This window comes from Stegostoma tigrinum, chromosome 33, assembly GCF_030684315.1.
Source record: "Stegostoma tigrinum isolate sSteTig4 chromosome 33, sSteTig4.hap1, whole genome shotgun sequence".
Taxonomy (NCBI): Eukaryota; Metazoa; Chordata; class Chondrichthyes; order Orectolobiformes; family Stegostomatidae; genus Stegostoma; species Stegostoma tigrinum.
In genome coordinates this window covers 22,749,643-23,038,000 of record NC_081386.1, presented here as the reverse complement: position 1 = coordinate 23,038,000, position 288,358 = coordinate 22,749,643, and the positions used below count along the sequence as shown (strand labels likewise).

General features: G+C 42.9%; 4 protein-coding genes across 9 annotated transcripts; 2 read left to right on the top strand and 2 right to left on the bottom strand.

Moving 5' to 3' along the window:
• The first annotated feature begins 12,940 nt into the window (after window positions 1–12,940).
• On the top strand, window positions 12,941–21,784 carry LOC125467277 (gonadotropin-releasing hormone II receptor-like). 2 transcript variants are annotated; one of them, XM_048562912.2, is made up of 4 exons: window positions 12,941–13,094; window positions 18,528–19,046; window positions 19,206–19,407; window positions 21,036–21,784. In XM_048562912.2, exons 2-4 carry the CDS (start codon window positions 18,534–18,536, stop codon window positions 21,431–21,433), a joined length of 1,113 nt encoding a protein of 370 aa, XP_048418869.1. In that variant the 5' UTR covers window positions 12,941–13,094; window positions 18,528–18,533; the 3' UTR covers window positions 21,434–21,784. The 2 variants fall into 2 exon arrangements, with proteins under 2 accessions (XP_048418869.1, XP_048418868.1); XM_048562911.2 differs by having other exon boundaries at window positions 12,941–13,141.
• A 24,488-nt stretch (window positions 21,785–46,272) lies between these two features.
• Window positions 46,273–61,045, bottom strand: parp16 (poly (ADP-ribose) polymerase family, member 16). Its single transcript, XM_048562988.1, has 6 exons — window positions 60,713–61,045; window positions 56,481–56,618; window positions 53,797–54,003; window positions 52,927–53,098; window positions 50,631–50,775; window positions 46,273–48,150 (listed from the first exon to the last, which is right to left on the bottom strand). Exons 1-6 carry the CDS (start codon window positions 60,905–60,907, stop codon window positions 48,006–48,008), a joined length of 1,002 nt encoding a protein of 333 aa, XP_048418945.1. The 5' UTR covers window positions 60,908–61,045; the 3' UTR covers window positions 46,273–48,005.
• Window positions 61,046–72,044: 10,999 nt separating this feature from the next.
• LOC125467089 (uncharacterized) lies at window positions 72,045–156,973 on the top strand. Of its 4 annotated transcripts, none has more exons than XM_048562507.2 (23): window positions 72,158–72,467; window positions 73,199–74,155; window positions 83,675–83,851; window positions 84,904–85,019; window positions 86,454–86,585; window positions 87,928–88,084; window positions 88,718–88,837; window positions 91,013–91,130; window positions 96,112–96,328; window positions 112,136–112,290; window positions 115,377–115,581; window positions 117,884–118,028; window positions 120,362–120,462; window positions 123,711–123,929; window positions 125,154–125,495; window positions 126,094–126,166; window positions 127,735–128,487; window positions 131,565–131,641; window positions 134,889–135,030; window positions 137,331–137,422; window positions 138,867–138,983; window positions 151,085–151,204; window positions 156,051–156,973. In XM_048562507.2, the coding sequence occupies exons 2-23, from the start codon at window positions 73,474–73,476 to the stop codon at window positions 156,147–156,149; spliced, it is 4,359 nt and encodes a 1,452-aa protein (XP_048418464.2). In that variant the 5' UTR covers window positions 72,158–72,467; window positions 73,199–73,473; the 3' UTR covers window positions 156,150–156,973. The 4 variants fall into 4 exon arrangements, with proteins under 4 accessions (XP_048418465.2, XP_048418464.2, XP_048418462.2 ...); XM_048562505.2 differs by having other exon boundaries at window positions 87,883–88,084; XM_048562506.2 differs by having other exon boundaries at window positions 72,170–72,276; window positions 87,883–88,084.
• A 3,515-nt stretch (window positions 156,974–160,488) lies between these two features.
• On the bottom strand, window positions 160,489–285,385 carry igdcc3 (immunoglobulin superfamily, DCC subclass, member 3). 2 transcript variants are annotated; one of them, XM_048563108.2, is made up of 14 exons: window positions 285,059–285,385; window positions 278,270–278,575; window positions 211,078–211,222; window positions 209,978–210,108; window positions 200,019–200,156; window positions 193,738–193,896; window positions 181,478–181,643; window positions 174,977–175,224; window positions 172,240–172,404; window positions 171,269–171,457; window positions 170,717–170,824; window positions 168,137–168,275; window positions 167,355–167,565; window positions 160,489–166,111 (listed from the first exon to the last, which is right to left on the bottom strand). In XM_048563108.2, exons 1-14 carry the CDS (start codon window positions 285,129–285,131, stop codon window positions 165,902–165,904), a joined length of 2,388 nt encoding a protein of 795 aa, XP_048419065.1. In that variant the 5' UTR covers window positions 285,132–285,385; the 3' UTR covers window positions 160,489–165,901. The 2 variants fall into 2 exon arrangements, with proteins under 2 accessions (XP_048419065.1, XP_048419066.1); XM_048563109.2 differs by lacking the exon at window positions 171,269–171,457.
• Window positions 285,386–288,358: the final 2,973 nt, after the last annotated feature.

Genomic DNA, 288,358 nt, shown 5'->3' with positions numbered 1-288,358 from the left:
TTACATTGAAGGAGAGATTGTTATCTGACCCCTGGGGATTTTCTTCCTTTCTCTTTTCTGTTCTTCCAGCATATTTATCTTTTTCAACTTACAGGCACCATGTTATGTAAATATGTCAAATTTCTAAAGAACATGTAATATCACGGCACATTCCAAATTTAACTAACTCCATGACATCATGCATGAAGCTGCATTCCACCTTGAGTAAATGCCCCAGTCATATATGTTCTTGAACCATCCTGTCTTAAATAAACACTGCCCTCAATAAAGTTCATTGGTATGGCATGCTATTGTATTGTATTATACAAGGCCTCTTCTAATGTAGATAAATATAGAGAGATACCTCCAATAGTTAAAATACTTGACAATATTTGTTGTGTTCAGGTTTGTATACAGACCAAGATTTTCTATTTATTCCCAAGTTAGTTAGAAAGCAGATGGAACTGAATACTACTTAATGATGGTTTTAATGATTTTTTCACAATGCTTTGCTTTCAACATCAACTGTTTCTGTCAATCTTCAAAGCAAAAGAAAAGCATGTTTTATGCACAGGGAAAAGTAAATGCTCTAAATAAAAAAAAATACTGTGCCTCCAGCAAGTCTGAAACAAAACCAGATATGTTCCTGGAACACGAAGCCAAACGGGCTGTAGCTGTAGAGCAAGGTTAACTTTTCAGCTGCATAATCCACAGACAGAATCGGAAGATATTACACAGCGACAGATTATACGAAATTACTGAGCCAGAGAGCTGAGGCCACATGTGAACGAAACTAAAACAAATGAGTCCAGATTTTCCAACAGTCAGATCGTAGTTTTTGCTGTGTAGATTGGCGTTGTGCAGGAAAACCTTCAGGTATTCTTATCGCAGCAAATTCTAAACAAATTGTTTAGAAAATTAAAAGTTCCCTGGGCAATTTCCCTATGCCTGGGCGCCCCCCCACCCCCCGCCCCCGCAAATATATCTGTTAAAATTGGAGAATTTGGACTGTTCGGCTGCAGTTAAGTCAGTCTTTACTAAGAGAAGTTAAACTATTATATATCTCATCCAACTCCTGACTATCCATAAATTAACCACTCTCAACAAACCCCACACACCCCACAATGACATCTGCCCCAGATTACTTACACCTCCCAGACTCAGGCTCAACACACCACCTCCCAATGTGCTGCGACACTCTTCTTGACTGTCAAGCCTGATGCAGGATCAACACTGGAAGCCCTCACAACTAGCAGTACATGTTGTTGGTGCTGGAGGGAACTCCAACCTTCTACTCGCACCACAAATATTCATGAGCTTACCCTTGTAAATCGTCCTTAAAATGTATGAATCAAGGTTCAATGTTTACCTCCCTGAAGGCCAGTCACTTCCAGTGTTCTGTCAAGAGATATGGTCAGCAATGCAAATGTTTTTACTTTTTTTTAATATCTTGTCCTTGTATTGTTTTGACTGCTTTGCTATTATTTGCACTCAGACAGCTTCCTACCAAGATTGGCTCAGGTGAGGTGATGGCCTAGTGGTGTTATCAATGGACTGTGAATGTAGGGGCCTAGATAATGTTTGGGGGATCTAGGTTCAAATCCCCCCACAGCAGATGGTGGGATTTCAATTCGGCAAGTTATCTGGAAATAAGAATCTAATAATGACCATGAATCCATTGTCGGGAAAAACCCATCCGGTTCACCAATTAACTTTAGAGAAGGAAACTGCCATCATTACCAGGTCTGGCCTACATGTGACTCCAGATCCACAGCAAGGTGGTTGACTCTGAACTGCCCTCTGGCCAATTAAGGATGGGCAATAAACACTGCTTAACCAGCAATGCCTTCATCCTGTTAACAAATAAAAAAAAGTCACCCATATTGGACTCATAGCTTGGTAATTTAAGTTTCTGTAGGGTGTTCACGTTGGACAACCCCACTACTTACAATTTTGTCTTGTCAATAAATTCTCATGGTGACATCGGGTGTCTTTTCAGGGACAGCACCAGAGTTTTGATGTGGAACTGACGGTTGAAACAGGCTTCTGCACCAGGCTGCAAGGTGGTAGGGACCAAGGTCAGTACAATTTTTCCCCATTAGGTCAGTGTTGTCAATTTCAGTAGGTGTTGTGCAGGTGGGACTCTGGACCAACCTAGCAATGATGTCTTGATGTTGTGTACATTCATCACTGAGGAAAAATCTCAAGGAGAGTGGAGATGATGGCCGAGTGGTATTATCCCAGAAAGTCTGCAAATATTCTGGAGACTCGGTTCAAATTCCACCATGGCAGATGGTAGACTTTGAATCCAATATTTTAAAAAAATCTGGAATTAAGAATCTGATGATGTCCATGAAACTATTGTCATTGGGGGGAAAAACTCATCTGATTCACTAATGCTCTTTTTGGAAGGAAATCTGCCATCCTTACCTGGTCTGGCCTACATGTGACTCCTGATCTACAGTAAAGTGGTTGATTCTTAATGAACCTCTGGCCAATTAGGAATGGACAATAAATGCTGCCTAGCCATCGTCCTGTCAGTGATTAAAACAAAAATGTTGGTGAAGTTAGAAAACACAAGAGCTTTTGTTTTTCATGAACCAGACTGCAATGTTCTCTCAGGAAGATGCATCACAATCATATGGACATGAACACACAAAGGAGATGGATTAATCATTATGTAATGTAACTATAACCCAGAGCCTTATATTTATGTGATTACCTTGTATGGCAATGTCTAAAATTAATGTATAAAAAATGTTGTTACCATGCAGTGTTATCCTTTGACTTTGCCTTCCTCTTGAGCAGTCTCTAAAGAACCTAAGCTCATTGCAAGGCATCAAACAATGCAATGAAAGTGTAGGAAGGAGATGATACAGATGGAGGAGCCTTTTAAACATACTTCATCAATGTTTAAAGCCTGAAAGTGGTCGCAGCTGCCTGAAATAATTTTCCTACAGAGTTCCAGGTTGTAAAAACAGATGTTCAATCAAGTGTGTTCCTTACAAAGCAAAATTGAAGAAAATGTCCTTTGAACAACATCATCATTCCTCCTTTCAGCTTGGAGGGAGCATTGTCCAATGTGTATTACACTCAATGAAACATTTCTGAATTGTACCCAACAAAAAGACACACAGAATTTTAAAAAGAGCCATAATTTCCAGAACAAAGCCTCCTATCAAAAATACTGAATTCGATATGGGAACTAAGGAATATCATTTTGTTAGCCCAACAGTCACTCAGTAAACAAAACAGAAATTGCTGGAAAAGCTCTGCAGGTCTGGCAGCATCTGCGAAGAAAATTTTAGAGCCAACGTTTCGGGTGCGGTGACTTTCCTCGGAAGGCAGAGTCCTGGAGGAAGGTTTACGAGACCCAAAATATTAACTCTGATTTCTTCCTTCACAGATGCTGCCAGCACTGCTGAGCTTTTCCAGCAATTTCTGTTTTTGTTCGTGATTTACAGCATCTGCAGTTCTTTTAGGTTTTATTAGTCACTCAGTAGAACTCTGCCTTCAAGATATTTACCTGAACAAGCCGTGCTCTGTATGTGTCTGCTTCATGCCTGTGAAACTGAAACCAGTACAGCAGACATAAAAATAATTACCAAAGACGGATATGGATCAGTAATGTGAGGGTCATTTGTAGTCTAGAGTTCTTAACACATTATTCTATTACACTGATACATCGACTATTCTGAGGTCATTCCTTTCATCAGGCCATGCCAACATTATCAAAAAAGCAAGCATCACTTTTTTTTCATTGGAATATGTATTATGAGTTCAGAAAAAGCCTTAAATGTAGGCCCAAACAATATATATTAGATTGTTCCCAAAAAACCATGCACATCATCCAAAAGGTTTAGCCTTTGATCAGCCATTGTTTCGTGCTGTTGACTTAAAATTTTACCTAACACCTCCAATTTAAAATTTTCATCCCCAAGTGTAAATCCTTTGTGGTTCCACCATTTCAGTCTCCATCTGTTCCACCTCCACAGCCCCTGCCCTACAATTCACTATTCCTCTATTTGCAGCCTCTAGCAGATTTCTCCATCATTTCATCCCAGCCCTGCCTCTTTCCGTTTTCTCTGTGGTTACTAACAGAGAGGTTCTCTGTTTGTTTCTCCATGTCCCATGGTCTTGCACTTTCTCTTCACTTGTTGAAAGAAATCTCACATTTTTCCATTTCAGTGAACAATGACTAGTCAAAAAGAATGTATTAACATAGGGAAGTAGAGTTAATGGGCAACACCAGTTAACTTATGACAGGAGGTAAAGCTTTGATGAGTTAGCATAGAAATATGCAGAGTGGGAGGTCAGATTACAATTAATAAGTTATGCGAGCACCACGGGCAGTAAACATCCCACACAAGAGCTGTTGGTATTTCAGCTGCTGAATTAGATATTTTAGTTGACTGCTTATATAACTTCTCTACTCTAATTGATTGCTTTTCCAATTTCCTCCCTCTCCCTTTCACTCCATCTGTTCCTCCCAATACAATGATTCTGTGAATCACAAAGTCATTGGAAATCTGGACTTTTCCTTCTACCTCGAAACTTTGTTTCATTCAAGGTTATTCAAGCTTACCAAATGATCTACGAATGCAGCTCTTGATTATGACCATTTAATAAGACACTGTTGGGCCATAACATAGCTTAACCTTCAGAACTTGCAACTTCTGATGAGCTCAGTAATCCAAACTTCCTCTTAATTTCTCAGATAACAAAGTGTGGGGCTGAATGAACACAGCAGGCCAAGCAGCATCTTAGGAGCACAAAAGCTGACGTTTCGGGCCTAGACTCTTCATCAGAAGGGTTTAGGCCAGAAACGTCAGCTTTTGTGCTCCTAAGATGCTGCTTGGCCACCTGTGTTCATCCAGCCCCACACTTTGTTATCTTGGATTCTCCAGCATCTGCAGTTCCCATTATCTCTCTTCCTCTTAATTTCTCTCCAAGTATCAAAGCTGATGTCAGAAAGAGTGAACTTCAATCAAGCCAGGCCCGCATTTACCAATATAATTTTCCTGGTACCAAGATTGCAGGATCCGTGTAAAATTTTCTAAGTACCCAGGAAACATTTTTTCTGCAGAATTTCGGGTTGTGCAAATTCAGCATTGAATCAAATGTGGTTTTTGTAATGCAATTTTGAACAAAATGTCCTTTGAGCAATATTGCCTTTCTTCAAATGTGTGTAGAATCTTGAAGCAGCTGTGCAGCCTTTCAGCTTGGAGAGAACACTGTCCAATCTAAATTACAGTCAATGATGCACTTCTGAATGCAGTCACAATGTAGGAAATAAGGCACCCAATTTGACACAGTAAACCTGGCAAACTGGAGCAGGATCCGAGAACTTGGCGGACAGGTGAAGAAAGGGGTAGGGGCCACCCACCAATGGCCATTTGGCTCTTTGAGCCTCCTTCACCTTCAATATGATCATGGCTGAACCTCTATCCCAACTCCATACTCCCAACCTTCCTGCCACAAACATTGATGTCTGCAATAGCTAAAAATGTTTCAATCTGTTTCAACTACTTGGCATCCAAGCCTGATGATGGGGTAGTGATGGGAACCCTCATTCCAGAAATTACAACGTGAACTAAAAACTAAAATGAAGTAATATTTTTTAAAAACTAAGATAAGATTGAGAATTTCTTAAATATTGTAAAACTTGTAAACTCTCTCTGCTGCTGAAAATGTCACTGTTAAGTCTTAATATTGACTATAATAATATTTCCCCTGAACAATATTTCCTCTTTTCTCTCCGATTGTCAGTGTTGGTAATGTAGAATGAGTTTACCAACACATGCAGGGATGGGTGGTGATGATATCTTCAGATTCTGAGGGCTGAGCCTGGAACGTTAATGTTTCTCTTCCCTTCCAGTTGCTACCTAACTTGCTGAATGCTTGCAACATTTTCTAAGATTCTCAGGCACTTCACCACTTTGCCTTCTCTGAGGTAGAGCAAGTTCAGAAGTCTCACCTCTTGGGTGCTGTTTCTGTTGGGTCTACGTTTGTGGGGGATATTTCCCAACATCCAGTCTAACCTTGGCCGTGAGCAAATTTTCTGGTTACATGGTGAATAAATGACCCGTTATCTTTCGGAATAAATACAAAAGAACTGCAAATTGCAGGCAAGTATCACAATTGTTGTGCAATTAAACATCATGTGATTAGATGTCATGTTGTTAAACCTCCAGGCATACATGAATTCAATGAGGTCATTTACAGCATGGGCAGACATGAACAACGGCCTGCCAACTTGATCCCACAGCGCCAAAGGCATTTAGATCTCGAGATGAAATGATGCCATTTTCTATCCTGTCCTTTCAGCTGTATTAAGTCCCAGGTTTTCACTACATGCACCAGAGCCCAATATATGCTGCCATAACAGAATTATTTCTCAATTTCAAAAATTTTTAATGTTATTTTAGTTCAATATTTTGGATTGGATGAGACAGCTTCTGGCTGACCCAACTAAATTTGAGTCTCAGATCTATCTTTTTCTCAAATCTACCCTTTCTCAAGAATATACTGGATGGTCCCAAACAACAGTGTATCTGATCACATCGCTTGCGTTGACCTTACAGCCTGCTTCAGCACTGTCCCCAGATCAGAAGCTGTAAAAATCTAAAGCTTGTTCCATCCTTTGGAACAATATGAGATATATCAATAAATTGGTCATCTATTTGAGCAACAAGTTATGGTACAACAAACAGATCCAATGTGTTCTCTGAGTGCTTGTGGCGCAGAACTTTCGGCTTCACACAGGGCAGGTCTAGTCAACACTTTAATGAGGACTTCAGAGCAATTGCACAATATCTCAAACCTGGAAAAGATGTTCCTAAATCAGTGTAAGTTTCATCTTAATGGCTTCCATGGGAATATGTCAAATAAAACGCAATGTAAAAGTGTGGGGACATGTGTCTTATTTTGAAGAATCTTCACAAGAGCCTTAGGGCTGGGCAATAAATATTGATCTTGCGAACAAAGCTCACATCTAATGAAAGAATATAAGAGCTTTAGTCGACGGCATTTCATTCCAAAATGATTGTGACTTCCGTTTTAAGCATATCAATATCACAGACTATTATCTACACTCTGCCAATATTATTATTTTGACGTAAATGTAGATAACAATGTGATAATGACCAGATAATGTGTGCTTGTGATGATAATTGGAGTATAGATATTGGCCAGGTTTTAATGCCTCTCTTCTTTAAGGTAGTTCTATTGAATCTTTCATATCCATCAGAACAGGCAGCTGGGGCAGGTTACTTCAGTTGGCTGGACAATTGGTTTGTAATACAGAGTGGCACCAACAGTATGGGTTCAATCCCCACACTAGCTGAGGCTACCATAGAAGACCCTCAGGTTTGACCATCACCAGTTGTGTGTGTGTCTCTCTCTCTCTCTCTCTCTCTCTCTCTCTCTCTCATAAGAGAGTGCTATTTATGGCATCTTTACTGTTGGAGTCATACCTAGCACATCGGAAGATGGTTGTGGTTGTTGGAGGCCAGTCATCTCAGCTCCAGGACATCTCTACAGGAGTTCTTTAGGGGAGTGTCTGAAGCTCAACTATCTTCAGCTACTTCATCAATGACCTTCCCTCCATCATAAGGTCAGAAGTGGGGATATTCGCTATTGATTGCACAAAGTTCAGGTCCATTCACAACTCCTCTGATACTGAGGCAGTCTATATTCAAATTCAAATGATCTGGACAATATTCAGGATTGGGATGACAAGTGGCAAGTAACATTCACACGACACAAATGGCAGGCAATGACCATGTCCAATAAAAGACAACCTAACTATCGCCCCATGACATTTAATGGTGTTACTGAATCTCCCCACTATCAACAGCTTGGGGCTTCCACTGACAGAAACTCAACTGGACTTGCCATATATATACAGTGGCTACAAGAGCATGTCAGAGGCTAGGAATATTGCAACAAGTAACTCACCTCCTGACTTTCCAAAGTCTGCCCACCGTTTACAAGGCATAAGTCAAGAGTGTGATGGAACACTCCCCAGTTGCTTGGATGACTGCAGCCCCACCTGCACTCAAGAAGCTTGACACCATCCATGGCCAAGCAGCCCGCTTGACTGGTACCACATCCACAAGCATCCACTCCCTCAACCACTGACACTCAATCGCAGCAGTGTATCCTGTCCACAAGATGCAGAAATTTGCCAAACATCAACAGACAGCACCTTCCAAACCCATGACCAGTTCCATCTAAAAGGGCACAGGTGGCAGATACATGGGAGCACCACCACCTGCAAGCCCCCCACCAAGTCACTTGCCATCTTGACTTGGAAATATATCACCGTTCCTTCATTGTAGCTCTGTCAAAATCCTGGAATTCTCTCTCTAATGGCATTGTGGGTCAACCACAGCATGTGGACTGCAGCAGTTCAAGAAAGCAGCTCACAACCACCTTCAGATGGACAACTAGGGGAAGGCAATGGCCTACTGGTGTAATTGCAGGACTGTTAACCCTAAGACCTGCATAATATTCTGGGCACCTGGGTTCGAATCCCGCCATGACAGATGGTGGAATTTGAATTCAATGAAAAAAAAGTCTGGAATTAAGAATCTAATGATGACCATGAGTCCACTGTTGATTGTCAGGGGAAAAACCCATCTGGTTCACTAATGCCCTTTAGGGGAAGGAAACTGCCATCCTTACCTGGTCTGGCATAAATGAGACTCCAGACTCACAGCAATGTGGTTGACTCTGAACTGCCCTCTGGTCAATTAGGGATGGACAATAAATGCTGCCTGGCCAGTGACATGCTCCTCCTGTTAACAAATAAAAAAAAAACTGGTGACAGGCAATAAATGCTGGCTAGCCAGGGTCAGCCATGTCCCATGAGAGAATTTTAAAAATGAGAAGCCCTCTGTTTAATATCACTTTTAAGAGGTGGGCGCATGTCACCAGGCAACACTCCCCCAGCTGGAGAGTCAGGCTTGGTTTTATGCACCCAGACCACAGACCTGGGACCATGTGGTTCAGAGATAAGAATGATACTAATTGAGCCATAGCTGGATTCTTGAGTTGCAATGCCAGTGATCTTAATGTGTTGTTGGAAACATAGCAATAAAGCTTTTCGAAAATCATAAGTAGAATTTCATGGCAGTAGAAAGCAACAGAGACGTCTACCAGATTACTGTTGATGCTACTGCCAACTAGTGGAACAAGTTGGTGATGCAGCCAAGCATCAGCTATAAAAATGTGAAAAACTAAGAGGAGATTTTAGTCTTTAGTATTTTCACCAGAAATCCTCTTTCAGAAAAACTTAAAGGGACTAATGACCCACTTAAAATATAACTTCCCTTGCCCCAAAACAGCATCATACTCACGTAAAAGGGAAACGCAACAGTGGAATCCCTCCCAATTTGCATTCTGTCCAGTGATGCTTAAGAAACAAACCATCAAGATTGAAATCTGCCTCAGAGGCTTTTAAAAGGAACACCTCTGTGCCTTTGCACAGCTTCAGTTCTCAGAATAGCCCAGATGGAAAATAAATGTTAACTTTGTCTAGAACTTAAGAATATGATTAAAAACCAAAACAAAAACTTGTGTTGCATTGTTATGGAGTGGGTTAATGGTGTGAACAAATAAACTGAGCATGGAAGATCAGGGGTTGCTGTGATGAACAACCTAGAGAACTAACTTCATGGTAAGTCTGTGCCATAGCACAAGTTATTCTGGATAGCAGGGTTTGCCCACTCCAGCTCTGAAGAAGAGTCACTGGATTCAAAACATTAATTCTGCTTTCTCTCCACAGATGTTGCCAGAGCTGCTGGGTTTCTCCAGCAATTTCTGTTTTCTGCAATTTCAGATCTGCAGCATTCGCACTTCTTTGTTTTATTTATCCAGTTGGTTGTCCCCCTTCAACTCTTCTTCCCACATTTCCTAAGAACAGTGACTCACACCAACTCATACTAATCTGAAGAAGAATCATTTTAGACTCAAAATTTAAACCCCATTTCTCAGTGACAAATGCTGCCAGACCTGTTCTATTTCTCCAGCCCTTTCTGTTTTATTTGATTCATAGTTACAGACTGCCTTAAAATCTGGCAGCTATTCTTTTTATCACCTGTTCAAATACACTATACTAGTGAGCCATGGCAGTGAGTGTTAACTGGTTGATATCACAGTAAAGTCTTAGCTTGTCCTCACTCAATATGTACACATGGACACTTTTGAGTTCAATTCACTGACTAGTACACTTTCCCTACCTTGAGAACATTAACAAAAATCACAGAGCCTGTTGTGTCTGGTTCAGCTGTCGTCTGCTCATTCACCAAACAGTAACTCTCTCTCACAATCTAACAACCGTTATACTTCCTCCAGGTCTACGTGACCTGTATGTTGGTCCTGACCCCAAGTTACAAATTTAGACCACGTCAAAAGAATTTTTGAATGGCCGGAGAGAAACAGAGTTAATGTTTCAAATCCAAAATTACTTCTTCGGGAGGGCTGAAGTCATATTAGACTCAAAACGTTAACTCTGTCCTCTCTCCACAGATTCGGCCAGACCTATTCAGTTTCGCCAGCACTTCCTGATTTTATTTCAGATCTCCAGCATCCTGCACTACTTTGTTTTAGCTTTCAATAGGACCTTGGAATAATTGAGAGGTGGCCTATGACTGTCAGAATTTTGTCTTAAAATACTTGCTAAAGCAACTTGCTAAGTTGCTAAATATTTCTTTATATCAAGAATGTATGAATGTGTAAACAGATACATTTCAGTACATGGTCCATATGTGCACCACCAGAACACCATAATTTAAAAAGCAAAGTTATGGCTGCTTAGCCAACTGGCCAAAGAGTGGGATTGTTTTATACAAACCTTATCAAAAATTATTCCCCTCCATCCCAATCTCCATCCTCCTGCACTTCCTTGATTTATAGTGTTCCATTCTGTTCAAGCCTTCCCCTCCGTCACTCCTACCTTTTCCATTGTAATCCTGTTTCCTGTGGTACATGAAAATGGAGTGCAGCTGCTGCACTAGCTGAGTTTCCAATCCAGCCTTTGGATTATGTTGGTAATCTGGAAAGGATGGCTAACAGATCAGTGTCAACTGCATATGTATTCCTGGAGTTCCTTCTCTCAATGCACTCGCCACTTCCAACCACTCCCCAGTTTGCCTTGTTTCCCTTGCTTAGCAATATTTTTGGAATTAGTAAGTGTTCAAAGCAAATGCTAAAAACAAGCTCCAGTTTCATCAGGCTTTGTCTGCAGCAGTGTTTGTAAGATAAATACTAAATTGAGGGAGACTCTGCGCTGTTCCTGTAGGGTCAGTTTAATATGGTGTGATAATAAAAGTCTTTGCCCCACTCACTGATTTCCTCGTCTGGCTTTCTAATATACTGCTGTGGTTACCAAATGTGCAGCCGTGAATCCTACTGTGTTCTCCCAGATCTCCTCCTCATGCGTCATTTCCAAACTGACTTTGAGTCATTATTTGACAACTACATCTTATATTTTATTGTTTATGTCTTCTGTTGGGTGATATGATGGCTCAGTGGTTAGCACTTCTGCCTCATGGCAACCCCTGATCTTCCATGCTCAGTTTATTTGTTCACACTATTAACCCGCTCCATAACAATACAACACAAGTTTTTGTTAAAGTTTTTAATCACATTTTTGAGTTCCAGACAATGTTAACATATATTAAATTCCCAATTGCATTGAAAACTGAGTTTCATCATAATAGACGATTTTGCAGAGTAGGTGAAGGTCAGGTCATGAGGTTGTTGTGTCTCTGAAGTCACACATAGGCTTCCCAAACCAATGCTTCCCAAAGCTTATTACACAGTGTTTGCATTTTTAGGTTTGACAATTGTCACAACTCTCTGTTAGGAGTTGTGAGAGCAGGTGGATGGTGGTGAGCATTGACTTAGAATGGGTGTATGGGGCACGGGGGAATGGTAGAGTGGGGGAACTGGGGAAGAGGAAGGTAATGGGGTGATTGGAGTTCCACAACAGCCAATGCCACCTTAGACCTCATATCCAAAAAAATCTCAGGTCATGATACCATGAGGGATGTTGAACCCCACTTTGGGCAGCCCTGATCTCCACTAAGTGAGGGCACAAAGTTTTCTTTCCTAAAGGTCCTTTACCTGATGGACTGAGCTTTATTGAATGACTTTTGACAATCCAACAGGGTCATGGTTATTGATCATGGTCACTGCAAAGTACACCAAAATGTGTTACAGACTTATTGCACTGTCAAATTCTCATGTTGCCCCCGCAGGATTTGAACTCATGTTCTCACGAGTTTGGGATTTGAACTCATGACGAGTCCGTGTCTCTGGATTATAACTGCAAAAAGGTTACACAACGTTGCTGTTTTTGAGTTAAGCTGTTTCTGAGCCCCATATGACTGCATAATATTGAGCATTTTGTTGAGATTGTATTTTGAATTTCATAAATAACATGAGATGAAGTTTGAAGAAAATTCAGAACAAAATCCATAATGTGTTCATTAATTAAAAGGCATTCAGAATTTGTCCCATGATACTTACAATGGAAGATGACAGTGCTTGTAATTATACAATTGATTTACCAATATTTATCTATCCACATCTAGCTCCGGCCTCTTGTAGCTTCGAGCACTTTACATCAATCTTGCTTGCGAACTTGCCCAGTTTACCTTCTCGTTTCATCTATGTTTCACTCTTTGCACTGTTGATAAGTACTGCAGGGTAGAAGAGGCAAAAATAGAAAAGGTACAAAAGGTGCTTTTGGATTAACACATCTACAGACATAACTTTCATAATAATAACAATCCAAAGAACACATTTTTTTTAATACAGAACTTTTCTGTCAAACATCAGAAATGTTCTCCCAGCTTTTCACATGCTAATTTATCCATAGCAACAGCTTGCCCATGGAACAGGGAGGAGCTAGGTTCAACTGTAAGCGCAATGTGGCACAGAAAGACTTTTTAAGTGCTTGCTTTAACTGATCAAAACAACTTCCATTAGAATCTCTAGCCTAGAGTCTGTGCGGTTGGCATACATACCGGAGACTCTGAATCTTGCATTCTTAGCCGTATATGTTGAAATGGCAATTAAGTCATGACTGAGATGGGAAACTAGCGGTAAGTTTAGGCACCTGAAACCTGACAAAGGGTTCGCTGTGCTTATTGTAAGTATCTGTATTTTTATTCCAATTTGCAATATTACGAATACTGCAATTATGCATGTTGATGATCTAATGATGTACGTATCCATTCTAATGATCATCTAATCATACATTTAACAACTGTGATAATCTTACAATTCTAACAGTGAATAGGTTACTTTATCAGAAATATAACTGACAATGTGAGAATTGACACTGTGCAATTCAATATAATGCAAAGGTATCTCATCTCAATAACTGTAACACTAACTTAGTATCTAATTTTAGAACAACTCATTGTGGTAATCATTTAGTGATTTAGTTATAGCTGTGAGAATTTAACAAGGTAGCTTAAATGTGTGATTCATGTATAACAATGTTTGATCATAACTAATAACTAATCTATTTAATAATCTAATAAAATGACTTCTGTTACAAGGCTGTCTAATCCTCTCCAAAAAATGTAGCAGCAAAATGAAATGAATATGACACATTGAGGATAACTGGAATCTCTGCCTTACCAAACAGCTGGTTGTTTATCATCCTCATTTATAGTGAATGTAACTAACAGTGTCCAGTAATTAACAAGCAAAGTTAGTCAGTATGTAAGGAATCATTGCTGTGAAAACGATTCAAGTATGATTATCATAGCACAGTCAAATGAAATCAATTATTTCCCAGTTTGACACTGGATGATAAATATTGAATTAGGAGGAAAGTTTTCTGTCAGCCATTTCTTTCTTCACTAAAATGATGTCCATTAAAAAAATTGCTTGTTATAGTGGCTTACCCCAATTTTGGATTTAGATTAGCGAGTGAAAAGGAGTTGAAAATATATGGTTCAAGTTTCAATAGATTGAAGACAATTATTAATTAATTAGTTATTAAAACACTAAATTATTTCTAACTACAAGGATGGCGTGGCGGCTCAGTGGTTAGCACTGCTGCCTCAGAGCAAAAGAGACCTGAATTCGATTCCAGCCTCAGGCGATTGAGCTGTGTGGTGTTTACACATTCTCCCCATGTCTGTGCGGGTTTCCTCTAGATACTTTGGTTTCCTCCCACAGTGCAAAGCTGTGCAGGTTAGGTGGATTAGCCATACTTAATTGCCCATAATGTCTAGGGATGTACAGGCTTAGTAGATTAGCCATGGGAAATGCAGTGTTAACAGGGACAAGGTGAGTCTGGGCGCGATGTTCTTTGGAGGGTTGATATGGACTTGATGGGCCAAATGGCCTGCTTCCATACTCTAAGTTTCAATGTAACAGATCAACTATATTTTTCAGCCATTTATTCTAGATGGCATAAAAACTCATTCGAGGTGTTGAACTGATACAGTTCACAAAACAGACAAAATTTTAAGCCAAGGCGGTGGTTAAGATCAAGAGGTACTGACACAAGTGAAGCATTTTGTAACATGTTGAATAAAATATCTTAATTTCACAAATGCAACTCCTGATGTTAATATGTAATCCTGAAGCCCTCGGTAGCATTAATAACTGCAACATTGTTACTTTTTTTCAATCAGCATCAAATCAACAACCAGCCAGCAGGCTGTCAGTGAGATTTTCAATGTGCCATTAAGGTATTGATTGGTTAAAACTGGCATTAAGATTACCTGTCACATTGTAACACAGCTCCCAGTTCAATGTCAAACAGTGTACTTTTAACCATTTTAGTGCTGAAAATATCGGATTAGTAACTAAAGCAACACGTTGTTTAAAAAAGAAACCCACAGGACTAATGGAAATGACAATATTTGATGGGCTTAGAAATACAAGCAGTTGTTCATTTTTAGTTTAATTTAACCTTTGTGCATGCATTATTGCTGCTAATTTAAACCCCACTGACGCAATTTGAAATAAGTAAAATTTATCACATAAACATAACATCTGATGCATAATTTGTAAAGTCACAAGTCTGGGATAAGCAGAAGGAAAAATAAAAAGGAGACATCCTCAGCAATTGACGAGAAAGGACAATTTTGGTGTGGCTGTAATGCCAGCAGGAATGACCCGGCTGTGCAACCAGAATTATGAGTGAGTTTTCTCAACGCTTGTGGGAAGTATGTTTTATATGCAAGAGTATGTTTTATACGCAAGATAACAAAGCGTGGAGCTGGATGAACACAGCAGGCCAAGCAGCATCTCAGGAGCACAAAAGCTGACATTTCGGGCCTAGACCCTTCATCATAGAGGGGGATGGGATGAGGGTTCTGGAATAAATAGGGAGAGAGGGGGAGGCGGACCGAAGATGGAGAGAAAAGAAGATAGGTGGAGAGGAGAGTATAGGTGGGGAGGTAGGGAGGGGATAGGTCAGTCCAGGGAAAACAGACAGGTCAAGGAGGTGAGATGAGGTTAGTAGGATGGAAATGGAGGTGCGGCTTGAGGTGGGAGGAAGGGATGGGTGAAAGGAAGAACGGGTTTGGGAGGCAGAGACAGGCTGAGCTGGTTCTGGGATAGAACATAGAACATAGAACATAGAACAGTACAGCACAGAACAGGCCCTTCAGCCCACGATGTTGTGCCAACCATTGCTCCACATGTATGCACCCTCAAATTTCTGTGACCATATGCATGTCCAGCAGTCTCTTAAATGTCCCCAATGACCTTGCTTCCACAACTGCTGCTGGCAACGCATTCCATGCTCTCACAACTCTCTGTGTAAAGAACCCGCCTCTGACATCCCCTCTATACTTTCATCCAACCAGCTTAAAACTATGACCCCTCGTGTTAGCCTTTTCTGCCCTGAGAAATAGTCTCTGGTTATCAACTCTATCTATGCCTCTCATTATCTTGTATACCTCAATTAGGTCTCCTCTCTTCCTCCTTTTCTCCAATGAAAAAAGTCCGAGCTCAGTCAATCTCTCTTCATAAGATAAGCCCTCCAGTCCAGGCAGCATCCTGGTAAACCTCCTCTGAACCCTCTCCAAAGCATCCACATCTTTCCTATAATAGGGCGACCAGAACTGGACGCAGTATTCCAAGTGCGGTCTAACCAAAGTTTTATAGAGCTGCAACAAGATCTCACAACTCTTAAACTCAATCCCCCTGTTAATGAAAGCCAAAACACCATATGCTTTCTTAACAACCCTGTCCACTTGGGTGGCCATTTTAAGGGATCTATGTATCTGCACACCAAGATCCCTCTGTTCCTCCACACTGCCAAGAATCCTATCCTTAATCCTGTACTCAGCTTTCAAATTCCACCTTCCAAAATGCATCACCTCGCATTTATCCAGGTTGAACTCCATCTGCCATCTCTCAGCCCATATCTGCATCCTGTCAATGTCCCGCTGCAGCCTACAACAGCCCTCTATACTGGCAATGACACCTCCAACCTTTGTGTTGTCTGCAAACTTGCTGACCCATCCTTCTATCCCCTCATCCAAGTCATTAATAAAAATTACAAACAGTAGAGGCCCAAGGACAGAGCCCTGTGGAACACCATTCACCACTGACTTCCAGGCAGAATATTTTCCTTCTACTACCACAGTGGGTGGAGGAGCAGAGCTGGGCTGATTGTGTGATGCAGTGGGGGGAGGGGACGAACTGGTCTAGTTTTGGGATGCGGTGGGGGAAGGGAAGATTTTGAAGCTGGTGAAGTCCACATTGATACCATTGGGCTGCAGGGTTCCCAAGCGGAATATGAGTTGCTGTTCCTGCAACCTTCGGGTGGCATCATTGTGGCACTGCAGAAGGCCCATGATGGACATGTCAGCTAAAGAATGGGGGGGGGGGGAGTTGAAATGGTTCGCGACTGGGAGGTGCAGTTGTTTATTGCGAACCGAGCGGAGGTGTTCTGCAAAGCGGTCCCCAAGCCTCCGCTTGTTTTCCCCAATGTAGAGGAAGCCACACCGGGTACAATGGATACAGTATACCACATTGGCAGATGTGCAGGTGAACCTCTGTTTAATACAGAAAGTCATCTTGGGGCCTGGGATGGGGGTGAGGGAGGAGGTGTGGGGGCAAGTGTAGCACTTCCTGCGGTTGCAGGGGAAGGTGCCGGGGGTGGTGGGGTTGGAGGGCAGTGTGGAGCGGACAAGGGAGTCATGGAGAGAGTGGTCTCTCCGGAAGGCAGACAAGGGTGGGGATGGAAAAATGTCTTAGGTGGTGGGGTCGGATTGTAGATGGCGGAAGTGTCGGAGGATGATGCGTTGTATCCGGAGGTTGGTGGGGTGGTGTGTGAGAATGATGGGGATCCTCTTTGGGCGGTTGTGGTGGGGGCGGGGTGTGAGGGATGTGTTGCGGGAAATGCGGGAGACGCGGTCAAGGGCGTTCTCGAACACTGCGGGGAGAAAGTAGTGGTCCTTGAAGAACTTGGACATCTGGGATGTGCAGGAGTGGAATGCCTCATCCTGGGAGCAGATGTGGCGGAGGCAGAGGAATTGGGAATAGGGGATGGAATTTTTGCAGGAGGGTGGGTGAGAGGAGATGTGTTCTAGGTAGCTGTGGGAGTCGGTGGGCTTGAAATGGACATAGTTACAGGCTGGTTGCCTGAGATGGAGACTGAGAGGTCCAGGAAGGTGAGGGATGTGCTGGAGATGGCCCAGGTGAACTTGAGGTTGGGGTGGAAGGTGTTGGTGAAGTGGATGAACTGTTGAGCTCCTCTGGGGAGCAAGAGGCGGCGCCAATACAGTCATCAATTTAACGGAGGAAGAGGTGGGGTTTGGGACCTGTGTAGGTTTCATATGTAAGTATTTTTCATTGTCCTCAAGATTTGTGTATCAAATAATCCAGCTTTTATGAGTTTTAAAATGAAAAAGTTTTATATTCTTACTCACTTAACAAAATGAATGCAATGTTACCCATTCAATCACATACACACACAAAAATTGGCTATGGGTAAGAATAGTCAGCTGTTACAAGTTATGGTTCAGTCTTTGGTTTACGGACTCTGTCATGCACAAGGCAGGCTTGGCTCCTTGGATGAAGCTGATGCTCGAAAGTTGAAATGTGTGTTTTGTAAAGTGAAGGATTCTTAGCAGCAAAGGAGCAGCAGTCCGAAAGCTTCTGATTTTAAATAAACCTGTTGGACTAAAACCTGGTGCCATGTGACTTGTGATTTAGAGATCAGTTGACCTCTGTGCACAAAGACCTGGCATGTGCCCGATCATATAAAAGCCTGTGCTAAAATGTTCATTAAATCAGCCCCAATTTAATTGAAGCAAGGGGTCATTCACACTCGTTTTAAACAGAAGCAAATGCTGAGTATCCTGGAAATTGGAAATAAAAGTAGAAATTTCAGGCTTTGACTAAACACAGGATAATTTTTCCTATTTAGTCATCCTGCTGCATAGTATCCCCGCTCTGAGCAGGTGTTCATGTACACGCAATTCTGGTGCACGTGGTACGCTAAACATGAAATCATACCAATAACATGTTACTTCTGGTACCTTTTGCTCCCACAGATACTGATGGATTCATTAACTTCTTTGAATCAGTCAGGAAGGATACATCTTTCAGAGTCTGAAGCCCGTATTGGAAGGCCCACTCCTCCAGAGCCTTGGATTGCACCAGGATTCACCGTTGCAGCCAAAGCCCGTGTAATCGTGACTTTCTGTTTCTTCACTGTATCGATGTGCAGCAACACAGCCGTTCTGCTCAGCGTCATCAAAAAAAGGAACTCACACATCCGCAACCTGATCTTGAGCCTCACCATCGCTGACCTAATGGTGACTGTTTTGGTGATGCCACTAGATGCAGTGTGGAATATAACTGTTCAGTGGTATGCGGGTGATATAGCGTGCAAGGCTCTGAACTTCCTGAAGCTATTTGCCATGTACGCTTCTGCGCTTGTCCTGGTGGTCATCAGTGTGGATCGTCTTTCGGCTGTCTTGAACCCATTCAGTTTCATCCTCGCCACTCACAGGAACAAGTTAATGCTTTCCATGGCATGGATCACAAGCATGCTCCTGGCCGCTCCCCAGGTATGTTAGCACTGCAACGTGCGGTGGGATGATGTTAACATCAATACTGCCATACTCGAGCTGCATGCTCACCCTTTGACACACTACAGCTCTGCGCAGACGGCATATTTATATCAAGAGCAGCACCTGCAAACATTAACATCCCCTCCCATTTCTCAGCTCTTCATTTTTCAGGTGCAGAATGTCTACGGCATGAACTTCACCCAGTGTGTGACGTATGGGAGCTTCACTGAACACTGGCACCAAACCTTCTACAACATGTTCACCTTCATCACCCTGTATGTGACGCCTCTCACTGTCATGGTGATCTGTTACAGCAGGATTCTGTGGGAATTAAGTAAACAGATGAAAGGAAATAGAGGTGAGGTTTAATTGTGTGCTCCACTGTTGTGCAGCTTTCCACCTGCTTTATGAAGGTCTTCAATAATCCTGATGTTACCAATCAAAAACTACAAGTTAGCTGGATTAACCCCGGGAACTGCAGGGTTTCAGGGATCGAGTGGACAGTTAAGGGGTGGGGGTGTCTGGGTGGGATGCTCTTCACAGGGTCAGTGTGAACACAATGGGTGGAATGACCTTCCACACTGTAGGGATTCTAGCTTTCTGTGATATGCAATTCTCCAGATGGGGACCCATTTATGAGAAGCATGCAGATAACTTCTCGAAGGATGTCAGAGACAGCAAAGCTCTCATCTGAAGCACATCTTCAGAGAGCCTGGTTCTATATGCTGTTTGGTGTCAGTGCCAATCGTAACACTGTTGCCCTGAGTTCAAGCACTCAAATTGAGTTTGATAGTTCAGAAGGTGCTCCCTTTCTCCTGGTGTATAAGCTAAAGCCTCCCCAGAAGAAGATATAAAGGGATTGATGAATGTTTTCAAAAAAGAGCAGAGGTGTCCCTGCTGGCCTAAGCAGTGCATACTCCTCAACTAACATCATAAAAAAGGTCAGACAAACAAGTGCAGAAATTGCTAGACAGACTGAGCAGGCCTGGCACCATCTGTGGAAAGAGTAAACATTTTAATCTGAATGACCCTTCTTCAGAGCAGAGTCAGACCTGCTGAGTTTCTGCAGCAATCTTGTTGATCTTGTTTGTTTCAGATCTTCAGTTCTTTGTGTTGTCGTAAAAGATAATCATTGTTGTGTTGCTGTTATTGGGAGCTTGCTAGTGAGCCACTAGGGTCTGCTGCACTGAAACAGTCTCTATGCTTAAATAAGAGACAATGGGAACTGCAGATGCTGGAGAATCCAAGATAATAAAATGTGAGGCTGGATGAACACAGCAGGCCAAGCAGCATCTCAGGAGCACAAAAGCTGACGTTTCGGGCCTAGACCCTTCATCAGAGAGGGGGATGGGGAGAGGATTCTGAAATAAATAGGGAGAGAGGGGGAGGCGGACGGAAGATGCAGAGAAGAAGATAAGTGGAGAGGACAAGACTCTTTGCTGCTGTAAAGTACTGTCGGCCGTTGGATGTTGTGGAAGAAGTTAAGTTCTAGTCATCCTTCTGCTTATCTCTTTGCCTGAATCTGTATTTTGTATGACCTGGGGCAGGGAACATGCCCTAGTAATGGGCCATTAAGTTCACTGAACTAAACTCACCGATATAGCAAACATATTTAAATATCTGAATACTTCTGGCACATGGAAATCAGGAGTACAAAAAGGAGTCAGTGGCCAAAATACTGGGTTCAAGAATTCCCTTGAAGTGTCACTATTGTCTTTTATTTTGATGTAATGGAGGTAGGAGAGAGCACCATCCTTTTAGGAATTGTCTGTCAGGGATCAGGCATCAGTTGGAAAGAGTATGCCTTTAACAAGCACATACGAAATTGTGCAAATCTGTTGAAAGGCCAGTACTATAATTACCCCAAAAATTGGTAGCCAACGGGTCTCTGTTATATTTATTGTGTAGATACAGCTGCTATGATCTCATTTCAACTGGTATCAGGTGATAGGCCTCATGCACTCATAGTCAAAATTTATTTTGCAGAAAGAACACAGAATGACTACATATTAAAGGCACGAATGAAAACTCTCAAAATGACCATTGTCATTGTTGTGTCCTTCATCGTCTGCTGGACCCCATATTACCTCCTCGGACTTTGGTATTGGTTCAATCAAAACGTATTGAAGAATGTGCCAGAATATGTCAGTCACATACTGTTCTTATTTGCCTTGCTACATACCTGCTCAGATCCAATTATCTACGGGTTTTACACACCGTCCTTTAGAAAGGATATCTTGACATGTTGGAGAGGGACAAGAGCAGAGATCACAAGGAACGAAACAAAACACACTGGAAAACCAGTCACTGCCAAACCCCTACAAGATGACACAAATGGCAACATCCTTAATCACATCGAGATGGTATCTGTAATCCCCAATTGAACAATTCAGCCTGTCTTTTGATTTAAGCTTTAATTGAGTTACATTGTTTGGTTGTGGGTTCACGTTCCTCTCTAGGATTTGCAGCGGAAATCATTTAGGGCAAATATTTTCACTTCCTCTCTAGGATTTGCAGCGGAAATCATTTAGGGCAAATATTTTCACTTTCATGCTGTATGGTTGGAAACATTGTCTTTCAGATGAAACATTAAACTGTTGCTGTCTGTCACTGTGACTGAGTGGCTTTTGGGGATGCCATGTGTAATTCAAAAGAGCAAAGTACTTTTTTAAGCAGCATTGCACCCTGAGCCAACATCAGCGAAACAGATGAACTAGTGATCGATCTGCTTGTTGCTTGTGGAATGATTGTCAACTTTGTCACCATAAACACAATTGCTGTATATACCTTGTTGGTGAAGCTTTTTAGATTTTTAGAAAGCTGTGATTAATCTCTGTAGAACTGCAAGATTTTCAAGTGTGTTTCTGTGAACAGTTGAAAGTGTTTTTCAATTATAATAAATCAAGATAGTATCAACATTGATGCCATGTTTCAGAAACTTAGCATATACACTCATGTGAAAATTGAATTTTTGACACCAATTTTTTTTCAGCAACAGTGAAGTTTTATACAGTAATAATTTCCAGGGGTTTAAATATGTGTTTGGTTTGGGCCTGACACAGTATTGCATGTCACCGAATGATCAGCTGTCCCTGGTGGGTTGCTATCACACACTTGTGTTTATCATAAGGTCCACTCATTTGAAACCAAGTTGAAAAGGAATTTCTCTCGCAGAGGGTAGAGAGCGTTTGGAATTCTCTACCCTAGAGAATTGTGGTGGCTGGAAAACTGAGAGCATTCAAAGACGACATAGATAGCCAGCAATTCCCTGATAATTTAAAAGACTATGCTGACCTGGCACTAAAGAGTGGCTATGATCTTGTTCAATGGCAGAGCAAGTCTACTCCTGTTCCTATTTCTTATTTATTTTTATTCATTCACAGGATGAGCATTTATTGCCAACCCCTAAATCTTCAGAGGGCAGATGTGAGTCAACCACACTGCTGTGGGACTGGAATCACATGTATTTCAGACAGGGTAAGGATGGCTGCTTGCTTCCCTAAAGGACTTAGTGAACAAGATGGGTTTTTCCAACAATTGACAATGGTTTCATGGTCATCATTAAACTCTAACTTCCAGATTTTTATCAAATTCAAATTGGCAGGATTTGAACCTGGGTCCCCAGAACATTACTAGGGGCTATGGATTAATTGTCCCACAATAATAGTACTGGGTGATCACCTCCCTTTATAATCTTACGATCAGACTACAGTCAGTCAAATTGCACAAGTTAGTTCTGAGCCCCAGTGCAGCAGAGCAAGAACAAGAGGTTGGTCAACTGTATTTGAACCTTATCGGGAACTGCTGTTATAGTGGACTCTTCACAGGCCAGGTCAGCAATGCATCTCTCCAAGCAGCTTGCAGAGGAGATAATGATTTTCACCAGGTCTTTCCTGTTTTTCTTTCTCTCACAAGATGCAGCCAGGTTTGGGCGTGTTACTTCAGCATTTTCTACGTTTATTTAGGATTTCCAGCATCCACAGTACTTTGCATTTACCTGACACACTCTTTTAATGAACCTGGGCTATGGACAGGTGAAGAGAAACAGAGGGAAGAGGAGCAGGGCAGCTGAAAGGGGCTTTGATCCTAGAAAGATTAAGGTTAATTTTAGCATGTGGTATCTGAAAAATTACATTTAAAACTGAATATCATTCATTGACTTAGATGGGATCAACTTTACACAGATATCTATGGTGCATGCTGCTAGTTACTGTGGAATGGAAACTGTCTGCACTATTAAAACGTCTTTTTGATATTAGAGATCAATATTTTTGGGGAAGAGAGAGTTTTCATACATATGCCCATCATTGAAATAACAATCAATGTCAACTTCATTTAGAATTAAAAGGAAATGCAGAGATAATAACTTCAGCATGAATTATTCTTTTTAAAATCAGAATTTTGTTCCTACAGTATCCAGTTATGACAACGAGGACCGTGATAGTCACAAACACAGATCTGAACCACATTTGTGATCATAAAGTAGGTTGCAATCTTGAGTACCTCAGTGCCTGAAACCACTACAGCCTTGATTCAAACATGAATAAGAGTCGAATTCCAGAGGTGAGAATTACTGCCCTTGACATCAAGATTGAATTTCACTAATCTAGCATAAAAGTGCCCTAGCAAAACTAGAATATTTGGGAATCAGGGAAAGCCTCGCCACCGGTTGGAGTCAGGCCTAGAAGAAAGGAAGACAGTTGTAGTTACTGAAGGCCAACCATCTCAGTCCCAGGTCATCTCTGTAAGAGCTCCTCAGACTAGCCATTTTTAGCTGCTTCATCAATGGCCTTCCATTAGGTCAGAAATGGGGATGTTCAAAGTTGTGAAATCCATGTTCAAGATTTGGACAATATCGAGGCATGGCTGACAAGGAGCAAATAATGTTCATGTCACACAAGTGTCTGGCAACGAACATCTCTAACAAAACAGAGTCTGGTTATGACACTTCAACAGTCAGTGGCATAGTCATCATTTAATCCCACACTATCTATATCCTGATTTGATTTTCTGAGAGAATGAGAGATGGAGAGCAAGCAACCCAGTTATGCTGTTAAAAACCCATTATTCTTCTCTTTTCTCTTCCCAAGGGCAGCTGTCAGAAAGATAATTCAGTTGTGCATTCCAATTTATGGCTCCATTCTTTTAACCTAGTTCAATCATCTTCAGAATAGATAGAATATCCCTGATAACAAGGTGTAGAGCTGGATGAACACAACAGGCCAAGCAGCATCAGAAGAGCAGGAAAGACTGACATTTCGGGTCAAGACCCTTCTTCAGAAAAAAAATCAGAATATCCTTTATTGTCACGTGTACTCAAGTACGGAATACAGTAAAATGTTTTACAATGTTGCCCCTTATGGCACAATCTTAGGTACAGGTACCTCTGTACAAATCTTACTTAGAAAACAGGAATAAAAAGAATACTAGTTGCATTACTTTATGCTGTTTAAAGAATAAGTATAATATAAGACTTAGTTAAGGGAGTGACATTCCATTCAGGTAAAATACAATTCAAACAAACATTATATTACAGCGGTTCAGTACTGGGGCTTCCCTACATGGCCTGACCACTCGCGTCAGACCTCAGTCCAACAACCGTCCCTGCCCCAAGCCTCCAGCCCACTCTGAACCAACTCACAGCTGCTCCAAGACCATGAGACTGTACAACAGAGAATAGAAATTAGGATATTCAGCCCAATGTTTCACCATTCAATCATGGTTTTTCAACCCCATTCTCTCGCTTTCTCTCTATAACCTTTGATCCCCTTGACAAATCAAGAACTTATCTAACCCAGTCTTAAATATACTCAATGATCTGCCTTCCACAGCCTTCTGTGGCAGTGAATTCCATAGATTCACCACTCTCTGGCTGAAGAAGTTTCTCCTTATCTCCATTCTAAAAGGTCTTCCCTTTACTTTAAGGCTATTGCCTTTGGGTCCTGGTCAATCCTACCAATAAAAGTATCTTCCTAACATTCACTCTGTTGAGTATTCTCTAAGTTTCAATTAGATCTCATTCTTCTAAATTTCATCAAGTATAGACCCAGAGTCCTCAAATTTTCCTCATATGTTAGGCCTTTCACTGCTGGGATCATTATTGTGAACTTCCTCTGGACCTGCTCCAGCGCCGGCACGTCCTTCCTGAGGTAGGAGGCCCAAACTTGCTCAAATACTCTAAATGGGGTCTGACCAGAGCTTTGTAAAGCTTCAGAAGTACATCCCTGTTTTTATATTCTAGTCCTGTCAAAATAAATGCCAACATTATATTTGCCTTCTTAACTGCTGACTCAACCTGCATTTTTACCTCAAGAGAATCCTGCACTTGGACTCCCAAATCCCACTGCACTTCAGATTTTTGAATTTGCTTCCCATTCAGAAAATATTGCATGCCTTTATTCTTCCTATCAAAGCCCATGACCTCACATTCTCCCACATTGTATTCCAACTGCCCACTAGCATAATCTAAATCCTTCTGCAGCCTCCCTGCCTCCTCAATACTACATGTCCCTCCACCTATCTTTGTCTGATCTGCAAACTTAGGCAGAATGCCCTTGGTTCCCTCGTCTAGATCATTAGTGCATAAAATGAAAAGTTGTGGTCCCAAAACTGACCCTTGGAGAACACCAGTAGTCACTGGCTGCCATCCTGAGAAGGACTGTTTTATCCCCACTCACTGGCTGTCTGGCAGAAAACAATCTTCTATCCATGCTAGTACCTTGCCCTTAACACCATGGGCCCTTATCTTACTCAGCAGCCTCCTGCACAGTGCCTTGTCAAAGGCCTACACAGCAGTCCGGGTAGATAACATTCCTTGGCTCTCCTTGGTCTAACCTGCTCGCTACATCCTCAAAGAATTCAAACAGATTTGCCAGGCATGACCTCTCCTTGATGAAATTACATTGACTTTACCCTTTCTAATCTTGCACTTGAAGTATTCAGAAATCTCATCCCTCAAAATAGACTCCATAATTTTACCAGCAACCAAAGTCAGGCTTTATATTACCTGCAATTTCCCATTTTCCCCCTCACTCCCTTTCAAAATATTAGCGATTTTCCAGTCTTCCAGGACCCTCCCTGGCTCTAGTCTGGAGAGATCACCACTAATGTCTTCACTATCTCTTCAGCTATCTTCTTTGGTACTCTGGGGTGTAGTTCATCTGGAACAGGTGCTTTATCCACCTTCAGGCCATTCAGTTTTCCTGCCACCTTCTTCATGGTGATGGCCACCACACATACCTCTGCCGTGCCTCTCTTGAGTTTTTGGGATGTTATTTGTGTCTTTATCCATGGAGACATACATGGAGTACTTTATCATTTCCTCCACCATTTCTTTGTTCCTCATTTTTCCTTCTCCAGCCTCATTTTCCAGCAGCCCAATGACCACATTAGCCTCTATTTTTCCCTTTACGTATGTTGAGAAACACTTGCAATTTTTTTTATTTTACTGGCAACCCTCATATTTAATCTTCTCCCTCCTTATTTCTTTTCTCGTTGACCTCTGTTGGTCTTTGTAGGATTCCCAAACGCCTTCGCCACATTATGTACTTTTTCTTTTGCTTTAATATTACCCCCGACTTCCCTTGTCAGCCATGGTTGCCTCATCCTCCCATTAATAATCATCTTTTTCCAAGGGATGAATTTTTGCTGGGTCTCCAAAATTAATCCCAGAAACTACTGCCACTGCTGTTCTGCTGTCTTCTCTATCAGGGTCCCCTCCCAGTCAGTTCTGGGCAGCATCTCCTTCATCCCTCTGTAGTTACCTTTATTCGACTGTAAAACTGTTACATCTGATTCCAGCTTCTCCCTCTCAAATTGCAGAGTAAATTCTATCATGTTATGGTCACTGCCTCCTAAGGGTCCATTCACCTTTTGACCCTTTATCAAGTCCACCACATTGCACAACACTAAATCCAGTATTGCCCGTTTCCTTGTGGGCTCCACCACAAGCTTCTCCAAAAAGCCATCTCAGAGACATTCCACAAACTCCTTTCCTTGCAATCCACGACCAACATGATTTTCCCAGTCCACCTGCATATTGAAATCCCCCATGATCACTGTGATCATGTCTTTCTTACATGCTCTTTCTAGCACCTGGTGTATCTTTTGGCCCACATCCTGAGTGCTGTTTGGAAACCTGTACGTAACTCCCATTATGGATTCTTTAAATCTTTGCAGTTCCTCAATTCCACCCACACAGATTCTACATCATCTGACCTGACATTTCTTGTTATTGATTTAAGTTCATTTCTTACTAACAAGACAACCCCACCCTCCCTGTCTTTTCGATAGGATGTATATCCTTGGATATGCAGCTCCTGGTCCTCATCCTCTTGCAGCCTTATCTCCATAAAGTGCACCCCATCATATCTGCCAAATCCACTCTGCACCACAAGCTTATTTACCTTATTTTGTATACTGCGTGCATTCAGATACAACACCATCTGTCCTGTGTTTACTGTCCCTCATCTCATTGTCATCCCTTTATCCAGTGTGCTTAAAGTTTGATTTCTTGCCCTTTCCAAACACACTGTCCTATTGTGTGTCCTGAAAACATTAAATAACCGCTCCAGAGTTCTCTTTTTCATTTTCTTCATCCTTTTCCACGGGAGTTGAATCCACCCTGACAGCTATTAACCTGCTGCTTTATTTCCCAGGGGCCATTATTGGAGTTTTACCATTCCCTCCCTCCACTTTCTAGTTTAAAATCCTATTAACCAGCCTATTTACACTTCTCACTTGAATACTGGTCCCAGCTCAGTTCAAGTGGAGACTATCCCAGCAGTACAGATCCCTTCTTTTCCAAAGCTGATGCCAGTGCCCCTGTAAAGGAATCTCTTTCCCACACCACTCTTTTAGCCACGTGTTTACTTCCCTTATTCTCACGCCCCTTTGCCAATTCACACTTGGCTCAGGCAGTCATCCGGAGGTGCTGCTTCCCTGCCCCAGGACATTCTGTCTGAGCCACTGCTCCAGGATTCACCTGCGGGACTCACCAGCTCCTCCATTCCCCTAATGCAGAAAAGGGGAAGAGGAGAGAAAAGGAGGAAGAAGAACAGGCAAAGCAGAGGAGTTTTATCCTGCCTCCATCTTACCGGAAAAAAGTGCAGCAACTTTAATCTCCAGAACATGAAACTTTCAAAAATGTGTAAATTAAACAGGTGATGCAGATCTGACTGACTGTTTTCAATAATGTTGATGACATTTTAATTTCAGTTCAGACTCAGCGTTTGTTGACATTTTCATGAAGCTTGTGGTCAGGTGACCACTGCAGCCTAATTCAGTGTTTATCCTTTCTCAAAACCATTTTAATCCCAGATATTGAAATCAGATGATGTAAGTCAAAAATTGGTAGCCCATGCTTACAACAATCATGACAAAAGATACATGTGGAGTTATAAAGTTTTCAAGGAGCACTTTGATGGAGGAAAAAGAGGTAGAGAGCAAGACCTTAGAAAGATCGTAGCATGGTACTATGAATCCAGAACTTCCACACCATTGATCTTGGGATGTGTTCAATTCACACACTGACACACAATGAAATTTGAATCAAATAAAAAGTCTGAACTGGAGTGCTACTCTAAAAAGGTGATATATAACAAATGTCTATCGTCAGAAAAGTCCACTTTGTTCCTTAATGCCCTCTAGGGAAGGAAATCTCGCATCTTTACCTGGTCTCACCCCCACATGATTCCATACCCACAGAAGTGTTGTTATCTCTTAACTGTCTTTTGGGCAATAAATGCTGAATGAGCTAGTAATGCCTACACCCCATGAATGAATTAAATAAAAATATTTGGTACAGTTAGTATTCTACACAGATAGTATTTGCTGCAGATTGTATTCTACGCCTAAATGGAAAAATATTCCTTAAAGTTAATGATTCAAGTCTTTTGGATTTTAGATGAAATGTTAAACCAAGATCCTTTTCAGCCCTCTCAGGTGGATGCTAAAAATCCCATAGCACTGTCAATAAAATGAGAAGGAACATCACTCTGGATGTGCAGGTCTGTATTTATCCCTCAACCAACTCGACTAAAACCCATTATCATTATCACGTTGTTGCTCGAGAGAACTTCTTGTGCCCAAATGTACTGCTGCATTTCTTACATTACAAGTAGTAACTACAATTTAAATGCAATTCATTGATTATAAAGAAACTGGACAGGTTCTGAGATTGTGAAAGGTGCTATGTGGGTGTGCATTCTTTCTTAAGAAATTGTATTTTCTAATTTTATTTTTACATTCTGGATGATAATTATGGCATGGAAGCAATGTATCATAAACAATTTTTTAAAATTATAGTTTGAGCTTTGAAGTCCAGACAAAAATCAGAGTCAATTTGACTTATTATTGTCAAATGTACCACAATACAGTGATGTGTTATTTTGTGTACTACCCAGACAATCATACCTTACATAAGTGCATCAGACTAATAGAAGAGGATGCAGAATATAGTGTGTTACAGCGACAGATAAGGTGCAGAGAAAGATGAACTGATGCATAAGGGGTCCATTCAAAAGTCTGACAATAGCAATGAAAAAGCTGATCTTGAACCTGTCAGTACGTGTTTTCAAACTTTTGTATCTCCTGCCCGATGGAAGTGGGTGAAAGAGAGTATAATTGAGGTGAGAGGAGTTATTGATTATGTTAGCTGCTTTCTCGACACAGCAGGAAATGTAGATGGAATGAATGAAAGGAAGGCTGGTTTTCATTACTTGATCTTACAGTAATTGTCAAGGGTGAATGTCTTAATCAGATATTGCTGCAAAAATCAGGAGTTTGCATTCCAATCATTCAGTCTTTGCTTGCGGAATTTATTTTAAGCTTTTCCAATGTTTCTTTCTTTAAGCACGACCTTTCCATAAAGTTCCTTCATGCACCCACTATCCTATCCTTCTTTTCTAATGAATGCCCGTTTTCTTTTTTGACCCTGTATCAGAAAATCGAACTATAATTAAGGGTTTCAAAAGACTGGAGCTGGTTTTGTGCTTTTCTGCCTTAGCTTTGAATTACACTAGCTCAGGTTCGAGTTTGGCCTTTTGTTCTGAGTGCCTGTCCTTCTCTGGAATTGGGTTAATGATAGCTTACTGAAGGTTTTTGACATTTTGGCAGGATGACTGAAAGCATTATAAAGAATTATCTGCTTTATTCCAGTGTTTAATTAGAAAGGTGGCAAAGCTGTGAAATGATTGAGAGAGGATCAGCCCTCTGATTGAGCTAATTACATTACACAGCTGAAAATCATTCTGGAGGAAAAGCTGGCTCACCATTAAACAAACAGTGCAAAATTTCTTTAAGCTTTATGAATTCACAGGAATGATCTTTAAATCGTAATAGGCCAATTATATAAAAGGTGCACTTACAATGATTGCAAACGCAACTCAAAGGTGTAATGATATTGATCGCCATTGTTGAGATGCAAAAGGAGGTAATATCTGGCAGGCTGTGAGAATGACCTCATTAAACAGTGAAGTAGATAGGGCTGTAGTTTCATCAAAGCAGACAGTTAACAAATCATCAGTCAACATCACAAAATGCTAGAGAAACCTAATAAGTCTGACAGCGTCGGTGGAGAGAAAGCAGGGTTAATGTTCCAAGCCCAGTGACGCTGCATCGGAACTGATTGTTGCTGAGTGAAGAGGAGTCACTGGACTCTTTCTTACTCTCCTCAGATGCTGCCAGGCCTGCTGAGTTTCTCTAGCTAATTGTTTTAGTTGCAGATTTCTAGCATCAACATTTCTTTGTTGTATCAAACCCTGAGTACCAACTCAACTTTAAGAACTATCCAGAGACAGGAGGGGCATGCAGCCAACTTACCCTTCAGAGGCAGGTAACCAGTCGCATGGAAACATCTGTCACAATGAAACTAAATTTTATCCTTGAAAGCTAAATCTTGATGGGCTAGTTTTTATTAAAACTGCAGGTATAGGAACATCTATTATTAATATAGCATTATGGAGGTTTTACTCCAGTTTTAGAATCTATAAAATTCAATTCTGGCAAGTTGTAAAACATAGGATACAGCAACAGGATAGCAGCACAGGATCAATAAATGTGGAGCTGAAAAAGCACAGCCAGTCAGACAGCATCCAAGGAGCAGGAAAGTCAACATTTCAGGCCCAGAGTTGACTCTCCTGCTCCTTGGATGCTGTCTGACCGGCTGTGCTTTTTCAGCTCCACATTTGTTGACTGTAGCTTCCAGCATCTGCAGTTCTTACTATCTCCAGGCAGCACAGGATCATTTTCCCTGAAGTAGTTGACCATCAATATTTCACCTTGTAAACTCCAGCCACTATTCTACCCAGCTCCTATTTGGCCCTTGGAGCAATTGGTGTGGAGCCTCATGTATAAAAGGGGTCCATTTTAGTATGTTCCTCCAAAGAATAAGAACCTGCTGTACACATGGACAAAGTAAACACAGATTACAAACAGACAGATTAGGAGCAGGAGCAGATCATTCAACCCCTCGTCTTTTGAGCTCCATTTTCACTTCAACCCCTGATAATCTAGATCCCTTTGTCTAAGGAGACTCTTGTTAACAGGAAGAGATGCAGACTTTATCCAGCTAATTCCTGCCAACTCCCATAGCTACCTTAATTACACCTCCACCCTTTCTCGAAGGACTCCATTCTGCCATTTCCTCCCTGTTCATACATCTCTTCTAATGAGATCACCTTCCCTTTCAGTGTTTCCAATGTCATCTGTTCTCTTCAAGCAAGGATTCCATCTCATCAGGATAGAAAAGTCCCAGAGGAACATCCAAACTTCCTTCTTGAACAGAAATAGTTGGTCTTTCTCGATTCGGAGATAGTAGGAACCGCCGATGCTGGAGAATCTGAGATAACAAGGTGTAGAGCTGGATGAATACAGCAGACCAAGCAGCATCAGAGGAGCAGGAAAGCTGAGATTTCGGGTCTGGACCCTTCTTCAGACCCTTTCTGAAGAAGGGTCCAGACCCGAAATGTCAGCTTTCCTGCTCCTCTGATGCTGCCTAGCCTGCTGTGTTCATCCAGCTCTATACCTTGCTATCGAGGACTCTATCTCACTCCCTCTTGACAACATTCAATGTCTTGGTCCTAAATGGCCTATCCTGTTTGACCCCTGGTTCTGGAAAGTTAAAGTTAAATTCAAGATCATCCATTTTTAGAAGTTTCCCTCCCCAGCCTTGCAGTGCTCCTGGCCCATTTACAAAGGCTGATCTCAGAGTTTCAATAGATAGTTGTTCCTGAGACATCAACATCAGGAACTAGCAGGTTTTACCTACAATACAGCAACGCGCACATAGGTCAGAGGCCCAGGGAGTGGTGTTGGGGATTGAAATTTCTGCTGGACCCCAGGGAAGGACAGCGATATGCACATGAGCCCCACCAGCAACAGGACAGAAGTACCAAAAGGTAGATAATTAGAAACAGATGGAACTTCCTAATTTAAAGAGCTTCATTCATTTAAAAAGTATCAACAAACAGTGAAGGGTAATACCCAACTGCTCCTTTCCTCCAGATGCTGTGTTCTCCCAGCCTCCTGTGTGTCTACGTAAGGGTCAATACAACGGCACTTGCAGAAGGAGAAAGACGACATTTGATTCTTTTCTGAAACCTCTCCAGTGCAAAGTACATAAAAACATTCTATGCTTGGATAGTCTGAACTAGTGATGCAGCTTAGATTGTGATCAAATAGCTCACATTTCATTGCAATATTGTAAGGTTTTGTGGCTTTTAAACAACTGTAAACATTGTTTGATAAGCATTCCTGTTTATCATGTTCCATACCATTGTGTATGCTACACACATGTACATTGTATAAAGTTTGGTTGCTACTCCTTATGCCCATGTAATAAATTCATACAATACCTTTGAATGCACTCTTACTAAAAATTAGTCAAATAGGTGCCATGAATAACTTCTTAGTGTTATTTAAATAAAATATGACCAATCTAAATGACATGGGGCTCTGCAAACTGCCATTTCCTGATCTGAGCTCTGTGGATTTCCATTGCTAATCTAGTTTTTTTTATTCCAAGAACTAAAAGTTATTGAAATAGGATTGAAGCAAGTTCAAACACAAATCAGAATTAGATGCAACATGCAGGACTGATTCACCAAATGAGCCAGTGAAATGAATCGCATTATACTCGAGTGCATTTCTAATTAATGCATGTTTAGCACAGAAGTTCAAAAGTTCACTATCAGTAAGTTTCCACAAACAGCAATGTGATATCGACATGATAATCTGTTTCAATGAAGTATTTTGTGAGATTGAATATATATCAGGAAAATCTCCCCGCCTCAGCTTTGAAATAACATCATTGGATTAGAATAGTTTAGAAAACAGGAGCAGGAGCTGGCCATTTGGCCCGTTGAGCCTGCTGTTCCATTCAAACCCATGACCGAACACTTTGCCACCTTTTCCCTCCCATAACCCTAGAGTCCTTTTTAGGTCAAAATTCCATTTAAGTCAGCCTTGAACATATTCAGTGATCCCAATCTCCACTACTTTTTGGGGAAAGGAACTCCAAAGACCATTGAGGCTCAGAGACAAAATCCTTCTCATCTTGACTTGAATGGGAGACTTCTTATTTATTAAGATGTCTCTCCTAGTTTCAACCCCTCTCAGGGCAATCATCCTCTGAACATCAACTTGTTAAATCCCCTCAAAATCTTAGATTTGAATAAGATCTGTTCTTGCTCTTCTAAACAACAACTGGCCCACTAATTTGGGGGGCGGGGGGGGGGGGTTACTTTGTCCACAAATAGAATCCAACTAGTCATATTTTGATACAAGGTGTGATTTGCATCCATATCTTAGTATTGATTTTATTAGAGATTGGATTTTGAACTAGTGACATGTGGGTTTTAATCTGTAAGTAAAAGGGTGTTTAATGATTAATTTGTCAGTAACTCCAGAGCCCCAAGATTTTTTTTAATTAATTGGTATGAGAAAGAGATTTCCTGCAATGGTAATCAGAATTTGTTTATATTGGAAGAATTTTATATGAGTGGACAATGTAAACAAGCTGCTCACAGTGGGAAGTCATGTAAGCTCATTAATATGGCACTTGACACCAGCTATCCATTCTACCCCTAGAACTTGGTGGCAATTCAGGGTTAAATGGGAATTGCACTGTTGTCATTTACCTCCTGAAACTGTACCTCTCAGAAGTCTCACTCTTCAGACAGGAAACAGGAAGGCTCTGAAACCCACTCTTTCTTCTGACTTGCCTACACCTTACTCCAACCACATTATTCATGTAAACCCCATTTCACACCACACCCTGTTCGGGGATTCTGTGAGGAACCAGAGTAAAACCTACTCAATAACATCAATCTACTATTCTACTTGGGTTTGGCCTAGGACAGTAGTTGAAAGAGATTGTAGGTGATTTATGATGCTTTGCAAATATTAGTATTTTGCCATATTTAAATAAAATTACATATAGAGTTATGATCCAAGCTGATCATAGTACTGGTTAAATCAGATCCCAAAATGAAACCTAGCTTGATCGTATTTTTCTTTTGCTTTGTACCAATATTTATCTGCCTCTAGTTCAAAATCCAAATTGCAGAAATGATATTTTATACAGACACATAAATTATATACCTTTTCAATTCAATAGGTCAAGACTTCACCTCTATCACATTAATACCAATCATCTGTTATTAGTCATATGACCTTGCACCATTTCCTGATTTGCTTATCCTATTACATATTCTCATTAGCCCTTTACACAATGAGCTACAGAAGTCACTGGTCCCAGTGGTGCTGACCTGTGATTGGCCAGTAGTTCTTGGAGGTGGAATGCCCATACCCATGGTCCAAAATCTTGAGGAGGGCAGGCATTGGCTACTTAAGTGCCCAAACATCACAATCTCATCAAGCCTTTTGTATGGATATCATGCCAACGATCCCATTGGACTGCTCACCAGACTCCTGTCACCCACATTAATTCCCAGCCAGCGATTGGGCACATTTTGAGGGCGACAACTGTGGTTGGCTTCACCAATTAGAACTTTAACCTCAGATTTTGACTAATCTTTTTAAAGAATGAGCTGCTATTAAAGAAAGTTATCTCTGAGGAACATAAGACTTGAGAAAATGAGACCAATAGGCTATTTGGGCCTGCTCCACTGTTCGATAAGATCAAGGCTTCAGTTCCAGTCTCCACTTCATAACCACGACTTTCATTTTAATTGTTGCTGTACACTTATTTTGATTTTTATTTTACCTTTTTACCTCCTCTACATTTTAAGCCATTAGTCCAGTCTCTTAACAATCCAGTCTGTGATGAGATGTGACAAAACCATGCAGAATAACCAGTCTTTCAGTTTGTCCTCAGTCCACCCGAATGGAAAGCAAACAATCTGTACTCACCTACATCTCTAACTCCTTGCTCAACTGTAGAAATTAGGAATATGCTACATTTGCAAATAAGAGAGCTGGAAATGCAGGTCAAACCTCTCAGTATTGAAACAAAGATTGATCAGTATTTGAAAACATTGACTATGTCTCTGAATGAAATGTTATTGTCTTTAACGTATGGTGGCAGTGGTAAGGGGCTTTCGCCCACAATGGACCATAGGCATCTTGCTTTCTCTCTATTAAAGAGGCACAACTAATTTTAGATATTTTGAGGCCTACCACTCCACAAAACAGTGGGCATCATGAGGATATTTTTCTGCACTACAATCCATTCATCCAGCTAACTGAGCTAACCAAACCACCTCCCCAAAAGCCTACAATTTATTATCTCATTGATGTATGCAAGTTTACCCTGTGCAAATTGGCTTTTGCATTCATTACAGTACAATAGTGACTACACACCCCAGCACTCCATTCGAGTTACATGTTTCAAAACATCCTGAGGTCAAGAAAGATAAATTATACAAATGCAAGTCTTCCACTTTTTAAAACTGATTCTGAAAGAGCTGCTTTGAATTTCTAGCATTTGCCTTTACTTTTAGTATGTGCAAAATTAAAAAAAAGCACCTTTTCCATCTCATTAAAGATGATGGTGTAATCATTAGCACAAACTATTTCAACCATTTCCCAAGAAATTAGAACCTGTGTCACAAAGAGACATTAATAATGTATACACTTCAAAAAGCTGAATCCAACTCTACTGCACTGAATGTCATTGAGGTTAACCTTAAACATCTCTCACTGTAGCAGACACAGATGGAGACAGTGGAGATGGTATTAAATAGATAGTGTTCACTTGCTTAAAGATTCCAGAACACTTTCAAGGTCAGACCCAGAAGGCACAAGCTCTTTTCTTTATAATGTAACAGCTTAACAGTTTAACTCATAAAAAAAAGGAGAGAGTATTTACTGAAATGTATGGTAGGTCTGCTTTTGTGGCATTCAGATCTGAAAGAGAGAGGTTATCAAATTATTCTCATTTAAGGGATGCAAGGTCAGTACAACTGTAGTTGTTTTGAGGAAATATGTTGACATACGCTTCAACTTCTTACAAAATGTGCTATACAGTACAAGGCAACATTAAAATTTGAATCAGGTTCTCAATTCCCAACATTTCAACAGGGACTTCGTATGAACCATTTCAAAATGTATTGGCCATAAAATGCTTAGAGACATCCAGTAGTCATGAAAAGCAGAACATAGATGCAAGTCTTTTTTTTCCTTTTTTGCAGATAAATCATTGTCCTACATATTGCCTATTATTGGAGTGGTTTCGATAATGCATTAGTAATTCAGAGGTCTGGATTAATGGTCCAGTGACAGGAATTTGATTTCTATCACAACAGTTGAGAAAGTTAAATTCAGATAGTTGAATAGTGTGGAAGAAAAAGCTAGTGACAGTGACCATGAAATTGCTGGGATCAAACTCACTAATGCTCTTTACAATTTCTCAGTTTCCATGCCAATCTAATCCAGTTTGGCCTTTAAGTGGCTTCAAACTCAGAACCGTGCATTCAACTCGCAAATGCCCTCAGAGGCAGTGGAGGTGATAGCAGTGATATTGCTGTATTAATAATCCAAAACTCCAGATGGATGTTCTAGGGAACATCGAATCAAATCTCATTACTGAAGATGGTTGAAATTTGAATGGAGTAAAATCTGGTGGTCATGTAACCATTGTTGATTATTCACCAATGTCCTTTAGGAAAGGATGTCTTTCTTGCTTACCTACCTAGTCTGGCCTACATGTGACTCAAGATCCATAGTAATGTGGTTGTAAAAGCTTGTGACGACTCTCTGGGAAATTAGGGATGGGCAATAAATGCTGGTTTAGTCAGTGATGCCTGCATCCCATTAACAAAATTTTAAAAACTGACCGAGCAAACTATTCATTTATATTGAAGATGATGGTTCAAAATGACCTTCTTAAGGGAATGTAGAGATGGGGAATAAATGTTCATCTCACCAACACCACCCATTTTTCATGAATGAAAAAATTAGAAAATAGAACTTTGCATAGTCACACCTTCCATTTACTAAAGCATTTATCACAAGTCTAAAAACTGCTACCCCTTTTTTTTCCCTTCCCAAAGGTCATTCACCTGAAATAGCAACTCCTTTTTTTCTGTCCACAGATATTGCATGGCCTGATGGGTATTCCCAGCTTTTACCTTTAGATTTCCAGCATCTGCAATATATTTTATCTGTCGAATCACTCTTCCCCTGATTAGCAATAGCAAAACCAAAAGGTTTAAACATTTCATATTTTCACAACATTGGCCATTGTATCCATATTAACAGAGCAGAGAATCCACATGACTTGCAATTCTTTTATAATCAAGCATGTATTTGGGATGAGAAAAGTTCAAACTTTCCCCATTTTAAACCATCATTCCAAGAGTTAAAACCAGAGCCACGAATCAGCAGCCTTGTAACAGCTGACTCAAGGAGTGAGAGAAGCCATCCACCTCTTTCTAATCTCGTCTTCCCCAGCCACAGCAAAGTGCACAGATCCAGCACTGGAACATTCCACGATGTCAGGTTGCAAACTCCAGAATGGAAGAAAATCATCCCTATTCTCAAACAGATGCCCACGAAAAAGAATGAATGAACCTGCAGCCAAGCAGCCAACAACTTCAGGTGCATTTTAAGACACATGATGGTGGGTATTCAATCAAACAATTAAATCCCACACACGTCTGTGTAGCTGCAGACTGTCAGTGCTACCAAAGCTGTCACGTTACAAAAGGAGATCCAATTAAATCTGAATGATTTGCTGGGAATGAAAGACAGATAAATAATTGAAGAGTGTTTTAGATAGCAAACTTGTCTTTTGAACAGCAGAAGGAGCAAAGGTTCCTTTGATATCAAACTCTTTAGAAGACAGTGATGGACGCACACAGAAGATACAATTCACTACAATTTGCCTTGGTCCAATTAAAACGTGTGTACTTTTGTCACATTTTTATACATTCAAGCATCCAATTTTAAAACTCTCTTGATTCAGATATCTGCTCATTTAAAATCACAAGATTGTTATTCATGACTCTCAATAGTTGAAATAGAAGGTGAAGAGGGTTTTATTACAAACTTGTCCAGTGGAGGTCCACCAGATTCTTTGCCATTCCGATATCACCATTTCTATATAGTTCTTTCAATTCAAGATGGGCTGAGATGTTGTTAGGATTTAGGGTTTATTTTACAAATTTCTCAATTTGTTTGGACCATCAGTGGTGCTTTCCTTAAAGGGAAAAATGTTGCCCCCATCATAGTGCATTGGGTAATCTGCAGCTACTTATGTTTCTTAAGGCTGTTTACAACACCACCACAGCTGGTACAGCAATGAAACGTAACATTGTCTGACAATTAATGAGAGATAGTAAGAACCAAAACATCAACCTTCCTGTTCCTCTGATGCTGCCTGGCCTGCTGCGTTCCTCCAGCTCCTGACAATTAATCAGCATTCTTTTTATTGAAACCAAGAGACTCTACTACCAGAATTGAGATTTCATTTTCTGTACTTTTCTTTAAAAGCACTCCAAATGCGAGAACTTTGGCCTTCTGTTGTCTATCTCTATTAATAATCAGGATGCCTTCTGTCTGCGAGCTGGATTTTCACAGGCACAGAACTTGGGTCACAGACACTGTTGCTTCTCAAAGAATCGTTACAGTGTTGAAGCAAACCATTGAGTTTACACTGATCCTCCAAGAACCAGTACACCTAGACACACCACCTCACCCTATCCCTGTAACCCTGCATTTCCCACAACCAATCCACCTAACCTGCACACCCCTGAACCCGATGGGCAATTTAGTGTGACCAATTCACCATAACACACACATCATTGGACTGTGGAAGGAAACCCATGCAAACATGGGGAGAATGTGCAAACTCCATATAGACAGTGGCCCGAGGCTGGGTCCCTGGTGCTGAGGCAGCAGTGCTAACCACTGAGCCACCGTGATGGCCTCTCATCAATGTAAGCATGTAAAACCTCAGTCCCAATAAACCAGAGTACAAAAGTGTAACGCAGACCAAGGCACTTCATTTCAGAGGCAAACCAGGCTGCAGTTGACCAATACTTTCATTTTAAAGTAGCACTTGCATACAAATAAATCACTTGTGGAAGGAGTTTTTCAGACACCAGAACTTGTATTAAAAACCAATGCTACAAAGCAATCTAAACAACACCAAGAGGCTTATTTGCTTGTAACCAATGTGTTATGTTTTCAAAAATGCTATTTTTCTTTCTTTCATACAATATGTCGCTGACAGCTCTTGGCCGTCCTAAATTGTCTGGATGGTGATGGAGGATACCTTTTGGAACTGCTGTAGTCAATGTAGTGTATATGCACCCATTGTTCTGTCGAGGGAGTTTCAGGTTTTTGACCCAATGACAGTGAAGTAAATGCGATATAGTCCCACGCCAGGATAGACAAACAGGAGGCTGGAAGAACACAGCAGGTTAAGCAGCATTTGGAAGGAAGGAGCAGTCAACATTTCCGGTATTGCCCTTCTTTCGGGTCCCAGCCAGAATGACCCTTGGCTTGGAGAGCAGTCACAGATGGTGATATTACCATGCACCTGCTGCCCTTGTTTATCTGGGTAGTGGCAGTCTGCAGGTTTGGAAGGTACTGTCAAAGCCTTGTCACGTTGTGGCTAGATAACACAAATTACTATCCCCAACTCAGTGACAGAAGGAGTAAATGTTTAAGTTATCCTCTAAGAGGATGGATCTATAGGACCTGTATGGTCTGGTTTTGTATAGGAAAACTACTTACTGGTCCATTGTGTCCCAGCCATGTTAGTCTGCACATGCCTTTTACTATAGCCAGTCTTCAGCTGATAACTCAGCTCTAATATATCCAATTTTGTGTCTTTCACAACTATTTTTGCTAAAAATGTCTATTGATATTCTTTGAGTGAAGGAGGTAAAACAAAACATGAATGGGATTGTGGAAATTTGAATATTTAACCTGACCATCATGCATTGCACATTTATAGTTCTGATAATTATTACTTCACATTTTGGCACATTAAAATGTCATTAAATAATGTCAATGTGTCAACTTGGCTCAACTGGAAACAATTCTGGCTTGCTTCCCACACCGGTATCATAACCTAAGTTGTGATAATAGTACTAGGAGAGCACTGCACTTTGACGTGCACAAGAACAATCTTTATAAGTACCTGGTGTTGACCCAAAAACAATAAAAGCTTATGTGATGTGTCTAACAGATTAGATCCATCCCCAAGTACAAAGGAATCCTGAAGTCAGCAATGGAGGGCACACAAAACACTGTTGCATTACTTCTAATCCTCCATTTTTGAATAGTAAATATTGACCATAAACTAGCCTCAAAGTGAGATCAGTTGAACAGTGGATTGTTAATACCCTATGCACCTTCAGCATACCATGAGATGGTTCAGTAGTTCTACTATAGACTAATTTGGCTAACCAGTGCATGTTAACCTGTGTTTTTAAATCTGAGGTCGTCTAAATCTTCTACAGATGTTGTCACCAAATCATTTAAGCAATAAAATGCATCCACAAAGCACAAGTAGTGTAAACATGCCCTGTTCTATTTTTTAAAATCAATATCAACCCCAAAGCATCCAAAATAAGCTTTTGTGAAAAAAAACTTTTGTCCCATTATTCAGACTGATCCATCTATCAGAAGTTTACTGTCGTAAAAAAACTGAACTCAAATTTTAAATGATTTATTTTTTACAAGATGATCTTGATACTGAAGTCCATACTTTGTTCAATAATACTTTGAAAAAATATTTACCTCAGTGAGAACCAGAAGACCATAAACTGTGAAATCAATCATGTGGCAGGCACTGCATTAGCTGCTAAGCACTTTGCAAGACCCTGAGGTTTTGAAGGCTGCCATATAAATGCAAGACTTCTTTTGTTACAATCTAACCACAAATGATAACATGGTGATGAATGATTACGAACTCCATCATTTCTTTAACCGTCACATAGAATTGATTTCCAAAGAGAATAGGTGAGTTAAAACCCAAACAGAATTATTTAAGCAAGAGTTGAGTGTTGTGGAAAGGCAATCGATAGGTGCCTTGAGGTGGATTGTTTATCACATAAACAACAAGCAATTAGTGCTCATCTTTAATCATCTCACCAGTTCAGTGATTTGAATTAGGTAGAATTCATTCACAAAGTCTTAGAATACAAAGTTGTGTAGGTAATGAATAAGAAACGTGTCAGTTTCCATCACCACAGAGATAACAAGGTGTAGAGCAGGATGAACACAGCAGGCCAAGCAGCAGAGGAGCAGGAAAGCTGAATTTCAGGCCTAGACCCTTCTCCATCACAGAGGTGTTTTCCCTTTTGTAAGACATGAAAAACAATATCAGATTTGTAGTTTTGTCACCATTGAAATCGCCAATTTCATACGAATCAGTCAGTCAGTCAGTAGGATGGGGAGGTGAACAGTGATGAACAACGAGAATGCAGGTTAAAAATAGAAAATAAAATCAGAGTGTATTGGTAGTTTGGTAGCCAGTCAGAAGTAGGAGGGCAAGGATCGAGAGGCACTCAGTATCCACCCATAACTTACTGAGGACAGGACAAACTATTGCTCATGATTAAAAACAAATTAAAAACAGGGCCAGTAAAAGAAAGAAAAGATGACAGATAAGTAACAATATTGTCCAAATCACTTTGACATGAGCAAGCAATGATAAGTAACAGTTAGTAACAGTAGCGACAGCTTGAAACCATTATAAATGTAGCAATCATGAACAACACTGACAGCAAAAGCAACCATGATTACTTTGGTTTAAGTAATGTGAAATCATTCCAAATACACTAAGAGTGTGTAAAGCAGACACAGGCAAGTATCACATGCCAAAAAAAGTCAACATTTTAAACATGAACAAAGAAATTTCATATTATAGCCATACAACAAAAAGCATGTTGCAAATGTTTTAGTGTATTTTGCACAAGTGGATGACGTGCATCGGTTAGGAAACATTTTGTAATTAAGTGCTTCTTGTGGTTTAAACTTAAATGATATTATTTAACAAACAGTGCTGGCTGAATCTCTCAACAGTTCAGCCATTTAGTGAATTAATATAATTTCTTCATGTGTAAATGCAAAAGCATTTAAGATGTTGAGAAATCATATCAACGAGCATATATATGTACACATATTAAATAGGAAAGTACACAGTTATATGGTGATAGCAGGCACACTACCTACATTGCAATGAACTTTTTCAGGCTATGAAAGGAGAATAATTATTTTTAAAATACTGTACTAAGGCACACCTTGCTGAATTACACCCACAAGTGTGTATCTGGAAGTTATTATGGGAATGTAAATCTGATGCCATGCTGCTACACTCAGTGTTTGTAAAATTGGTGTCAGGTGCAAATGGCAACACTGATCATTAACATGTGCATTTAATTTAAATACACGTTATTCACACTGACAGTGCTCAGAATTTTGATGTTAAAGAATATTAGGCATTAAGTCCGTACTCTCATTTCACCTGCTAGCAATCCCAACTTCAGTTAAGCTATTTGAGGTAGGCAAGGCATCTCGTTGTAAGAATGGAAGCGGACAAATCATACAAATTGACTCCTCCATCAGGTTAGCATTAAGGAGGGGTTCATGCACTGCCTGGAAGTTGAGCAGTAGTTAGATGTCAAATATTCCATACCTAATACAATTTAAATAATAATGATAAGTTGGCAAGCTATGGAAGCCATGAAAGTTAAGAATAAGTAAGTCTTCACTTCATTCAATTAAGACTCTTATGTTTAGTGTAGCAGCCATGCGTTCAAATTTAAACACAAAAAAAAGTTGGAGAAACTCAGGTCTGGCACTATCTGAAGATATTGGTCTCAAAAATGTTAGCTCAGTTTCTGTCTTCAGACCTGTTAAATTTCTCCAGCATTGTGTGTGTTTTGTTTCAGATTTCCAGCATCAGTAGTATTTTGACTGATTATGTGTTCAATATGCCCAAAAGCAGTAAGCTACTCTTTCTGGAATTCAAAACATTTAGATTTTCTTCCAAAGCGATGTGCAATTGCATGACTACAAATTAAAATAGTAGGAGGTACTTGTAAGTGTAAAGCAATTGAAAATATATCTGGGACAATACTTGATGTGCCCTAAATATAGAAACTGCACTTTTACTACATTTGGAAAAAACATAAATTGAATTCTAAAAAAATACAATAAACAGAAGTCTTTATTGTCATGTCATCTACAACCTCTCATCAATTTAGTAAAGCATAAAACCAGAAGGGCTAAAATGAGACATTCCCACAAAAGATGGAGGAGGCAAAATGCAGCTCTTCAAATCATCTATTGTAATATAAAACAGGTTACTTAATTGAAACAGAAACTGCTGGAAAATGTTCAGCAGGTCTGGCAGCACATGTGGTGAAATCAGAGTTAATGTTTCTGATCCAGTAACCCTTCTCCACAACAGTTCAGAAGGGTCACTGGACCTGAAATATTGACTCAGACTTCTCTTCACAGCTACTGCCAGGCCTGCTGAAGTTTTCCAACAATTGTTTTTTTTTAAATTTAGTTGAAAACTGTGATTACAGAACACAAAGTCCTCTACGATCTAGGAACAAGCCATAGAGAAGAAAGTTTAGGATGAACTCCAATCAGAAGTGACAAGGTGCTGATATTCTGTGCCCTTACCAAGTGTGTTTTGGTTGTGGGGGTTCCCGGCTCATCACCTTTCCACTCACCTCCAGGTTCACCCCCAGAACGGAAGACGAGTGGTGCCAAAATTGTAGCCTGGACACTATATGATAAAGCCAGTGTTTGCTAAAGGCTCACGAGATCCGAATATTTTGCTGCCTGTACCATAATAGAGAGTTTCAAGTGAGCAGCCAGACAGGAATACACATTTTGATTTTTAAACAGGGCTTACAGACTGCAGAAAGGAGGGGGTATTGTCATTGGAGGGGGCCCTATATCCATTAGGGGTGCCCCATGTCCATCCTCTGAGAAGACGGCAAGTCCTCCTCACTTTCTTCCTACGTGTATGTGTTAAAAATTCACTGCCAACAACCTCCCAGAGCTGCTAAGAAACACACTAACATTCCTGCTAAGCTGCAAGACTACTGAGATTCTGCACAAGCTGCTGTCATTTTTTTTGGAGGGGGTGGATTTGGGGGAAACATTACTCAACATCCCTGGATTAAGTTGGATCAAAAATTCATTTTTTCTTCAATGTAAGACTGCCTGCAAACTTGGAAGTGCCTAATACGGAGCACTGGCACTGCCAGGACCTTTGGAGCTGCAGGCTAATCAGATCAGCTGACAACTCCATAAGTAGGGCTTCCTCCCACTGAGGGGTAAAAGTCCCAACAGAAGTTCATTTAGCCCACCTGCCCACAGCAAACTTCAAACTGGCCACAGAACTGGCTGCTAGCTTTTCCCCAGGCAGCAGATGGAGTTAACTCATGCCTCCATTATTTTGTAAAAACCAAATGAATTGCGGATGCTGTAAGTCAGGAACAAAAAAGGAAAAACAAAAGCAAACAAACTGCTGGAAAAGCTCTGGCAGCATCTGTTCTGAGCACGAGCCCAAAACGTTAACCTTGATTTTTACTTCACAGATGCTGCCAGAGCTTTTCCAGCAATTTCTGTTTTTGCTCCTCCATTATTTTGTGCCTCTTAATCTCCCAAAATCCATCTCCTTGCATTTGCCCCACATCCCTCAATATTTTTGGTTAACCATTCTCTTAAATTTAAAATTAAGAAGTGACGCAATGTAATTTGCAGAAAGTATTCCAAGCTTCTAGCATACATGGTGTTAAGCACTTCCTAATTTCATTGTTGTAAGATCTGGCTCCAATTTTTAGACACTGGCCACCAGCCCAAGTTTCTTGGACAGTATAAATAGCATAGACAAAATAAATCATCACTTCACCCTAACATCTTGAAAGCTCAAATAAAATCACCTTTTAACCTTCTATCCGAGGAACATAACCCTAATCTCCCCTCATAATTTAAGTAATGAGTCCATGTGTCCTTTTGGTAAATCTTTTCAGAATAACACATTGCTAAAAGCCTAGTACCGAGAGTTTTGCACATTTCTCCAGGCGTGGACTCTGCTACATTGTGGGAGAAGTTGGTTCTCACCAAGCAGAGTCTTTAGTTTAATGGAATGTTACTGCATTGCCTTTTGTATAACTTGCTACACCAGTTCACGACATTTTAATAACTTACTTATCTGGATCCCTAACTCTCGTTGGAGTTCCATCACTTCTAGTTTTTCTGCATTTAGAAAGTACCATCTTCCATCATTTATAGGTTCAAAGTGAATGATCTCATATTTACTTAACTCTCAACCCACTTTACCATCCACTTAATCTAGCAGTATCTCTTTGTAATGTAATGATTCCACCTACACCTTTTGTAACGTTGCCTGCGTGTCATCAGCAAATATAGATACAAGGCTTTCTATCCCATCATTTAAGTCTTCAAAAAAGTGAACGGTTGAGACTTCAAAATAGATTCTTGCAAGATAACAAAGCGATGCACTGATTTACCCTCAATGGAAAAACAGTGGGAATATCTTGAAGCACAAGATTCAATCAATGTAGGCACTCATAACCAAATACTTGATTGTGCTATTCCTACTGACAAAAGGAAACCATATTCAAATCTGACCCAATGTAATTTTAATTCTGCACTTCGGGTGAAAAATTAATTGGCTTTCATCAAATTATCATATTTCCTATACTATTTCATTTACATTCTTACACCAATATAAAAGACGTACGAAAGCAACACCAGGAAGTTTAAAGGCTACTGGATATGATCCCTTTTTAATTAATGCAGAAGATAGAGTGTAGCTTTCTATTATGACTTTCAATAGAGAGTCAGTCTGGAAATAACTGACTTTTGTGTCGAATATTCAGAATCTGGAAATGATATTATAGAAAGACTTGAAAGCAAAATACCCAGCCCCTCACCAGATGAACAGTTGTGCGTGTGTTTCTTTTTTATAAAGTAGTAAAAATGATGAAAGATATTTAAGTAACAATTTCCCTTTCAATAAACAGAATACAAAATTTGACCTCCCAAAGACATAACATTGAAATTACACCAGATTCAATATCCGATTGGTAACCAAATATTCAGAAACTGTAAAGATATGCTGAGGTAAACTGAAACCAGAACAAAGCAAGCAGATTAAGATTCCAAACAGTTCCTAGATGAATAGCAAATCTTGCTTTGACTGGATTTTCGGTATACTCAATGTTATTAGATTAAGCAATACAGGATCACAATAATAGAGGGTATCAGTTTGCCAAACATCTCCTTTCCTAATTCAAATTTATTGATGCTATATGTTAATGTAGACAAAATCTAAAATTACACATTAAAAAATATACAGGCTGGAAATACTCATTACTCTTGGTATTCCTTATATAGACAGATAAACAATCCCCACGTTAGGTTACAGTAGTGGGTGCTAATGTAAAAGCCATTAAAGCTGCAGGTAACTGAGTCACTGAAGTGATTTCAGTCAAAGAATAAACTTACTTTACAGCTTAAAGGCTGCCCTTCATATCTGATCTATTAAACCTTTCAGTTTATACTTAAAAACAGAAAGTTTTGACTGTAATTCATGCGGGATACATTGTATGCTTCGAAAAATAGTGGGCAAATTACTGTTGCACAGCTTACTAATATCAAACTTTGCATGACATTTCTGTCCAAGGATACAAAATGTATGGTATAGTACAAAAATTATTCACTGTAAATTCTTTATTTGCTCATAGCCCTTGTTTACTCCCCAAAGGTTTCTTTGTGGAACTTTTAAAAAAGAATGCAGGGAGAACAAACAGTGAGCCTGTTACTGGGACATTGCTGCTCTTTTAATGTCAAATACGCTATAAATAAAACTATTACTGTTGAGAACATCTAAAATAGGCTTCTTAAGACACTAGGAAAGCCATGTGCTAATGAGATTTGCATCACAACAGAACAAATAAAGCTTTCCTAATGTCTTTATCTCGTAGTTGGGTCACTTCAGAGCCACAATGATGTCTTCTCACTGATGGGTACCAAGGTCAGAATTTTAAAACTGACAGTATAACTCCAAATGCAGTCGTTCAAATTACCTCTAATGTAGAAGAGGCTCATTGTCAATAAGATGCACTGACTATTTGGTGGGGCCAATGCAAGAGGCATGTGATTGTATGCCTGCACCACATTAAGCACAGGGGTGAAAAATCAGAGTCTGGTTAAAAATTAGAAACAAAGTAGCTCCATTTCCTTGTAGTCAGCCAATACGCATAGGCAACACAAAGTGCAGACTATTCAGAACTAAATACAACCATTAAACAGCACAGGGATTCCAAATCTAAACAACATTCTTGGCACAGCAAGTTATCTATTTTCTTGAAAAAGAAATTCTTCTTGGTCCAAACTTGTGCCTTTCTGCAAATCGGTGTCTAAGGCATCAGGTAAGTAGTGTAGTGCATGTCCGTGTTTTGAGCAGTAAACAACACTGCAGCAACAAACTCATCGCTTTGATTCAAGAAATCGATTCCAGTAATACTGGAAAGTTGGTGAGTTACAGGCACCAATAGCTATCAGCAGCAACAAATACAGCATCATCATCACTACAAAACTATGCTGAGAGATCCAGGATGGCTGCTTTGTGGGTCTGCAATATTAAAACAGAACATAATTATTACTACACTTTGCAATGGAAGTATTTAACTTCTTATCCTTTGTAAAAGAAAGGCTTTAACTTTAAAATACTTCAGAATGTGGCAATAAGTAATTCAAAAATATGAAATCTTCTGTTACGTGAAATATGCTGAAATCAGACACATACAGAATCTTTTGAGCATTTTAAAACAGCGATCACAATCAATACTATACATATGGACTTAGGTCAGGAACTAAAGAACAATGAATTTCAGTGTCTAAAGGAATGAGAAATGTCTTTAAATCTTCAGGCGTCTGAAGACCATTTCTTTCGTTACAACCTGAACCTTGATAGCAATAGTTTGCGTAGGCAGAGGTACAGGATTCGAATGGGAAACCCAGCAGTACATCACCTGTTAGCAGGGGTGGAGTTGACAAGCAGCTTGAGGGGCCAAAAAGCAGCATTTATCTACTCTTGATGTCATCCTTGCCTTTCTTCAGCTGTCAGGTTTCCAGAGGACTAAGTCAGAGGCTGATTAAAACTTTAAGAAAGGCAACCTGCCCCTTAAGAGTAGGCTGACTGACTGCTTCTTGTCGTGAGTCCAGTAACAGAAGTGAACTAATTGGACACAAATTAGGATCGGATTGAGATTCTTAAAGAAAGAACAGCCATTGCTACCCCAAGTCATCTATTCTTGGGTGTTGGGGGAGGTGATAGCCTAGTGGTATTATCACTGTACTGTTAATCCAGAGATCCAGATAATGTTCTGTGGACATGGGTTCGAATCCTGCCATGACAGATGATAGAATTTGAAACCAATAAATATCTGGAATTAAGAGTCTAACGATGACTATGAATCCATTGCCAATTGCTGGAAAAACCCATCTGGTTCACGAATACCTATTAGGGAAGGAAAGTGCTGAGAAAGGGTCGCTGGACCTGAAATGTTAAGTCTGTTTTTCCCTTCACTGATGCTGCCAGACCCACTGAACTTTTCCAGCAACTTTGTTTCTGTGCCATCTTTACCTGGTCTGGCCTACACGTGACTCCAGACCCACAGCAATGTGAGTGACTCTTAACTGCCCTCTGGCCAATAAAATGCTGCCTGGCCAGCAATGCCCTCATCCCATGAATGAACTTAAAAAACCCATTAGTCACTCTTCCAACAATAGACTTGCTAGTGTAGTGCACCAAAGGTTGTGTACAGTATAAATCATACCATCTATTGTTCCCCCTTTTGTTGCCCAGTGTCCAGTACCACACAACCTCCACATTTCCCCTCCCTAAATTATCAAAGCATCAATGAAACTCGCACTTTGACCCCTCTGCAACTTGTCAAAGACTGACTACCCAAAATCCAGTTAGTCATGCACTCACAAAACAGATGCAGTCATTGGGCAATCACCCAATCTTATATAAATATTTTATGAAAACATAAATAAATAAACAACTAAACTTCTCAAAGTCAGAATATACACCTGTTGAGGCAAGTGTTTTGTATCATTGAGAAAGTCAAAAGCAACAAATACTGCAGCAAAATGGGACAATAAGAACTGCTGATGCTGGAGTCTGAGATAACAGTATGGAGCTGGAGGAGCACAGCAGGCCAGGCGGCAGAGGAGCAGGGAAGCTGGCATTTCGGTTCAAGACCATTCTTCAGAAATCTTCATTGTTCCTCCAGCTCCACACTTATCTGCAACAAAATGGAATGCTTCCATCAACTGGGCACTCTACACCATGTAAGGCATTCATTTTCACATCCTTAACATCAGCACCAAATGCAAACATTTGCAAAAATAAAACTTCAGCATACTTGCTCATGAGTGTTACATGACAGAAGTACCAAACATCTGATAACTCAACCACTAAACCAACGTTTGTTCAAGTACCAGAATTTTACACCCAAAAGTGCCAGTTAAGACCAAAGTAAACATTTCCACATAATTTATATGACGTAACTGTGGCCTAAATGAGGCAATCCCAAAATCCAAATTGGTCATTGCCCCCTGCCATTCGAAAAAGAAAGCTTTTTTTTAAATCTCACTGAATTCACAAGTCAGAAAGAGTTCAATGATATAGAATCATAGAACCATCTCCATTGTGGAAGCAGACCACTGATCGCACTGAGACCACACCAACCCTTTGAACAGCATACTGCCCAGACCTAGTCCTCCCCCCCTCCACCCTATCCCTGTAACCCTGCATTTCTCATGGCTAATCCACCCAATTTGCACTTGCTCATAGAATCCAGGGATTTTACCACGGCCAATCTAATAAACCTGCAGATCTTTGGACTGTGGGCAGAAATCTGAGTACCAGAGGAAACCTACGCAGACACAAGGAGAATGTGCCAATTCCACACAGACAGTCACCTGAGGCTGGATTCAAACCTGGGTCCCTGGTGCTGAGGCAACAGTGCTAACCACTAAGCCACCATGCTGTCCAAACGGTTTGAAAGCTTTGTAAAGATTCGGTAAAGAAAGTAAGTTTACCTCCTTCGGTGCAACTTCTCAGAATAAATGAGTAGATATTTTACTCTCAGGAGCTGGTTGTTTGTGACCACAAAGTACTTTTGTGGAACATCCCCACCTTCACTGTTTCGGACTCTTGCTCTTCGGCGATCTATGCCACCGGCATCTGGAATCAAGGAAGCAACAGGCACTCACAAACATTAAGAAAGGTCCAAAAAGTAAGTAAGTTATCTATTGAATAAATCCATGAGATTCAGTAATACGATGTCAAACATCATCGAGCCCAAGAATTTCTCGTTGTTTTGTCACTCGGCTTGTGGCTGATATTATTTCTAATGATGCAGCTGCAATAATGCACCAGATGTTGAAGATTACAATAAAATTAAGATTGTCAGGAAATCCCTACCAAGGGGGAAAAAAAGACTGATTTGTTTCAAAACCTACGTCAAAAGGAATTAATCTGGTATCAGGAGTTAATCGTTCAGTCCCTCAAGTTTTTCCACCACTGAATTAAATCACAGTTGATCTGCACCTCAAGTCCATAAAACTATCTTTATTCCATAAAAACGTTAAGGAGTAGGAATAGGAGAAGAAGTAGAAGTAGACCATTCAGCCCCTCATGCCTGTCTGCTATTCTATAAAATCATGGCTGGAGGGCATCAGGTCTCAACTCCTCTGTTGTGTCAGTTCAGCACAGCCCTCAACTCCCCAGTATTTCAAAAATCTATCTATCTATCTATCTAGCTCCTCTTTAAATACTTCCAGGGATCTCGTGTCCACAGCTCTCCGGAGTTGGAAATTTTAGACATTCACTGCCCTCCAGAAGTTCCTTTGCCTCTCAGTTTTAAATTTGTGTCCACTTACTCTGTAAGAGCAAGAGGGCTTGATCAGGTGGGGTGGGCTGAGAGGGATGTTGCAGTGTTATGGTTTTGCAGCAGGGGGTTGCAGCAAGATGAGGTGCTGAACACACTTAGAAGTCAAGGGAGGCTGACATTGTTGAGGAGTAGAAAGGGAAGGGCTTACGAGGAAAGGCTGAGGGTCTTGAGGCTGTTTTCATGAGAGAGAAGAAAGTTGAGAGGTGACTTAATTGAAACATATAAAATAATCAGAGGGTTAGATAGGGTGGATAGGGAGAGCCTTTTTCCTAGGATGGTGACGGAGAGCATGAGGGGGCATAGCTTTAAATTGAGGGGTGAAAGATATAGGACAGATGTCAGAGGTAGTTTCTTTACTCAGACAGTAGTAAGGGAATGGAATGCTTTGCCTGCAACGGTAGTAGATTCACCAACTTTAGGTACATTTAAGTCGTCATTGGATAAGCATATGGACGTACATGGAATAGGATAGGTTAGATGGGCTTGAGATCGGTACGACAGGTCGGCACAACATCGAGGGCCGAAGGGCCTGTACTGTGCTGTAATGTTCTATGTTCTAATGTCAGAGGCAACGGCTACTGTCCAGATGTTTGGGGGGGGGGGGGTGCAGCAGTAGGAGTAAACATTTTCAGTCTGAAGGGTGGGGAAAACTTATGCTGTGTAGGGACTGACTGGCCCATTTAAAAGCGAAGAAATTTTAAAAAAAACCCGAAGAGACGTATCTTCAGTTCATAAAGAACGGGAAACAGTTTTGTTGCACATACCACTTGGCACATGGCCTTTCAACTCTGTTTATTCTTAAACCAGGATCAGAAGTTGTAAATTTGTATGGAGTAGTTTAAAATCTCTTTCAGCGGTGGGTACTCCTCCATCACTGATTATTTGGGCCTATGGATTGGTTCCAGAATTATGAATGAACCTGATTTGAACAGGTCTTTGAAGGAGCTCCAGATTCATCTCATTTTCGACAATGCAGGAGCTCCCAACATCATCTAGGTGTAATCTGAGCTCAAATTATGTTATGATCCTTCGCTGGGGACTCTTCAAATAGACGAATGGCTTTCAAATATCTGATAAAATCTTTAATTATCTTCAAGAATTTTAATTGTTTTACTGCTTAATCTCGTGTACTCAATTACTAATAGCTAATAACTAATCAAGCATAAATACAAAACAGGTAATTCTGCACAGGTTTAACAGTCATGACTCAAATCATTTACAAAATATTTGTTTCAAAAATAGTAGGAACTGCAGATGCTAGAGAATCTGAGATAACAAGGTGCAGAGCTGGACGAATACAGCAGGCCAAGCAGCAGAGGAGCAGGAAGGCTGACATTTCGGGCCTAGGAGGGGGGTCTAGGCCCCAAATATCAGCTTTCCTGCTGTGTTCATCCAGCTCTACACTACAAAATATTTGTGCCAAGATTCAAAATAAATGATACCTTTTCCTTTAACTTGGCATTTAACATCAGGATGGTCAATGATCTCACAAACTGCAACACAGCTAAGGACAGGTCCCAGAATGCTTTGGTGCCAGCCATTACCATGAGGACTGTACAAAAGAGCCAAGCTCAGATCACTGGTAAGATATGTTCCTTCCCCAAAGAGAGACGTCTATGAAGAAAAGATGAACACAAATAAACTTGCACAGCAAGTGAACAAAGTCAAGCTTCGTGGGCCGAAGGGCCTGTACTGTGCTGTACTTTTCTGTGTTCTAATACTTGTTATGTCCTTTGCAATTCTTTTGAAGGGGTTATCCGTGTCAAAAGTATGTCTGTAGATGGATTCAGTGTATTATTCAAATGAAAGATAAAAAACAATATATAGACAGCTTGGACCAAGGAAGCTGCTTCATTGTTGTAATTTCTGTGCAGTTAAACACTGCTTAGCTGGTGAACTCTATCAATTTCTTGTCTATTTTAAGGTCCAAGGTAAGCACAAAGATCAAAGGTTTGATGTTCAACAAAGGGGGATGTGAGAGTGTTGCCCCAGTGTGAGAACAATTAAAAAAAGAGAAAGCAAGGTGACATCAAGCCAGACAGGATGAGTGAGGGATAATAAGCAAGAGAGAGTGCATGCGGGGACAAAAGGTACAAATGTTGTCAGTTAGAAGTACTCAGTAACGGTGTTGCATGGATCACTCCAAGACAGGGCAAAGGAAAACGAGAGGGTATGACACAATACCAATGTGTAACTAAGCACAAGTGTCAATTGTAATGCTAATGCTACTATTCACACCCTTCTTTTGTGATAAAATGAGATTTAATGTTTTTTCAAGAGGTGGTAGAGCCGATTAATAATGAATTCCTCACCTTGTTTAGGTGACACTGTAAACCACAATGAATAATGGAATAAAAGTTCTCAAGTCGGCTCCCATGAAATGCATAGATGAGATCTCGGTCTCCTTTGGTTTCCTCAAACTTGGCATTCATCTGATCACAGTAAACAATCTCAAACAAGAAGTCGGGAGTAGCAGCAGAGGGTGTCGTGAACCCAGTGAGTTCCTGGATTTCTTCATACTAGAACACAAACAAGATTTCCTGTTACAAAAAGTCACCCCTGCAACAAAAACAAACTAATGCAGTGAAGCTTTTGTATTTGATGGCAATGACATAGGAGAGTGGGGTCAGGCAACATTTTATTCACTCCTTCCTATTCACTCTTCTATCCATGACCATGAGCAGGTTGTTAATACATCTCAATACAACAACTTGTAGTGCAGTGCAGACAGATGAGCCTTCTGAGCAATGAATCCAGATTCCTACTCATATTTTATACCCCTGTCTACTAGTAATATGTTAAACTTGCAAACCCACCATGGGGAAAATCGTCGCTATGTCTATTGCTTTGAAGTAGAGAGATAGTTACACGTAAAACTTCAAATTCAAGCTGCACACCATCTAGACTCAGAAAGATGCATTTCCTCCCATTAAACAAAACACATTATCTGTTTTGGCCATTATAATTTGTGTAGAAAGGTAATGTACAAACTCTACTTTGAACACTGGTAGAAAATCCTTTCCAGGAACCCGACACTGATCCCCATGAACCTGGATATCCGTCAAACCCCATGCCCACAAAAGGTTAAAAAGTAGTACTCAAACAAGACCACTAGCTAATAAGCTTTTTCTTCAATCCATATGGCCAGAATGCACACAGCAAATGGCCCAAAGTTTGCTGCCCTAATATATCTATTAACCTGTAAGTACTAGCAAAGATAATGGGAACTGCAGATGCTGGAGAATCCAAGATAACAAAGTGCGGAGCTGGATGAACACAGCAGGCCAAGCAGCATCTCAGGAGCACAAGCAGTACTAGCAACTACTACAAGTAGTACTAGCAAAGCTGTCCTGAGATTTACAAAATGGCAGTTAGTAATCTTTGACAATAAAATGTGAGGCTGGATGAACACAGCAGGCCCAGCAGCATCTCAGGAGCACAAAAGCTGACGTTTTGGGCCTAGACCCATCAGAGATGGGGATGGGGTGAGGGTTCTGGAATAAATAGGGAAAGGGGGAGGCAGACCGAAGATCCCTTCCCCCACCGCATCCCAAAACCAGCCCAGTTCGTCCCCTCCCCCCACTGCACCACACAACCAGCCCAGCTCATCCCCTCCCCCCAGTGCATCCCAAAACCAGCCCAACCTGTCTCTGCCTCCCTAACCTGTTCTTCCTCTCACCCACCCCTTCCTCCCACCTCAAGCCGCACCTCCATCTCCTACCTACTAACCTCATCCCACCTCCTTGACCTGTCTGTCTTCCCTGGACTGACCTATCCCCTCCCTACCTCCCCACCTATCTTCTTTTCTCTCCATCTTCGGTCCGCCTCCCCCTCTCTCCCTATCTATTCCAGAACCCTCACCCCATCCCCATCTCTGATGAAGGGTCTAGGCCCGAAACGTCAGCTTTTGTGCTCCTGAGATGCTGCTGGGCCTGCTGTGTTCATCCAGCCTCACATTTTACTGTCTTGGATTCTCCAGCATCTGCAGTTCCCATTATCACAGTTAGTAATCTTTGTTGTAAGAGTATGTTTCCCCCAGTTTCAGGGCTAGCTCACTTATTCTGTTTAGTAAATAGAGCACACTCAGAGTAACCCACAGGTGCAGCAATCAACAGTCCAGTTCATTAATGAAAACTTTTTTGACAAGGCCAATTTCCAGCAGTAACATCCAAAGTTCTAGTTAAAAAGTAACAGACAATTAAAACACTTAAAATGGAGGAGTAAAATATCCAATAAGTTTCTAAAATTCACAATCGAATCTAAAAATGTTATTCTGCAACAAGTCCTGGCTGCATTCAAATGCAGGATGGCTACACCCATCTCTGTACGATTGTTAACTCCTACACATACACTCAAACAGCATGTCATGCACGTCACTGTGCACAGTACCTGGTATACCTATAGTTCTGATACGGCAGTTCTGCAAACATACATTTCGCTTTCCAAAGTTTCTCCCACAAACACCATCATGACTTGAGTGTTTTGGAGGAGAGGTGCACTGCCTATTGGAGAGTAAGTGCAGCAATTATAACTCACTCAGTGCCCCGTGGTGACCATGGCTGCCTGAAAACCTCAAGACTCCAAAACTTTGGCTTGTGCTAAAATTGAGAAAAAGACATTGCATCCTGGTACAACTATTCTGTGATTTCTGCTTCAATAAATTTTGTTATCTGAAATATTCTTTAATTAATAGAATATGGCCACTGCTGCCAAGGCCAGCATTAATGCCCATCCCTATCTGCCCTTAAAAGTGTAGATGCCTTGTTAAATTGCTATCACCTGTATGGTGAAGGTACTCTCAGTGCTGCTAGGTAGGCAGTTCCACAATTCTAATACACAAAGGGTTGGCATGTTTCCACCTCTGGATAGTGTGCAACTTGGTGAGAAACAACTGAATTTATACCCGTGGGTATAGGCAGTCACGACTGTAGAAAATTTCAATACCAGGTGAACAACAGTTCAACATTTCTAATAAATCATTCAAACGGGTTCTTACCCCCTTTTTCCCCAAACATTTGATGGTCAGGTTTTTTGACAAACAGGCCCAGCTGAGAAGTTCTAGGGTCCTTTTATGTGGGTTTAATCCAGAGTGTAGCAACTGTTTTAAATTTGGCAGATTTTGAGCATCAGCAAGCTGCAAAGAGACAAAATCTGTCAGTCCAAAAATATGTCAAATGTTCAGCACAGAAATCTAACAGTCAACAGTACCATTAAAAGATCAGAATACAGAGTTTCCATTTTGGATGCAATGAGGGTGTCTGATGCAATATGCACTCAAAATTGCATCACCTCGAGAAGTGGCATTCTTTTCCACACACATCCCCAAACCACTTACAGGCATGCAAAAACAAAATCTGCCACAAAACAGAATACAAGTAGGCAGCATTTTTTTAAAAACCTCTGATATGTTTAAGAGCGGTAACTTGGTTCAGACTGACTAATACAGGCAAATTGATTAAAAGTTTTCTTTTTGTGAAAAACCTGTTAATCCACCAACTGAGTCACTGACCTTAAATTAGTGAAAATTAGTTTTAGGCATAAGAAAAACCATTTACTAAATATATGTGTTCAATAGTCAGATTCCAAATAAGCTTAAAATGTATATCTTAAAGTTTTAAAAGTCTTTTGATTCTGTCTTTATAGTCAAAGCAAAAATCAGTGTCACTTTTAGGATCCATTTGAAAACTTGCAAACCATTGGAACTGGACGACATCCTACCAATGGTTATTATTTAGACTCAGTGCAGGCCAGCTTTAAACACAATGTTTTTTTTCAACTCCTGCAAAAGATTCCAAAAGTCAACTCTGCTAACTAATATGCATTTAACATTCCACAATGCTTTTGCATTGGTTATTTCCAGTGAAATGCACCAAAATTAAAACAAACAGCTCAACTCAGCAAAAATTCCAAACTCAATCACATGTAATAGCAAAGAATTGACTGTCTTTAACTACTGTACTCCTTGCTCCAAGTGGTTGCACATTGTCTGATGTGGGTGAGGACTAGTACATGATCACCTGGCTGAGGGTTGCAAGCTTAAGACTCACTTCAGAGACTTGAACACAAAATCTAGATTGACAAAGCGGTACTGAGGAAGTACTAAATTGCTGGATGCGTAATACCATATGAACAGATTTTTGTTTTCCCTGTTTTAAATATGACAAAGATATCTGACGAATGATTTGTCATCGGCATATCTCAAATTTTATCTGTGTATCATATGAATTTTACACGACCAATTTCCAGTATCTGCTCTTAAATACAGTTCAATGCAATCATTGCAATGTAGAAAAACACCATCTTCTGACTCTGCCACCTACTTTCTAAACAATAATGACCATATATTACCTGGCACTGCAGAACAATAAGATAGACACAAATCTAGTGGCTGCTCATTTGGCCCCATGAGTGAAGTACAGTAGCATATGTTTATATTACAGGGCTAACAATCCAGCAGGCAAATTCAATTCCCATCCCAGTAATTGGGAAAATTAAATTCTGTTCATTAAAATCAATTGGAATAAAAAGCTAGTGTCATGAAACTGCAGATCATCAGCAAAACTGAAATGTGCCCAAATGGCCTTTACAGAAGTAAATGTACCATCTTTATGCAGTCTGGCCAAAAAGCCTCCAGATGCACATGGTCTTTGAAAAGGCCTCAAGGTACCCAGTTGTATCAAAACACCACAAACTGCAGCAGTTCTGACAGATGACTCATGACTACCTTCTCCAAGGTGGGTACGATGATAAGTGATAGTCTTGACAGAGATAGCCATATCCTTATGAATTAGTAAAAAGAAAATTCACAAAAATAGAACTATTATGTCATCTAGCTCGCTCTTGAATGTGTTTAAAGTGTATACCTCTACACTGTAGCCATTCCTAATGATCGTTATTCTTTGTGTAAAGGTCATCCTGACATTTGTTCTAACTTCTCCTTTCAACAGTGTTTGCTTTGACATTTTCTTGTGATATGCAAACAGACTTGGAATTAATGCTTCTGAATAAAGTCCATTTTACACATTTTCATTTTCTCAAGATCCTTTTCCAGGCATAAAGATTAAAGTTTTCAATCTTTTTCCCCTAAACCAATCCCACGTGGATTTTATTTAAAAAACACTGCTGCTACAGCTTGATCATTCCTCTAATGGTGACCAAAGCAGAAACCAGTACTCATATTTACTGTTTTTAAAAAAAGGCTTCAGTGCTCACTCATTCAAAGGGTCTGAAAATATGATTAAGCATTTCACATCACAATAAAACATACCAAGATGCTTCAAAGGAACACATTAGAGACTGCCCAGTTCCCTTTATTTTCCTTGCTTCACCATTTGGCTATGTTACACTCAATTTCTCAATGTCTTCAACATCAGCCACCTTTCATTGGGGATTATTATCAAATACTTTCTGGAAATCTGAATACACCACTTCATATCCATTGTCCTACATAGCTCAACCTAAAATAAAAACTAATTGAATCCTCTTCCATTTCCCCAAATGAAGTGCATCCCTGTAAACCATGTCCTACATTTCTCCTACAAGCACAGCACCTCTTGTATAATTAGTCTCAGTTTGTGAATGCAGGGCATTCCTGTCCACCATGCCTTGTGTTCAACACAGCAGTAACATTTCTTTGATAACATGCCTTAATATTAACCCTCCAAATGTTGCATCCTTCTGTATAAAATGCTTCATATTTATCAGGAATTCAATGCTTTCCAGAGAGAGTGCTGAATATCTGCCCGTCTAAATGCAACATATCCCTGCGGAATCTGCCCCTGGAGATCCTTTTCTCTATGGTAAAACTTCAGACCATTCTTAAGGTACACAGTTATATGAGTTAAAGTGTGGAGTTTGAGAAACAGAGCAGGCCAGGCAGCAGAGAAACTGCTGCCTGGCCTGCTGTTCTGCCAACTCCACACTTTGTTATCTCTGACTCCAGCATCTGCAGTTCTTGCTATCTCAGTTTTCCAAGTTGTCAAGTTATTTTGACCAGCATTATGAAAGCAAATCGGAGGAAGGATGTCGTGAAACTTGAAAGGGTTCAGAAAAGATTTACAGGGATGTTGTCTGGGTTGGAGGGCTTGAGCTATGCAGAATGGCTGGGGCTATTTTCCCCCGCATGTTGGAGGCTGAGGGATGACCATATCGAGGTTTATAAAATCATGAGGGGCATGGATAGAGCGAATAGGCGATGCCTTTTCCCAGGGATGGAGAGTCCAAAACTAGAGGGCATATGTTTAAGGTTAGAGGGGAAGGATTTCAAAGGGACCTAAGGAGCAACTTTTTCATGCAGTAGGCAGTGCTTGTATGCAATGAGCTGCCAGAGGAAGTGAGGGAGGCTAGCACAATTACATTTAAAAGGCATCTGGGTGTATGAATAGGAATAGATTAGAGAGATATGGGCCAAATGCTGGCAAACGGGACTAGATTAATTTCAGATATCTGATCAGCATGGACGAATTGGACTGAAAGGCCTGTTTCTGTGCTGTACATCTATGACTCTACCTGGGCATCTTTTGCAAAATTCGAGAGGCGCAGGCAGGCAGACAGAAAAAGAGCTGGGGCGGCGCGCACACACACACACGCACACAATTCCTCCAACCTCCCTACAATCCCTCACTCACATCACATCACCAACATCTCAACCCTCACCTCGACTTACCCACCACCTCAGTCTCACTTCTTCCCTTTTCAATCTTACCTTTTTAAGAACTTATTCACCTCTCAGCCACCGCTCAATCTCATCCTTACTCCACACCCCACCATAACCACCTTAGCAGGTGCTTCCCCTACATCCATACTGCCCTCATTTAATCTCTCACAACCCCTTCATCCACCCACCCTACGTCCTCAGGTGCACTCCACCTCTCACCCACCCTCCACCCCTGCCTAAATCTCTTTCCCTCACCCATACCTCCCTCTCCTCCACTTTGTAACCCCACCTCCTTTCACTTACATCCACCTTCCTCCCCCTACCCTTTCCCCACCTCCCCTGAACCTCTACACCAATTTTCTTCTCCTCAGACCAACCTTCCTTCATACCTACCATCCCCACCCTGTTCCCATCCCCCCCCTTACTCACCTCACCACTTCTTACTCCTCCCATCTCACACACACACACACACACACACACCGCCTACCCCGCTTCGCCATCCCCCTTTCTCCCCTCCTCTCTCCTGCCCCTCCTCCTGCGCCCCTCACCGCTCCCCGACACCACTCCCTCACCAGCCCATCGAAGTCCTTGCTGTCCCCGCTGTAGTAAGAGGCCGGAAAGGGCCTGAGCACCGAGTCCCGGCGGTAGCTCTGCAGGGCCGACATGAAGAGGCTGCACCTGAGGTCTGCGGCCAGGAGGTCCCTCCGCACAATCTCCTCCATCGTGTCCTCTAGGGGCAGGGGTACGGCCTGGGCCTCAGCCGGCATCCTTACCCCACCCCCCGGGAGGGGGAAGGGGAAACAACCGCCAAATAATAAGTATAAAGTGAAACTGCCAGCAGAACCCTCACCCCCCGGCTAAGAGCCCTCCAGCTGTTAGGAAGTGTCAGGCTGGGTGAGCCCTCCTTCCGGTTCCGGGTCAGCATCCGCTGTCATCACCATGGTTACCACAAATCCATCCTTCATTCCTCAAAAATATAACAACAGCTTTGCTAAAAGGAGGACTGGCTAATGTTCACCTTCGTGCAAACTGTGCACTTAAACTATGCTTAGAACTAAACCCAGCTCACACTGATTGCTTTTAAAACAATTCATCCCAGTGTGAAGCATCTCGAATGAATTAGGAACCTGCACTTGGATTTTTTTTTTCCTCTTTGTGCTGCCTGTCCTTCACCAACAGCCTTTCTGCTTTCCTCAGTGAGGAGTGCTTTCCATTTGTGAGCTTTCATTCATTCTAGGTGTGAGTGGTTAAGTATTTATCAAGTTATCATATTTATCAAGGCTGCATCTTCATAAACAGTTCATAATAATGGACAATTTCTGAGATAACCTGTAATTTACATTGTTTACCATTGCTGTAGTGCTTCAAGGATACGATTTGAGAGCAAAATAATTTTTTTATTTACTTTAAAGAAAATTCTTATACTCCAGCATTGCTTTCAATAACACCCAAAGCTGTAAAAATGAAATAAATACTTTAAAAGATACTTTCCTTTCATCTGAGCCAGAAAGCCTGGGTTCAAACTGCACCTGCACCAGATATGTGTCCTAACTTGTCTGATCAGATTGATTAAAATAAATACTTCAACACAATTTCAAGTCAAAATTGTTTCCCTAATTCCATTTCCCAAATCTATCCTATTTGTACAATCTTATTTTGTATTGATACATCTCGCAAAACCTATGTAAGTCGACCTCCAAGTTGATGCAGCGATGGATTTTTGAGATTTACATTGAAAAGGCTGAAATATCAGGTCAATATCTTTTACAAGTGTGTTCACATGTTACATTATAGTTTGAATTCCACATTATCAAACATGCAATGCAGATTAGTTTTTTTAACAGTACCTCAGTTGAAAGGCTGTATTTACAAAATGGCCAGGTTTTTCAGTTTTTGTGTTTACCATTTTCAGTCATTGATTTATTTATCATTAGTGACGAGGTCATCTTACTAACAGTGAGAATGATCAACGTTCTAGTGGGAAAATAGAGACCAGCATTCCAGGTAAGTAATTAAGAAAATGTGAGATCTGTCTTATTCAGTATATTAATGGGTGCAAACACAGGAAATTTGTACTTTCTATTTGAGTCATGATGAGTATGTGAACTGTTTCCACCTGCACTATAAATAACCTGAACAGGAAAGCCTCTGTTGTTTAATCCCCAGAAGATAGAAAACAAAGTGAAACAAAATGATATTTCATGTCATGGCCATAGATCATAACCTCAAATGAACACCAAAATTTTAATTCTAACGTGTTTTCTTTTAGAAAGAGGACTGGTATAGCCACACAAGGTGATGCAATTGTAAAATTGGTGGCTGTCAGGTGAATGTCACACCTAACGACATGTCAAAATTCAAAGTGATGGATTAAAAGGGAGCAATATACTACAATCTGAAATGTAATCTCCTGGGTGTTATCTCAGGCTGTGCTCTTAATGGATAGAATTCAGCAGTAGGAAAAAAAGACATGGATTGTATTTCTTCCTTTCAAGATTGCACAAATAATCAAGGGGAGGCACTGGCCTAATGGTATTATTGCTGGACTGTTAGTCCAGAAATCCAGGTAATGTTCAGCGGACCTGTGTTCGATTCCCACTATGACAGATGGTGGAATTTGAATTCAATAGATATTAGGAACTAAGAGTCTAATGATGACCATGGATCCATCGACGATTATTGGAAAAATCATCTGGGTTCACTAATGTACTTACCATCCTTACCTGGTCGGGCCCGCATGTGACTCCAGACCCACAGCAATGCGATTGACTTTTTCTGGGCAATTAAGGCAATAAATACTGGCCTAGCCAGTGATGCCTTTATCCCAAGAATGAATAAAAAAAGTGCAAGGGTTAAAAGAGATAGTAGGAACTGTAGACGCTGGAGAATCTGAGGTAACAAGGTGTAGAGCTGAATGAACACAGCAGGCCATGCAGCATCAGAGGAGCAGGAAGGCTGATGTTTCGGGCCTAGACCCTTCTTCAGAAATGGGGGAGGGGAAAGGGATTCTGAAATAAATAGGGAGAGAGGGGGACGAGGATAGAACATGGATAGAGGAGAAGATAGGTGGAGAGCAGACAGACAGTTAAAAGAAGTGGGGATGGAGCCAGTAAAGGTGAGTGTAGGTGGGGAGTTTGGGAGAACATAGTTCAGTCCAGGGAGGACGGACAGGTCAAGGGGGCAGGATGAGGTTATTCGGTAGGAGATGGGGGTGGGGCTTGAGGTGGGAGGAGGGGATAGATGTGAGGAAGAACAGGTTAGAGAGGCGGGGACAAGCTGGGCTGGTTTTGGAATGTGGTAGGGGAGATTTTGAAGCTTGTGAAGTCCACAATGATTCCATTGGGCTGCAGGGTTCCCAAGCAGAATATGAGTTGCTGTTCCTGCAACCTTCAGGTGGCATCATTGTAGCACCGCTGGAGGCCTAGGATGGACATGTCATCTGAGGAATGGGAGGGGGAGTTGAAATGATTCGCTACTGGGAGGTACAGTTGTTTAGTGTGACTGAGCGTATGTGTTCTGCAAAGCAGTCCCAAAGCCTCCACTTCGTTTCCCCGATGTAGAGAAGGCCACAACAGGAACAGCGGATGCAGTATACCACATTAGCAGACGTGCAGGTGAACACCTGCTTGATGTGGAAAGTCTTCTTGGGTCCTGGAATGAGGGTGAAGTGTAGGGGCAGGTGTAGCACTTCCTGCGGTTGCAGGGAAAAGTGCCGGTTGTGGTGGGGCGGGAGGGGATTGTGGAGCGGACAAGGGAGTCACGGAGAGAGTGGTCCCTCCAGAAAGCAGATAAGGGTTGGATGGAAAAAATACCTTTGGTGGTGGGGTCTGATTGCAGATGGCGGAAGTGTCAGAAGGATGATGCATTGGTTTTGGAGGTTGGTGGGGTGGTATGTGAAAATGAGAGGGATTCTGTTTTGGTTGTCATTGCGGGAAGGGGCTGTGAGGGATGAGTAGCAGGAAATGCAGGAGACACAGTCGAGGGCGTTCTCAACCACTGTCGGGGGGAAGTTGCGGTCCTTGAAAAACAAGGACATCTGAGATGTACAGGAGTACAAGAGGCAGGCATAGCTTGGGCTGCTTTACATCCTCCAGCCCAACCAGTCCCTCTCCACTAACACCCTCATCTGCTTCGCTGAACTCATCCTCACCCTCAACAACTTCTCTTTCAATTCCTCCCACTTCCTACAGACAAAGGGGGTGGCCATGAGTACCCGCATGGGTGCAAGCTATGCCTGCCTCTTTGGAGGTTATGTGGAACAATCCCTGTTCCGTAGCTACACTGGCCCTAAACCCCACCTCTTCCTCCATTACATTGAAGATTATATCGGCGCCACCTCGTGCTCCCACAAGGAGCTCAAACAGTTCATCCACTTCACCAACACTTTCCACCCTAACCTTAAATTCACCTGGACTGTCTCTGATACCTCTCCCTCCTTCCTGGACCTCCCTGTTTCCATCTCTGGCAACCACCTGGAAACCAATATCCATTTCAAACCCACCGACTCCCACAGCCACCTAGAATACACCTCCTCCCACCCACCTTCCTGCAAAAATGCCATCCCCTATTCCCAATTCCTTTGCCTCCACCACATCTGCTCCCAGGATGATGCATTCCATTCCCGTACATCTCAGATGTCCTCGTTTTTCAAGGACCGCAACATCCTCCCCTCCGAGGTCGAAAACACACTTAACAGTGTCTCCTGCATTTCCTGCAATTCATCCCTCACACCACCTCCCTGCAATAACAATCAAAACAGAATCCACCTCGTTCTCACGTACCAACCCACCAACCTCCGGATCTAACACATCATTCTCTGGCACTTCCACCATCTGCAATCCGACCCAACCACCAAAGACACTTTTCACTCCCCACCCCTATCTGCTTTCTGGAGGGACCACTCTCTCCAGGACTCCCTTGTCTGCTCCACACTCCCCTCCAGCCCCACCACACCCGGCACTTTTCCCTGCAACCGCAGGAAGTGCTACACCTGCCCCTATTCCTCCCCCCTCACTCCCATTCCAGGCCCCAAGAAGACTTTCCACATCAAGCAGATGTTCATCTGCACATCTGCTAATGTGGTATACTGCATCTGCTGTTCCTGTTGTGGCCTCCCCTACATTGGGGAAACCAAGTGGAAGACTGGGAACCGCTTTGCAGGACACCTACGCTCGGTTCGCACTAAACAACTGCACTTCCCAGCCACGAAACATTTCAAATCCCCCTCCCATTCCTCAGACGACATGTCCAACCTGGGCCTCCTGCTGTGTCACAACGATGTCACCCAAATGTGGCAGGAACAGCACCTCGTATTCTACTTGGGAACACTGCAGCCCAACGATATCAATGTGGATTTCACAAGCTTCAAAATCTCCCCTCCCCCTACCGCATCCCAAAACCAGCCCAGCTTGTCCCTGCCTCCCTAACCTTCTTCTCAACTATCCCCTCCTCCTACCTCAAGCCCCACCCCCATCTCCAACCTAATAACCTCATCCCGTCCCCTTGACCTGTCCGTCCTCCCTGGACTGACCTATCTGCTCCCTAACTCCCCACATACACTCACCTTTACTGGCTCCATCCCCGCTTCTTTGACCTGTCTGTCTCCTCTCCACCTATCTTTTCCTCTATCCATGTTCTATCCTCCTCCCCATCCCGCCCTATTTATTTCAGATTCTCCTTCTCTTCCCCCATTTTTGAAGAAGGGCCTCGACCCGAAACATCAGTCTTCCTGCTCCTCTGATGCTGCTTGGCCTGCAGTGTTCATCCAGCTCTACACCTTGTTATTTTACAACAGGTAAAAGTCAGTTTAACCTGAATCTGTGTGTGCTAGTGGAAGATTGGCCTGTAAAAGAAGGTGTACTGCTGAGCCCAGGAGTTTGTGTGTGCCAGTGGACTGAGGTACCATATGTAGTAGCCTACGTTCTAGCCCTAGTGTGCAGTAAAGGTCACAATTTGAACCATCCACCTGCCAACCTGAATTGTGAGTGAGGACATTTCATCATTCTTAGTGTTAGGAGCCAGCAAGCCACTCAAAAGAAATAGGACAAAACATTTCACCTAACCTGCTCAGCCATGAATCCCAAAATCACTATCTACTCTTCTAGCTAACTGAGAGACTGAACCACATGTCTTTTAACTTTTATCATTATTTTGGATTCGTTTCTCATTTCTAAGCTGTGTGCATTTTTATTTCCCCTCATTTTTAAAACAACGAACTTTTGTTAACTGAAGAACATCTGGTTAAGTTGATTTCTGTGAAAACAGAAATTCCTTTGGTCAGAGATAAAGGTATAAACAAAAGAGGGGTGGAGATATGTTGTAAATTACTGTTTTCGTGAACAACCAAAGGGGCCAGCCGAACAGAGAAGGGAGCCAGATGATCCCTCTTATCTGGCAAATTGACAATTTTGGAGTATCCTAGCTGCAACTAATAATTTGAGAAATCTTCCAAGTTCTGGTCATAATATCTTGCAAATGAACATAAAACTGGAATGGAGCTCTGTTTTGAAGGATACAAAACAAGTCGGACCAGTGAGGTTTTACAAGTTCTACTGATTTTTCCTTCTGGGTCTCACTGTAGCACAAAAGGAAGAATGAGTAGATGGCAGTGCAAAGATGAGCTTGGGTAATCACAATTTGGGTGCGAGTTTCTCATCTTGCATTATGTCTCATCTCTTCTTCCCATGCTGCAATATTGCATTACATATATTTTCAAAAACTGTAGTAAATCAGTACTCCCACACCTTTGGCAAATTATGTCACTTTGTCTGTGGGTATATGCGTGAGAGTATTGTGAGGACAAGAATTATTTTAGGCATTCCTGACCTCAGCTGTACAAGTTGTACATATACTTAGTCTAACATTTGACTGCTTATTTGCATAATCTTAGAATAAGGTTCTATTTGCAAAAATACTTGGGAAAACATGTATTTTAATACCTTGAATACAGCCTAAAAGACCTTATTTTAGAAGACCACATATGGCTTAATCTCATATTTTCTCACACCATTTTTAGTTTGTTTGTGGTGCTGGAGAGGAGTATTATTTTTCATTCTATTTTGTGTAATGCATTAGAAGATGGCAATTGGTTGTTAACCAAAACATGAAACTCAGCTACAGTCTTGTCATACACATTTATATATGGCAAACCCATAACATTACATTCAAAATTGGCAGCCCATTTTTAAAAGATCAAATCATTTCTGTTTATGCACATTACACAAAGGCATAACAATTTACAGTCACCTATTTTTCAATGCTCATAACTCAAGCTATCAAACTATACTACAGATTACAGAAGGTAGTAAATCATGGAGTGCTTCTAATAGCTAAAGTTACAAGAAAAATAAGATTAATTTCAAACATTTTATTCCATTGTATCCTGGTTTTCCAAAAAGAAATTGCTTGATAAAAACGTAGACATGAAATACGATTAAATCTTTTCTGAAAAAATTAGTTCCCCATTGCTCACTCTTTCAAGATGTTTCCATCTGGTTAATATCAGAAATAGAGCCATTTCTAGCCAAGCATTCACTCACTTCTGCTGCCAAATAAAGAAACAGGAAACTCGTCATTGTTTGTGGTAATTAAATTGCCAGTTCTGAATGTGAGCAAGCACAAAAAGAAATGATATGTTACAAAAGTAACCATGAAGCTGTTGGAGTATTGTTAATTACAGCTCCATGCAGTGTCAATATGCCAGCTCCTCTTGGCTTCCTACAGTCTTCGATCTTGTAGATGCCAACAGTGCAGTAGTGGTAGCACTACTGGTATGCACAGATCTCAAACAATGATCAACAAAGAAATGGACTTTGAAGTGGGAATATAAGCCAGGTACCAGTAGCGATGCTGATAACTATGAAGTCAAAGATATTTGGCTAATGCCACTGGGAAGACAGCTTGCAATGGTGGGCAAATACGACGGATGCAAAAGGTCATTATCCTGCACTGATGTTTTTAAAGAAATACCTGAGAAGAATTGTTCATTTTGCCTATAAAGATAAACTTGGTATGCCATGACTGGTCATCTCAAGGGGAAACAAGTCTTACTAGCAAAAGCCAAGATATCGTGTCCGTGTTACACCATATAAATATCACATGAATCTCTGCATTGGGGGACTGGGCAGCGATTAATCGGATATTCAATTATTCATATATGCATGTGATGCATGTCTAACATAACCGCAATAAACGAGAAAGCTTCTAAACCCATACTATGTTCCTTCCACTGCTTGGATGAAAATAACAACAAATCTATTTACAGTGCATTGGGTAGATTACACCTTGCGATTACTTCTGTAGATTTTGTATTGTTCAATGACTCAGGAATGTAACAAGCACATTTATTGTTGACACGACAAGGGCCATTTTCAGTTTATTCAGCATCACAGATCAGACAGTGTTTCACAATAAATGCAGTACACTGGCAAACTATTTTAAGACCTGTATACTAAGTGAAGAGTCACCCCACTCTCCATATTCAAACAGTCCAGCAGAACATACGCTATGTACTATCAAATCAATTATCATGGAATGGCAAGCAACAAATCAACACTTCCACATCATATTGCTGCACTTTCCTTCAATGTCAGTGGAGAAGGGATAGTCATTGCAAGCACAAGTTATGTGCAGAAGGCAAGTGCAAATGACTTTGCCCAGCCATCAATTATTTAGGCATCCCAAGGTACAGGAAATTTTTAAGGTGGAGGCAAATTGAACAGATACACAATGGGCGAGTAGATATAGCAATACCAAAGCTGTACTCTAGGCAGAGCGTGTGACTTAGAAATACAAATATGAATACTTAGTTACAAGCAACAGTTTCTAAAATATATAACAAGCCCAGATCATACAATATTATTGCTCATCGTGGTGCAAACACAGAAATTGCTGATAAAACTCAGCAGGTGTGGCAGCATCTGTGGAGAGAAAACAAAGTTAACATTTCAATTGCAGTGACCCATCTTCAGGCTACCTGCTCATGGTGCTACTTTGCAAAGGAATAGAAATCAGCTCAGACTGATATATTGTAGACTAATCATACATGAAGAGTAAGGAAGAGCATCGAGGGTGATTATTACGTGGTGATGTTGGATGACAACAAGCAGCAGCAATGCAACCAAGTTGTCAACCAAGTGTGACACTGAGCATCATATACCATTCCATATGGACATACAATCCCCAGATCAGTATGAATTGTTAAATCTCCGAAGCATTACATTGAGGGTTGAATTATTAGCTTATCTGTTTGTTTCATAATTGAATTGGCAAAATACGCCTATAAACAGTAATTTACATCTGTTGTGTTACGTCTTATAGTAAGTATGTCAATATACTTTAAAGAGATATGCTCATAATATCATTACTGCATCATAACATGTAAGCTGAGGGTATCAAGAACTCATACTCCATATTGACTCAGACCACTTGAAGCCTCATACTCGTCTGAAAACATGCCCCACTGTTGTAACCTAGTAGCTTACTATTTCCCCCCAGTCAATTAAGTGTCAGAGGAATGTGGCTTTGTAATAAATTTCTGCTGAATTTATTCAATACCATGGTATCCACACCCAGCTTTTATATTACAGGAAAGAGCATGAGAATTGCCTCATCAAGTAAAACACCCTTTGGATGCAAACTCATGCCAAGCCTCTTTTCCTGAGAATATGTGCTCCGGTTCTAAACTTTTCAACGAAGGAAAATAATGAACAGTATCTCAGTATCTCACCATTATGACTGTGCTGTGGCTTAAGGAAGATTGATCATTGGTCAAACATATTTTTCAGGACATTATTATATGAGTAAATAAATAGATAATGGAGAATTGAATAGAGTGAAATGCAAATTGATTTAGCTGAAGTAACAGTGGTTTGAGATTTATGTGGCATAAATACCATATCAGGACAGTGGGGACTATCATTACATTTCTGAACTATAATTTCAGTCTAACACTGTCTTGAGAGAAGAAAGCAATAATGCTCACAATTGTTGTTCACCAAAAGGTACAAAATACATAGGTCACTCATAAACTGTGTATTTTGGATGATTAACTGGATCCAAAAGACAACATTTATCACCATAGGAAAGAACGATGCTGTCAAACTTAGACTCAACCCAATTAGTTCTTTACTGATGGAACATATTTCCAAATGCAACAGAAGAACTTATTTACAGCAACAGTTGGAATTCGACTCCTTTCAGAAATAAGGGTTATGTCACAATTAACCATAACCTTGCACCCGAATATTTGATAGAATTGCCAAGATCTGAGAGGGCAAACTAAAAATATTTCGAAATAATTCCTGTCCCCAAAATAAATGCTCCCTATCACTGGCACAGACATCCAGATGGAGGACTTTCACTTCTGAATCACAAGGTTTCAACTTCAGTTCCCACCCCAGAGTTTCAATAAGCATTCAAAGCATCCTAAGGAATTGCTCTACACCCAGAGTTCCATGTCATCTTTTGAATGAGACTTTAAACAGAGCTTTGTCTTTACCTTCTTGGTTGGATATAAAATATCCAGTGCTCTGTTTTGAAGAAGACTATCATAAAGGAGTTATCCCTGGTGTCCTAGCCCGTATTTATCTGTCAAACAACATCAAAAAAACAGAATATCTGTTCATTATTACACTACCGCTTTTGAGCAGGATTCTCACAATACAGCCATTACAACAGCACCCTTCAAAAGTATTCCATTCGGTGTCAACCACTTTGTGCTGTAAAAGGCCTAGTCTTTCCTTAGATGGGAGATTATTGAGCTTTGGATTTACACAACCAGCCCATTTAATTGATAGGCTTTTCCATTGAACTAACTGAATTACCTCACACACAAACACTGCTTTAACTCCCAGTCATCATTCATACCAATCATTTCCTGATTCGATAATCTATTTGGGGTGGTGAGACTGTGAGGTAAGGAAACAAGTTAGATATTAACCTGCAAAGGCTCAAACCTATTGCCAGTCATCAAAGTATTCCTACTTCATATTATTGCCTCCAGTCAATTTTTTAATAAACCAAAGCCATCTCCCTATTTCTGAAGAAGGGTCCCAACCCGAAACATCAGCTTTCCTGCTCCTCTGATGCTGCCTGGCCTGCTGTGTTCATCCAGCTCTACACCGTGTTATCCCATCTTCCAATTTATGTTTTTGTTGGACTCCTATGCTTTTCACAACAACGTTATAACTAGGTGAAAACAGAAAGAACTGTGGATGTTGCGAATCAGGAACAAAAACAAATTTGGTGGAAAAGCTCAGCAGGTCTGGCAGCATCTGTGAAGGGAAAAAAGAGTTAACGTTTTAGGGATAGCAGGAACTGCAGATTCTGGAAAATCTGAGATAACAAAGTGTAGAGCTGGAGGAACACAGCAGGACAAGCAGCATCAGAGGAGCAGGAAGGCTGACGTTTAAGAGGTAAGGCCCAAAACGTCAGCCTTTCTGTTCCTCTGATACTGCTTGGCCTGCTGTGTTCCTTCAGCTCTGCACCTTGTTAACGTTTTAGGTTCGGTTCTGAGGAAGGGTCATCGGACCCGAAACGTCAACTTTTTTTTTCCTTCACAGATACTGCCAGACCTGCTCAGCTTTTCCAGCAACTTTGTTTTTGTTCATTATAACTAGATGGTTTCCTCTCTTCCCTGTCAAATCTGACTCTTATTGAAAAAGCTCATTCCTCGCTGGGCACTTTTTGTTACTTGCTGAAAGAATTCCTGAAGTTTTCTGTCTGTGCCTCCAAAGTTAGGGGTATCTCGGGGAGGAACGGAGGTAGCATTTGGGCAGGGCTCTAAAATGTAGCTGCTCTTCAGAGCCCAATGTATCAATCCCTGCACAGTCCCCACCCTCCAGACTGTGATTGACAGCAGCGCTCAGCCCTGGGTTGGTTTCCAATAGCAACGGGAGACGCTTTCGGCTGCAGTTCTCCTGACGACAGGGACAGCTCTCTTGTTTCCTTCCCACTCCCAATTCAGGACAGCTCCCCCGGAGTTGTCGAGGAAGAAAACAAAGAAGAAGGGAGAGGAATGCAATGGGTGACATGTACTTGCTAAGTGCATTTCTTGTTTTCCAGGAAGAAGCGGCGGAAAGAGGACTGGCGAGTGCTGACAGCAAGAACACGAAGTTGAAAGTCGGTGCACTGCAAGGTTAGAGTGAAAAAAAAGTCGCAAAATACCTCAGCAAAGCTCTGAGTTATTTAGTACCGGATAGTGCTTCACATTAGAAATTGTGGAACGGACTGTTTCATACTTGGCTGGAGCATTGACTAGCAAGATGTGGACAGCTTCCGGAGAAACCTACTGCTGAAGGAGAGAGCAAGTGTTAAAAGAACACCGGGGTAGATATCAACTTTCAGCATGTCCTCGATTGGGGGCACTTGGTGTAGGTCTGCGAATATTCTGCGCATGAGACTCCTCCCACATTAAATCTGGTCCAATCATTATTTTTTTCCATCCATTTCCTCCCTCGTACCCTTATCTCGATTCTTTTTACCTTTGATATTTACTTTCACTTCCCCAGCTGTACCCCAGGTCTAACTATCCTCTGGGCTAGATTTCTTGTGAATTCCCCGTTCGATTTATTCGCGACTGTCTTATGTTTGTGGCCCTTGGTTTTCAGATCGCTTTGAAGGTTGTTTGAATCTTCCCGATGCCGCCCCTATTGAAATCCTTGATGTTTTTCAAATCTTCTATTCGGTGAGCTTTGTCTTTCAATGAGTAAAAAGCCTCAGCATCTTCAGGTGTTCCTCATCGTTGAATAGTTTTAGTTCTGGTCTTCAACTAACACAAAGATATCATAGAGTTGACAATGTCTCGGTTGTACGTTGCTTTTCTCACATTTTCCACTTTTCCGAGATATTAAAGTGTGTAAAATTATTTCAGTTGAAAATTGAACGCTTTACAAAAAGCTGATTTTATTTTCTGAGGGTATGTTTGAAGATACATTTAACCTATTAAAGCAACCTTCAGCAGGTCTGAAATTCTAAATTTATTAATTTTTTTTCTTAATGGAAAAGGTGTTTCCTTTTGACAGAAGAGAAAAGCTGTTTTTCTTTCATTCTGTCCCCAGCTTAGAGAATATTTTGATGTCCCAGCAGCAAATGAAACAGTAGAAGCTTTGTACAGTTCACAACCCACACTGGAGATGAAAATGCTATTGCTAATGACTTCAGGAAGGATTTAAAAAACAGTTGACATTTCACAGCACAACATCCAGGATTACTGTTTGAATGGTCATCCTAAAACTTGGAAGATGATACATTGTGGTGATGCACCATTCAAATCTACACAGAAATCCCCTTCAGAAATATCAGTAAACCATCAGGCACTGCTTAATAATCCAAAATGAGTGGTACTGTCATCAATCTTGGCCACAACATCAGGAGATCTTCAATGCAGACAGACAGTGGAGTTATTTCAGATTCATCTGATAACAAGATTGAGCTATGTTCAAATAGTTCAAAGGAGCTGAAAAGAAGAAAGAATACAGGTAGGCCTGAAGTAGGGCAGACACCCAACGTCAGATCTAACCAAGGGGGAGATTACTCCGATCCACAGATAACTGAAGGAAATGGCACAGAGAGACAAAGCCCTGCTGCATTGGATTTCACACATGGTTTATCCACCCCAAGGCTTTTAATAATCTGTGATAAAGTTAAACTTTGTTCTGATGTTACAGAGGTGTCGTGGCCACACGTGACTGTAGTGAATTACGTATATGAGTCCTCCACACTGGACTCTATCCTAGCGCAGATTGCTGAGGCTTTAAGTGGAAAGAAAGTCATATCCATCGCCTTCATTCTCCATAATCAACAAGATGCAGTTCACATCTGTGGTGCTGGAGAAACCCAGACACTTACACCAGCTTCAGTGCATGATCATATGGCCCTGCGCAGGTTTTTCAATAACCTGGTGACCTGGCATTTGGATGTAGAGAAATCAAATGCCAGCATGGATTTTCTGGGTTGTACTGCTTTAGCGACTGCTGACCTGGAGGCGATCAAGAGGGAATTGAAAACTGTGACAGGTACATTGTAGCTATAATAATGTTTAATATTTGCAGATTATACTGGTCCTAGAATAGGACGTCTCTGTGGCAGAGTGAAATATGTTCTTGCCTCTGAGTTCAAGTCCTGTAGCAAGACTCAATGACCCCAGAAAGTGTGTTCACAACATGGTCAAGGGGATTGGCTATCAGCCTGTAAATCTTACCAGTACTCCAATGGCAGACTGTAATCCTTGTGGTCAGCCATGTTTAATGGAAGAAGCATGAAAGACATATAGAGTAATAACTGCAACACAGAAGGAGGCTATTTGTCTTGTTTCCATGATGGCCCTCTGTAAGAGCGAGTCTCACTCCACCCTCTGCACTTTTTCTGTAATCCTGCAAATTTTCTCTCTTCACAACCGTATCCAATTAGTTTTTTACAAATAAGGAATTATTTTTAATTTTCCTGTAGTTGATCCACAGTTGTCCAAGGAGAATCTTCCATTTGTTGTAAAGTTGAACCATATCAATATTTTTGATGAAACCCAATATAAGAGCTTTGACATGATATGTTCCATATATAAATCCTATCTGCCTTTAATTTATTTTGCCTTCTCAAAAGATATAAGGGAATGGAAGATACATGCTAGCTGTCCCGTTGGAATATTGGGAGCTGTGAGTTTTAGATGAGTAGAACAATCTTGGAAGTTATCCATTCACTGAATATAAAAAACAGCTTTCATGGCTCTCTGGGCGCCATCTGAATATAAGGTGAATGTGGAAGTTTTACCAGAATATCACTGAGTAGGGCTGAAGGTTTCTTTTAGTTAAAGGTGGCAGGAATCAAGAGATAATATTTTTTATTGGATTGAACAGCTATAATTCATCAGACATGACTGCTTTGCAAGTGAAATGACAAACTCACAATGTCAGCCTTCCCAAATGTAAGACAATACAAGATGCTTAATCAGAGATAATGGGAACTGCAGATGCTGGAGATTCCAAGATAATAAAATGTGAGGCTGGATGAACACAGCAGGCCAAGCAGCATCTCAGGAGCACAAAAGCTGACGTTTCGGGCCTAGACCCTTCAGATGCTTAATCACACCAGTTTTTGTTTTAAGTTAATATTCGTGGTATGCCTTATTCAGTAATGTTCCTTTTCAACATGAACCTTGTGCTTATTACTGAAAACAAAAAAAATACTGGAGATCACAGCGGGACAGGCTGCATCCATGGAGAGAAAACAAGCTAACATTTCGAGTCAAGATGACTCTTCAACAGAGCTCATGCTTCTCATTTTTGTTTCTTAATGACTTAAATTACAGTCCCAAAATGTTCTCACATGTAAAAACTGAGCTTATTTCCCCATCATTTATTTCAGAATGATATTTTTTAAATTTTCAGCACTAGAATTACCATGTGCCTGGATTTGGACAGGCCAGCTTTTGAGTCTTTAGCTTTTTTAAATTCTAAGTTTTTGTAAATGACTAAATGAAAAATCTGCTTTCTGAAAAAAAAGTCACATATGCATTTACTTCTACTTTTTAGGATGTATATGTTTGAGATATTAACGTTTTCAGACAAACTGAGGACCTGAAACTACAATTCCAACCCATAATGTGACTTTATTGACCACTGCTGATGATACTAAAATGTGACCTTCCAACTAAGAATGAATTTTTATTTGACATCAAATTAACTTTTCTTCCCCTTCTACGCCACACCTGACTGTGACTAACAAGTTGGGTATTGAAATAACTGCACAGAGGCTGGTATCCCATCACTAAGTGACCCTTTATTTACATGTGCACAGTACATGAGCGCTGACCAGCCAGCTCAATGCCAATCCCTGGACTGAGGAGTCCTTCTGAATCTCCTGTTTATGTCTGTCAGCCTGGGCTCCCTGATTGTCCCAAGTTAACAACCCCAAACAAGGTTGTCATAGTCAATGGATCCACTTGGTCCTGATTCCAATATTTTTGGATGTGATTTATAGTGATTCAGCTAAACTACCTTAATATTGTCAACTCTTCTAGGGGTTATCAACTAAATAAATTGTAAATCCATCCACAACCAGTCATTAAAATATATGACAGAATTCAAGTTTTAAGTAAAATTATGTAGAATGTACAGCACAAGAATAGGCTGTTCAGCCCAATTATTCTGCTGCAGTTTGTACAGTCTATGAGCCTTCTCCTATTCTATCGATCTCACTTCAGCTTTGCAACTTATTTTTCTATTCCATTTGCTTTCATGTACTTGTTCAGTTTCTTTTTGAAAAATGTAAGCTGCTTGCCTCACCATTACAGTTCCACATACTTTCTACTTGGAGTAAAGAGATTTCTTGTTATTTGACCAATGGATTTATGGGTAAATAGTTTAAGCTCATAACCCATAGTTTTGGACTTTTCTTCACAGCTAACTCTCAAACCTATTCTAGTATTAATCGGTTCTATTAGGTCACATCTAAGTCTTGGCTTTTCAAAATAACAAATCTCTGTCCTCTTCAATCATTCTAGATGACTATAATCTTCCAATGTTTCCTGTTTTTATGTCCTCTTTTATTGCAGAGAGATCAGGACTGTGAGCCTTACATCAGTGTTGCCTAAGCAGGATCCATATGTTGTGGTCTGGAAAGCTAGTTGAAGGATGAAGCTGGACCTAGTCTTTACTCAGTCTTACATTAATTGAATGGTGATATATTACAGATGTAAATTTCCTTACTCAAGTCTCGCAACTCCCACTTTCGTGAAACCAACATGAAAATCATTTACACACTGTAAATTAACTGATAAATGAACTCTTAAAGGGGCATGGTATCTATATAAAAAAATCTATGTCAACTTTTTTGGATGTGTAATGGCATACCTTTGTGGCAGTCACATCCTGAGATGCATGTTGAACCCAGGTCTTCTAGCCCAGAGGTAGGGATACCACCACTGCATCACAACAACCCTTGAGGCAGGTTGGACATGATACCAGACCTTCTGACCCAGAGGTATGGACACTACTACCATGTGTTCAAGTGAAAACTCAAGTTAATGCCCTATGCACATGTATAATCAAATACAATTCACATACAAATAACACTGTGCATGTTTCTTATCAATTCATTACTTTTGATTTCTATTTCCCCTTGTTTTGTTAGTATTTTTAATTGGTACATTGTTAATGATTTGTTCACTTGCATCTCATGACCAGTTTGGCCTTCTGCCTCATTCTTCATTTTATAATGTGTAAAGATTATTTTTTATTCAGTTTTACTAAAAATGTAATTTTTTTTGTCAATCAGCCAGTTAAGAGACTTCTGTAGGTCTGGATATATTTTGTGTTCATCTGAAATTAACTTCAGTGGCTAACTGAAGGATTGGCACACCTATTCAGTTACTTCTTCACTCAGTGTAGGATCTTTCATTCACTCTGTGTAGAATGTGCAGTACGCTTTCAGTCATCACAGACCCTGATGAGTGCCAGGACAATCTGATAAGTTTCTTCTCCAACAAACACCTTGCTGATATTTTAATAAAACATTGGGCTATATTCCATTGTTAACATGAATAATTTTGACTTCTGAGTTATTTGAGGAAATTGTCATCAGTTAGTCATTAGTTATTATATCTGATGCCAATCATTGGAGCCACTTCCCTAATGATTGCTATTGATTCGTGCCCTTTTGTTACAGTGCGGCTTCAAACCTGACATAGTCTTCTTCTCACTGCCACTCATGCTTGCGCATTATTTCTTCATGTACCCGAGTACACTATCAATTCTAAACATTCTATCAAAGTCTGGCTGAATAAATAACAAACATAAGTCATGGCTTTTCTCGTTTTAGCTCTTCTGGCCTTCTCCACAGTTCTTCTGTTTATCTCTGTAGCCCATCACACTTCTTTGTCTGAGATGACAAGATGTAGAGCTGGATGAACACAGCAGGCCAAGCAACATCAGAGGAGCAGGAAGGCTGATGTTTCGGGCCTAGACCCTTCGTAGACCCTTTCTGAAGAAAGGTCTAGGCCCGAAATGTCAGCCTTCCTGCTCCTCTGATACTGCTTGTCCTGCTGTGTTCATCCAGTTCTATACCTTGTTATCTTAGATTCTCCAGCACCTGCAGTTCCTACTATCTCTGAAACACTTCTTCATCTGCTAGCCCCCTGCCACATTATGTGCCCGCAACATTGATTGACATAGCTAGCCAGTTGGAGTATTCACTGCAGCGGATGGAAATTGGGTCCTACCTTTTCTTCCCCTTTAATCCAAAAAATCAAGATTAGGTATGGTGTTGGGTCTACTAGCTACTTCGCGTTCCTCCATTGCATTACCTGCAGTCCCATTGGCTGCACACTGTTTACTTTCAACACTTTGGCTAAAGGAAGCTTAATTACCCAAGTCACTCATTCTATTCTAGATAAACATCCCACTTCTAACACCAAAATTCATGGAATTCCTACAGTGCAGAAACAGGCCGTTCAGCCCAACAAGTCCACACTGCCTCTCCGAACAGCATCCCAGCCAGACCCATTCCCCTACCCCTGCATTTTCCTATGTCTAATCCACCTAACCTAAACATCCATGAGCTCTATGGGCAACTTAACATGGCCAGTCCATCTAACCTGCACATCTTTGGACTGTGGGAGGAAACCCACACAGACATGGGGAGAATATGCAAACTGCACACACACAGTCGCTGAGGGTGGAATTGAACCCAGGTCCCTGTGAGGCAGCAGTGCTAACCACTGAGCCACCGTGCTGCCCCAGTTATACACCCAATTATACTACCGTTATAGGAATTCGTACAAAGAATAACAGTAGTGAACAGAACTTTACAACAGACAAGATTATTGTGGATTCAAGACTCTCACTGCAGCGTCATATCAGCAAAATACTGCAGAAAGCTGGAAATCCAAGCTAAAAGTAGTATCAGAGATAATGGGAACTGCAGATGCTGGAGAATCCAAGACAACAAAATGTGAGGCTGGATGAACACAGCAGGCCAAGCAGCATCTCAGGAGCACAAAAGCTGACGTTTCGGGCCTAGACCCCTGAGGTTGGTCCGGAGGGTAACTTCTTCAGGTTAGGCATCCCTGGAAGAGGCTTCGCAGTGAGGTTAAAATAGTATCAGAGATAATGGGAACTGCAGATGCTGGAGAATCCAAGACAACAAAATGTGAAGCTAGATGAACACAGCAGGCCAAGCAGCATCTCAGGAGCACAAAAGCTGACGTTTCGGGCCTAGACCCCTGAGGTTGGTCCGGAGGGAGGAGGGTAACTTCTTCAGGTTAGGCATCCCTGGAAGAGGCTTCGCAGTGAGGCTAAAATAGTATCAGAGATAATGGGAACTGCAGATGCTGGAGAATCCAAGACAACAAAATGTGAAGCTGGATGAACACAGCAGGCCAAGCAGCATCTCAGGAGCACAAAAGCTGACGTTTCGGGCCTAGACCCGAAACGTCAGCTTTTGTGCTCCTGAGATGCTGCTTGGCCTGCTGTGTTCATCCAGCCTCACATTTTGTTGTCAAGCTAAAAGTAGAGCATGTTGGAAATAACGACAGGCCAGGTAGCATCTGTGAAGAGAAAAGGAGAGTTAATGATCTGTGATTTATCAGGGCTCTGCTAAAAGATTACACTCCTGCAACATTACTTTTTTTTCCACCTACAGAATCTGCCTTTCCTGCTAAGCATTTCCATCAATTTCTACTTTTATTTCATTACAGCAATTCTTTATGGCTGCCTATGTTTCAGTAGTCTGATTTTGCTAGTCTTTATATATTTTGGAGTCAAAGCTTTTTTCCAGAATTTAGCCAGCTATACAAGCAGGAGAAACTCATAAATTATTACACTGAGGAATCCTTTAATTATTTACCTGGAGAATCAGACCTCAGAGCAATAATTAACACCAGCATTCATAAAGGAAATAGCTAACTGGTTTTTACCAAACAAGCTGTTAATGTTTTCCTCAACTGCAATAAACTCCCAAAAATTGGAGCTCATTATGCAGTAATGTTAATTACGTATCATAAGCAGAGACATATTTATCTATGTGAGAAGCTGTCCATTTAAACTCCTCACAAATCTGTGACAATAGAGTATATTTACATTAGATTTGTGATTTTGCCTTGCACTGATAAGTTGTGGTAGGACAAATGTAGCCTGAATTCATTGCTGGGGACCCTTCTGACCTTGTGTGGCGTGAAGCATGATTTGCCAAATGGTGCAAAATAGAAGTTTTGCAGGTCAGTGAGATAATTGATAGCACTTATAGAATTTCCCTATGCTATAGTATTAATGCTGATAGTCTTAATATGTATTTACTGTTCAATTAATTTTTAGCATTGAAGTAAAATTTATAGCTGCAGTTCTCAGTTGATTAATATTGCTTAAATGGCCAAGATGGTAAAGCCTAAGAAATACTTCATGCTATTAGCAGACCTCCCGCACGTTCACTTTCATTATCAGTGGTGGGATAAACCCAAAATCAATTCTGTTTCAACATGCTCTGGCAATAAATTATTGGCTAAAGCTAATGATTATTCCCATTGCACTGTGAGCTGTTGAAAGAGTTGTGATGTTATTCCCAGAGCACCTGCTGCATTCAGCTGAATTATGATTTCAATCTTTGCATCTCGTTAAGTAACTCCTTAGCGTTATTAGGCATCTCCATGTCTCTGATGATTAAAATTAGGCGCAGAGAGAGTTCTCATTGGACCATTACTGGCAGGCTGTGAGGCTACACTGTCTGCAGTGAGGGATGGATGCCAGTTTGAAAAATCCCCTTGTGAGAAAGAAAACCCACAAGGAAGCTCATTAATGGTTATCATAGAATGGAAGCAGGCCATTCGACCCATCGAGTCACATCAACCTTTTGAAGACCATCACATTCAGACCCACCCTCCTTAACCTGTCCCCGAAACCCTGCATTTTTCATCGTTATTCCATGGCACATCCCTGGACATTATGGGCTATAATTGACAGTTCACCTAACCTGCACATCTTTGGACTGTGGTGCTGGGGGAAACTGGAGCACCTTGAGGAAACTCATGCAGACATTGGGAAAGCTTGCAAATCTGAGCAGTTGAAAGCCATCCTTGGTGAGACAGTAGGTCTTAGAGGCAGGAACAGCCCAGGTTTGACATGCAGCATGTATTGAAGGTCACCAGGGCAATAGGGCAATTGAACCAGTTACTGCCACAGGAAATATCAGCCAACCTCCAGGCAATATTAAAAGTTCTGCGTAAAGCTGCAAATTGACAAAAAAAATCTTCAACACTTAACTGAAAGGCAATGAATCTCTTACCTGAATTTAGTTTATTCTGACAATGTGGCAAGCTAATTTTTCTGGACCTTGATATGAACACCCTGTTGTTCATAAGCTCCTCCTCCCCACCCAGCAGAAAATTGCAAGTACATTGTTACTTTCAGCACAGAGACAGACTGCATAACCGTATCATTTACTGATGTTTGGAAATGATATTAGAGTTAGTGGTGATGGGCCATTGAGTGGAATTATTTATGCCATGTCTCTGCATGTTTTGAGATCACTGGGCTTCCAGACTAGACACTTCCTAAGTGGACCCCCACTGTGGCTATCAGAGAAATAGGAGCAGATGGCATCCAGGGTAATGTGTCCTATTAACGTGTACTGACACATTAAGCAGGAGTACCTGTTCTTGCCAGATTTATATGCTGATAGACATGAGACCTTCTGTCTCCTAAAAGGCTGGTTTCCTGAGGCTACTCTTGTGAAGCAATTGTTTCCTTATGGATGCCAACCATTCTGGAAAATCACTGGACATTTTAAAAGCAATTGTCCTTGTAGTCCAGACCTGTTAGTACGCCTCTCTAGCAACATACTTGCTTTCCTGATTTCACATTGCCTACATTGAAGGAATCCCAGCTACTTTGCTGCTGGGAGTGTGCATCCATCTTACAGAATGCTTCCTGAACCCTGGAATTTGCAGAAGGTCAGGAATGCCTGGAGCCAATCAAAGTAGTCGTGATTGGGGTGATACATTACCAAAGGCTCATTTCACAGAACCATCATTGCAGATAATTACTTGACAGCACCTTTGAGAAAGAGGAGAAGGAACCGGGAGGGAGAAACAAAGATCAGATCATTCATTTTAATATAAAAGTGAACAGTTTCAATTCTAAGAAGCCAATGACCTTGCAAATTGGACCATTGGTTCCAGTTCATTTTGTTCTTGCTATGAATTTTAACGAGGTGTTCCAGATTGATATCTGTCTAAACAGTACTGGATATAGAACCATATTGAAGTAAAATTTGCCTTGGTCATTCCACTTATATGTGTACATGTGTTTCGGAGAAAGTTATTCCTTAGCATCTGGACAACTTAATCATGGGAAGAAATGGAAGTCTAAATAATTTCAGATTACATTCTATTTATTTATCAACAATTAAACCTAATTGGATTTTGTTAATGTGTGCACAGTTATATTTTCTGGATAAACGTACAAAGTTTACGTGTAGCATTCAACTCCTCAGACTTGTTCCACTATTCAATAAGATCATTGCTGGTTTGATCATGTTTCACTCACCAGGGAAGTAGTCCTGAGCAAACTGACAGAGCTGCAGGCTGATTGATGCATAGAATGAGTGTGCTGGCTTGTGAGGAATGATTTATTCGACTGGACTTGTTTCCACTGGAGTTTAGCAGAGTGAAGTAAATTGATTGAAATGTATAAGATCCGAGCAGAATAAAAGTAAAATGGCATTCAATCCTAATTTTAGGAAAAAAAAGCTGATGTTCATTAACAAATTAGGCACTGACCTTTATTGAAAATAATTTATTTTCTTATTAAATTATTATTACGATAGATATGCTTCTGACCTGTTCTAGATCTAGACCCGTTCACGGTAATCAAAAGGATGCAATATACTATTGATTTTATTTTCTAAATAATGGTGTGATCCTGTAAATGTAACATTGTAACTTAATTACAAGTCCTTAGTGCTCTTCAGTTTCATAGTTACATTGTTGGCTTCATGCTGCTGCAATTAGTGATTTCAGACCATAGTGTGCTTAGTTCAATGACTGCTGAGTAAAAGTACATGTGAAACATAGTTCTCCCTCTCACCCTATCTGCATATGTCCCATTGTCCAAACAAAGTGGACTGGAACAGACACCAGGTGTTTTCCCTCCAAAATGAATAGTGGAGATGGCAGCAGCACAGGTAACCTCATTGTAAGGTAGACGTAGCATGCTCCTGTTTGAATACCCTTAGTGGCCTTGAAACAGCAAATAATGACAGTAACTGGGAGAAGTCACTGCAGATACAAAAGGGAACAGTATCTTGTAAGCCATCTGGTAGTGTCCTAGAATTTCTTTAAAGTAGGAATTGAATAATTCTGTTATCCTGGATTAGATGTTAGGGCTTACATTATTATATCATCCGTGGAAATGTGCTGATGTTCATCAGTTTGTTTTGTGTATGTAAGGGATGAAGGCGGTGTGCAGGATGTATTTTCACTCCGTGTTACTAACTCTTCATATTTGTAAAAATGAGACATAATCCTGACCCACAGTCTCTTTTTGCAGGTGTTCCTGTTACCATGGCCAGAAACCTGCTGGGCACTCAGCTTCTGGCAGGTCCAAACCAGGTGCTGGATGGGGTAAAGATGCACGTGTTAGATCTTTACTGTGAAAGTGATAAACTGAAGCGGCCACACCCGCAAACATTGGCAGAGTTTGAAAAGATACACATAGTAGGAAAAGGTGAGGTCAGGGAACAAGAAGGCATGACTGAATGGAACACAATACTCCAGGAAATAATGGCCTTAGAAGTGTCTGCCACTAACGATTTGACATGAAACTTACTTTTGATAAAAAGATCCATGACGCCGAAGAATTACTTCTACCAAATTTGAGCTTCATTGCCAACTAAGTGTTTAATTGTAGAGTAATAGAGAGTTTATCTAAGGTACAGAGGGATGTCCGTGTCAGCTCCCTGTTAAGAAATGCAATCAGTTACCCATTTCCCCCTTCCCCTATGATCATCTGTTTTTCCTTGAAAATCATTCATCCTCCTGGTTTCCACCATCTTCACTGGCAGTGAATTACAGTTCATTCCGACTCAGTGCATAAAAGTTCTTCCTTACTTGTCACCCACATCCCTTGCCCATGATTTGAAATACATGCTGTATAGAAACATAGAAATTAGGTGCAGGATTCGGCCATTCGGCCTCTCGAGCCTGCAATACTCATCAGTATGATCGTGGCTGATCATGTAATCCCAGTTCCGCTTTCTGTCCACACCCTTTGATCTCTTTAGCTGCAAGGGCCATGTCCAGCTCACTGTAGAATATATCTAGACAACTGGCCCCAAAGCTTTCACCTTATTCTTAGACTGTGATTCCTAGTTCTGGATTTCCCCAACATTGGGAACATCCTTCCTGCATCTAGCCTGTCCAATTCCAGCAAGATTTTATAGGTTTCTATGAGATCCCCACCGTAGTCCTGGTACCAGCTAATTGGAACAGCTTATCTTTGCCTACGAAACCTGTTGGAATCTTGTAAACCACGATCAAATCTCCCTTCAAACTCCGGTCCTCCCAGGAAAATGACCCCAGCTTCTCCATCCTCACCCTTGTAACTAAAATCCCTCATCCCTGTAATCGCTGGAAAACTCCTCTCTATCCTTTCAGGGACAAAACTACGTTTTTCCTTCAGATGAAATTTTCCAGTGTAATCTCCATGTTTGTCCTTTTCCAGAGTTACTGAAATATTTCATGTGAATAAATGAAATAGATCCTTCCTTTTCTTGGCAGGAGCCTATGGGACTGCAGTCCTATATCGGAAAAAGGATGACGATTCACTGGTCATATTGAAGGAAATCAATATGCATGAACTAAACCACATTGAGAGGCAGAGAGCAATGAATGAGGTCTGTATTTAGCGCCAGTATATTTGACTGACTGTGCCATATACAGTTATAAAGCTACTGAGATAAGGACCATGCTGAAAACAATGTAAAGACTTCCATTAATATAGCACCTTTTACGGCTGCTGAATGTTGCAAAGCACTTTAATGTGATTGAAATGGAATTAAAGTTGTAAATGTTTTTAAGTGTCGTTGCAATGTAGGAAATATGGCTGCAGATTTGCACACACCGAGCAACTAGTTTGCTTTTGTGGTAATTGATTGAAGGATAACGTTGATTAGGACACTGGCAATTCCTCCTCCCATTTTCCCTCAAAGTCATTGCAATATAGGATCTCATTATGTCCCTGTGATAGGGCAGATGGGGTTGCCGTTTAACATTTTTTCTGAAAGTTGCCAACCGCAGTCAATACCCTCAGTACTGCACTGGTTTGTCAGGTTTTGATTTTTTGTTTGCAGGTTCTGGAATTAGACCTGAACCCACAATGGCTCAGAGGAAGAAGAGCTGGGCCAGTAGCTGACAGGGAAGAAAGTATCGAACCAGATTTTCTCACAGTCTTCAGAAGCGCATCATCTGGTCTAAACAGCGATCTGGAACCCACAAATTTCGGAGTGCATCTAATGGTGCACCCTTCCCAGAGGTGGTCTTCCCACCTCAGCATTCGCTGTCCCGGATGAGTTCCCAATGCTGTCAGCCCTATCAGGGAACCAGAAGTTCCATACCTTCAATATCCCACAGGGAGTAGTGGGTGCTGCTGAGCCAGGTTGGAAGCTGAGAAAGCATCTCAACACAGAGGCTCCTTTGGAAGCATGCACGTGCATTAGAAGTTCTGAAGGGGGGAAGTGGGGTGAAGCCATTGCATTCCTCTCAGAGTAAGAAGGGAGACCCCAAAGCAGGTGTGTTGACTGGGCCTTGAGTGCCCCACTTACCCCCTCCCCCTTCCTTTTGTAACATGGAGCCTTTTGTTCCAATGGCCTCCTGACCTTTCATTGTGATAGCAGCTTCTGCACACGAGAGGAAACTACTCCATCAGTGCTCACAGTCCTGGACATGATTGGGCATTTGATTAGCCACCTGACTGTGTAACCCAGACAGTCGATCTGAGTCCTCGCCTACACACAGGAAACACCCTCGATGGTAGGTATGGGTCAGGTGCCATCCCAATGTAACAGCCACAGTTTCCTGCCCCAAATCACATGACATAGCCTGGAAAATTCAACCTGTTGCATTTAACATAATATTGGTCTGACCATATGATTTTCTGTCAGTGAGTCCTTGGCCATGTAGCTTTTATGGACTGAGTGTGTAGAACTCCTGCCCTGAACCTATGGTTCTTTGTGGGTGAACATATGCAGTTCTTAACCCTCAGGCTCCTTATGAGTCAGTGTATAATGTAACTGATGATGCTTTGTTTTCTCGTATCTCCTCTGCTGTAGGTGAAAGTGCTTTCAATGTTGGACCACCCCAACATAATCAATTACTATGACAGCTTTGAAGAGGATGGTGTGCTGATGATTGAAATGGAGTATGCAGACGGGGGCACACTGGCACAATACTTGGCGCAGCAGGTATACAGGGAGATACTTGGGTTTGGTGTTGTGAGGAGAAAACTTCTCAAAATAAATAGTTCAAGGAGGCTTTTGTAAATGAGAAGGAGCATTAGTTTTGGTTTCGTTTTGATCAGTGTCATGATGTCATGTCATCAGTGGCCCCTTGCAGATGAAGATGACTCTTTTCCACTCTCAGGGTGAGTCCTTCGGTTGCTGTACAGACCGTTGCGGCTACCACAGGCTCTGTTTCACTTGGGGCAGCTGGTGGTCATGGGAAGGGGTGTGTGGGATGTTGGTATGGCAGCACACTCCTTTCGCTGTCTTCTCCTGGCTTCCATTTTTACTCGAAGACATGTCTCAAGGTGCTTGATGCCTTCCCGGATGCTCCTTCACTTTGGATGGCCTTGGGCCACTGATTCCCAGTTGTTGGTCAGAATGCTGCACTTCACCAGTGAGGCCTTGAGGGTATCGTGGAAACACTTCCTTTGTCCACCTGGGACCCTCCTGCCATTTCTAATATCGTGATGTAGAATAAGTAAAACGCACTGATCATAAAGTGCAGAAAAATTGCTGCGATCTGTTTGAATTACCTTTGCTAGAGTGATTCTGGAGAACACTTGAGATATTTGCTCGTTTGACAAGCTGTCACAATGAGAGAATTCATCAAAGGTAAAACATCTGGTTAAGTAAAGCTCAGAACTGTCCATTCTGCACTTATTCAACTTTAACGTCACCCTTCTCACTCTTCATTGAAGGTTCTGTATGATACTAATGCCCTCTGCCTTTTGTTAGACAGTGTAAAAAGCACAGGATGTAGATCAAAGCCAGCTAGTTACACTATTGTCCCTCGTTCAAAAGCGCTGTCTGACTTCTACTACCTTCTGTTTCTAATTTAGCTCATTGTATTGCCATGCATATGGAGCCTATTCTCAAGCCTTCTGAAAATATCAGCTCATTATCTCCATGGTCCTTGCTTTAATTTCTCCACAAGTTAATTTTGAAATGCCTTTATTGGTCCTGACCTGAAACATCAACTTTCCTGTTCCTCTGATGCTGCTTGACCTACTGTGTTCCTCCAGCTCCACACTGTGTTGAAATTAAGTTAATCAGAGTGATCCTAGATTTTCACTTCTAAGCTTTGGGGTCAGGGTGTGTCTCCCTACAACACCCTTCAATCTCACTAGACTGTAGCAGAATTCACATCGTGCTGACAGTACCTGATTTGATGAGCCAAACTCTTATGGTGTGGCATTCTTTAGTCTGTAGCAAGGATGCTTTCACAATCCTGAGAAGGTTAAATGCCTTTTTGCTTCAGGGTCAGGAGTTAGAAGAGCAGCAAATTCTGAATCTCTTTCATCAGATGGTGGCCGCGATCTCTTACCTCCACAAACACAACGTGCTGCACCGAGATCTCAAGACAGCAAACCTTTTCCTTACCAAGAAAGGCGAAGTGAAGCTTGGTGATTTTGGGGTGGCCAAGGTGATGACGACAGGAAGTGAAGCACATACAATCTTGGGTGAGCTTTGTTTCAAGCAACTGGTGGACAAGGAAAGTTGTAAATGTGTGCTTGAGTACAACAAGGTATGGGATAGGTATTAGAGTGTGGGTAAGAGTTGGGCATTTGGCCTCGGGTAAGAGTTGAGATAAACAGGTACGATAGGAATACATTGCAGATAGAGACAATATAGAAGGGGTGGGCAATGATGGCTGCAATTAGTTGTGATATGTGCTGAGATATTACAAAGAATGTTTTGCATATATGTGGTATGTTTACATATATGTTGAAGTCTGGCAATAACTCAAATGTTCTGCAGGGATGGGCATCTTGAAGGCATGCAATATCTTGAGCTTTGCAGGGAGATGTAACCCCCAGTAACAGATAAGTGAATAGGTATAAATAAAGAAACATTGGACTTTTAAGTATGATACTTTGGCAGTGTATTAGGTCCAAGGAAATAAAAAGCATGCCACACAGGAGAATGCTCAAACCAAATGTGAGTGACTATTGGTGGCATGTATGTAGAAGGTATTGCATTAATATGATTGTTTGTCACCACACTTCCGGGAGTGAACAACTCTCCCAGTTACTTAAATGTTAAAGACTCTGATGCCAGGTCAGTCTATCTAATTGACACTCTATTCTGTGTAGGTACTCCCTTTTACATCTCCCCAGAGATATGTGAGGGAAAATGTTACAATGACAAATCAGATATCTGGTCACTTGGTTGTATTCTTTACGAGATGGCATGCCGTCAACGCACATTTGAAGGTAAGAGATATGAGAAAATAATGACTCAATGAAATAAAAAACAATAGCTGCCATATGGTAAAATAAACCACGGGTCTTACAGAATACAGCGGTCTTGTGGCACCGTGACTTGTGTCCCTGCTTCTGAGCTAGAGGCTCTGGGTTTGATTCCCATTCAGGACTGGATTACCATGGAAGATCCATTCATAATGTGGTCGAGCAGGTTGATTATCAATCCATAACAATTCCAAACATCTCTGTGATAAATTTCTATGATCATTCCAAACCTTTCCTGGCTTAGATGGGTCAGAGGGAGATGGTTCTGGGTGGGATGCCACGAATGTCGGTATGGATTTGTTGGGCCGAAGGGCCTGTTTCCACACTGTAGGGAGTCTATGATTATATGGAAATATCCTGGCCATCCACAAAACAATGAAAACACTGTTGGACCCTGGAGAACGTTGAGGTGAAAATAGATATGTTAGTACCTGGATGTGCTCCTGATCTTTCCGTACATTGAAACGCATTATAAGAATATCCCAAGAACGTGACAGAGGAACTCCATTAAGATCTGTACCAACAAAGAAACTGAGGGAAAAAATATGATCTAAATTCATTAGAAGGGTACTGTTAATATTGTAGTTCAGATTTTAAGTGTCAGAATCGTTTTTACTGTTAACATGATGATGAAGATGATAAGAAAGCATGAGATAACAAGGTGTAGAGCTGGATGAACACAGCAGGCCAAGCAGCATCAGAGGAGCAGGAAGGCTGATGTTTCGTGCCTAGACCCTTCTTCAGAGAATTCCTTTCTGAATTCAGAGAATTCTTTTCTGAATTCAGAGAATTTTCACCCCACCAACCTCCGGATACTCACACACCACCCCACCAACCTCCAGATACAACGCATCATCCTCTGACACTTCCGCCATCTACAATCCGACCCCACCACCCAAGACATTTTTCCATCCCCACCCTTGTCTGCTTTCCGGAGAGACCACTCTCTCCGTGACTCCCTTGTTCGCTCCACACTGCCCTCCAACCCCACCACACCCGGCACCTTCCCCTGCAACCGCAGGAAATGCTACACTTGTCCCCACACCTCCTCCCTCACCCCTATCCCAGGCCCCAAGATGACTTTCCATATTAAGCAGAGGTTCACCTGCACATCTGCCAATGTGGTATACTCCATCCACTGTACCCGGTGTTGCTTCCTCTACATTGGGGAAACCAAGCAGAGGCTTGGGGACCGCTTTACAGAACACCTCCGCTCGGTTCGCAATAAACAACTGCACCTCCCAGTCACAAACCATTTCCACTCCCCCTCCCATTCTTTAGATGATATGTCCATCATGGGCCTCCTGCAGTGCCACAATGATGCCACCCGAAGGTTGCAGGAACAGCAACTCATATTCCGCTTGGGAACCCTGCAGCCCAATGGTATCAATGTGGACCTCACCAGCTTCAAAATCTCCCCTTTCCCCACCGCATGCCAAAACCAGCCCAGTTCGTCCCCTCCCCCCACTGCACCACACAACCAGCCCAGCTCTCCCCCTCCACCTACTGCATCCCAAAACCGGTCCAACCTGTCTCTGCTTCCCTAACCTGTTCTTCCTCTCACCCATCCCTTCCTCCCACCCCAAGCCGCACCTCCATCTCCTACCTACTAACCTCATCCCACCTCCTTGACCTGTCCGTCTTCCCTGGACTGACCTATCCCCTCCCTACCTCCCCACCTATACTCTCCCCTCCACCTATCTTCTTTTCTCTCCATCTTCGGTCCACCTCCCCCTCTCTCCCTATTTATTCCAGAACCCTCACCCCATCCCCCTCTCTGATGAAGGGTCTAGGCCCGAAACGTCAGCTTTTGTGCTCCTGAGATGCTGCTGGGCCTGCTGTGTTCATCCAGCCTCACATTTTATTATCTACACCTTGTTCTCTCAGATTCTCCAGCATCTGCAGTTCCTACTATCTCTACGATAAAGCATGTTGTTTTTTGTACATCTTCAATCATTCTCAAGTCATTGTGGGACTTTTTTGTCAAAAGGTGTTTTTTGTTTGCAGTCTTGTAAAATATTCAGCATCTTGGTTAATAATCTCACCAAATGCAGGTTCACTGGTCAGTTAACTCAGGATTGAGGATATGAAAAAGGCACATCAAAGCCCATGGTCTTACTGTTTCCTTTTCTTTTATAGGAACTAATTTGCCAGCAGTGGTGAATAAAATCATGAAGGGCCAATTTGCTCCAATCACTGATAAATACAGTGCTGAGTTTAAAGCCCTTGTGATGGACATGTTACAAAAGGAGCCTCAGTAAGTTGCAAATGTATTTGATTTCCTGGTGATTAGCTGGAGAAAATTCCTCTGAAAGTGATAGCTTTCCTCCCCTGTGGCTGCTGATTTCAGCAATCATTTCATCAAGGCTGTTCAGAAGAGGAGGGAGACAGAAAGCGGGAAACTATTAGTTAGCCTATGATCTGCCATTGGGAAAACGCTGCAATCTATTATTAAGGAAATAGTAGAAGGACATTTGGAAAACCATAAAACAGTCAGGCAGTGTCAACATGGTTTTACAAAAAGGCAGTGTTTGATGACACCCACAACCACAAGCAGCTATGTGTGTTCATTCACTCGGGAACCCACATGCACACGATTCATAACACAGTACGTCATCGTGTACAATTTACATCATCTGATGTTGTGATGCAAATGCACTGCTGCGCATGCACCGGGAAGCAGGCGCGATTTTGGAATGGGGCTAAAGGTGGAGAGAGGGTATGCAGGACAGGGAAGGAGTGCCCTGGATTGAGGAGGGAAGAGGGTCCAGAAGCTGGGTGGAGACTGGGGACAGTTGACAAGAAAAGCCCAGGCTCCCAACTCACCATCTTCGACAGTCAGAGACTTTTTCCCAGGGCAGAAATGAGTATTACGAGGGGCCATAATTCTAGGGTGATTGGAGGCCGGTATAGGGGAGATGTCAGAGGTAGGTTCTTCACACAGAGAGTGGTGGGCATGTGGAATGTGCTGCCGGCAGTGGTGGTGGAGTCAGATACTTTAGAGACTTTTAAACAATTCTTGGAGAGGCACATGGAGGATAGTAAAATGTAGGGTATGCAGGGTTGTTTGATCTTAGTAGGATAATAGGTTTGGCACAATATTGTGGGGCGAAGGGCCTGTACTGTGCTGGACTGTTCTATGTTCTATGTTCTCCCACGATCCCACAGCCTTACTTCCACCCACACACCCGTCTGGTTTTCTCCCGGGTCCCAACACAAGTATTGATCTACCACACCCCTCTTCCCCCACCTCAAGTTCCAATCACCCCCTGGCCAGTGGCCCCAATCTCCCGAGGTTCCAAACTTGCCCACCCCCTCTTCCTAGGTCCTGATCTCTCCCTCCCCCTCCAGCCCTAATCTCTCCCACTTCTCTCTTCCCAAGTTCTGATCTCTATCCCTTCCCCTCTTCCCAGTTGCAATCACTCACTGTCCTACAGCTCAATCTCTCCCTGCCCCATGGTCCCAATCTGCCCAGGCCCTAATCTCTCCCAGCTCCCTCTTCCCAGGCCCTGATCTGTCCCAGCCCCCTCTCCCCAGGTCCTGATCTCTCTCTCCCTGGGCCATGTCCACCTGAAACAGTTTGTATGTGCTTGCACAGTTTGAAGTGATGTATAGCGCACATGTGCTGATGTCAGGAGATGCAGCCTTTACAAAATAAATATGTTTGAGAAATGTATAAGCTTGCTTTGAGGATGTAGCAAACAAGATAGATGAAGAGTAACCAGTAACTGTAGCGTATTTGGATTTCCAGAAGGTATTCATTAAAGTAGTGTGTAAAACATCATGGCACAAGTGCCCATGGCGTCACAGATGATGTATTAACATGAACAGAGGATTGGCTCACTAACAGGAAACAGAAGTAAGATCAATGTGTTATTTTCAGACAAACTGTAACTAATGGATTAGTGCTGAGGCCTTAACTATTTACGACGTATCATAATAATTTAGTTGAATGGACCAGGTATGCTGTAGCCACACTTATTGGTGATATGAAGATAGAAGAAAAGCACATCATAAGGATACCATTAAGTATCTGCTAAGTGGTATAGATAGGAGTGGGTTGAGATGATGGTACAGTGATAATGATACTGGGCTGGTAATCCAAAGGACCAATTTAATGCTCTATCGTCATGGATACAAATCCTACCAGGGATACTGGTAGAATTTGAATTCAATTAACACGTCTGCAAAGTAAAGCTGGTTATCGTATAGCTATCATTTGTTGTAAAGACCCCTGGTTTATTAATGTCCTTACTGATCTGGTCTACATCTGATTCCAAAGCCACAGTAATGTAGTTGACACTAAATTTCCCTCAGAAGTCGCACAGCAAGCCATTCAGTTTAAGGGTAGTTAAGGATACATAACACGTGATTCCCACATCTCGTGAAATCATTCTTTTAAAACGTCCATTTAGTGACTGGGGGGAAATTAGTCAATAGGTATAATTTGAAGTTGTTCACTTTAGTGCAAAGATTAGAAAAGCTGGTTATTATTTAACCAGAGAGAGACTGCAGAATGCTGAGGAATGGAGGGATCTCACCCATTCCAATACACAGGTACAGTGAGTACTTAGAAGGCATGTGAGCAGTCAGCCTTTAATGCAGTGGGGGCTGGAGTATAACATTAGGGAAGACTTGCTACAGCTGTATGGTGGATACTGGAATGCTGTATCCGGTTTAGGTCTCTTTTTTTTTAAGGAATATTGCACTGGAGGCAGTGCAAGATGGTTTACTCTTGTGAAGAAAGAGGTTATTTTTTGAGGAATGTTTGAACTGATTGAGGCTATACTCACAGAGACATAGAGATATACAGTTCGGAAACAGACCCTTCAGTCCAACACATCCATGTCAACCAGATATCCTAAATTAATCTAGTCCCATTTACCAGCATTTGGCCAATATACCCTCTAAACCTTTCCTATTCATATCCCCATCCAGATGCCTTTTAAATATTGTAATCAGACCAGCCTCCAGCACTTCGTCTGGCAGTTCATTCCATATATGCATCACTTGCAACGTGAAAAAGTTACCCCTTAGATCCCTTTTATATTCCCCCCCCCCCCCCACTTTAAACCTACGCCCTCTGGTTTTGGAGTCCCCCACTCCAGGGAAATGACCTAGACTATTTACCCTATCCATGCCCCTCATGATTTAACAAATCTCTATAAGGTCATCCCTCAGCTTCCGATGCTCCAGGGAAAATAGCCCCAGCCTATTCAGCCTCTCCCTAAAGCTCAAATCTCCAATCTGGCAACATCCTCGTAAACTTTTTTTGAACCTATTCTAGTTTCACAACATCCTTCCTTTAGGAGGGAGACCAGAATTGCATGCAATACTCCAAAAGTGACTGAACCAAAGTCCTGTAAAGCCACAACATGAACTCCCAACTCCTATACTCAATGCACTGACCAATAAAGCATACCAAATGCCACCTTCACTGTCCTGTTGACCTGGGACTTTGCTTTTGTAGAAGTATGAACCTACACTGCAAGATTTCTTTGTTCAGCAACTATTCTCAGGACTTTACCGTTAAGTATATAAATCCTGCCCTGATTTGCTTTTCCAAAATGCAGCACCTCACATTTATCTAATTTAGAGTCCATCTGCCAACCCTCACCCCATTAGCCCATCTGATAAAGATCCCATTGTACTCCAAGGTCACCTTCTTCGCTGTCCACTACACCTCCAATTTTGGTGTCTTCTGCAAACTTACTAACCATACCTCCTAAGTTCACATCCGGATACCTGCACTCACCTATCACCATCCCACCTACCTCCCCCAGCACCAACCCCTCTCTCTCTATTTATTCCTGAGCTCCTTCCCCCTACCCATTTCTGAAGAAGGGTCCCGACCTGAAACATCAGCTCTCCTGCTTCTCTGGTGCTGCCTGGCCTGCTGTGTTCCTCCAGCTCCACACTATGTTATCTCTACCTCAAGGATTGTTACTTTTTGGAATTCTCTACCCCAAAGAGAGTGGAAGTTGGGTCATTGAATATATTTTGATTAACAAGGGAACTAAAGATAATGGGGGCAACTAGGAAGTAAAATTGAGGCCATAGTCAATTCAGCTGTGATCAGTTGAATGGTAGAGCAGTTGTGAGGAATCCAATGATCTGGTACTGCTTCTATTTCTTTTGTTCTTATGATGATAGATCCTGCAAGCATTGTCAACTGCCAACAAACATCACTTATAATGTTCTCCTGTGACTTTCTATCTCACCAATGTTGTATTGCACCATGGATCTAACAGAGGCTTCAGGAGAGTCAGTGATATCAAGGAATCTTGTACTGATGTTAGATTTCCTGCATACCTTGTGTACAATAACAAATTGCGATGTGGCCACATGGAATCTGCATCACTGATTTACACACACACACACACACACACACACACACACACACACACACACACACACACACCAGCATGCTTTGGGTTTTCACATGGTTGGTAAAGAGCTTCGCTACAAAGTATTTGTGCAGAGATTTGTTAGCTGAAGTGGCAATGGTCTTCATCTCTTCCATGGTGTATACAGAACTGATAATGTCACGGTCCGTTTACTTATTACTTAAAATCATTCTGTAACGGTTGTGAGGAAGGTCAGCTGGTTTGTCTCTCTCTCTGTTGTGTGTGGTACGCATTTTGGGCTTTTTCTGTTCTGAATTCAGCAACCTCATGACCTCAATGGACAATCAGTTTAACAAAGCACAAGATTGAGAATTGGCTTCCTTCCAAGGAATGGTGAATCATAGAATCCCTACAGCACAGAAAGAGGCCATTGAGTCTGCACTGATCCTCCAAATAGCATACCACCCAGATCCACCTCCCTGACCCTATCCTCATAACTCCACATTTACCATGACTAATCCCCCTAACCTGCATATCCGGAAACTCTCTGGGCAATTTAGCATGGCCAATCCACCTAGCCTGCACATTTTTGGACTGTGGGCGGAAACCGGAGCATCCGGAGGAAAGCCATGCAGATAGAGGGAGATTGCACAAACTCCACACAGACAGTCATCCAAGGGTGGAATTGAACCCAGGTCCCTGGCTCTGTGAGACAGCAGTGCTAACCACTGAGCCACCGTGCCACCCAAACTTTTTCTCCAATTATTTATTTTACTGTCATTCTGCTACGTGGTATTCTTCCTCCTTCTCTCCTCCTGTCTAGCTGTCTTCCAGGGTTATTGTGGGCGAGATCTTCACTGAGACTAAGCTTGTGCCTTTCACTTGGGTTAGGTATCGGCCTTCTGCTCATGAGCTGTTACATCTTCGCCTCCCTGAAGTGATGGCAAAGTACAAAGAAACTCCAGAGTATGAGGAAGAGCCAGAGACAGGCTTTCAACACAAGCTGAGTCAAAAGCGAAATAGTCACACAATTCTTTATTATTTATACATGCGTGATCTGGAACTTCGCCCCATTGAAGGACTGCCTACAAAGATTAAAATTAGACAGGTAAGTGTAATTAAAACTTCCCTAATGATTTTATTTTTTATTATTAAAACAAAATTTACTTTAACACCGGGCTTAAGGGTTTCGACTTTCTATCTCTCTCCTGGTGATGCTTCAGTGATAGTAGGAACTGCCGACGCTGGAGAATCTGAGATAACACGGTATGAAGCTGGATGAACACAGCGGGCCAAGCAGCATCAGAGGAGCAGGAAAGCTTGACGTTTCCGGTAGGGGCCCTTTTCTGAAGAATGGTCCCGAACCGAAACGTCAAGCTTTCCTGCTCCTCTGATGATGCTTCAGTGGACCTGATTGAGCAGTGACTTAGCATAGAGACTGACAGTCTGCTTCCCTCAATGAAACTGACACCCCAGAATAGTTCAGGAGGCTAGAAACCCCATCTTATTGAATGGACCTGAACTAAGGGCAATGGAAAGTTTACAGTTTAGCACATGCCTAAATATGTTACATCACTGTAGTAGAAACATTTACAATGGAGACTTGGAGTTACCTTTTTGGGATTAACCCCAAAATCATGCTGAATATGGCAACCTTTTAGCCAGTGTCAAGTTACATCCATGTATCTATATTTCATGAAAATACATCCAAATTTCAATTAGACATCAATGAATATAAGCCGATCATAATCAGGGTAAGCTGTCAGGAAGGTGAATATCACCACTGTACATTGCTTCATAAAGTATGATAACTTGCGTTTTAACTTGCTTTTAAATTAGCAGGCACTACATATTTAGAAACATGCGATCAGGCAGCTTTATCATTTTTAATGTTACCTCTACTTAAAGACACAAGCCACTGTGAGGATAGATTAAATGTACCAATCACAAAAAGAAATTGAAGAGATTACCAGTCGATAGTGAGATGGTCCTCGTTGTCAGTGCCGATTTGGTTGCCTCACACTGAGGCTGATCTAATGAAGGAGCCTCACTAGTTAGTCGACTGGCAGCCACATTAAAGTATCTGATCCACAAAAAGGGAAGGAAAGCTAAGGAAAAAGCTACTTCAGAGAATTCATGCTTCAAACTTGTGTGGCCAGATCCCTGATGACTTCATAATGAATAATAACATTTGAACTTAATTACTGCCTTCTTGCATTGACACATCTCAAAGCAGTTTTTATAATAATTCCTTTGAACTCTAAAGATCGCTGTTACATTGACAAATGTGTACCAATTCCATGCACAGCAATGACCCCCAAACAGATATCAGATGAATGGCTGTCTGATTTTTTTGCTGATGATATTGAATGTCTGACCTGTCAAATAATGCAAGGGAATTTTTAACGAGCAATATAGGAAGCCTGGAGTCTGGTTGGTTCAAATGACAAGATGATTATCACAGGGTTCAGAATAACACCAATATGGTGTGATTCCATCTCTGTTCTAGTTGAGGTCAACTTAATGCCTGCCTGCTCCTCACCCTCCCCGATGGTAAAATCATGGCATGAAGCTGTGCTTCAGTGACCCTCGAACTACTGAGGATGCTAATGAAACAAGAGAAGTTCATATTTTGTTTCACCAAGCAGACATATACCTGCATAATGAGGGACCTCAGATCAATTCCAGCCTTGGGTGACTGTGTGTTTTCACACCCTTCCCATGTCTGCTTGGGTTTCTTCCGGGTGTTCCGGTTTCCTTCCACAGTCCAAAGATGTGCAGGTTAGGTGGATTGGTCATGCTAAATAAGGGATTGTGAGGCTACGGTCAGGGGCTGGGTACGGGTAGGAAGTTCTTTGGAGGATCGATTACATATTTGGTGGGCCGAATAGCCTCAATCAGCGCTGAAAGGATTCTAGGAGACATGGCAGAATGTTGTGATAATGCAGGATGTAGGAATCCTTGTACATGGAATACAGAACGTTAGGGTATGGTTACAGCAAGTAATTATAAATACGAATGGATTGTTAACTTTATTGCAAGAGGGATGGAACACAAAAGAAGTCACATTACAACTACATAGGACATTGGTACCTTGAGTAGTTTGCACTGCTTAGATCTCCATATTTAAGGAGGAATGTAATTCCAAGGGAGGCAGTTCAGAGAGTGTTCATTAGATTGATTATTGGGATGAAGGCGATGCCTTATTAAGAAAGTTCAAGCAGGCTGGACATGGGCTGAAGTTTGAGCTTATCAAAACATGTTGGATTCTGAGGGAGCTTGATAGGCCAGATTTTGAAAGAATGTTTCCCATCGGAGGGAGTCCAGAATTTGAGGATCCAGTTTCGGAATAATGTGTCAGCCATCCAATACAGAGATGAAGAGGATATTTTTCTCAGAGAGTTGTGGATCTGTGAAATTATTTACTGCAGAAAGCTGTCCAGAATGGGTCATTGAGTATATTCAAAGGCCAGATGGGTTTTTAATCAGTAACTGAATCAAGAGTCATTGGGAATAAGGCAGGAAATAATAGTTAAGGATTTATCATGATCAGTCATGATGTCGTTGAATGCTGCAGCAGCGTTGATGGGCTGAATGGCCTACTTCTGCTCCTGTACCTTATTTATTGCCTTAGCAGGCTGGTGTCATTACCTAATCCTCCTTCCTCACCATCTCAACTGGAATTCTGGGCCTTGCTGCTCCACTGCTGATGGAAAACCTCAACACGGCATCATTCTTTCTTCTTATTCGCCTATGGGATGCAAATATCACTGGCTGACCAGCGTTTTATTGCCCAAGCTGTCCTTGAGAAAGTGGTCTGTGATTCGCCTCGCTGCAGGAAAGCCTATCACAATGAAGTGTACACAACAGGTCAATACAGTATGGGGCACTTGTCACTTCAATGGGATGGTGGTGACAAGCACCCCTTGATCAAAGATGCTCAGTGCGGATTTTATGGGAATGGACATTGAGAAGGCGGTACCCTGCCAGGGAGCTACACCCTTGCAATTTCTTCTGCCCTGGTGTTCCCCTTGCCTGGCAACCCACATCTTGCAAAACCACCCCTTCCTCCCAGATTACTATGCTCAGACATTACTTTCCCATGGCCTGGATCCTTCACAATTTCTGGGACGCCAGAGCCTGTCTTTTCGACAGGAATGTGGTCACTTCTCTCAAACAGCTGGGTACAAGGTGGGGTAGGGTAGGTTTGCAGTGAATGGCCAGCAGCTCTTGCTGAGCTGGACATCTACCGTGGGGTTTTCAGTCTTAGGGGGTGTTACCTGACTTGCACACGGTTGCAAAGAAGTAGCCCTGGTCTATCGCTGGCAGGTGAGACCCTTGACACAGTAATACAACTCTGCCCAAATAATAGAGGTGGGGGGGGGAACTGTGACTCAGTGGTTAGCACCGCTGCCTCACAGTGCAAAGGAGCCAGATTCAGTTACAGCCTCCGAAGACTGTCTGTGTGTGCAGTTTGCACAATGCTCCCATGTTCACCAGGTTCTACGGTTTCCTCCCACAATCCAACAATGTGCAGTTTGGACAGATTGGCCGTGCTATGCAGGGATATGCAGGTTAGGTGGATTTGCGATGATTGTGGTGTCGCGGGAACAGGGTGAGGAGATGCATCCGGGTGGGATGCTGTTCAGAGGGTCAGTCCAGACTTAATGCACCGAAAGGCCTCTTTCCACACTGTAGGGATTCTGTGATTCTGTTTCTCCCAAACTGCCTTCCATCACCAACCCAACAGGGGGAGCCCCACCTCAAGAGGAGAACTTCATCCCTGAAGTTTTCCAAGAGTTTCAAGTCACTCCTTTCAACAGCAGAGGGAGTCTGAACCCAGTAATAACACCTTCTTCCACACATCAGTGTATGCACTATCTGTATTTAATATATTTACCTCTGATGCAAACCTATTATTGTCTATGACTTACATAAATTATTTTGTTGGTGTACTTAGCTTGAATTTCATAAATAATATATATGTAAAATGGGACTTTATGCCCTTTTCTTTCCATCTCTCTCTGTCTTTCTTGTTTGTGGAATGATTGAAAGTTGATTACCTCAAGATGTGGTGCATTGCTTTGAACCTAGAGCAGTTAGGGAAAACCTCCAGAGAAGAATTACTCAGAATTGAGCAGTAAATAATACAGGACAGTCCATGGCAGCAAGGAGAGATGCAGGGCTAAAGTTGCCAATTTATGCTGGATCTATTGTCGAAGGCTTCATTTCAGGGCCTGTTGGTTTTAGCTTCTCTCCCAGGCCAAAAAGCTTTCTCCTCCCTAAACCTAACATATTCCAAACTAATAAATGAAAGATTCTGAAGAAAATGAAAGACAACTTAAAGAAATCCGAGCACTTTTTAAAGCCGCAATGAATTTTCTGCCAGGTCGGAATTTTCTCGAAAGTTGCTCATGTCATTTAACATTATTCCTGGAGTTCCCCAGGCAATCCTGGAGGCTTGGCTACCAGATATGAGTGTCATGTCAGTTGTCACAGTGGCATACTGACTCAAAACCAAAATCTGAAAAACATGCCCCTCCCCCACACACACAATTAGTAGAATTTTGAATACAGACTTGCTCCACCAAATCCCTAGCTCTGCCAGATGCACTTGAAAAATTGGTCACCTCAGAAAAGATAACTGACCACGACTAAAATAAGCCAACAACCTTGTGAAATTCAGAAAGGGATTGCACTGGAAGATTCCATTCTCAAAGATAAGTGCCCTGACAGGCCCGAAACGTCAGCTTTTGTGCTCCTGAGATGCTGCTTGGCCTGCTGTGTTCGTCCAGCTTCACACTTTGTTATCTCGGATTCTCCAGCATCGGCAGTTCCCATTATCTCTGTCTTGACCATTGTGTTGGAGCAGAGACAGATTGTGAGCTCGTTCCCAAATTTTTTTCTATTCATTCACGGGATGAGGGTGTCATTTATTGCCCTTCCCAGAGGACAGTTAAGAGTCAACCATTCTTAAACTCTTGGAAAATTCAGGAATGAAGTGCTCCTCCTGAGGCTGGGCTCTCCCTATTGGGTTTAAGATTAGATTCCCTACAGGCCCTTCGGTCCAACAAGTCCACTCCGCCCCTGGAAGCATCCCACCCAGACCCATCCCCCTATAACTCACACACCCCTGAACACTACGGGCAATCTTAGCATGGCCGATCCACCTAGCCTGCACATCTTTGGATTGTGGGAGGAAATCGGAGCACCCAGAGGAAACCCACGCAAACACGGGGAGAATGCGCAAACAGGCAGTCGCCCGAGGCTGGAATCGAACCTGGGTCCCTTGCACTGTGAGGCTGCAGTGCTAACCACTGACCCACCATGCCGCCTGGTGGAATCCAGTTTGGTTGAAGGTGGAAGGCAGTTTGGAAAAACAGAATCACAGAATCCCTACAGTGTGGAAAGAGGCCTTTCGGTGCATTGAGTCTGGACTGACCCTCCAAACAGCATCCCATGCAGATGCATCTCCTCACCTTATTTCCCATGGCTAATCCGCCTCGCCTACACATCCCTATGGGATAATTTAGTATGGCCAATCTGACCAAACTCAGTGTGTGTCTGGAGTCACATATATGTCAGTCTAGGTAGGATTGACAGTTTCCTTCCTTAAAGGACGTTAATGAGCCATATAGATTTTTTTCAATAACCAATAAGGGATCCATAATCACCATTAGAATCTTACTTCCAGATTATTATTGAATTTACATCCCACCATATGCCTTGGCAAGATTCAAACTTGAGTCACGGTAACATCACCTGGGTCTTTAGATTAACAGTCCAGAGATAATACCACTGGGCCATCACGTCCCCCTACAAATCCCTACAGTCATACCACTGTCACTTAAGTAGCAGCCAGTTTCATGTGTCCACTACACCACCCCCAGTCTTCATGTACATATTAGTGCCAACCTCAGGCCTGCCTGAAATGCTTCCTGCTTCTTCACCAGAAGATAAAATGTTCTTGTCACAGCCCATTAACGATAAATTTTAATCTGACCACTAACACCATCACTAGCAGCAACGATCCATTTAAAAAAAGCACTGCAGCAATTCACCAAAGCTCTCTCAGTCTTTCAAATCCACAAGATCTGCCCTCCAGAGGGCTAAGGGCAGCATATACTTGGAAGGGCAATCACCTACAATTTCCCCTCCAAGCCACATACCAATGGTTGACGTGAAACTGTATCACTCTTCCATTGCCATTATTGCATCAACACCCTGGAATTCCCTACAAAGCTGCCTGTGCACTCCACATCTCAACGGCTATAGTCATTCAAGAAGACAGCTCACCACTAACTACTTCAGGGCAGTTAAGGATGGGCATTAAGTGCTGGCCAAGCCACTGGTGCCCACAGACCACCTACAAGTAAAAGAAAACTGTGGTAAACAAATGGTGGTGTAATCAGTGCATTTTTATTGGAACAAAATTGCAAGGTGGAAAAGCTTTGAAACAATGAATTTTGAAAGTGTAAACAACTTCAGGAACTTGGTAGATGTGTATTTGACCAGTCCACTAAAGATAGACACGAATTTTAGGACCTTAAAGAGACGTCAAGAACAACTGGAGTGAGACATCAAACAGAAATGTGTAACTGTTCGGAAGTGAAATTGACCATATCAGCAATTGTTGTTATCCAAAATAAAAGCCATTTTGTACTTGACCTGGGAATTTTTCGCTGTTAACTTGGCAGCAAAAACAGCTAAGTTTCCTTTTCCAGCACTGATAGCTCAAATCTTAATGCAGTGAGCTCCTTTTGAGGGCTGGTCAGAATGAAAGATAAGCCCATCACAAAGTGGGGAGAGGGGTGCCTTTTGACTCAAATTAGAGGGTCATAGGAGTTATTAGTGCCTTGTTGGGTTCTTCTGGCACTTTGCATGTTCAAAGTTTGAATCTGTGGCTGCAGACATTTCTTCATTTCATTTGGTTGTTATTATACGCAACAAAATTGATTTCTGTAGTCCATCTAAGTGTTTCGTCAGGATCTACACATGGTTCTGATGAGAAAAGAATGATTAGGGGTGCAGCTGCTTCAGGAGAAGATTCACCACCACCTACGTTCCCTCTGGCCTTCCCAGTCAATGCGCAGACCCCCAGTGATCCATGTGCCACTGTAACCAGAGAAGCTGGGAGTGAAGGTGTTGACATGGCCCTCGATGCACATGGACCCTCAGAATAGCTGCACAGCCAGAGGGAACATTAGCCATGCCCTCTTCAGCATGCCACTAAGCTTAAGCAGTAGAACTGGCCATGCCAGCATGGGCATTTCCCAAGAGCAAAGAAGGCGACAAACTCTCTGCTGTTGTCATTCAGAACGAAGGGCAGCATGATGGATCAATGGTTAGCACTGCTGCCTCACAGCACCAGGGACCCGGATTCAATTCTGGTCTTGGGCAACTGTCTGTATGGAATTTGTACATTCTCCCCGGATGCTCCAGTTTCCTCCCGCAGTGCAACGATGCACAGGTTAGGTAGATTGGCCATACTAAGTTGCCTGTAACGTTGAGAGATGTGCAGGTTGGGTGGGTTAGGCATAGCAAATGCAGGGTTATGGGGTTGTGGGTAGAATGCTGTTCAGAGGGTTGGTGTGGACTCAGCTGGCCTCTTTCCCCTCTGCACCAGGGATGTACACTCTAGGTGGATTAGCCATGCAAAACCACCCTGTAGAGTCTCAGAGATTTGCATTTAATTGTGGTAAATGCAGGGTTACAGGGATGTTCCTTGCTGCAGGACTAGATGAGCTGAATGCCCCCTTTTGCTTTCATGGCATAAATTAGGAGCTGGGTTTGGCACATCATGCCTCTCCACTATTCATTAAGATCATGGCTGATCTGATGTGCCCTCGACTCCATATTCCTGCCCACAACCCCTTTAACTTTTCTGTTAGTCAACAATCTATCTAGCACTGCCTTAAAATATTCAATGATGCTGCCTCCTCTGCCCTCCACGGAAAGGAGTTCCAAAGTTGCTTGACCCTCTGCACTGAAAATGTTTCTGTTTGTTGCCATCTCAAATGGAAGACCCTTTACTTTCAAACTGTGTCACCTCATGCTCGCCTGCAGTACACAGGGGTATGCTTTCAGCGTCTGTTCCATTCACTTTTATGATCCAGTGGCAGGACCGGGCTGTCAGGTGAAGTAAATCAGTCAATGTCATCCTGACATGTTGCGTCTCCCAGCAGCCATGCACTGAACAATCCTGTCTCACTATGGCAAGTGAAAGCTAGTATGGAGCTGGGCAACATTGCCCACTGCAGGAAGGTGGAGAGGGAATGAGATTGTGAACTCTCAAATCCCCACTCCCAAATCCCTATGAAAGTGAGTCAGTTCAGCTCAGTGCTAACTCACATTGTTTGACTAAATAAAATGATTGAGAGGAAGGGACCCCCCTCTCCCCCGGAGTTCGAATGTGAGTTCCTTTTTGGTTGGAAGCTTTGGGCAGCTGATCAGGCCTTTAGGCTAAAGAAATGCGTCAGAAAATGCATGTCCATTTTTCTGTTTATCTTTCTTTATTATTGTTCACCTTTCACCCTCATCTCACAAAAATGTCAATCACAGAAGATTTTGGTCGGGAAAAGCAAACGGCAGAAGGTCAGAGAGTTAAAGACATCAGTTCCAGTATTGCAAAGATCACATCCTCAAACTGAGTGATGGAATGTAATATTCACACTTCTGCCCCATTACTTTACGCTTGTGGGAATTAAAATTTTTATAACAGAAAACATGTAAAGAAATTCCGAACTTAACCTTTTTTGTTTACATTGGTACCCTTAATATTTCAGCTTAGAAATTGCTTTCTGTTGAAGTTAGTGGTTTGGTTGATTTGTTCGGTGTATGGCTTTCTTCAGTCTGCAATTATATTGCTCACAGAAATGCATTTGTTTTAAATATTCTTGTTTGCAAGTGTGGTTGTGAATGAGGAGAGGTAATGTCATTGAAGCTAGTCTCCTTAACAACAACTGGCAAACTTGGTGTTTGCCCAAGACTTCCCAAACTGTTTGTCCATCTGGTTCTCATCTGTACCCACATTCACAACCACATAACGGAGTGTGTCACTACATCATTGTAAAATGACAAATTACACTGTAACAGCTGGACATGGGGATGGAAAAGCTGCAATACAGAAGGAGGCTATTTGGCTTTCTGTACGAGAAGCTCACTAGTCCCAGTCCCCTGACCTTTATCCACAATCTTAAATTTTTCTTCTCTCTTCAGATAATTATCAGTTCCATGTTGAAAGCCACAACTGATTCCGCCTGCACTACACACTCAGATGGTGCATTCCAAAACCTAACCACTCACTAATGAAAATAGTTCTTCCTCAAGTTGCCCATGGTTCTCCAGCCATTCACCTTAAATCAGTGTCCCCGGTTCTCCAACCTTCCACCAATGGGAGCAGTTTCTCCCTATTGACACTGTGAAATTGACTCCATCAAATCTCCTGTCAACCTCCACTGAGGGGAATGGCCCCCAATACTAGTCTATCCTCATAACTGAAGTTCCTCAACCTGGAACCATGTTTGTAAATACTTCCTGCAATGTGAAAGTGCAGTGGAAATTAATGAACCATAGAATCACAGAGACCTACAGCACAGGAAAAGGCAATTCTGGCCTATTGTGTCTGCATTGATCGAAAACAACCACCACACTGTTCTGATCCCATTTTCCAGCGCTCGATGCCTTGCTGAACTTTGCACATTAGTGAGGTGCTGGAGGTTTTCTGAGCGTTGGTGTCATTGATGAGACCACATCTATTGCCCATGCACCCCCTCAGGTTCAACAAGATAGTAGTGGTCATTCTTAGCAGTTGTCTGAGTCATTTTCACAACAGGGTTGATTACTGTGGTCACTTCAGAGGGAATGGAAAGCCAACAATGTGTAGTGTGCGAGTGGAGGCTCATGTGGCCCAGACTGAGAAAAGTGATAGATCCCATTCGTATAAGTACATTGGTGAACCAGATGGGTTTTAATGACAGCTTTTCACAATCATTCCTTCCAGATGTTAGCGCAGATATCACTTGTTATCTTCAGTTCAGTTCCTCAACTTGAACTCATGACCACAAGTTACCAATCTAGTTCCATTAACCATAACTCTACATTTCAAAGGGTCACTTTTTAAAGCTAAACATCATGACAAGGGATTTATTCATTTTTCATAGAATCTTCCTTACAGTGTGGGAACAGGCCCTTTGGCCCAACAAGTCCATGCCAACCCTTCGAGCATCCCACCCAGACTCATCTTCCTGTAACCCACCTCATCTACACACCCCTGAACACTACAGGCATTTTAGCACGGCCCAATCCACCTAGCCTGCACATCTTTGGACTGTGGGAGGAAACTCATGCTGACTCGGGGAGAAGGTGCAGACTCCACACAGACAGTCACCCGAGGGTGGAATTGAACCCAGGTCCCTGGTGCTGTGAGGCAGCAGTGCTAACCACTGAGCCATTGTGCCACCCTTGAGATCACTTGAGATCTCTTGCAATGCACTTTCTGGGAAGGGATAGGCTGAAAAAAAAGCTTTTGTAAGTTTTATAAGATTTTATAAGTTGTTACTTTGCCTCTGTGAAAGGCATTTGTTCATTTCAGAGTGCGTTGGATCCAACTTCCAAAGCTTTACAGAAAATTGGAGTCTTTTTTAATCTTTATCCTGTCTCCTCAGTAGACTGGGAGCTGAGTTTGTGGCCTTACCTTGGCCCTCTGATGAGGAAGGAGAGGAGGAGCACCCAGCAACACTGGCAGGAATGAGGGTAGGCTTCTTCTCACCCAGATGCCTCTCTACAAATAGGAGGGATGAACATGGAGAAGGCAGATAACCCCATGCAGGGGGTACAGGCAGAGGACCTGCCTTGCTGGATGGAGAGGTTCCGAGATCCTCAACAACTCGTTGCTGACGTTTGCAGCCTCCTAGAAGATGGGGCACATGGGTCACTCATCAAGCTCACAACCATCTAAAATGTCTTCACCTACAGCTCCCTGCAAGGTGATATCTGCAGAGTGTTGGCGTGTTGCCTGCCATTGACTATCCCAAGTGATAAAGAGTGGTCTAGGCCCAGAACATCAGTTTTCCTGCTCCTCAGATGCTGCTTGGCCTGCTGTGTTCATCCAGCTTTACACCTTGTTATCTCTGATGGATATCAAGGTTGGCTGCTAGTGAATCCAGCCAGAGCGAGTCCTTGGATTTATCTCTGTGACTGGTTTCTCACTGCTACAGAGCAATTCATGGCATCGTGGATCTGGCAACCAGTTGTCCTGTAATTTAGGATCATCCTGCCATTTGATACATTGTCCCATATTTTATATTATGTTATTTTCAGAAAATGCCACTTGTCCCAACATTTTACAGGATTTCTTGGGGAGGGATCCAGGAAACTGTCAGGAGTCTACTGGCACTGCTGTCTTTGTTTCATGTGCACTCACATTCTCCTACCTGCACCTGCTTGCATGCCCCAATCCCCAGACTCTCACCTCCCGAACTCCCACATTCTCACCTCCTCCACCCTGCACTCCACCTCTCTCAACCTTCCCCAACATCTCACCAGCACCTCCCCCACCCCCAAACTCCCACCAGCACCTCCCCCACCCCCTCACTCCCACCAGCACCTCCTCCACCCCCACACTCCTACAAGCACCTACCCACCTCCACTCTCCCACCAGTACCTCCCCCACCCCCCCATTCCCACCAGCACCTCTCTACACCCACAAACTGACAAGCGCCTACCCCGCCTACCCCACCTCCACACTCCCACCAGTACCGCCTCCACCCCCCCACTCCCACCAGCACCTCCCCCACACCCACACTCCCACCATCACCTCTCCTACCTTCATACTCCCAGTACACATGAGCACAAGAGTAATTATTAACCAAGGAATGCTGTAGATGTGAGTTCATTTTACTGAACAGATTTACAGGTGCCATTGGGAATACATCAGCAAAGATGTTTAGGATGAAACTGGCATGCTGTGCCTTGAACCACATATAGCAGTAGAGAGGAGGGTCACTCTGCATCTTTGGAAGAGGAGGAGGGAGAAGAGACGAGGCAATAAGGGGAAGTATCGATGTGGTCCGAATGTCTGCAACTGTTCCCTTAGCTGCTAGGGATACCCAGGATGGGATCCAACTTGGGTACACTTCACCTAATCTGTGTCAGGGGAGCCATTTGGCACCTACTGTGTGTACCAACCAAGCCCTACCCAGACTTGAGCACCATGCAGCCATAACACCAATGATGCATCACAAAGCATGGATTAACCTATCTTGGCGAGTCTCCATCACTCCAGTAGAAGTTGCTCTTTTGCCTGTTTTACAATATTTCCATTCTGAAAGGGTTCCTTTAAACACAATACTTCGACAATCAGAAGTTGGTCAGAATCGTGTCTGCCTACTCTAATTGATCAAGCAAATGAAAATTGGAACAATTTTGCCGTGGTGCAAGCGAGACACCTGGAAAATTCTGCTAATCCAATTTCCGGTTCCTAACATGTTTGCTGGCCCCTCTCACTTCGAATGGACCCCAACTTGAACATTATCCCACAGGTGCGCTGCCTTTACTAAAGCTAACAGTGAATGGGCTGCTACTTTCTGCCATGGGCTTCTCATTCCTGGGATTTCTTATCTCTGCTGCTCCTCCTCTTCCACTATTGTGCAGATCCCACTGGGTTGCACAGTCCATCTGAAATAAAAACAGAGGCTGCTGGGGAAATTCATGGTCTGAGGAGAGATAAACAGAGTTAATGTTTCGAGTTCAATATGATTCATCTGCAGAATGTCAGCTCCATCTGAATTGAAAACTGCTCAGGTACATTGAGGCCAATCACACTTCGAGGCAGTCAGTATAGCTTCAGTGACTCCATCTCAAAAATGAATTCCTTTGGTGGTATAACCCTTTGGAGGCCGGAAGGAGCCCTGAGGTTGTGAAAGGTGCTGTATATGTGAAAGACTATTATCTGAAGACCAAGAATCCTCCCTTAGTCAACACTCTACAATAGACGAATTTGGTCATTCATTTGTGGAATCTTGCTATGTGCTTTTTTTCAGATTGTGAAGAAAATTTCTGATAAACTTCAAATCTCAGATGATTTAAGCCCATGCCATGCCTGAATTTTTGATGCAAATTTATACCTGTGCTTTCTTAGCCTAAGTGCAGGGAACTTACATTTTGCATCATTGATTAAGTTAAGTGAGAGTAGAAGAGGCTTCCAGAAGAGGTATCTTGGAAGCAAAAGATATTCACAAGAATCAAAATATCTCAGCATAAACCTGGTGTGTGTCAATAACATGCTAATTTCCTCTGGTAGAAAGCTACAATTCTTGACCTGTGCCATTATAACTGTCCCCTGTTGGACCTGTTTCTTCGTGAAAGTGCAGGCAGATTAAATTATCATGGGAGGGTAGTGGAAGAACGCTAAAGAATGGTGATTGTTTTTTGCATGAAAATCTCTCTAAAGCAAGTAGTTGTTTCAAAATGCAGACATGAGCAATTGGACACAGCTTCCATTAAAAGCTGCTGCCATCCTTCGGAAATTAATCTTATTCAGTAAGCAGAGCAGTAATCGTGTCTTCTTCCAGATAAATAGTCATATTAAAAAAGCAATAAACTATTGAAATTATTCCTTGTTTGAAAGGCTGTATATTTGCTAAGTGAAATATATGGGTAATAATGTCACCAATTATCTTGTCCAATACAAATTCCTTTTGCATATTAACCAGCCAATGGCTGTTTTGTCGTAATGGGCAGTACTTAATAAAATGACATCTGATGTGAGATTTATCAGAATTTGGTATTTTGTCAAATTTATTATAAATAATTATCCCTCTGAGAGTTTTCTTCATTTAATATCATTTAATCTTTTAAAGCCAACTACACCAGTCTCTTAAAACCATAAGTAATCAAACTGACATATTATTATGATAAAATATTGTGTTTATCTTGTTGGTTAAATTTATAGAGAGCAAGCCAGATTTTTCTTTAGTCCCCGTTTCTCATTTCCTGGATTATTATGAAAAACAATTCCTGATCATTTGAGTAGGTGTATTCCAGCCGCATTTCAGTACTCAGGCACCATTGAAGTTCTCTGGGGATGCTGTTGCTGAAAATATTCTTTTTCAGATGAGAAATTAAACTTGTTTTGGTGGATGTTCAAGTGGGCCAGAAGGGAGCAGATGCCAGGGTGGCACAGTGGCCTCAGTGTTCAGCACTGCTGCCTCACAGAGCCAGGGACCTGGGTTTGATTCTAGCCTCAGGTGACTGTCGGTGTGGTGTTTGCACATTCTCCCCCTGTCTGCATGGGTTGCCTGTGGGTGCTCCGATTTCCTCCCACAGTCCAAAAATGTTCAGGGTAGGTGGACTGGCCATGCTAAATTGCCCGTAGTGCCTGGGCATGTTTTGGCTAGGTGGGTCAGACGCAGGAAAATATAGGGGAATGGGGCTGGGTGGGATGCTCTTCAGAGGGGCAGTGTTGACTTGTTTGGCCAAATGATCTATTTCCACACTGCAGGGATTCTATGAAAAGATCCCAAGGTATTCCTTTGAAGAAGTGCAGCTGAGTTCTTCCTAGTGTCTGAGTTAATGTTTATCCCCTCTACTAATAACACATAAGATAAACTAATATAATCTAGTCATTAGTGTATTTCTAATTGGAAGAGCTTGCCAGGCAGAAATCAACAGACGCTTCTCTACGTAACTTCAGTGGCTACCTTCAAAATGAATTCCTTTGGTGGTATAACTCTTTGGTGGGGTAGGAGGTGCCCTGAGGTTGTGAAAGGTGTTGCATAAATGAACGACTATCATCTGGAGAGCAAGGATGCTCCCTAGGGCAACACTCTACAACAGAACAATTTGGTCATTTATTCATTTGTGGAAAGTTGCTATGTGCAAGTTGGTTACTGACTTTGCTTTCAAGCCAGTGTTGATAGTCACAGTGGTGGTTAATTTGGTATAACGTACCCCTCAGTGTGCACCCTTAGTCTTCAGCACCTGTCCATGCTGTCCTGGGGTTTCTTGGTCTTTGGGTAGAACATAGCAGAATGGGCACGGACCTTCTCTTACCAGAGGCTGGGAAGATAGAAGTTGGGGCAATCACAATCAATCATCTCATGCTCTGCTAGCCTAGTGGGCTGGTTACATCAGGTGATTGGCACCAAAAGCTCATTGTCCTGTGGTTTCACCCATCCTTTTTTAACCATATGGCGATCACTCCAGATATGTAAATCGCCCAGCGTTAGAAATTCTGATGGCCCTGGAACTGGACAGGAGCAGTACAGTTAGGGTATGCCAGGAACAGAGATGGGAGTAGGGCAAAGAAAACTACTCAATGCAGTTACAGTTTGATACATACGTATTGCCTAACTATTTTCGCACTCTCTAATAATGTTGCATTCCTGTTGTTTAATTATTTCTGAAACATGCCTCTGATTATACTCTTGTACACAGAAACCCGTGTAGAAAATGGGAAACACAAGCGGGAGAAGACCATTCAGCCCCTTGCTGCTCTGCTATTCAGGACTGACCTTCAACTTCAACATCAATTTCCCATAATATTCCCGAATGTACAAGTCTATCCATTTCTGACTTGATTATATTCAATGACTGATCCTCCATGGCCCTTTAGGACTGAGTATTCCAAAGATTCGCAACCCTCTGCATGAGGAAATTGTTTCTTATCTCAGCCCTGAATGGTAAAGCATTTGTTTTGAGAGTGTGCCCCTCTCGTTCTAAACCCTCTCATAGCGGAAACATCCTTCATGCATCTACACTTTTAATGAGATATAAATATATATAAGTTTTGTCTTTGTTTATATATAAAACTTTAAGTAAAACATTATAAAATGTGTCCTGACACTGACTGATACAATCCTAGTTCCAAATCAACAACACAAAGGTTACTCTGTCACTCTGTCTCGGTTTCCAGGTCGCTGTGACTGATAGTCATATGATAGCTGTTGCAGTGGAGAGAGCAGTGTACACATGGGGAAGCAATACGAAAGGCCAGCTCGGTCACGGGGACTTGCAATCACGTTCAAGACCTCAGCTGGTGGAAGCGCTCAAAGGAAAGTTTATTGTCAGGTAATAAAGTTTATGAGCTCATGGGTCAGAGCCTCTGGGCCAACGCAGCTTATGAAGAGAAAGGACATAAATAGCAGATTTATCTTCCTGATAGTTAGGCATTAGCCAACGATTCAACTCTGTGATTTTTCAGGTGAATATTTATTCATTTGTCAGGATATCTCCAATTATTCTCACAAGGCACAAACAGCTATAGAAGGCTAAACTTTTCCCAGACTTCACCTGATGAAGGAGCAGCACTCCAAAAGGTTGTGATTTGAAATAAACCTGATGGACTATAACCTGGTGTCATGTGACTTCTGATATTGTCCACTCCAGCCCAACACTGGCACCTCCACATCATTTTCCCAGCCTTGTTGAGTTAAGGAATTCAACATAAAAGCAGAAAAACCAAAATGGGAATAACTTGCTCAATAAATACTTGTTTGGAGATTTGTTTGATGCCTGTTTACAGTTGAATCTGAAAATTAATCGTCAAACGGATTTTACAAACCATTTGAAGACTAGCTGGGAGGTTCGTGAGGTGGTAACTAACACAGAGAATGCTGGTGCATTTCAGCAGATTAGGCAGCATCTTAACGTTTTGATCAGGGCCTGACTCTTCACAGAATCCTTACAGTGTGGGAACAGGCCCTTCGGCCCAACAAGTCCACGCTGACCCTCAGAGCATCCTACCCAGACCCATCCCCCTAATCTACACATCAGCAATTTAGCACAGCCAATCCACCTAGACTGCACGTATTTAGACTGTGGGAGGAAACTGGAGCATCTGCAGTCATTTGAGAGTTGTTTATCTTTATTTGAGAGTTGGTAAGCTGGCAGCATAAAGCTTTGCGAGGATTCAGCCTGCTAATGACCAGCAGTGAGTAGCCAACTAAGTTAATCAACTGTGATCAATTATGCTAATTGTTCATGTCCATTTTACAATTCTGTCAATATTTTACCAGATATGAAATATGAGGAGCCCCTATTGAAGGCTCAACTCAGACTCCTGCAGCTTCCCATAGTAGGCCATCCTTTCCCAAGACCTCATGGCCTATAGAGAGTGTCTACTGACAGCAATGGTCACGCTGTAGCTGCTAGAGGGCTCCCCCACTGAAACACCAGGGTTAGCATGCATAACCCAGCACATCACTACTCCATTCCCCAGCCCTCAGTATGAAAGCATCCTGTTTTCTCCTTGTAGGCCGAGCAGTAGCCACCTGTATCAATGACGCTGCTGGGCCTGCAGATTGAACTGTGCTATCAGCCTACTGGCTGGGCTCAGAGCTCATAATTAACTCTGACAAGGAAATTGCTACATCAGGCCTACCATACATACAATGTCAGGTCCCACATTTAGATTAGATTAGATTCCCTACAGTGTGGAAACAGGCCCTTTGGCCCAACAAGTCCACACCGCCCCTTGGAGCATCCCCCTATAACCCACGTACCCCTGAACACTACGGGCAATTTAGCATGGCCAACCCACCTAGCCTGCACATCTTTGGACTGTGGGAGGAAACAGGAGCACCTGCAGAAACCCATGCAGACCCAGGGAGAATGTGCAAACTCCACACAGACAGTTACCTGAGGCTGGAATCGAACTCGGGTCCCTGGCGCTGAGAGGCTGCAGTGCTAACCACTGAGCCACCATGCCGCCCTAAAAGAGGATTCTATACCTTCCGACTGTACATCAATAGCATATGGACGTACATGGAATAGTGTAGGTTAGATGGGTTTTAGATCGGTACGACAGGTCAGCACAACATCAAGGGCCGAAGGGCCTGTACTGTACTGGAATGTTCTATGTTCTAATTCTTGTCATTGATTTAATTTGAACACTTTTCTCCCAAATAATCTTTGAGCCACATGTTTACCTTTTTAATCTTGTTGACTGCATGCCAATTTACTCAGAGCTCAGGTAGTAATCCAGAAATTATTACCTTTCTGGTTCTGCCTTTTAATTTAGCCCTTAGCTGCTCATACTCCCTCAGCAGCACATCTTTCCTCTTTCTGCTTATATCGTTGGTACCTATGTGGACCATGACAACTGAATCTTCCCCTCTCACTCCAAGTTCCTGTTCAGTCTAGATGAGGTATTCTGAACCTTGGCACCAGTAGTCCTTTAAGACTCTTGATCCTGGCAACAGAGGACAGTGTCTATTCCCCTGACGATACTAACCCAGGTTAGTGGGGTAAAACTGGGAAAGCACTTCAATGGGTTCCTGTCGTCAAGGGTTGCTGGAATGGTTCTTATGATCCTTGTGATGATCAAAATACTGCTGCTCAATTGTCCTACTCCAGATGCTTCTATGAGATATTTAGCGGGATTGAGATCACTAGAACTGAATAGCATGCAAAATGTAATGTATTTGTAGAATCATGGAATCCCTGCAGTGCAGATAGAGGCCACTCAGCCCATCAATTTCTCACTAACCCTCTGAAGAGCATCCAACCCAAACCCACCTGTCCCTGTAACCCCACAATCACCATGGCTAATCCACCTAACCTGCACAACTTTGGACTGTGGGTGGAAACCAGAGCAGCCAACAGAAACCCACACAGATGCAGGAGAATGTGTAAGCTCCATACAGACAGTTGCCAATGGCTGGAGTTGAACCAGGGTCCCTGGTGCTCTGAGGTAGCAGGGCTAACCACTGAGCCACCATCCCACCCCATAACTACATGTGGCTAATAATCATACTTTGTGGCTAAATGATTTGTTTTTAAATAAATATTGGCCAAGGCAACAGAGATAATTCCACCTTCTTCAAACTGTGATATGTATCTATGACATTTGCCTGCAATGGGCAGACTGAGCCTCGGTTTAACATCTCATCTGAAAGACACACCTTTTGACAGTGCGGCACAGCCTCACACCTGCACTGAAGGCTCAGCCTAGTTTAATGTGCTCACAAATCACAGTGGGACTTGGTGCCTTGACTTTCAGATTCAGGGGAAAGAGTGCTATCAATTGAGCTGCAGCAGGGAACACAATTGGCCTCTGATGATGTACCACCCACAGAAAGTTTCTACCTCACGCTACCTCGACAATAGTAAAACTTGGGGCTTCTCCCTAACCCACACAATGTGCTTCTTTTCAGGGCCTGTTGTGGCGATGGATTCAGTGTGTTTCTCAGTGATAATGGAATTGTAATGACTTCTGGAGATGGAGCCCAAGGCTGCCTTGGGCATGGGGACCACTTTAGTACCTCCAGGCCTTGTTTGATTGAAGCTCTACTCAGTGTCAATGTTAGGATCATTGCGTGTGGCCTGCAACATGTGTTGTGTGTCACTGGTGAAGGTAAGGTGAGTAATTTGTTTTTAAAGTTTGCAAATGTCTGTACAGTTATGTCTAATCAGAGGTAGCCTTGGTTGCTCATTGCATGAGCCAAATGTCTCTGCTGGTCTTAGCGGAGGAGATACAGCTGCAGTAAAAAGATTTTGTGGTATTGAAGTCAGAAGCCACATGACACCAGGTCCAACAGGTTTATTTAAAATCACAAGCTTTCAGAGCACTTTCCTTCATCAGGTCACCTGCTGACTGAGCAGTGCTCCAAAAGTGTGTGATCATAAATAAACTTGTTGAACTATAAACTGGTGTTGTGTGACTTCTGAACTGGTACACCCCAGTCCAACACCAGCATCCCCACATCTTGGTGTTAAAGAAGTAGAGCTAGTGTCTGGGATGTACAGATTATGGACAGAGTGGGAGCAAGCCATAGAGAGATGTGAAAATGAGACTGAATACTTTGAAGTTACAGCAATTTAGGGTATGGTGTCAATTGGAAACATAAGTTATGTATAGCAAAACACTTGGAACTGCTATTTGTCATATTGTTTGAATTTGTTTGGTGTTCATTCCCTAACACCTGTACAGAGACTCAAAAGTTGAAGTGCATTATGATTACAACCAGGCACTTAAACCACAATGTCAGCTGCCCAGCATATGTTGAAAGCACTGAAGCTAAGTTTGAGGTGTCTGGATTGATTTGGTGCTGCTTTGTTATGTGACCTGTGCTCCCCATGCCACTCCCCCACCCCTCAAATAAAGGTGGACGGAATCTTTTGCAGCTCACTGTAGGTTGCACATTTCGATGAAACAGAAAGAACCAAAACAATCGTTTGATGAGGAACATATGCCTGGATTGGAAGAGATATTTCACGAGTGGTAGAGGTGGAGTCATAAGTCACTATGACTGAAAAGATGGACATACTGATGATTGCAAATCACTTCACATGAACAAGTCAAAGAACTTCTATTTAATTGTCATGTTCTCTGTTATATGAAAGTAGTGAATATCCCATGGCGTTGTTAAAGGTAGGTAATCTGCTTTGTTACCGTGGAACTATTACCTCTAATAATTCACCCTTGTGCTGCTATGAGGCATCTGTGTTTAATGTTGTCTGGCCCCTTTAACACCATAATCCCTATTTGCTTTGACTGGTTTTTACCTGGCTTCTTGACAGGAGTTATAAGTAAGTGGGAATTCAGGCATGGTGCTCGAGATTTTCTGTCCATTAATTTTAACTTCTGAATGTGAATTCCTAATTTATGTTTCCTTGTACATCAGGAGTGCTAGATCGTAAAATTTTCCCCATAATTTTCAGCTCACTATTAGTCATCATTGGGATTACTGATGCCATTATACGCCTGGATGAGTTTCAATTCTCTGCTAGTGCAATTTATTCTGTTCACCACAATTGTTAGTTTCCTCATGTGGGAAATAATGGAGAGATTTATTTCCACCTGTGAACAACCCATCCTGCATCTTCACATTTGTAAAGTTATGTACTTTATATTCATTATTTCTGTGATTCTGCCTCAAGTGCTTTATGAAAAAAATGCTAAAATTATCTTCTAAATTCTAAATGGTCAGAGCTGGTTGTTTTCATATAAGTCCAGCTTGAGCAGCTTTCAGGTTTAAGGTGCTTACAGAGTATCCATTGAACCATCACTGTTTGGTAATTCTCCTCCGACAACTCTTCTGGAAAAGAATTGAAAATGTTTGTGAGGATGAGCAGAGTAAGATTATTTCCACTGGTGACTGAATTGTTACCAAGGGCCATAAATTTAGAGTTAGTGCTAAAACCATAAAGATGGTAAATCAGAAATTTTTGCACATAAAACATTGTTGCAATATGGAATGTATTACTGCAAATGGATATAGTTCCCTGTAGCCATAAGGACATTGAAGACATCATTTTCTGACTATTTTCTGGTGGCAGGAATTTAGCACATCATCAGTACAGCACCCAAAAACCTGAGAAGAAAGGATGAAGGAAAACTTATTATGAATACTGCTCCATTGCCAAGTGTGAACAATGGGCAGAATGCTATTTCTGCTGAATTATCTGTTGTTCCATAAAAAGCAGGCAAATTTATATCTTGCTTAGGTTCAGTAAAACTGAAGTATGAACCAAACTGCTCCTACACTCACACACCCCCAACAAAGCTTTCTGGATTTGGCTAGTCTGAGCATCACAGTTAACTGACTCACTTCAGGTTAACTGAATTGGATTGAGTTCCACAAGTTTTCTGTTCTGGAAGCATTTTTTGTTTTAATCGAAGTGATGGAGAATGAGCTGGGGTTCTTTCATCTCCTTCTAGGTGTTTGCGTGGGGGAATGGAAAATATGGTAAACTGGGACTTGGGAATGATGATGACCACTGCTCACCAATGGAGGTATCGTTTGAGAAGCAGATCTTTGTAAGGGATGTAAAGTGTGGTGTGGACGGTACCATGTTCTTAACAGGTATACATCTGATTTTCTATTTTACTTTAACTCCTTAGAAACAGTCAAACTAATTGAGTTTTGCTATAGCTGATACTGTACAGTAATCCGTTAACTTAGTATCGAAATCAAAACACCATTTAAGAATTCAGCCCTGTTTAAAGTGATTATTATCATCAATTCCCCAGTGAAAAGAATGTTAACATAATGATTATGTAACTGCTTTAGTAATGACCCAGAGACATGACTCAAATTCCATTGTTGCAACTTGGAAATTTAAATTCAAATAATTAAATAAACCTGGTCATAAAAGCAGCATCAGTAATTGAAACAGTAAAATTACTAAGTGTTCATAAAACTCCATCTGATTTCTTTTAGAGAAGGAGTGGGTGATCTGATAGAGGTTTATAAAATCATGAGGGGCAAAGATAAGGTGAATAGCAAATGTCTTTTCCCTAGGGTAGGGAAGTTCAAACTACAGGGCATAATTTTAAGGTGAGAGGAGAAAGATTTAAAAGGGACCTGAGGGACAACTTTTTCACACAGAGGCTGGTTCATATGTAGAATGAACTGCCAGAGAAAGTGATAGATGCTGGTACAGTTCTACCTAAAAGACATGTAGACAGGCACAGGAGTAGGAAAAGTTTGGAGAGATATGGGCCGAACACAGCCAAATGGGATTAATTTAGTTTGGGAACACTGGATGAATTGGACTGAAGGGTCTGTTTCCATGCTGTATGACTGTATGACAATGAAATCTGCTGTTCTTACTGGATCTGGTCTATGTGTTACTGTATACCCAGAGCAATATAGCTGACTGCTAACTGATGATTATGTCAGATCACTTCAATTTTTAGGAGGGCTGGAGGACCTCAGGAGCCACAATGAAATAACCTATCAAACCACTCAGTTGTACTAAACCTACGATAAGAACGTCTAATAATAAAAAGAAAAATCTGGAGCAACTGCCTGGCATCAGCCAGACATGACAAGGGAACACCCAGCCCAGTTACTCCTCCAAACTCCACTTCAGTATCTGCTGGCGACTTGGGACAAAATTGGGAGATTTGTCCCATTGGTGAACCATGCAGCAACCTGCCACAGTCATACCCATACCTTGCACAGAATGTTCCAGATTCCTCCATTCACCATCCCTAAGTAGATCTTGCCCAACCAACAGGATGAACACACACAAGCTGAAGGCTCTTTGTGGCACACAGATAATGTCCCTGCCCCTGGACCAGAGATCTGGGTTCAAGACCTATCTTTTCCAGGAAACATCTCACAATATATCTAACCAGGTTGATTCAAAACACTTAAACACACAAAGTGGCAACAGAGAGTTAAATGGTTGGGAGGAGAACCTGGGAACCTTCAGCATTGTATTTGGGCTTCATGAAGTTTCATAACATGAGATCAAATATGGGCAAGAAGACCATTGGCTGACTACAGCCTACTGTCTCTGTCATATACAAGGAAAATACATGGATGCTGGGCATGTGAAATGCACTATGCAGGAGAAATTCAGGCAGTCTGGCAGCATTTGTGGAGAGAAAGAAACAGAGTAAATGTTTTGAGTCCAGTATGACTTTTCTTCAGGAGTTCAGAGTTTCTCCAGCAAGTTGGGAGTTTCACTAGCATTCTTTACGATTGTTTCATTCGTCCTTCATACTGAATGCAACTTAGGTGTGATATTTTCAGTCTGATGTGTTTTTTTCAAATTGAAAATAGGCTACATTTATGTGTAGCAATTCCTGTAATATTTTGTTGGTATCAAAAATGAAGACTTTCAACTATCTTCATGCCGCATGGTGATGATTTCTTGTGGCCCATGATCTATTTCCTCATTAGTGAGTTTGCAAGTGGGAGGTGGGGGGCTTGTGCCTGTAAATTTCCTCATGAGGCCTTCCTACCGAGGTCAACCTGCCTAACTTGTTTGCAATTTTCTGGAGGAATATCAAGGCCTAAGCCATTGGCCCATCCTTGCTTCAGTTGAGGTCATTTCAGGGCTGCTCCCTGCCCTTATTGATTAGCAGATGGAGGGGAGATGTTTGGAGGCTGCAGCAGGCCCCCAGAGAGTGAGTTTACTCCTGCCTTAGCTGGGAAAGTGATGGGAATGGGCACCCCCTCCTCTTAACACATTAGGTACCCCATCGCCTACCCCACACCACCCCTGCATCCTAAGGTACAAAATCATAAACAATAAAAAAGTAAATGCGCCCATATCTTGATCACTTTTCACTGCATCAGTACTTGTCTGTTAGTCTTTTAGGGGTAGTGTTATACAAACAATGGTATTAGCTTTTACACAGATACATGCTTTTCTTCTGAAATTTTTATTTTGTGATCAATAGATGCCGATAGCGTGCTGGCTTGCGGTAATAATCAGTACAATAAACTGGGTTTGAATGAGAGACGGGGCCTCCTTATGCAAATGACTTTGCTGTTTGCCAGAGTGAGTATCCTTTAATCCTGTGTTTTTCAGTTATTGATGTGATGGACAACTATCGTCTTAATTTTATACCTGGTCACCTATTTTAATACATGTAGGTCTGAATTAAAACTTGTATATTTGATCAGATTTAACAGCTTTTAAAAGCAAAACACTATGATGCTAGAAACCTAAGCTAACAAAAATTTAAAAGAAACACAGAGATTGCTGGGGAGTCTCAGCAGGTCTGATGGCATCCACGGAGAGAGACACAGAATTAACATTTTAAGTCAAGTACGACTGTTCTTCAGGACTGAGGTTCTAAACAATTCTGAAGATCTAAAAAGTTCTGAAGAAGAGTCATTCTGGTCTTGAAACATTAATCCTGTTTCTCTCTCTCCACAGAGGCTGTCAGACCTGCTGGATTTCTTCAGCACGCTTTGTGTTTGTTTTTAATTTCTGTTAGCTCAGCTGTTGTGAATTTCCACATATTATCTGAGAGTTGTATTGTATTCATAGGCTGCCATAGGATAAGGATGGAATTTCTTTTGAACAGTAGCTGACAGCAGGTTTTAAAATATATTTATGTGTTGTCTTGCTGTGGTACAGCAGGGTTGGATTGTCATGCTGGCTTCCTGACTTACTGATAAAACAAACACATGGAGCCAGTTCCTATAATGCAAAATGGTGTGCAATTCTTCTCGCACCCAGCCTTTGGATTAGAATGATTATAGTTGCAAAATAGGAGCCACAATATTAAGTATATCAGAACGTTACTGCGCTGCTTGCTGGTCAGTCATGGGGAGGGGTTTGAAGAGAATTTGCTGGTCCCCAGATGTAAAAGGAATCCAGGGGACGCCGGAACTTGCCTTGTGTGGTCTGAAGGAAAAGCTCTGGTCCAAAAAGGAAAGCAAAAACACAAGGAGCACGGCAGACAGAAGCGTAAGCTGTGTTTCTGCATCCGTGGGGAAAAGTTGTGAATAAATCTTTCTAAAATTTGTGATAAGTGCCTCAGCCCTGCCAGAATCTTCCATGAGATGGAAAGAAGAATGTGTGTTGTACAGGCATCAATCAGTTAAAAAAAAATCGATATTTGATTTTTTCCAAAATCATCTTGAACCAAAGGAGAAATGAGAAACATAACTGGCATAATATAAAAGTGAGTATAAAATTCTATAATAACATTAATTTGTCCTCAGTAAAACTAACAAGCGTCCTTTTACATAATGTCAATCTCAGTGGTAACAATACCAATAATAAAGAGCTCTATATCTTTATATCTACCAATGTCCTGCAGTGCATATTGTCAACAAGGATATCAGGTACTGGAATGTATGGCTATGATTATAATCCAAGATAAACTTTGTTCAGCTGAGTATAAATCATTGGTAAGATCAAATTTGCAGTAATGTGTGAAATCCAGTGTATCCTGCATTAAAAGGTCATTGATACATTGAAAACACAAGTTTTAATGTTAAAACTCAAAGCTTTCAAGCTATGATGATGAACCAGCAAAATGTTTTCCCAGATAAATTTGGAAAAGGACTTATTTTGCTTAATTCTGCAAGAAAGTGTAGAGGCTATTTAGGGGGTGACCAGAGAATGAGGTAGCATGAACAAGGAACGTATGTGAGAAAAGCTTCTAGACTCAGCATATAGTTAAGGTATGGAATGCACAGCCTGGTGGAGGCAGAACCAATTGAGGCATTCAAGAGGCCATTGGATGATGATTGGGATAGAAATAATATTCAAAGTTATGGAGAGAAGGCAGGTGATTGTTCACTGGACGATAATGATCGTTGAAGAGTTGGTGCAGTCACAGTAGGCCAAATGGCCTCCTCCTTCATTCTAACACTTCTATAATTCTGATCAACAATAAAGATCAACATTGTTATGTTTCCGACAGAATAGAAGGTGCACAGAAGAGACTCTCATCAAAAGCATTTACTGTGTGAATATAACCACAGTTGAGATATATTATGGGTCTATTTTTTACTCTGGGGTCAATGAGAGACTGTAGAAATGTTACCTGCCTCACTTTAGTGGGCGAGATCCAACCCAATTAAGTGCCTCTCAGGTACTTAACAGACCGTTCCTTAAAATCAAGGAACCTAGTGTCTAAAACCCTGCCCCACCGAGATGTGGTAGATAAAGAGAGGGCAACTTTATTGGTGTCAGCCCCATCTGGAGGCCATTAATCATCGTGGGATCTTTGGAGGATGATGATTGGGACAGATTTAAAATCAAAAGGGATCGTGGGGTCACAAGTAGGGAGTCAACAGTGTCTTTGAACGAGAGATCGCCTTGAGTCTGGTCAGACTTCAGGAGGCATGGGAAACCTGTTTATGTTTGGGAGAATCCCTGAACCCTTGCAACGTTCTGACAGACTCAGGAATAATGACCTATAAGTGAAGACTCAGAACTCAGTGGTGAACCTAACAGCAGACAGGTTCCCATGACAGTCCATTTTTGTTGCCGATTTTTCATGGGAGGCTCAGCTGTTCTGGTGGTGAGAATGGGATGCTTTGTGATAACGGTAGCTTGTCTGCCACCTGGCCACTCCAGCAAGTTTCCTGAATCCAGGCCTGGTCAGATAACAGCAGACATCCCATAGGGGGCAAGCAAGAGGTGTGAGAGAGGAGTTTTGGGCATCAGGAGACCTCCACCAGATTCTGCAACTCTCAAGTCAATGGCAGAAACCGAGTTTTAGATCCGATGGGGCTGAGAAGCTGAGAGCTGGAGAGGCCTCAATATTCCTTGGGGTATCTGATTAAAATGTAACTCTGGGCTCATATTCATCCTCTTCAGTTCCAACAGAAAGGGTGAAACTGGTAACAGAAAATGCAGTTTGGGCTTGTTTCTGACCAATGCCCCGTGCAGGTCTCAGGCTACTAAATGGGTGTCAAGCCCGAAAATGCCATCAGCTCTTCATCCACAGGTTTAAAGGGGAACCTGTTTGCTCAAAGAACAAAAGTCAGAACCTGCAAGAGGAAGATCATATTGGATAAGTTCCATGGGTGGTTTTAATTGACTACCATTAGTTTGCAATGGAGGTCAGATACTGATAGTGGATGTGTGGGGGTTGTGGTGTTTGGACACTCCACTCAATGGAAATATAGGTGATAAAAGTTAACTCTGACTGATTGGTTATGTGGGCTGCACAGTGGGGAGAAACAAAACATTTCATAGAATTCAAGGCCGTACCATATTAAGGCTGCAAGCTGTGGTATCAAGGCAAAAAATTCTAAAAGCTGCACCTTTTAATGTCACAGACTGATGTTGAAGAAAGGAAGCTTCCCACAGTCGTGAAAGCACTAAGGAACCACCGGGTGAAAGATGCTATCCTGGGCCCCTCTCACAGCATTGTACTTGTGGAGCCTGGAAATATTTATACCTTTGGGAGGAATACAGAAGGACAGCTGGGGACTGGCAACACTAAGCCTTACAAAATGCCAATGCACGTAAAACAACTCCAACATAGAACTATCACTGTAAGTAATATTTCAGATTATCAGTATACACTGCATAATTGCAACCATTGGTAATATAATTGCTTTTATCAATAAAATTATAATAAAGGATAAGATCTTTAGTTGATATTTCAAAACCTTTCTGTTAACCCATAAAATAGTAGTAGAATGAGGCATTAGAATTAAGTATGTTGAACTTGGTAAAATTTTAAAAATTTAATTACAAGTAAATCCACTCTGATTCTAATCAGCTGAAAATTACTATGGGCATTATTTTCCCTTGTTTCTAAAATGTGATTAACATACCATCCTGCCCCACCATCGGAGAGATAACCCAGTGTATCACTTGCTAATCAGCTTGTGAAGAGCTGACAGGTAGACAGAAGCAAGTAACTTAGGAGCAAGTATCTGATCTCCCCATCAAAGGCTTTGATATTGGCACCAGAAGCTGCCTGACAATCAGAAACCAGCAGCGTCTAAAATCTGCCAGTGCACCTCCATTGGTGAGAAACTAAGCCTTTATTATTTTTTCTGAGGAGGTGAGAGTGCACAGGGAGAGGAGGGTTCACAGGGGGAGCAGCAATATGGGCATAGGGTCGTCTTTCAGAGACCAGCCTTTGCCCTCCACTCAGATCTTTGTTTGCCCCAGATTGGGGAAATCAGAGGCCTCATAAACAGCAGGCAGGTTGCCCCCGGCTTCCCGGTTAGCCAGGCAGTCAGATGATTGGGAGGTGGCAAGTTGAGGTCCTTAGGTGGCCATTAATTGACCATTTATGTACGTTAATTGTTGGCAAGTTGAGAAAGTTGCTCATAGACCTTCTTGCCCAGCACTTAATTGCTGAGGCAGTGATAAGAGATGAGATCCCCGGCAGGGTAAACTCAGCCCATTATTTTCCCATCTCACCACCTATCTCACCAGCTCAATAGAGAAGAAAATTCCACCCTATCTCTACACTGATGTTGTGGCTGATCACCTACATGATAAACTCTGTCCCAAAGGCAGACTCAGGACTGTATCCTTGATTGGTCTTCATATTCTTCTCAATCTTACTTCTTTATGATGTTTCTCTCTCCTCCTTTACTCTGTTTCCTATACAATAGCTGAGTGGATTAAGGTACATTCTGTCCACAGTGTAAGGATTGTGTCAGGGTGATCTGTGGCGTATGTGCTATACTCTGCCCTTCTGCTGCAGAGTGATTTACTATCACCTTCAGAGCAATTGTTTCTCAGTTTCTTGCTTTCAGATAATCAGCTGTGGAGAGACATTCAGTATTGTTGGGACTGATGATAATAAAATTCTCTTCTGGGGCACCAAGTACAAATCAATACAATCTTCAAACCCATCAGTTATGACCACGCCATCTCAGACAGCTACAAATGTATCCAAAGATGCCATCTGCCCAACATCACCACACCCTGTTGAAAATGAGGAGCCCATTACTGGGACTGTGAGCCATAACGACAGTAAGAAACATCCTGAAAATGCAAAGCAGCTTGTTGGAATCAGTGCAGTAATGGGAAGAAACCAATTCAGAGAGGATGAAATAGATGCACCAGGATCACCTTTACTAAACTCCAAAGCACAGGTTATGTTGTTTGTACGACTCTCTGAATGTATCTAGCTAATATTATAGCCCAGGCACGTATCACATGTGCATGTGCTTTGACTGCATGTCACAGCTCTTTAAATGGATATTTCACTCAATTTCAGGGAATTCGGGTCATAATGATGTTATTGAGGAGGCAGTTCATAGCCAGCACTAACACTGCAGCAACATGAGTTCAAATTCCACTAAAGCTGCTGGGAGCAATTAAATTCAATAATAAAATGCAGTCTTAATAATAGTCATAACAAAACTACTGGATTTTCATTTTAAAAACATCCGATTTACTGATATCCTTCAATAATTATTTCTGTTGTCCTTGTCTTTTCTAGCTTTCATGTGATTCCAGACACTCAGTGATGTGGTTCACTGTTAACTGCCTCTAAAATGGTCTAACAAGTTACTCAGTTCAAGAATAATTAGAATGGGCAACAGGTGTTGACTTTACTAACAATGTTAATATCCCAGGACGAATATTTTTTAAAAACTCAATGTGTTTACTTAATCTCACTCTAAAGCAATAAAGCCTGGTGTTTAAACATGATCATGCTGATAAAGCGATGTTGGTGTTTGATTGCAGAAAGACGTTAATCGCTCCAAACAAGATTCTTTGGGGGGAGACCAGACATTTAGCGGTATGACATCAGTTAAAGGTAAAAGAAAGTCTTTGGGAAGTAATTTGTTGACTACAATGTGACTAGGAATTGTTGATTTAAGCTGTTGTAGGTTGTGAGCACAAAACTGGGTTTAGTTTTTCCTTATGGTTGGTATCTTATTCAGGTTTTCTTCAGAAAAGTAGCCATGTTAAATAGACAACAAAGTGTGGAGCTGGATGAACACAGCAGGCCAAGCAGCGCCTTAGGAGCACAAAAGCTGACATTTTGGGCCTAGACCCTTCAGAAATGATGAAGGGTCTAGGCCCAAAACGTCAGCCTTTGTGCTCCTAAGATGCTGTTGGGCCTGCTGTGTTCATCCAGTTCCACACTTTGTCATCTCGGATTCTCCAGCATCTGCAGTTCCCATTAGCTATGTTAAATAGACAAGGAGCTTTGGGTTAAAATATATGGAAGTTTCGATGCTGTGAAAAATTACTGAAATGTATCAAGTTGTTACCCTGCTATTGTTGATCTGTATTCAGCGTGATTGTTCCTTGTCATGTAAAATGAATTCATGCTGACATACAGTCAGATTTCCATATGATACATTAAGTGATTTATACTCTCAATTGTATAAAATTAGGCACATTCACTAAAAAATCGTGACAGGAATAGTTGCTGCAAGTTTTGAGGCTGCAAATATTGTCGTTGAACAGGTAATTTTACAATAATCACATGCTTTAAGCCCTGAAATACGAATTTTGTTTTGTGAAAATCTCCTGAATGCAACCTGCAGTGATCCATTATAAAGGATGAGCCAAGAGTCCATTCAATTGCATGACTCGCTGATAAAATAAGGTGAGTAGGGCTGCTGTCTCATCAGACACAAATGACTGTTGCTGAGTTTAACCTGAGATACACACCTTCAAGCAAGGACTTTTATGGTTATCTCAGCTGCTGGGGGTATTGAAACAGCCAACTGGTATCATGCTGCATTGCAAACCAGCCATCCAAGCTAACTGACCCCCAAAGCTAAACGCAACATCCTCAATCCTCAGCTAAGTTTCACTGACTAAGGCTTATAACACGTTATTAATTTATATTTGTCTATACCTTCTTCAATGTTTCCCTTCTTACCTCCCCAACCAAAGCGTATCTAAAATGGTTCAGGATGATACCATGCATCTCCCTACATTATATTCAAACAGTCAGCCTTGTAAAATATGCAATAAGTACAAAATAAAAACTGAAGGAACTGCAAAGGCTGTAAATCCGAAACACAAACAGAAATAGCTGGAAAAGCTTAGCAGTTCTGAGGAAGGGTTACTGGACTTGAAACATTCACTCTGATTTCTCTTCACAGATGCTGCCAGACCTGCTGAGCTTTTCCAGCAACTTTGTTTTTGTTCCTGATGTACAGTATCCGCAGTTCTTTGGGTTTTTATACCCGTTTATTGTCCCCACAACTTTGGGTGATCTACTAAATTGAACATGGAATGAAACTGTAGAATTATAGTCACAGTAACTGGTTCCAAATGACTTTCATCACTACCAAGGTGATGGTTAAGTTCTTACTTAAAGTACTGTGAATTTGGTGTTAATGAGGAATGTAATTACTGCTCTAGATCAAACAGAAGCCAGTAGTGGGAGCTGTATGTCAGAATGCAAGGATACCCAGGAATCCAGCAGCATGACAGCATATTCCTTTGGGAGTGAGAGTAATCTTCAGGACCAAGAAAGCAGCCAACAACTAATCCCGGTTCCTATCATCAGCTTGAAAGAAGTTCTGGAGGACCACCCTGATGTGCATGCTTTTCTTCGGAATATTATCTGTAATAAGGAGAGCATCTATGTCCTGGTGGAGAACACTGATCCACCATGCTACAGGCATACAAAGAGATATCGCAGCCTTCGCAAACGTGGAAACCGTGAGGATCCAGGACTAAAGCAAGGGCGCATTCTTCAATATTCCCATTCCAGCAATGAAGCTGGTGATGAGTACACAAGCTCGGAGATGTCTGAGTTAGAGACCAGTCGGTTTGTCCCAACATGGATAAGAAATGAACTCAATGAGGCAACAACCCTTGAAGCAGCCAGCAGTGAAAAGGGCAGTGCAACAGACACTGTCATGGCCTTGGCCAGCAGAAGTGTAACAGGCGCGCAGTGTTTAGAGAGTCCAGTGACAACGATGAGCAAAACCAGCTCAGAAGAAGCAAACGTACAAGTTACGAAGGAGGTGTTCGGAGGGGCAAAAAAGACAAGTGGGAGCCGCGATGGAGAGAAACATGGCCATACATCCACATCAGGCAGCTCTGATGGGCAGCTGATGCCAAGCAAACAGAAGATCACCAGGAATATTGAAAAACACAGGGAACCTGGTAAGATCTTGAGCAGGATTAAACAAGTGTTTAACAGTGGCTTATATTTTGAGCTAATGCTATATACCCAGTTTGTCACCAGTTTGAATAGTTGTTTTTAACAATTAACAACAACCTTTTCAAACACACCCAAATTTAATCAGCAATTTATAGGCTATACTACTTATCTGATCGGCAGAATCACAAAATTGGTGTAGTTCAGACAAAGTCTATTCAGCCCAATATATTTCCACCAGCTCTCAGAATAAGCATTATGATTTTTCGCCATTCTGCTGCACACTTCCCCAACCCTGTGCAGCATCTCATCTAAAATAATCATCTAATACTCTCTTGTATCTAGAAATATAACCAATATCCAGGCTAGAAAACCCATTAATGAGCAAAACTATCTCGCAGGACTCTGCACTAACTCTCTGGCTCTCTTGTACAGCCTGGCAGTCACCCATCTCCTAATTATTAAAGAAATCAGGGGTTTTGGAGATAAAGTAGAAAAAGAAGAGTTGCAGACTATAAGATCAGCTGTAATCTAGTTAAATAATACAACAGACTTGATGAACTGAATGGCCTACTCTGTTCCCATGCCTTCTGGTTTAATGCCTGCAGGCCCTTATCCACCAGTGTGATGACCTCCCTAAATGTGCTATCCAGATTCATCCCTTTTTTATTTATTTATGGGATGTCAGGGTCTCTGGCTCAGCCAGCATTCGGACTCACTCCTTAATAAGCTAACTGCAGACTGATAATTTATATACCTTTGCTTAAGGCCCTAGGTTCCTGTAAACTGTAACTTACAGTTAAATGTTAAATACAAACATGTTTAAATATTTGGACATTAAAGACTGAGATTCCCACAGCTCCCCAAACTCACAGCACTCTGTCCAAAATGAGCTCTGGATTAAGTTGCACAAGGATGCTAAATTTATAGGTTTTGAATGAAAGAGCAAAAGTGAAGGATTCAAATTAGTCAGTCTCAGAAACCCAAGGGACTTGCCATTAATATACATCAATAATAAATAGATCAGATTCGGATGAAAGCTTGATGGCCGCTATTTGTAACAGCCCCTTTGTTTCTAGGAGTTGGAATTGAGCTAAAGGTGACAACTCACCCAATCCATGATTGTTCAGGCCATGGAGAAGGAAGCCCTTTGTTCCAACATTCTGGTTGGACTGGAGCCTGATCAGAGAGGAATTGTTATCCTTTTTTCAATGGGAGAACTTTTTTTTAATTGTAAAACCTAGATGAAGGACCAAGACCTGTGGTGAGTGACAGAAGCTGAAGTGTCAATGTCAATGAGACTAGTAGCACAATAGACCTTTTCTCTCCCCTAACAGCATTGAGGGCTTCTGAAGTGAAATTAGTTGGGATCTGTTTTTAAATGAACTGCACAAGACTGTTCCTCATCCAGTCCTAACTGACACTAGATCTATTGGTGTGGTTTCCTGCAACTAATGGAAAAATATCTCAGAGTTACTCAAAGGGAGCACATCTGCATTTGCAAAAAGTATTTTGTTTGTGAGCATGCAATGCCATGAATAACGTTCTGGTAAGACAACAATAACAAAAAGAGCAGCAAAGAAAGCGAATATTTTCTGACTGTCAGACAGACAGGAAGAAGTCTGACCCAACTTTGAAAATCTATGGACTGTCGATTCCTCAGAGATGCTTGATATGAGAAGTGGAAATGTCACACTGATTCAGTAAGGAGTGCTTTACAGAAGCTAGATTCATGGATTTTGCTGAAATAGTATTTAAAAAGAGCTTCATTTTGAAACTTGTCCATGGTGTGCTTAACTCTAGCCTCCAAAAATGTCCTGATCTCCAAAATGGCATTTCTCCCTGGGTTAAACAGAATAAAAAGAGTAAAAGTAGCAGCTGTTCCTTGGGAATCTCTGGGGGTCAATGCTTAGTGATGATGTAAAGGTTCTTCCCATGCCTGTAAACTGCCTCCAGGTCTGTGAGAGGGCATGAAACATATTGTGTATTACACATGGACATTGTAAGGAGTTCTGGGATTATTGACATTTCTGATCGGCCTCCAGGGACAAGGACCTTACAGAGCAAATGTCAGATGAGGTCCTTTGTGTTTAATAACCATGTTTTAAAAGCCCTGCTCTTAAATTCTAACCTCACCAGGAGCCACTGTGACCTTGCATGTTTTGAGTCATATGACAGGAAGGAGGCTATTGCAGGATTTATGATGAGCATGAGAGTAGCGATACATCATGAGTTTGTGGGAGGGAGATTCCTATAGCCACTTTTGTAACAGAGATACCACAAACGTAGTGTGAAGATTTCCTAAATCCATTGCTTCTAGCACCATTCTGAATGTGATTGTAATTTCCTTACAAACAGCCAGTAGATGAAACCTTCCCTGTTTAGTCTTTGATGTAGAATGTAGATCACAAGCAAAAGATAAGACCCTGAAATTCCAAAAGGGCTTCAATTGCTGCAAAGCAATTTGGAACATCCTGAGGTCATGAAAGGTGCTGCATAATATTCTTTGCTTCAGTTTGATAATTTTACAATCACTCACCCAAGAAATTAACATACTCCACATAAATAATTACAACGCCTTTATCTGTAATCTCTAATGCCATTTTCTGGCTGCTGTTCATGTTGAAAATAATGTCAAAGACAGTCATTTCAGACATAAGCATGAGCAGTTAGAATATTTCTCACATGGTGTTCACAAACTAATACCCACTGGAATTTGTGTTTTTAACAAGACTGCAAGAACTGAATTCAGTTTACTCTACTCATTTCTTTCATGGTATTCAAAAAATGATTCAACCGAGGTCATTGAAATGTGTTTGTTATGATAGAGATACTGGCTGTGCTTTGAACACATAGTCTGATGTCTACCCAAAAGTTTAAGGTGTTACTGTGTAATGTGTTCCAGCTCTCTGGCTGAGAATTCGTCGCTCTTCTTTTGAACCCATTGTATAAACGCAGCCAGCCCCTGTTTCAAATTATTTACCGTTACTGTATGGAACCTGCAGTTACAATCCACTCAGTCTATTGAAAAACTTATGTAAGAACTTGTTACAACCTGTCTTTATTTCATTGTTGTCCTCAGTGCAAGATTTTGTGGCATCCGCACGTCAGTGCAGGCATTATCGGACAGAATTGGGCACGGGCTTCCTCTCTTCTCCGGTATGTAGCTAGAATCCAAAATGATTCTTGATGTCCCTCTTTTGACACAGGTCACATTTGCAGGCAGTACTGTGGGCATATTTTGAAAACTTTTAATCAATGGTACATCGTGCAGCTGCTTACGTGGTAATAGTATTTCAAATTACATTTCATGTCGAATGTTTCAAAATAATTTTCATGTATAAACTATATAACAACACTTAGGGGAAATTCAATTGTGAACAGTTTTTAGACAAGGCTGATCTGTATGTGCTGTGTCTGAACACACACACACACACACACACACACACACACACACACACACACACACACTGTGGCGTAGCTCACCAGGCCTCCAACCAAATACCAATGGCCTTTAATGGCTGGGTGCTTATTGTTGAATGTTATTTACCAAAGATGTTTCTGCTTGGACAATAAATGCTGTTGGTATTCTGCCACTCCAGAATTGGAGATAGATGGACTGATTTTATGAATGAACTCATAGAAAGGTGAAACCCCATGTTAGAATAACTATTTACAGCACAACCAGTGGTTTGTCAGCCCATCAAGTCTACACTGGCCCTCTGTAAAAGCAATGTCTCACTCCACTGGTTGTCTTTTTTTCTCTTTCTGGTGCTTTGCAATCCTGATCAAAAACCATGATGGAATCTTTGTCCAACCTCCGTTTGAGCAGTGGATTCCAGATCTTAACCACTTATTGAGGAAAGTTGCCATTTTCCATGCAGATTATAAGACTGCTATGTCATTAGAAAGAGACAACAGGTGGTATTTTAACATGACAGCCACCACGCCTTGGATAAGGGGAGAGGATGAGAAGGGAAGTCCTTCATGGTAACCTCAGCCAGTGCAGGGAATTAAGGAGTGACATCACTCTGTGTTGCAGACCAACTCTCCAGCCAACTGAGCTAACTGATATCCCCTCATTGGGTATGAAGTGGATATATTGCAAAATTACATATTCCCGTTTTCCCAATATGTTTTCCCGCTGCATCTGATTCCATGCCACAAGTGACACTTTTGTAAAGCATGCTGTTAGTACTGTTAAGACCCAAAGACAATTATAACCTTTAAAAATAAACACAAACTCTCAGCCATGTCAAGATTTCATGTTTTAAGGCATTTACTGTAATAGCAAACTGAAAGCACTCCTAACAGAACATTATTTATATAGGCATTTTGCACTTAAATTACAGAAAGGAACATTCCACTTTAATATACACACTGCACTCACTACAGAACTACAGCTTTTTAACAGAAAACAACTCACAGCAGCTTCTGATGGGTTTGCACTTTCCCTTTCCAAAGAGTAGTAACTTCATTGACCATCTCCAGGCATTTCCCTTAATTTTGGGAGAGTTTTCCTAAATCCATTACAAGCAGTAAAGCATGTCCCAGTAATTCCTCCCCTCTAGCAAAGCCACAACAAATCTTCCAGAATCCTGAAATAATGGCAGCTGGCTGTTTGCCTCTTTGTCTAGACTCTTGCAGGTGGCTGTGATATTTTACAAAGCAGATCAGCTTCTTCTCTGGCTGTTTGCGATATATTTTGATTTGGAGGGGCAGTCTGTAACGTGATCTCAAAAATGGCTACCTCTGCATTTTCCCTCAAGGCAACATGGAATACATTAGTCTTGCACCCATGTAGAAATGCTGATTAGTTATTCTTGACCATAACTGTCTTCCTTTTTATTTATTTATTCATTCATGGGATGAGGGCATCGCTGGTTAGGCCAGCATTTATTGTCCAGAGGGCTGTTAAAAGTCAACCACATTGTAATGGGTCTAGAGTCACATGTAGGCCAGACCAGGTAAGGATGGCAGTTTCCTCCCCTAAAGGACATTAGTGAACCAGAATTTTTTTTCATAACAGTTGATTTATGGTCATTATTAGACTATTTAATTCCACATGTTTACTGAATTCAAATTCCACTGTATGCCATGGCAGGGTTTGAACTTACGTCTCTGGATTAACAGTTTAATGATAATACCACTAGATCATTGCCTTCGTTCATGTTAGGATTAAATGTGTAGGCAGTTTACAACTCAAAACCTTCAGCAAATTTCTGGGACCTCCGGAGCCTCAGAGTCCATTCATTTTGACTCTGTCGTTATCATCAACCATGAACACTTCATATTGTATCACCCCAGTAACAAATATGGGTCTCCTTTTGACCTTTAACCACCTGACACCTGTAGTCAAGAAAACCACAGAAACGGGCCACATGATACCGTCCACTTTACCTTAAGTTGAAGACACAGATCCAAAGATAACTATTATAAACCTCATAATCACTCCACTCGAACTATTTTCCTTGTGCTGTCATATTGTTTATGTGTGTTTTTCTTAATGAAACAATCCCCAGTAATGTTTTGATTGGATTGTTAGCCAAAGATGGATGAACTTGGTTAATGAGGCCCATTTTCATAGACAGTCTTGCTTGGATGATAATTAGGAAAATATCAATGAGACCTGAAAGAAGTAAGCCATAGTTTGAGGGTGGTCTTGTTCCTGCTGAAACAATCCAAATTTAGACTGCAACAGCCAAAATATCTGTCACATTCACAAGGTGTTACTACACAGAATCCTCAATATTGTGTTTGTTTTGTGCACATTTTTCACCATCAAATAAACAAGATTGACAAGATATCATCAAGTTGCTAATTCTATAACCACACAATTCAAGTTACCTTTCAATGCACTGACCTGGAGACAGTTTATTAGGTTGATGATGTTTGACTAACTTCAAGTAGTTTTAAAGCCCAGTGATAAATGGTGAATCTTCCTGCTCTTTAGAATTTACATCGTTCATAGTACCAGTGCCTGTCAGGCACAAACAACAGTTGCCTCAAAGCCTCCAAGTGAAATCACAAACACTTGGAACATGTCATTGCCTCATTCACATTTCATTCACAAAGCTCTTTCCAAACTCTGTTCTGTTCCCTTAAGCCCTTTTATATCCTACGCTCAGCATGACAAGCTTCACCATCATCTTAGAAAGATTAATCTTGCCTTTAATTGCCCAAGTTTCAACATTAGTAGAAAGTCTTAGAACTTAACAATTACTAAATCAGATGGAATTGTACAGCAAAAAACATCAAATATAACTCCTTAGATTACTTGAGGATGAACAACAAACACAGAATTTTACTGTGTTTGACACAGAAGGGATGGGTCAACATTACTAGTTAACACAGCATTATTCAACTTTACTGGCGATCACAATGTTGTCTTCCTATTTATACACAGAGCTCCACCAATCCAGTCACAGTTTGTGGGAGGACTGATTCTGAATCTCCTTGGAAATCAGGAATGCTGAGAACTCCAGGAACTGGAAATCAGAGATCACCTAATAGACTACGTCTGGGCAGAGGACACACCAAGTGTCGAGGTATGATGATGATGGACATTATTGTTCCACCGAAGAGGCAAAGATTGAAGTAGGGGCTTGAACATTGAGATATGAAAATCTTAGCCATCAGAGATCTGTAACTGCATTTAATCAAACATACCATTATAGACAAGATTTTTAATTTAAGCCATGTTGATTTGTTGCTGTCAATCTCAAAGGGCTTATCTTTGATGGCTTCATAAGGCATAACATGATTGTTATAGACAGTGATGATGCTTTATGAACTGCTTAAGGACAACAGGTTCATATCAGTATCATTTATTGCTCATCAGTGAAGTTTGAGTTTCTTCAGTTGTTTGTGTGTGTTTTTATGACCTTGACCATGAAAAAAGAGTTTAATTTGGTCAGTGTAAGGTGCTTTTGAAAACTGAATTCCTCATTCTCTGTAATGGCACCACTTTTTGGTAAGGAGAAAATGATCAACAGGGATCACATGGTTTTAGCTGGAACAGATATGATTAATGAGCTGTAAATAAATATGCAGAGAGAATAATTAGTGACCTTTAGGCTGAGTTCTGGTTTTTAAGATCATTTCAACTATAACCCAAGAGTACTGAAAGCAGTTGAAGTGCTTTATTTGAGTCAGATTACTTGGCATCAAACAGAACCAGACCTAGAACCTGCGATCTATATAAGTTAGTACTAAAGCAAATAGTATTCCTACTCACTTGCACAATTTCCTTGGGGATTCCTCAGTCAATATATAACAGCAATAAATCCCAAAGTTCAATGAAAAATCCAAATTACTTTTATGTGCTAATTAATTCAGAGATTTCTATTTAACATGCCATTCCTTCGCAATTTCAATTTGTAACTCGGGGCTGTCTTTCCATTAAATACCATACCCTGCGAAAGTTGTCAGCCGACTCCAGGGCCTGCTTGTTGTGAAATCACATTTAGCATTAGGGGTGGCTCACCCTGGTACTGATGCTGCCAGAAGTCTGCTCCACCATTCAATGAGATCATGGCTGATCTGATAGTCCTAATCTCCTTGCAATGAGTATATAGAAAACTGGAATGTGGAAACTGGATTCCAGTTTAGTTTCTAAAGTAGAGGCACCTTTCCCTCGGTTTTCCATTTGTTAGCCAGGTATCAATTCCAAATAACCCTCTTCAGCAACAAAGAAACTGTGAGGAATTGGCTGCAAAGCCATCTCCATTTCCTGCTGTTTTGTTCATCCCTCCACTACCACCACCATCACCATTCCATCATCTTTGGATTTTGGCTGCAGTTATTTACCTGTAGTTATTATTTCATGGCATGTTTGGCAATACTGGCTAGGCCAGTATTTATTATTCTCACATCATCTTTGAGAAGGTGGTATTGAGCCAAGCTCTGCTGTTAGAGAGGGATTCCAGAATTATGATCCAGTGACTATGAAGGAACAGTGATATGGTTCCACATCAGCATAGTGTGTGACTTGATGAGGGACCTACCAAGTGGCAGAGTTGCAATTCATTTGTTGCCCTTGCCCATTTGGGTGGTAGAGGTCTTGAGTTTGAAACATACTGTAGAAGAAGTCTTGTTGAGTTGCTGTAAGTAGTATGCACTTCTGTCACTGTGCATTGATAGTGGAGGAAGTGAATATTGAAGATGGTGGATGTGATGCCAATTAAGTGAACAGCCTTGTCCTGGATAGTGCCAACCTTCTTAAGTGACGTAGAAACTGCACTCAACCCAGCAAGTGGACAGTATTCCACCACACTCCTGACATGTGCCTTGCAGATGGTGAGCCTTCTTAGGGGAATCAGGAAGTAAGTTTTTCATTTCAGAGTTCCCAGTCTCAAACGTGCACTTGTAGCTATTGTATCTATGTGGCTGCTCCAGTTCAATTTCTGGTCAATTATGACCCCAATGATGTGTGAAAGCTGTTGCTGAATCATGTAGAATAGATAGAAGCCATTCAATCCATTGTGCCTGTACTTGCCTTTTGAAAGAGTTATCCAATTAGATTAATTCGCTTCCTGTTTCTCTATAGCCCTGCAAATCTCATTTGTTTCCAATATCTGTCCTATGCTTTTCAATTTGTTATTGTTGAATCTGCTTCAACTACCTTTTCAGGCAGCATACTCCAGATTAAAAACTCAGTGCAAGACAAAATATTTTCTCATCTCTCCTCTGGTTTTAAGGCCAATTATTTTAAGTCGAGCTCACCAAGCAGTGAGAACAGTTTTTCCCTACCTGCAATATCAAAACCCTCATAGTTTTGATCTTTTCAATTAAATTCCCCCTCCCTCCTTAACCTTCTCCTCTCTGACAATATTTTCTTTTTACCTAGCTACCTGGATGAATGCAGAAATATCTGCTGTGACAAGCTCCAAGTACTATCACCATCCTGCTCTGCCCACGTCACCTCTTTCAAAGAACAAGGTTTGGTCATTTCCAGCCTCATCATGTTGATACCAGTTCAATTTAATTAGCTTCAGGTCAAAGAAAATGAGCTCTTCTCGTAATGTCCTCCACCAAATTACACTTTAATTGTAATTTAATTGAATGAAATTTGCATATGTGAAGTCTTAATAGAATATTAATTCAGCAAAGTGTATTTCAATCGCCTTTGTTAAAGGGATGTTATTTTTAAAAGGCCTATGACAGTCATGTGAATAGCACCGTGCTATCTGTTCGAAACATAATTATCCTGACAGCTGCAAACCCAGTGATTGCCCTCATTTGATCCAGCCTGAGATCAGAACCTGCACTGCATGAATGGTTCATTAGTGAGTGCTCGATGCAATGGAATCAATGTTTACCAGGTCCTCATGCCGTGGGATCCAAACAGAGCTCATGGCCCCTTTACAATGCAGCAACATTTCTGACAGCAATAGTGACCATGGCATCACTGATACCTCGCCTTGTTGGCACCTTTACTGAGGGTAGAGGAGAAATACCTCAACTGCTGCTTCCCTACCCAGGCGGCTGAACCACTGTCAGCAAATGCAAATGAATGCTCTTGTTACTTCTCGGAATGTGAGAAAAGCCTCTTTCAACATAATGGCGAGAGAGTGCTGCAGTGTTTGTCGTATCATCTTTAGCTTGAGCAACACACCCAGGCTCTGTTTGCTCTTACAGAAAGATGTGAAAGATCCTATGGCATGATTCAAAGAACAGAAGAATTTTCTTCATGTCCTGAGTAATATTTATCTCTCAAACAACACTATTGACATGGGATAATGCCACTTTGTGGTGGATTGATGTGCATGAAATGGCCAGTATATTTTCCGTATAATGTCTGTGTTATAAACATTTTATAAAAGGTGCTATATAAATGTAGATCTTTCAAACCTTTCTGTTAGTGTTCTGCCCTGGTTCTACTGAGAATGTGGTGATGGGATGTAATTCCTTTTCCTTAGCAATTATGACTGAACACCTCTCGAATATTTCAGAACGTAACCTGATCTGGGTCTGAAGTAAAAAGCAGTCAAATCCAGTTAAAGGTGTCAGCTTTACTGGACACCTTTGGGTGTCATTTTATTCTGGTACCAGCCAACATGTTTTTAATCCACTGGCACTCAGAGGAGCTGGCGCACATTCCCTTACATGTGAGAAATCCTCTGATTGTTGTACTGTACAGATCTTCCAGGCAAAGGTTGGAAAATGAACATTGCTTTATTAAACTCAGGCACGTTCAAAGTCTTGTCTCTCATCATTGCTGCTGACACGACTGTAAATAGTATCGCAATTATCTCTCATACGGAGTGGTGCAGGGATAATATGAATTGAAATTCTGACAGTAAGTCACAAAACGATTTGGGATTTAAATATAACGTTTAGAATAGTCAGTTGAGCAATAATCCCTGTTCTCTCTCCTTAATAGGTTGCTGAGTTGGCCAGAGAGGTGAAGGGAAATAAGCGGATTGAAGGCAGAAGAGAGCCACAAGAGGCAAATCATAATAGTCTGCACCTCCTGGAGGAACAGCAGCGACTTGCACTGGTATGAATGGTATCAATTTTCTGTCACAGGTTCAAAGTTTGATGCCACCAACATTGGGACCGTGTGCAGACTGGGACTGCAGTTCTGGGGATCTGGGTTCAAACTCCACCCTGGCAGATATTGGACTTTGAATTCAATAAATACCAGGAATTAAGAGTCGAATGACGACAGGGAATCCACTGTCAATTGTCAGAAAAACCCATCTGGTTCACTAGTGTCCTTTAGGAATGAATGCTGCCATCTTTCCATTGTCTGACCTATGTGACTCCAGACCCACAGCAACGTGGTTGCTGCCCTCTGGGGATGGGCAGTAAATGCTGGCCTATCCAGCATCACTCTCATTCTGTGAATGAATAAAACAAAAGATTCTAGGGAGAGTTACAATCCATCCCTGGACAAAATTTCTCCACGTTTTACAGTTCCAGGCAAGATGTCCTCAAAATAGTTAGCTTGCAGGTCAGGAGGGATTAACTGGCTCCCTTTCTTAATTCAACCTCTCTCTCAGTTGGTTGCAACATGGTTAATTTAAATGTATCCCCTTCCCTTGTGGATAATTTTTTTTCCAATCAACGGATATTTATGTTTTAAAAGGAAGCAAATTAACTAGGCTTTCTTGAATCAAAGTAAGGGGGGGCGGGGTTCAGCTACTAAATATGAGAAAATGTAATAAAATGTGACACCAACATACACACAGATAGGAAATGTACATGTAGTGAAAGGTTATGACCTGAAAAGATACATGAGTCAGACTTTGGCTTCCGTGAGGAGTGGGTGGTAGAATGTTGTGACAGTTAAGTTGGATGGCGTTGGTATAGTGAAACGGTTGGGTTTTGTGATTCTTGGCTGTGCAAGTTAGTTGTCAAGCTTTTGTCCTCCTTTCATTTCAATGGTGATTTCACCAGCTTCCAACACTCAGAGCGAGAGAGAGGCTTTCTTTAACTGCAGAGCAGGGATGTCCAATAGCTGTCCTCAAACTGGGACTTTCAAGCTCAGCTCAGTAACACACTGATTCCAGGGCTGCAGGGATTATTTTTAACCGCTGTTCTTATGTACTTCAGAAAGGGTGAAAGGCAAATGTGTATTTTGACCTCATTCCAGGCTAGGATAATAATCCACTGGAGATGGCATTCCTGCTGAAAGCGATAATCAGGTTATGCCTTGCATCACTTCCTCTTTAATTCTATGTTTGAAGTTTCCTTGACACTCTACAAGTGTGATGTTCCATGGGTACACGCAGAGATTTTCAGCAATCGGTGAATTTCATTCCGTGAATTTGCAACATCAGCAATTCTCGATGTTTAGGTCCATTTAGTAAAGAAAAAAATGTGTGTTGTCAAAATTTCAAATGCACTTAAATATTTTATGATTAGGATCAGCTGTCATGACATGAGATATGACAGAATTGTACTAGAGATTATTCTTTAGAACGTTGCTGTAGGGAGTCAATTGGGAGCTTTTAATACAAGGAAGCCAACCTGTACCACTGCCCTTCAACTCTCTTCTCCAGTTTACTTTGACCACCACCAGTGAAGAAAAACCAATTTTTGTTCTAGTCATAGGTATTGACTAACACTGAACTGTGGTTCTTCTGTAGCTGACAGGCACCTAGTGACTCATTCTGTTGAGAGTCTGGTCATATCTTAAGAATTCTGTTCTTCTTTGAGGTGCATGCTTTTCACTAGTAGATAAAAGGAGCCCAAGGATGCTGAGAAGAACGTTTGTATACAAACCACTGACAAAGTGAAAACCACCTCATTCAATTCAGACTGGGCCTTGCATTTTGTATGGCTCAATATCACATTTGGACATGAATTTATCAGCGAAAGTGCATTAGAAAAACTGCAGCAACTGCAAACATATTGCATCTCCCACAATATTCCAAGGCACTTGGCATTCAATAGATGATTTTGCTACTATTATGATTGCCTTGAAATCAGCAAGACAAAACAACCAGATTTGCTGAATTCCCCATATGAAATAACCAATGGACAAGATTTGTTTTTATAAGTTTTACATTAACTAAATCAACATAAATATCAATTAACAGGCAAATCATGTTCAATCTAATTGAATGGCATATTAAAAAGCAGACACAAAAAAGATAGATTTATCTGGCAGCCTACTCAGCATAAATGGTACCAATGTCAGTCACTAGGTTCTTAAGAGACTGAAATCCTACTTAAGGAAGATTAGCTTTTTTCCTTAAGCACTAAATCTCATCTGACAGTGGCTCTCCCAATCAATCTGTGCACCACATAGGGTCATTGGCATATACAGAATAGAAACAGACCCTTCGGTCCAATTCTTCCATGCTGACAAAACATCTCAATCTGACCTAGTCCCATTTGCCAGCATTTGGCCCATATCCCTCTAAATCCTTCCTATTCATATACCCATCCATATGCCTTTTAAATATTACAATTGTACTAGGCTCCACCACTTCCTCTGGCACCTCATTCCATACATACACCACCCTCTGTGTGAAAATATTGCCCCTTAGGTCCCTTTTAAATATCTCCCATCTCATCTTAAACCTATGCCCTACAGTTTTGGATTCCCCAACCCTGGGGAAAAGATCTTGACTATTCACCCTATCCATGTGCCTCATGATTCTATAAGCTTCTATATGGTCACCCCTCAGCCTCCAATGCTCCAGGGAAGATATCCCCAACCTATTCAGCCTCTCCCTATAACTCAAACCCTTCAACCCAGGCAACATCCTTGTAAAACTTTTCTGAATCCTTTCAAGTTTCACAACATCCTCCCTAAAGCAGGGGGACCAAAATTGAATGCAAAATTCCAAAAGTGGCCTAACCAACGTCCTGTATAGCTGCAATATGACCTCGCAACTCCAACGGTCAATGCCCTGACCAACAAAGGCAAGCTCCATACCAAATGCTTTCTATTCCATCAGTCTGCCACTCCACTTTCAAGGAACTAATAATCTGCACTCAATGGTCTCTTCATTCAGCGACACTCCCCAGGACCTTACCATTAAGTGTATAAGTCCTGCCCTGATTTGCCCTACCAAAATGTAGGACTCTCATTTATCTAGACTAAACTCCATCTGCCAGTCCTTGGTCCATTGTCTCCTCGGCACATCTGATCAAGGTCCCATTGTACTCTGAGGTAACCTTCTGCACTGTCCACTACACCACCAAGTTTGCTGTCATCTGCAAATTTATTTACCATACCTCTTGTATTCACATACAAATCATTTATATAAGTGACAAAAGGGCGGCACAGTGTCTCAGTGCACTGCAGCCTCACAGCACCAGGGACCCATGTTTGATTCCACCCTCGGGCAACTAACTGTGTGGAGTTTGCACATTCTCCTCATGTCTACGTAGGTTTCCTCCGGGTGCTCTAGTTTCCTCCCACAGTCCAAAAATGTATAGGTTAGAGTGGACTGGCCATGCTAAATGCCATGCTAAATTGCTCATAGTGTTCAGGGCTGTGTAGGTTAGGTGGGGTATAGGGGGATGGGTCTGGGTGGGATGCTTTGAGAGTCAGGGTGGACTAGTTCGGCTGAAAGGCCTGTTTCCACAGTGTAGGGATTCTATGATCAATGAAAAAGCACAGATCCAGCTTCGATCCTTGTGGCACACTGCTGGTCACAAGCCAGTAGTGCGATAAGCAATTCTCCACCACCACCCTCTGTTTCCTACCTCCAAGCCAATTCTGTATCCAAATGAAGTGTGGGCCTGGATGAACACAGCAGGCCAAGCAGCATCTTAGGAGCACAAAAGCTGACGTTTCGGCCCTAGACCCTTCATCAGAAAAGGGGGATGGGGAGAGGATTCTGAAATAAATAGGGAGAGGGGGGAGGCGGACTGAAGATGGATAGAGGTGAAGATAGGTGGAGAGGAGAGTATGGGTGGGGAGGCAGGGAAGGGATAGGTCAGTCCAGGGAGGATGGACAAGTCAAGGGGGCGGGATGAGGTAAGTAGGTGGGAAATGGAGGTGTGACTGGAGGGGGGAGGAGGGGATAGGTGAGAGGAAGAACAGGTTAGGGAGGCGGGGACGAGCTGGGCTGGTTTTGGGACTCCGCCCACCGTCGATGCAGACACCAGCGACACTCCGCCCACCGTCGATGCAGACACCAGCGACACTCCACCCACCGTCGATGCAACCCTGCCCACAGCCGACATCCTAAAACCAGCCCAGCTCGTCCCCGCCTGCCTAACGTATTCTTCCTCTCACCTATCCCCTCCTCCCACCTCCAGCCGCACCTCCATTTCCTACCTACTAATCTCATCCCGCCCTCTTGACCTGTCCGTCCTCCCCGGACTGACCTATCCCCTCCCCACCCATACTCTCCTCTCCACCTATCTTCTCTTCTATCCAACTACAGTCCGCCTCCCCCTCTCTCCTGATTTATTTCAGAATCCTCTTCCCATCCCCCTTTTCTGATTAAGGGTCTAGGCCTGAAACATCAGCTTTTGTGCTCCTGAGATGCTGCTTGGCCTGCTGTGTTCATCCAGCCCACACTTTGTTAGCATGGATTCTCCAGCATCTGCAGTTCCCATTATCTCTGTATCCAAATGGCTAGTTCTCCATCTCTTCCATGTGATCTAACTTTGCTAGACAGTCTACCATGAGGAACTTTGCTGAATACCTGACTGAAGTCCATATAGACAATATCCACCACTCTGCCTTCGTCTTTACATCTTCATGAAACTCAATCAAGTTAGTGAGATACAATTTCCCATCCACAAAGCCATGTTGACTAATCCTAATTGGTCCTTACCCTTCCAAATACACGTAAATCCTGTCCCTCAGATTCTCCTCCAATAATTTGGCCACCACTGATGTTAGCATGATCAGTCTAGAGTTCCTATGCACAATGTTCAATGAAAAGGGGACACTTTAGAATCTTCTCAACTCTGTTCATGTTGGTCTTGAGTCTGGATCCACCAGAATTTGACCATCAATAATGACTATAGTGCTCAGTGTGACCATTCTGTCTCTTGGTTATTTTTCTTACCACTTAATTCTGGATCCAGTCTTTGGGCTTGCCTTTTTCAATTGTGTCATCACCAATTCCCTCACAAACTGAATCACATAGGTTACATTCTTGCCCAGTTGGTGTCACGTGGGAAGAGGTGTTTGTCCTTCTGGCAGATATTTGGAGTTCAGGTGATGACCACGCACCTAGCACTCAGACTTTGTTATCCACTGTGCTACGTCCTCAACTCAGCTATGTGCTCAAGTCTTCCTGAGACCCCTGACCCTGCTGTATTTTGGCTGCCACAGCCTACTCCAACTATGAGCCCGCTCCATCTACATTCCAGTCTCCATGGGCTTACTCTGCTGCATCGTCCAAACTTCCAGCATCGCCAACCTTCCCACGCTGCTCACCCATATGCTAATGAACCACAGATTTTATCACAATGTGTAGTCATATTTGTCTTTGTAGACAAACATTTTATATACAGCAGGATTCCACAAGCAAAAATAGAATGAATAATCAAGTTGATTTGTTTTTGCTATAATTAGTTATGGGAAAAGTACTGGCCAGCACACCACAAGAACTCTCTCTTCTTTAAATAGGACATGGATTCCATACCAGCACGATTCGACTTTTTTCTAATAATCCATCCAAAGTCTGACACCTCTGGCAATACAGCATTCTCTTAGACCTGCACATGAGATAAAGGCCAGGACTGTGTGTGTACGGGTGAGAGTATTTGTCATCAACCCACAACATACTGACTCAGGCAAATATTTAGGCTAAACTATGAAGATAGGGAGTGCAGATAACCAGGGCAAGGCACCAGTTGAACCTAAAGCTGCAAATACTGGAGTCCCCTGTAATGAGCTCAAATGATTTGGAAATTTAAAACTGTCTTACAGCTCTCAAGACTGTGCGAGGTGCACGTGTTAGAAGCAGGCTTGTGAAATATTCATGTTCCCAGAAGGGGAGCTGGAAAGGTCCACACAGTATCTAGTCTCTCTGCATCAGCTGCAGGAAATAATGAATTTAGCTATTGCACTGTTGCTGGGGTTCATCTGTAGAACCTCGAATACTCAGCACACAGGACCAAGTGCTATTTCAATTCACTATAAATATTTTAGAGAGTGTAGATCTCTTCAGGCTAGTGGTTGCTGTTTAATGCTCCCAGCTATCCTGTCAGCCCAGTCTTCCAATCTATTCCAAATTATTCTCACTCTCTGTCAATAGAGAAATTTGGGGGTTGTAGGGCAGCGGAACTCTAGACATTTGCAATTTATTTAAAAATATAAATCCTCTCTGGTGAAGAACCAACAAAATTGATTGTTATTCTGGGTAGTTATTTGTGGAGATACGCTGAATAAGGTACAGCACCATGCAGTGTGCTTATGTGATAATTCAAAATAAAAGTAACTCGTTACTTAAAGACAATAGCCTGCCTTGCAGAGCTGAAATCAGTTAACACATTCTTCTGTCTCCTAATTTAATAACGGAATCCAAGAGCTTAATTCCATGGAATGATAGACAATAGAATTGGATAAATATATCAACCATGCCTTTGTTATGTTTGCAAGTGCGCATTATCAGGTGAAACTTCCCCTGGATATGGAACCTTTACAATGACAAGAATGAGGAGCTTAGATAGAACTAAGAACAGCCATGGCCAGGTGATGACATCTTCTGGGAATAATTAATGCAAATTGATATTTTTGCTTAAGTGATTGAGCATCTAGTTTGCCTAAAACTCTTCTGAACTGATAGTACAAACATAATATTTTAACGAAACACCAGGTAGTGACCTTGAAATAATGACAGTGAATTAAAGATCCATAATAGAGAAAGTAAAAAAAACAGAAAGCAGATGTCTAGTATGTGTAGCATATGTACATGCTTCTGGATTGTTGTTTGATTCAAATGTACGAGAGGATACATGGGCATGTGGACAAGACAATATGGGAAGGAGAGCTAGCCCAGTATTCAGCGTTGCAGAGAAAGCCTTGTATTAATTTTGGTGACAGTTTTAACAAAATATTTTTACCGTCACTGTTACTATGATTGCATCCCCACTCTTGTCATTGAAATCAGATTCACAATATGGGCTAGATTTAATTCTGGATTCTTCCACCAAAGGCAATATCCTTCCCACATCTACCCTGTCAAACCTTCTTAGGATCTTTCATTTCACTGCCCATTCATTCATGGGATGAGAGTTTCACTGGCTGGCCGGCCTTTGATGCCCATCCCTAGTTGGCCTTGAGGGTGGTACTGAGCTGCCTATTTAAACAACTACAGTTGGTGTAGGTACATCCAAAACATAATTATGACGGAATCGTAATAGAATCTTAATATTCAGTGACAGGGAAGGAACAATGATATAGTTCCAAGTCAGGATGGTGAGTGGCTTGGAGGAGAACTTGTAGGTGTCATGTTCCCATGTATCTGCTGCCTTTGTGTTTCTAGATGGTAGCGATCATGGGTTTGGGAGGTGTTGACTAAGGTGAATTTTTGCAGTGCCTTTAATTAGGTGCCATGCAGGAGGCTGCCCATGGTGTTAGGGACAAGGTACTGGCATGGATAAAGGATTGGTTGACTGGCAGAATGCAGAGAGTTGGGGATAAAGGGGTCTTTTTCAGAATTGCAGCTGGTGACTCATGGAGTTTTGCAAGGTTCAGTATTGGAACTGCAGCTATTCTCATTATACATTAACGATCTGGATGAACAAACTGAGTGCATTATTGCTAAGTTTGCTGATCACACAAAGATAGGGTGGAGGGACTGGTCATTGTTAAGGAAGCGGGGAGGCTGAGGAAGAACTTGAACAGGCTAGGAAAGTGGGCAATGAAGTGACAGATGGAGTACAACATGGGAAAGTGTGAGGTTATGCACTTTGGAGGAGGAAAAGAATAGACTTTTTTAAATGGGGAAAGTTTTCAGTAATTTGAAGTACAAATGGACTTGGAAGTTCAGGAGTTCAGGAGTCTCTTAAAATTAACGTGCAGGTTGGCAGTTAGGAAGGCAAATACAATGTTGGCATTCATTTCAAGAAGGCTAGAGTACAAGAACAGGGATGTACTGCTGACGCTGTATAAGGCTCTGTTCAGATAATATCTGGAGTGTTGTGAGCCATTTTGGGCCCCATATCTAAGGAAGGATGTGCTGACATTGGAGGGGGTCCAGAGGAAGTTCACAAAAATGATCCCAGGGATGAAAGGCTTGGTTGAGAGGAGTGGTTAAAGACTCTGAGTCTGTACCCCAATGGGCTTTAGCAGGATGAGGGGGATATCTGATTGAAACTTACAGAGTACTAAGAGACCTGGATAAACTAGACATGTTTCCACCAGTAGAAGAGACTAGGACCCAAGAGAATAGCCTCAATGAAGGGACAACCTTTTAGAACTGAGATGAGGAGGAATTTCTTCTGCCATGGGATGGTGAATCTGTGAAATTCATTGCTGCAGAAGGCTGTGGAAGACAAGTAATGAGTGTATTTAAGACCGTGGTACATAGGCTCTTGCTTGGTAACGGGATAAAGGGGTACAAGGAGAAATCAGGAGAATGGGGTTGAGAAACATATAAGCCATGGAGCAGACTTGATGGGCCAAATAGCCTAATTCTGCCCATATATCTTACGGTCTAGCTTGTATATGGTACGTACTGCTTCTACTGTGCATTGGCGCGTGAAGGAAATGAATGTGAGTATTTGATACCCTGCGCTAGATATTTCAATCAATCAGGTCACCTCTTAACTATTCTAAACTTCAGCAGATAGAAACCTAACCCGTCCAACTCCTCCTCATTAAACCGTTCCATTCCAGGGTACTAGTCTGATAAAATGTCTTCAAACTATTTACAACACATTCATATCCTTCCTCAAATAAGGAACCCAGTCTTGCATATAGATGTGGTCTCACCAATGCCCTCTATAACTGAATCATAACCTTCCTATTTTAGTATTCAATTCCCCTCATAATGAACAATAACATTCAATTAGCTTTCCTGATTACTTGCTGTACCTTCATTCTAACCTTCAGTAATTCAAACATGAGGAAAACTAGATCCCTCTGCATCTCAAATCTATGAAATCTCACACTATCTAGATAATATGCTTTTGTTTCATTCTTCCTGCCAAGGTGTAACATTTCACATTTTCCCACATTATTTACTATTTGCCAGATCTTTTTCCATTGACTTAACCCAAACAATCCCTTTGTAGCTTCTTGAGCTCCGCTTCACAACTTATTTTCCCAACTATTTATATCTCACCAGCAAATTTAGCAACCATAACATCAAGTCCCTTATCCAGGCTATTTATATAAAATGTTCACATGTTTCACAAAGGGCTGTCTGTACTGTTCATGCAAAGGGAAACATGGTGACCAATTGGCACAGAACAAGATCACAAAGAACAGCTATAAAATAACTGACTAATTAATGTGGTTGAAGTGTAAGTATTGGCCAGGACCCTAGTCCAGCTCTCCTGCTGTATTTCAAAAGTACCATTAAAACTTTTATATTCACCTGGAAAAAAAAGGCCAATCTCTAACAGTGCATCCAAATTCCAACAGTGTAATAATCTCTCAGTACCTCTCATAAATGGCTTTTGAAATTGTGCCCTCAAGCCCTCAAGCAGCACTTAACCCTTAGCCTTCTGACCTAGACACAATACAACCAACAAACCTGGGGCTGGCACCTTGAAGAGACAACACAGCGAAATTCCTCATTGGAAAAGCTTAGACATACAAGCTGAGTGTGTCGTGACCACATTCCTCTGTATTAATACCCATTTAGAATAGTGGAATGTGAGTCTTTGCTGCTGGCCTTACCAATGCCACCATGTAACTGGTTTTTGAACTAAAAATGATTTACTTTTCCTCTTAATGGGAAACACCTGGGGCCTCTGCTCAGTGACTCTCCATGTTAGCACAGGCAGCTTCACACATACACCATCTGGGAAATCACAGCCACAACCCTAAGCTGTACCACTGCAACATTAGCTGTCCCATGGTATCACCCTCTTTAAAAGTACCCTTTGATTTGGATTTGAGGATAGAAATCAGATTTGACAGCACTACAAGTTGGGAATGGTGGCTGCATCAGATTATATTGGCTAACTCATGCTGTGCTCAAATTAGGTACATGCAGAGAGTTTGGTTCAGTCTGTCCCTAAGCACTGACCGTCCTATCAGCTCTTTACTGGCACTTGAGGGAGATTCCTTCTGTGAGCCGTGTGTAATGAAATCGTAAACCCATTGTTTATGGGCACCGAAGAAATTTTCCCCTGCACGCTCTGCACCCTCCATAACCCCTACAGATAAAAGACATTAAAAGCAATCCAGCAAAAATGAAAGTTTAAAGAGATGGATTTGTGCTGGATGCAATTATGTGGAGCTGTGCCTCGCAGATATGCTTTCACTCACTAAATCAGAACCTCACACCAGTTTGACTGCAGTCATACTCCACATTTTACAGCACAGTGAAGCTGAAATCATGTTACCACGCCAGGAGGCTCCAGCTGCCAGCTAATGAGATCTTAACAGACACCAAGAAACCTGGAAGAAAATTGGAGATTAAAATTTTCTCACCAAATTAACATCACATAAATATTTACGGTCAAATCTAAATGTGTATTAATAATTAGTGAAAACATTGCAAATTAATGATAGCAAGCAGAGTAGAGTTTAAAATAAATGCTTTTAGGAATGGAAAACAAAACCTTTTGCACAAGTGAGATCATTAGTGAGAAGAGATGGAGGAGTCACAGGGGGTTGCAGAAGGCTTTGATTCAGAGCCTGATGTGAGGGTCACTGAGCTCTAGATAAGGGTCAATGAACACAGCTATCATTACTGATTGGTTGTATTCTGATGACACTCTTGAGCACTGCTGAAGAAAGACCAAAAGGAGTTAAAATGATCCAGAGAAATGGAGAGAACAATTCCACCGACAGCTCCCATTTACAGCTGCCTGGTATTCTATTACAGAAAGGAGCAGAGGGAAAAAAAGACACAGGAGTTAGGGAAAAGAAAGCTCCAGACAAAGCCTTGAATAATATAGCAACAATGAAAGGGACTCTTTCAATGTCTTGCTTTTATTCCCTACTGGAGAATGCAGCAACACAAAGCAAGCAGTCTGAACCGTTACGATTTTGGAGCGCGAAAGAACCTTTGCCCATTGCCGTCCTCTCATCGTCAGTTTCATAGATCCTAATCTAGACAGTGCACAGTTAACCCTCCTTGCCTTGTTGTTTGTGAGGAGTTCAACTCACTCTTGCTTCAGAACTCAGCAAGGTGTGTTGAGCTTACAGCTGACATTGCGCTGCAATGCCCAGTGTATTGTCATCACTGTACTTGTGATGACCTCACTGTGAATATCAAGTTCAGTTCCACAACTGGCACCCCTGTGGTACCAGCCCAAAGGGAGAAACAGCCTTAAAAACCACATATAATTATTTCTGTAATTAACCATATCAGTATCAACTTATCCATTCCACCCTTTAAGATGTCAGCTATCAGACCCACCTAATTGCCCAGTATAGTATGGAGCTTGACAGATGAGAAAACTTCCAAATTTGAGCCTTCGTGCAAACTAAATGAGCTTATCAAAGTAATTTCTTTTCAAGGTTCAGGGAAGTAGTTTGGCACACAACAGCTGACATTGCTGTGCTTGGATTGCATCTTCCAGTGACTCACTGGTAATTGCTTGTGTAAACTGTCTCCCCAGTTAAGCTAGCTGGTTGACTACATGGGCTTGAGCATAAGACCTGGTTGCTTAAGAGAGATATCAGGAAGGTATTGGCAACCCATCCAAATACTTCTGAAGAAGGGTCGAGGCCCGAAACGTCAGCCTTCCTGCTCCTCTGATGCTGCTTGGTCTGCTGTGTTCATCCAGCTCCACACCTTGTTATCTCTGCACCCCAATGAGGTTAGGAGAAAGTGAAGATAAGATTGAAAGGAGTGAAGATGTATCAACTTTTACATTTAGTTTAGAGACAATATATTGTCTTACACTTTAATCAATTCTAATTAACTAGCAGATCCCAGTGGCTGTCTTTACAGATATAACATTTATTTTTGAGAGATTTGTTTCCTGAATCGACAATGCATTGTACAGTCAGAATTTACTCTTCATTAATTGAGTTCTTTCTCATAGGAGCGAGAAGCCAGACTTCAGACAGAGATAGACAAGCTGTACAAGGAACTGAAAGAGCAGAAACAACTCCTTAAACAGAACTCTGATGTAATGCAGCAGCTACAACAACAGCTGCTGAAGGTGACAATTCTTATCTAAGGTTATCCGGACTCGGAAGGGAGGGGGGAATATATTGAATACTGAAGCAGCCCATGTCCAAATGCAGCAAGACTTTGACAATATCCAAGCTTGGCTGTAAAAGGCCAGGAAATATTTGCACCACAGTAATGGCAAGCAATGACCATCACCCTTTGACATCCAGCGACATACCATTAGTGAATTCCCAATTGTCAATATTCTGAGGGTTACCATTGACTACAAACTGAGTCAGAGTAACCATATAAACACAGAGTCTATAAAAGCAGGTCAGAGGCAGGGAATCCTACAACAAATAGCTCAGTTCCTACTTTCCCAAAACCTGTCCGTCATGTACAAGGCACAAGTTAGGAGTGTGACAGAATACTCACCACTTGCCTGGTTGGGTGCAGCTCCAACAACAGTCAAAATGTTTGACACTGTCTGGAACAAAGCAGCTACTTGACTGCCACCATATTCACAAATATCCATTCCCTCCACCACCAATGCTAAGTAGCAGCAGAATGTATTATCTACAAGATGTAGTGCAGGAATTCAAAGACCCTTCGACAGCACCTTCCAAACTCACGACCACTTCCATTTAGAAGGAGAAGGGCAATAGATACTTGGGAACAACAGCCCCTGCAAGCTGCCCACCATCCTGACTTGGAAATGTATCACTAATTCTTCACTGTCGCTCCCTCACTTAAGGCATTGTGGGTCAACCTACAGCACATGGACTGCAGCAGTTCAAGAAGACAGCTTCACCATGACCTTTTCCAGGGCAACAAGGGGTGGACAATAAATGCTGGCTCAGCTGGTGATGCCCACGTTCCATGAGTAATTTAAAAAAGTCATCTGCTTCCTTAAGAAAGCATTGTGACTTTATTACATAGAACATAGAACATTACAGCACGGTACAGGCCCTTCGGCCCTCGATGTTGTGCCGACCTGTCATACCGATCTCAAGCCCATTTAACCTACACTTTCCATGTACGTCCGTATGCTTGTTCAATGTACCTAAAGTTGGCGAATCTACTACCGTAGCAGGCAAAGCGTTCCATTCCCTTACTACTTATTATATTAGACCAATTAGTCAGCTTTCCAAAATCCATCCAACACCAACAATAATATCATTGTAACATAAACTGAGATTGCTGTTCATGAAGCTTTGTCTACATTATAGCTCAATTCACTGACATGCCACCACTAGGGATGGCCAGATTATTTGCATTATTTTCTGATGGCTGAAGTTCACAGCGCAGGACCTGCTACATGAAACAGTGGCCAGCAGCCACAGGCCGACAACTGTCAGACACTATCAACTTTTTGCCAACATTTGGGGAACAACAAACTTACTTATTTAGCCAATAAAGGCAACATACTGCAAATGTTAGAAATCTGAAACCAAGACAGAGAATGCTAGAGAAACTCATCAGGTCTGGCAGTATCTGTGGAGAGGGAAGCAAAGTTAATGTTTTGAGTCTGGTTTCAATACCTTTCAGCTCTGAAGAAGTCACAGCAGACTTGAAACATTAACTCTCTATCTCTCTCCACACATAATAGCAGATCTGCTGAGTTTCCCCAGTATTCTCTATGTTTGTTCCACTTTTTTGGCCTTTGGACCATTGGGAACAGTAAGAAGGAAAGGGCAAACATAATACAGCCACTTCAGATGCATTTTCCTTTTCAGCTAGCCTTCTCTTCACTTGCTCCATCCATATACAGGTGGTAAGCGTCTGGAAATTCTGCTCAGGCACTCCAAGAATATGGTGAGACCCCTTTGATAAAATAGCGTATTGAAGACATCTAATGATCTTTTGTGAAAAGTGTATTGTGGGCCGGCTGGCCATATTGCAAATACTAAGCACATTGGGCATGAATTAAATTAGAATTCCTTAACTCACAGCATCAGTGACTAATGCAAGATGAGAAAATCTGCTGCAGTGTGAATATTTGCAGAATGGATTGTGGCTTAGTTTTCATTTTTTATGCATCAGTCTTTTCAAAGCGACATCTAATCAGTATGTAATGGCATTACCATTTCAGTAATTATACAATTGGTCTCAATATTTATTTGTAAGGCAGTTTACCAGATTAGATCGCCTTTGCTGTTTGAGAGAAGCTTGTACCAGCATCTGCTGTCATTTAATGGCCTGTGTCCGAACTAAAAGCTGTGTTCACTCTTCCCTTTGATTTTCACACCCCAGGACAAGACAAAAGCAGAGAAGTCCAACATCATGTAACAAAAAAAGGTTTCCTTTCATGATGCGTTTGTTTTTGTTCTCCATCCACAGCAGGTTGTATAAGGACAGCAGACTTTGAAATAGCATTGATTAGAGATGAAGGGAGTTAGGACTGACTGAGATTGGAGCACATCTGCTAACTGCCAGTGATATCATCTTGGTGCCTCCCTGGTCAATGGCCCTAAAGCCTTTTTTTCTCTGTGAACGCATAAATAATCTCCTGCTTAACACATCTGCAACTGGTTTGAATGAAAATGTTCTCAGGAATAAAAGTTTCAGGCAAAAGACCCTGAATTGTTGAATAAACGTTGTTTAATCAGCTGGAATCCTCTACCCATTTTACATTTTTCAGCCTTTAAGTATCATTAAATGGCATTGCAGTCTGGACTTACTGTGTAGGTGTGGTATAACTACTCAGAGTTTTGTTCTTGTCCAATGATTGTATGTTATCAAAAGTGTCATTTCTATATGGGAAGCTGAGTTTGTAATATAATTGTTTGGATGGTCAGAAAATGATTGTTATACAAGGTCGGCACTCTTTTCTCTTTTTTAACTCCAATTCTCTCTTTTAAGAGAAAAAACTGCAAGATAACCTCACTGAGGCCCTTAAACTTATCAAGGAGTTTTTGTTTTGGCAAAAGTAGAAAAGATGTTTCCACATGTGGGGATATTCAAAACAATTACAAATCCAAAGGTAATTCAGGTGAAACATCTATTCTCAAAAGAGGTGAGAACATGAAACCCATTATCACTTGGAGCAGTTGCAGCAAATAGCATTAGCACAATTAAGGGGAAGGTAAATAAATTCTTGAGATAGGAAAGTGTAGGAGATATTGATGGGCTGGGGTAAAATAATGTGAGTGGAAGCTCAAAGAGTCTTGGACTCAAAGCGTGAAACAGACCCTCTGGTCCAATAGTCCATGTTGAACATAATCCCAACTAAACTAGTCTCACCTGCCTGCTCCTGGCCCATATCTCTCCAAACCTTTCCTATCCATGTACTTATCCAAATATCTTTTAAATGTTGCAATTGTGCCCAACACATCTACCACCAATTCCTCTGGAAGTTCATTCCACATGTGAACCAACTTCAATGTAAAAAATTTACCCCTCATGTCTTTTTTTAAGATCTCTGTCCTCTCACTTTAAAAATGTTCTCCCTACTCTTGCAATCCCCCATCCTAGGGAAAAGACACCAACCGTCAACTCTATCTGTACCACTCATGATTTTATTAACTTCTAGAAGGTCACGCCTCAACCTCCTACACTCCAGTGAAAAAAGTCTGAGCCTATCTAGTCTTTCCTTATAATTTGCAGTACATAAACCTTAGATCTGATGGGACATATGACCAATGTTACAAATTCTACATGCTAGCAGCAACAATTTGCCTTTACATAACGCCAGTGCCCCAAGGCTCTTCACACAAGTTCATAACAGGAGCAGGAGGAAGCTGTTGCATCATTTGGTTACTTCATGATTGCAGTCTTATCTCCAATTTCCTGCCTGTCCTCATAATCAACTCTTTTGTCCACAAAAATCTGCCTAACCTAACGTTGAGTATATTCAGTGAAAGAGAGACTAACGGGTTTAGGAAGGGAGGGAATGTCTGGGGTGGTATGGTTAGGAAGGCTGGAAGAGAAGGATTGTGGGTGATAGTGAGAGAGGGAGAGTGAGATAGAGACTGTGGGTGTCAGCAAGGGAGGGAAACAGAGATTACTGGAGTCAGTGAGAGGGATAGTGACTGTGCGGCTGAGCAAGTAAGAGACTGCAGGGGTCAGTGAGGAGGAGAGAAAGAGACTGTGGGGCTCAGCAAGGGACAGTGAAACTGTATGGGTCAGTGAGGGAGAGAGATTGCAACTGCACTTATAGTTTGGTGTTCGCTCCCCATGCTGTTAGATTTTAGCGCGATGTGAATGCAATAAAGTCAGGATTGAATCCAGCAGGTATAGGGGGTTTGCTCCCAAACCATTGTAAGTGATGGCATCTGGTTAACTTTGGGGGAATATGTTTGTGTACTGGCAGCATATTAGGAAGAAGTGATATAGGAATTTGGTTAGCTTGAAGGGTTGCCATTAAATATATTTGAACTTTGGGGTATACCATTTCAAATAATATGGTTATAATATAAATTGTATAATTGGTTGGTTATAATTGTCTTCAGAAGTGACAGTTTATTTCTTGAAATGCTGAAATAATATATTCGAAACAAAACAAATATATTTTTTAAAACACTTCCTCCACACTGTGAGAAGACTGCCCGTGCTCACTCTCAAAGCTGGTTGCTTTGCTCTCTTACAGGGTCTGTTTCTTGTTTTATTTAAAACACATCCCTGAGAACTGGTTGGGGTGTGTTTATAACATATCAGACACTAACAGGGAATCAAAAGCCATGCAGAAATTTGACCTCAAATAATCTGTACCTGATTTTTCTGTTAAGACACCATTTTGTTGTACCTTAGAGTTAAGGATTGTGTAAATTTTTGTGGCTCTCTCGCACCCAACCCCCAACTTTTAGCATACAAAATGCCGGCATCATGCAGTCATTTTATTTGTGTTAGACACTAATGAACCTCCCATTATTAATCTCTGTCTCTGTCTCTCGAAGGTGCAGTCTCAGCAATTCCAGGGCAGTGCCCAAACTGACTATGAGCAAGGAAACAAAGCCACTACAAAACCAGAAAGTAGAATCTGCGCGGTGATGTAAAGGGGGGTTTGGAACCGGAGTGTATCCCAGGCAGACCGGATTGGCCGGAGACAGTTCTCAAATGTGAGCGGCTGTGATCTGAAACACACACAAAAAAAGCTTCTGACCTGTTGCCATGGTGATTGTGCTTTCAAGGGACTCTCTCCACAAATGGCTAAGATGAAAAGGACCTATTTGACTTCTAGCCCCATTCTCCCTCCCACCCTTCCCCCTGGCCCCACTCCTTAGCTCTTTGAAGTGGCCGTGAAGCCCACCCGGGAGAGACTGGGCGGCAGCTGCTGTTGGGGATGGAGCATTCCCTGTGTTAAAGCACCTGAACCAACTCAGTCAAGGGTTGAAGTTCAAATGAAACTCAAGTAGCTCTAGGTCAAAATGCCTTGAGGTATTCAGGGCGGTGCTGTGATTTCCTGATTTGAGTTGCTTTTCCCTTGAGATTGAGAGAAAGTATAACGGTGGGGGTTACCCTGCTCACTTTTCTCACTCAGCTCCACATCCCATACCTATTTAACAGAGTTAATGTTGACTGTGCTGGCAAGATTGTTTTCATGAAATTGACAAATTAATAAACTTTAATGTAAAATTCACAACTAAATCTAAGATAGAGCACAGGGCCAGGACCCAGCAAATTTACAATAGATTCTTTACAGTTGATGGAGACTGATAATTATGGGATGTGTAATTGTATCCAGTAACAGATGGAGACAAATGACTATGGTATGTGTATAATGGTGTGGTATAACTGACTGAGTGTAACAATTGAGATGTATATAGTGTGCCATAAACTGACGGTGTTGACAAAAGTATATTAAAGGATATAAAATCAAGTACATGTCTAATGTTCCTAACTTCGAGCTAGGTGGTTAAGTAAGTACTGCCTACTCCAGAGGTGCGTAGTAACATTTCTGTAACATGTTGATGTGAAAATATACTCAGCTGACAAGATCAAAGTTTACTCCTTCTGGCCCTGGTATTGATCTCTTGCCAAAATTTAAATTCATTGCAATGTTGCAAAATCAGACGGTGATTGGAATTGGACAGTGATTTGAAAGGTTTTCCAAATGTCTTTTCTTATTTTTGTCGTTTATCATTAGCTTCTTCAAACGTTATAGGGGAAGCGATGGCCCAGTGGTATTATCGCTACAGTATTAATCTAGAGACCCAGGCAATGTTCTGAGGACCCAGGTTTGATTCCTAGTGCAGCAGATAGTGGAATTTGAATTCAATAAAAATCTGAAATTAAGAATCTAATTGTGACCAGGCACCCATTATCAATTGTTAGTCAGGAAGGAGCTCATCTGGTTCACTAATGCCCATTAGGGATGGAAATCTGCCATCCTTACCTGGTCTGGCCTACATATGATTTCAGACCCACAGAAATTTGGTTGACTCTCAACTGCCGTCTGGGCAATTAGGGATGGGCAATAAATGCTGGCCCATCCAGTAATGCCCTCATCTGCAAATGAATTTTTAAAAAATTCCCTTAAAACTGTGAGCAGTTTTTGTTTACTGAGGGCACAGTGATGTTGGTCTGTCACCCTGAAAGTCTTTTGATTCCATTGTGATCTCCGTGAGTGCTTCAACCTTTCTGCAGCGAAATTGGATAGTCACTGAAAATACACACGCCTAGGAATCGAGACACACTCGGTAATTATTTAGCAGTGCTTGGGAGGGACATAAAGCAGCACCTATTTCTATCTCTAGATACAAGCGAGTAATGGTCAGCCTCACTGGCTATAAGTAAATACGTTTAAATATTGGGTGAAGATTTCAGAACATGAGGAAAGCAGAGACAAGAAAGATCTATTTGGGTCTTTGAAGCTCAGCCTTCTATGACCATGATTTTCCCCTTTTAAACTGAAGCTGTCTTTTGAAAATCATTATTACTCTTTACACCCTGCCTGGCAGATTATTGCAAATCTTTGAATAAACAGGTTCTCCCCAAAACCTGACCTGACGTTTTGGGCCTAGCCTGCTGTGTTCATCCAGCTCCACACTTTGTTATCTCAGATTCTCCAGCATCTGCAGTTCCCATTATCTCTCTCGCCAAAACCTCTTTGAAATGTACTTTCCATTATTTAATGTCCTCTGCTCCTATTTTCCTTGACATTCTGTAAATCAGTAATTGTGGACTTAGTTTTATCTGCAGTTTAATATTGTACAAGGTCAGCATGGGCCAAAGAGCAAGGCTCCATGCCAAAGGACTCGGGGTGAAATCTCTTTTTAACCACCTTCCTTCTTTCCTGGAGAGCTTTTGCTTATCTAATCTTTTGAAATAACTTATCAATTGGATTTGTTGATTGGCTCTTGTATGTCCTTTGCAATGAATGGATTTCTTTTCGTGCTATGAGCAACAGTCTGCCAAATAAAGTATGCCCGCTAAATTTGAAGCCATTCAGTGCAACCTTTATGCAATTGTATCAACTGTCGTGTTCTCCATTAGCTCCCGATCCAAACAGGCCTCCTTTTAAAACTCTAATCCTGATTTCAAAATTTGTCAATTCTGACCATTTGAGCATTGCTGATTTTAACCATTCCCCATTGGGGGCTGTGCCTTCATCAGCACAGGCCCTAAACTCTTTTCTTTCTGTAACAGTGCCATGGTTTAGTTGGTTAAAGTGTCTGCCTGGTAAACAGGAAATCCAGGGTTCAAATCCCAGCCGTGCCTGTACCTTACTTGAAAGGGCAGCAGCACCAGGGACCTGGGTTTGATTCTAGCCTTGACTGACCATCTGTAGGGAGTTTGTATATTCTCCTTGTGTCTGTGTGGGCTGCTTCGAGGTGATGTCATTTCCTCTCACAGTCCAAAGATAGGTGGATTAGCCACGCTGAATTGCCCATAGTGTGCAGCCTAGGCAGATTAACCATGGGAAATGGAGGGTCCCAGCAATAGGATGGGGGGGCGCAGGATGCTCTTTGGAGGGCCAGTATGGAAATGTTGGGCTGAAATGGGCTGCTTCCACACTAGGGATTCTATGAAACATCTTAAAGTCTACTTTTTCTTGGCCACATCTCAGTCACTTACACCCTATGTGCATTGGTGTTTGATACCAGTGTGTGAAGCACGATGGATACTTCACAATATTGAAGGCGCTATATAATTGCAATTGTTAGATAAGGATGGGTGGATTTCACTCGGTAACTGGGCCCAGCCGGCACCTTCCCCAACTGGTCAGGGGGCCAACGGGGACTGTGCGGGGAGACGACCGCCGGGGTTTTTCTTCATTTTTTTTTGCTTTTTCCGTTAGTTGGCATACGTACCCCCAAGGTAACCCGGAGCAGCTAGCGTGACAGGGCAGGTGTTTAAACATGTTTATTTTTTGCATATTCTGATGAATAAAGTACATTTTTTTGAATTAAAAAAATAAGGATGGGTGGATTTCACAAGGGGGGAAAGTTGGTATCGTGGATTATCCCCAAATGAAATATCTGTTGCCATCACACCAACCAGAAACCAAGTGCCTCACAGCATTAATACACTGAGGTAAAATTAACTGCATCATGGTGGGACTTCCAATCCTTCACCACCTCAATGCCAGAAGTCCCGCCCCCTGAACAGCTTCTGACCAATCTGATGGCTACCTCTGTAGCCAAAGCAGTGCCAGGAAAGAGCAGTGGCCAATGCTTGGACTGCAACCATCCCCAGGGAGGTGCAACGTGGTGTCCTGGACTTGAATAAATTTGTGGCTGGGTATGACTAGGAGACACCATCAAGGTAGGGAGGCTGGGTCTTCTGGTCACAGATACCAGGGGATGTTGGGAAACAAAGTGGCAGGTACATCTTGGACAGGGATGCTTCTGGTGGGCATGGGGATCATGACCTCCCTCAAAATAGGTGGCTCTTCCCTACTTCCTGTCTGTGCATTGAAAGCAGCTGGGCTATTTATCTACCCTCGGAGACTGGTAAATTGCAGCAGAGATGGATTAGGGCCCCTCAGTCCCAGTCAAATATTCATAGAGTCATAGAGCACTGAAACAGATCCTTTGGTTCAACCAGTCCATGCTGAACATAATCTGAAACTAAACAAGCCCCACCTGCCTACTCCTGGCCCATATCCCTCCATGTCTTTCTTATTCATGTACTTATCCAAATGTCTTTTAAATGTTGTAATTGTACCCATGTCCACCACTTCCTCATTAAGTTCATTTCACACGCAAATCACCATCTGAAACATCAGCTTTCCTGCTCCTCTGATGCTGCTTGGCCTGATGTGTTCATCCAGCTCTATATCTTGTTGTCTCTGCTCCTGTGACTTCTTGTCCAACAACACTTTTCACATCTTACATTCCTAGAGAGGAGCCATTTCACATGACTTTCATCTTAACAAATAAACAAACAGCATTTAATATTGAATTGACTAACATTATTTTATTTTTCATTATTCTATTTCCACAAACTAAACAATTTGATCTACAAAAACAAAGGAAGCTGTTATGATACAAAGTCAACAATCATTTGATCAGTGGGAATCTAAACATTCACACGAGGAACAATGAGTAAATAGGAGAGGAAAGTGCTTTGAGCTTGGGTAGGGAGGGACCGCACACTCTTGGACCAACGCCTACTTGAGATTTGGTGTTGGTGACATTCTGTAGCTGAAACCTCGTGTTCACACAACTGGGGATGACATATTGACAGCAGGAGACAATTTCCACACAAAAAAATACTACATCTGCTTTAATAGTTTGCTCTGGATAACCTTTTGGAATCCAGCGTCACACATCAGCAGCACAGGTCTTACAACAGTTAGTCAGTATCCTCTTTTTTCTCACAGTACAGAACTCAGGCCGAGAGGCCTGCTTCCACACTGTAGGGATTCGACAATTTATATATAATGAATGTAACATTACACCAGCATAATTGTTCTGGGAACAGTATATCCTTACATATCAGAAATGTTAATAACACATTGTTGAAGTTAACTTTGAGATAAGTACGGATTAAACCCACCATCAGTTGAGGTCCTGACATTTAACCTCCAACACAGGTAAAATGACCAATCTCCTCCTTTTGATAAATCGACATGTGTGTGGTATTAATCACCTTTGCTTGATATCAACAAAATAATGCCCCAACCACCCCACCCAAATCTATTCCAAATGAATTGGCATTGGGATATTTGGTAATCCTTTGAAAAATCGACAAATCACTTTTAAGTAAAAGAGGGCATTGTTCATAGTCAATCTGTGGTTAAAATGAGGACAACACTTAGCTCAATGATCCATGTCTGAAAAAAGGTTTCCTTTTGATGAGGTCTCCAGATTGATGAAGTGATATAACATGGTGCATTAGCGATGAGAAGACGATCCTCTCTTTGAGACAGAAAAATAGTATTTGTGCTGTAAGCACCAATGACAGACTTTAGGGGAACTGATCCTCCAAAATCAATGAACACTTGTATTTAAAGTAAACAAAACCACAGGAGGTCATTTTAAGCCAACATGCCCAGTTGGAATGAATTGGGTTCCAGTTGGATGCACATTTTAGACTCTGCTCTGTTTAATGGTCTGTTGATTTCAATGCAGTGTGAAATTGTGGGGCAGCAAACAGGATCCAAACTAATCCTACTTCATTTCCTCTGGGTGGGTAAGGTTAAAATTGCTACCAGTAATTATTTGGCTCTGTTTTGGCACACAATGTTACACAACACCGAAAAGAAACCAAACCATAAGGGTGCGAAATACACATGACTATAGTGCTTCTCCCTTCATGACTGGATACCACAAAGGAAATTAACAGAAAAATAAGCCTCAAGGTTTCATTGTGTAATCAGATTGTGCTGGGTGTGTTTTTAGACCAATAAAGACCCGTTTTACTAAAGAGGCTTTGTAACAGTATTATCCACATGGTTATCGTTAAATCTATATCCAACCTAACACTGTGTAGACATTTGTGACTTAAAAGTTATAATATATTACTAAAAAAAATCTAAATCTAAGTATCTCAAAAACCCCAGCAAATGTGTTTATAATACTGTAAATAAGACATCACATTGGCAGAAACAAACTGTGCATTTCTGAAAAGAAACTTCAGACACATTTCACACATAATCATTATTGTGGCTGTAACAGACAGTAATTAGTGTGTAAAAAAATATCATAAGCTATCATTAAAAAATTTCATCCCTTTACAGTGAATACATACCTGATGCAACTTAGTGAGTAGCCAGTTTCTACCTGATCTGTAAACATAAGCTGTTGGATGCCATCAGACAAACACTTAATGTTTTGCCTGGCTGCTGAGTCTTCTATTTTAGGGGAGACATTAGCTTCATTCAAATAACAGAAACAGTCATTTATAAGTTGTAGCAGTTGCCTATTCTGCTCCTGGCATAATTTAGAAAGCAGGCCTAATCTTTAGTTTAAAATGGAAGGAGTCTGTATCAAGTAATTTAAATAAAAAGTCTCTTATTAAAACTTGCTGGTCTTTTTTCATACACTATATTGCGTAGCAAAATATTCTTCAAAATTACCTTGGGTGCAAACTTTCAGACACCAAAAGTTTCTACCTATAGTGAAGCTATTTTAAAAACATTTAAATCTTGTTATATACTCTCGATTACAATTTCAGTCCCTTAAGCATCCTGGAGTGTACTGGTGAAGAGCGTAAGCTCACAATGGACCACTCATAAAGGGTGTGCCCAGTGTTTCTTTGTCGACAAGAAAGCAAAACAGGAGAGACTCACTAATAAATACTTCCAACCTAACTGTCTGAAAATACCCTGTTATCGCAAAGCTACTCTGCATTCAGCTACAAAACAAATGTGAGGATGTTTCCCTGAGATAGTCGCCACCCCTACTGCATTGTCAAGGAGTGTGAATAAAATCGAATACTATCCACATGTCAACAAACTAGAGCATCTGAGAGTGACAGTGTGGAACAGGGTGTGTGCAAATGGTACAGAATGCACAACACACCATCTGTTCTCCATTGCTGCCACCCTCATGAACTTGGCACATCCCCATGTCTGGGTTCAATGGTATTCCTTCCTAAATTTTGTGTCCTTGTATTCTGGTACAGTTTCATGTTTGAAACTGTGGCAGCGTTAATTACCTGCCGCCACTCGTTCCACTTGTACGGCTCATTTCTCTAAAGTATTTGAACAAACAGTTCCCATATGTACAGCCTTTGAGTATTACACTGATACAAGAAGAAACCAGTTCTCTTAAATGGAAAACAAAATACAATCATCTTATTGTCAATCCCAATGTTTGATCAAGACTGGAAACAATGTAGGTGCACTGTGGCTCACAGCGCCAGAGACCAGGGTTCAAACCCAACCTTGGGCGATTGTCTGTGTGGAGTTTGCACATACTTCGTGTGTCTGCATGGGTTTCCTCCAGGTATTCTGGTTTCCTCCCACAGTCCAAAGATTTGCAGGTTAGGTGGAACTGCCACGGGAAATTGCCCATGAAGTCCAGGGATGCGTAGGTTGGATGGATCACGTGAAATGCAGGGTTACAGGGATGGTGGTGGGTCTGGGTTGGATGGTCTTCAGGGGGTCAGTATGAGACAAATAACCTTCTCCACACTGTAGGGGATCTATGAACCACTGGTTAGAAACTTTCTCAAAGGATTTAAGAATGTGTTTGGAGAATTACTAGGGCAAACTTCCATCTGCTTTATAAATGTTGAATGTGGAACTTCCAAAGTCAATCATCCCAGCTAAAAGGGTCTTTAACATTTAATGCAATACTCAAAGGCCTAGCTGCAAAACTTAGTGAAAATCAGTCCTTAGCAATCTCATTCTACTTCGGCTGTCAGGTAGATATTGTAGTTTTGTTCAAAATCTCACATTAAGTGGCTTCATAAATTTCTACAAAGAGTTAAAAGTTAAATTCTGACACTGGTTTGTGTTGGGACAACAGAAAGAGGCAGAGAATAAGCTCAGGAGAAAGATCAAGCGGTTAATATTGAGGTAGATAACTGACTGCCCACCATCTAATTAAACTGCACAATAAGGCTTCACATAAACTAACAACTTTCACGAGCAAACAACTGTACAGAAACAGGGACATGAGAGCAACCCTGGTGAAACACAGAAACACGGGCACTGCAGTCTGCAATGATCACAGTTACCTTGACAGATTAAGAACAAGGGTAACAAAATATCAGGAAAAGTAAGACAGCAAATTTACACAGATATCCAAAGGAAAAGCAAGTTTAGATTCAGGCAAAAGCGCTGCTGTATTTTATGTCATTATGGAAGTCAACTCAGCCTAGGCCGAGACTAGCATTGAGGAGGGGTTTCCCATAATTACTGCCTTCACATCTGCAATTTATACTTCTGTTTCTCTGCACGCTCTGGAGGAATGTTCCAACTACCATTTCTCTTTCCCGGAGGAATGTTCTGGATGCTGTTCCTCTGACCAGGTCATTCTCAATGAGATTTTGTTCAGTCCGGCAAAGTGAGGACAGGTCTGCTGTTTTTCTTTTGCACCCCACAACTAAAGTGGGCGCTTCACATCCATGACTTCCCTTCACACACAAAAGAACAATTTGGCCAGGCTGATGTCAGGCACAAACTTTCCTTTCTAAGGCTATGGATTCTTTCGAATGTTATTAAATCCCAGGAGGTCTGGCAGGAGTCAGGACTGGGAAGGTTTGACTCAAACACTGGTTACATTGTTGCCCTTCTGTTTAGTATGTGCTCTGACCTAATGGAGACAGTATGAGAGTTACAGCAAGCTCTACACAGCAATGTGGTCAGTGCCAATTGGAAATACAAAACCTTGTTCTATTATCTTCAAAAGCAGGTCTTTGGTGACGTTCCCAAGTGAGGAACAATGATAAAAAAAATTTCTCTAATAAACACTGCAGACAATCAATGTGAATAAACACCTTTGTAAAGTAAAAAATAATGCAAACACATAAGACGTGGCTATATACAGTGTAGCACACGCAAAAGTAATGACCATTAATTCTATGCCTCACCACAATGCAGGCCGGAAGTTTGGTTAAATCACCACATACATCAATGGAGGGAAAACAGTCCCACAACACAGAATGGAGTTCTATAAAATTTGAGGTAGAATGTTTCTCTTTGTATTTGGAAGTGCTTGTTTTCCTCTTCTTCAGGGAAAATGGCAGATGAGTGAGGCCTTGAGGTAGTACTGCATCTGTACCAACCAAATGCTATTTTACTTTGTAGAAAGGAAGATACCAATTCGAGCAGTTTCCTTAGAAGACATTCAATGCGGCTGAGGTAGTTTTCAATCATCAAACTTTTCTTTGAGTTGTTTCTTTCGCCCCCAAGTCTCATTAGCAGCCTACATGTAGGCCCCAGCAGTCACCTAGTTTGTTGAGGATCCATCACTGAAATGATGGAACTTGTGACCTGAGATGGATACAGTGTGAAATTCATCGAATCCCTGCGTAGAGAGCTGCCGGGTTTTACTAAACCGATGCTGGTAATTGTTTACATCAAAGAAATAGTCAGAACAAGCAGCCAGCCAACAAACTCATGATATGCATTTGCAAATGGTGGAAATCTGCTGTGTGAGGGCCTGAAATGCAACCTCATTAGTTAAGTTTCATAGATAAACTACACCAGTTGAAGTACCTTCATTACAACATGCCTGAGTTTCTTGAGGATACAAACAGACTTCATTTCCACCAAATCCATAATATGTGAGCTGACCTGAGACTGATAGGCCTAGTGTAGATGCCAATAGATAGGAAAACGATGAATGTCAGCATGAGTTCCAGTCACAAGCCTACAGGTAGGCAATGAGACTTGGGTTCTCTCAAAGTTTCACTCTGCGGTGATGGAACTACTGTCTTTCGCTCCTGTGAAGCTGAGCTGATTAATATTTAGTTCAGGGTGGTCTAAGCAACATTGAACAACGGGGGTTTCAAAGGTAGTGTGCTGCTCTTCACTCACAACAAACTCATCGAGTGGGAACAGAGAGTTCTGGCAGATCGAGCTGGGCTGTTCTTCAGTAATGGGGGAGACATTATTACACTGTTGGGCATAAAGAGGAAAAAAAAAGAAGAGAACATAATATTACTCCAAGATATAACTAGAAATTACTTACAGACGTTATCATAAAAAAGCTTAATGCACCACTCCTAATTCACCAATAATCTTTTCTTTGACTACAGGGAGGGGAAATCTTTACAGACTGAGCCTTACCATGCAGCAAGAAACCAGGAACATAATTTATTTTATGCTTTTTACACTACTGTATACTTTTCTGCTGTTTTTATTTATTACATGATCTGTACACCTTGTCCACGTCTAAGTTTCAGGGAGCCAAATTCATTCCATGGTGAGGCAGATTATTGTTTAAGTTTACATGAAATGCTGAAGGTTTCTAGGCAGGGTCATAACTATAATCTGTATTTCCATGGACTCTCCTCCACATGTTTAATCTTCAAAGTAAGACCAATAAACACAGATGAATCTTAAGAAAATCAAGACTAAAACTCAGAAAGTGTATATCTGTCCAAGTGGTCTATATTCCATTATGTAATTTCTGTATGTTGTGGGGTTAGCACATTTCAGGTAATGATACCTTGTTGTGAAAGGATTTACTGATATTGATAAAAAGTCAACTGGGGAGCTCTTGCCAAGTTGGTGTAAGAGGTGCATACATCTTTAACTTTATTCCAAGGCATCTGGTGTCATTTGGTGTTATTTCAGAGGAGGGTTACTGATGATAGATGCACAGAAAGGGGCAACTTATCGAGTTATAGCCAGTTTAAATTTGACATGGAAACATGCATTGTAACATGCTTTCCCATTTCCACAGTAGGCCAGAATATTTGAAGCCAATGTGGAGCCCAAAGGTCTTGTACTTTCCTGGAGACTGCTGCACTGTTCCTAACTGACCCTCAGGAAGGTCCGAGACATCCACATACTGCCAGCAGGCATCTCTGGCACCAGGGGCACCTCACGGACACCTGCTTACACCCCCCTCCACAAATTCATCAAAATGACTACCCCCAATGTCATGACTGATGGGTCAGTTTTTATTATTAGGGGGGAGAATCCCATGGCAATTCTGAAGCCCACCTTCCATTAGATCATTGGAAGAGAGCAGCAACGTGTTTACTGGAGGGAGACAATGTTTCTAGGGCTTGTCTAAACTTCCTCCCCTACATTCTCAACCATCTTGCACCTGGGAACCCGGAAATTTGAAGTCTTAATCTCAAATATCAATCAACACCCCTTGAACTTTTCTCAGCCACGTTGAATGCCTTACTGGATTTTCCTTGTGTAGGCGATCACTAGGAACTGGCGCAGGGAACAGTCGCTCCAGTTCGTTCATGTCAGCCATCTTCCCGTTGGCAACAAACTCTTGCCGACCTCTCCGTGATCCACCATTCAGCACCAGCCCTTGAGAATTTCTTTGGGCCCTGGATGGAGCCTGAGGGGTGGCCAGGCGCTCCTCAACATTTTTGCACATTAGCAACCTAGAAATGCAAGTCCCAGGGGACAGGTTCAGTTGTTAAATCATGAAAATATGAACTTAGTAGAGTTCTTGGTAAACGCAAACCATTCACTCATATCTGGTACTGCGCAGATTATTTGATTCCCGTAAGTGTGTAATACGTAGGTAGCAAAAAGGAATGATGAGAATATAGCCATAGAGAGTCCTACAGCACAGAGATAGGCCCTTTAGCCGAAATGGGTCCACGCCAATCTGCTGGCTGTTACTGTTAAGATTTCCATGCATGTCCATTTGTATCATGGATTATGACTGGTTTACGCACAAAAGCACAAAATGCATGTGCATTTGTATCATGGATTATGACTGGTTTATGCACAAAAGCACAAAATGCATGTGCATTTGTATCATGGATTATGACTGGTTTACGCACAAAATGCATGTCCATTTGCAAACTCATCTCCACACATACATACACACAAGCTTGCCAGTGTTCAATGCAATCTCTTTTTCGTTACTATGCTTCAACATATACACCTTTAATGGTGCAAGGACACAGGTGGCTATCCTGTCAAGAAATTCTTTGCAGCTCATACCTCCCACGATATCCAAAAACCAGGAAGAGAACACAGAAGATAATGCAGGTGACGCCGATGTGGGTTCCAATGATAATGCCAGTTGTCGATGTTTTGCTGCTGTGTTCCTCTTTCAGACAATCACATGGAGTGTTCAGAACTGCAACACAGAATGCCTTTCATTAATGATTATTACATGATTATTCCCTTGCTCTCCTGGAAAAAATACAAGAAGAAACTTGTTATCCTGATGTGGCAATTCTTCCCTCATCTGCAGCTTCCAACCCTTCTCCCTATTGCAGCCTTTATCTCGATTTTGTCAGTATTGATACAGTCACTGCCACTCTAGGCCTCTTCTCTTTCATCAGTCCTAAATGCCATGTCACACTCTCTTTTCTCTAAGTACATTTTAACATCAAGACTCAACCTTATAACAGTTTCAGAAATTTTTTGCCTTCCTGAGTCTTTCTTTCTTCCAATAATTTACAGATGCACAAAACCTCAGCCACGTGCCCTCTCGAATTCTTGTTTCCACGTGTCTTCTACCCAAGTTTGATAGGCTACATTGCCTTCTTAGAACATAAGGCCTGAGAACAGGAGTAGGCAATTCAACCCCTCAAGCCGGTGCTGCCATTTAATATGTTCATGACCGATATCGTCTTGGCCTCAACTCAGCTTTCCTGCTCATTCTCCTTCACCCTTCAACCTGTTATTGATTAAAACTCTATTTTCTCCTTAAATCTACTCAATGTCCCAGCATCTAACACACTCTGGGGTAGTACATTCCACAGATTCATGACCCTTTGAGAGAAGTAATTTGTCCTCATCTCTGTTTTAAATCTGATACCCTTTATCCTAAAACTATGCCCCTTATCCTAGATTGCCCCACAAGGAAACATTCTTTCTACGTCAATTTATCAATCCCCTATAGGTCTTATGTACCTCAAGCAGATCTCCTCTCATTCTGCTAAACCTCAGAGAGTACAGGCTTAATTAGTCAAACCCTTCATTTCTCAAATCAATTTCATGTACACCCTCTGAACTGGCTCTACTGCAATTACATTCCTCCTCAAATAAGGGGACCAAAATTGTATGCAATACTCCAGGTGAGGTCTCGTGGCCACTTTGTACACTTGCAACAACATGTCCCTGCCTCTATACTGTTTTCTTTCAGCAATAAATATCAAAATTCCTTATTACCTGCTGCACATGCAAACCAGTTTTCTATGATTTATACACAAGGACACCCAGATCCCTCTGCACCAAAGTATTCTGAGAGTTGCAGTCTGAAAGTTCTCCTCGTTTAAATAATAAGTTTCCTTTCTGTTCCTCTGACCAGAATGGATAATCTTACAGTCATGCACTTTAAATTTGAGTTACTAAATACTGGATTCCGCTGGCTATGATAAACCCATTAACGGAACAGTTGTTATAATTTTTAATAACTGCACTTCCACATTGCTTAATTAAGTCAAATAGAATCTCAACTGCGTGGCTCCTAAATGTTTTCACCCAGGCACCATATTTGGTGAGGCAAAATGCCTTGTGGACTACTTATTGATCTAAACCCACTCTCTTGTGTTTGCCACCGCTACAAACTCCTCATAGTCATGTTTTTAGGGGTGAAATCTGTCATCCTTGTCTGGTCTGGCCTTCGTGCGAGTACAGATCCACAACAAGATGACTGACTCTTAATTGCCTGCTCCAACAGCAGAAGAAGCCATTCAGATCGAGGATAATTAGAGGTGGTCAACAAATGGGGAACTTACCAGTGTTATGTACATCCCATGTAAGAAGAACTGATGGGAAGTGCATTACTAATTTTAATGAGACAACAACAAGGTCATCTCTGATGTGAGCTGGAGAGCTTCAGTCTCAATGTTGGGCTGTGTTCAGCACTGTTGTTTTCAGCTCGACCCCACCCCTCAAACGGGTGTTAGAAATTTCAAATGACAGTTGTATGGTCCAACAGTGAAACAGAGGAACACTGGACTTAGCAAGTGGTGTAGGCCAATAGCCCTGGAGTATTAATCTGGCTTGTAAAACTACACCATCATTGATGACTTGTGCCGCACAAGTGGAAGCCAGTCTGGTTGTAGGACCCCACACAGTTAGTCAGGATGAGGGTTTGGGCTGTTCTTGTGTATGGCTTAGCCATCGTGTGACACAGACAACACTTTCAGATTCACTGGTTTACCTCAATGAATCATATGCAATTGAGTCACTTCTTATTGGATTCTGTCAAACATGTGAACCATTTCAGCTCAGTGAAAGCCCATAAACAGAAATAAGGTGAAAGTCCATTTTAGTGGCATTAGTTGACACAGAAAGAGATGCAGATCAGGATACAGGTTCTGACCTTGCACAAATAGTACCATGGACTCTTAAACATCCACCGATGCTACTCATGGAGCCATACGTAACTTCATCAGCTGGCACAACACACACACAGTCAGTGCTGACCAATCTGATGTTTCAGTAAATTTGAGTCCTTGAAAAACGTTTGGTTGATGATTTGCCCCAGCTAGAGCCTCAGCAGATGATGCATTTGATTTCAAGCTCCTGTCGTATGTATTCACGGCCTGGGCCCGGTTGACTCACCCCCAGATCTCTCAGCAGCATCTTGCAGAGCCACAAAGCGAACTGTGGAATTTCCATCTCCATGACGATTAAATGCGAGAAGCTTCACTTCATAGGCAATCAGTGGATCTTGTACAAAAGACAAATCAGTTTTACAAACATGCTCTCAAAAAAAAAGGTAGTTAAAATGAAAGAGGGGGACAGGTCATCTCATCAAGCTTCTATTTATGCATTGTCACTCTAGAACCACTCCTGATGTTGTCTGCTGAGTACATTTATTAAATCCACACTCCAACCTGGGAAGCCAAATTCAAAAAGACAGTATGAGTTAGATGCCACTCTGACAATGCTTATATCAGTTCTCCAATCTGTGCTCCATTTGAGCCTGCCTTTCTATCTGGAGCATGGCATGCGTCAAATTACAATCTGTTCAGTTGGGAACATCTCCAGAGTCAATCTACATTCTGCCCCTACAAGTACAGATTCATCAAATCCCTTAGGAATGGTTTTTGTTCTACCGATCTTAACCCCTGTCTACCCCTTTACAGGTGATGTTCAACACAGTCCTCTTACCCAACTGAGTTATGTTGTACGATGTCACGTTGCTTGGAAGGAGTACAGGCCCGATGAAGTGTGCACCATGAATCCTGCGATAATACAACTTGAATCCTTCATGCTGCCCAAGCTTAATGCTGGATTCCCAGACAGCCTGAATGGCTGTACTGTTCAAAACTTTAATGAAAAGAGCTGGTACTGCTGGAACTGAAACATCAAAAAGTCAGGGGATAACGACGTGGGCGTTGCAAGAAGTAGGCACCAAACTCCTGCCCGCTACCACATAGTTCATACATCACTGATACCATAATACCACTGATGAAGTTACTGTACACCAGTCATAAAGATGTCGCGTATGTACAGTATTCCCACAGCACAAAGATAATTACAAGCAGGCCAGTGCCTCAATCCAGGGCAACAATAATTATTGGTAAGATGATGTTTAAATCTGAAAGTGCATGGTCTCCCTTTTTCCTTTGGTTCAAGAGAAGGATCCCAGCTTTGGAAGAAAACAGGTTTTTAAATGTCTACATTATACTTGCTAAGGCAGTCAGTCTGCATTGCATACTTTGTTTTCCAGCCTATTCTGAGAAACTTTCTTATGTTTACTTTGACACTTCTTCACATTTCTCTTCCATTTCAACAATTCTCTGCAAATTCCAAGCCTGTCCTTAGTTTTAAAACTGCTCAGGTTTTCTAGGGCCTGGACTGAAGATGGGAACTATTTAATATCTCATCATCTCAATTAGCAGCAACATTAATGAAAAAAATGAAAACAACTCACTCAGGCTCCCCTCAGGAAACACTTATACAATCCTAAAATGAACGTAACTACCACAGAATTAACCTCAGCTTTGAATAGCTGCAATTCCAACTTGCCTCGGTAATGCAAAATGAAATATTTCTGTGTCAAAAGGTTAGTAAAACATTCCGTCATCCACAATGTGTGTCTCAGGAACGATCACACACTCTAACTCGGCGCTACTTACCTTCGCCCCGTGTGCGGCAGGTAGCGAGCTCTGATGGTTTGCTGGCACCACGTGATGTATACGCCTTTATGTAGAAAGTGTAGCCAGTCGATGGCTGCAGATCAGTTACCACTTGCTGTAAGGTGGTTTTGCTCACAGCCTCCTGGTACTCCATCTCCACTGGGTCTGCGAAACGAACAAAATAATAGTAAGTATAGCCTAGCAACACCCATGCCTACTCTACACCAGTAATCATTCAATAGTCAATCAACTTCAGGTTGCAGAAGTTAAAAGCTGCTAAGTTAGTCAGTCCGTGCCAAGTGCAAAGTCTGAAATATTTGGGAGAAAGGGCCACTTCTCACAAATTAAACCCTCTGAAATAAGACTGGGACTTAATCATAGAATTCCTGCAGTGCAGAAACAGGCCATTCAGCCCAACAAGGCCACACTGCCCCTCCAAAGAGCATCCCACCCAGACCCATTCCCCTAACTTCGCATGTCTAACCTGCTTAAACATGCCTGAACACTACGGGCAATTTAGCATGGCCAATTCACCTAGCCTGCACATCTTCAGGATGTGGGAGGAAACCGGAGCACCTGGAAGAAACCCACGCAGACATGGGGAGAATGTGCAAAGTCCACACAGACAGTCACCTGAGGGTGGAACTCAACCCAGGTCCCTGGTGCTGTGAGGCAGCAGTGCTCACCACTGAGCCACCATGCTGCCCTGTTAATGTCACAATCGGAAAACCTGCAGTCTCTTGGTAAGCAGGGTCTGGGGCTTCTGGTAACTGATAGCACCAAAACAAGACAAACTACAACAACTTGGAAAGACAGCAATTATACACAGGTTGACAAGCAAGTATCCAGCCTCACAACTTTCTCAACCCGTCCTTGGAAGCAGGAACTGCAGAATTTCTGAGACCAGGGTATGACTGGTCTTCAAACAAACATTTTGAAAAAGAACCAACAAAGAAGATATTAGCAGTAAGCCTTAGGTCTCAAAAAGAAATGACATAAAGCATTGGAAACAAAACTGCTTTTATCTAAGTGGGAATAAATGCTGAGTGAGGTAACCCAAGGCTCAATATTGAGATCGCCACTGTTTCTTATTTACACAGTGACTTCGGTTCAGCAATTCAATCAAACAGGGAAATCTGCTGATGATACCAAACCTTTGGTTGGGGGAAGTTGGAGAATAAGGGGTAATGAAATTGCAAGAGGTAGTGCTGGAAATGGGAAATTACAGAAGCAGTATGTAAAAGACGTGTGCAATGCGATGCAGATTCAATTTACCGTTGGCAGAAGGTGCACAATGGAAGAAAAAATAATGCAAGTTAAGTTTTCCACAAATGGTTTCGACATTCAGGAGAAACCAGAACTAGCCTGGTGGTGGGGAAACTCGAACCTGTCTGGACAAACAAACCAAGACGTGAATGTCTTTCCTGGCTTGTGAATATTTTGCAGTTTCTAATTTTAGAAATCAACAGCTCTTTTGGTTTGTTTAGCTTGCCCTTCAGAATAAGGGTTGCAAAGGAATTTACTAGTGGTATTATGTACTCCACTGACAGCTTAATGCAGAACATACCTTATCACGAAGGTCAGAGGACTGCTCAGTTACAAAAACAAATAATTTGGGACCTAGAGAGACACTGATTTCAAAAATACCAATGGACAGGATTTTTAGGCCAAAGGTAGTAGGTGTTGCTGAGGAGCTCAGTGAGTCCTTCCTTGTGGACAGGATACACAGTCATTGCACAGGAACACCACAGCTGCATGTTTTCCCTTCAAGCCAAAAACCATCCTGACTTGGGAATTTATTACTGCCCCTTTACTGTCACTGGGTCAAAATGCTGAAACTCTGTAGCAGTACACTGGATGTTGTTAGGGTGCGCTACATGTTAGAGAAATCACAGATGGTTGAGTTATTCTGAAATAACTTAAATTGGGGGAGGCAATGGCTAGTGGTATTATCATTGACATTAATCCAGAGACCCAGGTAATGTTCTGGGGACCTGGGCATGAAGCCCACCATGGCAGATGGTGGAATGTGAATTTTATTTTTTTAAAAATCTGAATCAAGAGTGTAATGATGACCATGAATCTGTTGTCAATTGTTGGAAAAATCCATCCAGTTCACTGATGTCCTTCAGAAAAGGAAATCTGCCTTGCATACCTGGTCTGGTCTACATGTGACTTCAGACTCACAGCAACATGACTGGCCCTTCACTGCCCTCTGGGCAATTAGGGATAAATGCTGGCCTAGCCAGCGACATCCTCATCCCATGAATGAATAAAAATAAATGTGGACTGTCATAGTTCAAGAAGGCAACTCATCACCAATGCTGCCTTTAAGCTGAGAGGCTGTGTGCATGCCATTCCGAAGGTCCACGCATGGTCATTGGTGTTTGCACACCAGCAGGGTCCCAAAGTGGCTGCCATGCACAGGTAGGAAAATTAAAGAGAACACTACTCAACATCACCTTCTCAAGGGCAATTAGGGACAGATAACAAAATTCTGGCCTAGCCAGTGATGCCCAATGTCCATGGAAAAAATTAAAGTATTTCTATTGGTATAGCTTGTTATAAATTTATTCCGAAAGTATGCAGAAATTATTAACAAACTGCCTTGAGATGATCAAGTTTTGCCAGAAGTACTAATACATATTGCATCAGCTACATCCCACCCCAGCACCATTACATAAACTGAGTGAGCAAATCAAACAGATCACGTGAAAGGAGGGAGTCATTTGCCCACCTGCAGTTTTCCTGATGTGCAGCACGTAGCCAATAATGTCTCGCGTATTCTCAGACGGCTCAGTCCACGACACCTGAATGGCTGTCGCAGACAGAGCTACAGCTTTCACATCCCGGGGGGGTCCCGGAAGTCCCTCAGCCCACAGCACTGTTAACCGCGCACTGGCTTGGGTTGACCCTGCGTCATTCTCAGCAATACACTGGTAGATTGCTTCATCCTCTGGAGAAATGCCATTAATTGTAAGTGTACTAGGAAAAGAAAGAAAACAACATCAAAATGCATCATACAACTTGCAAACCAACACTGCCCTGGCAGCATTGATTGTTCTTGATCATTTTTCCTTCCCAATTTTCTCTCTTAATTATTTCTTTGCTGCTCTTGAAGATGATTACTTTTTACATACTGTTCCAATGGCACCAATCAACCAGAGTGAGCCTTAAGAATGAATGCTGGAAACCATTCACCCAATGTCAAAGTAACCTTTGTTCATCCAGCTTGTAAATGTTCTAGCAGCACCACTGAAAAGCAAATAGCAACGGTGGAAATCTGCCCCAACTGCCCTTTCCTTATACCTAGGCTGCTAAAGCAAACTGTCAAACCCTCCCTAACATTGCAATCAGCCAGTATAATACACAGCAGTGAGAGATGTAGTGAGTTTCATTGGTATGCATCTTAAACATTGAAGCCATGTTTCCAGGTTATGCACCAAGGGTTGGGATAATCTTTGGAGGGTATGAAGAGAAACCTTTACAGGAAGGGGAATCATAAGAAGACAATCCCACAAAGATGGATAGTGGTGGAGAGGCATTAGACTTGGTTAAACAGTTAAGGCATAGGTGAAAAGACAGGCAAATCAGTCCATCTTGTGTACTCCGATGGCAATCTTCAACTCCATTTTCCTGCCTTTCCCCATGCGCCCCCGACTCCCTTTTTGATTACAAATCTATCTCAGCCTGGAATATGTTTAACGACTCAGCCTTGGAAGGCCCACGCAGTAAAGAATTTCACAGATTCATCGCCCACTGCTGGATGAAATTCCTCATCTTAACTCAAGAAATACTGAACTTGGTGATTCCTTACTCTGAGATTATGTCCCCTTTGGGGGGCCTGGCTCTTCCATGAGGGAATGCAACCTCGCCACATCTACGCTGTGAAACTCCCTAGGAATCTTCAGTACGGTCACCTCATGCTCTTCTAAACTGCAACAGGTGTAAGACCACCTTGCACAACCTCTCTTCATCAAACAGTCCCTCTATAACGAGGATCAGCTGACTGAACAGTCTCTGGACTGCCTTCGACATCAGTACATCTTTCCTTAGATAAGGGGGCCTAAATTGTTCATAATCTTCCAGGCAGTACCATATTTTAGCAATATCTTCCTATTGTAATATGCTAACCCCTTTGAAATAAAGGCCAACATTTCATTTGCTTTCCCTATTAAACTTGGGTGCTAGAGATAAGGACAATACCATAGCACCATAATCCTCTAACCATGTTAATATACGACCTCCAACACCATGGGCTCTTAACTGATGAAGCAGTCTCATGTGTCATACCTTATTAAGCATCTTATGGTTTGGGCTATGGATGAAGCATTAAACTGGACAGATTCAAACTTGAAGTAGCCAGTGACTGAACAGATGCATTTTTCATAAAGATTTCATCAGATAATAATTGAAGTCATACGACATGAATCGTTTTTCACTGGCTGGAAGATGACTCTTTCAAAGAATGGCTGAGGGCAGGGTCTGCTTTGACAGTAAACTGTGATACTTCACAAGCGCCAAGTGCGTGAGAATATTCTAAACATACTTCAGTATTTGTTGCGAGCCAGAGCCTGTGAGATTCACAAGCCTGTGAGATTCCACAATGCTCAGTAAATGGCAAGCGCTATTTCCATTGTCCAGGAAGAATTCCCCAGCACACCACTGTAAGGATTTATGGAATAGTGAGAGCCCTTTAGCACCTTTACAAACTGGTTTATTTCTGGAAGCTGGTGGAATGGGTTAATGTGATGTGATTCATGACAGGTTTAGGCAAGTAAGTACAGCTTTACTTAAAGCAAAGTTTCTAGCAGAGTATTCGGACTGTGTCACAGATCCTCACCTTGGTAAATAAATAATATGCATTCCAGGTGTTTATTCTAAGGCCAAGCATTGCAAACGGACGTCATCTCAAAAGTTAATGTGCTTTGCAGAACTACTGTTGGAGAAGATAATGAACGTACAGCTGAACTGTCAGGAGACAGATATATCTGACTGAAACCCATTGTTTTGACTGCCGCTTTTAATCAGGATGTGGAGCTGCTAGTGCCAGACTGGGGTGGACAGAGGTGAGCCTGACAAAAGGGTCACACTCCAAAAGCTGGTGATTTCAATTAAACCTATTGGACACGACCTGGTATCGTGTGGCTTCTGACTTTTTAATCAGCATTATTAGAATGGTGCCTGACAGTCCTATTTCCTCCTTTGCCGGGATTGTTCGCTGAAGTGGAAGTACTGACCCTGACCGGAGTATCGTTCCACTGGGTGTTGGCAACCATCAGATACTTCACTCAGACCGCATGCTGCGAGGTGATTAAATAATAGCAGATTCCACAGAGTACAAAACTCAAGCATGGTTCATCCTTCTTTATGGCATATCAGCTGGTGGCTGGGTCTGTGCTGCACCAACAACAACTTACTAAATAGCAGACAAAAGCGTGAGATCTACTTTGTATCGCCGTCACCCACCAGCCTAGGGTATAACAATAAATGCTGCTGCTGGTCTGAATCTCTGTGAAAATGGTAAGACTATTGAACTGGAACACGGTAATGCCACCAATTCCTGTTTACATGTGAATCTTCTACTAAAGTACCATCAGTAGAAAGGGAGACTCCCTCTGTGGTAATCCCACAGATCAGTGTCTTCAGAAGCATCCAAAATCCTTTTACGTACATCAATAGTAATGTTGTTTTACAGTAAGACACTGGAAATGAAAAGGTACCACATCTAAAGCTAGTGAAAAGAAAATTCCTCCCCAGACGCTTAACAATCGCTGATAGAACTCGATCTGAAATTCAACAGAAATCCCCACTGCTTTATGAAAAAACACCCCCGAAGTCAATTGCATCACATGTAAAATTAACTTTAGATCCAAATAACACCCACTAGACGCTAAATGTAAAACAACTGAAGAATATTCACGAAAGCTCTTGTCTGTTTGTTTCAGTTTACGATTGAGGAGCTTCCGTGCTAGCCTATAATATGAAAGGTATGTATAGGCCCCTTTCCCAACAAACTTAATGGATGTGAACATTTCATTGTGTGGAGAGTGGACACGTGTTCGTTACTGCACACTTCAATCGGGGCATCCACATTCAAATGAAAGACATTTCACTTTGAAATAGAAAGGTCTGCGTGTATGCAAAGGCTTCCTGGAGTTCTGGGAGTTTCCTATTGAATGCTTCATCCTGATGGGATTAATAAACTTCAGTGAGACAAGAGATCAAAGAGACTCCTTTAACGCCCATTGTTAGTGTCTTCCCTCTCCACTCCTGGGTTAGATACTGCGGCAGTGAATGAACTCACTACTTTCCTTCTGAAGGCAGCCATTTCCTCTCTTTACTGGGGAGGCCTGTCGATGGGTGAGACGCAGCTCTTAAACCATCCTGTGATGTAAAAATGTGAAAAGAATTTTTTTCCTTTTTATCAGAATTCATGACAGGTGGAGTGGAGGGGGGTTACCATGGGGTCACAGCACACTGATGGCAAGGTATCAAGCTGAGGGGTTTATATTTCCTTCGTGACAACTTCAGAAGGGGAGCTTCAGCAAGCTTAAATATACAAATTTCTTAAAGGGGCTTAACAATCTCAGTACAGAAAGCATCTTCCCACTGGCTGGGAGGTCAGGTGGGATTCTAAAACAAGAGTCACACACTCTGTCAATGCTTACAGCAGATGTAGATAGATTGTCCATCAAGAGGGGGTATGTGTGTATGTGTGTGAAAGGATGCAGGGGGGAAAATGAAAGATTTCTGGAGGGATGTAGAAATGTAGAGTCAGATTTAAAATTTATTCTAGTGAATGATGGAGCCAAGACAAGTCTTGTCCCTTGTTCATACGCTTGCAGAATAAGAGGGAAGCGGTTTAGGATTGAGAAGAGGAGGAATTTCCTCACTGAATCTTTCCTGCCAGTGAATCTTAGGAAGACACTATTCTGGTGATTTTCTCACTGAGTACATCCAGGGTAGAGGTTGATAGATATCCAGATTGAAAGATATCATATGGGGGATAGGGCTGGAAAAAGCCATTGACGTTGAAGATCAGCTGTTGAGTGGCAGAGGGGGCTAAGGCACTGAGCAGTCAATCCCTGCTCCAGTTATTGATGTTCCTATTAGGCTTTGGGCCTTCTGAATGTTTCAGCCAGAGTGTCCTGGGGCCTTTGTTTGCTAGATTGCCCAATATGACAGGTGGTGAATGCCCACAGTTAACAAGTGTCTGCAGGACATGCCATCGAACTAAACACCATCACACTTCTACACCATAGTACTCAATGTTAGCTTAAATCGATTCAGGGCTAGGTACTGAGACCAAATTCTTCGCAGCCTTAGCATTCATCATCCTTTGGAATGAGAATGCCCAGCTGAAATAGCCACTACATTCAGAATTGCTTCCTTGTAAATTCTCATTAAGGCTCAGTGTTATTTACACCTCACTGGGAAATGTAGCATCAGTGGAGAGAGTCTGACTGTTTCCTGTAATTCACATTATATGCCTGTGAAGGGTTTGTGTCCAACAACATGTACTGACAGCCGCTGAGGGAAAGTCAATGTAGGGTTAGTACCAGCATACATTCGCACTAAAGTGAGAGAGATACATATGTACTCATATATAAAAAGTTCCAGTATATTGACAGAAAAACAGTCAAAGGTCATTACCCTGCACACAAGCAATCAGCATGACAGATTATCAGAAGGTCATCAGGCCAGACCAGTGCTGCGTCTTGCCCCCGACAAAAGAACCACAACACACAAGGGCTGAGACACTGGAAGCAAGGGGGATCTGAACACAAAAAGCATTCCTCTGGGACTGGAAAACAAAAAAAGTTGGGGACTGGGAACTAGGGAGCTTAAACTCAAGTTGGAGAGACTGGCCTGAAATGCCACAAGAGAGTTTCTCCATCAGGTACTGCCAAAGTTCACTTTCATATCATTTGAACAGAAAATAAATCAACTGACTGCCAGAGCAGACAGAGAAACAGTCAAGAGTTGGAGTTATCCTTGGGGTTGATTGGGAATGTCTTCCCTAACTTTACCCCCTCCATCCCACCTTCCAAAATCAGTCAGAAGAAACTCCAGAGAATCCTGCTTTTGACAGCAGGATATCTTTTCTGAATTAAATCGTGCTCGTAGCATGACCTACAAAACACTCGCAACATGTGGCAGAGATTGAAGGGACTGTGAACCTTTGAGGATTAGTGAAATGTGTCTTAACTCTGGGGAGTGCGAGACCTCTTGGAGTCCTGCAGCCTTTGGGAGAAGGGATGGTGGGTAAAAGTACACAAATTAAAATCCAACAAAGCCGCTAACCCCATCTTGACCTGGAGTCATTTCTGGAAACACAGAGCGACAGAACTAATCAAAGTATTCTACAATTAGCTGCTATGTTCCTGCGACCCATTAATTCAGCTGCCATCTTGTTTCGCCTGCTGTTTTGATTAGGTGCTTTAATCTTCTTAATTTACAGTCAGTGGCCATGGAAACATGATCAGCACCAACAACGTGTCTTTTTTAACCCTGAATGCTAAAATCAGTCCCCTGTGGATTGAAGTGCAACTGAGAAAACATACTTCCTTTCAGGAATAACAATAGCAATACATACACATTTAAAAATACATTGAGCAGGTTGCATATTTTGCTGATTAAGAATAACAAATGGTTTAAAATATATAGTCAGGGCGGAAAAATAACATAAACAGGGAAGAACCCTTCTGAGGATCAAATGTCTAATGTAGCACAGAGGAACTGGAATGTTCGCTTGTGTGAAACACGAGAAGTTAGTAAGCAGTTGCAGCAATTAACTTAAAAGGCAAGTGGAATTTTGCTCTTTATTGCTGGGGGTTTGAAGCTTGAAAACTAATAAGTTTTGTTATAGTTTTACTGTGTGTCAGCAAGGCTGCACTTGGAGTACTCTATACAGTGTTGGTCGCTGTATTTGAAAGGACGCATGACATTGGAGACAGTTCAAAAGAGATTCACTAGACTTATTCCTGGGCTGAAGGTGTTGACATTTCAATGACGGCTAAACAGGTTAAGGCCTTGATTGATTAGAGTTAAGAAGGATGAGAGGTGATTTTATTAAAACGCACCAGAATCTGAAGGAGTTTTACAGGGTAGATATTGAGAAGATCAGTTGGAAAATCTCAAACTAAGGGACATAGTTACAGGATAAGAGGCATTCCCAAAGTATGTCTGTAATTCACAGGCCATGGATGGTGTATTCCATTCTGCTGGCACTCACTTGTTGTTGTTTTTCAGTTTGATGTGACCGCTGGGGGCAAGGATCTCCCCGTTTTTCAGCCAGGTAAGTTGTGGGATCGGTTCTCCCTGAGCCAGGCAGTTGAAAATGGCTGTGGTCCCTACTGGCCTGGATATGGATTGTGGGTACTGCACAAATTCTGCAGGCGCTGGAATACAGAACAGGAAAAGATATCTCAGCTTACTAGGTCAACAGGCAAAACCTCCTAAAATGTGAATGCTGCACAAACATTGCCCAACTCCAGTAATGCCTCAGCTCAACTGCTGCTGAAATCCTCATCCACACTCATGTTACCTTCACACGTTACTATGGCCATGATTTCCCACCCCTCCGAGATCTATTCCAACACCCTGAAGACCATATTCTTCATGACACCAAGGCTCATTAATCTATTGTTCCTGTGCTCATTGACTTACCCTGGTTTGGACTGAGATCCTTCCATGGCCTCATCTCTCCTGTCTCTGTCGCCTCCTCTGATCCTGACAACCCAGAGAGAATTCAAGTGTATTCCCAATTCTGCACCCTTTACATCCTTCATCCAAACAATCATGGTCTTGCTTTCAGCCATCCAGACACTAAAGCTCCAGAATTCCCTACCCCAACTTCTCCATCCTTTTCCCCACCTTCAAAAAACTTGGTCAAATTTTTCAGCTGTCTGTCCTAACAGTTCCTTCTTTGGCTCAGCATTACTTTCAGCCTGATCATGCCCTGTGGAATGCCTGAGGACCGCTCACTTTGTTAAAGGTGTTACACAAATGCAAGTTGTTACTGCAGCTTCTGGTAATGGAGCTCAGCGGCTCCCTGAAAAATAAGAACATTAGTGCTGCCGTCTCACCATTCTTCCTTTATTTTGTCCTGTACTGTTCTCCAATTATGTTCATATTCAACATTTCTTTGTCCATCCAACAAAATAAAAGATAACAAAGTGTGGAGCTGGATGAACACAGCAGGCCAAGCAGCATCTCAGGAGCACAAAAGCTGACGTTTCGGGCCTACACCACCGATGAAGGGTCTAGGCCCGAAACGTCAGCTTTTGTGCTCCTGAGATGCTGCTTGGCCTGCTGTGTTCATCCAGCTCCACACTTTGTTATCTTGGATTCTCCAGCGTCTGCAGTTCCCATTATCTCTGACCAAAATAAAAGGTAGGAGTATTTCTGAGGTGCATTTATAATTCCCACTTTTAAAAGAAAGCATTCTGCACTGAACTGTTAAAAAGAAGACTGATGATATCACTTTTGTAGGCTTTTACTGTAATATACCAATTAAACTGAACATTACTCGCACATTAATTAACAGGTGCAGAATTTCTTTTTAATTCATCCGTTTGATGTAGGCCTTCTGGGTGGTCAGCATTTATTGCCCATCCCTAGGTGCCCTTCAGAAGGTGGTATTTGAGCTGCCATCTTGAACCACTGCAGTCCACATGAAGTAGCATGGCCCACAATGCCGTTAGGGAGAGAATTCCAGGATTTTACCCAACAACAGTGAGGGAACGATGATATATTTCCAAATCAGGATGATGGCAGGCTTGGAGGGGATCTTGCAGATGGTGGAGTTTCCATATGGCTGCTGCCCCTAACCCCCTAGATGGAAGGGGCCGTGGGTTTGGAAGAGACTGCCGAAGGATCATGGGTGGATTTTTATATTTCAAAATTGAAAGTTCTCTTTCAATAATAGATATATACAAAAAGATTCAGCTTGTACAGTTATAACATTGCCTTACTTCCTGCACAAGTGTGATACTACACGCAATTCACAGTCTTTCTTGTCATCTTTCATTTCAAAGGATCTCTCATTTATCTTTCAAAATCTCTCAAGATGCATGCAGCTTCATTCCATACAAAGTCAGTTACTACCGACACAGCATACATCTGCAAACCCTCTCTGACTCAAACCACAACAGTCTGATGTTACAGAGTTCCTAAAGATTCCCTCCTTGAATCCTCTAAACTGGTGAGCTCTGGCAGTGTTAGGGGCTACCACAATGTCCAATTCACATTTCCTTCCCTTTCATTCTTTCCACTGTTTGTTCTTTCGAACTACATAACATAGAGTAACACAGTCTCTGCTGTATTCTTCTTGTCATACATCAACACCAGGCTTTGATCAAAAGCTGCCAAGCAAAAAAATCTGTTCCTTTCAGTGATAGTCTTACCCAAATCCTCATTACACCCTAAACTGTTAAACTACCAAACAGCAAACACAGACAACACTGCAATTAGCTTTCTATTTACCTTTTGCTGCTTTGCTGCTCAATCACATGGTGACCTCCAGGTCATATAGGCATTCCTTGGAACCTAATGATGTTACAATCAGAAAACCAATTAACTCCCTTCCAGGGATATCGTTACACTGAAACCTACAGTCCCTCACTCACACTTTGCTTTTTGTATTAATCCAGAATATTAGCCTTCACCACTCTACTTGAGAACATTTAATTATTAATCACTCTGTATGAAAAAATGGTTATAAATACTGGCTCTGATATGCCTTTTACCTTTCTTAGTCCCATGATTGTGATTTAATTTGATTCAGTCCTTCCAATTACATATTTCCACGCTGCTGAATACCTGATATTTCTAAAAGGACTCCTCTGCATTTTCAAATTTAAAAAGTTGGAGGTTTTAAAAATATCTCCTCATTATTCCACCCTTTGACATAAGAAATTGGACTTTCTGTCCTTCTTCACAATACAATTAAAATCTGGGTTCTTTTCTGGTGTGATGATCAGGACTGAGCTCAATATTCAGGATATGGTCTGAGCAGAGCACTAAGCAATGTCAACGTACAGTTGTTATAATCTAGGCAGGTCTGACAGGGATACTGGAGACCGAATGGAGTTAGCAGATTGATTATTTCTTAATTATAGGGTCATTTGATGGGTATTTGACTGGGAATACATAATGGGAGGAGGGGATTGAGGGGTCTTGTGGCGCAGTGGTAGTATCCCTTCCTCTGAGCCAGGAGACCCAGGTTTAAGTCCTACCTACTCCTGAGATCTATCCCAACATCCCTGGGCAGATTGATTTGGAAAATATCATTACATCTGGGGAACAAGCTATCAGTTTTGCTGGTACTTTTAAAATTGAGATTAAAATTCTGCCTGGAAAAGTATACACCTGGACTCTATCTGACCAGCACTTAACCTCCAGGATTAACAAGTGTGATAACTGCAGATTTGAAATCCACAGATCTAACACCAACTGCCAGGAAATGGAAAGGCAGTTCACAGAAGGACTAGGCTTGTGGAAGGTGCTGCATAGTGTCCTGGACACTGATGATGAGTATGCTCACATAGTGTGAGGGGTAAGTTTTGTGAGTGGTTGCCTTGTTTTAGATAGTGCATTCTGTCAAGGTGTGGCAGATTCCTTACCTGGTAAAGCCGATCACGCACCAAATCACGAACTTGGCACTGCCTAGCTCTCTTTACCCACCAATCAGGCACAGCTCTCCATGCACCTCTCTTTTGAGAGGCTGGCTTTGAACCAAAGTGGACTAGCCTCAATCTTACCTCTGCAGACTATGCTCTTAGGAGGTTTGGATCCGAGGAAGAATCTTCATCACTAGTACTCCCTTACAGTCCTCCCTGATCCATGTGCCCACACAGAGATCCTTATAAACCTTATTTCAATCCTAACCATCGGCACTGCTGTACAGCCCCAGGCTCTGGTGAGCTCACACTGTGCACATGAGACGCTGCTTTGGCAAAAGACGTTTATACTTGATAGAAACTCTTCCCCTCCTATCAATTCCTGTCCAACCTTCCATTCACTGACACGATCATAAGCTCTCCTTTTTTCATTCATAATCCTCCTTTTGTCAACACACATGGCACCCTTCTCTCTTCAGAAGATTAGATGTCTGTAATCATATATCACCTTTTTTTCCTGACTCAACCATTTTTCACTTCTCATTTGTCCCCTTTCTCCAGTTGCTCTCAGCCCTTCCTTTTTCAGATGCATTCTCCCCAAATCAAGTGTATCTGATGTTTAATAGATTTCAATCTATTAAAAGACGTTCAGAGATTTACAGGGGTTTTCTTGTAAATTTATAGTTTATCACAGACATCAGTTTCCATCTTTCCCTGTCCAGAAGCCAACTCCCATTGGAGCTGGGACCCACTCGCAAACAACGTCCAAACAGCATCAGTATTCTTAATCAACACTAAAGCTGATCCGGTTTACATTTAAAGAGTCCTTCATTTCTAACGCTGATATTTTGTTATACTCTTTCCCTCCTCCATCTACAAACACAGTCTCCCACTCATCCCACCCTTTTCCAAACACACCCTCATTTCTTGCCTCTTTGCAAAGGGAGGGAGATGTCTATTCTCCATTGGCTTCCCTTTTAGTTTATCCTTTCTCCAGATTCAAACCCAAATGTAGTGGTTCATCTGGCAAACAGCTTAAAACAATCCAAAAGGGAATTAAGAGCACTTTGAGCAAAATTACAAGGTGCTGCTGTCGACAGCCTCCAGCTACCTCCTACTCCAAGCAATTTTCACTTTTATACAAATAGGCCATGCTATTTTGGCAACTTGCCAAACCCCATTTTAGTCCATTTTTTATCTGCAACCTTTGGATCCAGCATGACATTTTCTTCACTGACTTCAATGTATCGAACACATACTGATTAACAAAACTATTAATGAAACACATGCTGTCATCAGAAACCTATCCAACTGACATGCACAGATTCCAGCATGTGTATTCTTCAGAGTTAGCTGCAGGGAGAACAAGTAAATGTGTGCGGTCATGGCTCTAAGAAAAACTGCAGATTTCCACTCAAATTTTAATTTTTTGTCAACTTCCTCCCAAATGTTGTGAATACACTTGATGTCTCCATAATGGCTGGAGGCCCATGGCAGCAGACACAGCAACTATAGGTACATGCGCTAGATTAAGGGGAATGTGATGATATTGCAAAAGGAACAAACAAGAAAAGGGGGACATGTGTCATGACACTTCAGGTTTACTTTTACAGTGACAGCTTATAAAGTACATTCTAAATTTCTGACAATCGACATTACACAAGCCCACTCCAAGATTCATAGCTGCTGTAATTGAGAAAAGAAGTTTGGGGTGACTGTGAGTTATCTGAAACAACTCCGACACACAGGTGGCACATGACTCAGTGGTTAGCATGGCTGCCTCACGACACCAGAAACCTGGCTCCGATTCCACACTCAAGCGACTGTGTGGAGTTTGCACATTCTCCCTGTGTCGGTGTGGGTTTCCTCTGGGTGCTCCAGTTTCCTCCCACAGTCTAAAGACGTGCAGGCTAGGTGGATTGATCATGCTAAATTGCCTGTAGTGTCCAGGGGTGTACGGATTAGGCGCGTTACAGGGGTGTGATGCTCTGAGTGGCAGTGTGGACTCAGGCTGAAAGGCCTGTTTCCACACTGTAGGAATTCTATGATCTATTCCTACTATAAACAGCACTTCCACAGAGCCATCATCAGTACAATACCATTGTCGTTACGGCACACACATACACCGTCACCGTTGTTACGGCACTCACACATCGTCATCGTCGTTACGGCACTCACACAGTTCCTCCGTCATTACGGCACTCACACATCGCCACTGCCATTACGGCACTCACACAGCAACTCCGCCATTACGGCACTCACACAGCGCCTCCGTCATTACAGCACTCATACAGCGCCTGCGTCATTACGGCACTCACACATCGTCACCATCATTACGGCACTCACACAGCGCCTCTGTCCTTACGGCACTCACACAGCGCCTGCTTCATTACGGCACTCACACATCGTCACCATCATTACGGCACGCACACAGCGCCTCTGTCCTTACGGCACTCACACAGCGCCTCCGTCATTACAGCACTCACACATGGTCTCCGTCATTACGGCACTCACACATCGTCACCATCATTACGGCACTCACACAGCGCCTCTGTCCTTACGGCACTCACACATCGTCACCATCATTACGGCACTCACACAGCGCCTCTGTCCTTACGGCACTCACACAGCGCCTCCGTCATTACAGCACTCACACATCGTCACCGTCATCCCGGCACTCACACAGCTGCTCCATCATTACGGCACTCACACAGCGCCTCTGTCCTTACGGCACTCACACAGCTCCTCCGTCATTACGGCACTCACACAGCGCCTCCGTCATTACGGCATTCACACTTCGTCACCATCATTACGGCACTCACACAGCGGCTGCGTCATTACGGCACTCACACAGCGGCTGCGTCATTATGGCACTCACACAGCGCCTCCGTCATTACAGCACTCACACATGGTCACCGTCATTACGGCACTCACACATCGTCACCATGATTACGGCACTCACACAGCGCCTCCGTCATTACGGCACTCACACAGCGCCTCCGTCATTACAGCACTCACACATCGTCACCATCATTACGGCACTCATACAGCGCCTCTGTCCTTACGGCACTCACACAGCGCCTCCGTCATTACAGCACTCACACGTCGTCACCGTCATCACGGCACTCACACAGCGCCTCCGTCATTACGGCACTCACACATCGTCACCGTCATCCCGGCACTCACGCAGCTGCTCCATCATTACGGCACTCACACAGCGCCTCTGTCCTTATGGCACTCACACAGCTCCTCCGTCATTACGGCACTCACACATCGTCACCGTCATCCCGGCACTCACACAGCGCCTCCATCATTATGGCACTCACACAGCGCCTCCGTCATTACGGCACTCACACAGCTCCTCTGTCCTTACGGCACTCACACAGCGCCTCCATCATTATGGCACTCACACAGCGCCTCCGTCATTATGGCACTCACACAGCGGCTCCGTCATTACGGCACTCACACATCGTCACCGTCATTACGGCACTCACACAGCGGCTGCGTCATTACGGCACTCACACAGCGGCTCCGCCATTATGGCACTCACACATCGTCACCGTCATTACGGCACTTACACATCTTCACCGTCATTATGGCACTCACACTTCGTCACCGTCATCCCGGCACTCACACAGCGCCTCCGTCATTATGGCACTCACACAGCGCCTCCGTCATTACGGCATTCACACTTCGTCACCGTCATCTCGGCACTCACACAGCGCCTCCGTCATTATGGCACTCACACAGCGTCTCCGTCATTACGGCACTCACACAGCTCCTCTGTCCTTACGGCACTCACACAGCGCCTCCATCATTATGGCACTCACACAGCGCCTCCGTCATTACGGCATTCACACTTCGTCACCGTCATTACGGCACTCACACAGCGGCTGCGTCATTACGGCACTCACACAGCGGCTCCGCCATTATGGCACTCACACAGCGGCTCCGTCATTACGGCACTCACACATCGTCACCGTCATTACGGCACTTACACATCTTCACCGTCATTATGGCACTCACACATCGTCACAGTCATCACGGCACTCACACAGCGCCTCCGTCATTATGGCACTCACACAGCGCCTCCGTCATTACGGCATTCACACTTCGTCACCGTCATCCCGGCACTCACACAGCGCCTCCGTCATTATGGCACTCACACAGCGCCTCCGCCATTATGGCACTCACACAGCGGCTCCGTCATTACGGCACTCACACATCGTCACCGTCATTACGGCACTTACACATCTTCACCGTCATTATGGCACTCACACATCGTCACAGTCATCACGGCACTCACACAGCGCCTCCGTCATTATGGCACTCACACAGCGCCTCCGTCATTACGGCATTCACACTTCGTCACCGTCATCCCGGAACTCACACAGCGCCTCCGTCATTATGGCACTCACACAGCGTCTCCGTCATTACGGCACTCACACAGCTCCTCTGTCCTTACGGCACTCACACAGCGCCTCCATCATTATGGCACTCACACAGCGCCTCCGTCATTACGGCATTCACACTTCGTCACCGTCATTACGGCACTCACACAGCGGCTGCGTCATTACGGCACTCACACAGCGGCTCCGCCATTATGGCACTCACACAGCGGCTCCGTCATTACGGCACTCACACATCGTCACCGTAATTACGGCACTTACACATCTTCACCGTCATTATGGCACTCACACATCATCACCGTCATCACGGCACTCACACAGCGCCTCCGTCATTATGGCACTCACACAGCGCCTCCGTCATTACGGCATTCACACTTCGTCACCGTCATTACGGCACTCACACAGCGCCACCGTCATTACGGCACTCACACAGTGCCTCCGTCATTACGGCACTCACACAGCGCCACCGTCATTACGGCACTCACACAGCGCCACCGTCATTACGGCACGCACACAACCTCACTGTCATTACGGCACTGACGCAGCTCCTCCGTCATTACGACGCACACATCATCACCGTCATTACGGCACTCACACAGCGCCTCCGTCATTACGGCACTCACACAGCTCCTCCGTCATTACGGCACTCACACAGCACCTCTGTCCTTACGGCACTCACACAGCTCCTCCGTCATTACGGCACTCACACAGCGCCTCCGTCATTACGGCACTCACACAGCTCCTCCGTCATTACGGCACTCACACAGCGCCTCCGTCATTACGGCACTCACACAGCGCCTCCGTCATTACGGCACTCACACAGCTCCTCCGTCATTACGGCACTCACACAGCACCTCCGTCATTACGGCACTCACACAGCGCCTCCGTCATTACGGCACTCACACAGCTCCTCCGTCATTACGGCACTCACACAGCACCTCCGTCATTACGGCACTCACACAGCTCCTCCGTCATTGACTACCTTGATTGTGAACAGGTACAAACAGAGCAGTAAACCTTGCAGTACTTTGCTAGTTCAAGCCTGTCACCTTGATAATATTCCATTTATTCTTACTCTCTGCTGTTTGTCTGTCAACCATTCTATATCCACACCAATGTTTTCCCACCAATCTTGTTCATTCCACTGTTATTTACTAATATCCTGTGTGGGACCTTATCAAAAACCTTCTGGAAATCCAAATACACCCCATCTGCTGGTTTTGCTTTATCAATGGTACAAGTAATGCGACTTCCTTTTGAAATATCCATGTAGATTCTGACTGATTTAACCATTCTTTATTAAATGTTCAGTGATAACATCTTTTATAATGAACTGTAACATTTATCCAACCACTGAGATTACACTAATGGGCATGTGGATCTTCATGCTCTCTCTTCCTACTTGAAAAATTGTAGGCATGCATTTCTCCATTCCAGGCCACAGCATTCCCCCCCCCCCCCCCCCCCGGAGCTATAAATTTTGATAGATCATCACCAGCGTTATTAAAATCTCTATATTCACCTATTTCAGCAATCTAGGATGAAACTGATCTGGTCCAGGAAATTTTCAATCTTCAGTCAGGTAACCTTGGGTTCTACCTCTTTACGAATACCAATTACATTAAATTCCTCAGTTTCACAAGTTTCACAATGCATCATGATTCATCTAGCCTTGTTCCATTGTGCCTCTGTAACAGGCTCTGTCCCTGAGTTGGCAGATGATCAGCACCAGGATCTATTCCTGAGGTACACAGCAGGATGTTCTACCATAAGAATGCTGAGAAACTAAAGAGACACAAGTCTCTGATCTCTGCATGCTTCAGTTGTGTTGGCATCAGAGACTAACAACTGTGTTCTGCCAACGTGTACATAGTTAGCATTAGCTAAACCCAGTGATGAGATGGCTAACCTCACAATGAAAAGTTACAAACAGAAATAAGTCAAAGATAAGGATTTAAAGGGGTGGGACTGCAATTGTTTTCACCTCATGCTGCCTGAACAGTGACCTGCTTTCTTCCTGCAAGGTGATATCATCTGTGTTTAATCACAGCACTATCTGTTTGAAAACGCTCCCATTACTAACGGGCTGTGGTCAGCGGCCAGCTTCATTCGATTCCAGCACTACTTTAACATTTGTTCTGAGGTAACAGGGGCTGCTTCCCTTTAAGCAATGACACTTTATTAAATTCATCTATATATTATAGATTAAAAAGCAAAAGCCAGCAGCACAGCAGCAGAGGTAAAGTGGCTGCATTATTAATGTCTTTGCCACGCTTCATGTATGAGGTTCAATTATTCATAGCCGTTAATTATTCATGTGATTAAAATACATATCTATTAATTAGATAATTCAAAAGGAATCTGAAATATTGAGTATTTAAAACAACAAAGATTCTTTTTGTCGACACAGTCAATGGTGGTGGAGGGCCCCTGGTGAAGACCAGCATGAGATCCATTTACAGAAATCCACTCTTCATTACTAATGGTAAACTCACAGCGATGCACACTGGGGCACGGGTCTATTAGTCTGTAAAGGCAGAGCTGTAAATTTTGGGGTCAGTGTACAATCAGTCGATGCTGAGTGATTAAAGTGCTGAGAATGCAGGCTCCCCAGGGCAAGCACTGTAGCTGACATCATTGAATGCAATCACATCAAGATTAATCCTCTGGCTTTTCTTTAAAAACTCTCTGCTTTCCCTGCCTGCTGATGCTATCTACCGAAGACATAGCCTTTGTATCATTAATGCCCGCTCCTATTCTCTTATAGTTACCAGAGAAATAGAACTACTTGGGGTTACACTGCATCAACAATCAACTCCATTGTAACACTGCAGCCTCAGAGCTGTTTTAATGCTCATACCTCTATGTACCTGAGCATTAGGTTACAGTCCACTGAAATCCAAAGGCAAGATGGACTTGTTAGGGAATGCTAAACATCACCTGAATCTACGAGTGATATACACCTTGCCTATTGTATTGGGAACTCTAAACAGCTAGCCATAACTGAATTGATCATAAACAATGGGAGTTCTCTCCCTGTCCTAAAGACCCCTTCACCCACCTTCAACACTCTCCATCCACTTGGACCAATCCTTCTGGCCTTTTACCTGGTCTTGATCTGTTCATCAACAACTATCAATGTTACATGGTCACCTCAATTTCTCTGCCCCCTCACCCCTTCTAACCAAGCTTCCCCTGAACTGATGGTACTCCATGCTCTCAGATCCAACCCTGACTGTGTAATTAAGCCTGTTAACAAGGGTGATGCTGTTGTAGGCTGGAGAACTGACTCCTACATTGTGGAGGCTGAGCTCCAGCTCTCGGGTATCTCCTATTGCCCTCTGGATCATGAACCCACCATGGAACATCAGGCCGTTGTGTCAACTGCGGTCTCGAACCTCATTTCATTTGGTGATCTCCCCCACCACTGCCTCTACGCCCACAACCTTGCACAGCTCACTTCCACCGCCTTCCCAAAATCCACAATCAGGGTAGACCCGGGTAGACCCTCTGTTTCTGCCTACTCCTGGGCATCCATCCGGCTGGTTATCTGCCAATCTAAAACTCCATCAGCAACTCCGCCAGTCACATTTGTGCACGTGCACAAGCGGCGTTTTGACAGCCGCCACTGTGTTTGGGACAAATGATCCCAAACTTGGAAACCTTATGACCCAATCCGTTCTGCATAGCTCCCCACTGGCAGCGGGCTCCTTTGGCCCCATCCATTAGGGACAGTGTTCAGTGTGCAGAGCCCAACAATGCTAAAGAGGGAGAAACATAATAAAAATCCATTCCCCACAAACAAAATCACACAGTCGCAGGTAAAACACATCTGGAGACAGGACACAGAAACACAGAAAATAGAAGCAGAAGTAGGCCATTCAGCCCTTCAAGCCTAATATGCCACTCAGGACGATCATGGTTAATCATCCAACTCAGTACTGTGTTCCAGCCTTCTCCCCAAACCCTTTGGTCCCTTTAAACCTAACAACCATATCCAACTCCTTCTTGAAAACAATCAATGTTTTGTCCCCAATCGCCTTCAATGGCATTGAATTCTGCAGGCTCACCACACTCTGTTTGAAGAAATTTCTCATCATCTCAGTCCTAAATGGTACACCCAGTATCCTTAATTAGTGACCTAGAAAGACCTTGGTGGTGAGATTCCAGCAAGATGAGAAATGGTTCTCTATCGTAGATCATGTCAAATGGCAGGAACCAATCACTACTGCTACCTCCTGCTGGAAAACCTACTGCATACTTAGATAATAAAATGTGAGGCTGGATGAACACAGCACGCCCAGCAGCATCTCAGGAGCACAAAAGCTGACGTTTCGGGCCTAGACCCTTCATCAGAGAGCTCCTGAGATGCTGCTGGGCCTGCTGTGTTCATCCAGCCTCACATTTTATTATCTTGGATTCTCCAGCATCTGCAGTTCCCATTATCACTACTGCATACTTACCTTGGACCACCAGCCGCCCCTGTGCAGTACGCCTCACACGGGTCCCTGGTTTATTGGCTGCACATACGTACACTCCAGAATGCTGCACCGATAGGTCAGAGATCATGAGATTTCCTGTGCCCAGCACTTGGATCCCCTCCACACCAATTGGTCTGCCATCTGCGGATACAGACATTTAGGGATTAGCTGCAATTTAATCAGAGGGAAAACAATTCTATTCCATCTGTTGCATGAAACCTTGCTGACAAATCCAGCACGGGATTAGAGAAAGGCAGAGATTAACTTTGTGTTTGTATTTTTGAGACAAAGTACCGAGACTGAATGCTACAAGTAGTTTGCATGTCAAACATCTGGGCTCATTATACAGAAGGAAACAGGATTTTGTCACCAGTAAAACTTGGACAAAAAAGAAATGCAAAGAGATTTGAAGGAGTTAAAGGTACAAACTTTACATTGGAATGGCTTAGTGTTCTTGCTTCAAAAAGGACTTGGGTTCTGTGGAAGTACCTCCTTTCTGCACTGATACAGATCCATTACTGAGCATCTAAACTATTCAAGTTGCATCAAGAGTTCTCTAAAGACTGATGAACAAAGGATGCAGGTTTTTACAGACTGAGACAGTGGGTTTGAGTTGTTCCATTGTACTTGAAGTGTGGTACAACGGAGTGCGACAAAATTTGTAGTTTTCCTATCTGGGAAGCAGTGGCTTCACTTTCCACCGAATAACCACCAGCTTTGCTTCAATGGGTAGCACCTTAGTGTCAGAAGGCTGAGATAGTACAGGCTGTCCCCAGAAACTTGAGTGTAAAATCTAGGCTGCTACCTTAGTACCACACTGAGTGGGGGAGGCAGTGTCAGATGGGCTACCTATTGGATAGAAGGTTAGCCGAGAGATTCCACCTACTTTCTCAGGGGGTGTAAAAAAATCCTGTTGCACCATTATTAAGGAGAGGAGAGTAGTTCTCCCAGATAATCCAATCAATATTTAATCCCTTAATTGTTATCACTAAAAACTCGACTCCTTATTATCTTGTTGTTTGTGGGAGCTTGCTGTGCACAAAACACAGAAACCCTACAGTGTGAAGGTAGGCCATTTGGCCGATCAAGTCCACATTGCCTCTGCACAGCATCCCACCCTATAACCCCCTGCATTTTTCATGGCTAACCCACCTAGCCTGCACAACCCTGAACACTATGGGGAAATCTGGCACGGCCAATCCACCTAAACTGCACATCTTTGGGCTGTGGGAGGAAATCGATGCATCTACAGGAAACCCACACAAACACAGGGAGAACATGCAAACCTGCGAGGCTGGAATCAAACCCAGGTTCCTGGCACTGAGACAGCAATGCAAACCACTGAGCCACTGTTCTGCCCTGTTGACTGCTGCAAATTGATTGCTGTTTCCTATATTACAACGGTGACTACACTTCAAAAAGTACTTTATTTGGTTTTAAACTGGTTTGGAATGTCAGGGGATTGAGACAGACATTACATAGAGGCAAGCTCTTCCCTTAACCTTGTGGTGGGGCTTAATACTGACAAGTCCATCATTAGGCATGCAATAAATCCATTCCTAAACCCTCAGACCCATAGAGAGTTCTTGTGGACATGATGCATGTTATCATTTTGACTGCACTGTTAAAGTAATATCTTACTCCGCAGGAACCTTTCTCCATTCTCACTTGCAAATAAATGAAGTGGTGAATGTTAAGAATATGATTAGGCTGAAACTTCCCAACGTTAAAATGTAGCCAACCCACTCCCTCTAAATTTATCAAACAATGACATGTAGCTGACTGGCCACATTAAATGAATATGATTTCAAACCTCAGAAATCTCCCTCCAACTTAATGTAAACTTACTGTCCAGGTGCTTTGCAAATTCAATATCAATTAAGCTGAATGAGCAAAAAATATCTGGGCGGTAAACAAGTGACTCACTAAGAGGAATGTTCCATGTTTTTTTTCCTCAACTCAGTGGGTCATTTTAATCTAAATTGAAATGGAACCGTCTCAGCCAGAAACACTGGTTTACACCCACCAGATTTGATGGAGATTAAATTAAGACACGTATAAATATGGATATGTGGTCTGAACCCACATCTTTTTCCTGCCAGGTACTATCGTCTCCCAATCAGGTACGTTCTGTAATCATGTAAGTAAGCAGGACTGTCACTTTAAGAGTCTGATCACATGATGTACTTCAGGTTAAATTACCCGAGCCTAGCTTCAGAGTCACTTCCAGATCAGCACCACTGAGTTAAGCACGAAGGACACACTTGCATTCATGTAGCGCCTCCTCTGGACACCACAACAGGTTTTACAATGGATGGATTAAATCTGAAAGTGCAGTCACTATCATTCTGGAGACAGCAAATGAACTGGTCACTCAGTCTGTTTTTGAGCGGCATTGAGATAAGAATATTAACCAGAATACATTAATAGCCTTCTTCAAATGCTTTGTAACATTTTACTATCAAAGAGAGGATGCCTTAATTTTTAAGATTTTACCTAACTACCATCACCTGCAATAACTCATAATTCGTTCAGCACTGCACCAAGGTGTCAGGCCACATTATCAGGCAAATTCCACGCTGGGTCTTGAACCCACAATGCTACCACTCAGAGATTATAAATCCTACCAATTGTACCAACAGAGCATGACACGACAGCAGAATGTGACTCTAAACTCAGGGTGCCAGCCAATGCTACAACAATGGGGAACACTCTCCCCACTCTCTATAATGGCATTCCTTGTCCAGCATCAGTTGACGAGACTAACTGTTTAAAGCAAAACTGTGGCACAGTAGAGCAATCCTGTGCTGCCAATCAGAGTCGAATAAACTACGTGAAAACTGAACACCTCATTTTTCAGCAAACCTCTTCAGTCCTCAGTTTGGTCTGATTTCAAATTCAGGAATTAATATGAATGGATAGAAGACAAAGCAAATCACTAATGCTCATCTTACAAGATTCCCCAAAGTCAGCAGCATTGTAATCCCACAAATGTAAAACTCTCATTTTATAATTAAATATAATATAGAACATAAACACACACATATCATAGAGTATTCTATACCATACATCCTGCCCTAAAATTCCAAAAACCACAATCATCAGAAAGGATCTTCCACTTGGAAAATTGTATAGTGACCAGGCAGAACATAAATTTGATGTGGCACAGAAAGAAAATCATATTATAATATGAACCGCATTTTAGTCAACTGAATTACAGCATTATACATCATAAATGTGTTTCCACTACAATGATATCTTCAATGTCCTCGTTATAACTATATCATCATCAACCAAAATAGCAATATTTAATTTAGCAATGCACATTAACAGCAATCTTCTGAAAATATTGTTTTGGAAGCAATCTGCAACTTAGTCATTTTTGATCCAATTTTGTTACAAAATTAGCTTGAAGAATCAGACTCAAATATCAACCAAAACATGAGATAAGGGAGATTAGGAAAATATTGTTCAGATCATATTTGTCAGTTTCAATTAATAGCTTACGAGAAGAACAAGTTCAAAGCTTCCTCCAACAGTTTAACAAGTTTGTTCAGTGGATGGGTCAACAGTATCCCGTGTTTGAACTCCTATCCTTATTGTCTCAACTTATTTGATCTGGAGTTTTATTTTAAAATATTTTGATGTGATCTTCTTATTCACAGGTAAATATCAAAACTTACAGTAATTTCTGCAGCAGAGAAACTGAAACATTAGCTGTTATTCCAGCATTGCTGAGGAACTGGAAAATTAAAAACATCACCACAACAGGTAGATGTATACAATTCCCAACACAGTCCTGACATTTACAGCGAGGCACACAGAGTGCAAGATGGTGAAAATATTAAGAGAATCTGATAGGGCTTAGTGGCAGGATCTCATCTTCATTCTCTGAATCCATGTCCTGCTTTTTAGCCAAAAGCAAACTGACATGGGAGGGAAAAAAACCAGCGGCAGTTTGGAATTCCGGAAGAGTTCTTCTGCCACTTGGAATGGGTGAAGGTTGGTCTTTGTGGCAGGAAGAGAAGAGAGGGCAGCAGGCCACACAGTGTGGAGTGGGAGGGCGTTCTGAAATCTTTCTTCTGGATTTGATCCTCTTGGCCTACCTTGAATGCTGGAAAATGCACTTATTTTGTGGAGCTGGCAATGTTAATGAAAACTCCTGCCTCTTAAGAGGGCAAGACACTCAAATCCCATGACACACTAGTGTTACAACAACGCCATGTACAGGACAACAAAATGTGAGGCTGGATGAACACAGCAGGCCAAGCAGCATCTCAGGAGCACAAAAGCTGACGTTTCGGGCCTAGACCCTTCATCAGAGAGGGGGATGGGGTGAGGGTTCTGGAATAAATAGGGAGAGAGGGGGAGGCGGACCGAAGATGGAGAGAAAAGGGTTCAGAGTTGTGTTTTGCACACTTGACAGGTTAAGCCTTCCCTTTCTTAAACCCCTCCTGGGCATCACTGAATGCTGGAGCAGTATAAAATAACAAGGTCAATATTTCAGTGTCTCTACACCTTCCAGTATTTCTGCCTATGCACATCTACCTTGGTGTATTTATCTTAGGGTTTCTGCATTGCGATCACCTGATCTGAGTGTCTCAATCAATGTATCTTGGTTGGTTGATGACCTATGTGTGGAAAGCAATAAATCACATACTGAGTGTTGATAACTTTATACTCTGCCAGTTTTTATTAGCCAAATAGAACAACGTCTCTTGCACCTCAATTACATTTTGGTGGAGTATCAGCCATAATTTCACAAATCCTGAAATATTTGGCTACTTACTGCTTAGAGTAAACCACTTAGAAAGACTGCTTATGCTTCATGTTGGAAATCAAATGCTTCATTCACTCAGCTTGTGGTGCACTGATATTGGATACTGAAGCAAGTGGCCAAATCACAAGGCATAAACTAAGACCAGAATGATAGTTCGAGGATGCTGCTCTTCAATTAGAAACAAAGTTGCTCGTTACTAGAAATGAACCGACACCTGAAGTTGATGAGAATTTTCTATTACTCTATTTTGGTCCTACATGTTCCTGATCCATGTCAATAGGTCTAAATAAAATCTCAAAGACTGGATTATCAATTATGGCCTGGACTTTGAGTTCTGGCGAAGACAATTAGGATTCATTTCATGCGGAAAAGAATATATTGGCAAAACTGGACAAAAGCCTAGAAATTGACATCAGTATAGTGACATTTCAACAGATACCTTGACGATGATACATTGTGCAGATTTATCACTGTAGATCCACTGATACTACAGGTGCAATGAGGAAATGCAGCAGATAGGTGAAGGTCAATGTACCTGAGATACGGTACCACAATATGAATACACCTGGGCAGCTACACTGCACTACACTGCGCGTAATTCTGTTGTGTATTGATGTGGGTACACCATTGCTCTCCAAACCCAATTGACTCTGTCCCTGGCACATTGCAATGCTGGTAATGTGTGTGTCTCTAAAGGTAACCATTAACGCAGAGGATCTCCCTTCTGAGCCAGGTCAATAACTGTGTGTGTGACTGGAAGGAATTAAACATACACACCAGTAAGCCTTGTCTAATTATAAAGCACAACTGTGAAAGACCGAAATGACTCACTATTAATCCAGTCCCTTCAAAGGAACATGTTTCTTGGCTCTCATCACATTGTTCAAATACACACTCTGCCCATGATAGTCAGCGGCCTTAATAAAGTGGTTATAATGAGCTTGCTATCAATACCCCCTCATGCCTTTCTTAACATAGCAAATCATCAAGTATGTGGCAAAGTCATCCACCATGAAAGATTCATTTGTCACACACAGTACTAGAACAGGCGGAAAGAGGGATTCTCCTGCGTCTACGCAACTCTGACACTACCCCAATACAAAAAAAAGTACAATACCTCCTTACTCTGATAATATTCCACTTGCGCAAATCAGAAAAGAACTTACTACTTCTTTAGTCCTCGCAAATCTACAGAATGCCAGCATTACACTTCTCATTCAATTCTCTTACACTAGTTGCATGGCTGGGTGTTCAAAAGATCATTTGGAAAGGATAGAGAGAGGAAACGCCTTCAATTTTTTTCAGATCTCAGGCAGAATTGCTACACCTCTCTTTCCTCCCTTTGTGTCAAATGTCGCTTTATTGACAGTGGGTGTTCCTTGAAAAACTTTCCTCTGAATGTCACCATTCCCCAGAGGTGTATGCCTCAGTCTTAATCACAACACAGTCCCCAACATGGAATCACTGACATCCCCAAGCTCACCAAGACGGCTCCAGGATACAATCGGACGAGGGTTTCCGGTCGCAACACATTCCAGGACAGCTGTTTGGTGCACGGTAAGTGTGAGGTTCTCGGGACCAACCAGGATCGTTGGCTCCTTATAAACATTGGAGTGAGATCCTGAGGGAAGAATCAAAAGGCAGTAGATAACAAAGAGAGAGGGAAAAAAAACAGACCTGCATTTACATAGCACCTTGTCAGGGCCATCTGATGTCCCAATTCCAAAGTGTAATCACTAATGCATGAAATGCAGCTGCCTAGTTGTGCACAGCAGGATCCCACAACACAATCACAATGAACATCTAATCCATATCTGTGATTTTGATGAAGGGATAACATTGCCTAGGATGTCATGGATAATTCTCCTGCTCTTCAAAATAGCATCATGATACCTTTCCCTTCACTGCAGCAGATACTATGGCACCTCATCCCAAAGTTTCAATTTATGATCCCAGCTGACGGTAATACTGAACAAGTCAGGTCCCAAAGTGAAACATGGTTTGATATGTCATAAAGTTAATTTTTGTAGTTACCATGTGGGGTCAGTCACTGACCATACTCATGTGAATCTGCCAATGTACTTTTAACAAAACAACACAAGTTTAATACATGAAAGAAAATAAATAAAACAAAGTTACTTATATGTGTACTCATTTAAGGTAACTTGGAAACACCTTATAATGAACAGTAAAACAGAAAGATTTAACCCCCTTTACCCAGCAATATCCTTTCCAGACACTCATCTCCAGTGGAGTATCACCCCAAACCTTACTCTTATTTCTTACTCAACTTATATGGTATCAAACCTTCCTTTTGGCAACTTTTTTCATATTAACAAGATGTGCTTTTCTGTGGTTCTCCCAGAGACAGAGAGGCAAGGCTAACTCATTCTTCATCACTGAACTCGAAGAAAAAGGCTTCTTCCAGCCTGGTCTATGTGAACTTCTAAAATAGCTTTTAAAAGTTTCTTTCCAGCTCTCATGGCCTGGAGACATCCGCAACTGAAAACTACCCTTCTACCGGAATGGATCATTTCTCCTGAATTCAACCTGCCTGTGGCAACCAGCCATCTAACTCTGTAGGTTGTAGAAGTTCTATTCAATAAAGAGCCCAGCAACTATGTTCCCTTTGACTTTAGTTGTTCCAGTGCCGTGTTGGAGCTCTGTATATATGGTATATTTAAACCAGAGCAGAAGTCATACACTGAAGGATGATGGTAATGCAAATGGTGTTTCTTAGCTGCCACAAGGCTGCTTTCAGGAAACAATTACCTTAACGGGTAGCTTATCTAGTCAGAGATAACACAGTGTGAAGCTGGGGGAACGTAGCAGGCCAGGGCAGCATCACAGGAGCAGGAAAGCTGACGTTTCAGGTTGGGACCCTTCTCGTCATTTAGCTTACATCACATGCTTTCTTGGAAAGGCTGATTTGAACTCTTTGTTCAAAATGATTTATTTTCTTGAATGATTTATTTATTGTCATGTGTACCAAAGTACAGTGAAAAGCATTGTTCACAAGCAGTACAGGCAGACCGTAGCAAGGATGTACAGATCAAAAAGACTTAGAGCATACAGGTTACATTGCACAGTGTGTGCACTAGGTGAGATCGATGTTAGCGACATCAGCATTACTTGAGGCAAGACAGTCCATTCATCAGTCTAATAATGGCTTCGAAGAAGTTTTACCCGAACCTGCGGGTGCATCTGTTCAGGTTTCTGTATCTGCTGCCTGACAGAGCAAGTTGTAGGAGATCATTACCAGGGTGCGATGGCTCTTCGATGATGTTGGCTGCCTTTCCCCAGCAGTGAGCTGTGTAAATGGAGTCATTGGATGAGAGGTCGGCTTCTGTGATGGTCTAGGCTGTACACATCACCTTCTGTAGTTTCTTACGGTCCCAGGCAGAGCAGTTGCCGTACCAGGCTGGCATGCACCCAGACAGTATGCTTTCAATGGGGCATCTGTAGAAGCTGGTGAGCACCCTTATGGTCATGCCAAATTTCCAGAGCCGAAGTTTTGAGAACAGGGGGTAATCGTGTTGAAGGCAGAGCTGTAGTCAACAAGCGGGAATCTGATGTAGTCTGATGTTTGATGTTCCAGGGATGAGTACAGGGTTAGGGAATATGGCATCTACTGTGGACCTGTGGGATCAGGGTGGCCTGGGAGACTGGAGTTGATGTGGGCCATGACCAGACTCTCAAAGTGCTTCTTAATTATTGATATCAGAGCCACTAGGCAATAGACATTAAGGCACATTGTATGTGCTTTCTTAGGTACTGGGATGATGGTGGTGGTCTTCTTGAAGCAGGTGGGAACTTTCAGCTTGTAGGAGGGAGAGGTTGAAAATGTTGGTCTGCACAGGGTCTGACTGCTCAGACGGAGGCACCATCCAGGCCCATCGTCTTCCTTGAGTTGACTCCCAGATCTGAAGTCTGCAGCAGTGAGAGAGGGAACAGGTGTGGCAGGGCTGTCGGGCAGGTGATACCACACCGCTGGCATTCTGCTCAAACAGAGCACAGGAAGCATGAAGTGCGTCAGGGATGTATCCTTGACCATTATCTTACTCTGCTTCACTTTGTGTCGCATATTGTAGTTTAGGCCTCGCCGTAGGTGGCGCGCATCTGTTTGGTAGGCCTGGGCCTCCAACTAGGTCCAGTGCTGCCTCTTGGCCTCCTTTATGGTTTTGCAGAGGTCATATCTGGATTTTCTACATTGGTCCGGGTCATCCGACTTGAATGTTGCATGTCTGGGCTTCAGTAGGGAGTGGATTCCTGGTTCATCCAAGGTTTAAGGTTGGGGAATACCCGGATCGACTTCTTTGGTACACAGTCCTCCACGCATTTGATAATGACGTCCATGATGGTGGTGGCGTACTCGTCTCCACTGTTTTCTGCTGAACACTTAAGAATGGTCCAGTCCAACAAGTCCAGGCAGTCCCAGAGACGGTCTTCCACAACCTCGGACCACTACTGCACTTCCTTTTGTGAAGGATCCTTCTGTTTTGGTTTCTGTTTGTAAGCTAGGAGGAGGAATACAATGCTGTGATCTGATTTTCTGAAGTGTGGCCAGGGGATGGAGCAGTAGGCATCTTTAATGGTTGTGTTGCAGTGGTCCAGGATGTTCGGTCCCCTGGTGGAGCAGGGGATATGTTGGTGCTGCTTTGGCAGCGCCCTCTTCAGGTTGGCTTGGTTGAAGTCACCAGCTTCAGTGAATAAGGCCTTGGGGAATTATATCTCTAGAGTGTCTGTGGCAGTGTAAATCTCATCTACAGCATTCTTCACATCCACATGGGGTGGTATGTAGACTGCTGTTGGGATGATGAGGGGGTGAGCTCTTGTGGTAGGTAGCAGAGACGGCATTTTTTACTTTAAGCTATTCTAGGCCCGGGGAGCAGTGGCTTGCCAGTGTCACTACGTCCGAGTACCAGAAAGTCTTGGTCAGGAAGCATACCCCCAGCACCCTACACATTACCTAAGGATGCCGTGTGGTCCATGCGGTGTATGGAGAACCTGTCAGATTGTAGGGTGCAGTCAGGAGTGAGCCAAGTCTCCATGAAGCAGTGCACACAACTGTCTCTCACCTTCCTCCCGAAGGTAAATTTAGGTCTGACTTCATCTATCTTGTTTTTGATAGCCTGAACATTTGGTAGGAGTACGCTGGGGAGGGTGGTCATGAAACCGCGCTGCTTGAACCAGACCTTCACAAAAGAACATTTCTCCCGTTTCTTTGTAGGTTTCCTCCATCCTCGTAGTCCCAGGAGTCAGTGCTGCAAGTCTGCTTCTCCTAAAAGTAAGAGAGCCAGGTCCCTTCAGGCTAGGCCTCCCCCAGGGTGGGACATCGCGAGATCGGGCCTGGTCTGATTTCCTAGCCTGATTTAAAGTAACAGGTCACCTTCACAAAAACACCAGCCTGCAATCTATGCTTCCTCTACTTTTGACTCTAAGGTCCCAAATAGTAGTATTTTATAAAGTTTTATCACAACGTAAGAGATTGGGCCTAAGAGCACAGGTCTCCCTTGGTACTGTACCAAAGTGACAGCCTGATGTTTTGCTCAAGTCTCAAACTGAGCCATAACAGAGAGTTCATCACTATGCTCACAATTAAGACAATAAACCATGCAGCAAAACCTTAGGTCCTCGGGAGTTTGCTTCATTTTGCATGTTATTACAAAGAGAAGCTTCTGATAAAGGAATTGCACATTGATACCATTCAAGGCCGTAAACATAGATGAAATCAACAAAGAATGGGGATGAGCATTGGGTCAGATATCCTGTTTTCATCTTCAATACTCCGAGTCATACAATTAAAAAGCACAGAAACAGACTCATCCGTCCATCCTTCCATGCTGTCAGGTGTCCCAATCTGACCTAGTTCCATTTGCCAGCCCATTTCCCTCTAACCCCTTCTTGTTCAAATACTCATCCAGATGCCTTTTAAATGTTGTAATTGTACCTCTCCCATGATTTCATAAACCTCTATACAGGTCACGCCCTCACACCTCCGATGATCCAAGGGAAAAAAGCCCCAGCGTGTTCAAGAATCACAACTTTCCATCCCAAAGCTGCACCACTCACTCTAAACAACCTAAAGTTGCAAAACTCAATATCATAAAGAATAAAAAAGGAAGGAGCAGGTTATTAAAATCATTCTCTTGAAACAGGAAAAAGGTACGTGACCATAATGTGTTTGCTTCTGAGAGGCAGTGGAAGTTTGGGTGCACAGACTAACACAGTAAAATAGCTAATCAGAAAAAAGACACAATTCCATTTCTGTAACATTTTCAAGCGCTCGGGATTGTCAAAAATACTTCACAACCCGCAAGTATTTTACAAATAAAAACAAAAATTTCTGGAAAAGCTCAACTGCTCTGGAAGCATCTGTGGAGAGAATTCAGAGTTAACATTTTGAGTTCACTGACCCTTCCTCACGACTGATGATAGCTAGGAGAAATTTGGTTTCTTTTATCCAATGTTAAAAACCATTAGAAAAAGCTTACTACCAGTTCTGAGGAAGGGTCACTCAACCCAAAACGTTAACTCTGATTTCTCTCCACAGATGTTGTCAGGCCTGCTGAGCTTTTCCATCAATTTCTATTTTTGTTTCTGATTTCCAGCATCCGCAGTTCTTTTGGTTTTTATTTAGTGTTTTGTAAATCTGCATGCGCCAGTGTGTTTGCAAACATGACAGCCGATTTTCATACAGCAAGGTCCCACAAACATCAATGTTTCCATTATTTAAGAGGGGAGAGAGGGCAACTACAGGCCTTTAGCTTGACTTCAGTAGTAGAGAAAATGTCTGTTATAAAAGCTTGCGATAACTGAGCAATTAGAAATGAATGGTAAAATTAGGCAGTCAACATAGATTTATGAAACAGAAACCATGTTTGGCAAACTCAGGACTTTACTGAGGATATTACTTGTAGCCTGGATGAAGGAGAACCTATAGATGTAGTGTATTTGGATTTTCAAAAGATTTTAGATAAGATCCCACGCAGGAGTTCAGTAAATAACGCACAGGATTGGAGAAACTATTACAGGTGGAGAATTGGTCTGCAGAAAGCAGAGCAGAGGAATAAATCGAAAATGACAGACCTTTAGTAATGTGAGGGATGTGGAGATAGACTGGGAAAGTAGCATTGAGGTACATGATCAGACTTGCTCCTTTATGCTCATGATCAGACAATTTATTGGTGATGTTGATCAAGTAACTGAAAAAGTAGTCAAGACCCTAGTAATAGCAGCTCTGTGAAATAGATCCATTAAATTCAGTTGAGGAAGCAAACAGGGCCTCACCATTAATGTCCCATTTGAAAGACAGTATCTCTGGTACTGCTGCACTCACTCAGTACTGCACTTGGAGAATTTAATGAGCTCCATCCTGTACCACTCCCTCACCTCAAGGGCACCAGAACTCATGGGAACTAACAGCCCCCTTGTCCCTACCCTACCCTTTCCTTCCCTTAGATTGCCCTACCATCACCTGGTAGGAGTAAACTATCTTTTCTTTATTCATTCATTCACGGGGCATCACTGGCAAGGCCAGTATTTCTTATCCATCCCTAACCGCCCAGAGGGCAGTTAAAAGTCAACCATGTTGCAGTAGGTCTAGAGTCACGTGTAGGCTAGGCCAGGTAAGGTTGGCAGTTTCCTTTCCTAAAGGACATTAGCGAACCAGATGGGTTTTCCTACAGATTCACAGTCATCATCAGACTCTTAATTCCAGATTTTCATTGAATTCAAATTCTACTGTCTGTCATGGCAGGATTTGAACCGAGGTCTCCAGAACATTACCTGGGTCTCTGGATTAATGGTCCAGCAGTAACACCACTAGACTATCACCTTCCCTATCGGTTAGTACATGGATTTGTCACCCTGCCAGCAGACAGCCTGAGCCCACCTACAAACCCAGGTCAATCAGCAAATACTGGGCATGGTGTCTCTCCTGTAATCCTGGAGCCAGAAGGTGTGATAAATGAAATCTAAGGTGCCGCAGAAATCAATCTAACCAAATACTAAGAAAGTAACGACTGAAAGTGGTTGCTAACATTTTGCAGTAGGCACTTTAAAACAAGGAAACTGTAGAATCTTCATGTGGATAAATTAAAATCACATTGTTGTCAAGCCCATCAAATCACCTGAATTATTTATGCCACTTGAAACGCTACAGCCCAGACAGCACAATACGCAAACATCAGCATGTTTAACTCAGTCTACAGACTCCTGGGGTTGACAAGTAAGGCTTGAATAATAAATGCCAATACCACCTTCATCCATTTTTATCTGAATTCCTTTCAGACTAATAGCAACTGGTTGAAATGTTGGGGCTTTTGTTACTGTTGTTCATCCAACACAAAGATCAAAGCAAGATTCAATGTCAAAATGCAAGCTCATAGTCTGAGAGAACACGGCAAAATAAAAAAGCGTTGCCTTTTCAGGTACAGACTGGTTGATGCTGTAAGCTCACTGGTCATGACAGTCCTGCTCCAATCTGCTGCTGGAATAGTGCTCCCCTGACACCCAAGCTGACTAATACATTGCTCAGTGTCACATTTCGCAAAACTATGCGGCCAAGGAAGATCCCACGATCAATTCCTTCTCCATGCTGGGCAAAGTTATTCCGACAACAACAACAGGTTAATTTAGATGCTGCCTACAACACAGTAAAGGGGGAAAAAATGCCCGATGGTTCTTCCCAGGAGCTTGATGTGCACAAACCGATAATTAACCAGTGATCGCGAAGGCAGCACAGCGAGAGGGCGAGTGTGGAGAGATTTAGGGAGAGAATTCCAGAGTTTAGGGCCGATGTAGCTGAATATCACAAAATGCAGGAAATCTGAAATCAAAACAGAAAATGGAGGAACTACGCGAGCAGGTCAGGCAGCATCTGTGCAGAGGGAGACCGAGTGATGATGACCTTTCTAGTTCTGAGGAGAGCTCAGTGACCTGAATGTTAACTCTATTCTGCTCTCTCCACAGACGCTGCCTGACCACCTGAGTGTTTCCAACATCTTCTCTTTGTTAGGGCTGAAAAGATCAATGTTGGGAGCAGTTAAGTCAGTGTTTGAGGAAGGAGCCAGATTTGGTGGATCACAGAAATTTCAAAGGGTTGTCTGACTATGAAAAGTCTAAGAGACGGGGACAAACCAGGCTATGGAGAGATCCAAAAACAAGGAGGGAGCTGAATTTTACTGCTAAAGTGTTGACAGACCAAGAGATAGTACTGATAGCATGCACTGACCTCAGCACAGGAGACAGGGGAATGTTGCAACTAACTTTAGACTAAGCCAGAAAAGGGAAGGAAATCTGCTAACTCCAAATTATTGCTCAGTCCTGCTGAAAAGTATATGCTAATAGATCATTGATGTGGCTATAATCAAGATTCAACTGTAATATAACCTGTACCATAAAAGCTCATTGCTCCTTAGCGCCGAAGCTTGGTATCAGCTATGGTTCAGTTGGCAGCTCTTTTACATTAGAGGAACAAGGTGTTGAGTTCAAGTCTGATTCGAAGGCTTAAGCACAAGGATCAAGGCAGCGCCAAAGAAGTGATGTTGTGTTTACTAGTGTTCTCTCAGGTGAGAGAGAGAGGTCTAGCCATGTTTACGCTCTCAGGTGAACACAGAAGAACCATTAACACTACTTTGAATCCCCAGTATCCTGGCTATCATTTAGCCCTCAAACAACATCACAAAAAAAAACTGATCATTATTACAGTGCTGCTTTGGGACCATGCTGTGTGCAAATTGGCAGCAGCGTTTTCTAAATTACAACAGTGGATACACTTTAAGGATATCACATTATCTGTAAAGCACTTTGAGATGCCTGATGGTTGTGTACAGGCCTGTCCCACTAGCTGCCTTGTTCCTTCAGTCCTGGGGATGGGGAATAACAAGTCAGTGTGCCAGGGATTGAGACAGAGATGGCAGGAGCAGTATCTAGAGTTCAGCAGTCAGCAAAATACGATGCCTGGTTCAAATTCATTTAAAACATTTGCAACACACTAATTTTATTGCTCCTGCTTCTTTGATGCATGCACCTCACTTCAGCATCATTGGTAGCAACATTGAATGGCAAGGAATACACTCTTACAGTCATAGTGACAATAAATATAGGCAAAATAAGATTACATTTTAACTAATATGTATAAAAGTTAGAGATATTACAAGAGTTCCAAACCAGATAAAAAATTCAACACGTTTGTGTAGAGGCTGCACACAGAAACACTGGTGTAGAGATAGAGTTCTGCAAAGTCCTAGAATAAATATGAATATAAAAAATATTTTGGAATATAAGTCATCCTCATATAAGAGATTCTTATTTATTAGGATCTGGCTGTTACTTGAGGCAAGTTGCAATGTTGTGTAAAGTCATAACAAAGACCAAGCAGTCTGTCTAAAACCAGCAAGCTTACATTGTTGTCAGTACATCACAGTTCGAGCTGTGTGCACTTAGACACCATAAGAAAAATACAACTTCATCACTGCTTGGTCTAGAAACACTTGGCCATTTTACATCAAACAGCTGACTGGCTATAGGAAGCAGCAATCACAGGTCAATATGAAATCCATTGTGAGTGTGAGAGGAGTTCTCGTGGGTCACATTTGGTAAAGCAAAGCTGGAGAGAGGTGAGAGGCAGGGCAGGTTAAACCACCAGCTTATGTAACAGGAGCATGGGAGAGTGTCAGTCTCATGTGGCATTGTTCAGTCACACAGTACTGACTGCTTCCATTTCAATGCTCTTTTTCTCCAGTGATTAGGAAGTTCATTTTCTACTGTTTCTGTTCTGACAATCTCAGCAGTGGAACAGCAGGTCTTCATGTAACACTGAATGTAAGACGACAGCTTTCTAAGCCACGTGAACTGTCGTGTTTGTGCTGGGCCAGGCAGAAAATCCAGAATATGAATATTAATGACTTGGTAATGTGCTGCGCTCATCTTTGAAATTCTAATATTAGAAACAATTAAGCACTGCTCTCAAATCAAATACCTCAGGGAATTAGGTAAGTGCAGATTTGATGAGATGCGTTCTGACAGAGCCAATATGAACCCTCCTGTAAAAGTGGCTCACCAAGAAACCATACCCCCACCGTAACCTGTGTCTGAAGGGTCCTGAGTATACACCACTTTGCAATTGTGCCATGCGCCAGAAATGCAAATGTTACAGCAGCAAAGAGCACCAGGCTCCACTGCGCTGAAGAACTCAAAGCTCCGGGCTGTGTCAATCTTCAGAGTGTGGTCAAGCAGTCCCAAGCAATGGACTACACCGCAATGTCCGTCTGACAGCTGTGCCTGAGACTTGGCATGTCTGCGTACGTCTTTAGACTGCTTTACTTTCTCAGAAGAGTGTGCTTGTGTGCGTTCTAGATGCATGGAAGACCCTCAGAAGTTGACAGCTCATGTTACATTTTTCACTGAGCATTCTGCACAAGGTGAAACAGCACCAACCTGACACCGTGAGACTGGCTTCTTCGCTATGTCTTGTGTCGGCAGTGTTAGCTGCCACACACTGGTATATTCCACTGTCTTCTTCACCCACTCGTGTAATCTGCAGGACCCCCGTTGGCAGAAAGGTGAACCTGAAAGATAAAGAAGGCAGTTAACTCATCGGTCCAGCAGTGAGTAAATGCGTTTTCTTTCTAAAGTGGGAGTCAGTCTGGCCTATCCCATACCCATGACCTCTTTCTCCAGAAAAGGAGAAAGAAGCCAGATATATGGGAATGCCACTGCCTGCAAGTTCGCCACCAAGCCACACACCATCCTGACTTGGAAATATTTCGGCTGTTCCTTCACAGTAACAGAGTGAAAATCCCTGAACACCCTTCCCATCAGCATTTAGAGTGTTCCCACAGCGGAAGAAGGCAGTTCACCACCACCGTCTCAAGGATGGGCCACATCCCAAAGAAGAAGACAATCAACAGTAATGGATGGATTTTCAGTTCCACGTAAAACCAAAGATCCTTCCTTTCAGTTGTTGAGTGGTTCTTATTTATGTTAAATCCAAACAATCACTCCAATCTCCAACCCCTATGCAGGGACCCATATTATCCCGACTATTACTAAGGCAGCTTGTTCCACTCTATCTCGGATGTGCTGACTACTCGATGTGTAGACTCTTCCTGAAGAGTTCTATGTCCTTCAAAGACCGCACCACTGAGCTTTCACTTTTATGAATACTTCCCATTTCAACGTATCAAATACAAAGTGATGTAGTAACATTTCCTTCCAACATATGGCGCTCTTGCACCCTGCCAATTGTGAAAACCCTGCAATTTAGAACAGTGAATGGATGGCAGGAATTTGACATGACTGTTCAGGTTTCTCAGTGAATGGCTGAGTTTCTGCAGGGAATATGCACCCTTTCCCAAGGATTATAAAGTTCCAAGTATTGTTCTTTTGGTGTAATTTATAAAGAGGTAAGAAATGGCCATCAGATGACAAGGTAGTATATGTACTCCTGTTCAATCATGCTACTTGGCGAGAGAATGATGACAGTAAATAAGAACTAAGTGACGCGGCTGGGAGAAAAGGTTTAGGAGGCACAATACCTGTCATCACTTGGCTCAAGAGCCCTGCGATTCTTCAGCCACATGATCAATGGCTCCGGTAAGCCATGAATCTGACACTGAAACCTGGCAACACCACCTTCCTCCACCATCATCGACTGGGGCTGCACATGAAATGGAGACAGAGCTGGGGGAAAATCGAAGAAAAACATCAACATTTAGGCCAAGTGGGAAAGGCACTTCCTTTTTTTTGCGTCCCATATTGAAAGGCGCATGTGTCAAACATTAACCTTTCAACAAGGAAGCCCATCACTCACAAAAGTTACATTTCTATAGCGCCTTTAATGTCTCAAGGCACTGCAAAAGAGTGTTTGAAGGCCAAGCTATACAAGGTGGTATTCTGGTAGACAGCCTAATGCTTGCTTAAATACGTAGGCTTTAACGAATGTCTCAGAAGACAATAGAGGGAGCTACGGAATAAATTCCACGGCTTTGGACCCAAACAGCAGAAGGGACGACTGTTCAACAAACAGTTACAGCTCCGCCAGGGTCACTGGAGCTGGCAGTGGTAGTATCACTGGGTTAATAATCCAGAACCTCAGGTTTATGTTTTGGGAACATGGGTTCAAATCCCACAAATGCCAGATGGTAAAATCTGAATTCAGTTTTTTAAAAATATAGGGAGTCAAAAGCTAGTCTAATGGTGATCCTATAACATAAAAATCCACCTGTTTCACTGATGCCCTTTAGGGAAAGATATTTGCAATACATGCGATTCCAGACTGACAGCAACGTGGTTGACTCTTAACTGCCCTCTTAAGCAAGGTACTTAGATCAAGGGAAATTAGGGGTGGCCAATAAATGCTGACACAGCTAGCGATGCCCACATGAAAAAATATGAAAATCCCTACTCTCGCTATCACAGACCCTACAGCAATAGTTAGTGATGATCAAAGTTACAAAGATTATAAACAACTACAAGATAATGGCAGCCTGCCTTTCGAGTTTCAGTGCAGTGATTAGCTGCAACCTTTACATACAAGTTCACTGAGCAATCAATAACAATCATTTCCAATAGATTAGAACACTGACACGAATTGTCTTGCAAAAATTGGAGGATCACAAGAGAGCAGTTTACGATTCGCAAACCTTCCTCTCACCAGGTCTACTACTGCGGGGAATAGCCCAATTCAGATGAAAAGTGCACTCAAAAAGCAAAGATTTTGGCTGCATGTCACAGAGAAGGCAGACCAATTGAAAACACAGACTGCTCTGAGGGAAGGTGGCAGTGCCAACATCATTTGACTCTGCACATGAACTATCGTCACTCTGCTCTCCTCCTCCCCTCAGAATCCCCATCCTTCTTACTTAGGGCTCCACTTATACCTAGCCTGTCCCAGACTCCCTGCTCATCAATTCTGTCAGCCCCAATCTTCCAGTTAAGCACCCTTCTGATCACCCCACTCACTATCTCCCTGGTCAGCCCACTCCTGAGACCGCAGTGCCTCCTCCCCACTCGCTGCCTTGTCCCCTCACTCCTAGGGATGGGGAAGAGCGAGTCAGTGTGCAGGGGAGCAGAGGAGAGGTGACAAGGCCAGGCCGGATAAGTATCTAGAGTGCAGCAGGCAGCGAAATACAAAGCCTGGTTTAAATGCATTTAAAACATTTGTAAAACACTAATTTTATTGTTCCTTTATTTTGAATGCAGGCACCTCATTGCAGCATCACCGACTGAATGGCTAGGAGTACATCCAAACAGTTACTGAGACGATAAATACAGGCAATAAGGGATTACACTTTAACTAATAATCCCCTAAGAGTTACGGAAACATTACAAGAACTCCAAACCAGATAAAAACTGCAGTATAACAAGTGTGAGGCTGGATGAACACAGCAGGCCAAGCAGCATCTCAGGAGCACAAAAGCTGACGTTTCGGACCTAGACCCTTCATCAGTGTTTGTGCACAGACTGCATACAGGAACACTGGGGGTAGGGACAGAAAACACTGCCAAATCCTGGGATCGGGACAAAATGCATCAAGTAGCACTGGGATAAGGAAAATACACACTGGGAAACATTGCACAATAAGACTGGCTTTGAGACATTAAAACTGTCTGGGGAAGATAATATGAAGACAACACACCCACAACACTTATTATAAACAATAAAGCATCACACTTATTGTAAAACCTTTGGGTATGTATCACGTGGCATTCTATTAGACTCTGGTATACACCACACTTACATTACCACTGGAACTCTCCAGTGCACCAACTGTTTGGGACCAATGGGCACCTAGCCAAGGTGGCATGGCTGAAGTAGTAATGGCCTCAAAATGTGACTGGTAGGCTTTACTGTCCTCAGTACGAACCAGAATGTATCATCTTTCACTTACACTGTTGGAGTAATGTATATGACCTTGTCTTTGGAACAGCAGTGTTTGGCAATATTTATAATTCGGTCCTGGAACACAGAATGATTGCCAATGTTGCTAACTATCCCTGGACACAGAATGATTGGGAATGTTTATAACTCTATCCTGGGACACAGAATGATCAGGAATCTTTATAAATCATTCCTGGGAGATGCAATGATTCGGAATGTTTATATCTATCTGGGATATAAAATGATTGAGAATATTTTATTCTATCCTAGGCATTCAGCGATTGGGAGTGTGCTGGCAGATCAATGGTGAAAATGTTAGTCGCCCTGCAGCATAAAGATCTATCCTGAGAGGCAGGTCACCAACAGCAACTACAAACTCGAGCCTTTGATTGAATTCAGCACAAACGGAAAGACTAATTCTATTAAACTAACAGCATTATATCCACATCAGCCCCTAATTCAAAGAAAAAACAATTTAAAAGGCTCCATGTAAACAGTCATGTAATGTAAAAATTGAATTATAATTACTTTAACAAAGGCCATGAAAGGCTAAACTAAGGACACATCAGTACTGACCAAGAAAGGTCAGCTTTACAAACAAATAATATGGAACACAGTCCCAACCTAGGCATTGACTTCTTACAGAATCCTTTTAAGGACCTAATTTTCAACTGTCAAGTTCTGTAAATATCGACACTTAAACCACCGTTTACATTGCTGTCACAGAACGGTCAGGACACTCAGCTTAGCTGAGATGAATGGTTTGTCTGATTGAGGGTTGGGAGGTTGTAGGTTAAAACCACACAGGTATTACAAACACATAGGGCGATTTTGCTAGTGGATGCTCCTGGTTATATTCTGTTGAATTCAGCCATGCATTACTCACAATGTTACAACTGTGCATTAATAGCGGGAAAAGTCACGTTCAGCAGGTGACTTTACAGCAAGGTGTGGCTGTGTAAAGATGTCCCATGATACAACAGCGCCAAAGCTGCATTGTCAAAAATGTTGACCATGAGGTGAGACATTAAGCTACTCTTTCTGGTTCAGCTGGATATAAACAATTGCCGAACACATTTCAAACCAAGAAGGAATTTCTCCTGCTGTCCTGATCTTTCCTCAACCAGCATCACCTTAATGTAGTATCGTTTCTTCAGACATTGTTACATACAAAATGGCTACTTCAATAGTATTCATGGCCACAATGACTACAATTCAAAGCAATCCACTGTATGTGAAGAACATCAGGCTTTTTCCAAGGACTATTCTACATCTCCATGTCCTCCTTGGAATATGAACAGAGCAACTTCAGACTTCTCTATCAGTTATGTGAACATCAACTTTTGTCCAAAAGAACTGGGCTTTTTTCAGTTTCCATGTAGTCCACTCTGCATTGAAGTCAATGTTGCAAAGGGTCCGGAGTGGAAATGAGTATAGATGGACATAAGATAAACACCATGGAGGAACAGCATTGATCTGGTGATGGGGTTAAGGCCATAAGAAATAGGAACAGGGGTTAATCATTTGGCCCCTTCAGCCTGCTCCACTATTCAACAGAATCAGTCTTCTACCTTTTCCCCGGAATCCTTGATTCCTATACTGAACAAGAATCTATCTCCCTTGGCCTTAAATAGTCACAAGGACACTAGTCCCACAGCTCCCTGTGACAAGGATTTCCAAAGACTCACAACCCTACAAAAGAAGACATTCCTCTTCATCTCAGTCGTAAAATGGCACCCTTTAAATCTAAGACTATGCCCTCTGGTCCCAGACTCTCCCATATGATTAAAAAGTCCTCTCAGCACTTACCTTGTTAAGGCTCTTAAGAATCCTATATATTTCAATGAAATCCCTTCTCATTCTTCTAAATTGCTGTGTGTAGAGTCTCAACCTGCTTAGCATTTGCCCATAAGGCAATCCATCCACATTGGGAATCATCCTAGCGAACCTTCTCTGAACTGATTCCAATGAAATGATAAATTTCCTTAAATAAGGGGTCCAAAATTGTGCACCGTACTCTAGACACATAACGTTTGAGGACTCTGTGTCTACAGTCGATGGAATTTAGAAGGATGAGGGGGAATCTAATTGAACCTTACAGAATACTGACCTGCCTGATCAGAGTGGACATTGGGAAGATGTTTCCATTAGCAGGACAGACTCGCACCCAAGGCCACAGCTTTAGAACAGAGATGGGGAGAGTGGTGAATCTATGGAATTAATTCACACAGGTGGCTGTAGAGGCCAGGTTATTGAGTATGTTTAGTATATTGGGCAGCACACTGACTCAGTGGTGAGCACTGCTGCCTCACAACGCCAGGGACCTGGGTTCAATTCCACCGTCAGGAGACTATCTGTGTGAGTTTGCACATTCTCCCCGTGTCTGCATGGGTCTCCTCCGGGTGCTCCGGTTTCGTCCCACAGTCGAAAGATGTGCCCGTTATATGGATTGGCTGTGCTAATGAACTGCCTGTCTGTCTTGTAACACTGATTGAAACGGGTATCCATCTCCAGTGCTTCATAAATCACTAACGGTTGCCACAGGAGGTTCTGAGATCATTAATGGATGAAATAAGGCATTAAATGAAATATATGCATAGTGTTCATGAATAGGTAGGTTAGGGGGATGGGTCTGGGTGGGATGCTCTGAGTGTCGACGTGGACTTGTTGGGCCGAAGGGCCTGATTCCACACTGTAGGGATTTTATGATCCTATGATTACAGGAAGAAAGCAGAATGGGGTTGAGAAACTTATCAGCCATGATTGACTGGCGGAGCAGTCTCGATAGAACAAATGGCCTAATTTCTGCTCCTATATCGTACGGTGTTATAGATGTGGTCTCACCAGCACCCGTTACCGTGACAGTAAGAATTTCTTACGTTTATAAGCCAAACTTCCATTATCTTTTCTTGTTTACCTGCTGTATCTGTGTGAATTTGAGCTGAATGACCATTGTGATGAAGATGTAGTAAGTTGACAAAGTAAGGTGTAAGGAATTTATGATGTCATGATCAGATAAAAAGATCATTTTAATCTAGTGACGGAGAAACCATCTTCTCATGATCTGTGTGAAGGGCAACTGTGACATGAATGTACTGGGTATTTGAATGGGCTCAAAACTATTGCTCAATGGCTACCCGTAACTTTCTCATTGGATTTCAAAGCATGAGATTCTCTAATTCTTTCCTAAGCAACACAAATGCAAGATGTCATCTCATGACAGAGGGTGAAGGAAAAATAAACTCAAGGTAGAGGTGAAATGAACTGCCTGTCTGTTTTGTAACACTGATCGAAACAGGCATCCATCTCCAGTGCTTCATAAATCACTAACAGTTGGCACAGGAGGTTCTGAGATAATTAATGGATGAAGTAAGGCATTAAATGAAATATATGCAGAGTGACAGAACAGCAGGCTCAGTCAGCATTTCAGTGGTGAAAACAGCCCCTATACAAACAGCAAGTCTCCTTGAAAACTATCCTGGAATATTTCTGAGCTTCTACAATGGTTGGGGGGGGGGGGGGGGGGGGGGAGCCATGAGAGGCAAAACAATGCTCAGAAACAATCTGCCATTCATGGGCGAGAAAGCTGACAGCTAATTAGACCAGGATGCAATCGACAACAGCTCAGTGCTCTATCAAATTAACATGAGCTCCTCAAACAGCATTGCATGGGAGCAGCATGGAACACAGATCTTGGAGGAGATACTGACACCTCAGTGACGTCTCCGATAATGTATTCTGTCTTTTCAACACTTGCATTTAATTAAGTTAAATCTTCACTGAGGGTACTGTAATGGTGAATGTGGGAAAGAATAATAAGGGCCTAGAGAAAAAAGAATTTAAAAGTAAAAGTATTTGAAATGATGGCTAGATAGGTGGAAATAATCGATAGAAATACTCATGGCACCACACAGATTGAGAATTGCTGGCCTTTGGAAAGTTGCAATATTAAAACATTGAAAAGAGGAACAGCTCCACCACTCAACATGACCATGGCTGATCATCCAACTCAATCCCTTGTTCCTGCTTTCTCCCCATATCCTTTGAGCCCTTCAGTACTACATGTAACACTTTCTAGAAAACATTCAACGTTTTGGCCTCAACCACTTTCTGTGGCAGAGGATTCCACAGGCTCACCACTCTCTGGGTGAAGAAATTTCTTCTCATCTCAGTCCGAAATGGATTAACCTGTACCTTTTGAATGTGATCCCTAGCTATACAGTGGATTGAGGAAAACTGGGAGTTTGCTACACAAGTCAGGTTTTAAAAGTTGTTAATCTACTAAGGTATGGTGACAAGAGAATTAGTCATTAGCATATCGCAGGCTTGGGAAAGGTGATAATGTACAATGCCACCGACCTAAACTATTAATGCTTTATTTGGAAGTGACCCAAGAAAGCAGTTTGTTTTGAAAACACTGGATACAAGAGTATGCCATTCTCTAACTTTACTGTACCATACAACATTTTGATCACTGACTTTGGTTTTGAGTTGCCCATGAGAAATTACAGGCAATTTTATAATGTTTTGGTTCCCAATTGCAATACACCTACATTATTTTACATAATTATATACGTGTCTTGGCTAGGCCTTGGTCTAGAATGCAAAGCAGGATAAAGCTCTGGTCCATTAGCATCAGGGCCTAAAGATCATCCAACAGCAGGGAAGCAGTAGTTAAGATAGATGATCACAACTTCCTCTTCAATCTTTCAGCAAGAGTGGAAGAATATTTTTCACACAGAGGGTTGTTAGGATGTGAGACGTTTTACAAGAAACAGAGGCTGAAGCAGAATCAGAATACACTTTAAAAGCCAAGTGGATTAAAGGTAAGTGGGTAAGTAAATTAGAAAGGAAAAATGTAACAGCTTTGTGAAAAGGCCTATTGTTAACTCTTTCAGAGAGACTGCATTGGTGCTGCTAACTATCACTATTATGTTTCACATCCTGGAGGTCCAACCAGCCACAGTAACACTAACTGCTCGCTTCCAACTACTGACACAGGACTTGATAATGCACAAATAAATAGGTTTAGAAGTTTCTGGATGATTAAAAAATACTTTCATCAGATGTCCTTGTACATCCCGAGAGCTGCAGGAAGCAATGAGAACGGCGCTGTTGATTGATCACAGGGATCAATCTTGATCAATTAGTTCATAACTGATGTCATGCTCAAAAACTCCAGTGGACGTGAACTTTGAAACCGTGGGTCCAAAGTCATGTGGTCCTCTCAAGTGTGCCATGCAAAGCACACTGAAATTACTCATAAACCGCATCCCAAAATGTTACTTTTTGAAAGAAATCTATTGATTGGTTTGAATTGATCAGTACTAGCTGCTTTAACTGATTCTCAATGGAGGGTGTTCTGTAGTTCGATCACTTGATCACTGAAATATTGGCTTGGGTTTTTACAGCTACAAATTGGCCAAGTTATCCTCTGTGCTTATGTAAAATAGGCCATAGTGAGATCTGGCTGTCAAACTGACATCATCCCATCAATCTGTGATAATGTGGGAGGTAAATCAGGTATCCAATTCAGAAGCTCACTGCTTTTTTTTCCAAACAAAAATGAGAACAAGCTACTGAGCTTGTCAAAGATTCTTTTGACTTCAATTTCTCATTGCTCACTCCATTTCGCAGTGGTCACAAGGGGAAAAAGGGTGGGAATGATTTACTCCAAGCACGAGAAGGCATCACAAGGGTGAACAAAAAGACCAGAAAATGGAACCACATGTACAGCTTGCAATGGTTCAATGTTATTATTTACCACAGCCATGGAAAGGGAAAGGAGCAGTTATCAGGGCAAGATATTTAACTGGGGTAACGGAAACTATGACGCTATCAGACAAGAGTTGGGAAGTACAGATTGGGAGCAATTGTTCCACAGAAAGGGCACAGCAGACATGTGGAGGCTGTTTAAGGTGCAGTTGTTGTGAGTGATGTATAAATTTGCTCCTCTGAGACAGGTAAGAAGGGGTAAGATTAAGGAGCCTTGGATGACGGGTACAGAGGTGCTTCTTGTCAAAAGGAAAAAGGCAGCGTATGTAAGGTGGAGGAAGCAAGGGTCTAGCACAGCTTTAGAAGATTACAGGCTTGCTCGGAAGGAGCTCAAAAGTGGACTGAGGAGGGCCAGGAGGGGGCATGAAAATGGCTTGGCAGGAAGGATTAGGGAGAACCCGAAGTCATTTTACTCATACGTGAGGAATAAGAGAATGATCAGGGACAAGGTAGGGTCGATCAGGGATAGTGTAGGGAACTTGTGCGTGGAGTCTGAGCAGATAGGGAAGCCCTAAATGAGTTTCTTGCTTTGGTTTTCACTAAGGAAAGGGACCTTGTTGTGAATGAGAACTTTGAAGAGCAGGAAAACAGGCTTGAACAGATCAAGAATGAGGAAGTTGATGTGCTGGAAATTTTGGCAAACATTAAGATTTATAAGTCCCCAGGGCCAGACCAGATTTATCCTAGGTTTCTCTGGGAAGCGAGAAAGGAGGTTGTTAAGCCGCTGGCGAAGATCTTTGCTTCTTCACTCTCCACGGGAGTCGTACCGGAAGATTGGAAGGAGGCAAATGCTGTTCCTCTTTTCAAGAAAGGGAATAGGGAAATCCCTGGAAATTACAGACCAGTCAGTCTTACGTCTGTGGTCAGCAAGGTTTTGGAAAGAATTCTGAGGGATAGGATTTATGACTATTTGGAAAAGCATAGCGTGATTAAAGGGAGGCAGCATGGCTTTGTGAGGGGCAGGTCATGCCTTACAAATCTTATTGAATTCTTTGAGGAAGTCATGAGACAGGTTGATGAGGGTCGAGCAGTGGATGTGGTGTACATGGACTTCAGCAAGGCATTTGATCAAGGTTCCCCATGGCAGACTCATTCATAAAGTCAGGAGGTATGGGATACAGGGTGATTTGGCTGTCTGGATTCAGAATTGGTTGGCTGACAGGAGGCAGAGAGTGGTTGTAGATGGTAAGTATTCTGCCTGGAGGCCAGTGCTGAGTGGTGTCCCACAGGGCTCTGTTCTTGGGCCTCTGCTCTTTGTAGTTTTTATAAATGACTTGGATGAGGAGATTGAGGGGTTTGCTGATGACACAAAAGTTGGAAGTGCCGTTGATAGTATTGAGGGCTATTGCAGGTTTCAGATAGAATGCAGAGCTGGGCTAAGAAATTGCAGATGGAGTTCAACCTGGGTAAATGTGAAGTGATGCATTTTGGAAGGTCGAATTTAAATGCTGAATATAGGATTAAAGGCAGGATTCTCGGCAGTGTGGAGGAACAGTGGGATCTTGGTGTTCAAGTGCATAGCTCCCTCAAAGTTGCCACCCAGGTGGATAACGTTGTTAAGAAAGCATATGGTGGTTTGGCTTTCATTAACAGGGGGATCGAGTTTAAGAGCCGCGAGGTTATGCTGCAGGTCTACAAAACCCTGGTGAGACCACACGTGGAATATTGTGTCCAGTTCTCGTCGCCCTATTATAGGAAAGATGTGGAGGCTTTGGAGAGGGTGCAAAGGAGGTTTCCCAGGATGCTGCCTGGACTGGAGGGCTTGTCGTACGAGGAGAGGTTGACTGAGCTCAGACTTTGCTCTCTGGAGAGAAGGAGGATGACAGGTGACCTGATCAAGGTGTACAAGGTAATGAGAGGCATGGATAGAGTCAATAGCCAGAGACTTTTCCCCAGAGCAGGATTGACTGCCACGAGGATCATAGTTTTAAGGTGTTAGGAGACGTCAGAGGGAGGTTCTTAACCCCGAGAGTTGTGAGCTCATGGAATAGCTTACCACTGGTAGTCATGGAAGCGGAGTCATTAGTGACATTTAAGCGACTGCTGGATATGCACATGGACAGCAGTGAATTGAGGGGAATGTAGGTTAGGTTATTTTATTTTTGGATTAGGATTATCCCACGGCACAACATCGTGGGCCAAAGGGCCTGTACTGTGCTGTACTTTTCTATGTTCTATGTTATGAAAACTTAATCTTCTTGTTTGACCGTAATTGACTTCTCGTTAATGAACTGACCCCACTCATTCCTGACATCCCAGTCTAGGTACCCGACTGGGGAGGGTGGAACCCTTCACATCTCCCCAGTGCTAATTGGCCACCTTCCCATCAGGCAGCTGTCGATTAACTGGCTGGCACTTGGTTCACTCTGGCGAGATGGTGAGGACGGAGTCGAGGGTGGGAGCAAACAGATCCAGCTTTCCTTAATCTGCCTCCTTCACCCTGCTGAAAAGTGTAATATCCCACCTGAATCCACATTCCAGTTTGGAATGCACATCTCTTGAGGTAGAGGTCATGTCCTCTGGCTCCACTTCTGGAGAAGGTGAAATAGCTTGTCAAGATCAAATTTGTCATGGAAACATTCTTTATAAATATGTCAACCTTGGCTCTATTAACTCACAGACATTTGAGTAGGAAGATGGGTCCAACTGCAGTCAGAGATGCTGACCTTGAGAGTGGGCCTTAAGCTGAGGTCCCTTCTCAACCGAATGTACACAATCCCATGGCACAATTTAAAGTAGAGTGGAAAAGGTCTCCTACTGGTGTAACCAAATGTATCCCTCAACCAATTGTTTCAATGACATTTGGGGTTTGCTGTTCATGAATTGGTTGCTATATTTACATCACAATAGATGTTTTTCCAGATTGCACAATTGGCTTTAAAACATTTCAGTACATCCCGAGGCTGTAAAAGTCACTATGTAAATGCAATTTTAAAAAATATGTTCCAAAATAATTTGATGTTAATGATTTGTCACAGGACCCAAAACCCTAAAAATTAAAAAGATAGCAAAAAAAATTCAAGTGGTACCTATTCAGCAATTATCCCAATTCAGAAACAAAAACAGCACAGACAGGCAGGGGAATTCCTAGAAGCCTGGTTCTCCACTAAGAAAGCCATCAATAAACACATAGAGCTAGACCCGATACACACTCCACTGTGAAGGAAACCAGGGCGGGGTAACCCAGCTCAGTGGACACCAGAGTTTAAATAACAGGCAGGAAAACACAACAGCGCTTCATTGGTGGCTGCACTAATGATGTTACCCAGCAGGGGAATGAAACATCTGTGGAACAGTGAACCAGCTCGGCAAACCAACCAACCTCAACGTCCACAACCCGAGCTACAAGTCTATTCTAAAACCTTACAAAAACAAAAAGGACATCTATGTTTTGAAAGAACAGTATTTGCCTCAATCTGTTTGGGTAAAACTAATCAGAAAAACAAGCCACTGAATCTAACATTCACATCAATCCTTACGACCTTCACTAGCTGACAAAGCTGCATTTGTGCCTAACGCTGTTCCTCATTTGAGGCTGTTTAATATCAGACCAGATTACCTATTTGCTGCAGTGGGACAACATTACTCAAGTGAGCTCCAACATCAGTCTACCCATTATTTACGCGGTAACTGAAACAAGAAGTCAATCGGAACTAGTTTCAATTCTTCATGCCAGCATGTCAAACAAGTGGTAACTGTGAAAAATGATGTGAGTTTAATGGTAATGACTAACTGAACTGCAATATGCACTCCTATTCATTATCTACTGATAGCCAACAAATTCTGGCAGCGTTGCAACTGTACAAGCATTAGTGAGACCACACCTGGAATACTGCATTGTTTTGATCCCCTCACGAGAGGAGCATTGTCGTTGTATTAGAGGCAGTTCAGAGGAGGTTCACTAGACTGAGTTCAGACATAAAGAGTTTGTCTTACGAAGAGAAATTGAGCAGATTAGGCCTATACTTGCTGAAGTTTAAAAGGGTGAGAACAGACCCAGTTGAGGTGCACAAGATGGAAAAGGGGATTGACAAAGCAGACGTAGAGAGACTGTTTCCTCAAGTGGGACAATCTAGAACAACAGGTCATTGTTTTAGGATAAGGAGTAGCAGATTTAAAGCAGTGGTAAGGAGAAGTTACTTCTCTCAAAGGGTCTTGAATCTATGGAATTCAATGCCCCAGAATGTGGGATGCCAGGGCATTGAGTAAATTTAAGGTGGAGAGAGACAGATTTTTAATGAGTAATGGGTTGAAAGGTTATAGAGAGAGGGCAGGAAAGTGGAGTTGAGGCTGAGGTAAGATCAGCCGTGATCATATAAAATGGCAGAGCGGGTTGGAGGGGGTGAATTGCCTACTCCTGCTCCTGGTTCTTATGTTCTAAAGGCCTTGCCATACCCTATTTACTTTATAACAACACATTAAATATATACTATTCATCTCACTACAAACACGCATGTATATTCTATGTAGTTTATTATTACACTCTTCAACATAATGGGCAGACAGTACTTGAACAATCTCTAGAATATCCGACACACATTAATGTAATTGTTTAATAAACCTCACAAACTGACTTTAACATCTTTCAATAAATGCCAGACATCACTGTACAGTAACACTTTAGTGCGTTTTGCTGTAATACTTTCAGGTATAATCCACATTTCATTCTATTACACTCAAATATACTACCATGCTCATAGCTGATAGAGATTCAGCCCATAGACTTAAGCACAATATTTCTGACCTTTCCCTATCTGCCAAGGCAAAAGCGCTTTGTATCACTCCCCATTTCTCATTTAAAACTTTGATATATGCCAGAACTCATGACATACTTACACAACAATATGCCAGCCCAGTGGTCTCAATGGCTGCTCACCATTTCTGAGGTTAATATTAATTTTAAAGTACACAGACATAACTGCTACCTTTCAGAGAACATTCAACTTACTGAGCACAACTAACTAGATTTATTACTTTGGCAATGCTACACAGCAATTTAGCAAAACCCATAAAAACAATACAGTAGTTTTAATTGTATTACTGATCATAATCTTAATGGATCTTCAGAGGCTCGCTGATCTATCCCAGATACCAGAATCTTAATGAGATTAGAGAGCCAGATGAATCAATTTTAAATCCTGTACAGGGATTATGAATTCTGGACTGTTAATGCAATCTCCTTTTGAAGGGTTAGCATACACATTCCCATTATGTTCATGTATGTGGTTATTCTTAGCACTCAGGAGTAGGTCACTTGGCTTCAATAAGATCATGTCTGATCAAATTTTGGCCACAACACCATTCTCTTGTCTGCTCCTCAGAACCTTCAGCTCACTTGTAAATGGAGCATCTAACCCAGCCTTGAGAATTCGATGATCCAGCCTCCAAAGCAGTAGAGAATTCCAAAGGTTAGTGACACTCTCAGAGTATATGTTCCTTTTCATTTCCACCGTAAAGTGGAGACCTATAGTTCTAAGAAGACAGAAAGGACTGCAGATGCTAGAAGTGAGAGTCAAAAACACGCAGAGCTGGAAAAGCACAGCAGGTCAGAGAGCATCCGAGGAGCAAGAAAGTCAGGTCAAAATGTTGACTTCCCTGCTCCTCAGATGCTGTCTGACCAGCTGAGCTTTTCCAGCTCCACATTTATTGACATTTAGATGTAAGCTGTGCCCTCAGTTCTACGTTCCTGTAAGATCGGAAACAGCCTCTCAGTACCTACCATGTCATGCTCCTCAGAGTCTTGTATATTTATAGACTGAGATAACATTAAGTATGAACCAAGATGGGAGAGAGTTTAGGTTGCACTGCAGCTAGGAGTAGCTGAGTAACATTGATTCACACAGTAACTGTTTGAAAACAGGATCGAACTAAGTGCCACATGGGAGAGAAGGTTGAAATATGTCTTTTCTGGGATTAAGCTTCATAAGAATGGATATGTGTTAAGCTCCCCCTCCATAGTACTCAGAGATAAAAGTCTGAAAAAATGCAAAAGCTTTGTGCTTATTATAAAGTCTTTGAATACACCTTCAGAATCCAAATAATCAATACATTTTTACAGGAATCACATCCCAGTCTGCTTATGCATGATGTCATATTGGATTTCTGTCAAGACTACCTAGAAATCACATAGCAACATCTTGCCAATTTTCATCTACTTCTATATTCCCTCGTATTTTTTCTTCCCTGTAGCTCACTCAGCATTTTTCTCCAGCTAGTGGTCTGAAGGACAGACAAGCAATGTTCCATCACTGGCAGTCAATGACCTACCTTTACAAGTTGGTCAAGAACAGACCAGGATTACATCGGATATACGAAACAGCAACAGGCCATTCAGCCCAACCAGGTCATAAGACCACAAGACATAGGAGTGGAAGTAAGGCCATTCGGCCCATCAAGTCCACTCTGCCATTTAAATCATGGCTGATGGGCATTTCAACTCCACTTCCCTGCACTCTCCCTGTAGCCCTTGATTCCTTCTGAGATCAAGAATTTGTCGATCTCTGCCTTGAAGGCCTCCACTGCGCTCCGTGGCAATGAATTCCACAAGCCCACCACTCTCTGGCTGAAGAAATGTCGTCTCATTTCAGTTTTAAATATACCCCCTCTAATTTTAAGGCTCTGCCCACGGGTCCTAGTCTCCCCGCTTAACGGAAACAACTTCCTAGCGTCCACCCCTTCTAAACCATACATTATTTTGTAAGTTTCTATTAGATCTCCCGTCAACCTTCTAGACTCTAATGAGTACAATCCCAGGATCCTTAGCCGTTCATCATATGTTAAACCTACCATTCCAGGGATCATCCGTGTGAATCTCCGTGGGACATGCTCCAGGGCTAGTATGTCCTTCCTGAGGTGTGGGGCCCAAAATTGGACACAGTATTCTAAATGGGGCCTAACTAGAGCCTTATAAAGCCTCAGAAGCACATCGCTGCTTTTATATTCCAACCCTCTTGAGATAAACGACAACATTACATTCACTTTCTTAATTACAGACTCTACCTGCAAGTTAACCTTTAGAGAATCCTGGACCAATGCTCCCAGATCCCTTTGCACTTCTGCTTTACGAATTTTCTCACCATTTAGAAAATAGTCCATGCCCGTATTCTTTTTTCCAAAGTGCAAAACCTCACATTTACTCACATTGAATTTCATCAGCCATTTCCTGGACCACTCTCCTAAACTGTTTGAATCTTTCTGCAGCTTCCCCACCTCCTCAGTACTACCTGCCTGTCCACCTATCTTTGTATCATTGGCAAACTTCACCAGAATGCCCCCAGTCCCTTCATCCAGATCATTAATATATAAAGTGAACAGCTGCGGCCCCAACACTCAACCCTGCGGGACACCACTCGTCGCCGGTTGCCATTCCAAAAAAGAGCCTTTTATCCCAACTCTCTGCCTTCTGTCAGACAGCCAATCCTCAATCCAAGCCAGTAGCTCACCTCGAACACCATGGGCCCTCACCTTGCTCAGCAGCCTCCCGTGAGGCACCGTATCAAAGGCCTTTTGGAAGTCTAGATAGATAACATCTACTGGGTTTCCCTGGTCTAACACACTTGTTACCTCTTCAAAGAATTCTAACAGGTTTGTCAGGCACGACCTCTCCTTACTAAATCCATGCTGACTTGTTCTAATTTCACCCTGCACTTCCAGGAATTTAGAAATCTCATCCTTGACAATGGATTCTAGAATTTTACCAACTACTAAGGTTAGGCTAATCGGCCTACAATTTTCCATCTTTTTCCTTGATGCTTTCTTAAACAAGGGGGTTACAACAGCAATTTTCCAATCATCTGGACTTTCCCTGACTCCAGTGACTTTTGAAAGATCACGACCAAAGTCTCTGCTATTTCCTCAGCCACCTCCCTCTGAACTCTAGGATGTAGCCCATCGGGGCCAGGAGATTTATCAATTTTTAGACCTTTTAGCTTTTCTAGCACTTTCTCTTTTGTAATGCCTACCATACTCAACTCTGCCCCCTGGCTCTCCCTAATTGTTGGCACATTACTCATGTCTTCCACTGTGAAGGCTGACACAAAGTACTTATTAAGTTCTTCAGCTATTTCCTTATCTCCCATCACTAGCCTTCCAGCATCAATGTGGAGCGGCCCAATATCTACTTTTGCCTCTTGTTTGTTTCTTATGTATTGAAAGAAGCTTTTGCTATCATTTCTAATATTACTAGCTAGCCTACCTTCATATTTGATCGTCTCTTTCCTTATTTCTCTCTTTGTTATCCTCTGTTTGTTTTTGTAGCCTTCCCAATCTTCTGATTTCCCAGGGCTCTTGGCCACTTTATAGGCTGCCTCTTTTTCTTTGATACATTTCCTGACTTCCTTTGTCAGCCATGGCTGTCTAATCCCACCCCGGATAATCTTTCTTTTCTTTGGGATAAACCTCTGTACTGTGTCATGCCAGCATTTAGGTCCCACTCGCGCCTCGCCACATCCTTTCCTCATCCGATTTGGCAAAAAACTATTCCCCCTCACATCCTTGTGCGGCTTCTCCTTAAAAGCATCTATTGTATTCACTTACTCCACTCCCTGTGGCGGCACATTTCACTTTCTCACCACTCTCGTCAAAGAAGTTTCTTCTGAATTCTTGTTTTTTTGTTGACTTATGTTAACTTGATGGCCTGTAGTTTGTCCTTTGCCTTAAGTAGGAACACACTCTCAGTACTTATTCTACCAAAACCTCTCATATATGTGAAAGGCTCTTTTAGAATAGTCTTGAGCCTTCTCTTTTCAACCGAACTGACTCCTAGTCTGTCCATCCCTTCCTGACAGGCATATGCTCACAGTTCTGAAATCATCCTTGTAAGTTCTTTTTTGCATCCACTCCTGTGTCTCTCTTTATTCTTTTATAATATGGCAACCAGAAATGCACGCTGTACTCCAAGTGTGGTCTAAAGGCAGGTCAGTGTAAAGTCAGCATAACTTCTCTACTTTTTAATAATATTGCTCTGAAAATCAACTTGGTTTGGTTATGTTATGCCCTTATTGAAATATATCATTTTTCTAAGCAATAAATAATTTCTTTATCTTCCTTACTAAAACATAATAGTTTACCCCACCTATATTAAAATTCAATAGCCAATTAATATTCTCCAAGAATATTAATGTGTTCCTGTTATTTGTTGCCATCCTCCAAACTTGGTGTTGTTCATAAATTTAAAAATTATAATTTTGATTCCTAAGTCCAAATTATTGATACCAACTGTGAAAAAGAGAGTTCTCCCAGTATTTATTTTTGTGGGACTCTATTCCCCACATTCTCTTTCTTACACCTTGCTCTCTGGTTTTTGCCCAGACAGCTATCCATTCTGTTACTTATCCCTGGCTCCACATACTCTGAACTTATTCATTAGTCCATTATGTGGTCCAAAAACTAAGACTTTGTTCACTCTCCTCCCTGTTAATTGAGAACTCAATGAGCAGATCAAGCAAGACTAACCATTCTGAAATTGAAGAATCATCTTACGAACTGAAGAAGCTCTGAAGAAGGGTCCCTGGATTTGAGACATTAACTTTCTCTCTGTCAGATCTGAGTTTCTCCAGCAATTTCTGTTGGTGTTTCAGATTTTCAGTATCCACAGTTTTATGTTTTATCCTTTTGAAACTGTCGATGATTATACATTATTATACATGTGGTTTCTAAGATCTAGATTTTCCGCAATGGTGACAAGCCTCTCTGTCACGGTAAAAATAAGGATGTGGTGAAAATTGGAAATCCTGCCCTTTTCCCACGTGGTAGGGGGCAAGAAAAGGGAGGTTCAACAAAATAGGCAGCTGCCTCCAAACCTATACAACCTGGAGACCCGGATGTCTGAAACACACAGATTTACAGGGGGTAGGAACAGGTCCAAACTTTATGGATCCATTCAATAGCCAAGTACCCTTTCAGAGAGGTAGAGAACACCTTTGAAATTTCTAGAAGTAGGAATGCATGTGTGCAAAAACTATGTAAATTCAAGGAACTGTGAAGTTAATTGAGAACATCAAAAATGACTTGCAACTGTCAAGCTGCAAGGCACTTAAAATCCGAAGAAACATCTGACAAAAAACTGTCATCACTTTATGAAGAAAGGTTCCTTGCCTCTTGTTTTCCATTCACATAAGCGGAGGCTTTCCATTACTGGGTTAGCACTACACCACTGATTTCACAATCATCCATATCACAGTCAGGTGCCTGCCTTTTCAGTTTTATTGACAGCTCCAAGTGGTTATAAACAATTTGAAGTCTGACAATGAATGCCAGTGCTTGATCTTATAACAGATTATACAATTGAATGAAATGCCTGTCATTATAACCAATTATGTATTTGAAGGTAATTAAATATAATGATAATTTCTTTCCTAAATGAGTGTGTTGTTAAAAAAATTACATATTGATATTATTTTATCTCACATTAGTTATGAGGCCTGTCTACATTAAAGTACTGGGTGAACTGGCATGTTATAAGTTAGGGGAAAGGGTGGATTTCCATGGATTAGTGTGAGTTGCAGCCAAATGGGCACAGGGACTATAGAGAGTCAGGGAAGCAGGGGGATGGTTAAGAACCACGGGTTTGGGGCGGTACAGTGGCTCAGTGGTTAGCACTGCAGCCTCACAGCACCAGGGACCTGGGTTCATTTCCAGTATCGGGCACCTGCCCATGTGGAGTCTGCACATTCTCCCTATGTCTGCATGGGTTTTCTCCAGGTTGTTCTGGCTTCTTCCCACAGTCTAAAGACATGCAGCTTAGGTCAGAATGGCCATTCTAAATTGCTCAATGTGTCCAGGGATGTGCAGGCTAGGTGCATTAGCCACAGGAAATGCAGGGTTACAGGGGTAGGGTAGAGGGGTGGGTCTGGGTGGGATGCTGTTCAGACAGCTGGTGCGGAGTTGGACCAAATGGCCTGTTTCCATTCTATTCTGTAAATAGACATGGAGGATATGAGGGGTTTATGCGAGGTGGGCTGGTACCATAGGCTGCAGTTCTGGCTGAAGGTAGGTGCAAATGTAACCCATCGACATGGTGGGCACCCTGTCAGTGAGGATGGAAATACTTTTGAAGCCCTTCCTGTTTATTGTCCACCATTCACAAACAGTTGTGGCAGGACTGTGATAACACAGTGTGGAGCTGGAGGGACACAGCGGACCAGGCAGTATCAGAGGAGCAGGAAAGTTGAAATTCCTGGTCGGGACCCTTCTTCAGAAATGGCCCATTTCTGAAGAAGGGTCCTGACCCGAAACATCAACTTTCCTGCTCCTCTGATGCTGCCTGGCCTGCTGTGTTTCTCCAGCTGCACATTGTGTCATCCCTGAGTCCAGCATCTGCACTTCTTACTGTGGCAGGACTGCAGTGCTTGGATGTTATCTGTAGGCTGTGGGAACATTTAGCTCTGCCTATTGCATATTGTTGCTGCTGTCTGGCACACAAGCAGTCCTGTGCTGTAGTTTTGCAAATTTAAAAACTTCATTTTTAAGTTATGTATGGTGCTGCTCCTAGAATGTCCTTTTGCAGGTGTCTCCTAATTTGACATCAAATCGGGTAGCACTTTCTCTCCCTAGATGTGGCTACCACATTGGAGATTTCAAAGGAAGAGGCAAAATATTGTACTTTGGAATGGAAATTAATCAGGGATGCAAATGCGGTTAGCGATAGCCAAATTACAATAACGAGCACAGTTTGGTATGAACTGCTGAACCGATAACAGACGGAGCTACTTGCAGAATAAACGGTGATATTTTCAAAACGGGGTCAGGAATACACCACGTGGGTGAATTCCAAGTGCCGACCCTGCACTCTCACAACACCAGTTTTTGATTTCAAATGTCCTAATCAGGCAGGTGGTGGGACCAGTGCCTAGGTACTGTGCCGGGTGCCTCTGGAAGAGGACAGCGGCCAAACTGGCGCCCGGGACAAAGGCAGATGGCAGCCACATTGGGAACTGCTGCTGTCTTTTCCATTAAAGCTGGCAGCGTAGACCAGTGGCGCCTAATGGAGTAAGAAGGGGCCGTGAAGGTAAAATTGGAGCCCCGCACTCCCACTGGCACAACAACAGCACTGGAAAGGTGTTTGAACATTGAGGAAAAGAAGCATCCTTCAACCCCAATGTGAAGCTGCTAGCTGTGCACCAACACTGACCAAATTGCTCCAACTGAGCGAGTTTACAGTTTAAAAGTTCCGCTCTACACTGGACAGGCCTCTTGATATGTTCCCTAAATAATGTAATGTACCACTCAGAGGTGGCAAGTGGAATTCACACTCTCCTCCCACACCTCCCCACCGTCCCATTAACAATTACAAGCTGTCACAGAAATGTCAATCTCATGGGCTCGCATCGCACCCCCTGCCCCCCGATCAGGTTCCCACTCTGTTGCCCTTTGAAAAAATCCAGCCCAAAACAAAAATCACATCTACAGCACAAAGCAGTGTGAACTAGCAGGCCCAATTTTAATCAACCCGTTCAGACGTGCTGGGCCACACTTCTAGAGCAACTGTGGACTTGAACTCAGAGCCTCCTGGCCCAGACCCAGGGACATTGCCACTGCACCACAAAAAGCCTCCCATCCCCCACCCCTTTAAAGTAGACCTGAAAACTACACAAAGTGCATTGTCCATGTGGGAGAGATAATGGGAACTGCAGATGCTGGAGAATTCCAAGATAATAAAATGTGAGGCTGGATGAACACAGCAGGCCAAGCAGCATCTCAGGAGCACAAAAGCTGACGTTTCGGGCCTAGACCCTTCATCAGAGAGAGATCCTCTCTGATGAAGGGTCTAGGCCCGAAACGTCAGCTTTTGTGCTCCTGAGATGCTGCTTGGCCTGCTGTGTTCATCCAGCCTCACATTTTATTATCTTGTCCATGTGGGAGCCTGGGGCAGGGAAATACCACAAAACCCCTTGGAATTTCCACTGCCAAGTGTGTGAGGTCAGAGTAGAGTAAATCAGCCTGCCTGCTGCACTCCAGAGGAGCAAGGTTATGAGTCAGGTGGTTCTTGTCCACTGACAGCCCTAGCTTGGGAAGGAGTGGGGGTTGGGAAATGGGGTGGGCAGGAGATTTGGAAGGCAGCAGGAGCAGGAGCTTGGGAGGGCAGGGGCAGCAGGAGATTTGGAAAGTGGAGGGAGGCAGGAGCTTGGAAAGGCCGGAGCTTGGGAAGGCCGGGGGTGCAGGAGCTTGATAAGATGGGCGGGGGGGTGAGGGGGGCAGGAGCTTGGGAAGGCGGAGACACAGGAGCTTGGGAAGGCCGGAGGGGGCAGGAACTTGTGAAGTTGGGGGTGTTCAGGAGCTTGGGAAGGCGGGGGGGCAGGAATTTGGGAAGGTGGGGGGCAGGAGTTGGGGAGCTTGGGAAGGCCAGGGCGGGGGCAGGAACATGGAAAGGCGGGGAGGAGCAGGAGCTTGGGAAGGTGGGGAAAGCTGGAGCTTGGAAAGGTGGGGGGGGGGGGTTGTGGAAAGGAGCTTGAGAAGTGGGGGTGGTCAGGAGATTGGGAAGTGGCGGGGGAGGGAGGGGTAGTGGCCTGCCTGTCCTTTAGTCAATGGGACTGTCTGGGGAGCTCCTCTGTTACACTGCTCAGTTCAGCAAAAGTTCTTGTTTAATGCAATTCCATCGATAAGGAGGGGAGTTTTCTGAAACCCTCCTGAGGCATTGTAGCGTGCGATGTTCATTAAAATATTTACATTTGTATCAATGAATAACGATCCAAAAAAATTTTGTTATAGCAAACCCGAACGGAAAAAAACCCAATAAAACTGAGATAACAAAGTGTGGAGCCGAGTGAACACAGCAGGCCAAAGCTCTGATGAAGGGTCTAGGCCCGAAACGTCAGCTTTTGTGCTCCTAAGATGCTGCTTGGCCTGCTGTGTTCATCCAGCTCCACACTTTGTTATCTTGGACTGTCCAGCATCTGCAGTTCTCATTATCACTGATACAATTTTAACCCCAGTAAAACTGATCTGACTTTTATACAGCTCACAGCACAGCTCCAGTATGTCTTTAAGCTGACTCCTTCCTCTGGGTTTGCACCAATCAGAAAAATGGCAGGGATGTGGGAAGCAGTAGAAAATAAAACAATAATAATTGGAAATGAACTTACTGGAGCACCGCTAATGGTGTTTACAAGTCAGACCAGTAGGTCTATTCCAAAGTCATATGTCTTTGACTTTCGAGGTAACGATTTAGAAAAGTCTACGAGGGGTTAGCAGTGATCTCGTTGGATGTAAAGTACGCCAGAAGGGCCTGGGGAAACAGTAATTCTCAGAAACCAAGGGGCTCGGGAGTAAGGGAACAAGTGCGGGTCCAGGGAGGCTGCAGGCGCCTGGGGTGGGGTGGGATGGGGACGGGCTGCGTTCGAGACTACTCGCTGGAGGCTGCAGTGGCTACAGTCGCTCTAATGCTGCCTTTTCCTGGAAAGCAGCTCCTGGCAACACGCTCGGTGACACAGCTCCCACCTCCCCCACAAAACCCACCGCTGGGAGCCGCAGCAGCAGCTTCTCACTGAAAAGCCTTGGCTCCGCTCCAAGGAAACCCGAGTCACATCCACAGACGTATCTCCAGGAAGGAGGCCAACAGCCCTCAAACGGTAAAGTTCAGCCCTTGACACTGCACCTCCCCCCCTCAAGACACACACACACACACACACACACACCACCCATAAGCACACCCCTTCTGCCCCTCCTCTGTCCCTGACAGCCTGCCAAGTTATTAATGTTTCAAAGAGGGAATTCAGTTCTGCAGATCAGCTGTAATCCCAGGCATTTCAGAGCTCCTCTTCTCCAAGACCAACAGGCTGCATAACTGAACATTGTTTTGACTGAGCGTGTGCTGTCAGCCTCGCAGAGTCATATCAGAGACAGAGAGCCCAGGGACCCCCACGAAGCCTGGAAGGTATACAGCAACCACTGTTACATCAGGGCTTGTAATTGTCACTGCCGGTGTGGAAAACTGGGCGCAGTGGGCATCACTCGCACTAGTTGGGTTTGTTGTCTCACCACGGAGCTGTGGGCATGGTATCTGGGCAGTCCCAGCACTGCAGTACCCAGGGAGTGCTGCACTGTCAGTGCTACCCTCTTTCAAGCGAGCTGCTAAAAACGGAGGTTGACCACTGCTGTTGTCCCCCTCCCCCACCCCGACCTTTATCTCTACTCTCTCAGGTGGACGCAACAAAAGCCATGGCAAAACTTCAAAGAAGAGCATTTGGGGTTTATGTCTAGCGTTTATCCCCAATCTGGGTCATGAAAACAGATTTCTGGTCAATGGCGCTTTGCTGCTCCCCCTTATTTTGAGGCTATGCCATCTTGGGTGGTTGAGTTGAGAAGGAAATTCTTCACCCAAAGAGTTGTGAATCTATGGAATTCCCTGCCCAGTAAAAGCAGTTGAGGCTACTTCATTGAATATTTTAAGACAAAGATAGATTTTTGAACAGTAAAGGAATTAAGGGTTATGGTACGCAGGTGGGTAAGTGGAACTGAGTCCACAGGAAGATCTGCCATGACCTTATTGAATGACACAGCAGGTTCAATGGGCCAGATGGCCTGCTCCAGCTCCTATTGCTTGTGTTCTTATTATGCTCACTTACTACTTACATGCCAACAGGAGATTTTGAGGCTTTCTGACATGTTGGCTACTGAACTTATTAGCATTCTTTCATTTGGCCAAGTATGGGTGGAACTTCAGGTAAAGTTATGATAATGTATCTCATCTATTAAGATTAGGGTTTATGCTCAAAACGCAAACCATCTGGTAGCTTTATCCCCCCCCCCCGCACATCGGGCTGAATGGCCTCTGTGGGACAACGTTTCTACAGTTCCATAGCATCTTTTATTTGGGATCTTGGAAAACTATCAGGCTCACCAAAATATAACCCTCCATAAAACCAGGAATAATGCCTTAACTTTAGTTTCAAAAGACATGGAATGATTTCACAGAGAAAGAAAAAACATTATTTAAGAGGTTACAAACACATTTGTACACTTTGACTCCTCTATTTCTAACTGATGTGACTACTTTGATTTAACAGCAATCCACATTTGTCCCATCTCCACCCAGACAAAGAATTAATTAAAAACTTCAAACTTCTGAGATCCATGCTTTAACCCATGGAGTTATGGCCCATTGTTGGCTGCGCACAATAAAGGCACATTAACATTGTACAATTTTATTTTAATGAATGTATGCATAGAACAACTGAAAAGGGGCAGTACAGTATAAACAGAACCAGATATATCAAGAGATCATAGGACAAAGCAGAGCGATCTCACGACCTTGTAGACTCCCCTGGGTTATTGTCACTGACCCTTACCCTTCCCCCACTCTGACCCCCAGGGTCCAAGGAGCACAATTTAAAAGCCTATGGTTTCTCATTACAGCTCAAACTCCTCCGGCTAATTTCTGTATGGGTGCAAATTAAATCTCTCAACCCTACCCCTACTTACAGCGCAAATTACATACATGCTTATATTGCATAGCCAGTTCACAACCCATGCTTTCTGCCCTTTTTAAATGCAGTGAAAATAGTAATTTTAAATCTGGCAACACATCATAACTAAGTTGAAACCCATGCAAGGGTCGTCAAATAGTTTTACGTAACTAATGCATTACTCAGCTTTGAAAACCTTCATGTTGATAGCAAATTAAACAGCCTCACGACTGCCGAGATTATCAGTTACTCTCCCAACACTGAATTAATTGGATACAGAAGACAAACTGCTCTCTTTTGTGACGGTGCACAATGGAAATGTCAGGGCCCCGGGTTTGAGGCTCATGCAGGCTTTGCCTTGCCATCTGGCGCCAGGTCAGGCAACTCACCAGAGGCCCCCTAAGCAACCAGCTGACTTCAACATCACAGGGGAAATCACAGAGAAGGAACCACATCTGCACAGATACACATACACACACACACATACACACACACAGATTCATTTAAATGTCTCATTCCTGGGAGAATTCTCCTGGACTCCTTGGCTTGTATTGTACCTGGGAGAGTGCACTAATGAATCTAGCCCAGTAAATTAGACCTTTCTAATTAAGTAGATGGTACATCCAATAATTTGTTCATTATCGACTTTGTTCATCCATCATATTTTAGCTGTAGCACGGGTGATGATCTATTCTTAGCTCAAGCATACAGCCTTACCTGACTTTTAAACAGCCACATCTTCGCTCATTCTACACACAGTGACAGTTCAGACCAATGGGATCTATTACAACTGTGAAACGCAACTATAACTACGAATACAGTTCAGAGAAATAAAACAATGGCTGGCCACAGCGATGCAAGATTTAAGCACCGAACCTGCTCGCTCTGAACGCCAATGCTACAAAATCAACTCGGGGTTGCATGCTGTTGGCAAGGGGGAGTAGGCACCACTTTTCAAAGGGGTCAAGGAGAAAGGACCACATGCTGATGAATTCAGGGCAGAGCTTTACCACTCAATGAGTAAGCTGCAGTAGCAAATAAATAATCTTGCATAAGTTTGTTTCCTCGATGTGCCACTGTACTGAATCGAACTGCATTTGTGATTAAGAACATAGAACATAGCGCAGGACAGGCCCTTCGGCCCTCGATGTTGCACCAACCTGTGAACTAATCTAAGCCCCTCCCCCTACACTATCCCATCATTATCCATATGCTTATCCAAGGACTATTTAAATGCCCCTAATGTGGCTGAGTTAAAATAGCATCAGTTCAATTCCTGAAGAAAAACAGAAGTTGCTGGGAAAAACTCAGCAGGTCTGACAGCATCAGTGAAGAAAAAATCAGAGTTAACGTTTCGCGTCTGGTGACCCTTCTTCAGAACTCTTCAATTCTGGCACCTGCTGAGATAACTGTCAAGGTCCCTCCTTCTCAAGCTCTCCTCTTGCTTGAGGTATGGTAGCCCTCAGGTTTAAACCTCCAGCAGTTATCTCTCTCTAATGAACGAGTTGTGCTATGGTCCCCTGGTGCCTTTTACCTAGATGGAGTCTGGAGTGTTACATCTGAATCATCAGTCAATCCCCCCAGGGGCAGGAGGTTTGTGGTTACAGCACACTGGGGTAACTGACATCTCTTGTATGACGGCTTGTACTGTCAAGATTATGGGATCTCTGCTGCCCTCGTACACAGAAGCCTGTGCTGACAGTACACTGGCACGTTGCTACCAAAAGCTGGACTGTTTGTTTAGTGGGCTATACGACACTAAATGAAAACCAAAAGAACTGTGGATATTGGAAATCAGACACAAAAACAGAAATTGCTGGAAAAGCTCAGCAGATCTCGCAGCATCAGTGGAGAGAAATCAGAGTTAATGTTTCAAGTCCAGTGACGCTTCCTCAGAAAAGCTCAGCAGGTCTAAGGTTCTGAGGAAGGGTCACTGGAATTGAAACGTTCACTCTTATTTCTCTCCACTGATGCTGCCAGACCCACTGAGCTTTTTGTGGCTGTTTGACACTATTGTGTAGGCAGGTCCGGGAGAGCAACATTGCAGAATGCTATCATCAATTCAAACACAAGGTGCCTTAAAGCCTTCCAAGGTCTGTTGACGCCCTGTGACATTACTTGCTCTGCTGAGTTCAATTTAGTAAGTGCTTAAAAAATGTTCTTATAAGCCAACAATACATTTAGCTCCAGCAACATTGTGGCTCAGTGGTTAACACTGTTGTCTCACAGCACCTTGGACCTGGGTTTGAGTCCAGCCTTGGGCGACTGTCTGTGTGGAGTTTGCACATTCTCCCCGTGTCTGCGGGGGTTTATTGCGGGTGCTCAGTTTCCTCCCACAGTCCAAAGATGTGCAGGCGAGGTGGATTGGCCAAAATAAATTGCCCACAGTGTTCAGGGTCGTGCAGGTTGGGTGGGTTTGCCATGGGAAATACAGGGGTAGAGTAATGGGGTGAGTCTGCGTGGGATGCTCTTCAGAGGTTCAGTGTGGCCTCAACGGACTGCTTCCATACTGCAGAGATTGTAGTTGAGTCAGGTTGTCTAGCAATGACAATGTGCTTTGCACAAGCACAAAGCCTAAAATGCATAAACCCAAGACATAATTACTGTGCTCCTAACTGATACTTTCTTCCTCCAAAACTTTGTGCATTTTCAGGCCAGCACACATTACACATCTCACACACTAACAAGCTCCTGTGAAAGATGCTGGGGCTTTGTAATAACATGGTTCAATGAGATGAAGGCCGGGATGCAGATATCACTAATTGATCCTTTTAAAAGGGTTTTCTGAAACAGTCCCATTTTCATCGCAAACAGAACAGGAATGGTCCTAACTCTCATAAAACACAACAAAAATAAAGAGCCCCCTAACTAATTATTTGAAATAACCAATTATTCAGTCATCACAATCCCTGTAATTACACCATTTGCCCAATATGAGGCCCTTTGTTTGGATGATTAGAGGTTTTACTGCACAGAACTGCTCCACACTGGTATCACTGAGGTTTAGGTGTCAAACTTGTCTTGCACAGACCTCACTGGATATCCATGTGTAAGGTGAAGATGAGACACAGCTAACGCGACTTTCTATAATGCCCCATTCAGTGGCACCAGACTTAAAAGGTAAAGAGAAGGCTATAGTTATTAGCTGCTCACCTTGGACAGTGGGTGGGCAGAATTAAATTTGTAAATGGCAGGTAAGGTAAAAAATTAGTGAAAACTTCTTTTGACACAGGATAATGGAGGTGAAACAGGCTCCCAGAAAAGGGTTCAAATAACTACTTTAACAGGAGGTACAGTTACATTTGTTGAGAGCGAAATGCGGGACTGCGTAAGAGGGAAGGCAACTGCTTGATTTTTTTTTATACGGGCAGGTGGGATTAGGTATTTAAAAGAGTTGGGGTGGTTTGCAAAGAAGCTAAGAATAAAATAAGCACACATGGACCTCTGCTCTGTCTTAACGTCTTAAACTGCTACCGCTCAGGAATGTTTGAAACTTCTCCCCAGTGGCTAACGGAAGCAAAACTAAAGGGGGAAGGTTTCCTCTGTGCACTGCATGTTACAGAATCATAAGCATGTTAATGAGGAACATATTTAAGATTTCACTGTTCAGTGGGCAGAGAGAATTGTATCTAAATGAAGAAAGTAATGGACTCAAAATACAAAACTTTGCTTCCATATTCCCTTTTTTAAAAAAAAACTTTTGTGCTAACTTATGTTAGAAATAATGATTGCATAGTGTTCAGTCCCAATCACCAGTCTTTAGATACTGCAAAAGTCTATGTTTGCTTCTGGCGAGACTTGGACATTATTTGAGTTGGGGCTGATCAGTGGCAAGTAACATTTGCACCACATATGTGTGAGGCAATGACCATCTCCAACAAGAGAGAATTTAACCATTTTCTCTCGACATTCATTTTGATTTGATTTGATTTATTGTGGTCATATGTGCCTAAGTACAGTGGAAAGCTTTCTTTTGCAAGCAGTACAGGCAGATCATAGCAAACAAGGACATACAGCTCGTAGGGTGTTTAAATACAGCGAGGAACACAAAGTTATGGCTGCACAGGAGGTGTACAAAGCAAGGTCACCATTAGCAAGATCAGCATTATTTGATGTTAGCAATGTCCATTCAGCAGCCTAATAACAGCAGGGAAGGTGGTGTTCTTGAACCTGTTGGTGCATGCATTCAAGCGTCTGTATCTTTAGCCTGACAGAAGAGACTGTAGGAGAGCATTACCACAATAGGAGGGGTCTTTGAATGACATTGGCAGCCTTTCTGCAGCAATGAGAAGTGTAAATAGAGTCCATGGATGGAAAGTTCGCTTCCGTGATGGTCTGGCTGTGCACACCACCTTATGTAGTTTCTTACAGTCCTGGGCACAGCAGTTGCCATACCAGGCTGTTATACACCCGGACAGTATGCTTTCAATGGGGCATCTGTAAAAGTTTGAGAATGTTTGTTTAGACATGCCAAATTTCCCAAGCCTCCTGAGGAAAAGGAGACATTACCTTGGTATGAAGGTGCTACCATCATTGAACTCTCAACTAACACCCTGGAGTTTACTATTAACCAAAAACAGAACTGCACAAATCATATAAATAAAAGCAAAATACTGCAGATGCTGGAAATCTGAAACAAACGCAAAGAATTCTGGAGAAACTCAGCGGAGTTAACAATTCAAGTCCAGTATGACTCTTCTTCACAGCAAGCATATAAATACTGTAGCTATAACAGCAGCTCCAAGTGCGAGATGTTTGCATTGCCTAATTCACCTCCTGTCTCCTCAAAGCCCTGTTCACCATCTACAAGGCACAGGTCAGGTGTGTGTAAGAATGCTCCCCAGTTGCCTGGATGAGTGCAACTCCAACAACGCTCGAGAAATTTGCCAGCATCCGGGACAAAGCAGTCCATGTAACTGGCACCACCCTAAATGTTCACAGTCTCTACCACCACACGTTATGGCAGCACTGTGCACAATATACAAGGTGCACTGTAACAACATCACCAAAACCTCTTTCAAACACATCTTCCAAACACATGACCTCCACGGGTAGCAGACATAAGGTAACACTATCACCTGCAAGATTCCCTCTAGATCACACTACATTCTGCCTTAGAACTATACTGTGTTCTTTCACTATCACAGGATCAGAGAATTTCCTCCCTGTCGGTGCATCTACTTGCAGTTCAACTAAGTGGCTCTCCAATATTTTCTTGAGGGAAATTAAGATGAGCAACAGTTTCTGGCTTTGTTAGTGTTGCAGATGTAATCTCCCCAACAGACAAACTGGTCATGATCTGTTACATCTGACAGCACTCCTTTGGTCATTCCCCTATTTCTCACATCCTGGCATGTGCATGCACTTCATTGGGAGCGGCGAACTGTGCTCCCAGAAGTGTGCTGGCCTGAGTTGGAAAGGGAGTTTCTCACTAATGTCCTGCCCTAGTGTATGGCAACTGGCAATCCAGTGCTGCACTAAGAAATGGACTCTACCAAAAGGTCTCAAAAAATGAGCACAAGGCCTGGCGCAGTGGATAGATAGCTCTGTGCTTCTCACATTCACTCTTCTGTTATTAGTGTATGGATAATATGTTCCCACTGACAACTTGTGATTGAGACATGCCCGGTTTACAACATCTGCCATCAAATCTCAAAAATGGTGCTAGATTTGGGACAGTCTGCAGAAAGACTCCAAACCACCAATCTCTTCCCAAAGAACCTGTCCCAAAATGGTTGAAAGCAAGGAGAAAATCCTGAGTTGCATAGACCTATTGGAATTGGGAGCCAGGAAAAGCCTTAAACCTCCATCAAGCCAACTCCAAAGTCCAGAAAATGACCTATTGTACTCTTTTTTTCAAAGCCCTTTATGTTTTAGAAAAAAAAGAATGAGACACTAACACCACCTCACCCTGCCACCCACCCCCCAAACACCCCCAGAAGCTGGCAGGATTGGATACAAGATAACAAGGTGTACAGCTGGATGTACAATGCTGGTCCTCACAGCCTCTCAATTGAAGTCAGTGGGCATATTGTAAAACAGAACTTTCATCCAATCCCATGTTTTTGCCATTCAACAAATTAAAATTATCTCCAGGAGTTCTTTGATGATAAAAAACATCACAATTGAATCTTATCAGACTCCAGTGGGAATCCAGGGTGTTACAGTGCCAGGGACCCGGGTTCGATTCCACCCGTGGGTAACTGTCTGTGCGGAGTTTGCACATTCTCGCCATGTCTGCATGGGTTTCCTCCGGGTGCTCCAGTTTCCTCCCACAGCCCAAAGATGTGCAGGCTAGGTGGATTGGCCGTGCTCAATTGCCCGTAGTGTTCAGGGATGTGTAGTTGGGTTATAGGTGGTTATATTCTATGATTCTATGTTTCTATGATAATTACCAGGAAAATACAGGGCAAATAAGGATAAACTATTTCCAGTGGCTGAAGTTTCATGAACAATAGGGGTAGAGTCTAAAAATTAGGGCCAAACCACCCCGGAATGATGTTAGAACACACTTTTACACAGGAAGGGTAGTTGTTGCTTGGGATTCTCTTTCATAAACAGCAGTGGACATTCGATCAGTTGTTACTTTTAAATCTGAGATAGATCATTTTTTTGTTAAACAAAGATATTAAGGGATACGGATCAAAGGCACATGTATCAAGTTTGGTCCGAGATCGACCTTGATCTCGCTGAATGCTGGAACAGGCCTGGAGGGACTGAATGGTCTACTCCCATTCCAATGTTCTGAATGAAATCATCGAATTCCACATAGACTGGGACAGAGATATGAGACTTGTCAATCTTTACTGTGCAGTGTTACATCAAGCAATATCATTACATAATAGATTGACAGAGAAACTAAAATGTGCAATATTTGCTAATTACACAGAACTCCAGTCAAGTAGAAGATGCAAATTTATTTTTCCCTTATGGAGAACAGAGTAGTGATCTTTTTGAAATGATTGATATATAATCACAGCCAACAGCAAAGATTTTAAATGCAAGAGTTTGAAAAATTACCCAAGTGAGAACTGTTGTTGCCTCCTGCTAAATTGAACAACACTTTCATCCATTAACTTTCATCCAAGATGACAATTCCTTATACACACTCACCATTCATATACCCGTACAGAGCGAGGTAACATATTTTCTGTTTGCTCCTTATCTGTTTAACAGATTTCTCATAAGAGTAAGGGCCATCTTTAGCTCATCCGTTTAGAATAAAAGCTGACAGTACTCAAAGAATATCCAACTTGGTCTCAAATTGTTCCAAGGCTTTTATGTCCATGAACCCCGCAAGCAATACCCACTACACCTTCATTTGCATCATTAAAACATTTGGTGAAGAGTGGTGCTCCCAGCAGAGATCACTGCAGGACTCTACCATTAAGCAGCCCACCTCCATACCAAGTAATTTCCATTCATAACAACCCTTTGCCCGAGGGATGTAGCAGGGACAGCATTAAGGAAGCACTATAATGGAACATAACGACAGCAGTATACAAGGGCTATAACTGGTACTGTATCAGAGAGGTGGTAGAACATGATTGTAACAGAAGAATAATTTGGTGGAATATTATTGATGTAACAGGGTAGTTACCATATGACACAGGAATGAAAACGTGATAACAGGTGTATGATAGAACTGTAACTGAAATGCAACATATAAAAGGGCACAGTGGAGTGATGTAATAGCAATTTTTACATGTATGTCAAGTAACGTATTTGAAAAAATAATTATTTGCAGGCTACAATTAAATTCTATTCCAGTGAGCTACAGTGACATTATGCAAAGTCATATCTAATCTTTTTCCACGGGTACCTCTCTGCTGATTGTCACTGTTCAACATGATTAAAGAACAAGGGGGTGGCAGCTGGAGAATAATGGATGCGAGGAGAATGACAGCATGCTCAGCAAAACACCAATCTCTACAGCAGCAGCTCCAACAGCACTGAGGCATGCTCCACACCATCCAGGACAAAGCCACCCATTTGACTGGCAATGCATCCAGCACTTTCAACATTGACTTGCTGTACCAGTGATGCACACTGGCAACAGTTTGTACCAACTACAAGGAGCACTGCAACAGCTCGCTAAGGTTCTTCTATAGCACCTCATAAACCTTCCACCTATACCACCTGAAAGGACAAGGGCAACAGGACAGATCCAGTATTTGCAATCTTCCCTCCAACCCAACATCAACCTGCATTGGAACTAGATCATTGTTCCATTATTATCACTCCCAGCAAAATCCCAGCACTCCCTCCCTAACGGCGAGTCTACCTATGCCATAGAAACCACCATGGGTCAGCTCACCCCTAACACCCTGGAGAATGCGGTGATTAGCAGCAAATACTGGCTTGCCCAGTGATGTGAAAGAACTTTAAAAAAAGAACTCTCTCACATGTCCTTTCAAACACCCTTACTGAAAATGTGGAGTGAGTAAATAAACCCACCTCCACACGATGATGGACACGACGGATACAACAATCTCGAGGTGAAGGCCTCTCAGGCATCCCCCAACCTCTTTCACGACTCCGAATGAGAATGCCAAGGTCAAGCAACTCAAAATACAAAATCTGAGAAAACATCCCAAGACTGGGCCTCTTCACATGACCTTCAGGTTCCTGCTGCTATTCACAGAGTCAAATGTTTAGAAAGCAGATGAAACTATGGCCGGGAGAGGAAAGAAACACTCTTTTCTTTTTGATAAATTGCAGGATTTTGTTTTTTTTTGTTTCTTTGTTAAAACTCCCACCTTCTACAAGATTTGTCTTTTGAATGGGTGGTGGAGGGGATGGGGAGGAAAATCTTGTTTGCTAACCTTTCACATGCAGTCAGACATTACAGAGTGAGTGAGCAAGGTCTAAACTCTGGGCTTCACTTCTCCTTTTAAAAATACAGCTGCTCTTGTGCTCAGGCGGCTCTCCCCAGAACGGCGCCAACACCTGGCACTTTTTTTTAGGGTATCTCATTATGCCTTGGCCCAGACCCACACCCCTCCACATGCAACATCAGTGACCACCTGGGAAGAATCCCAGAACACAACTCGCACCAAGAGGAGAAATAACAAGGTGTAGAGCTGGATGAACACAGCAGACCTTCCTGCTCCTCTGTTGCTACTTGGCCTGCTGTGTTCCTCCAGCTCTACATCTTGTAATCTCAAATTATCCAGCATCTGCAGTTCCTACTATCATCGCACCAAGAAGAAGTAACCAGCTTAGCAAATCAACTTGATTATTCAAAATAATAAAGGCAGCGGAAGAAAGAAAACAACACATTGAGCCAAAATAAACTATTCTTCTTCTGGTACTGTAATACCAAGCTGGAAATAGGCTACTGCAGCATCCACATCACAAACAGCTCTCATTTATTAGGTTGGTTCAGACTTGATCAGATTGGAAGTGATCAAATCAGCTACACAGTTTAAGTGCAAACGGTGCCAGATCTGGACTGAAACACCAGCAGGTTATCATATCAACCAGTGCCATTTTCTACTAGACTGGGATTTATAAAGCACCCAGGCCAGACTGGTAAATGTTCCTGTACCAGGCTAGGACTGGTAATGCCTCAGATATCAAGCTGGGGCTGGACGAAGGAAACAGATGGTTCAATTCAATGACCTAGATATCGTGCACTTCCAGATGGAATGATGTGTGGTAACAGGGGGTGGTAGTGACACAGACTGCCCTGAAAGGAAACAGGCTGGGAAAGAGTGTATTGATGACTCAGGCTCTTCCCTGGAGAACGGAGAAAGCAGACTCTGGAATTAATACTAGGGGAAAGAAATAAAATTGTCACACTGGCTACAATTAAGGACAGGGATCAGAAACCTCTTCAGGGCAGAATTTACAAGATCAAAGCAATAAATTCGTAATAAGGATATGATCCTCTTTTTGATTCACAAGTTTGGAATGCCCTCACAAAACACATGGCAATGTGAAATACACTTTTTCCTCAAACTTACAAAAGTGCTTCAGAGATTAAACATTTCCCAAACAACATCCCACCCTTAAGTCTAGAACAGTTCCTTCGCCCGAAACCATATACATTGCATCGGATAAAACATTTGTCACAAGAAAGGTGGAAATGCATTTCAACGCACACAGATGCTCTCAAACACACACACACATACACACACACATTCTAAATAAACACACACATATACAAATGGCTTGGTTATGCACTAAAATGCTTTCATTTAACTTCACTGTTTGAGGGTCGTTTTTCAGCTGCTACACAGTAACAATGAGGAGCTGTGAAAGCCAGGTCACCACCATGGTTACAGAGTTCTGGCCTTTTTTAGTTAAGCAGGGGGTCAAAGTCGCCCTGCCCCCCAGGCCATGAGAGAATATCTCTGAGGAAAGGCCGTGACCTCCTGCTCTGCTGCTGCGAGAGAGAGGTCACCGCTTTCCATCCCCGCCCCCTGAGCCTTTTGGCTCCCATGATTTTTTAAGAACTGTGATAAAGAGGGGCCTCGTGGGCTCCCAGATGCAGCCCAAAGTTAAATTTGTTAACGAGAAACAGGGAAGGATTATCCAATAGCCAGTTCAGCAAATTCTCGGTTTTAGAAAGCTTCAGAAATCTGATATGGGTGTAAAGCCCCTTTGAGTTACATTTGGGAACTCCCTGCGTTTATTCCGGGTGTGAACTGCAGGGGAATGATTTTTAACCATCTTTGACATGTTTGCAATGTTGCCTATCAGGTAGTGCGTGAAGCTAACTCACTTCTCTTAGGAGCAGGAGATGATCATTCGGCCCTATCGAGTTTGCTCTGTCAAAGTTCGCGGCTGATCTCATGGTGGTCTCAGCGGCACTTCCCTATCTGCCCCTCAGAACTAGTGATATCGTTGACAATATTTCACAATCTGCGGAATCACAAACAGGATGGTTAAAAACCATTACCTACGGTTCACACCTGGACTAAATGCAGAGAATTCCCTAATGTCACTCAAAGGGGCTTTACACCCACATCAGATTAATAGTCTGTGAAATCCTGTCTCCTGAGGGCACAGTCTGCACTAAACTCAATGGTTTCATTACCTTAGCACTGTACTAACTGCGCTGCCCTGAAAGCCATATTGTTCACAGGAAATTGCAGCTTGCTACCCATAAATTCAGAGGCATAAACAAACAGACTGCGTGGGCCCTCTCAGAGACCCTGACAAAGTGTGAAGCCCTTGCAATCTCTTTAATGCCTTCATTTTTAACGTGTCTCAACTTACAGGCATGAACCGTCCAGCTGAAGGAAAGGGAAATAGCCGACAATTCAAAAGGCAGGGCCTCTTAAAAGGCTGCCTGTCACCATCTTGAATAGCCCCATTGCTACTGGCAGCAACCTCAGGTCGCTTCAGGACGATGGTACAGCTCCCTTGGGACAGCTGTACCTCTGGCGACTGCACAAGAACACTGCGCTGTAGCCCAGCATTCTCTGTGATCCTTAAACCAAAGCTGACCTCACTGCATGAAGCTGACAGGAGGATTTATTCTGTCCTACCCTTTGGTGACCTTTACTCTCTATTATTCAGGAATTCCCCAGAGGAGCCTCGAAAACAGAGCAGGAATTTCGTGTTTTATTCATCTGTTTGTGCTAATCAGGGTGGTCTAAAATCAGCCAGAGTGACGCTGATCTATCCCACTCTCTCTACAGCCCCCTGATCTGCCCTGATCCTCAGGAGCATTACGTTTCAAACAAATACTTCAAATTCTTCATTAAATTCGGGCACCATTAGGAACAAAGAACTTGGTAAAAATGCATTTGTTTCAATTGATGTCAGATTTTTTGCTTTGTCTTTTTAAATGCTCCCTTTCTCTAAATGTGCTTCCTTCACTCAGGCTGGTGTCAATGCAATGCAAGTCCATAGTGGGTTTGTAGAGTGGCCTCAAAAAGCAAAAGATCTTTCCTCTTGCTCCTGTGCCCCATAACAGTAAGCCACTTTCTTGGGCTGCCCTCATTGCTCCATCAGGGTACATATGGGTGAATCCAGCAAGCTGTGTGGGACAGACAGCTCGCGTGTTCTGTTTCAACTAGAATCAGGCTTCAAATTCCTTCCAGAGTCTTCAATTCCGACACAAATGGACCAGTTCACATCCCATGTGTACCTCCACGTAGTTTCTAGGGACTTTGGACAGTGCCTCATCTATGTTGAAAGGGCTGGTCCCCTGAGTAACAAACATCCTGACTACAACATTGGGTATCTCTGGGCCTGGCACACGGCCAATGTAGTGGAATGACACCTTTCTAGCTGTGACAGGTTTCTGCATTAGGACAGAGAGGGGCTCCTCATCCTATCTTTGATGGCCAGCTGCACTGTACTCAACTGCTTCTCCAGCTGGGGTCAGTGAATCGGTGCAACCCAGGGATGAAAAGACAGTGTGACCCAGGCAGTGATGAGCCTGCAGAATTCTCTGCCAGAGAGAGCAGTTGACGCTAAAACATTCAGTTTTTGGAAACCGAAATTGGGTGTAAATCTCAGTGCTAAACAGATCAAAAAGCATGGGGAGGAACTGGGTAAAGGAAACAGAGTTGGATGATCAGCCACGATGTTAGTGAATGGCACAGCAGGCTCACAAGACTGAATGGCCTACTCCTGTTCCAATACTTCTATGACAAATTAGTGCCCAATGTGTGGGAAGGCTCAATTCATTATTGTCGGGGAAAAGACAACAGCTTGTGGTTACCAGCTTCCCTTTGGCAGTCCCTCAGGACCGAGTTCAACCAGCTTTCACTCTGCTTCAATAGGTTCGGAGCTGGCCAGCTGATCAGTTCAATGCAGGGCCGGTGGTGCTGAATGGATCGGGGAGATGGGTTGTTTGGAGTTTGTGTGATCCCTCTGACATCTCGACTTCATCACTGCATGTTCCTGACAATGTCTCTCGATGGGGTCTCCCATGTTTCCTGCCATGACTGAGTTCTGAGTAGTGCAGCTCTTTCGGGAAATCTGGTGCCATATTACTGTGTGACATGTCCATCCCAGTGGAGCAAAGTATGTGTGTTCAGCATATTGATGTTGGAGCATGTTAGCTTGGGAGAGGATGCCGCTCTGGACCTTGCCAGCAGATTAAGTGGATCTTGCCAAGGCTCCACGAAGAGTGGTTCCCCAGAACTTTGAGGTGCCTGCAGAATGTTGACCAAAGCATACAAAAGTGTGGCAATAACTATATACCATGCTTTAATGCAGGGAGAGTCCCAAAGTTTTTCAAAAACAAAACAAAATGGACGTCAAGTCAAAGAAATGAGGGGCAAGGAGATTTTGCAAGTTGCAAGGACACTATTATGACTCTGTGCACAATTTTACCATTACAACTCATTTTGTCCAAACAGGACTACGGCTTACAACTTCAGAACCTCCTGACACCAAAGCTGGATTGTTTTAACAGGCACATTTGAACAATGGAGCTCTGACAAATATCTTAAAGCAGTGATGAAAACAGCCCTGTCTTGCAGGTTAGCTGTATCATAAAGTTTCACATTAAGCAGTCTAAGCCTTTATTGATGAATGACATGACACACCACTGATCCCAGTATAAACGTTCTGCGATGGATTTTATTAACTGCACAGTTGGAAATCCCAATTCACTATCATTTCACCACATATATTCTTGGGAGAAGCCTATATGAGCATGACAGTGTCAATGAGAGTGACCACCACACAGTACTTGTGGAGACATAGTCTCATTTTCACACTGAGGACACCCTCCCTCGTGTTGTGTGGCACTATCACTGCATTAAATGGAACAGACTTCACGGTTGACTTCAACTCAAGACTGGATATCCATAAGGCACTATGGGCCATCAGGTGCAGCAGAATTTTACTCCACCACAATCTGCAACCTTGTGGTCCTACATATCCCCAACTCTACTATTTCCATCAAGTCAAGAGATCAAACCCTGATTCAATTGAGAGTGCAGGAAGGCATGCCAGGAGCAGCACCGGTCATACCATAAAATAAGACATCAACCTGACTACCAAACAAACAGCTTGCATGCCAAACAGCAAAAGCAACAAGTGATAGAAAGTTCCCACAACTACTGGATCAGATTTAAGCTTCGTAGTTCTGCCAGATTCAGTTTTAAATGATAGTGGACAATTAAACAACTCACTGAAGGAAGTGGCTCCACAAGTAGCCCTATCATCAAAGATGGGAAAGCCCAGCCCATCAGCACAAAAGATCAGGCTGAAGCATCAGCCAGAGGTCCGCAGCATCACAGATGCCAGTCTTCAGCCAACACGATTCACTCTCCACATGATATCCAGAAATGGATGGTGGCAATGGATACTGCAAAGACTATCGGTCCTGACACCATTCCAGCAATAGTCCTGAAGACCTGTGCTTCAGAACTTGCCACACCCTGAGCGAAGTTGTTCTGGTATAGTCACAACACTGGCATCTACCTCACAATGTGCAAAATGGACCGGTATGTCCTGTACACAAAATGCAAGGCAAATCCCAACACAGATAATTAACGCCCCATTAGCCTGCTCCTGAAAATCAGTAAAGCGATGGAAAGTATCATCCGTTCCAGAGGATAGGTGAGAGTGACAACCATTAGCATCAAGGCCTTAGCGAGTTTTGAGAAGATTTGTAACTCAGCAATTGTAGCTCAGCTCTAGGAATTCCTAGAAGCATGGCATTCCAACCAGAACTCCATCAACAAACACATTGACTTGGAGCCAATCTACCACCCCCTGAGAAAAAGAACAGGAAATGACATCACCAACACAGGAAATGACATCACCAACCCAAGGAAACCTAACCAGATAAATAGAAAGCGGAACATAACACCAGCGCTTCGTCGGAGGCTCACTGATGATGTTACCTAGAATGGTGACGAAACATCTGGGGACAAACCTTACAGCTCAGTGAACCAGCTTACATCTCGAACACAATAAAGACCCACTCTCTTGTGGACTGAGAGGACGAGAGTGCTGTCTTGGAGGTGAAAGGAGGACGTTGGGTTGGCTGTGCACCCTTGCGACCAGTGGATCTTAATGCTGGCTTCGGCCTAACGCTGGTTCAGGGGAGCAGCCAACCTGCAACGATGGCTGCGGCAAGTGCTCGTGCCCCAGGTCAGGGGGTCCGGAACACCATCCGTGTTTCTGTAAAGAAGGTGGATGAAGGTGCACCTGTGGACCGCACCTTCTTCGTGAAGAGGGTCCTGTTGGACTGTTATGGGTTTGCTGCTGCGGACATTTACTGCCTGCAGGATTTCCCCGGAGGAGGTTTTTACGATGTGACCTTCCGGAGTGCCAAGCTTTGCGAGCGCTTCCTGGAGGTTTTCAAGGAGAAAGGAGGTGAGGGCCCCCTCTCTGTATTGACCGCTGTCCCACTGTTTGTGATGCCAGCACAGAGGAGCCGTATGGTGACTGTACACATGTACAACCCGCATGTGCCAGCAGTTGATGTCCTGACCTTCCTCGGAAGGTATGTGAAGGTGGAAGGGGACCTAACTGACATGGTGGACCCCTTTGGCATCTGGACGAGTAAGAGGCAGGTCAAGGTGACGCTGAGGATGGGCGCAGACGGGAATGTCGCACACCCACCGTCCAGCTTCGCGATCGGCGGGAGCAGGGGCTACCTGACCCACGCAGGGCAACCTAAAGTCTGCCATGCCTGTGATAGGTCAGGTCACGTGGCGGCCGACTGCAAAGTCACCATCTGCAGGAACTGCAGGGAGGAGGGAGACCTGGCAAAGGATTGCCCACGAGAGAGAAGCTGCAACCTTTGCGGGGAAGCGGGCCACTTCTATAGGGCATGCCCGCGGCGGGGTACCACCTACGCCCAGGTCGCCGGCAGGGGAAATGCGGGGCCAGCCCCCCCGGAGGAGAGGAAGGCACCAGGGCCCAGCAAGGACCCCACTAATGTGCAGGAGGGCCAGGCCGTGCAGGAGCGCCCAGCCCTGCAGGATGGGCCCGAGGCCAGCAAAGCACCCCTGCAGGCTCCGATCCCCCCCGACAACCCGGAGCCAATGGAGGCGGCGACAGGCGACCCAGGGGAGTGGACTACAGTCCGGAAAGCGAGGAGGAAGGTGCGTCGACGGGCCCAGGAACCGCAACAATCAGGAGGGAAGAGACAGCTACAGGGGGGCTATAAGAGTTCCTCTGACGAGGAGGATTCGGAGAGGGCCCACCCGAAGCAGAAGTTAAAGGTCTCGAGGGGGAAGGAAAGCAGCACCCCGCTTCCAGGTGACGGGAGGCGTCCGGAGGCTCACTCCGACACCCAGTCAAGTGCCGCTGGAGCACTGGAGGGCCCCCCCGAACTTCCAGGCGGGAAGGAGGAAACAGCACGTCCCCAGCCTGATCCGGAGCCGGACCCTCCTGCCTCCGCGCCCCTGACGGGGGGATGCCACCCGGAAGGCAGCACAGACGGTTTCCTGAGCCCAGAGAGCGTCCAGCAGTTAGCCCGGGCAATGGGCATGAAGGGGCAGATGGAGGGGCTGGACCTTGGACTTGGGGAGGGTACTGCGGTCACTGCCCACAATGGGGGTACAGGTTGCGAGCATTAATGTGCGCAGCGTCAAGTCAACCGCGAGATGTGTGTCCACATTGGCCTACCTGACCACCATCGAGGCGGACCTCCTGTTTCTGCAGGAGTGCGGGATACCGCACCTCGGCAGGTACGGGAAATGGTCCGGCGCCTAGACCTGTGGGCCTTCGATCTGGTCGGGGGGTAACGACTGTCGCTCCTCGGGCCTGGCTATTCTGCTGCGGGGGCACAACTTCACCATCTCTCAAGTTCAGGAGGTGGTGGGGGGGCGCCTCCTAGTGGCTGACATCACCTACAGGAACGCTCCCCTGAGGCTGATCAACGTGTACGCCCCAGCGGTAGGGAGTGAGCGGTTGGCCGTCCTGCAGCGGCTTCCACCCCTGCTGGCTACGTCCAGGCCGGTCATCCTAGGCGGAGACTTCAACTGCATCATTGATGCAGATGGAAGATCCGGCGTGGGGACAGCGGGTGGGGGGATTCAACTGGACGTCACGTCCAGATTCCTGATGGGCACGGTGAAGGACGCCAAGCTGCTCGACGTCTTCAGCACCCCTGCAGACGGAGCGCAGCAGAGGTACACCTGGTCGCGGCCAGACGGGTCTATCCGCTCAAGGATAGACTTCCTGTTTGTGTCACGGACGTTCTCGGTCAGATCCACTGGTGTCGAGCCGGTGTTCTTCTCTGACCACTGCCTCCTGCTGGCCGACTGTCACTTACAGGACGACCAGCCGGCCGGCAAGGGGACGTGGAAGCTCAACACGACTCTGTTGACCCCAGAGAACGTCGAGGAGCTTAAGAGGGAGTACACCGGTTGGAGGACGGTGAAACCCCTCTTTGAGTCTCCAGGCGACTGGTGGGAGACGGTGAAGGAGAACATCAAGAGGTTCTTTGTCCTCAAGGGTGTTCAGAAGGCAAGAGAGAGGCGGGGAAAGCTGTCGCGACTCCAGAAAAGGGTGCAGAACCTGCTCCTTCTGCAGTTGATGGGGGTCGATGTCACGGAGGACCTCCGCGAGGTGAGGGGCCAGCAAGCCTCGCTCTTCGCCGCGGAGGCCTCCAGGATAATCTTCCGGTCCAGGGTCCGCTCTGTGGAGCTGGACGAGACGTGCTCGCGTTTCTTCTTTCAGAAGGTGCACAAAGAGAGCTCTGTGCTTAGCCGGCTGAAGGAGGACGACGGCTCGGTGACGTCGTCTCGGCCCGACGTTTTGAGGATCAGCAGATCCTTCTATGCCGGACTGTACGACACGAAGCCCACGGACAGCACGGCCTCCGAGTCGTTCCTGTCGTCTATCACGGAGGTCTTAGATGACGGCACGAGGGAGTGGCTGGACCGGCCGATATCCCTGGACGAGCTGGCCAGAGCCCTCAAGTCCTTGCAGAGGAATAGGACTCCCGGAAGTGATGGCTTACCGGTCGAGCTGTATTCTGCTCTGTGGGGCCTGGTCGGCCAGGACCTGCTGGAGGTGTACGATAGTGTGCTTCGGGCAGGGGAAATGTGCAAGTCCATGAGGAAGGGCATCATCACCCTCATTTACAAGAGGAAGGGGGAGAGGGAAGAAATTAAGAATTGGCGTCCCATTTCACTTTTGAACGTGGACTACAAAATCCTGGCCAAGGTCATTGCCAACCGGGTCAGGTCTGTCCTGGAGTCGGTGATTCACCCTGACCAAACCTGTGCTGTGCCGGGCAGGAAGATCGCTGAGAGCCTCGCGCTCATCAGGGATACAATCGCCTACGTACAGGACAGGCGGGTGGACACCTGCCTCGTCAGCCTGGACCAGGAGAAGGCCTTCGACAGGGTCTCTCATGCTTACATGAGGGACGTCCTCTCCAAATTGGGGTTCGGGGAGGGCATCCGCAATTGGATCCGGCTGCTCTACGCCAACATCGTTAGCGCAGTCTCGATCAACGGGTGGGAATCAGACAGTTTTCCTGTTAGATCTGGAGTCAGGCAGGGCTGCCCACTCTCTCCTGCCTTGTTCGTGTGCTGTGTGGAGCCCTTCGCTGCCTCCATCAGGAAGGACGTGAGCCTGAAGGGCGTGACTATCCCAGGCAGCGGAGGCCTTCAGGTCAAGACCTCCCTGTACATGGATGATGTCGCCGTCTTCTGCACCGATCGTCGGTCGGTGAGTAGGCTGTTGGACATCTGCGGCCAGTTTGAACTGGCCTCGGGTGCCAAAGTCAATAGGGGTAAGAGCGAGGTCATGTTCTTCGGGAACTGGGACGACCGCTCCTTCATCCCCTTCACCGTCAGGACAGACTACCTGAAGGTGCTGGGTGTTTGGTTTGGTGGAGCTGGGGCATGCACTAAGACTTGGGAGGAGCGTATCTCCAAATTTAAGCAGAAGCTGGGCAGGTGGACGCTCCGGTCCCTCTCCATCGCGGGTAAGAACCTGGTTGTCAGGTGCGAGGGGCTTTCGGTACTGTTGTATGTGGCGCAGGCCTGGCCTATTACCTGGACCTGCGCCGCTGCGGTCACCCGGGCCATCTTCCACTTCATTTGGGGGTCGAGGATGGACCGGGTCCACAGAGATACCATGTACAAAGACCTGGGAAATGGGGGAAAGGGCGTACCGAACGCCACCCTCGCCCTGACGGCTACCTTTGTGTGTGGCTGCATCAAGCTGTGCGTAGATCCTCAGTACGCAAACACTAAGCGTCACTACTTACTGAGGTTCTACCTGTCCCCGGTGTTGCGAAGGATGGGCCTGGCCTCGTTGCCGCGGAACGCTCCGAGTAGTTGGACCATTCCGTACCACCTGTCCTTCGTGGAGAAATTTTTGAAAGGAAACACCTTTGACCACAAGGCCGTCAGGCAGTGGTCAGCACGTAGTATCCTCAGGACCCTTCGGGAAAAGGAGAGGGTGGATCCCGTCGTGTGGTTCCCCACGCAGACTGCCAAAGTCGTTTGGCAGAATGCCTCATCGCCAGAACTTTCAAACAAGCACAAGGACATTGCTTGGCTGGCGGTGAGAGGGGCTCTGCCAGTGAGATCCTTTATGCATGCCCGGAATCTCTGCACCACCGCACGCTGCCCTCGAGGTGGCTGCGGGGGGGACGAGACTGTCGATCACCTCCTTCTGGAGTGTGCCTATGCGCAGGAGGTCTGGAGGGGGATGCAGTGGTATTTGTCGAGGTTCGTCCCGAGCAGCTCCGTGACGCGGGACTCCGTGCTCTACGGGCTGTTTCCGGGGACGCACACCGAGACCAACATCAACTGCGCCTGGAGGACCATCAATGCGGTGAAAGACGTTCTTTGGTCTGCCCGCAACTTGCTGGTCTGCCAGCTGAAAGAACTGACCCCGACCGAGTGTTGCAGACTGGCGCACTCCAAGGTCCAGGGCTACGTGCTGAGGGACGCGCTAAAGCTTGGGGCAGCCGCCGCCAAGGCGCGGTGGGGAAAGACCACCGTATGAGCCCCCTCGTCCAGAAAAGGGAAAAGAATCCTATCTGGTAACTGGGCCCAGCTGGCGCCTTCCCCAACTGGTCAGGGGGCCAACTGGGACTGTGCGGGGTGACGACTGCCGGGGCGGTTTCTTTGCTTTGTTTTTTTTTCTCTGTTTTGTTTTTTTTTCCCTTTAGTTGGTGTACGTACCCCCGGGTAACCTGGAGTGGCTTGCATGACTGGGTAGGTGTATAAATGTTTTATTTTTTGTACATTCTATGAATAAAGTATATTTTTTCAAATAAAAAAAAGGTGACGAAACGTCTGAAAACTAACCTTCCAGCTCAGCGAGCAAACTCACATCCAGAACATCAAGGCTTTATTTGACCAAGTACAGCATTAAGGGACTCCAGTGAAACTGGAATCAATGTGTATCAGGGAAAAACTCTCCACTGGTTGGAGTCATATCTGGTATATAGGGAGATGGTTCTGGATTTTGGAAATCAGTCATCTCAGCTTCAGAACATCTCTGTAGGAGTTCCTAAGGTCAGAAGTGGGAATATTCACAGATGTTTACACAATGCACAGCATCATTTGCGACTCTCCGAATACTTAATAATTCCATGCCCAAATGCACCAAGACCTGGACAACATCGAGGTTTAAGCTGATTAGCAGCAAGTTACATTTGTGCTACCAAAAGGGCCAGGTAATGACCATTTCTAACAATAGAGAGTCTAATGATAGCCCTTTAACATTCAATGGTGTCATCATTGCTGAATTCTCTACTGTCAATTTGCCGGGGATTACTATTGACCAGTAACTGAAATCGACTAACCACATAAATAACAGTGGCAACATGAACAGGTTAGCAGCTAGAAATCCTGCAACAAGTAACTAACCTCATGACTCCCGAAAGCCAGTCCACCAGTGACAAAGCACATGTCAGGAGTGTGATGGAATACTCCCCACTTGCCTGGATGGATGCAGCTCCAACAATACTCAAGAGACTTGACATCAGCCAGGAAAAAGCAACTGATGTGTTTGACACCACAAACATCCATCCTCTGCACCACATCATAAACATAGAATCCATACAGTGTGGAAACAGGCCCTTTGGCCCAACAAGTCCACACTGAGCCTCACAGCATCCTGCCCACACCCGTTCCCATGTAACCCACCTAATCTACACATCCCTGAACACTACAGGCAATTTAGCATGGCCAATCCACCTAGCCTGCACATCTTTGGACTGTGGGAGGAAATCAGAGCACCTGGAAGAAACGCACACAGGCAAACTCCACACAGACAGTCACCTGAGGCTGGAATTGAACCTGGGTCCCTGGTGCTATGAGGCAGCAGTGCTAACCACTGAACCACTATGCTGCCCCACTGATGCTTGGTTGCAGCAATGTGTACTATTTTGAGGTTGGTTGGCTCACCGAGCTGGTTTGTTGTTCTGCAAAAGTTGCGTTACTGTACTTGGTAACATCCTCTGTGCAGCCTCTGATGAAGCTTGTGTTCTCCCGCCTGCCTTTTAAACTCTGGGGTCCGCTGCGATGGATTGCCTCACTTCCGGGTTTCCTCCATAGTGAAATGTATATGGGGTCGAGTTCAATGTGTTTATTAATAGCCTGCTGCATGGAGTGCCATGCTTCCAGGAATTCCCGTGCTTGTCTCTGCCTAGCCTGTCCCAGGATCTACAACCCGAGCGACAAATCTACTCCAAAACCTTAATGTGTACTATCTACGAGATGCACAGCAACAATTCACCAAGGTTCCATAGAAAACGCTTACCAAATCCACAAGTGCTACTATCTAGAAGGACAAGGGCAACAGATACATGGAAACAGCAAGCTCCCCTCCGAGCCATTCACCATCCTGCCTTGAAAATATTGTTCCTCAAATGTGACTGGGTCAAAATCCTGCAACACCCTCTCTAATAATTTTGTGGGTCTACCTACCTACTAATGGTCTGCAGCTATTCAAAGCACCAGCTCACCACGACCTTCTCAAAGGCAATTAGGGATTGACAATAAAGGCTGGCCCAGCCAGGGATGCCCACATCCCACGAACAGATAAAGTGTCAGTTCCTGTACTTCGTGATGGCAGGATTCAGCTTTACACTGAAGACCCCTCACCACCTTGGTAAAACAATCCTTTGATGAAATAATATTTTAAAAATTGTCATAAACAAAATGTCAATAGTGTTGGGCAAAGAGAATTCATCGTGTTCTTTTATATAACCTAAATACCACTGCCTGCAACTCCTTCATAACAGGCAACTGTTCAAAAGCATTCGGTGAATCATTCCAATGTTAAATCTTGAAAGAAGATTTTGATCAAAAATACTGATAATGGGATTTGAATCTGAAGTATGCATATACACTTCTGCTGCTTTCCTATAAATTCCAGTCACGTATATGCCAATGTATTCTCAGAATAAGCTACAATGAGAAGCTTGGGACTCACTGAAGGCTTATTCCCTTGAAAACCTTCAAAATGAGCAAACGATTGGTGTGACAGCTCAGTGATCAGCACTGCTACCCCACAGCGCCAAAAATACAGGTTCGGTTCCACCCTTAGGGTCATTGTCCATGTGGAGTTTGCAAGTTCTCCCTGTGTCTGCATGGGTTTCCTCTGCTCCCATAGTCCACAAAGACGTGCAGGTTAGACAGATGGTCCATGATAAATGTGTGGTTATGGAGATAGGGTAAGGGGCTGGGTTTAGGTGGGAAGCTGCTTGGAGGGTCAGTGCAGACTTGATGGGTTAAATAATCCATTCCACTCTGTGATTCTCAGCAGAAATAGAGGCACGTACAAAGCTCAAATTCACTTCGAGCCTGAATCATACTATAGTGGTGTCACTAATTGAATTCACATCGATGACAAATACTTCTACCAAAGGCAGTCTACTAACCAGACAAGGGGAAGACAGTCCCTGGAGAGAACGCAACTACCAAAGGCCACAGGATGTGTCTCAAATATCAACAGTTTTCCAGCCCCTTTAAAAAAATGACTCACCAATCTTGAAAAGGGAGAGTCATGCTGAGTTTAAAATGTTAATTCTGTTTCTCCCATCATGGAAGCCAATCGGTCTGTTGAGTTTCTAAAGTGCTCTCTGCCTGTTTCCGACTTCCAGCATCCACAGTATTTTATTTTTAAGTTTGGAAAGGAGTTTGCATCTCCTCTGACTGTATTGGTCTATAATCTTTCAGAAGGCAACATCAAATCGCTTGTCAAAAAGCAATACACATGCTGCCTTTCTAGCTGGATATTTAAAACAATTTTGCATTATTGTAGCAAATTACACAATTATCAATGGTGGTACTTCATCAATATAGTCATCTCTTCCCATCTTACTTCATCTAGTCTATCAACATATCCTTAAACACCTTCCTCCCCCTCACACTTATCTAGCTTCCCCTTCAATGTTGTTCTCCTGTGTGGTATTGAGATTCATATTTTAATGCTCTTCGGCTGAAGAAGCATCTCCCGAATTCCTTTGAGGAATTAAAGTGGTTATCCTTTTGATCACAGTTGTGCTGTATGTTCAATGTTTTTTGGGGATATTTACATTTAAGCCACTATTCTGCCACAATAGGTCTGTGCCAAATACTGTCTGTGTATCATTGGTCAAAAATAGTCCTTTTCCAAAGTATCACATGAAGAAAGTGTAACATGATGGCCTTTTTATACAAGCACACTCTATTTGAGATTTAATCAACATTACAATGATTTCATCCTGAGTAAGTCTCGAGGGCAATATCACTTTCCACACATTTATTACAGGATCATAGGGTGACATCATCTCCATGAAATATCAAGTTAGCATGGAGTATATGATGACTGTCCCTTGTGGGATGCACAAAATCACAGATATACAGGCAACATTTAAGGTCCTGTCTCAGAGTGGTAGAAAAGGCTGAAGAGGCCCAATAGCCTACTCCTGTTCCCATTGTTTCTTCTAATTTAATTGGATGATGAGATATCACTGGCTGTGATTTTCATGTTTCTTTTTCCAACAATAAACTGGTCAAGAGCATATTTTTACTGAGTAGCCCAACATTCAAAGACTGCAACTTCCCCCCGCAGTGGTCGAGAACGCCCTCGACCGTGTCTCTCGCATTTCCTGCAACTCATCCCTCACACCCCATCCCCGCAATAACCACCAAAAGAGAATCCTCCTCGTCCCCACATACCACCCCACCAACCTCCGAATACAATGCATCATCCTCCGACACGTCACCATCTGCAATCCACCCCACCACCAAAGGCATTTTTCCATCCCCATCCTTGTCTGCATTCCGGAGGGACCACTCTCTCCATGACTGCCTTGTCTGCTCCACACTCCCATCCAACCCCACCACACCCGGCACTTTCCCCTGCAACCGCAGGAAGTGCTACAGCTGCCCCTACACCTCCCCCCCTCACCCACATCTCTGGCCCCAAGAAGACTTTCCACATCAAGCAGATGTTCACCTGCACATCCACCAATCTGGTATACTGCATCCGCTGTTCCCAGTGTGGCCTCTTCTACATCGGGGAAACCAAGTGGAGGCTTGGGGACCGCTTTGCAGAACACCTATTCTTGGTTCGCAATGAACAACTGCACCTCCCAGTCAGAAACCATTTCAACTCCCCCTCCCCTTCCTCAGAAGACATGTCCATCCTGGGCCTCCTGCAGTGCCACGAGGATGCCATCCAAAGGTTGCAGGAACAGCAACTCATATTCCACTTGGGAACCCCTCAGCCCAATGGTATCAATGTGGACTTCACAAGCTTCAAAATCTCCCCTTCCCCCACTGCATCCCAAAACCAGCCCAGCTCATCCCTGCCTCCCTAACCTGTTCTTCCTCTCACCTATCCTTCCTCCCACCTCAAGCCGCACCTCCATTTCCTACCTACTAACCTCATCCCACCTCCTTGACCTGTCCGTCCTCCCCGGACTGACCTATCCCCTCCCTACCTCCCTACCTACACTCACCTCTACTGGCTCCATCCCCGCCTCTTTAACTTGACCGTCTGCTCTCCACCTATCTTCTCCTCTATCCATCTTCGATCTGCCTCCCCCTCTCTCCCTATTTATTTCAGAACCCTCTCCCCCTCCCCCAGTTCTGATGAAGGGTCTAGGCCCGAAACGTCGGCTTTTCTGCTCCTCCAATGCTGCTTGGCCTGCTATGTTCATCCAGCTCCACACTTTGTTATCTCGGATTCTTCAGCATCTGCAGTTCCTATTATCTCTGATACAACACCAATTACATCCCAGTATACCATTCCTATTAATTACACAGTCAACTGCATTAACACAGTTTATCCATTAGGTACAGTCAGGCTGGGTGCAGCTAACTCAGTTGGCTGCTCAGTGAAAACGAGGATGGGATTAATACCAACAGCAAGGAGCTCGAACTCCATTCCATATGTAGTTTTGGGACCTGCCTTCTCACCCTGCACAAATTTTAAAAAAAAACTAAGCAGTATATCGCTTGTTCTGCAAATAAAACCAAGGGTCTGTGTTCAAGCATATAGTGAAGAGGAGCCATATTGGAAATGGCCAGTTGGTGTCAGCCAGAACTCAGCGGGGGCCTCTCAATGTTCAAGTTTCATGTTCCACTTGAGCAAAAGCACAAAAATCAAGACCAGCACTCAGAAGAATACTGAAAGAGTGCTCCATTGTTGTGAGGTGCCATCTTTCCAATGAGATACTGAAGGCTCCTCCATGCTTTGGTGGATTTTCAAGATTTCACTAATATGAAAAGGAGGTGGGACTTACCCACAGGTTCCTGATTTAAATTTTTCTCTCAAATCAACAATATTTAAAAAAAAGGAATTATCAGGTCATTATCATATTGCTTTTTCTGAGGGTACTTGTGGTGAGCATACTGACTATCATATTTCCTACATTACAACCTCAGATACATTTCAAAAGTACTTCATTGTCTGTAAAAGCAGTTGGAGACATCAATGATTTTGAGAAGTATTAAATAAAAGTAAAGCTTTATGTTCTTTTATATCTGGAGTCGCAGGGTGTGATTCCCATTTATTTATACAGAATCTCACTACATTGTTCCTACTTTATTAAATCCCATTACACCTAAACAATTCATTCCCATTCTACGGTGCTTTATGTTGTTTTGTGGTAACCAATCACTTTAGGAACAACACTTTTCTGAAGGCGGACTTCCTATGAGAGCCATATGATGACCCCATCTATCAACCATCTTATCATAACCCTCAATCATCTCTCTTTCCAGAAATGTATTTGTTTCAGCTACAATAGCCAACCTTTGGTATCTCAGGCACATTTCTTTTTCTGGTCTAACTCTGTGGCCTTTAAGCATCAGGACTAGTCGATCTATATTTGAAACATGAATGCTTCCTTTAAAACATGATAAGAGAAAAATACAGACTCTCTCAACCTTCAGAATTCCTGACACTATATCATTGTAAATCCATCAATATATAATTCCAGCCCATAAATCTTTACATTTTAATCAGGTATTTAGGTCAAGATTTACCACTATTTTTCCAATAACACCCAATGAATCTTATTGTGTCAACAGTCAGAATAATGACTGACAGACTCTTGCATCTCAGAATAATATTTGTCAACTAACAGCGGGTAATGTCAGAGGACACTTAAGGATGGGCCGACAATGACAAAGCGTTAACAGATTATATAACACAGAACTTTCACTCCTCATCTACCTTGTTTAGCTGCTACAGTCTAGCACTTTCACCTTGTTACAAAGAGTCTAAAAGACTTCTCTCAAAACATTTCTTATTTCTGTCCATATCTTGACTGCACAGTGTTCAGTTACTAAAGAAATATCAACTGAATAAAGTACAATGGGCCTATCTTTCATTGGGATGCTGTATTCCCTACAAAAAGACACACTGCACCCTGCACTGAGAGAGATACTGTACTTGTCCAACATCAGAATATTCCACACAGCTACAGAGCTTCCCAGGAGCTCCCACAAATCTTTGCCGTGAGTTTAGTACATCAACGTGCCAACGGAGGTTCTTAGCATTTTGCAACATTTACCCCACCAGAGAAAATTGCAGGCACCCACTCCCAACATTGAGAGAGACACCTTCTTTCAACACAGTGACCATGGCACTTGGACAGACTCTAATACTGAAAGGAGAAAAACAGAAAGAACCTGGAGCAGCACGGTGGCTCAGTGGTTAGCACTGCTGCCTCACAGCACCAGGGACCTGGGTTCAATTCCACTCTTGGGTGACTGTCTGTGTGGAGTTTGCACATTCTCCCCGTGTCTGCTTGGGTTTCCTCTGGTTTCCTCCCACAGTCCGAAGATGTGCAGGTTAGGTGGACTAGCCAATCTGAATTGGCACCAACGACATAGGTAGGAAGAGAGATGGGGATTTAAGGCAGAAATGCAGGGAGCTAGGATGGAAGCTGAGAGCTAGGACGAACAGAGTTGTTGTCTCTGGTTTGGTGCCTGTGCCACGTGCTAGTGAGGCGAGGAATAGGGAGAGAGAGGAGTTGAACACGTGGCTACAGGGATGGTGCAGGAGGGAGGGTTTTGGATTCTTGGATAATTGGGGCTCTTTCTGGGGTAGGTGGGACCTCTACAAGCAAGATGGTCTTCACCTGAACCAGAGGGGTACCGATATCCTGGGGGGGAAATTTGCTAAGGCTATTCGGGTGGCTTTACACTAATTCAGCAGGGGGATGGGCACCAAAATTGTAGTTCGACTACAGAAAAGGTTGAGAGTAGGGTGGTCGGAAATAAAGTTTCAGGGACGCAAGATGGCACCGGCAAGCAAGAAGTTGGTTTGAAGTGTGTCTACTTCAATGCCAGGAGCGTCCGGAATAAGGTGGGTGAACTTGCAGCATGGGTTAGTACCTGGGACTTCGATGTTGTGGCCATTTCGGAGACATGGATAGAGCAGGGACAGGAATGGTTGTTGCAGGTTCCGGGATTTAGATGTTTCAGTAAGAACAGAGAAGATGGTAAAAGGGGCGGAGGTGTGGCATTGTTGGTCAAGGACAGCATTACAGTTGCAGAAAGGATGTTTGGGGACTCGTCAACTGAGGTAGTATGGGCTGAGGTTAGAAACAGGAAAGGAGAGGTCACCCTGTTGGGAGTTTTCTATAGGCCTCCGAATAGTTCCAGAGATGTAGGGGAAAGGATAGCAAAGATGATTCTCGATAGGAGTGAGAGAGACAGGGTAGTTGTCATGGGGGACTTCAACTTTCCAAATATTGACTGGGAACACTATAGTTCGAGTACTATAGATGGGTCAGTTTTTGTCCGGTGTGTGCAGGAGGGCTTCCTGACACAGTATGTAGATAGGCCAACAAGGGGCGAAGCCACATTAGATTTGGTACTGGGCAATGAGCCTGGCCAGGTGTTAGATTTGGAAGCAGGTGAGCACTTTGGTGATAGCGATCACAATTCTGTTATGTTTACCTTAGTGATGGAAAGGGATAGGTGTATACCACTGGGCAAGAGTTATAGCTGGGGGAAAGGCAATTACGATGAGATTAGGCAAGATTTAGGGAGCATAGGATGGGGAAGGAAACTGCAGGGGATGGGCACATTAGAAATGTGGAGCTTATTCAAGGAAAAGCTCCTGTGTGTCCTAGATAAGTATGTACCTGTCAGGCAGGGAGTAAGCTGTAGAGTGCGGGAGCCGTGGTTTACGAAGGAGGTGGAATCTCTGGTCAACAGGAAGAAGAAAGCTTATGTTAGGAATGAGATGTGAAGGCTCAGTTAGGGTGCTTAAGGACTACAAGGTAGCCAAAAAAGACCTAAAGAATAAGCTCAGAAGAGCCAGGAGGAGACATGAGAAGTTGTTGGCGGATAGTATCAGGGTAAACCCTAAGGCTTTCTATAGGTATTTAAGGAATAAAAGAATGATGAAAGTAAGATTAGGCCCAATCAAGGATAGTAGTGGTAAGTTGTGTGTGGAGTCAGATGAGATAGGGGAAGCGCTAAATGAATATTTTTCAACAGTATTCACTCTAGAAAACGACAATGTTGTCGAGGACAATACTGAGATACAGGCTACTAGACTAGGTGGGATTGAGGTTCACAAGGAAGAGGTATTAGAAATCCTTCAGAGGGTGAAGATAGATAAGTCCCCTGGGCTGGATGGGATTTATCCTCGGATCCTCTGGGAAGCCAGGGAGGAGATTGCCAAGCCTTTGGCATTGATCTTTAACTCGTCATTGTCTACAGGAATAGTGCCAGATGACTGGAGGATAGCAAATGTGGTTCCCCTGTTCAAGAAGGGGAGTAGAGACAACCCTGGTAATTATAGACCAGTGAGCCTTACCTGTTGGAAAAGGTTATAAGGGATAGGATTTATGATCATCTAGAAAAGAATAAATTGATTAGGGATAGTCAGCACGGTTTTGTGAAGGGAAGGTCGTGCCTCACAAGCCTTATTGAGTTCTTTGAGAAGGTGACCAAACAGGTAGATGAGAGTAAACCGGTTGATGTGGTGTATATGGATTTCAGCAAGGCGTTCGATAAGGTTCCCCACAGTAGGCTATTGTACAAAATGCGGAGGAATGGAATTATGGGAGATGTAGCAGTTTGGATTGGAAATTGGCTTGCTGAAAGAAGACAGAGGGTGGTAGTTGATGGGAAATGTTCATCCTGGAGACCAGTTAATAGTGGTGTACCACAAGGGTCGGTGTTGGGTTCACTGCTGTTTGTCATTTTTATAAATGACCTGGATGAGGGCGTAGAAGGATGGGTTAGTAAATTTGCAGACGACACTAAGGTCGATGGAGTTGTGGATAGTGACGAAGGATGCTGTAGGTTGCAGACAGACATAGATAAGCTGCAAAGCTGGGCTGAGAGGTGGCAAATGGAGTTTAATGCAGACAAGTGTGATGTGATGCACTTTGATAGGAGTAACCAGAAGGCAAAGTACAGGGCTAATGGTAAGATTCTTAGTAGTGTAGATGAGCAGAGAGATCTTGGTGTCCATGTACACAGATCCTTGAAAGTTGCCGCCTAGGTTGACAGGGCTGTTAAGAAGGCATACAGTGTTTTAGCTTTTATTAATAGAGGGATCGAGTTCCGGAACCAAGAGGTTATGGTGAAGCTGTACAAAACTCTGGTGCGGCCGCACTTGGAGTATTGGGTACAGTTCTGGTCACCGTATTATAAGAAGGATGTGGAAGCTTTGGAAAGGGTGCAGAGGAGATTTACTAGGATGTTGCCTGGTATGGAGGGAAGGTCTTACGAGGAAAGGCTGAGGGACTTGAGGCTGTTTTCATCAGAGAGAAGAAGGTTGAGAGGTGACTTAATTGAAACATATAAAATAATCAGAGGGTTAGATAGGGTGGATAGCGAGAGCCTTCTTCCTAGGATGGTGACGGCGAGCATGAGGGGGCTTTAAATTGAGGGGTGAAAGATATAGGACAGATGTCAGAGGTAGTTTCTTTACTCAGAGAGTAGTAAGGGAATGGAACGCTTTGCCTGCAACAGTAGTAGATTCGCCAACTTTAGGTACATTTAAGTCATCATTGGATAAGCATATGGACATACATGGAATAGTGTAGGTTAGATGGGCTTGAGATCGGTATGACAGGTCAGCACAACATCAAGGGCCAAAGGGCCTGTACTGTGCTGTAATGCTCTATGTTCTATGTTCTATGAATTGTCTTGTAGCGTTCAGGGATGTGTAGGCCAGGTGGATTAACCACAGGAAATACACTGATGGGGGGGTGTGGATCTGGGTGGGATGTTCTTTGGAGGGGCAATGTGGGCCAAATGGCCTGCTTTCACATTGTAGGAGTTTTTGATACTATGAACCTAAAAGCACAGCAACAGTTTTAAACAGAGGTGGATTATCAACCAACAGCTGGAGCTTATTTCTGATGTTGCCGGAAATCATTGTAAGCGCAAATAAACTGTTTCCCTTAATATGCAACCAAGATGTAATTTCATTTTTATGCCTGGGTGGCAAGTTGAAAGTTAACACCCACATATTCACAGCACCTATAAGAAGCAGTAAACGCATCCTACAAATACCATTAACATTGGGAATAGCGTCTCCCAGTTAGAGGTATTGTATTGCACTCTTAGTGTGTTTTTAATGGATCACCTGTGGCATTGCTCAGCCTTGGCCCTCTATGTTGTCTTTATTTGGTTTTAGTTGCTGAGAACAAAATTACAACTTATTTTTAGAAGGTTTTTTTTCGTAATTGTGGGGGGAGAAAAAGATAGCATAGAGCCATGGAGGTCACATCACTGAGAGACATCACAGTTCAGAGACCATATTAACATTAGACACTATTAGAATGCCACCTAAAAGAGTTACATGGAAACATCTCAGCTAAGTGTCAGATTGACAATGGATATTAAAATATATTGCAATTTAGGAATGGTTCACTAGCAACTGACATTTCTGCACATAATAGTTTCGTTATACTGAATTTTAGCTTTTTTTTAACCACCACAGAATGTAATCACAAGATTCTGTGACACACTACAGAACAGTGAGATTTATGAACATTTTATATTGGGTCACAGACCTCACTAAATAACCACTTCCCCAACCTGGAAAGTTGGCAGAAATTCAGTGATTTGCACTTTATTGAGGTGACAACTTTGAATTGATGGACAGCCAACAAGACAGATAGGTGAACAGAGCGTGACACATAAATCCCTCTCCCAGTGTTCCTAACCGCATGAAAGAATAAAAAATGAACTCTTGTCAAAATCAGAGCTCTTTAATAGATGAAATCTGAATCAAGAAATCTCATGTATGAATGTACGCATGCAAATAAATATATATAAAAGTACATGTGCCCAAACTGAACCAAATCACTACATTTTTCTTGAATTGTAAAAGAAATACAGGAGTTTCGAAGAGGTCTTAAAATAGTCCAACAAATTGCTGACTCTTACAGTGGTTTCAAATGGTAGATGATATCTTGGAAGAAAATGGACAATTCTGTCGACCTAAAAATACAAGTCTCAGGTCTAATTTCCCCAAATCACTTGGACAGCAGAGGCATTTTATTGTTGGTGCTGTTTTGTTTTTTGGCTCCCCCCACTGTAATGTTCCAAGTGTGTAACAATCAGAATTGTACAGCCCCTTGTTACATGATAGATGTGTATGGAGGCACAACATCCATAGCATCCTTAAAATCTGAAAACACCAAATCAGCAGTAATGAGCCAATGACAAACCGCTCCTAGCACATTAACCAAGAACAAACTACAGTACCATGTGCAGATCAGCAAATGATGTTAACCTCAGTGCAGGAAATCAGAAAACTGTTATGGATAGAAACCTCAACACAAGATCCAATCCAAAGCAAACCTAGAAAGTCCATAGGTGCACTGGGACAATCCCGAGGAAGATAACAGATGTAAACTATCGGAAGGCTACACACTGTTGCAGGAGAGACCATGGCAGGAGACAGGAGTCAAAGCAAGAATCCAGGTTGGTGAAACAACCTCTGGCTTCAAGGGGACATTGCTATACATTAAGCCACAATTGATATTTTGTGAGAGGTGTGAGCCATCCTTGCTCAAGCATTTGAAGATTGGCATGATCCTGACCAACATGTCACACTGAAACAATTGTCACACCACTTGCCTCCACTCCAAGATGAGTGGTCACAAGATGGATTTTAGACCAATACCTAGTACACCCCAGCACGAGGTCACTGGACGGAAACCAAAAAGAAAATGCCATGAGAACACCGGCTGTTTTGTTCTCTTCATTTGCCCAGGTAGACTGAAGCCAGATGTGTTGTCCCCACTGAAAATCAACTAACCCAGCAGACAGCATTAATCATCAGTGATTTATTACTGTTCTGCGTGTCTCATCCCTCAACCATTTAATTACCACATAAATAACAACAAGGCAAGACAGCACTTCACACATCCGTAGATTCTGCAGTGCTGAATTGGCTTGACAATTCATACACTAAATTCATTCACTCAAGACAAAATAAATTTCAGCACTACAGTGAGAAGAGTCACAATTTCAGTTCCTCGGAAAGGCAAATCACAAACTGCAAGCAAAAAGGAGCAGTGTAAACTCAAACATATACCCTAATAAACACATTACTCACATTTTCATACCCCAAAATGCTAATGGCCACATGCAGATGACAGCCATACTACATTCAATACACCAATTAACACATAGCAACACATGAAGACCTTAATAAATGCACATTATATGAATACCAAATGAACCACATTCAAAATACCAATAAACAAAGGTACACAACAAGAACCTAAGACACTCACTGTAAAATCTTAAATATGTAACTACCGCTCTCTTTTCCAGGAAAACTGTCCTCAAAACTCACGTCATTGAAAGCTTTTTATCCCCTCAGACCTCCTAATACCGCCCACTCCAGATTGGCAATCTGTTCTTTGTCCCCCACCGAGAGTCCCTCTGTGAAATATTTATCTCAGCATTTTGCTATGCTTTGAAACTACATAAATGAGTACAGTACTGATGCTAAGATACTCTCCAACAAACGCTGGCAATTTACAGATAAAAGCAAAATGCTGCTGATGCTGGAAATCTGAAATAAAAAGTGGGAAATGCTGGAAATGCTCAGCAGAGCGGACAGCCTCTGAGGACAGCAAGACCAGACTTCAGGTCAATGACCTTTCACCAGCGTTCTGGAAACTTCTCCACTCTTGCCAATGCATGAAACCCCGTTTGAATAGTAAACTGCAGAGAAAAAGATCAACTCTGCTCTTTGTTATCATGTTAACGTCCGAAACAGAACTCCTTTCTTTTTTCGAGAAGTATTTGAAAAATTCACTGCACCCTACTCTTCCTTGAAAAAACTTGTTTCAAAGCAATAGCTGAAATATTCATCAGCTTTCAGTTAAAGATTTTGATGGTAATCTTTGCAAATGTGCAAGACGCAAGTCTAAAAGTCAGCCTGCTCTCTCATCCTGCATATTTTAAATGCAACCAACTTTTCATCACAATTCCAGCTATTTCTTTGCACACACTGAAATCTATTGTCACTCTCTGCTGACCTGTGAAAATTAGTCATTCAGCTCGGTGACAGAAGCAAGTGCAAAATGTGACATCAAAGGCGCATAATAGGAGGCTCTTAGGGCTGACAAAGAAAACCCATTCATCAATGGACTTTGAAGAGGTGCCAGCTTTTGACAGGCGTGTGATCCAAAGCTGTTCCACAGAAACCCAGCTCCCTGCAGGAGCACAGCAGCCTGCCGTGAAGAGCTGTCCAGCCCAAGGAAAGGAATTCCACAGTTCCCGGAGGAATGTCGATCCTTTGATGCTGATAGTGTCAACATGACCCCTTCGATGTATTCCTTATGTGAGGAAGCAGTCATGCTATCCACCGCTATCCGATGTGTTAGTGAGTGAATGAGTCACTGTTTTACGAGAGGACAATGTTAACAAATTTAAACTGAAAGTAGTCGAGTGTCTTCCAGCGGAAAAATGTAGCACAGCCCCTTCTCTCAGGAGTTTGGGAAAGGATAACGGTGCTGAGCAAAATGATCTTGATGACATTTCATGTGTGACATTAAACCATGAAAATTTAGATCCTGCAAGTATCAAAGAATGGCATCTGATATATCACACCTTCTTCAACCTTTCCTTCCACATGAAGGAGCTACACTTTGAAGCCAACACTGGCCAATGTAAAATTGCCCTTGCTACTTAAATCTAATAGTTTAATTCTTCAACAGCTAAGCATGCAATTGCAGGATTTGATCGACTTCTTCATAGCAGAGTGTGAGATTCAGTCAGTTAGTCTCACAACAAATTTACAGCCTTCCCCTCCCCACCCCCACTGCCTGCCTGTGTTCTTATGATTTCTCCACAGTATATAAAACCTTACAATATGTGGGAGAGTGAGATCGCCAACTCACACCCCAAACTTCAACACAATGGTGGGATAAATGGCCTGCAGCTATTAATGCATCACAACAGTGTGTTTGCGACTAGCTACTGGAGGATAGATTTATCCACATCTGTGAGGATTACATGAGAGACAGCAGTTTGGGTCTCTGTATGTACTGTGTGCTCCTTAACGCGAAGCCTATTCTCTGTATCTGAATGGCAACATTTGAATATGAATAGACCTGTGTTTTAGATTGGTGTCACAGCCCTAAAAACAGACAATTTCTCTTTCACTTGTTAGGAGGCCGGTCCAAACATTTTGCTTTCTGCCATCTTGCCCGCCTTTTTAAGCAATGCTTTTCTAAAAATAAACCAGATGCTCGGTGCCACTCAGAGAGAAAAGACACGGATATTGGTCCACATTAAGCTTTCAATCGATGGATACATTTCAACCCAAATGGCTTTAAAACCCCAACTGCAAATTGCACCACTTCAGATCATTCCAATGACAGTTTAAGCAGAAGGGCTCTTCTGAGGTGATAATTAGACCCATTCCCTTACAGCATGGTTGCTTAGTGACTGGATTGTGAGAGAACAATGTCAGAGACTGCTCTTATGACCTACAAGGACCACAGTTATTCCTGTAAGGACATTGAGATGATAAATAGCTTCCCAGGGACAAACTGAGTGAAATGTAATGAGGGCCTCTAAATGAGAGGGGGAAAAAAGGCTTCAAAGAGATAACAGTGGAAAGGATAAACTGCTTCTTGGAAGTGATCTCATTCACCAATCAAATGAACTCGGGTCACCTTTCTGCCTGTGCTGTGCTCTGACTGTGAGGGTAGCTATTTCTTTCATTACAGCTGAGGTTCCACTGCAAGTACAGACAAACCCCACAGCAATCTCAAACCCTGACAGCATCAGAGCTCCGACAGCACATGGCATGACTTACCCTCCACGCGCCACATACCTCACATGCCACCATCAGCACCTCCTTCCACTCCCCCGACAAAATTGATGTTCTATGCCATGCTGAATTATTAATGATATCCCAGAGATTAAAACAATAGAAACAACACATTTATTACATTTTGGACAACTGCTTTCCACTTACACCAAGCGCTTCAGTGACCTACTGAGCGATAGATTGTAGAAGTACTTTAGGGCCTCACACTTTCTGCATTTACTTGTTCAATGTATCCATCCTTAGTGCCGACATCTGTCATCCTGCCTTTGCAACTTCTGCTCTTTTCTTTGCACTTAACAGCCAATGCTCAGTCCCGATGATTTAAACCCAGGGTTGAATTCACCACCCTTTGTATTGTACACCTGGACTTTTGTCTTCTATGTTCACAATAGGGACCATCACTTCTGTAGAATGAGCCTCATTTTGAAACCCCTCCTGGGTCTGGTCCCCTTCTCTCCATATTTGCAATCTCCTCCAGCCCAATTGCTCCACACCGGTTACCAGGCCTTCATTTACCTTGGCCCTACAGTCTGCAATACTCTCTGTACATCTGGGAAGTCACTGGGCCTCGTATTTCCTGATGTAGCTTGCATCATATTTTGTTAAATAATGTTTGGGAACAGCGTTGGTATAATTTGTTGTGTAAACGACACTATATACATTGAAGTTGCCGTTGTATCGGATTTGTGAAAAATAATGTCATCATCTCTCATGTTCTCCCCAACATTTACAGATGCTAAGTTTGGAACAACTACAAAACACCTAGTTCCCAAAAGACTTGGATGCCTGGTTGGTTACTAACAGAAGACACTCACAACTTAGGTTTATCAGCCCAGCAGGCAATTACCGGTCTCAGTATATCAGAGATAATGGGAACTGCAGATGCTGGAGAATCCGAGATAACAAAGTGTGGAGCTGGATGAACACAGCAGGCCAAGCAGCATCTCAGGAGCACAAAAGCTGATGTTTCAGGTATATCTGTTGCTTTCTCTGCTTCTGGGGCCTCTGTTCATGAGCTGCTTGGCTGTGTGTTATCAGAGCTGGAATTCAGCGTTGTTCCCTCCTCACAGCACCTATGGTTCGAAAAAAGCTACCTGCTCGGCAGTTTTGTTTTCCTGCTTGCACTAACGACAAACCTGGCCTCCCTTATCAATTGCCTGGAGCATAACATTCGGAAGCAGCAGCTCAATGTGAAATTATGAAAACTTTGCCTCATCTCACTCTGGTACACTGTGTCACAACATTTCCCCTGTGTCACCCAGGAGCAAAGCATTGTTTCAGATAACAATCCCCAACAGACTGTGTGTGTGTGTGTGTGTGTGTGTGTGTGTGTGTGTGTGTGTGTGTGTACGTACATACGTACACGGGGATTTTACTCTGACTGATTTGAAATAAGGGAAAGTAAATTTTGACTCACTAAAATTCTTAATGGGCATACAATTACAAGTTAATGAACAACTAGAAAGTAAGAATTTGCATTTACATAAGACTTTACACATCCTTGGAACACTTTGGAGTTATAGTGACTGATGATTTCATAGACAAAAGGCACAACAAGGTTTCACAAACAGCAAACAAGTTGAATGACTGCTTCATCTGTTTTGGGAGTTGACTAGCACCAAATTCTGTGCTGGTACCTTTCATATTCATGCGTGGGATATGGGCATTGCAGCCTAGACCAGTATTTATCGCCCATTCTTAATTGGAACTTGAGAGTCAACCACATTGCCGTGGGTCTGGAGTCACATATAGGCCAGACCAGCCAACAATGACAGTTTCCTTTCCTAAAGGACATTAGGGAAGCAGATTATTTTTCACGACAATCACAATAGATTCATGGTCAATGTATTCCAGATTTTTATTGAATTAAAATTCCACCATCTGCCATGGTGGGATTTGAACCCAGGTACCCAGAACATTACCTGGGTTTCTGAATTAACAGTTCAGCAATATCATCATCACCTCCCCATTACAACTGTTCTCACTGACAGGCTGAAAAATAGCAGATGGAGTCAATCTGGATAAACACAAGGTATTGCATCTTGGTACAACAAACAAGGGTTGGGCTTATACTATTAATTGGAAGGCCGAAGGGTGCAGGTAGATAATTCTTTGGAGTTTGCATCACATATAGACAGGGGGTTAAAAAGGCATTTGGCATGCTTGCGTTCATTGCTCAGTCCTTTGAGTATTGGAGTTGGGAAATCATGTTGAGGTTGCACATTGGTGAGGCCCCTTCTGGAGTAGTGTCCAGTTCTGGTTGACCAGTTATGGGAAGGATATTATTAAGCTGCAGAAAGTTCAGAGGAGATGTACCAAGATGTTGCCAGATACAGAAGGTTTGAGTTATAAAGAAAGGCTGGATAGGCTGGGACTCTTTTCACTGGAGCGTAGGAGGCTGAGAGGTGACCTGATGGAAGTTTATAAAATAATCAAAGATACAGTTACAGTTAATGGCAGTTGTCTTTTCCCTCGGATGGGGGATTTCAAGACTATCAGGCACATTTTTAAGGTGAAAGGAGAGAGGTCTGAAAAAGAACATGAGGCAATTTTTTTTAACATAGAGGGTGGTTTGTGTGTGGAATAAACTTCCTGAGGAAGTGGTGGATGTTAAAAGATATACTGATAAGTATATGAATAGGAAAGGTTTGAAGGGATATGGGCCAGGAGCAGGCAGGTGGGACTAGTTTAGTACAGGATTATGCTTTGCATGGACTAATTAAACCAAAGGATCTGTTTCCATACTGTATAGCTCTGACTCCAGATGAGACATTGACCCAAATTTAAAATCCTCAACCTTATTGTCACACCATTCCATGTCCTCACCACTTCTTATGTCTGCCACCTTCTCGCATCCTACAACCTTCCAAGAGATCTGCACTCCTGGAATTCTGATCTCTTGAGCATTCCCAATGGTCATCTCACCACCCATGGTGTCCACACCTTCAGCTACTTTTACACCAAACACTGAAATTCCCTCCCTACAACTCTCTGCCCCTTTTTCCTCCTTTCAGCTGCTCCTTCACATCTGCCTCCTTGATCAAGTGCCTGGTCATCTTCCCACAATATTTAATTATTTGGCTTAGTGTCAAAGTTTGCTTTGTAGCATTTCTGTTCCCAAGGATTTATGTGACATCATTGGAAACAAGGCAAACAACTGTAGAAGGTAATATGGAATTGTCTGCATTGGAATGTGGCTTCAAAATTCACAAGAATTACAAACGAAACACAAGATCATCAAATCATCGCACTGTCTCAGCAAGCATCTAATTTCTTGCTTTCTGTGAGCTTTCAGAAGATAAGGACACAGGTGATACAAGGACCAGAAGAAGTGGCCAACAGGAAAACTAATTGAGTGGAAAGAAATTGCAAGAAATGGTCACATGGATTTAGTACACGCTCATTATCCATCAGGATGCAGTCCACCACCAACTCAGAATGGCAAGGAAACAGCACAGAGCAACAGCAAAACTAGAAGACATGCCACCCTATCTGATTACAGACAGAAGGACAGTCATCTTGCTAGTGATAAATCCTCCTTATTGAGTGATACAATCAATGGTCTTCATTAGTGGAGTGATCCAGAGGTCACATTGTGATTTACGAACCTGGCTAATGACTTCATCAAATTACACAAGTTGCAGATTGTCCAACCAACTCTAAGGGAATTAGATTACAAATAGGCTCCAAATACACAAGGCTTTCTATAGAATGGGAGCTAGGTTTTCAAAATGGTCACTTCATTTTAAAGTGCAACTCTTCTTCTTCAGGTCTAATGCCATCCTTTAACTCAATGAGAAAACATGTATCATCTCAGTTGCGGTCTTCATTTAATTTTGAAACAAACGTTGAAGACTTTAAACAGAAAGTGTAATTTCAGAAGCTACTACAGAATCACAATTGTCTATATCTGCATTTCCAGATTACAATGTCTATCCCATAATATTCAACCAGGTCTGTTGGCTTCAGTTAGCAATCCATTATCCTTCTGGTATAATAACAGGTTAAGAGTCAACAATATTTTTTAAACACCAGTAACTTTTTTTTCTGAGCATGATCCTTTGTAGTAATTTGAGGATTTATTTTTCACTTTGCTCCCCAGATTTCATTGTGAATTTTGAGTTACATTCTGCTTATTAACTAACTCTGCTCAGCCCAGAGATTTTCTGGAGACATCTCCCTGTTAGTTACCCACAAAGCCCATTTCACTTTATTGTAATATTTCTGCAAGCCTGCATCTCAATTACATATTTATTTTCCCCGTGGGTTTTCAGGGCAAGAGCTGACCTCTTCGGTCCTTTCTGGATACTGTTTAAGATGTTATCTTTAGTGTGTTGAACATGATACAGTTCCTTGTGACCTCTTCTTTAATTTATTAAACAGAAAGTGATGGAATGGGGCAGCTCCATCGTGCAGCTAGTTTGTGTAGTAATGTATCTGTCCACGAAGAGTAAGGATGTTCTTAATGTAGTTGTAATCGATCAAACTAGGCAGTTGGGTGCAGTATTGTTGAATATGGACCTGGGTTCCCTAGCATTTAGGAAAACTGAAGGGTCCATCAAATTGTATTGTTCCAAGATATTTTTCTAATCTGCTCCCCAGTGGCTGACTGAGCTGCATAGTTATCTTGTTCCCTGGCTGTTTCTTGGCTGTACCTTGCTGCAATGAAACTGAGTTATCTGCAGAGTCTTTACTTTTAGGGAGGAATAAATGAAATGCCACAATTTACGGTATCATCTACAGTTAATAGAAAACATGTGCAGGCAAATAATCGAAGAGGCAGTCATTAAGCTAAGCTACCGATGAGCCTCATCTGGCTTGCTTCTGACATTGCCTTCGCGAAACTGCTCCCAGTCTACAAGATGGTTGACCTGTGTGCTGCTTGTAATTGCTAGAATGCAGCTTTATAAATAGGAGCCGCTGGTTTAGCATGTCTGGTCAGGGAAGAGGATTGATCAAAAGCACCTATTAAATAACATGTTACACTGGGGAGCCAGAAGAGTCTTAAGAAAAAGCACCAAGGAGAAACAAATAAAATGGAATGAACACACAAAGACAAGATTCTGAACTCAACCTAATTCTAACTCTGAGCAAATGGATCAGACAACCAGTAAGTAATCACCTATTGATAAGTTGCATCCCAATGATGCTTCACGTCATGTAACCCGAGAATCAGAGGTGGCTACTAGCACATGACTGCCATCCAAGCAGTTCAAGTCAAGTGCAATTTGGCCATTCAATTCCCAGGGAATTGAAGTACCTGTGCAATTATAGATAAATGCAATTAAGTCAATTTGTTTCCACAAATGGAACACAATAAATCCAATGAAGTAACAGTCAAAAAGCAGTCAATGTAGTGGCCAGCTTCTAATGGCTGACCCATTCATTTCAGGTCAGGTTTAAATAACCAGCAGTTTAATGGTAACCTTGACAGGTTTCATTCCATTCAGAAGCGGGTCTTTCAGTAAATTAATTACTTACTCTAGTGCTGGGACAATTTCTTTTAAAAAGGCTTTAAAGTGGTTACACTATTGCGACAGCAATATGGGCCACATGAAATCAACAACAGGCCACACAAAGCAGTAGGGATGGTGCCAGATTCTCAATCCCTTAACATGACCTTCAAAGTGTCAACTCACAGTGACCACTATCCAGACTAAAAGCCACAAAAGATCAGCAACTCGCGACAATGAAACTTGGGACACCCTGCTCCTCGCATCTCTTCTGTTCATGAATTAAGAGAAAATATTCCGATACTGTTTGCTTTTTGGCAAGCTTTAAGTTTCTTGTCTTTCTTTTTCAGACAACGTTAGCTTTCTGAGCCGTGAGATGATGCTGGAAGTTCTCTCTACTCCGAATCCTCTTTGAGACAATTCAGAATATGATTTACTTCAATAAGGACACCTTGCCCCATTTGGAAGGATTCTGACATGTTCTGACTTGCCATAAATTAGGATCCAATTCTTAGAGTCACAGAATAACAACAGCACAGAATGAGGCCATTCAATCTATTATGCTTGAGCCTACTCATTACAACGTCACCCTTGAGACAGGTCATTGCTGACCAGAGACAGTTTCCTAAGCTGGTGGGGGCGCCGTCATATTCAACAACATAGCGCAATTGCACATTAGCTCCAGTTATTACCTTAATCGGCTGAACCTGAAGCATGTGCTGCAGTTAGAGAACAACTTATAGAGAGAGTCACAGAATTGTACAGCACGGAAACAGACCTTTTGGTCCAACTCATCCATGCCAACCAGATGTCCTAAATTAATCCAGTCCCATTTGCCAGCATTTGGTCCATTATCCTCTAAACCCTTCCTATTCAAGTACCTATCCAGATGCCTTCTGAATGCTGTTATTGTACCAGCCTCTGCCACTTCCTCTGGCAAAATTTTTTTTTAATGTAGTCATTCATGAGATATGGAAGTCACTGGCTAGGCCAGTATTTATTGCCCTATCCCTAATTTACCCAGTAGCTGAGTGTTGACCACATTGCTCTGGTAGTAGGCCAGACTAGGTAAGGATGGCAGATTTCCTTCCCTAAAGGACATCAGTGAACCAGATGAGTTTTTCCTGGCATCAGCAATGGTTTGGCAGTGATCATTAGACTCTTAAGTTCAGATTTTTATTAAATTAATATTTCCCTATCTGCCATGGTGGGATTTGAATCTGGGTCCCCAGAACCTTGCCTGGGTCTCTGGATTAATAGTCTAATGATAATACCACTTGACCATCACCTCAAATTATGTGAATTAATAAAATTTAATGGAGCATTTGAGAAAGAATGCAAATTTGGGAATAGTGTGGATTGATCTAATATTGTGGGGCGGGAAGTCAGGTGGGTCTAGCATCAAGAATGAGACAAAAATTCAAAAGTCTACTTTAAGTAAAAAAAAAACTCCTATGCTTTTGAATTAGTTGACCAAAATACGGTCAGAATCTGATGCAACCCTCCCTTCTCAGAGCAACATTGGGTTCACTTACTTGCAACTTGTACTTTTGCCTTGCGGCTGACCAGTAATCCCAAGTGATTCTGGGCTGTGCAGTCATATTCGCCCTCATCAGAGGAGCCGTCCTCTCTCAGCTTCTGAAACTTTGTGATGTAGAGTGATCCATTGGCAAGCAGCGAGATGTGTTCGCTGTCAGACAGCAGCACTCCATTCTTCCTCCACGACTTGCTAATGGGCTGCATTCCTTCCACTTGGCAATGCAGTTTCAGCGGATGTTCCTCCACTGCTACAACATCACTCGGTTCCAGGGTGAAAGTCAATTCTGAAGATTGGCCTAAATCTAAAAATAGAAACAACAAATAATAGCATCATCTCCCATATAATTTCTTGTATGCTTAGTTGCAATGGTAATACTGAATACTGAACTATCCTAAAGGTAAACATTGCATATTTTCAGAATACTACACAGTAAAATCGACATTATAATGTGACATAGCCATATATACAGGGGGGAAATCATGGAACCCTATGGCCCTAAACAAACTTTGAATCCATTTTCAAATCAACTTGTTTGAGCTCATCTCATCAACTCATTTCAAGTTGTTGAAACCAAATGCAGCAAACCTTCTGTCTCTACGATGGACATCAGTCAAAACATTTTAAATAGTAAATGAGAGGCCATTATGACTTAGTCCTACATGAGCCCAGCACAGGGAATGTTGCACAGAATTTATCTCGTCACAGATTACTTCTTATTAACAATTACTTCACTACAAAGAGGGCATGTGTTAGCAACGAGACTATAAGCAGTTGTAAATGTATTAAAACACACATTCATAACCACAGAAGTATGGATATAAACTAGGAGCTGTGTGTAATGTAACATTAGACATCAACAACTATGCATCCACTAATCACATATGATTGTGTCTTTCTGCATCAGATGAATCTGCATGATTAAAATTGTTTGCTTACAGCCACATGTTTAACAACACTGCACAAATAACTGTACGTATACGATTGGAGTTACACCATTACATGCACAAAGAAGAACATATATGCAGAAGACTGCAGATAACATTATGTGCTCATATCTGCAGACATACCGATAATTTGCAACATGCAATCTATACAGCACTTAAATCTGACACTCACTTATGCAAATGCTGCAGTATGTTCTCAGGTTTAATTCCATTTTGAATCATGCAATCCTATCATCTTACACGGACAGTTGTAGGCACACACACTCTCAGATGTCCATACTACTCATCAGCTTCCACACATATCATGCAAACTAACCAATACCTGGACATGGACATCTTTTGACATTCTTGGAAAACTTCATGTGCATAATTAAAACTCGGTTATTCATTTTCAAAGGAAAAATTTGAGAACAACAAATGTCAAAAACTGAATATGTATCACCTTCCAAACTACAGTGGAGTAAAATAACAGAATTATGTTTCAATTTTCCTTGTGTAAAGTGCTCAGATAATCGATGAAGAAAAAACACTCTATTCCTGGATGGCAATGTCCAACATTGTTCAATTACAGCAGTTTTTATAAACATATAGTTAACTAAGGGTTGGCCTTAAGCAGCAGTTTTCATTCTTGCTGCTTGCACAAGAAGAACTTCCTCTTCCAATTAAATCGGCAAAATATAATCTGTTCAACATTCCTTAGAAAGAAAACAGTCTCCACATTCGACTGGTTGAAATCTCAGGGGCTGCTTTCAATATGTACAACATGCCTGATGTTTAAATCCCTTTGACGTAAGAGCACACATTCCACTGCAACACTGAAATGCAACAACTTGCTTTATTTAAAAGTGAGGTTTTTGCAATAAAGTTTGGTGGATCTGACAATGATGATCTTGACGGTCCTACTTTGAGACAGCATGTATAGACAATTATGACAGTTTTCTGCTAGTAAATGTGCTGCCTAATCTACATAATTCCCATCAGCTTTAAATTTTAGATAAAATTGCACAAATACAATAGACAATAAAGAATTAGTTAATAACTAATTGTGGCTTACTACAGCAATGCAAGCAAAGGGTGGACAATATGGAAGAGTTTCTCTGACGCATTTTTCAATAAGCATTGAGAATATTGGCATTGGCTTCATCTACCACAGCAGGTAAGGTGATAAGTGATAACTAAACTTTTTAACTTTATAGGTGAGGGAAACAGCACTAAATTCTGTGTGACTGTGATTGCTTCTCTTGGGATATGCTTCCTTAAACTTCCTTCAGGGTAGAATTTTTGCTCAGCAACCGAAGACACATCAATACTGTGAGATAAAACGCATTCCGATTTGGTTGTATCCAGATCCAGTGTCCTCTTTTGTCTTCCAAACCAGTTCAGCATTCCCACTTCATATACAGTTCTGCAGCTCACAATATGTTCCCTCTCAGCTGTTCTTAGTGCTGTCTCAGTTTTCAAAACTTCTGTATCATGTGTTCTGAGTTTGTATCATATGGCTTCTGCTTTCAAGTAATATATTTGTGCAGAAGATGGCTTGGCTCATGCTAACCGAAGCAAAATCTTGATTTTCTGTATATTATTTATTGAATTTTTTCAATCCAACCTCTCCCAGAGTTTGCATTCAACTGGACACCAGTCCTGAAAAATGATCTATGATAATACACTAATGTCTCAGTTATTCGTCCTTGTTTTACTTTAAACACAGCATTTGAGAACAGGAAGCACATTGTTTTATTCTGGTGAGCGACAATAAAATGGGTTCAAATATGACTAATAGTGTTTGGACTTTGAAATGTACAACATTATTTAAGCTAATTGGCCTGGCCCTGCATATTTGGTTAAATCAAAATGTTAGTTCACTAGTGGCAATTATTCACCATTGTGTTAAATGAGTATCATAATTTGCAATTTTGTGTTAACACTGCTCAAGGACCTATTACACCTGAAGCATAATACTTTGCCTGATAGCAACTGAACAGTAAAGTTAGTGCATATACAAACGCTCTGAACACATCTTTCAGCAGCAATAGCAGGGTCACTTTCCCAAGTTCCAGTCAAACATACCGTGTTAGGAAAAGCTGCTCCAGAGTCTCTTTATGATCAAGACTTATTCTTTCATATTATTTTGGAGGCTTTGGAGTGCATTTGAACACCTATATATACTTACACATCTATTCATTCTGATCAAGCACCATTTAGACACAACCCATACAATCACTGTGTCACATGTTAATGGTCCTCAGCCATATCAGACACATATGTATAAAATTCCAAACAGGACTTCAAGCACCCAATCCCCTCCCCAAAATCCATTCGCAGCCCAAAACACAGGGTGGATGTGACTACTATTAACATAGCAACCTCCCCAATTCACATACAGAAATGCCTGTGACAGACACTTGCACAACAGATATAAGCCCTGCATGACCAACTTGTTCCTTTTTAAAATTCTGGGCTACTTTTCTTTCCACAAGGCCTCAAGATGCCAGGTTCCCAAGAATCCTTTATTCTCAGCACTGCAGGAAAATACACCAGAATGCAATAGCCAGCTTTCGATGTCTATCCTCAAACTTTCTCTCTTGCAAACAATAGGTTTTGTTTCTGGCTCCAGGTTTAGATAAGGCTCTAAAATTACAATAAAAACTATAAGAACTGCGGGTGCTGTAAATCAGGAACAAAAACAGGAAGCTCAGCAGGTCTGGCAGTATCTGTGAAGAAAAATTCTGAGTTAATGTTTCGGGTCCAGTGACCCTTCCGCAGAATTATAATACTGTCCTTTCTCAGAATAATCTTCATGAAGTACAGTTCAATTTAACACAACAGCTCCTAAAACCTAGGAGGCCTTCCTTCCCCCTTATTGTGCCCAAAGGCAAAAGATGGCAGTGTCTGAAAGTCACAATCTTTAGAAAACATCTTGAACAAGACATACCTAGGAATGTGTTTGAAACACAAGGAAAGGAACGAGAGGCTGATCAATTAAGAGGTTCTTTTAATATCACAGAGCACTTTGGGATGATCTCTAAACTACTCTTTGGTCTAAATTACATTCATAAGCAGAGTTTTTGTACTATGTGTTGAATAGGACTCATTACTATCCCTAAAGGATAGTACATCAAAGTTATGAACGTGCATAAATCAGATTTTCAGCACAGATTTCAAGTAATAATGCACTCCTGTAGGATACTGTCCCTTTCTGATATGCACTTCCAGTAAATTAAGAAAAATCTTCAGAAGCTGGAAGTCTGCATCAAAAGCAGAAAATGCTGCAAACGCTCAGCATGTCAGGTAACATCTGTGGGAAGAACAGAATGCTTAACATTTTGAGTGTGGACTCTTAAATCAGAATAATTGCTGGGTGTTAACAGGATTTTCTGCTTTCGTTTTTGTTGGTTATATCCTTTGTTTGCCTGTTTTACGTAATACCAGATTAGCAACATGGTGCTGTCCTATTGTTGCTGTCAGCACAGTGTGCTCTCAATGCTGTGATATGCAGTAGAGCTTTGTGAACTGCAATCATAAACTCGGTTCATTAGCAATGCACGCTCACTGCAGACTTACATTACACAAGAACGGCCGTGGACCACATAAAGTGATTGCTCCCAGCACGTCGCCATTGCCCATTGAATTTTATTTATGTGATTAACTAAAGAAAGACTTGCATTTACATAGCAGCTTCCTTGACCTCGGGATACCCCAAAGTGCTTTACAGTCAATGGCATTCTTTTGAAGTGTAGTAACTTGCATAATTGTACAGCAAGCGTTAGAGCAGGCGCAGATGTGAGAGGAGAAAGTGCTTGAGAAAAACATCAGTTCATGCCGCTCATGTGTGCTGTCTGCGTTCGGATGGCTACCGTTCTAAGCTCTAGTGCGGACAAAATTAAACTGCACGATTGAATGGCGAGGGGGGAGTTGAGTAATTTAAAGTTGGATGATGTTAAGTGCAGGATCTTGGTGGATGAGGCAGTCCCTATGTGTTGCTGTGGGGTTTGAGAGTTCGAGGTGTTGAACTGAGAAGGAGAAAGTGAGCCAGTAACTGGCGAGGCACCATGTGCTTTAACAAAGGGGGATACCGGCCGTGCGCTTTACTGAGCCCTGCTCCTTCCCCTCCCTGGGTTTCAGTCCTCTCTCAGGGGCTGAGCTGATGCCCCTCTGTCCCAACCCCCGGGGAGTTTACAAAGTTCCGAGAATGTTAACATGAAACAAAAACCCACTGGCATCGCTTCAGACTGAAGCTGGGCTTTCCGTGAGAGCATCCAGTTCGGATACTGCGGAAATCCTCAGTGATGGCCCGAAGCTCTCTCCACGGGTTTGTGTAAAACTCAACATCTCCTCCTGTATTTCTACACCCCCCCACCTCCCCTTCCACTATTCCTCCCCCCCACCTCCCCTCCCCCATTCCTGCCCCCACCTCCCTCGTATTCCTGCCCCCCCAACTCCCCCTCCCGTATTCCTGCCCCCCACCTCCTGCCACCACACCATCCCGCCCCCTCTCCCCTCCCCCCCCCCCCCCCCCCATCTCCCACCTCCTGATGAATTCCTCCCTGCCTCCGGTTCCCGATTCTAAATCCTTCGGGACCTGCTCCAACTTCTGCCAACGGTCACAGCGTGTGGAGCAGCCCGGGACCAGGAAACCAGTCCGACCCGGGGCAACTGAAGTTGATTTTTTAGCATCTGCAGTTCTCGCTTTCTCTGAATGAAATAAGTTCAGACAAGATGCAGAAATGGCAAGACTTTTAACGTTGCTGTTGCTGAACCGAGGACTTAAACTAAACATGTATCCATAACAACTGTACATTTCTTTAAACACAGAAAAAACTTGGCAGGTTGGGGGGACCGTTACTGTTGGAATAAACTGTGTTCAGATTTTTTGGGAAAAAGAAAGTGTGAAACAAAGCTATTTCGGTACAATTTGGCAGAAGAGGTGAAGGGGGGGGGGTGAATTGCAAGGAGGTGTGTGGTGGGAGACAGACTGTGTTCTCATTCCGAATACAAGCCCCTTGTAGCTGCTGCTAGCTGCTTAGTCGCGCTGAGGGGCTGGGAGCTGCCTCCTTGTTTACACACACACGCTGCCTCTCCCACCGCAGCCACATCCCGAGCCAAAAAACCCCTCCCCTCCACATTAAACAACTTTCCGCCCAGCTCCAATCACAGGCGCCTACTCAACCCTACATTTTTGTGCCAGATCGAAGCAGAAACAGCTCTCCCTGGGTCCAGCAACCAGTAAACAAAGACCTTCCGGTGGGTTTCACTGACCCACCCCCCCCCCCCCCCCCCGAGGTGATGCTGCCCATTCCGCAGCAAATTGCATGGGTTGTTTTTTTTTCCTCCTGACTCCCTTTGGGATCCTCCCAAGTTAAAAAAAAATCACCCAGCCCACTCCCGAGTCTTGCAGACGTTACTTATGGGGCCGCTCGGCCCCTTTCCCTGATCCTAGCCCGCGAGGCGTGTTGGGGAGTGGTGCGATTCCAAGGGGAAGGACAGCCATGGTCCCATGGGTCTGAGAGAGTGTAGAGTCGGCGCGTGTATCTCCATCTGAAAACCAGCGGCAGATGGTGTCGGACGGGTACCCTCCATCTGTCAAACACGGGGGGTGGGGGGTAAAAGAGAGGGAGGCGGTAACAAACATTTCGCTTCTCCTTGCTGCACAAGAGGTGGGTAGAAACGCTCTTAGGATCCAACCCTTCTCCACTTCAGCCTCATTCCGCCAACTTGCCCCCTTAGGTCACTGGGCGAAATTGCGGCTCCAGACAAAAGAGGGTTTTTGTGTGTGTTTGGAGGACGGGGAAGATGGGGAAATAAAAGAGAATGCAACTTTGCAGAAAGCAGAGACTACTCACCCCCGAGTGCGAGCAGGAGGAAGCCCAGAGCACAGCAACAGCAGCAGGACACAGACAAGCTCCTCAACGCCATTACAGTCCTCACTTTAATCCTCAAACCAGGAGCACACCGACAGTCATAGTGCAGGGCACACCGTGTCTGTGTGTGTGTGTGTGTGGAGAGAGGGGGTGGATCTGCTTACGCCGTGTTGTCCAATGCTCATCTATCACAGCGTGTCAGCATCCCGCTCTCTCTCTCTCTCTCTCTGGAGAGAGGCCACCATCCGGGGGGGTGCGGGGTGCGTAAACTGCAGCCACCTTATTGCCGCCTCCGGCCGCAGAGCTTCTCTCTCTCTCACACACACATACACACACTAACCCCCCCCCCCCCACTTACGTACACACGCACACACTCCCTCCCTACTCATACACACACACATACTCCCACCCTACTCACATAGACACGCACACACTCCCTCCTTACTCACACACACACACTCACTCCCCTGCGACACACACACAAACACACTCTCCCCCTACACACATATACACACACACACTCCCCCTATGCACATATATACACACACCTTCTCCACCTATACACATACACACACACTCCTCCCCTACACACATATACACACATACACACTCCCCCTATGCATATATACACACAGACACACTCTCCCCCTACACACACACACAAACACACTCTCCCCCTACACACATACACACACACACTCCCCCATGCACATATATACACATACCCTCTCCACCTATACACATACACACACTCCTCCCCTACACACATATACACACTCCCCCTACGCATATATACAGACACAGACACACACACTCCCTCCATACACACACAAACACACATTCCCCCTACGCACATATACACACACACACACTTGCCCCGACACACACCCACTCCCCCCCTACACACAAACACACTCTCCCCCTACACACACACAAACACACTATCTCCCTACACACATATACATTCTCCCCCTACATACATATACACACACACACACTCCCCCTATGCACATATATACACACACCCTCTCCACCTATACACATACACACACACTCCTCCCCTACACACATATACACACATACACACTCCGCCTATGCATATATATACACACACAGACACACTCTCCCCCTACACACACACACAAACACACTCCCCCATGCACATATATACACACACCCTCTCCACCTATACACATACACACACTCCTCCCCTACACTCATATACACACTCCCCCTACGCATATATACACACACAGACACACACACTCCCTCCATACACACACAAACACACATTCCCCCTACGCACATACACACACACACTCTCTCTCCCCCTACGCACATATACACACACACACACTCCCCCTATGCACATATACACACACACTCCCCTACACACATATACACACACACTCTCCCCTACACACATATACACACACACACACACTCCCCTACACACATATACACACACACACTCTCCCCTACACACATATACACACACACACACTCTCTCCCCCTACGCACATATACACACACACACACTCTCCCCCTATGCACATATACACACACACTCCCCTACACACACATACACACACACTCTCCCCTACACACATATACACACACACACACTCTCCCCTACACACATATACACACACACACTATCCCCTACACACATACACACACTCTCCCCTACACACATACACACACTCTCCCCTACACACACACACACACACACTCTCTCCCCCATGCACATACACACACACCTCTCCCCCTACACACATACACACACACTCCCCCTACGCACATATACACACACACTCCCCCTATGCACATAGACACACACACACTCCCCCCTACACACACACACACACTTCCCCCCCCCACACACACACACATCCCCCCCACACACACACATACACACACTCCCCCCTACACACACACAATCCCCTCCTACACACACACACACTCCCCCTACACACATATACACACACACACAGACTCTCTCTACCTATACACATACACACACACACACTCCTCCCCAAACACATATACACATACACACACTCTCCACCTATACACATACACACACACACACACACTCCTCCCTTACACACATATACACACATACACTTCCCACTACACACACACTCCTCTCTACACACACACACACTTTCCCCCTACACACACACACTCACTCCCCTCCTACACACACAAACACACTCTCCCCCTACACACATATATACACACACACTCCCCCTATGCACATATACACACACACACTCTCCACCTATACACATACACACACACTCCTCCCCTGCACACATATACACACGTACACACTCTCCCCTACACACACACACAAACACACTCTCCCCTACACACACACACAAACACACTCTCCCCTATACACAAACACACTCTCCCCTACACACACATACACACACACTCCTCCCCTACACACATACACACACACACTCCTCCCCTACACACATATACACACATACTCCTCCCCACACACATACTCCTCCCCCACACACGTACACACACACACTCCTCCCCTACACACATATACACACACCCTCCTTCCCTACACACATATACATACATACACTCCCCCTACACACACACACACTCCCCTCCTACACACACACACTCTCCCCTTACACACATATACACACACAATCCCCCTACACACATACACACTCCCCCACACCCACACTCTCCCCCTACGCACATATACACACACACTCCTCCCCCACACATATACACACACACTCCTCCCCTGCACACATATACCCACGCACACACTCCCCCTACACACACACAAACACACTCTCCCCTACACACATACACACACACACTCCCCCTACACACACATACACACACTCCCCCTACACACATACTGTCCCCCCACTCACATACACACACAGTCCCCCCTTCCCACACACACCCCACGCACATACACATGCACTCTCCCCCTACACACATACACACACACATACTCCCCTCTACACACATACACTCACTCCCCCACACACACACTCCCACAATCCCCCCCACACCCACACACTCCCACACATACAGACACACACACTTCCCCCACACACACATACATACACATACACTGCCCCCCGACACACACACTCTCCCCTACACACACGCACACTCCCCCCACACACACATACACACGCAGACACACTCTTCCCCTACACACATACACACACACACTCCCCCCGCCACACACACTCCCACACATTCATACATATGCACTCCCCCCCACAAACA

Coding starts and splice junctions, on each gene's coding strand:
- parp16 (XM_048562988.1), bottom strand. CDS start 60,907: ATGCCGGCTGAGGCCCAGGCCGTACCCCTGCCCCTAGAGGACACGATG. Junction 54,004..56,480: donor AATGTTTGGGGAAAAAGGGG/GTAAGAACCCGT, acceptor TTTGTGTTCTAG/TATGAAGAAATCCAGGAACT. Junction 53,099..53,796: donor TACAGTGTCACCTAAACAAG/GTGAGGAATTCA, acceptor TTTTCTTCATAG/ACGTCTCTCTTTGGGGAAGG.
- igdcc3 (XM_048563108.2), bottom strand. CDS start 285,131: ATGGCGTTGAGGAGCTTGTCTGTGTCCTGCTGCTGTTGCTGTGCTCTG. Junction 200,157..209,977: donor AGCCAGTCTCACGGTGTCAG/GTTGGTGCTGTT, acceptor TTCTTCCCTCAG/GATCTCACTCCAATGTTTAT. Junction 172,405..174,976: donor GCACATCAGGAAAACTGCAG/GTGGGCAAATGA, acceptor TTCGTTTCGCAG/ACCCAGTGGAGATGGAGTAC.
- LOC125467089 (XM_048562505.2), top strand. CDS start 73,474: ATGAGTGGTACTGTCATCAATCTTGGCCACAACATCAGGAGATCTTCA. Junction 118,029..120,361: donor CGGTACCATGTTCTTAACAG/GTATACATCTGA, acceptor TGTGATCAATAG/ATGCCGATAGCGTGCTGGCT. Junction 128,488..131,564: donor TGAAAAACACAGGGAACCTG/GTAAGATCTTGA, acceptor TGTTGTCCTCAG/TGCAAGATTTTGTGGCATCC.
- LOC125467277 (XM_048562912.2), top strand. CDS start 18,534: ATGGATTCATTAACTTCTTTGAATCAGTCAGGAAGGATACATCTTTCA. Junction 19,047..19,205: donor TGCTCCTGGCCGCTCCCCAG/GTATGTTAGCAC, acceptor CCCATTTCTCAG/CTCTTCATTTTTCAGGTGCA. Junction 19,408..21,035: donor ACAGATGAAAGGAAATAGAG/GTGAGGTTTAAT, acceptor TTTATTTTGCAG/AAAGAACACAGAATGACTAC.